This window comes from Bufo bufo, chromosome 1, assembly GCF_905171765.1.
Source record: "Bufo bufo chromosome 1, aBufBuf1.1, whole genome shotgun sequence".
Classification (NCBI taxonomy): domain Eukaryota; kingdom Metazoa; phylum Chordata; class Amphibia; order Anura; family Bufonidae; genus Bufo; species Bufo bufo.
The window spans coordinates 231,747,490-232,020,826 of record NC_053389.1 but is presented as its reverse complement, the minus strand read 5'-3'; the positions used below and the strand labels follow the sequence as shown (position 1 = coordinate 232,020,826).

The window sequence follows — 273,337 nt, the reverse complement described above, 5'->3', positions numbered from 1 at the left end:
GTCTCCTTAAATAGAGCCAGTACCCCTTCTGAGCTACATGCAAGACACCTCAGCCAACCAAAATCCTACTCCGTACTGATGAGAGCCAAACACCACGGAACTGCTTTCTGCGGATGGTTATATAGTTTGGCTACGAAGATATGGGACCCCTGGATTGGAGCCCAGACTCTAGTACCATAGATGACTGTTCTGACCAATGAAGGCGTGTGTGAATGTGTGTGTGTGTGTGTGTGTGTGTGTGTGCAGTACTTTTAATCTTCCTTAGGATTGATATGTTGGGTACTGTTCATCCTGAACGTGATATCTTTTTCTTCTGTCCCGAGCTTGGGTCATGAGGAGCTGTTATGATTGATCCCATGTATTTGATTTGTACTGGACTCAATTGATGATTGTCTGTATTTGATGTGTTTGTTAAGCTTTTTGCTAAATTAATAAATAAAAAGATACTATTAAAAAAATATATAGTTTGGCTACCTTCCCTTATGTTCCAAGGCCTGTTAAACCACTTCCAAAAGGAGATGCCAGCGAGATGGTTCTCATACCTCTTTGAATATTATTTTTCCCGTGGAGCATTGCCACTAAGGCCTCATGCACACGAACGTATTTTTATTTCCGCGTTTGTCCCTTTTTTTTTTGCGGACCACATGCGGAACCATTCATTTCAATGGGTCCGCAAAAAAACGGAAGTTATTCCATGTGCATTCCGTTTCCGTATTTCTGTTCCGCAAAAAAAATAAAAATAGAACATGTCCTATTATTGTCAATTTTGGATCTGTGAGGCACTCAAAATATCTAGGGTCATGTGTATTAACCACAATGTGTGTGATACTGTTAATAATTTATTATATTACAAATTCAAACAACTCAGTGAGAGAAGGATAAAAAATGAAAAGATAATTAAGTAATTGATCAACTTAGAAGGATAAAAATTTAATTAAGAAAAACAGGAAAATTTGAAAAATGTTAAATTTTTAAAAATATAAAAAAATGTATCTATAAAATTTATATATATAAAAAAATGTAAAAAAAAATATACAATGTAAGCTTAAAGGGAACCTGTCACCGGGATTCGATGTATAGAGCTGAGGACATGGGTTGCTAGATGGCCGCTAGCACATCCGCAATACCCAGTCCCCATAGCTCTGTGTGCTTTTATTGTGTAAAAAAACGATTTGATCCATATGCTAATGAACCTGAGATGAGTCCTATCCCTGAGATGAGTCCAGCGTGAAGGAGCCCAGCACCGTCCTGCATCCTCAGAATCTCCTCCTTGCTCCCCGACGTCAGAAAGCTAGAGCGCCGTAATCTCGTGATGCGCAGTTCCTTCCCTGAGGCTAATGCCAGCACAGGGAAGGAACACTATGACGACACTGCATCGCAAGATTACGGCGCTCTAGCTTTCTGACGTCAGTGAACAAGAAGGAGATTCTGAGGATGCGGGGCGGTGCTGGGCTCCTTCACGCTGGACTCATCTCAGGGTAATTTGCATATGGATCAAATCGTTTTTTTACACAATAAAAGCACACAGAGCTATGGGGACTGGGTATTGCGAATGTGCTAGCGGCCATCTAGCAACCCATGTCCTCAGCTCTATACACAAAATCCCAGTGACAGGTTCCCTTTAAAGTCACAGTATACGTGAATATAAAGTATTCACTGTAAATCCCATTAATGTCCAGTAGGGGGAGCAGTTACATCAAAGTTCTAAATGGTCCAAGTTCGTTCACACTGTTTCATGCATGGGCATTCCAGTGATAAGTAAGAGATCAGCAACTGTATATGTCAGAGAACTTCCCTTCAGCTTTGACAGTCTTCCTTTTTACTTATCAGTGACAGTGAGTACGTCACAATACATCTGATGTTTTCCGGTAAGTTAGGGTAATATACAGTATTTAATGCTCACAAAAGCCTGCGGTTAAATAATATTTAGGACTGTAGCGCTATCCTGTGTGCGGTGAACACGGTTTAGGACAGTGATGGCGAACCTTTTACAGACCGAGTGCCCAAATTGCAACTTCAAAACCCACTTATTTATCGCAAAGTGCCAACATGGAGACAGTCCTATATAGTATATCTTCCATGTACTTTATCATTTAGCTATAACAGCCTCCCTACATTCAGTGCGCTGCCTGTGCTGTTCATAGTGTGCCCTGCACTGATGAATGGCAGGAAAAGTCTAAGGCATATTGGCACACCATAGACTTTTTTCAGGGCACGGGTGCCCACTGAGAGGGCCCACTGAGAGCGGCACGCCTCTGGCACCTGTGCCATAGGTTCGCCACCACTGGTTTAGGATGTCCACCGTATTAGCGATGTACCGCTCTAGACACAAAACGCATGTTAGGCTGATCGGAGCACAGTTCGTTGTGAATGGCAAAGTTTCAATTATATTACCGGTCCGGATGTTCACGGGAAGAAGTAGTCTTGACCAGCCGAGCTCTACCTGCCCGTGACTTGGCGTCCCACGTGGGCGCCGCGGGAGCTACGGCGGGATGCTAGTTGCTCAAGTTGAAGGTGCTTTGTATTGAACGGCTCGTGTCTTGAATGAAACAGTGGATCTTGTAAACGGTGTCCGGTCTTAATCCAAGGGCTGCTCGAGTGTACAAAAAATCTATATCTATATTACTGCAGAGATACCATACGCGTTTCGAGGCTCAATGCCTCTTCCTCAGTGGTCTGCAGTATATGACTTCTATAGGACTTCTATAGGGGGGTTACTTTTCAGGGGAGGAGTCTTCTCAAAAACAGAAATGACACTGAATACATGGAATGGATCCTCCGTGGCACATATATAAAATAACTTAAATTTAAAATCATTCTCAAATGACGGCTTACATGCACACGAATGTTTTTTGTTTCCTTGTCCATTCCATTTTTTTGGCGGATAGAATGCGGATCAATTCATTTCAATGGGTCCACAAAAAATGCGGAAGCACACCGTGTGCTGTCCGCATCAGTATGTCCGTTCCGTAGCCCCGCAAAAAAATAGAACGTATCCTATTCTTGGAAATAGTAAATAAATAGTTAAACCAGCACTCACCATCCAAAACCAAATCTAAAACCAAGTGTTAGAATAACTAAAATTTATTCGAATAAATAGTAAAATATCGATAATCTTATTGTATATAGTGAAAGCGATAAAACGTATAAATAATGGATAAAATACACTTGAAATTGCATAAAAATATATGGAAAACAATGAATAAAAACAATAGAACAATATAAAAATAATTTTAAAAAAATATATAAAAATAAGAACTTGAGACTGTTAGTAATAAGTAGATCGATAGTTCGTCCAATGTATAATCTTTACAGCGTACTAGTTAAATCAATGGATAAGAACTTGATAGAAAAATCGAAGTAATAAAAATGTTCAAATGTTGAAATATTCAAAGTACTAAATATTCGAGCTGTAGATTATTAAAGAACAGTCTTGTTAAATATTCAAATATAAAATCGACAGTCCTTTGTGAGAAAACGACGATCCATTTAGTTATATTTGGCTGGATTTACTTGCAAGTATTGATATAGTTGTACTCACTGTTTGGTTGCTTCAGCGTCTTTACCAGAGGCGTCCCTTGTGGTATATAAAGACTTACCCTCCTTGGTATTTCTGTATATTCGATATGTCTCGAATCTTTATGCAGCAGCCATATAGTTTCAATTTACGCGGTGAAGGTTGGCGTCTCACGTGGTGCTCTATCATATGACTTGTGTGGCGGAGCTGAAGATTTATATCACGTGGTATTTCAAGGGGGTGGCAATCCAAGCTTCAGTGTTAAGATCTCAAATGGATAAAAAACTTTCTTAGTAATGTAATCTTGTGTAGCTATTGCAGTCGATATGTTCGGGTAGTGGTGGGTAATTGCGATTCTCTGGTTCTGCCAGACACGTTTCGAGGACCACTGGTGGCCGTTTCGAGGTGGCCACTGAGGAAGAGGATAGAGGTCCTTGAAACCACTATTATTTGAGTAAAGTGAGCCACTATAAAATTCTATATTTTCGTGTCCTATTCTTGTCCATTTTAGGCATTGTTACAATGGATACGGAAAAAGAAAAAACGGATGGCATACGGATGTCATCAGTTTTTTTTCCCGCGGATCCTCAATTTGAGGACCGCAAAACACATACGGTCGTGTGCATGTAGCCTTAGGCCTCTTTAACACGACCATATGGCTTTTTCATCCGTTTTTCACGGATCCGTTACGTTTTTTGTTTCCGTTGTGTTTCCGTTTGCCATATACAGTATACAGTAATTACATAGAAAAAATTGGGTGGGGCATAAACTTTTCAATAGAAGGTTCTGCAAAAACGGAACGGATGCGGAAGACATACGGAGTACATTCCTTATGTGTTCCTTTTTTTTGCCGACCTATTGACTTTAATGGAGCCACGGAACGTGATTTGCGGGCAATAATAAGACATGTTCTATCTTTCTCCGGAAAAAACGGAAATACGGAAACGGAATGCATACGGAGTACATTCAGTTTTTTTTGCAGAACCATTGAAATGAATGCATCTGTAAAGAATAAATCAAGGCATCCGGACTTACTGTAGATTTCTTGAAAACGTTTCACTCGTTCTTCCAACGAGCTTTCTCAATTCTGAGTGACTGTACAAGAATTCTCTGGGAATAAATATCTAACTGAATCAACATCTGGTAATTATACCCAGCATGGGGTCAAAGGTCATTATACCCAGCATGGGGTCAAAGGTGTTGATTCCATTATCCTAATTGGAGTCAGTAGGTGATAATGACCTCCCAGAAAAAGGTGTCCAGACAGCATTGTATGTGGCAGACAATTGATGTCTAACCCCCCCCCCCCCCCCGCCTCTATTCAAGCTTGGCTTCTCCATTTTTACGTAGATGGCATCCTTCACACCTCGTTTGTACCAATCGGCCTCCTTATCTAAAACACGTACTTGACTAGGTGTGACCTGTTTCTTTTAGATGTAAGTACACGGCTGAATCTTGACCAGAGGTTTTGGCTCTTCTATGCTGAGCCATACGCTGATGTAGTTGTTGTTTTGTTTCGCCGATATACAGTTCTGAGCATTCCTCATTGCACTGGACTGCGTACACAATGTTGTCCATCTTGTGTTTAGGCGTTGGGTCTTTGGGGTGAACCAGTTGTTGCCTCAGTGTGTTGCTGGGTTTAAAGCAGACAGGGATGTGATGTTTATTAAAAATCCTTTTGAGTTTCTCAGACACCCCAGCTACATATGGGATAACCATATTCTTGCGTCTGTCATGCTTCTCGCCCTCACTGGTAGTGCTCTTTCTTCTCCTTCCTTCTGTTTTGACAAAGGCCCAATCTGGATACCCACAAGTTTTAAGTGCCCCTCTGAGGTGTTTGAATTCCTTCGCCTTGGCCTCTGTGCTGGTGGGGATTTTTTCTGCCCGGTGGTGTTGAGTCTGGATGACTCCCAGTTTGTGGTCTAGAGGATGGTGGGAATCAAATAGCAGGTACTGGTCTCTGTGTGTTGGTTTTCGATAGACCTCTATTCCCAGCTTCCTTCCCTCTTCCACTGTTATAAGACAGTCCAGAAACGCCAGTTTGTTGTTCTGCATATCTTCCCGCCTGAAATTGATGTTATGATCCACTGAGTTGATGTGGTAGGGGAAAGCCTGTAACTCTTGTTTATGAATTTTAACCCAAGTGTCATCCACATATCTGAACCAATGACTCGGTGTAATTCCCTTGAAAGTTGTCAGGGCTTTCCTTTCTACTTCCTCCATATACAGGTTCGCTACAATAGGTGAGACTGGCGATCCCATAGCACAGCCATGTTTTTGCTTGTAGAACTTGTCCTTATACTTGAAGTAGGTGGCACACTCTTGGTCTGGGCTAAGCAGCCTAAGGTGTTGTCTAGTATCAACTGTTTCCTGACTGTTTCAATTGCCTCTGTAGTGGGTATGCAGGTGAAGAGGGATGTAACATCATAGGAGACCATTGTTTCTTCTGTGCCGAATACCTAGTTCTGGATTTTGGTGGTGAAATCCTGAGAGTTCTGTATGTGATGTTGTGTGTTTCCAACCAAGGGCGCTAGGATTCTGGCTAAGTATTTTGCCACATTGTAGGTCACAGAGTTGATGCTGCTGACAATTGGCCTGAGAGGGGTCCCATCCTTATGTATCTTAGGAAGTCCATAAATACATGGAGGAGCTTCCCCAGGGTAGAGGCGATGATACATGGCCCGATCAATGATTTTGTCCTTTTCTAGTTGTTGTAATAGTTCTATAACCTTCTTCTTGTAGCCACTGGTTTGGTCTCATCTTAGGGCCTCATATGTGTTGTTATCATCCAGGAGTGTGGTCACCTTGGCATCGTAGTCAGATGTATTAAGTACAACCGTGCATCTTCCTTTATCCGCAGGCAGGATGGTGATGTTTGTGTCTTTCTTCAGGGATTTAACCGCCTGGGTTCCATATACGGACGGTATACGGAACGCAAAAAACAGCCCGTAAACAGGAAGAAAAAAAACGTTTGCGTGAAGGAGGCCTTATACTGTAAAAAACATCATTTAAGAAATTTCAATTAAAAAGGTATCAATTAAGAGGGTGGGTTGAATAGGTGTTGAAAAAAAAGGTATTTAAAAAAGAACCCAGATAAAAAACAATCCAAGGGGCTTATATAGTTAATAAGGTATCATTAATGAGGTATATAAATGTGCAAATCTGTGAAGCAAATATAATGTCATGTTACGGGAGGAGCCTGCTCTATATCCAATGCATTTCTAACATATTAATGGTAATATTGTGCATTGTGATATGTGGAATAAATAGGGGCGTATTACTGAGATGTATAAAGTGGTGTTCACACTGGTGCGTTTATATGTGCGTTAGTGAGGTGATGTGTAACCGCCTAATGTGAACTCGTGTGTTGTGCGAGGTGACTGGGGAAATTGTCCTGTGCTGATGAATTTACTAACTTCTATTATTGTTTTTTTATTAATTATTTACAGTATATGGGGTTAAATATTTGGTTTATATGTTACGGGTGGGTCTATTGCTAACATTCCTAGAAGGTCAATCTTACATATATTTCACGGTAAGTATGGTATGTTTATGATGCTCATATTCATTTTCTTGTCTCATCGTCCAGGTTCTAGTGGAGAACTGGCGTATATAGTGATATTGAGGCTGATAGAGAAGATAGGGACGGGATCCTGCCCAGAAGGGGAGATCGAGGTGCTGGTAAACAGCCTGACCTCGAGGTCCCGTCCCAGATTGGCACCCGCCCCAAACGTCAAATGTTTACAGGAAACCGAAGATCTCCATGGAGGCCGGTTGGGATCAAGGTATCAAATTCAAAAATTCTTCTTGATTCGATTCAAAACATATTCATAGTGTGGTTACCGCATCTCCAACGTCTTCTGACTTTTTCGAGGGCTGCAAACTTTAGGGTGGAGGGATCACTGTTATGATGATCTTTATAGTGTTTTGACACTGAATCTAGTTTGAACCCTTTCCTGATGTTGGCCGTATGTTCCGCAATCCTCTTTTTCAGGGGGCGTTTCGTACGTCCTACATATTGTTTATGATATGGACATTCCATTATGTAGATAACGTCTGTAGAGTCACAAGTAAGAACATCTTTAATCTGGAATTTGTATGTGTTGTGGGTGGATATGATCTCTATTATTTTCTTCGGAAAAGATGTCTTTTTGCAATTATTACATTTACCACATCTGTGGAAACCTTTGGATGTAAGCCAGTTTAATGCATTGGATGGAGCTTTTAGATTTCTCCTGATGGTAGGTGCTACCTTTAGGCCTAAAATGTCCTATTATTGTCCTCATTACGGACAAGGAAAGTATTGTTCTATTAGGGGCCAGCTGTTCCGTTCCGAAAAATACGGAATGCACACGGACGTCATCCGTATTTTTTGCAGATCCGTTTTTTGCGGACCGCAAAATACATACGATCGTGTGCATGAGGCCTAAGTCTCCAAACACAGCTGGTTTCATTAAAGGGGTTTTCCTCTGGATAGGTCATCATCAGTATCTGATCGGTGGGGGTCTGACGCTCGGGACCCCCGCGATAAGCATTTCCAAGGCAAGTGAGGACATGATCATCGGTCACGTGACCTCAGCCCCAATGAAGTGAATGGGGCTAGGAGCGATACCAAGCACAGCCGCTATACAATGTACGGTGCTGTGCTTGGTGAGCATAGAGAAGGCTTCGGCGCTCACAGGACCACCGGTGCCTTCTCAAACAGCTGATCGTGGTGGTCCTGGGTGTCAGACCCCCACCGATGAGATATTGATGTCCTATGCAAAGGAAAGGTCATAAGTTTTAAAGTCTAGGAAAACCCTTCTAAGGAGATCCATCACCTGCTTGTTATTTTGGCGGGAGGGACATGTAATATGTCACCTGAATAATGGATGACATGTATGCACACAGGAGAAGCTGGGGTGTGGGAATTGACGCATTTAAAAGGACAGTATAGAACAGAAGCTAAAGAATATTTTGGCAGTACCAGAGTCCATACACCTCTGCGTTACATTGTAATCACTGGCATAGCTATAGGGGTTGCAGCAGTCACAACTGTGACTGAGCCCCGTTTGCCAGTGGCGCACCGTTGGTTGTGTATTGGCTATGTACACCTTTTAGAGGCAATTTCTGTTTATGATTGTATTTCACTAATTTTTGGCTAAAAATGATATTTTCAATTGGCCTTTATTAAAAATATTGAGTCATTCTCTCACAAAGATTACCTCTCCTCTGTACCCTTACTGCAGACTGCTGGCAATTCATTCATAACTTCTAGTAGGAATAATAAAGGAATGGCACAACATAGAGCCATAAGAGTAGATGCTCCAGAATTTTTATTACATGGGGAATACATAAGGCTATTAAAACAGACATGTCAGGAGCGGTGACAGGTCCTCTTTAAGAGTTATTCACATGTCTTGTTTTGTTTTTTTACAGGGATTTTCCAAAATTGTAGGAAAAACCACTACATGTGAATAAGCCCCTTTTTTATTGTGTTCACAGAAGGAACGATATACTACTTGAGGTATCTAAATAATGTAAGCCAGTGTCCCCCATAACACAATCATAATGCCGCTCTCCAACTGGTAGCCAGAAAGCCAGCCACAGTGCCCCCATAACAGAACTAGCCATAGTGCCCCATAACAGTGCCAGCCACTGTGCAAAAGATGGGTAGGTTTTCACTGAGATATGATGCACTGTAAGCGTTTTTCTTTTCCGGCATTGAGTTTCGTCCTAGGGGCTCAATACCAGAAAAAAAAGATCAGTTTTATACTAATGCATTCTGAATAGAGAGCGATCCGTTCAGGATGTCTTCCGTTCAGTCACTGTACGGTTTTTGGACGGAGAAAATACCGCATCATGCTGCAGTATTTTCTCCGTCCAAAATTCCGGAACACTTGCCGGAATGCCGGATCCGGCGTTATTTTACATTGAAATGCATTAATGCCGGAACTGGCCCTAAGTGTTCTGGAAAAATGGACCCGGTTTTGCAGTCTGCGCATGCGCAGACCTTTAAAAATGTGAAAAAGATAAATACCCGTTTTTCCGGATGACAATCGGAGAGATGGATCCGGTATTGCAATACATTTGTGAGACGGATTCACATCCGGATCCGTCTACAAATGGTAACCATTTGCATACAGATTCCCGTAATGGCAGGCAGTTCCGGCGAGGGAACTGCCTGCTGGAATCCACCGTGTGAAAGTACCCTAAGGCACATTCCATGATTAGCATCAAAGTGGCCCTCATGGCAGTAACCTCATGTGATTTATCTATAGGAGGCAATTCTAGAACATTTCCCAACACGTCATACATGGAGGTTAGATGGCATGTAGCTAACAAGCCATTGTGTGTGGCTTCCTGCTGTCCATCATGTTAACCTTCCAAGTCTTCATGCACGCAGCCACATCCCCACTCGAATCCTTAAAAATGGACCTGCAAATATTCTTTTCACACATCTATCAACGTAATAGGGGGGAACAATAAGACATGTTGGATTTGTGCACGGCCACACAGAAATACGAATGGGTCAGTGCGCTAAATAGCAGTAACAGGTAGGAGAAAAGTACAGAAGCTTCACAAAATGAAATCTTTAAAGGGAACCTGTCATGTGGATATTTGATTATAATCTAACAAATTATATACAATCATTAACTACCAAAAAGTGCCTTAGATGTATTCACTTACTGGTGTGACAGATGGTTACCTCATAATATACACACAAAGATGCTGCATGCCGCTTGCTAATGAGCTGATTGGAGTCCGGCGTGATGTCAGTGAGTCCAGCGTATATTTAATTCAGAGCTATAGCCACTCCCCTGCCCACCTGCTGCTGATTCATATGGAAACAAACTGTCAATCAGCAGCAGGTGGGCGGGGAGTCAGGAGCTCATGAATATTCAGGACTCATCATTATCAGCTGGAGCTTTTCAATACAAGATGTTGGCAGATTGACTGGGTCAATTAAAGAAAGTGACCCAGCATTGTGCTAAGAGAATCAATCACTTATTTATGTTGCCCTTAGTTAGGACACCATAAAACTGGTGACAGGTTCCCTTTAAAGGGGTTCTCCAGCCTACATACTATATTGATGGCCTATCCTCAAAACAAGCCATTAATAAGACACCCGCCACCCTCCACTGGATAGCTGTGTTGGGTTGCCTCAGCGCTGGCCGCAATACAGTGTATGAAGCTGGAAGCAGACAGCGCCATAGACCGTGTAGTGGCCATGGCGGGGTACCACAGCTCAGCTAGCATTCAAGGGCTTCTCCGCTTTTCCTGTACTGATGATTAGAGATGAGCGAATTTCATATTTTGATATTCATTTGCGATTCGTTTACTGGTAAAAGCAGAATTGCTGTAAACAATGTCCAGCTCACCTGCTGCCTCTATGCCTTGTATCAACTTCCTTGATGCACGGAGACCTTGGTAAGAGCGTGGAATAGTAGAAATAAAGCGATGAATCCAGCAGCGAAGTTAGAAAATATCGTGGGTTCCTTTATTCATTATAGTACAGATCCATACAGTGACAGCATCACCTCAGTGTTCCAAATGAACGTCTACGCGTTTCGAACAAACATGTTCTTAGTCGAGACCGATCAGATATCCAACTGGCCATGTTTATATAGGCTAGCCGCTACCTCTCCTCCCACCTCCAGGTGAGAGCTAGAAGGAGCTGATTGCAGCACACCCAAGGCACAGCCAATAGGAACAACTGAAATTAACATTGGTGCAAGTTTAACATCTTTAAAACCAAGTCAGTGCACATGAGATATATACTATTCAGACTCCTAAGTCAGGAATAACAAAATGTGCCAGTCTCCGAAAATAAAAAACACTAAAATATGCGAATTGCTGAAAAAACCGCATGGTCTGAATAGTGGTTCACAATGTTAAAAACAGAGAAATGCAAATCTAGCATGGCGAGAGTATCCTCATAACTGCTAATCTGGATGAAACAACACAATGAGAATAAAATACAGTATATATATATATATATATATATATGAAGAAGCACACCAGGAATGGACCTAATCCTAATAGAGATACATGAGTTCCTTTCTTAAAGAAGACCTTTCATCAGAATCAAGTATGTAAACTGAATATACATACATGGAGAGCGGCGCCCAGGGATCCCCCTGCACTTACTATTATCCCCGGGCCCCGCTCCGTTCTCTGGTTATTGGCTCCGGTAAAGTCATAGTTAGGCTCCACCCATTTGAGCCTGCCGCGGTCTCCTTCTCCTATGCTGTAGCGCTGGCCAATCGCAGCGCTCAGCTCTTAGCCATGCTATAAGCTGAGCGCTGCGATTGGCCAGCGCTACAACATAGGAGAAAGAGACGCCGGCAGGCTCAAATGGGTGGAGCCTAACTATGACTTTACCGGAGCCTATAACCAGAGAACGGAGCGGCGCCCGGGGATAATAGTAAGTGCAGGGGGATCCCTGGGCGCCGCTCTCCATGTATGTATATTCAGTTTACATACTTGATTCTGATGAAAGGTCCTCTCTAAGTTCAAGCCATTCGGATGTCTTGTTTTTAATCGTAGAATCCAAAAGGCTTCCCTTTGTGATAATCACCTTTGGAAATCACCCCCTCGAATAGAGGAAAAAACTCGCTCAATTCCAAAGGCAGAAAAAGTTCGTAAGCTCCTACTATGCATCGAAACAAAGTGTCTGGCAGCATTCGAAATATTAACATAAGAAGACTTTGTGACATAATTCAAATGTTCCAGGATTCTATTCTTCAACCTTCTTGTGGTGGGCGAAGATTTTGGTGGGCACAACATAACCGCAAGTTTTGCAGGGATGACTGCCGCACCGTGTGAACCCGGTGTACTTCAGCCATGTATTGGTCTGGGTTCTTTTCGAAGCTATTTTGAAGCAGAATTGCGTCATGGATTTCGTTACCACGGACCATAACGCAATTCTATGACGGAATGCATAGCGGAAAGCCTTTAGAGCCATTCCGTTATTCATTCCGTCATAATTGAAGTCTATGGGCTGCATAACGGATCCGTCCAATTTCCATTATGCAGGGGAGTCCTCTCCTGCATAACAGAAACGGGATGGATCCGTTATGCAAAGGGGGACAGAGGGACTTGGGTAAAAAAAAAAAAAAAAAGGGACTGTCCCTCCAAAAGAGGGGCACTTGGGAGGTCTGGTCAATAGGGTCTTATGTAAAGGTGTCTTTGGGATCTGTTGTGCGATGGCTCCAGTGCCACTTCCTGGTTATAAACAGAGTTGGCATTTTTAAGCATGGAAACATCGCCACCTACTGTCCATTCAGGGTTCATGCAGCTATTACTAAGATCTAATTCTAGAGATAAGGGGTTGGCTATTAGGCTAGGGATGCACCGAGACTGGTTGGCTTTAGGCTACTTTCACACTAGCGTTCGGAGCGGATCCGTCTGATGTTTCATCAGGCGGATCCGCTCCGATAATGCAGACGTTTGCATCCGTTCAGAACGGATCCGTCTGCATTATTACTTAGAAAATTTTCTAAGTCAGAAAGTAGCCTGAGCGGATCCGTTCAGACTTTACATTGAAAGTCAATGGGGAACAGATCCGCGTGAAGATTGAACCATATGGTGTCATCTTCAAGTGGATCCGTCCCCATTGACTTCCATTATAAGTCTGGACGGATCCGCTCGCCTCCGCACGGCCAGGCGGACTCCCGAACGCTGCAAGCAGCGTTCAGGTGTCCGCTCACTGAGCGGAGCGGAGGCTGAGCGCTGGCAGGCGGATGCATTCTCAGTGGATCCGCCTCCACTGAGAATGCATTAGGACCAGACGGATGCGTTCGGGGCCGCTCGTGAGCCCCTTCAAACGGAGCGCACGAGCGGACACCCGAACGCTAGTGTGAAAGTAGCCTTACAAAGACAAATCATGGTATATAAAAAAATAATAATAATTACGTTTATGGTGCTTTTTTTTTATGTATTCCAAAAAACATAAAAATGCATGTGGTTTTTTTTCCAGGTGAAAAATTATTTAAATGTGTTTCACCTGTAAAAACTGCATAGACAATTACTACATTAATGTAAAGAGTTTTCCCCATTAAAGACATCGCCTATCCACAGGAGGGGCAATAAGTGTCTGGTCAGCAGGGATTTCACCTCTGGGGCTCCGTGCTCCCCCCATTTGAATGGAGCGTCAGTCGCGCATGCACGCTGCCACTTCTTTCAGCTCTATGGGGCTGCTGGAGATAGCTGGCCGCTTGTACTCGGCTATCTCCGGCAGTCGCATAGAGTTGAATGGAGTGGTGGACACACGCGTGTCTGCCTCTTCATTCAAACGGAGAGCGCCAGCCACTGCTCTTGTGATCAGTGTGAGTCCCAGCAGCCGATCAGACACTTATTCCCTATTATGTGAATAGTAGATCGTTTGTTTTAAAGGGCTTGTCTAGATTCAAAGTTGAACCCGGATATATCTCCATCTTCCTTCCGGCCCCTCTGGTATGAGCATCATGGCATTTCATGCTCTGATGCTCTCCCTTGCCCTACACTGTATCGCGCAGGTCAGGGGCTTATTTGTTTATATTTTTTACACCGCTTCAGCCTAGCAATGTTCCTGTAAAAAGTTCAATTGTAAAAAATTAAATTGTGGTAAAAATGCATGTTAGCCCGGGCTAAAGGAATACACCCGGTGACCATTCATGTGTGGGGTTGTTTCTAATCCAAGGGGGTGGCTCACTTACAATTTTGGCCTAAAAACACTGCCATGTATAAAGAAACACTGTGTCAAAACATCCTCCAAGAGCAACTTCTCCCAATGATCCAGGTGCAATCCGGTGATGAACACAAAAGTGCTAAAAGTGGCTTGCTGGACAAAACTTAAAAATTTGGGGTGTACGGCCAGGATACTCCTCAGATCTCAATCCCATGTTGTCAATCCTCCAAAAAAGCGGATGGAGAAGCAAAAACAGAGGGGCACATTTATTAAAGGGCTTCTGTCACCCCATTAAACCGTTTTTTTTATTTTTCTTTACTAATAACCCCTACACTGCGATCTCAGCATACATAAGCTAATTAATGATTTTCGTTCAGTAGAATTTGCTAAAAATCGATTTTTATAATATGTAAATTACCTTGCTACCAGCAAGTAGGGCGGCTACTTGCTGGTAGCAGCCGCATCCTCCGATCCTAATGACGCCCCCTCCGCTTGTTGATTGACAGGGCCAGCGGACGGGATCTTTCTCTGCTGGCCCTGCCTGTTTTCATTCAATATCTGGCGCCTGCGCCGCGGCCGTACCTATCTTCAATCTGCGCAGGCGCACTGAGAGGCGGCCACTCACTCGGCTGCTCCATCCTCAATGCGCCTGCGCTGATGACGTCACATCTACACCCGGCGCAGGCGCATTGACGATGGAGCGGCCGAGTGAGTGGTCGCCTCTCAGTGCGCCTGCGCAGATTGAAGATAGGTACGGCCGCGGCGCAGGCGCCAGATATTGAATGAAAACAGGCAGGGCCAGCAGAGAAAGATCCCGTCCGCTGGCCCTGTCAATCAACAAGCGGAGGGGGGCGTCATTAGGATCGGAGGATGCGGCTGCTACCAGCAAGTAGCCGCCCTACTTGCTGGTAGCAAGGTAATTTACATATTATAAAAATCGATTTTTAGCAAATTCTACTGAACGAAAATCATTAATTAGCTTATGTATGCTGAGATCGCAGTGTAGGGATTATTAGTAAAGAAAAAAAACAAAAACGGTTTAATGGGGTGACAGAAGCCCTTTAAGCTAGCCCTTTTTTTTTTAGGAGTAAAATAAAGACTGGCGTATTTCAAATGCCTGTCTATAAATTGCCTCAAATTTATGATCCCTTAATAAATCAGCTTAAAGGGGTATTCCCATCACATACAATGGGGGCATATAGCTAGGATATGCCCCCATTGTCTGATAGGTGCGTACCACCTCTGGGACCAGCACCTATATCGAGAATGGAGCAGGAAGAGCTGTGGCTGGAGGACCCTGGATTTTCCAGGGTCCGTCGACCACCAAGCGCTTCTCACATAGAAGTGAATGGGAACACACCACGCACGCGCGCCCCTTGCTCCCATTCATTTCTGTGGGGCAGGCGGGAATAGCCGAGCCAGCACTCGGCTATTTTCGGCGGCCCCATAGAAATGAATGGAGGGCAGCTGCTCATGCGCAGTGCGCCCTCCGTTCATTTCCACGCTCCGTTCTCATTGTAGGTGCGGGTTCCAGAGGTGGGACCTGCACCTATCAGACTGTGGGGGAATATCCTAGCGATATGCCCCTATTGTATGTGATGGGAATACCCCTTTAATCGTATTTGGTTTAAGTCTGACCTCTAGTGGTTGTTTTCTTGTAAGACAGTTTCTGTAATAGAACAGTCCTATCCTTGTCTGCAATTAGGACAATAATAGGACAGATTCTATTTTTTTTGCAGAATGTACACAAGACAATTTCCGTTTTTGCGCCCCCATTGAAGTGAATGGTTCCGCATACGGGCCAAAAAACAGACACGAAGAAAAAAAATATATACGTTCATGAGCCCTAAGGCTACATGCACATGAACATTAAAAATGGCCATGTGATGGCCATTTTTAGCACCAATTAAAGTCTCTGGTGCTATTCACTTGGCCAGTGAATAGCGGCTGTCAAATAACAAGACATGTCCTATTTTTGACCCTTTTCACCTCCAGATGCACTGTATTGAATTCAATGGGACCATTTTAGCGGCAGCTTAGATAGCTGTGCACCCATCTAATGGTCGTTAAAAAAACATTAGTTTCATATGGCCACGCTTATCGCAGATCCTTCACAATGAAGAGAGGAGCGACCGCGGATAAGGTGAGTGATTTTTTATTTTTGCTTAAAAAAAATATATAGCTAAGAACCACCGGGAAGGGGGGGGGGGGGGGCACTGGGGACCACAATGGGTGACATTATTACAGCTGAGGGCCACTATGGGGGAAATTATTACTGCTGAGGGCCACTATGGGGGACATTATTACTGCAGGGGCCACTATGGGGGACATAATGTATACTGTAGGTTTTTTTTTTTACAGTTGTTTTCAAAATTATTCAACCCCCACTGAAATTGAGTGTTTTGGCCAGTTTGACATTGATTTTGATCATTTCAGTCATCTTGTTTACAATTAAGTCAGACAAATATAACATAACATTTATAATGAAATAACCACAAATGTCTTTTCTGTGCTCACATCATTATCAGTTTTATTCAACCCCCAAGTGACATTCAGTCTTAGTACTTAGTACAACATCCTTTTCCAGTTATAACAGCTTTTAAACGTGAAGCATAGCTTGACACAAGTGTCTTGCAGTGATCTACGGGTATCTTCGCCCATTCTTCATGGGCAAAAGCCTCCAGTTCAGTCACATTCTTAGGTTCTCAATCGGATTTAAGTCTGGTGACTGCGATGGCCACTTCAAAATGTTCCAGCCTTTAATCTGCAACCATGCTCTAGTGGACTTGGAGGTATGCTTGGGATCATTGTCCTGTTGAAAGGTCCAACGTCTCCCAAGCCTCAGGTTTGTGAAGGACTGCATCACATTTTCATCAAATATCTCCTGGTACTGAAGAAAATTCATGGTACCTTGCACACGCTGAAGCTTCCCTGTACCTGTAGAAGCAAAACAGCCCCAAAGCATGATTGACCCCCCACCATGCTTCACAGTAGGCAAGGTGTTCTTTTCTTCATAGGCCTTGTTCTTCCTCCTCCAAACATAGCGTTGATCCATGGGCCCAAACAGTTCTAATTTTGTTTCATCAGTCCACAGAACACTATCCCAAAACTTTTGTGGTTTGTCCACATGACTTTTGGCATACTGCAGTCGACTCTTCTTATTCTTTGGAGACAGCAAGGGGGTGCGCCTGGGAGTTCTGGCATGGAGGCCTTCATTACGCAGTGTGCGCCTTATTGTCTGAGCTGAAACTTCAGCACCCACATCTGACAAATCTTTTTTCAGTTCCTCAGCAGTCACACGGGGACTTTTCTCCACTTTGCGCTTCAGGTAGCGCACAGCAGTCGAAGTCAGCATCTTCTTTCTGCCACGACCAGGTAGCGTTTCAACAGTGCCCTTTGCCTTGAATTTGCGAATTATGCTTCCTATGGTGTCTCTTGGTATGTTTAACATCTTTGCAATCTTCTTATAGCCATTGCCCTTCCTGTGAAGAGAAATCACCTCTTCTCGTGTCTTCCTGGACCATTCTCTTGACTTCACCATGTTTGTAAACACACCAGTAAATGTCTAGAAGGAGCTGAGTATCACAGTCCTTTTAAATCTACCTAATTGGTGCTTATTATGCTTGATTGCTGCTCCTTGACATCCACAGGTGTTTTCAATACCTGATCGAAAACACTTGAATGAACCTCTGTTCTTAAGAGTGTTAGTCTTTAAGGGGTTGAATAATTGTGTCAATGAAGAAATCACAAAAAAAAAACATTTAATACTGTATTACAAAAACAATTGATGTCATTTTAGTTGCATTTGGTTCTTTAAAAAGTCCTTGTAAGATTTAATTCTGAACACAATTACAAATGTACACTAAATTCCCTAAAACCCTTTACAGCATCGGGGGTTGAATTTGGAACACAACTGTATATAAAAAAGCCAATTAAATTCATCCATTTTTAACGGCCATTTTCAATAATAAAATAAATTAAAACGGATCAAGATGGCATTAAAAACGGATCGATGGCCATAAAATGGACGCACAAATGGTTGAAAAATGGCCATGAAAAACTGTGTTTGTTTTAAACTGCCATTTTTTTCACTGTTGTATGCATGTATCCTAAGATTTATCTCATTGGTTTGCACATGAAAAAAATTGCGCAAATGACCAGAAAAAAGTTTAAACTTTATCTCTCTCAATGCAAAAAATTTAGCAAGTTCCCCCTCAAAACAGATGGGAAAAAGAAGCCTGGTCAGGGGTAGAAAGAAAAAACTGTTTGTACAACTAATTCAGGTGCAAAAAAAAAAAGGGTGCACCTACCTGTGCATAAACACATCAGAAATAAGACATAAAACAAAGACAACTCCAAAATTAGTCTAAAAATATGAATTAGACGAAAAAGGCGCAAATGCCTCCTAAACAGGCGCAAAATCAGTTGGTATATTAGACTTAAAAAAAAATAAACTGTCTGAAACAGATTTTTACTCCTGAAACAGTAAATGTTCTCCAGACATGATAAACTTCAAGCACTGATTAGACAAGAATGGGTTAACATCAGTCAGGATTTGGCGCAGGAGCCGACATCCAGCATGCCAGGGCGAAAATCTATAAAAAGAGGGATCAACACTGGAAATATTGGGGGACATTTATTTAGACCGGCCAAGCCAATCTCAAGTCTATCTGCGCTGTTGGAGGAAGCGCCAAAGTTATGTAGATGCACAGGCCTCTACATAAGTATGGAGCTTTGTCTGGCAGGCTGTGTGACAGACTTAGCTCTACGCCAGACCTCTTGCTGGCGTAGATTTAAGCCATTTTCCACGTCAAAAATTTGCATGGAAATTGACAAATGAGCCCACGCTATTCGCCCTTTTGTAGCAAGTTTTGCCACACATAAGCCCTGCGCCAAGACTTGCATCACCTTATTAATAAAAGTTACAAAAAGTTATGAAATTCTTATATTGTACTTCAGTATACCATAGAAACGTCTGACAAAAAGACAAACTGAAGCAGCAGAAAAACACAATTTGTCTTGGTCTCAAAACTTTTGGCAATGACTGTACACCAACTATTGCAAATTGCGATCCGGTCGGCACTCAATCAAGTCTACGCTGCAACGGGAAGGAGCAGTCTCCATATATAGTTTCCAAGAAAATCCCAGCAGCCGTGTATCCCATTAATCAGTATGGTCTGCTTTATTCTCTTATCATAGCATATATCCAAAGTAAACTTGGACGCGTTTCGGCGCTATAGCCTTTATCAACAAGTATCAAACACATTCTCATCTAAACAAATATATAAGAATAAATAAGTCACGTGCACATGACGTCAAAAGCCCAATCCTGGGCGGTAATTACAAAACAGCAAAAAATGTTATCTATGAATCTTTTCCAAACTAGAATATTGTTCTGGTATTCATTATTATATACAGTGCCTTGCAAAAGTATTCACCCCCCATGACTTTTTTTCGTATTTTGTTACATTACAGCCTTAAGTTCAATGTTTTGTTAATCTGAATTCTATGTGATGGATCAGAACACAATAGTCTAAGTTGATGAAGTGAAATGAGAAAAATATATAAAACTATTGTTTAGAAATAGAAAACAGAAAATTGGCATGTGCGTATGTATTCACCCCCTTTGTTAGGAAGCCCATAAAAAGCTCTGGTGCAACCAATTACCTTCAGAAGTCACATAATTAGTGAAATGATGTCCACCTATGTGCAATCTAAGTGTCGCATGATCTGTCGTTGCATATACACATCTTTTCTGAAAGGCCCCAGAGGCTGCAACACCTGAGCAAGAGGCATCACTAACCAAACACTGCCATGAAGACCATGGAACTCTCCAAACAAGTAAGGGACAATGTTGTTGAGAAGTACAAGTCAGGGTTAGGTTATTAAAAAAATATCTAAATCTTTGATGATCCCCAGGAGCACCATCAAATCTATCATAACCAAATGGAAAAAACATGGCACAACAGCAAACCTGCCAAGAGACGGCCGCCCACCAAAACTCACGGACCGGGCAAGGAGGGCATTAATCCGAGAGGCAGCACAGAGACCTAAGGTAACCCTGGAGGAGCTGCAGAGTTCCACAGCAGAGACTGGAGTATCTGTACATAGGACGACAATAAGCCGTACACTCCATAGAGTTGGGCTTTATGGCAGAGTGGCCAGAGGAAAGCCATTACTTTCAGCAAAAAACAAAAAGGCACGTTGTGAGTTTGCGAAAAGGCATGTGGGAGATTCCCAAAATGTATGGAGGAAGGTGCTCTGGTCTGATGAGACTAAAATTAAACTTTTCGGCCATCAAAGAAAACGCTATGTCTGGCGCAAACCCAACACATCACCCAAAGAACACCATCCCCACAGTGTAATGTGGTGGCAGCATCAAGCTGTGGTGATGGGACTGGGAAACTGGTCAGAGTTGAGGGAAAGATAGATGGTGCTGATTACAGGGATATTCTTGAGCAAAACCTGTCCCACTCTGTCCGTGATCTGAGGCTAGGACGGAGGTTCACCTTCCAGCAGGACAATGACCCCAAACACACTGCTGAAGCAACACCTGAGTGGTTTGAGGGGAAACATGTAAATGTGTTGGAATGGCCATGTCAAAGCCCAGATCTCAATCTAATAGAAAATCTGTGGTCAGTCTTAAAGGGTTTCTGTCACCCCACAAAACTCTTTTTTTTTTTTTTGGATAGTTAGATTCCTTATAGCGCGATATAGGAGAATTGTCACGGAACCATGAACCAGACGTACAACAAGAGATAAGTGAAAATAAGAAGGCTTTATTGAAAATAAAGCTGTAAAGCAAAAGTCCAAACGGATGGTGAAACCGAGCAGAGTCTTTGCGAAGCCAGAGGTCAGGAACCAGAAGGGTAGTCAGACGAAGCCAGGATCAGGAACCAGCAGGGTAGTCAGACGAAGCCAGGATCAGGAACCAGCAGGGTAGTCAGACGAAGCCAGGATCAGGAACCAGCAGGGTAGTCAGACGAAGCCAGGATCAGGAACCAGAAGCAGCAGCAGTCTTAGAAGCATGTGAACACAAGAGGACCAAGCAAGGAACTGAAGCCACAGACCTCCTATATATATGAGCTAGGCATCCAGCTCCTCCCAGGGGAAGGAGGAGCCGCAGGGTGGAAGGCTACAAGAAACCCAGAAACCAAGATGGCCGCCAGCACATGTCAAACGAAGGAGAGCAGCAAGCAGGTAAGACCATGACAGTACCTCCCCCTCAAGGGCCCCTCCTCCGCGGAGCACAAAACGGTTTCTGAGGGAAGCGTGCGTGGAAGGCTCGGAGCAAGGCAGGAGCATGGATATCTGCGGAGGGAACCCAGGAACGCTCCTCTGGACCATAACCACGCCAATGGACCAAAAACTGCAACCGACCGCGGACCAGGCGTGAGTCCAGGATATTGCTCACCTCATATTCCTCACGATTGCCCACTTGGACCGGACGAGGCCGAGGAACCGAGGAAGTGAAACGATTACACACCAGTGGCTTCAACAGGGAGACATGAAACACGTTGGAGATCCGCATGCCAGGAGGAAGCGCAAGGGCATAGGCTACCGGGTTTACCCTGCGAAGCACTCGGAAGGGACCAACAAAGCGAGGCGCCAGCTTGGGAGTGGGCACTCGAAGGTTGAGGTTGCGGGTGGACAACCATACACGGTCTCCGACCTGGTAGGAAGGAGCAGGCGCTCGTCTGCGATCAGCCTGGAGTCTCTGGCGCTGCGCAGAGACCTCAAGGGACTTCTGGATCTGTACCCAAGAAGCACGTAGGACGGAAAGGTGATCCTCCACAGCCGGAATATCCTGGGGAGAGAATACCTCCGGTAACACGGCAGGTTGGAACCCATAATTGGCCATGAAGGGAGACGTCCCAGAGGAAGAGTTCACCGCCGTGTTCCTGGCAAACTCAGCCCAAGGCAGGAGGTCAACCCAATTGTCTTGGTGATCGGAGACATAGCAACGAAGGAATTGCTCCAAGGCCTGATTGGATCGTTCTGCGGCCCCATTGGACTGAGGGTGGTAGGCCGAGGAGAAGGAGAGATGAATCCCCAACTGGGAGCAAAAGGCGCGCCAGAACCTGGACACAAACTGACTCCCCCGATCCGACACAATCTCCTTAGGCAAACCGTGCAACCGGAAGACCTCCCTGGCAAAAATCGTGGCCAACTCTTGTGCAGAGGGTAACTTCTTGAGAGGAACACAGTGGCACATTTTGGAAAAAACGATCCACAATCATGAGAATGACCGTATGGCCTCGGGATGCAGGGAGGTCCACAATGAAATCCATCCCCAGGTGTGACCATGGGCGCTCCCCGGTGGCTATGGGTTGCAGAAGGCCCAACGGAAGGTGCCGAGGGGACTTACTCTGGGCACAAACGGAGCATGCCGCTACATATGCGGCGATGTCGGAACGTAGGGAAGGCCACCAGAACAGACGTGAAACAGCCCAGGACAGCTGATTCTTTCCAGGATGCCCCGCGGTCTTGGAGTTATGGTAGGTTCGCAACAACCGAGTGCGCAACTCCTCAGGCACAAAACATCTGCCGTTGGGTCTCCCAGAGGGAGCACCAGATTGAGCCGCCAAAATCTGCTCACCCAGGGGAGAGGTCAGGCTGGTGCGAATGGCGGCCAGGATCTGATTCGGAGGTATGACCGAAGTCGGAATCGACTCCTCCCTGGACAGCTCGGAGTACTGCCGTGATAAGGCATCCGCCCTGATGTTCTTGGAACCGGGTAGGTAGGAGACCACGTAATTAAAACGTGACAAGAACAGAGCCCATCTGGCCTGACGTGGTGTCAATCTCTTGGCCTCAGAAAGGTAGGTCAGATTCTTGTGGTCCGTCAGGATGAGAACCGGAACCACCGAACCCTCGAGCAAGTGCCTCCATTCTTTAAGGGCCTGCACGATGGCCAATAACTCCCTGTCACCAATCTGATAGTTGCACTCCGCGGAAGACAGTTTCCGGGAGTAAAACCCACAAGGAAGCAGAGGACCCTCTGGTGTTCTACGCTGAGACAGAAGGGCGCCTACTCCCGTCTCAGACGCGTCCACCTCGAGGACAAAGGGCAACCCAGGGTTGGGATGCGACAGAATCGGAGCCGACACAAAGGCGGACTTTAGGGCCTCAAAAGCTCGGATGGCCTCGAGCGGCCAGACCTGGGAATTACTGCCCTTCCTGGTCAGATCCGTGAGAGGCTTGGCCAGCATGGAAAAGTCCCTGATGAACTTCCGATAATAATTGGCGAAGCCCAAAAAGCGCTGCAGGGAACGAAGACCACTGGGCTGGTACCACTGTAAGACAGCCGAAACCTTCTCAGGATCCATGGAGAACCCCTCAGCGGAAATGATGTAACCTAAGAAGGTTACCTGGGATCGGTGAAATTCGCATTTCTCAAGCTTACCGAACAGCTTGTTCTCTCGTAACCGTTGCAACACTCGTCTGACATCCAGAATGTGGGCCTCCATGGATTCAGAATATACCAAGATGTCATCCAAATAGACTACCACACACTGCTGCAACAGGTCACGGAAAACATCGTTGATGAATTCCTGAAAGACTGCGGGCGCATTGCACAACCCAAAGGGCATAACCAAGGATTCGTAATGACCGGTCCTGGTGTTAAACGCGGTCTTCCACTCATCGCCCGCCTTGATCCTTACCAGGTTATATGCCGCCCTCAGGTCGAGTTTGGTAAAGACCGTGGCCCCTTTAAGGCGATCGAACAGCTCGGAAATCAAGGGTATCGGGTAAGCGTTCTTGATCGTGATGCGATTGAGACCCCTGTAATCGATGCAAGGCCTTAACTCACCGCCCTTCTTTTTCACAAAGAAAAATCCAGCCCCTGCCGGGGACGAAGATTTGCGAATGTGTCCGCGTGAAAGCGCCTCCCTCACGTACTCCTCCATGGCCTCATTCTCCGCTACCGACAGTGGATAGACTTTGCCACGAGGAGGAACGGCACCAGATTGTAACTCTATGGCACAATCGTATGGGCGGTGCGGAGGTAGGGCAACCGCGCGCACCTTATCGAATACATCCCGGTACTCCTCGTATTCAGGAGGCAACAGAGAGTCCGAGGAAGTACACAGCAACTTGACAGACCCATGGATGCAACTAGCCCCACACTGCGGTGACCACGAGAGGATCTCGACCGATCTCCAATCGAAAGTCGGATTATGCTTCTGGAGCCAGGGGTACCCCAAGACCACCGAGTAGTGTGGAGACGAAATAACCTGGAGGCAGACCGACTCTCTGTGAACGGCACCAATGGCTATCCCCACTGGAAGGGTCTCATGAGTCACGTGTGGCGGCAGAAGGGGTCTGCCGTCTATCGCCTCAAGAGCCAGTGGGGAACCTCGAGCCTGCAGAGGAATGGAATTGGCGGCAGCGAACACACTATCAATGAACAAACCACCAGCACCAGAGTCCACCAACGCCTGGGTCGTCACCGAGCCCCCGACCCAGGAGAGGACAACAGTGATCAGTGGTTTGTCAACACGGGAAACCGGGGACGAGGAGACTCCACCCAAGATCTGCCCCCGACAGGATCTCAGGGTACGAGCGTTTCCCGGACGGTTCGGACATGCCAACCGAAAATGCCCACCGAGACCACAGTACATGCATCGGCCCTCGCGTCTCCGGAGTGCCCTCTCCCCCTCGGACAGGCGAGCAAACCCCAGTTGCATGGGTTCACCCCCAGACAAGTCATCCCCAGGAGGCGTGGGAGGAGAGGGAGGCACGGGTGGGACAGCAAACGTAGGCACCAATCTGTTAGAAGACCTCCGCAGGTTCTCCTTAAAGGAAGGTCTCTCCCTGAGTCTGGTGTCAATCAAAATCAGGAAAGAAATAAGAGACTCGAGCTCAACTGGTAGGTCCTTAGCTGCAACCTCATCCTTCAAGGCATCCGAGAGACCATGAGAGAAAGCAGCGACCAGAGCCTCATTATTCCAGCCCACCTCTGCTGCCAGGGTACGAAACTCAATGGCGTATTCAGCTACGGATCGTGAACCCTGTCTGATGGACATAAGGAGCTTCGCAGCAGAGGCAGCACGAGCCGGCACATCGAATACCTTCCGAAGAGAAGCAACAAAACCGGAAAACTCGGCAACCACCGGATTGTTGTTCTCCCATAAAGGGCTGGCCCAGGCCAAGGCCTTGTCCGAGAGCAGCGAGATCAAGAAGCCCACCTTTGATCTCTCAGTAGGAAAGGCATGTGGCAGCAACTCAAAATAAATGCCCACCTGGTTAAGGAAACCTCGGCACTGAGTTGGCTCTCCCCCAAAGCGCTGTGGAAGAGGGGCAGAACCGGTCATACCCCGAAACACCGCAGGCGCAACAACAGGTGTCGGGGTAGACTCTGGCGCAACAACCGGAGCGGCAGTAGGAGCGAGCCCAGGAGCGACAACCGACCCATCGGCAACGGGAGCGAAATGAGCCGTGCGTTCAAGCAGGGTTTGCAACGCCACAGCGAACCGACCCAACAGGTGATCCTGCTGATCAAGTCTGGCAACCAGCGTGGGTAGCGAGGATGGCCCTGTACCGTCAGAATTCATGGCTTGGTCCTAATGTCACGGAACCATGAACCAGACGTACAACAAGAGATAAGTGAAAATAAGAAGGCTTTATTGAAAATAAAGCTGTAAAGCAAAAGTCCAAACGGATGGTGAAACCGAGCAGAGTCTTTGCGAAGCCAGAGGTCAGGAACCAGAAGGGTAGTCAGACGAAGCCAGGATCAGGAACCAGCAGGGTAGTCAGACGAAGCCAGGATCAGGAACCAGCAGGGTAGTCAGACGAAGCCAGGATCAGGAACCAGCAGGGTAGTCAGACGAAGCCAGGATCAGGAACCAGAAGCAGCAGCAGTCTTAGAAGCATGTGAACACAAGAGGACCAAGCAAGGAACTGAAGCCACAGACCTCCTATATATATGAGCTAGGCATCCAGCTCCTCCCAGGGGAAGGAGGAGCCGCAGGGTGGAAGGCTACAAGAAACCCAGAAACCAAGATGGCCGCCAGCACATGTCAAACGAAGGAGAGCAGCAAGCAGGTAAGACCATGACAAGAATATAATAGTCTTACTTACTTTCATGCGGCCGATTGTTTAGAAAACGAAGTTTTATAATATGTAAATCAGGGCTCTACCAGCAAGTAGGGTGTCTACTTGCTGGTAGCCGCAGCAGAAATCCGCCCCCTCGTCGTGTTGATTGACAGGGCCAGCAATGATCTCCTCCTCCGGCCGGCCCTGTCAGTATTTCAAAAATCGCGCGCCTCTGGTCATTCGGCGCAGGCGCTCTGAGATGAGGAGGCTCGTCTCCTCAGCACTCCCTAAGTGCGCCTGCGCCGATGACATCACCGAAAGAGAAGACGTCATCGGCGCAGGCGCACTGAGGGAGTGCTGAGGAGACGAGCCTCCTCATCTCAGAGCGCCTGCGCCGAATGACCAGAGGCGCGCGATTTTTGAAATACTGACAGGGCCGGCCGGAGGAGGAGATCACGGCTGGCCCTGTCAATCAACACGGCGAGGGGGCGGATTTCTGCTGCGGCTACCAGCAAGTAGACGCCCTACTTGCTGGTAGAGCCCTCATTTACATATTATAAAACTTCGTTTTCTAAAGAATCGGCCGCATGAAAGTAAGACCATTATATTCTCCTATATCGCGCTATAAGGAATCTAACTATCCAAAAAAAAATATATGAGTTTTGTGGGGTGACAGAAACCCTTTAACCACTTCAGCCCCCAGTGCTTAAACACCCTGAAAGACCAGGCCACTTTTTACACTTCTGACCTACACTACTTTCACCATTTATTGCTCGGTCATGCAACTTACCACCCAAATTAATTTTACCTCCTTTTCTTCTCACTAATAGAGCTTTCATTTGGTGGTATTTCTTTGCTGCTGACATTTTTACTTTTTTTGTTATTAATCGAAATGTAACGATTTTTTTGCAAAGAAATGACATTTTTCACTTTCAGTTGTCAAATTTTGCAAAAAAAACTACATCCATATATAAATTTTGCTCTAAATTTATTGTTCTACATGTCTTTGATAAAAAAAAAATGTTTGGGTAAAAAAAAAATGGTTTGGGTAAAAGTTATAGCGTTTACAAACTATGGTACAAAAATGTGAATTTCCGCTTTTTGAAGCAGCTCTGACTTTCTGAGCACCTGTCATGTTCCCTGAGGTTCTACAATGCCCAGACAGTACAAACACCCCACAAATGACCCCATTTCGGAAAGTACACACCCTAAGGTATTCGCTGATGGGCATAGTGAGTTCATAGAACTTTTTATTTTTTGTCACAAGTTAGCGGAAAATTATGATTTTTTATTTTTTTTTCTTACAAAGTCTCATATTCCACTAACTTGTGACAAAAAATAAAAAGTTCTATGAACTCACTATGCCCATCAGCGAATACCTTGGGGTCTCTTCTTTCCAAAATGGGGTCACTTGTGGGGTAGTTATACTGCCCTGGCATTCTAGGGGCCCAAATGTGTGGTAAGGAGTTTGAAATCAAATTCTGTAAAAAATGACCTGTGAAATCCGAAAGGTGCTCTTTGGAATATGGGCCCCTTTGCCCACCTAGGCTGCAAAAAAGTGTCACACATCTGGTATCTCCGTACTCAGGAGAAGGTGGGGAATGTGTTTTGTGGTGTCATTTTACATATACCCATGCTGGGTGAGAGAAATATCTTGGCAAAAGACAACTTTTCCCATTTTTTTATACAAAGTTGGCATTTGACCAAGATATTTATCTCACCCAGCATGGGTATATGTAAAAAGACACCCCAAAACACATTCCTCAACTTCTCCTGAGTACGGAGATACCAGATGTGTGACACTTTTTTGCAGCCTAGGTGGGCAAAGGGGCCCAAATTCCTTTTAGGAGGGCATTTTTAGACATTTGGATAACAGACTTTGGGGCCCCTAAAATGCCAGGGCAGTATAAATACCCCACATGTGACCCCATTTTGGAAAGAAGACACCCCAAGGTATTCAATGAGGGGCATGGCGAGTTCATTGAAAAAAAAATTGGCACAAGTTAGCGGAAATTGATTTTTTTGATTTTGTTCTCACAAAGTCTCCCTTTCCGCTAACTTGGGACAAAAATTTCAATCTTTCATGGACTCAATATGCCCCTCAGCGAATACCTTGGGGTGTCCAAAATGGTGTTATTTGTGGGGTGTTTGTACTGCCCTGGCATTTGAGGGTCTCCGCAATCATTACATGTATGCCCAGCATTAGGAGTTTCTGCTATTCTCCTTATATTGAGCATACGGGTAATGAGATTTTTTTTTTCCGTTCAGCCTCTGGGCTGAAAGAAAAAAATGAACGGCACAGATTTCTTCATTCGCATCGATCAATGTGGATGAAAAAATCTCTGCCAAAAAAAGAAAAAGGAGGGGAAAGGCGTCTGCCAGGACATAGGAGCTCCGCCCAACATCCATGCCCACTTAGCTCGTATGCCCTGGCAAACCCGATTTCTCCATTCACATCAATCGATGTGGATGAATAAATCATTGCCGGGATTTTTTTTTTATATATACAAAGTGTTTGCCAAAGTATATGAACACCGCCACCTCCTCAGCTCATATGCCTCGGCAAACGTATCTTTTACTGCAGAGGAGAAATCTCGTCTTGCAGCGCCGCATACACCGACTTGCGTGTAATCTGACAGCAGCGCAATGCTTCTGTCCGAATGCACATCAGTGCTGCAGCTAGTCGATCGGTTGGTCCACCTGAAAGGTAAAAAAAACAAAACAAAAAAGAAAAAACCAGGCTGCAAAGCAATAACTTTATTAACTGTTGAACAGAACATAGAAACTTTTTTTAAACTTTTTTAACTGAACGTTTAACTTTTTTACTTACTGGTATTTTTTTTTTTGTTTAGTTTTTTTTACCTTTATAGAACAAACCTCTCCTTCCCCATGGGACAATGTGCAAAGCGCAAATCGCCCAAAGATGTGGCGAAGTACGTTATGCACTTTATCCCAGGTGAAAGGAGAGGTTTGCAGCAGCTGTGAGTGAATGGGCCCTAATAGCCCTGTGTGCCTGTCCTGGTGAGATGTGATCCCTATGCTAGGTGTACCTGTGTGTGGTACTTCCGGAAACACTCTCCATAGCATAGGGCAGGGTGGTCAGCACAGTCAGGACAGAAATAGCGGGTGTCACGCCTTATTCCACTCCTGCTACAGACACGACATCTTTTTCGGGGTGACGATTGGGTTGAGGTACCAGGAACGACACTGGGGAAATGTCGCTCGTCTAGACGGCTAACTACACTGGTGGATGGGGCCACGGAACCTCCTGGGTAAAGGAGGTTCTCGATGATCTCTTCCTGGAATTTGAGGAAGGATCCTGTTCTCCCAGCCTTACTGTAGAGAACAAAACTATTGTACAGCGCCAATTGAATCAAATATACAGACACCTTCTTATACCAGCGTCTGGCTCTGTGGGAAACTAAATACGGAGACAACATCTGGTCATTGAAGTCCACCCCTCCCATGAGCGCATTATAGTCGTGGACACAGAGGGGCTTTTCAATGACACGGGTTGCTCGCTCAATTTGGATTGTCGTGTCTGCGTGAATGGAGGAGAGCATGTAAACGTCACGCTTGTCTCTCCATTTCACCGCGAGCAGTTCTTCGTTACACAAGGCAGCCCTCTGCCCCCTTGCAAGACGGGTGGTTACAAGCCGTTGGGGGAAGCCCACGCGACTAGTTCGCGCGGTGCCACAGGCGCAAATCCGTTCTAGAAACAAATGCCTAAAGAGGGCCATGTCACGGAACCATGAACCAGACGTACAACAAGAGATAAGTGAAAATAAGAAGGCTTTATTGAAAATAAAGCTGTAAAGCAAAAGTCCAAACGGATGGTGAAACCGAGCAGAGTCTTTGCGAAGCCAGAGGTCAGGAACCAGAAGGGTAGTCAGACGAAGCCAGGATCAGGAACCAGCAGGGTAGTCAGACGAAGCCAGGATCAGGAACCAGCAGGGTAGTCAGACGAAGCCAGGATCAGGAACCAGAAGCAGCAGCAGTCTTAGAAGCATGTGAACACAAGAGGACCAAGCAAGGAACTGAAGCCACAGACCTCCTATATATATGAGCTAGGCATCCAGCTCCTCCCAGTGGGAAGGAGGAGCCGCAGGGTGGAAGGCTACAAGAAACCCAGAAACCAAGATGGCCGCCAGCACATGTCAAACGAAGGAGAACAGCAGGAAGGTAAGACCATGACAGGCCACACTTGTGTAGAAATTGTCCACATAAAGATGGTACCCCTTGCCGAATAAGGGTGACACCAAGTCCCAGACTGTCTTCCCACTGCTCCCCAGGTAGTCAGGGCAACCGACCGGCTCCAGGGTCTGATCTTTTCCCTCATAGATCCGAAATTTGTGGGTATAGCCTGTGGCCCTTTCACAGAGCTTATACAATTTGACCCCATACCGGGCACGCTTGCTTGGGATGTATTGTTTGAAGCCAAGGCGCCCGGTAAAATGTATTAGGTACTCGTCTACGCAGATGTTTTGCTCAGGGGTATACAAATCTGCAAATTTCAGGTTGAAATGGTCTATGAGGGCTGAATTTTGTGGAGCCGGTCAAAAGCAGGGTGGCCTCTGGGACGGGAGGTGGTGTTGTCGCTAAAATGCAGAAAACGGAGGATGGTCTCAAATCGTGTCCTGGACATAGCAGCAGAGAACATGGGCATGTGATGAATTGGGTGCGTTGACCAATATGACCGCAATTCATGCTTTTTTGTCAGGCCCATGTTGAGGAGAAGGCCCAAAAAAATTTTAAGTTCGGAAACTTGGACTGGTTTCCACCGGAAAGGCTGGGCATAATAGCTTCCCGGGTTTGCGGTTATAAATTGTGTGGCATACTGGTTGGTCTCTGCCACGACTAAGTCCAAGAGCTCCGCAGTCAAGAACAGCTCAAAAAATCCCAGGGCCGAACCGATTTGAGCCGTCTCAACCCGAACTCCAGACTGGGCGGTGAAAGGGGGAACTACTGGTGCGGCTGAAGTTGGTGACTGCCAATCAGGATTTGCCAGCACCTCAGGGACTCTAGGGGCTCTACGGGCCTGTCTGTGCGGTGGCTGCGACGGGGTAACTAGTGCACGTGCCACCGTACCAGCTTCAACTGCCCTTCTGGTGCTCGCTACTTCACCAGGTTGTACGGCAGTGCTGGTACTAGGTCCAGGAAGGGCTGCTCTGCTGGTGTATGCCTCACCACGTGATCCGGCAGCGACAGCCCCACTCTGCTGCTCTTGAAGCAGATCCTGCGTAACCTGTGGTCTAGCGACATGGGGCCGGGTACGCCTGGTGCTGCCAGGGACCTCCACCTCCTCGTCCGAACTTTGGGTCAGAGAGCCACTGCTTTCCACAGGTTCATATTCTGACCCGCTAGATTCGTCAGATGAGGGTTCCCACTCCTCATCCGACTGGGTCAGAATCCTGTAGGCCTCTTCAGAAGAATACCCCCTGTTTGACATTTTGGACTACTAAATTTAGGGGTATTCCCTGAGACTACCCAAGAAAAAAAGCAAACCTGTCTTACAAAGGGGAGGCTAGCGAAGTACCGGAGGCTGCTGCGGTTGATAAAAAATATCAAAACTGATTTTTTTATCGCCGCAGTGCGTGTAAAATGAATGTGCAGTGATCAAAAAAATATATATTTTTTGTCACTGCGGTGGGGCGGGCGTGGGTGAACGCACGTGTGGGCGACCGATCAGGCCTGATCGGGCAAACACTGCGTTTTGGGTGGAGGCGGAGCTAAGGTGACACTAATACTATTATAGATCTGACCGTGATCAGTTTTGATCACTTACAGATACTATAAAAGTACAAATGCTGATTAGCGATACGCTAAACAGCGAATAAAAGTGACTGCGGTGCGGTGGGGTGGGCGCTAACTGACGCTAACTACCTAACCAAGGGGCCTAAACTATCCCTAAAACCTAACAGCCAATACCAGTGAAAAAAAAAAAGTGACAGTTTACACTGATCACTTTTTTTCCTTTCACTAGTGATTGACAGGGGCGATCAAAGGGGTGATCAAAGGGTTAATTGGGGTGCAGGTGGGTGATCTGGGGCTAAGGTGTAGTGTTGGTGTACTCACAGTTCAGTCTGCTCCTGTGCTGGATCCAACCGACGAAAAGGACCAGCACAGGAGCAGACAAGCCATATAACAGATCATATTTACTAATATGATCTGTTATATGACTTTGGATTGGATTTTTTGAAAATCGCCAGCCTGCCAGCCAATGATCGTTGCTGGCAGGCTGGTGACGAAATACTTCTTTTAATTTTGCCGGCCCGCGATGCGCATGCGCGGGCCGGCTTTGAGCGAAATCTCGCGTCTCGCGGGATGACGCGTATATGCGTGACTCTGCGCAGCGCTGCCACCTCCGGAACGCAATCCTGCGTTAGGCGGTCCGGAGGTGGTTAAAGATTGGTGTTCACAAGCGCAAACCATCCAATTTGAAGGAGCTGGAGCAGTTTTGCAAGGAGGAATGGGCAAAAATCCCAGTGGTAAGATGTGGCAAGCTCATAGAGACTTATCCAAAGCGACTTGGAGCTGTGATTGCCACAAAAGGTGGCTCTACAAAGTATTGACTTTAGGGGGGTGAATAGTTATGCACATTGACTTTTTCTGTTATTTTCTCCTATTTGTTATTTGCTTCACAATAAATAAATAAAAAAAACATCTTCAGAGTTGTCGGCATGTTATGTAAATTACATGATGCAAATCCTCCAAAAATCCATGTTAATTCCAGGTTATGAGGCACCAAAATACACCGTGTTTATATATATATATTAGAGATGGGACGGGGGATTCGTCGAATCCACGAATCCCTCGAATCTTGCTGGATTCGTGGACTCGAATCCCGACGTAATTTGCCTGAAACGAATCCGGTGGGAGGGACTGGGAGGCGGGGCTGGGGGCCGGTGCGTTCACTGTGCTCCGGCCCCTCCGCTCCAGTAGTTATAAAATGTGTCATTGTGATTAATAATCATGCTGCCCCATCTGTCTGTAGTATTACATGATTCAATAAATCTTACTTACAGGGCTAGTACTGCTATCGTAACAGGCCGGCCGGGCAGACGAGCGGCAGCGTCACTGACTGACGTCACCTGCCTGAGCCGCCTGCTTTATGAATGAAGCAGGCGGCTCAGGCAGGTGACGTCAGTCAGTGACGCTGCCGCTCGTCTGCCCGGCCGGCCTGTTACGATAGCAGTACTAGCCCTGTAAGTAAGATTTATTGAATCATGTAATACTACAGACAGAGGGGGCAGCATGATTATTAATCACAATGACACATTTTATAACTACTGGAGCGGCAATGGGGGGGGGGGGGGTCTGTGGATAACACTGTTAAGGGGTGGGGGGTGGGTCTGTGGATGGCACTGTTATAGGGTGGGGGGGGGTCTGTGGAGGGCACTGTTATGGGGTGGGGGGGGTCTGTGGATGGCACTGTTATAGGGTGGGGGGGTCTGTGGATGGCACTGTTATAGGGTGGGGGGGTCTGTGGATGGCACTGTTATAGGGTGGGGGGGGTCTGTGGATGGCACTGTTATGGGGTGGGGGGGTCTGTGGATGGCACTGTTATGGGGTGGGGGGGTCTGTGGATGGCACTGTTATAGGATGGGGGGGGTCTGTGGATGGCACTGTTATGGGGTGGGGGGGTCTGTGGATGGCACTGTTATGGGGTGGGGGGATCTGTGAATGCCAGGGGGAGAGGTGAGAGGCACTATGATACTACTGGCACATTGGGGGGAGGCACTATGATACGGGCACTTTATGGGGGGAGATGGCACTATGATACGGGCACATTATGGGGGGAGATGGCACTATGATACGGGCACATTATGGGGGGAGATGGCACTATGATACGGGCACATTATGGGGGGATATGGCACTATGATACGGGCACATTATGGGGGGAGATGGCACTATGATACGGGCACATTATGGGGGGAGGTGGCACTATGATACGGGCACATTGGGGGGGAGATGGCACTATGATACCGGCACATGGGGGGGGGAGAGGCACTCCGCACTTGATACTGGCACATGATTAGGGGGGCATCTATGGGGACACTTACTGGCACATTATTGGGTGGCACTGTGGGGCCACTTCTTATTGGCACATTATTGGGGGCACTATGGGGGCATCTACTGAGGCCACAAAGAAGGGGTATTTTATATGGGGGGGCTCTGTGTGGTACTAGTATTATAGTATTATCAGGGGTATTATCTGTTTCTGCAGTATAGAATTGGGGAGCACAGCGGAACAGTATTGGGGGTGTTAGGATGATTTGTCCAGAAGATGGGAGGATGATGGAAAAGTAGTAAACTAAGATTTTTTTTTTTTTGTCAAGCTGCAGAGACGAAAAATGGCTGAGAAATGGCGGTCTGGTCTGAAAGGAGAAGATGAGGAAAGAGAACATCTACAAGAGACGTCACTGGATGTAAGAGGTATGTGGCTGTATTACCCTGTGTGTTCTGTAGTGATAGGAGCAGGGGTCATCACGGTCATATAGGGTGCGACCGTGACTTGGAGGTGGAGGTTCAGACAAACTGACACGGTCTGACTTTGTTTCTTACACCGTGCGTTCACACAATTATGTACAGGATTCGTAGGATTCGAGATTCGAAAGATTCGATATATTCGAGAACCTTTTCGGATTCGGATTCGAAAAAAATTGGATTCGTCCCACCTCTAATATATATGATTCCTCGAATGTGTCCCCACCCTACGCAAATGCGTTTATGTCATCTATTGCCGTTTATGTCATCTATTAAGGAATTATATATATACACTGCTCAAAAAAATAAAGGGAACACAAAAATAACACATCCTAGATCTGAATTAATTAAATATTCTTCTGAAATACTTTGTTCTTTACATAGTTGAATGTGCTGACAACAAAATCACACAAAAATAAAAAAAATGGAAATCAAATTTTTCAACCCATGGAGGTCTGGATTTGGAGTCACACTCAAAATTAAAGTGGAAAAATACACTACAGGCTGATCCAACTTTGATGTAATGTCCTTAACCACCTCAGCCCCTATAGCTTAAACACCCTTAATGACCAGGCCACTTTTTACACTTCTGACCTACACTACTTTCACCGTTTATTGCTCGGTCATGCAACTTACCACCCAAATGAATTTTACCTCCTTTTCTTCTCACTAATAGAGCTTTCATTTGGGGGTATTTCATTGCTGCTGACATTTTTACATTTTTTTGTTATCAATCGAAATGTAACGATTTTTTAACTTTCAGTTGTAAACTTTTGCAAAAAAAACAACATCCATATATAAATTTTTCTCAAAATTTATTGTTCTACATGTCTTTGATAAAAAAAAAATGTTTGGGTAAAAAAAAAATGGTTTGGGTAAAAGTTATAGCGTTTACAAACTATGGTACAAAAATGTGAATTTCTGCTTTTTGAAGCAGCTCTGACTTTCTGAGCACCTGTCATGTTTCCTGAGGTTCTACAATGCCCAGACAGAAGAAAAACCCCACAAATGACCCCATTTCGGAAAGTAGACACCCTAAGGTATTCGCTGATGGGCACAGTGAGTTCATAGAACTTTTTATTTTTTGTCACAAGTTAGTGGAAAATGATGATTTTTTTTTTCTTACAAAGTCTCATATTCCACTAACTTGTGGCAAAAAATAAAAACTTCCATGAACTCACTATGCCCATCAGCGAATACCTTGGGGTGTCTTCTTTCCAAAATGGGGTCACTTGTGGGGTAGTTATACTGCCCTGGCATTCTAGGGGCCCAAATGTGTGGCAAGTAGTTTGAAATCAAAATGTATAAAAAATGGCCGGTGAAATCCGAAAGGTGCTCTTTGGAATGTGGGCCCCTTTGCCCACCTAGGCTGCAAAAAAGTGTCACACATCTGGTATCTCCGTACTCAGGAGAAGTTGGGCAATGTGTTTTGGGGTGTCATTTTACATATAACCATGCTGGGTGAGATAAATATCTTGGTCAAATGCCAACTTTGTATAAAAAAAATGGGAAAAGTTGTCTTTTGCCAAGAAATTTCTCTCACCCAGCATGGGTATATGTAAAATGACACCCCAAAACACATTGCCCAACTTCTCCTGAGTACGGAGATACCACATGTGTGACACTTTTTTGCAGTCTAGGTGGGCAAAGGGGCCCACATTCCAAAGAGCACCTTTCGGATTTCACCGGCCATTTTTTACACATTTTGATTTCAAACTACTTACCACACATTTGGGCCCCTAGAATGCCAGGGCAGTATAACTACCCACAAGTGACCCCATTTTGGAAAGAAGACACCCCAAGGTATTTGATGATGGGCATAGTGAGTTCATAGAAGTTTTTATTTTTTGTCACAAGTTAGTAGAATATGAGACTTTGTAAGAAAAAAATAAATAAAAAATTCTAGGAACTCGCCATGCCCCTCACGGAATACCTTGGGGTGTCTTCTTTCCAAAATGGGGTCACTTGTGGGGTAGTTATACTGCCCTGGCATTCTAGGGGCCCTAATGTGTGGTAAGTAGGTAAATGACCTGTGAAATCCGAAAGGTGCTCTTTGGAATGTGGGCACCTTTGCCCACCTAGGCTGCAAAAAAGTGTCACACATCTGGTATCCCCGTACTCAGGAGAAGTTGGGCAATGTGTTTTGGGGTGTCTTTTTACATATACCCATGCTGGGTGAGAGAAATATCTTAGCAAAAGACAACTTTTCCCATTTTTTATACAAAGTTGGCATTTGACCAAGATATTCATCTCACCCAGCATGGGTATATGTAAAATGACACCCCAAAACACATTGCCCAACTTCTCCTGAGTACGGCGATACCACATGTGTGACACTTTTTTGCAGCCTAGATGCGCAAAGGGGCCCACATTCCTTTTATGAGGGCATTTTTAGACATTTGGATCCCAGACTTCTTCTCACGCTTTAGGGCCCCTAAAATGCCAGGGCAGTATAAATACCCCACATGTGACCCCATTTTGGAAAGAAGACACCCCAAGGTATTCAATGAGGGGCATGGCGAGTTCATAGAATTTTTTTTTTTTTTGGCACAAGTTAGCGGAAATTGATTTATTTTTTTTTTTCTCACAAAGTCTCCCTTTCCGCTAACTTGGGACAAAAATTTCAATCTTTCATGGACTCAATATTCCCCTCAGTGAATACCTTGGGGTGTCTTCTTTCCGAAATGGGGTCACATGTGGGGTATTTATACTGCCCTGGGATTCTAGGGGCCCTAAAGCGTGAGAAGAAGTCTGGAATATAAATGTCTAAAAATTTTTACGCATTTGGATTCCGTGAGGAGTATGGTGAGGTCATGTGAGATTTTATTTTTTGACACAAGTTAGTGGAATATGAGACTTTGTAAGAAAAAAAAAAAGAAATTTCCGCTAACTTGGGCCAAAAAAATGTCTGAATGGAGCCTTACAGGGGGGTGATCAATGACAGGGGGGTGATCGGGGAGTCTATATGGGGTGATCACCCCCCTGTCATTGATCACCCCCCTGTAAGGCTCCATTCAGATGTCCGTATGTGTTTTGCGGATCCGATCCATGTATCAGTGGATCCGTAAAAAACATACGGACATCTGAATGCAGCCTTACAGGGGGGTGATCAATGACAGGGGGGTGATCAGGGAGTCTATATGGGGTGATCACCCCCCTGTAAGGCTCCATTCAGACATCCGTATGTGTTTTGCGGATCCGATCCATGTATCCGTAAAAAAACATACGGACATCTGAATGCAGCCTTACAAGGGGGGTGATCAATGACAGGGGGGTGATCAATGACAGGGAGATGATCAGGGAGTCTATATGGAGTGATCACCCCCTGTCATTGATCACCCCCCTGTAAGACTCCATTCAGACGTCCGTATGTGTTTTGGGAATCCGATCCATGTATCAGTGGATCCGTAAAAATCATACGGACGTCCGAATGGAGCCTTACAGGGGGGTGATCAATGACAGGGGGGTGATCAATGACAGGGGGGTGATCAGGGAGTGTATATGAGGTGATCACCCCCGTCATTGATCACCCCCCTGTAAGGCTCCATTCAGATGTCCGTATGTGTTTTGCGGATCCGATCCATGTATCAGTGGATCCGTAAAAATCATACGGACGTCCGAATGGAGCCTTACAGGGGGGTGATCAATGACAGGGGGGTGATCAATGACAGGGGGGTGATCAGGGAGTGTATATGAGGTGATCACCCCCGTCATTGATCACCCCCCTGTAAGGCTCCATTCGGACGTCCGTATGTGTTTTGCGGATCCGATCCATGTATCAGTGGATCCGTAAAAATCATACGGACGTCCGAATGGAGCCTTACAGGGGGGTGATCAATGACAGGGGGGTGATCAATGACAGGGGGTGATCAGGGAGTGTATATGAGGTGATCACCCCCGTCATTGATCACCCCCCTGTAAGGCTCCATTCGGACGTCCGTATGTGTTTTGCGGATCCGATCCATGTATCAGTGGATCCGTAAAAATCATACGGACGTCAGAATGGAGCCTTACAGGGGGGTGATCAATGACAGGGGGGTGATCAGGAAGTCTATATGGGGTGATCAGTGGTTCATAAGGGGTTAATAAGTGACAGGGGGGGGGTGTAGTGTAGTGTAGTGGTGTTTGGTGCTACTTTACTGAGCTACCTGTGTCCTCTGGTGGTCGATCCAAACAAAAAAGACCACCAGAGGACCAGGTAGCAGGTATATTAGACTCTGTTATCAAAACAGCGTCTAATATACCTGTTAGGGGTTAAAAAAATCGCATCTCCAGCCTGCCAGCGAACGATCGCCGCTGGCAGGCTGGAGATCCACTCTCTTACCTTCCGATCCTGTGAACGCGCGCGCCTGTGTGCGCGCGTTCACAGGAAATCCCGGCTCACGCGAGATGACGCGTATATGCGTCGCTGAGCGCAGGGCTGCCGCCTCCGGACCGCAATCCTGCGTTAGGCGGTCCGGAGGCGGTTAAAACAAGTCAAAATGAGGCTCACTAGTGTGTGTGGCCTTCAGGTGCCTGTATGACCTCCCTACAACGCCTGTGCATGCTCCTGATGAGGTGGCGGACGGTCTCCTGAGGGATCTCCTCCCAGACCTGGACTAAAGCATCTGCCAACTCCTGGACAGTCTGTGGTGCAACGTGACGTTGGTGGATAGAGCGAGACATGATGTCCCAGATGTGCTCAATTGGATTCAGGTCTGGGGAACGGGCGGGCCAGTCCATAGCATCAATGCCTTCGTCTTGCAGGAACTGCTGACACACTCCAGCCACATGAGGTCTAGCATTGTCTTGCATTAGGAGGAACCCAGGGCCAACCGCACCAGCATATGGTCTCACAAGGGGTCTGAGGATCTCATCTCGGTACCTAATGGCAGTCAGGCTACCTCTGGCGAGCACATGGAGGGCTGTGCGGCCCTCCAAAGAAATGCCACCCCACACCATTACTGACCCAATGCCAAACCGGTCATGCTGGAGGATGTTGCAGGCAGCAGAACGTTCTCCACGGCGTCTCCAGACTGTGTCACGTCTGTCACATGTGCTCAGTGTGAACCTGCTTTCATCTGTGAAGAGCACAGGGCGCCAGTGGCGAATTTGCCAATCTTGGTGTTCTCTGGCAAATGCCAAACGTCCTGCACGATGTTGGGCTGTAAGCACAACCCCCACCTATGGACGTCGGGCCCTCATATCACCCTCATGGAGTCTGTTTCTGACCATTTGAGCAGACACATGAACATTTGTGGCCTGCTGGAGGTCGTTTTGCAGGGCTCTGGCAGTGCTCCTCCTGTTCCTCCTTGCACAAAGGCGGAGGTAGCGGTCCTGCTGCTGGGTTGTTGCCCTCCTACGGCCTCCTCCATGTCTCCTGATGTACTGGCCTGTCTCCTGGTAGTGCCTCCATGCTCTGGACACTACGCTGACAGACACAGCAAACCTTCTTGCCACAGCTCGCATTGATGTGCCATCCTGGATAAGCTGCACTACCTGAGCCACTTGTGTGGGTTGTAGACTCCGTCTCATGCTACCACTAGAGTGAAAGCACCGCCAGCATTCAAAACATCAGCCAGGAAGCATAGGAACTGAGAAGTGGTCTGTGGGCACCACCTGCAGAACCACTCCTTTATTGGGGGGGTCTTGCTAATTGCCTATAATTTCCACCTGTTGTCTATCCCATTTGCACAACAGCATGTGAAATTGATTGTCACTCAGTGTTGCTTCCTAAGTGGACAGTTTGATTTCACAGAAGTGTGATTGACTTGGAGTTACATTGTGTTGTTTAAGTGTTCCCTTTATTTTTTTGAGCAGTGTATATATATATAAAATACTCAATACCAGAACAATATTCTAGTTTGGAAAAGATTCATAGATGACATTTTTTGCGTGTGGGCGGGGCCACAGGAGTCCCTTATCTCCTTCTTTAACTACTTAAACACTGGTTGTGATGGTCTCAAATTTACCGTATCATTTTTTGGACACTGTTGTGATAAAAGATGAACAGAGTCCTTTCCACTGACCTGTATAGGAAAGAGACGGATAGAAACCGTGTTCTACACTACACAAGTTCTCATCCACCATCACTGAAAAAAGCCATACCGAAAGCTCAATTTCAAAGAGTTTGGCGCATTGTCACCGATCCTGAGAGACAAGATTCCAGACTGGAAGAAATGACCATGAGATTTGCGAGAGGGGATATCCTAGATCTATCCTTGGTGGGGCGAAATCTGATCTGAAAACCCCATCACACCCCCCTCTCCAGGGGAAACATTCATACATACATTTCATCCCTACAGATCGGGTTTTGAGAACATGGTGCGAAAACACTGGCACCTATTGACAAAGGGAGGAATTTAAAAATCCACCACTGATATGTAATAAAAAAAAAAAAAAAACGAGCTATAGGGATAAGTTGGTGCGTGCAGATCTGGGCAGTAATAAGGAGACATTGAGACAGAGTATACTTGCTACACAGAAGAAAGGCACCTTTCCATGCCTCCGCTGTCTTCAATGTTCTCATATTTCATCATCCCCGCACAGGACAGCCTGTTAAAGTGGAAGTTTTTTTCAATTGCGAATCGACTAATGTAATCTATCTAATAAAATGCCTGTGTGGGTTACTATATATTGGGGAGACTATGCAAGCGATTAGATATCGGATTTGCAAACATAAGTCGACAATAAGAACAAAGAATTTACTGTCACCTCTTCCTTATTATTTTGACAAGTACAAACATTCCGTAGCACACTTACAATTCCAAGTGTTGGAACAAGTAGAGAGACCGAGACGGGGTGGTGGTATAACAAAGCTTTTATTACGCAGGGAGGCTTATTGGATCCATACGTTGGATACATTACGTCCCAGAGGTTTAAATAAGGATTACGAAATAATGCACTTATAAATGATCCTAATGTTTTCCTGATTGTTACCTTTTCTATAGACTCTATCCTCACGTTAAATGTATCAAATGTAATTACCGCCCAGGATTGGGCGTCTGACGTCATGTGCACGTGACTTATTTATTCTTATATATTTGTTTCGATGAGAATGTGTTTGATACTTGTTGATAAAGGCTACAGCGCCGAAACGCGTCCAAGTTTACTTTGGATATATGCTATGATAAGAGAATAAAGCAAACCATACTGATTAAGGGGATACACGGCTGCCGGGATTTTCTTGAATGCACACCAACTATTGGCTGGCTTATTTTGAGACCGAATTTTGGCACAATTTTGGCGCAAAATGGTGGATTTTGGGCCATGTTCTTTTCATACATGGCTCCTCCCTTTCAGATAAGTCCTATCCCCTTTTTTGAGCAAGCCTGAAAAAGGGTAGAAAACCTAATTACCCCAAAATCTCGCCAGATTTTAGACGCAGACATCTGTAAATCTGGGCCACTGAAGAAAACGCCAAGAGCTCCAACATGCTGCATTTTTGAAAAGAAGCCAGAAAGACAAAAAACCCCACTAATGAACAAAAAACACCGGGAGACAAAAAAAAAAAAAAAAAACGCTTGTGTGTCTTGTGTTTCATATTTTCCAAAGACCTTCAGCTAGCATTTGGGGCTGCTGTTTATACCGCAAAAAAATGCATCAAAGGCGCAGGTGCAAAAAACACCACCAAATACCTACGTGTGAAAGTAACCTCAAAGTAGTTTTTAGGGCTTATTCACATGGCCGTTGTGCGGCCGTTCCGTGCATTGGGGACCGCAATTTGCGGTCTCCAATGCATGGGCAACATCCATGCGGCGGCCAGGACGGATCGAGACCTATTCAACTGGAATGGGACCGTGATCTGTCCGCATATGGTCTATTTGTTGGCGGTGCGTAGGCACGGACAGAAACACCACGGAAGCACTCCGTAGTGCTTCCGTTCCGCATCTCCGTGATTGCGGACCCATTCAAGTTAATGGGTCTGCATCTGTGATGCGGAGTGCACACGGGCCAGTGCCCGTATATTGCGGACCCGCCGTATGCGGGCCGCAATACGGCCACGGATCCAAAACGGCCGTGTGAACAAGCCCTTAAAGAGGACCTTTCACTAGAATAAAAAATCGAAACTAAGCATACAGACATGGAGAGCGCCGCCCAGGGATCTCCCTGCACTTACTATTATCTCTGGGCGCCGCTCCGTTCTCCCGGTATAGGCTCCGGTATTTTCATATGTTCGGCTCAACTGGGTGGAGCCTGCCGAAGTCTCCTTCTCCCAGGCTGTAGCGCTGGCCAATCGCAGCGCTCAGCTCATAGCCTGAGAGTTTTCTTTTTCTCTCAGGCTATGAGCTGAGCGCTGCGATTGGCCAGCACTCCAGCCTGGGAGAAGGAGACGCCGCAGGCTCCACCCAGTTGAGCCGAACATATGAAGATACCGGAGCCTATACCGGGAGAACGGAGCGGTGCCCGGGGATAACAGTAAGTGCAGGGAGATCCCTGGGCGCCGCTCTCCATGTCTGTATGCTTAGTTTAGATTTTTTATTCTGGTGAAAGGTCCTCTTTAAGATGAGGAGATAAAGGAGGGGCTTTAAATACTGGAATATAGAACACAAATTCCATGTGAAAGTAGGAAATGACACTGAGGGACACGCATTGACCATTTTAACCCTTTCTTGAGCAATATTAGGAGAGTTTTTTGATTCATAGCTGAAGAGGTCCCTTGTCTTCATTTTAGCATTTGCTTTTCAGGTAATAATGATTACAAAATTTAGGTCATAGCGCCCTCTGCTGCTCATTAGAGATTACACACACTATTGATGTGAATGGGACAAGCAGTTGTAATTACACTGTGCCGTAGCTCAGGAAATGGCGCTCGCATTGAGTATAGGTCATCAATATCTAATGGCAGGTTTGCACAGCCCGATTCTCGGGTAGATTATCAGGGACGAATGTTCCTATGAACACTCGTTTCAGATAATCTGCCCCTCTACAGATGCATAGGTCATCATCAGTATCTGATGGTGGGGGTCCGTCACCTGGGACCTCCCCGCCGATCAGCTGGTTGAGGAGGCACTGGTGATCACAGTAGTGCCCCGGCCTTGCACAGCTTCTCCTAGGCCAGTGAGGACACATTCATTAGTCACATGGCCTAGGAGAAGCTCAGCCTTAGGGCTCTTGCACACGACAGTATGCCCTCAGAGACATACAGTCCGTGAGCTGGCCATATGTCCCGAAGCGGCATTGATCGTGCGCACGGGAGCACACAGCATCATAGATTATAATGATGCTGTGCACGTCGGGCAGGCCGCCCGCAGGGCTATTGTCCCGCACTCATAAGATCATATAAGTGCGGGACAATAGCCCCGCGGGCGGCCCGACGTGCACAGCATCATTATAATCTATGATGCTGTGTGCTCCCGTGCGCACGATCAATGCCGCTCCGGGACATATGGCCCGCTTACGGACCGCATGTCTTGGAGGGCATACTGTCGTGTGCAAGTGCAAGGGCCCTTATAGAAGTGAATGGGACTGAGCTGCAATGCCAGCACAGCCGCTGTACAATGTATGGCGCTGTGTTTAGTGAGCATGGAGAAGGCCGCAACGCTCACAGGAGAGCCGATGCATTCTCAAACAGCTGATCGGCGGGGGTCCCAGGTGTCGGACCCCCACTGATCAGATACTGATGACCCATAGGCCTCTTTCACACGGGCCTTGCATGTGAGGGCCGGATAGGATGCGGGTGCGTTGTGGTAAAATCGTGCGATTTTGCCTGCAAGTGGGGTGAATTTTGTATGCGATTGCATTGCGTTCTTCAGTTTTTTCCACGCAAGTGCAATGCATTTTGCACGCGCGTGAGAAAAAACTGAATGTGGTACCCAGACCCAAACCCGAACTTCTTCACTGAAGTTCGGGTTTGGGTTAGGTATTCTGTAGATTTTAATAAAGATCGGGTCCCGATCGTCACCTAGCAACCATGAGTGAAAATCGCACCGCATCCGCACTTGCTTGCGGATGCTTGTGATTTTTACGCAGCCCCATTTACTTCTAAGGGGCCTGCGTTGCGTGAAAAACGCACAATATAGAGCTTGCTGCGATTTTCACGCAACGTACAAGTGATGCGTGAAAATCACAGCACATGTGAACAGCCCCATAGAAGTGAATGGGTCCGGATTTAGTGGGGATGCAATGCGTTCACCTCACGCATTGCACGCACGTGGAAAACTTGCCCGTGTGAAAGGGGAAAACCCTTAAGTCATTGGGCTGCTGGTGTAGTTCAGAAGTAGCCAGAACTGAAAAGCTAGGTGACAGCACGGGAACAGGTGAGTACTGTTAAGGGGCACAGTGGCTAGGATTACCTTTTTCAATGGGTGCGATGGACATGATTACTTATTTCATGGGAAATAGTTAATAGCGCTATTTTCAGTGGATACAGTGTGTGTGTGGCAGTATAGTATTTTTCTTCAGTGGATACAGTGTGTGTAGCAGTAATGTTTGTGGGGCACAAATGTTTTCAGGGGTCCAGTGTGTGGCAGTAATGTTTGATCATTTACAAAGAGCGTTGTTTTAGTCTTTGTTCCCTCGTATGTTGGCGGAAAAAGGCTAAGGTATTGTCATAAATTATGTGCACTACCGGAAGTCCATGATGCTGGAGTAGTTTTCACTCACTTTTACACCTGTTTCTGGGTGTAAAAAATAGTAAATGTGTCGGGCCTGATGCCCAAGTGGCAAGCACGGTGCAAAAACCAAAATATTGTTTCATGGGCATTAAAAAAAGTCACAAAACTGGGTCTTGTGAATTTTTTTAACGCCAATAACTGGGATGGCACCGATAGTAAACGACCCTGAGTGTGTGTATGGCAGTATTGTTCTCATGGCATAATTTGTAGCAGTTTTGTTTTCAGTGGGCACACTGTGTGTGGCAGTATTGTTTCCAATGGGCACAGTGTGTGTGGCAGTATTGTTTTCAGGACACAATGTGTGGTAGTATAGCTGGTATAGATGGTGAGGATTTGCTGGAAATCTGAGGAGCAAATGACATTTGGGTAGAAAATCCTGTTGAGATGTAGCTGGAAGAAGTGGTCATGGTGTCTGGACTAAGCCGAAAAGAAAAAAAAAAGGAAAGAGGACAACCCCATTTAGAGAAGAAATCACCTGTTAGTGGATGTTAATGTTTATTCTACCTGCACGAGAGGATTTACACGGGTCACTTGTCGGGCCGATTATCTGGAACGAACATTAATATGAATGATCGTTCCCGATAACCTGCCCATTCATGTGGACACCAGATTTTGCTGTGTGAGCCTTCTCCTAATCAGAAACAATGAATCTGTATGAGGAAGAGTGATAGCATTAGCCATCACATGTCCCCATACAGAGGAGGTGATTACTGCATGTAAATGTAGCTCTTCACCTCCAATGACGAGCAGGCTGTCATCAGGAAGAACGGTCCCTTGGGCAGCATGTGTAAATGCGCTTTAGTTGTGTCTGATCAGCCATGTAGTCATTTGTAAGGTCTGCGGTGAGATCATGTCTGGCACCTTTATACACTGCTCAAAAAAATAAAGGGAACACTTAAACAACACAATGTAACTCCAAGTCAATCACACTTCTGTGAAATCAAACTGTCCACTTAGGAAGCAACACTGAGTGACTGTTATGCAAATGGGATAGACAACAGATGGAAATTATAGGCAATTAGCAAGACACCCCCAATAAAGGAGTGGTTCTGTAGGTGGTAACCACAGACCACTTCTCAGTTCCTATGCTTCCTGGCTGATGTTTTGGTCACTTTTGAATGCTGGCGGTGCTTTCACTCTAGTGGTAGCATGAGACGGAGTCTACAACCCACACAAGTGGCTCAGGTAGTGCAGCTTATCCAGGATGGCACATCAATGTGAGCTGTGGCAAGAAGGTTTGCTGTGTCTGTCAGCGTAGTGTCCAGAGCATGGAGGCGCTACCAGGAGACAGGCCAGTACATCAGGAGACGTGGAGGAGGCCATGGGAGGGCAACAACCCAGCAGCAGGACCGCTACCTCTGCCTTTGTGCAAGGAGGAACAGGAGAAGCACTGCCAGAGCCCTGCAAAAAGACCTCCAGCAGGCCACAAATGTGCATGTGTCTGCTCAAACGATCAGAAACAGACTCCATGAGGGTGATATGAGGGCCCGACGTCCACAGGTGGGGGTTGTGCTTACAGCCCAACACCATGCAGGACGTTTGGCATTTGCCAGAGAACACCAAGATTGGCAAATCCGGCACTGGCGCCCTGTGCTCTTCACAGATGAAAGCAGGTTCACACTGAGCATATGTGACAGACGTGACAGAGTCTTGAGACGCCGTGGAGAACGTTCTGCTGCCTGCAACATCCTCCAGCATGACCGATTTGGCATTGGGTCAGTAATGGTGTGGGGTGGCATTTCTTTGGAGGGCCGCACAGCCCTCCATGTGCTCGCCAGAGGTAGCCTGACTGCCATTAGGTACCGAGATGAGATCCTCAGACCCCTTGTGAGACCATATGCTGGTGCGGTTGGCCCTGGGTTCCTCCTAATGCAAGACAATGCTAGACCTCATGTGGCTGGAGTGTGTCAGCAGTTCCTGCAAGACGAAGGCATTGATGCTATGGACTGGCCCGCCCGTTCCCCAGACCTGAATCCAATTGAGCACATCTGGGACATCATGTCTCGCTCTATCCACCAACGTCACGTTGCACCACAGACTGTCCAGGAGTTGGCAGATGCTTTAGTCCAGGTCTGGGAGGAGATCCCTCAGGAGACCGTCTGCCACCTCATCAGGAGCATGCACAGGCGTTGTAGGGAGGTCATACAGGCACGTGGAGGCCAAACACACCTGTGAGCCTCATTTTGACTTGTTTTAAGGACATTACATCAAAGTTGGATCAGCCTGTGGTGTGTTTTTCCACTTTAATTTTGAGTGTGACTCCAAATCCAGACCTCCACGGGTTGAAAAATTTGATTTCCATTTTTTTTATTTTTGTGTGATTTTGTTGTCAGCACATTCAACTATGTATAGAACAAAGTATTTCAGAAGAATATTTAATTAATTCAGATCTAGGATGTGTTATTTTTGTGTTCCCTTTATTTTTTTGAGCAGTGTACAACAACTCTCAGCATATACTTACCATTATTGAGGGAATGCTGGGAGCTGTAGTTCACATTCACAAATTTCTACAGCAGGCTATACCTAACTTGGCATTTGGTTTAATGGATTATTAGAGTAAGAATAATATTCGGTGGCATGCTACTATCCAGTTATAACGCATTATCTACTGGAACCTGACAGTCTGAAATTGACCTCTTGTCCCATCAGAAGCTGAAGGCCCTTTTACATGGTCCGATATATCAGGCAATTACTGGGAACCAACTAAAAGTTCCCACTAATTGCATGAACCCCTTTAATTGTAGTGGCCAAATTATTTAACCCGTTCGCTACCAGCGGCAGCTGGAGCGATGGGCAAACACGGTGCACGGCCGGCGGGTCTCCGCTGTTTCAAATAATGCCGATCGCTGTAATTAAAGTTTAGTTGTTGTGGTCAAGTGCTTCCGGGCTTCTTACCGGCATCCTCTGCAGCCAGTGAGGATGCCAGTAATTGATTTTAATATTGCGCGTCTCGTTAAAGAGACTCAGGGCATTAAAGCTGCAATTCTTATTTTGCCAACATAAGAAATTAGCAATTCTGAGTAATAAATGGACTTTAAAAATCCATGATCGTTCAGAATAAAAAAAATGTAAAAAATTTGATTTTGTACGCTCAAATACGAGCTTCAAAATCATAACAAAAAAGTAAAAAAAATGTTAATATATAAAACATTAAAAAAATATAAAAGTTGAAATCACCCCCTTTCAGTATGATAAAAAAAAATACATAAATAACAAAAAAAATAAACATCCTGGGTATCACTGCAACCGAAAAATGCCCGTACTATTAAAATATATTAAAAAATCGGGGACCCGATGCGACACAAGGCAGCCCGATGCCGTGCAGGGGCGGCCCAATGCCTTGCACGGCATCGGGAACTGCCTTCTACGGGAGCCGAGGAGATCCAGCCTCAGGCTGGGTCTCCCAGGCAACCTGTTAGTGTATGACTCGGTGTCATACACTAACAGGCAATGCATTACAATAAGGATGTATTGTAATGCATTGCAGAGGGGATCAGACCCCCAAAAGTGAATGTCATAAATAAAGTAAAGTAAAAAAAGTTTAAAAAAAAGTGTTTTTAATAAAATTAATAAAGTAATAAAATTAATAAAGTAAAATAGAAAAAAAAACGCCCCTTTCCCCTTATTTTATAATAAAAGACTGAAAAAACAAACAAAACCCACACATATTAGGTATTGCCGCGTCCGTAATGACCGGTTCTATAAATATATCACATGATCCACCCTGTCTGATAAACACCATAAAAAATAAAAATAAAAACAGTGTAAAAAAAAGCCATTTTTGTCACCTTACATCACAAAAAGTGCAACACCAAGCGATCAAAAAGGCGTATGCCCCCCCAAAATGGTATCAATAAAACCGACACCTCATCCCGGAAAAAATTAGCCCATATTTAAGACAATCGCCCAGAAATTTTTAAAACTATAGCTCTCAGAACATGGAGACACTAAAACATAATTTTTTTGTGTCAAAACTGCTATTATTGTGCTGAAGTGAAAATAATTTAAAAAAGTATACATATTAGGTATCGCCACATCCGTAACAAACAGCTCTATAAAAATATCACATGACCTAACCACTCAGGTGAACACCGTAAAAAAAAAAAAAAAACTGTGTAAAAAAAGCACATTACATCACAAAAATTGCAACAGCAAGTGATCAAAAAGGCGTATGCCCCCCAAAATAGTACCAATCAGACCGTCACCTCATCCCGCAAAAAATGAGACCCTACCTGAGAGAATCGGTCAAAATATAAAAAAGCTATGGCTCTCAGAATATGATTATTTTTTGCTTCAAAACTGCTATTATTGTGCTAAAGTGAAAAAAATAAAAAAAGTATACATATTAGGTATTGCCACGTGCGTAACGATCTGCTCTATAAAAAAGTCACATGACCTAATCCCTCGGTTAAACGCTGTAAAAATAAAAAATAAAAACGGTGCCAAAACATTAATTTTTTTGTTACCTTGCCTCACAAAAAATGTAATATAGAGCAATAAAAAATCATATGTACCCCAAAATAGTACCAACAAAACTGGCACCTTATCCCGTAGTTTCCAAAATGCGGTCACTTTTTTGAGTTTCTACTGTAGGGGTGCATCAGGGGGGCTTCAAATGGGACATGGCATCTAAAAAACTGTTCAGCTAAATTTGCCTTCCAAAAACCATATGGCGTTCCTTTCCTTCTGCGCCCTGCTGTGTGCCTGTACAGCAGTTTACGATAACATGTGGGGTGTTTCTGTAAACCGCAGAATCAGGGTAATAGATATTAAATTTTTATTTGGCTGTTAACCCTTGCTTCGCTACTGGAAAAAATGGATTAAAATGTAAAATCTGCCAAAAAAGTGAAATTCTGAAATTTCATCTCCATTTTCCATCAATTCTTGTGGAACACCTAAAGAATTAAGAAAGTTTGTAAAATCAGTTTTGTATACCTTCAGGGGTGTAGTTTCTAAAATGGGGTCATTTTTGGGTGGTTTCTATTATGTAAGCCTCACAAAGTGACTTCAGACCTGAACTGGTCCTTAAAAAGTGGGTTTTGGAAATTTTCCGAACAATTTCAAGATTTGCTTCCCTTCCATACTTCTAAGCCTTCTAACGTCCCCAAAAAATAAAATGTCATTTTCAAAATGATCCAAACATGAAGTAGACATATGGGGAATGTAAAGTAATTACTATTTTTGAAGGTATTACTATGTATTATAAAAGTAGAGAAATTGAAATTTGCTAATTTTTTTAAATTTTTTGTAAATTTGGTATTTTTTTATGAATAAAAATTGTCAGATTTGCAAAAAATGGCCTGGGCAGGAAGGTGAAAACAGGCCCGGGGTTAAAGGGGTTAATTGTGTTGAGAATATGGGCCAGATTTATCATTAGCTCAAGTCAGAATAATGGAGTGAAAAAGTCGCAAATTTTTGCGCAATCGCTTAAACTGCGCATAAATTTGCGACTTTTATTGGCTCTGCACTATGCTCACCAGTTTTCGGAAAGTGGGTGTGTTTTCTTATGTAAATGAATCTCTAGACAGATTTACTATTGCGTCAATTTAAAAAGTCGCAAAAAAATTCGCTAAATCACTCCAGTGAGGACCATGCTTATCTTATGCAACTTTTTAAAAGAACATGCGACTTTTTCGTAAAGACGTGCGACTTTTGTAAAGCCGCTTACTGACGGATAAACTGCTACCGTCAAACCGCATTTATTACAGTCTTAAAGGGCCGATCATAAATCTGACTTGGCTAAAACTGACTTTATCCTTATGTGAAAGTGGAGTGAACTGTCAGAGTAATGATAAATCTGGCCCTATGTGTTTGTTGATGCACCAACTGTATCCTAACTGCCCTGTGTAGCAGCACCCTTAGGCCCCTTTCACACGGGCATGTATTCCGCGCGGATGCGATGCGTGAGGAGAACGCATTGCACCCGCACTGAATCCTGACCCATTCATTTCTATGGGGCTGTGCACATGAGCAGTGATTTTCACGCATCACTTGTGCGTTGCGTGAAAATCACAGCAGGCTCCTCTTTGTGCGTTTTTCACGTAACGCAGGCCCCATAGAAATGAATGGGGTTGCGTGAAAATCGCAAGCATCCGCAAGCAAGTGCGGATACGGTGCGATTTTCACGCACGGTTGCTAGGTGACGATCGGGATGGGGACCCGATCATTATTATTTCCCATTATAACATGGTTATAAGGGAAAATAATAGCATTCTGAATACAGAATGCGTAGTACAATAGGGCTGGAGGGGTTAAAAAAAATAAAAAAATAATATAACTCACCTTAATCCACTTGTTCGCGCAGCCGGCATCTCTTCTGTCTTCATCTGTGAGCAATAGGACCTTTGATGACATCACTACGCTTATCACATGATCCATCACCATGGTGATGGATCATGTGATGGACCATGTGATGAACGCAGTGTTATAACCATGTTATAAGGGGAAATAATACAATCTACACTACAACTAACCCAAACCTGAACTTCTGTAAAGAAGTTCGGGTCTGGGTACCACAGTCAGTTTTTTTTATCACGCGCGTGCAAAACACATTGCACCTGCGCGATAAAAACTGAACTTCGGAACGCAATCGCAGTCAAAACTGACTGCAATTGCGTTCCTACACGTGCGGGTTTGCCGCAATGCACCGGGACGCATCCGGACCTAATCCGGACACGCCCATGTGAAAGAGGCCTTAGGCTACCTGCAAACCTTGCAGATTATGTGCAGAAAAACTGCAATGTAATACGGTAGAAGCAAGGTAATGAGATTTGCCAAATCTTATGTACATTTGCATATCTTTTCCATGCAGAAATTGATATGAGGTGTGGATTTTGAAATCTGCAGCATTTCAATTGTTTCGGCAGAAAATTATGCAAGTACGGCCTCATTCACACTTACGTGGCCTGCCGTCCTGCTGAGCGCGCGGCGTCATTGGTTGCTATGACGCCGTGCGCTTCGTGCCGCTGTACAGTCATACACTCGTATAGATCATATGAGTGTATTACTGTACAGCAGCGGCAGCACAAAGCGCATGGCGTCATAGCAACCAATAACGCTGTGCGCTCAGCAGGACGGGTTTTCACGGAGAGCGGTCCGTGAAAATCCACGTATGTGTGAATGAGGCCTAACAGTGCTCCAGACTAAAAAAAATATGAAGGAGCCCTCGGCTCCTAACCTGAAAAATTTAGGAGCCAAATGAAATTTTTAGTCGCCAAATTTAAAATATATATATAATATAGCTGGGATGCTTAGGAGCATATAAGCCATCTAAGGCCTCATGCACACGAACGTGTATATTCTTTCCATGTCCATTCCGTTTTGTTTTTTTTGCGGGTTGTATACGGAACCATTCATTTCAACGGGTCCGCAAAATAAACGGAAGTTACTCCGTGTGCATTCTGTTTCCGTATGTCCTTACTTCTGTTCCGCAAAAAAATAGAACATGTCCTATTATTGTCCGCATTACGGACAAGGATAGGACTGTTCTATTAGGGGCCAGCTGTTACGTTCCGCAAAATACACAATGCACACGGACGTCATCAGCAATTTATGCAGAACCATTTTTTGCAGACAGCAAAATGCATACGGTCGTGTGCAAGAAGCCTAAGTCTGAGAGGACACAATAACCCCTTTAATCAGTTCATGTTGATTAAGTCAGCTGGCACATGCCCAATGAGGCAGGTCTGTGAACAGTACCGTACCATGAGCTTTTAATTAACTTTTTTACTAGGCCATCAGCACCTGCAATGACTGAAAATAATCTAACACAGCAATCTAACTCCTGTTATAGGTGCCAGAAAAAAAAAAAAGGTGTCACGGCTGTCAATCATTAGTGCATGGACAGCTTAAACCAGGAACACACTAGAAATCAGACAGCAACTGTACATATGTCATTTAGTGCTGATTTGGAAAAATATTAAAGGAGTTAACAAGGGAGGCAAAATTTTTAGTACAGTGCTCAGGGTGGTTTAAAAAGAATCAATACTCACCACCACTGATCTCCACTGGTCTCGGCAGCTCAGTCAATCACTGGCCGAGAAAAGTATAGCGCCATGGCTAGTGATTGGCTGAGCAGGCGTCTCCTGGCATTTCCTGCTTGTGGAGACTGGACCATTAAGTAGAGACCAGTGACCAGTGGAAACCCAGTTGGAACGGGAACATCAGGGATTGAGGGATGGTGAGTTTTGATTCTTTAATATAAAACCACTCCAAACACTTTACTAAAATTTTGCACTGCACTGGACTATCCCTTTAAACATTTTGTACTCAGTAGTTAAAGGGACAGCAATAGGTTAGATAATAATAATAATAAAAAAAAACTCTCAACAGTTGAATCCCACATCACTCCTGCACTGATCCTGCCTTATTTTCTTGTGCTGTACATTCACATGATGTGAGTCTATGGTCACCTGCTGCACATGCTGGCATCACCAATGAGGGGATGCCAGGCAGCGAGGGGATAAGCGGCAAAGTTTGAGACTTGTTAGGCTGCGTTCACACGGGCGAGTATGCAATGCGGTAGGTGAACGTATTGCACCCGCACTGAATCCTGACCCATTCATTTCTATGGGGCTGTTCAGATGAGCGGTGATTTTCACGCGTCACTTGTGCGTTGCGTGAAAATCGCAGCATGCTCTATATTCTGCGTTTTTCACGCAACGCAGGCCCCATAGAAGTGAATGGGGTTGCGTGAAAATCGCAAGCATCCGCAAGCAAGTGCGGATGCTGTGCGATTTTCACGCATGGTTGCTAGGTGACAGTCTATTCACTGTATTATTTTCCCTTATAACATGGTTATAAGGGAAAATAATAGCATTCTGAAAACAGAATGCATAGTAAGTGATCAGTTGAGGGTTAAAAAAAATAAAAAAAATAAACTCACCTTCTCCGTTTGTTCGCGTAAGTCCCGGTCTCTTCTTTACTTCTCAAAAGATTAACTATGGGCTAAAGGACCTTTGGTGACGTAAGATCACATGCTCCAATCACATGGTCCATCACCGCGGTGATGGACCATGTGATTGGAGCATGTGATCTGACGTCACCAAAGGTCCTTTAGCCCATAGTTTATCTTTTAAAGAACTAAAGACCGGGAGAACTACGCGAACAACAGGAGAAGGTGAGTTAATTTTTTTTATTTTTTTTTAACCCTCAACTGATCACCTACTAAGCATTCTGTTTTCAGAATGCTATTATTTTCCCTTATAACCATGTTATAAGGGAAAATAACAACATCTACACAACACCGAACCCAAACCTGAACTTCTGTGAAGAAGTTCGGGTCTGGGTACCACAGTCGGTTTTTTATCACGCGGGTGCAAAACACATTGCACACGCACGATAAAAACTGAACATCGGAACGCAATCGCAGTCAAAACTGACTGCAATTGCATTCCTACTCGCGCGGGTTTGCCGCAACACACCGGGACGCATTCGGAACTAATCCGGACACGCTCGTGTGAACCCAGCCTTAGTCACATCAGTTTGTTGTGAGGGAAAACTGGAGTCCAAGGTCTGCTGGGAGCTTGACGGGATTTGCGATGTAGGAGTGCTGAATTCACACGTCTGTGAGATCCCGGCCCGGAGTCCTGCTGAGTGCAGGAGCGCACGGCGTCATTGGTTGCTATGACGCCGTGCGCTTCCTGCTGCCGCCGCAGTACAGTAATACACTGCCAGTGTATTACTGTACTGCGACGGCAGCAGGAAGCACACGGCGTCATAGCAACCAATGACGCCGTGCGCTCCTGCACTCAGCAGGACTCCGGGCCGGGATCTCACAGACGTGTGAATTCAGAAGCAGACTGCTGGAAGCGGAAGCACAAGATGCGGGAACCCAAGCCACGCCCACCCTCTATGCCGAGTAGTGTGAGGGGCGGATCTTCATCCAGCAGACGGCTGCAGCGTGTCTCTGCTGGATGAAAGCCTTTTTTTCTTAGCGGCAGAGCAGCGGAGGGTTTAGGTGCAAATGGCGACAAGACTACAAAGTCTTGTCGCCATTTTGCAATTCCAAGTCGCATTGGCGACCATTTTGGTCGCCATCTGGAGCCCTGCCTAAGACATGAGGGTTTTGGCGCGGAAACGCAAAGAAATCCACACAAAATGTGTGTGAAAATTCAGTTTTGAGACCCGCTCCTGGTGCAGGTAGACTTAAAGGGGTTGTCTGGGTTCAGAGCTGAACCCGGACATACCCATATTTTCACCCCGGAAGCCCCCCTGATGTTAGCATCGGAGCATCTCATGCTCCAATACGCTCCCTTACCCTGCGCTAAATCGCGCAGGGCAAGGGCTCTTTTGTTTACAATAACACACTGCCAGGCAGAAGCGCAACATTCGTTGATCAGGTAATAGGATACTTGGTGCGGCCACCTAAATCATCTTTTGCTGGCAGCAGATTGTGCCATCTAACCAGCCTCTGCTGCCGCCAAACAATGATTCTGTATGGGGACGAGCGACGGCATTCGCCACCGCTCCTTCACATACTGTGGAGGAGATCACTTCATGTAAATACAGCGCTTCACCTCCCACTGACGAGCAGCTGATTGTCGGGAAGGAATGCTTCTTTCCCAACAACTGTTTGCTCTGACGGGACATGTAAAGGGGACTTGGCTCTGCTCTACTGGATCTAATTGGCTGCTGTGTATAAAAACAAGCTCAGCAAGAAGTCAATGGGGGTCATTTAGTAAGACCGCCATTTTTTGGACAGTCTCTTTTACGCAGGCATTGCTGCCGGAAGATGCACTTAAGTACAGTGCTCAACTATTGCTGGCGCTCCCATAGAAATGAATGGAGCAGTGATGCACATTTCCGACCAGCCACTCCATGGATTTCCGGGGGGCTCAACAGGGGAGGTGCAGCGTACTCAAGTTAGGTGTAGAAATGTTCCTGGGTGTTGTAGTGCAATAGACACTAACCTGAGACGGCTGACTCTCTGCAAGGGCAGGGGATGATAGGAAATGTTCGTGACGCCAGTGCCAATTAAACGGTGGCACGCCGTTTGCTGATAGCAGGAATAACTGAGGAACCACGTGATGTTAAAGCAGAACTCAAACTTTAGTAGTCATCATACATGGGCACAGCTGGAAACGCAGTTCCTTTGCAGACAGTTTGTTGCAGTACATTTGATGCAGGCAATATAGACATAGCAAGGTGACTTCAGAGTGTTAAACACAGGACTTGCAGTACAGGCGGTTTGCACTCTATTCCTGACTGATCCTGGAACATAGAAAATCTTCTCCAAGGTCCAATGCCCTAGCTCTGGCGTATATCCTTGGTTTTATCTTTATAAAGTACCTCCTCTGTTGTCTTGAGTACCTCTTGCTTCTCTGGATTTGCCTCTGTCTCTCTCTCAGCTTTCTTCTGACTCTAGGAACGTCTGCACTCCCAGGCTGTTTAACAGTGGTCTTCCTGCTTCTGCATATATAAGTTCAGGAGGGGAACCTTCTCCTTGGATCTGGAACCCGGTTACAGGGACTGCAATACCCTCTCCTGGTCCGCAGGCTTCAGGCCTGGACTTGTCTCTGACATAGTCTAAGCTCCAACTTCAGACTACAGGCTGCAGCTTTAGGGTACTTTCACACTTGCGTTTTTCTTTTCCGGCGTTGAGTTCCGTCCTAGGGGCTCAAATCCGGAAAAGAACTGATCAGTTTTATCCCCATGCATTCTGAATGGAGAGTCCGTCCTTCAGGATGCATCAGGATGGCTCCGCTTCAGTCTTTTCGACGTTTCCGTCGAAATGAAAAACCGTAGCATGCATAATTTTCTTCTCCGTCTCAAAAGCCGTATCATTAGCCGTAACGCCGGATCCGTCCTTAAGTCCCATTGATTTGTATTAAGGACGGATCCGACTTTAAATCTTCCGGAGAATGACGCATCGACTGATCCGGATATCCTGTCTGCGCCTGCGTCGGATAGAGGAGGAGCAAGTTTCGCGCCATCCTGTCTGGATCCAGCCTGCGAGGGAGTCGGGTGCAAGCCATAGAAGGTGAGTATATCTTGTATTATGACAGAAATAACTCATATAAACAGCTCCTATGTACTTATTCATAGGAGCTATAAGTACATAGGAGCTGTCAGTACTGAGTGCATGTTAGGAGTAGTAGTCCTGTCTACTGCTACTCCTAGCATCCACTGTGTACTTATATTAACTGCATACCCCTATGTACTGTAGCATAGGGGTTGCAGGTAATATAACTACCCAGTGCATGTTAGGAGTAGTAGTCCTTCCTACTGCTACTCCTAGCATCCACTGTGTACTTATATTAACTGCATACCCCTATGTACTGTAGCATAGGGGTTGCAGGTAATATAACTACCAAGTGCATGTTAGGAGTAGTAGTCCTGTCTGCTGCTACTCCTAGCATCCACTGTGTACTTATATTAACTGCATACCCCTATGTACTGTGGCATAGGGGTCGCAGGTAATATAACTACCCAGTGCATGTTAGGAGTAGTATTCCTTCCTACTGCTACTCCTAGCATCCACTGTGTACTTATATTAACTGCATACCCCTATGTACTGTAGCATAGGGGTTGCAGGTAATATAACTACCCAGTGCATGTTAGGAGTAGTAGTCCTGTCTGCTGCTACTCCTAGCATCCACTGTGTACTTATATTAACTGCATACCCCTATGTACTGTGGCATAGGGGTTGCAGGTAATATAACTACCAAGTGCATGTTAGGAGTAGTAGTCCTGTCTGCTGCTACTCCTAGCATCCACTGTGTACTTATATTAACTGCATACCCCTATGTACTGTAGCATAGGGGTTGCAGGTAATATAACTACCCAGTGCATGTTAGGAGTAGTAGTCCTGTCTGCTGCTACTCCTAGCATCCACTGTGTACTTATATTAACTGCATACCCCTATGTACTGTGGCATAGGGGTTGCAGGTAATATAACTACCAAGTGCATGTTAGGAGTAGTAGTCCTGTCTGCTGCTACTCCTAGCATCCACTGTGTACTTATATTAACTGCATACCCCTATGTACTGTAGCATAGGGGTTGCAGGTAATATAACTACCAAGTGCATGTTAGGAGTAGTAGTCCTGTCTGCTGCTACTCCTAGCATCCACTGTGTACTTATATTAACTGCATACCCCTATGTACTGTAGCATAGGGGTTGCAGGTAATATAACTACCCAGTGCATGTTAGGAGTAGTAGTCCTGTCTGCTGCTACTCCTAGCATCCACTGTGTACTTATATTAACTGCATACCCCTATGTACTGTGGCATAGGGGTTGCAGGTAATATAACTACCAAGTGCATGTTAGGAGTAGTAGTCCTGTCTGCTGCTACTCCTAGCATCCACTGTGTACTTATATTAACTGCATACCCCTATGTACTGTAGCATAGGGGTTGCAGGTAATATAACTACCAAGTGCATGTTAGGAGTAGTAGTCCTGTCTGCTGCTACTCCTAGCATCCACTGTGTACTTATATTAACTGCATACCCCTATGTACTGTAGCATAGGGGTTGCAGGTAATATAACTACCCAGTGCATGTTAGGAGTAGTAGTCCTGTCTGCTGCTACTCCTAGCATCCACTGTGTACTTATATTAACTGCATACCCCTATGTACTGTAGCATAGGGGTCGCAGGTAATATAATAGGAGTAGTATTTTTACGTTCGACAATATGACAACCTGTCCAATTTTTTTTTTTGACTGATCAAAAAAAAAAATCAGCCAGCTACCCAACAAGCCAGCCATCCAGCCAGCCAGCCAGCCAGCCAGACAGCCAGACAGCTATCTAGCCAGCCAGCCAGCCAGATAGCCAGCCAGCTAGCAGCCTGCCAGCCAGCCAGCCAGCCAGCCACCCAGGCAGAAAAAAAATATGACCAGTAAGTATTTTTTTCGTCGGTATGTCTGTTTATTAAAGTTCAAATATTCACCTTTTTTTTTTTTTTTTTAAAGGCACATCTTCTTCTGCGAGCGAGGCCGGGAGCTCTCCTCCACGATCACGACACCTCCAGGATGTGGTATGTAAAGTTCATTAGCATTCCAAACTGTATATTTATTTTATTATTAAATTAATTATTTTTTTCTTTGTTTATCAGTCAGACTCTATGGAGGAGAGTTCTCCTGCTCAAGCCAGAACCAGAGGAAGAGGGGAGGAGGAAGTTGGGGGTGGAGGAGAAACGGTTTGTTAATTTTTGGTTTATATTTTTCAAAATTTTTTATGCCTGTATTTTTTTAAAATATATATATATATATATAAAATCACAAATAACGCAGCAGCACAATCAGACCACGTGCACTGGCTGAAATTCCTCACAGAGGTAGGCTTCTCCCCACGATACGTACTCAACAAATGACGAGGCAGCACTTCCCGCTTTTGTTGACAGGTTGATGACCCCAACAAATTTTTTGCAGCAATGTTTCGGCCTACTCAATGAGGCCTTTGTCAAGCTTGACAAAGGCCTCATTGAGTTGGCCGATACGTTGCTGGGCAAAAAGTTTTGGGCTCGTTACCCTGGCAACAAAAGATGGAATTTTGTGCCTCGTCATTTGTTGAGTATATATATATATATATATATATATATATATATATTTATTCATTTATTTATTATTATTTTTTTTTAGCCATCTCGTCCTGTTGCCAGTGAGAGAGGTCATCAAAGATCTTCCAGAGGACGCCGTGGAGCACGTGGCGGTCGTGGTCGTGTGAGTATTGTAAATTATTTTAATTTTTCTATTTTTTTTTTTTTAAATATTCCAAAAAAATGTTATTCTATTTTTTTTTCTTCTTTTAGGGATCCCAAACCTCCACCAGAAGGCATGAGGAGGACGTTGAAAGATTTTATATTGACAATGACCTCCTCATCCATATGGTGGAGGAACGTACACCGTTGTGGGACCACACCGACCGCCGCCATGCAGACCATCATCTTACACGGCTCCTCTGGAACGAGATCTGTGCGGCCATTGTCCCCAACTGGGATGACCTCCGAGAAAGGCAACAGGGCCAATGCCGTAAGTATAAATATATTTGTAGATAGCAGACATACATGTTAAAAAAATTTTTTTTCAAAAGTGGTTTACAGTATAATTTTATTATAAGCGCCACTTAATTTTTTTTAAAAAATTTTTTTTTCTTATTGTGGCTGTTTAAAGTACAATTGTAAACCAACTTTGATTAAATCACTTATTTTATAGATCCTAATTTGATTTATTTCTTTCTAGGAGACACGATCATGGTTCGGTGGCGCTCAATCAGGGACCGCTACAAGAAGGCCTTTAATGAGGAACTTCGGCGCCCGAGTGGGTCAGGAGGAGCCTCAAGACACGTATACCGCTATTCTGCCGCCTTGGGGTTCCTACGAAGGACCCTGGAGATGCGAAGGTAAGGTATTTGGTGTCTCTAAAAAAAAAAAAATATCAAACTAGGTGTATGGCCCAGACAGACTGTCATTAGGCACTTTGTCTTCGACATCCACATTGTATTTAGTGTAGTAGAGAGTAGCAATGTGTGCTTCCGATTTTTTCATTAGAAGTTGTTTTCCAAAAAAAAGGCTATACTGTACATAGACACTTCCTTGAAAAATCATTTAATTCATGGCCTCTATTTATGTACAGTATGTTTCTCTATTTTTTGGAATGTAACCTCCTATGTCGTTTCAGAAGTCTCTTTGCTAAACCTCTATCCGACTGTTTCTCCCATCCATTAAAAATTCTAAATTTATTTTTTTCTTTGCTTCACAGAACATCAAGCAGCACTCTTGCGCCCGAAGTTCCTCAGGAGGCGGTCCCTGAAGAGCAAGCCGCCGCGGGTCCCTCTCGCCCTGCTCCTACTGCTTGTCAGGAACACCATGTTCCCCTACTTGTGCCCTCTGGCGACGTAACGATGGCAACCATGGCACCACTTTTTGAGGCCCTCATGCGTCGCCAGAGGTCAGGTAGGAGCCGCCAGGCTAACTACGAAGACCTCACAAGGCTCATGTATGAGTCCTTGGCGGGGATCACAAATAGGGTTGCATCTGTGGAGGATCATTCGCGTCGTCTTCAGGAGGGGGCGGTGTTGACGACACAAATGAGTCCGATGCATCACTATCTTGTGTCGTTGTTACCTGCGCTGGAACGCTTATCACCCGACCAGCAGTATGAGGCCAGAAGACAGATGGACAGCGTTTTGTGGCAACTGGCACACCGCCCCACAACCATTCCCCCACCCCAGCCCTATCCCCCATCCTACTCCTATCCCCCATCCTTCACCTATCCCCCATCCCACACCTATCCAACTTTACAGCCCCACCAGGCTCAGCATTCCCACCCTCCCCCTCCCCCTCCCCCTCCCCACAACCCACCCCCATCCCAAACCCCCGAGCTCTTTTCTCAAAGCTTTTCTTCTCCTCCTTCTTACTATGCTCCTTCCTCTTTCACCACTCCCTCTACTCTTGCTCGGGAAACTCCTTCTCCTGCCCAATCCAGTCTTCACACTCCCTCTGTGCCACTTGCATCAACACGCACTTTGTTGTCCACAGTGGCAGAAGAACAACAGGAGAGAGTGGACCCAAACCAATCACTTTCCTCCACCCCCCACCATTTCCTCAATTTGTAACTTTGTGTTTTATTTATTTTATTGTTATTTATAATAAATGTTATTTTTTGGTTTAAAAAATCCAAGAACTGTTTTTGTTTTTTTTTTAAATTAAGATAGATATTTTAAATTTTTTGACAATTAAAATCTCCCAGCGCTGGTGTAGCGACACAACAGATTGTCGCTCCACCAGCGTTGGTAGATTGAAAGCTAGGTGTCTTATAGGCCAGACATTATCTCCCAGCACTGGCGGAGCGACACAACAGATTGTCGCTCCTCCAGCGTTGGTAGATTGGTAAGAAAGCTAGGTGTCTTATAGGCCAGACATAATCTCCCAGCACTGGCGGAGCGACACAACAGATTGTCGCTCCTCCAGCGTTGGTAGATTGTAAGAAAGCTAGGTGTCTTATAGGCCAGACATAATCTCCCAGCACTGGTGGAGCGACACAACAGATTGTCGCTCCTCCAGCGTTGGTAGATTGGTAAGAAAGCTAGGTGTCTTATAGGCCAGACATAATCTCCCAGCACTGGCGGAGCGACACAACAGATTGTCGCTCCTCCAGCGTTGGTAGATTGTAAGAAAGCTAGGTGTCTTATAGGCCAGACATAATCTCCCAGCACTGGCGGAGCGACACAACAGATTGTCGCTCCTCCAGCGTTGGTAGATTGTAAGAAAGCTAGGTGTCTTATAGGCCAGACATAATCTCCCAGCACTGGCTGAGCGACATAACAGATTGTCGCTCCTCCAGCGTTGGTAGATTGGTAAGAAAGCTAGGTGTCTTATAGGCCAGACATTATCTCCCAGCACTGGCTGAGCGACATAACAGATTGTCGCTCCTCCAGCGTTGGTAGATTGTAAAGCTAGGTGTCTTATAGGCCAGACAATTAAAATCTCCCAGCACTGGCGTAGCGACAAAACAGATTGTCGATCCTCCAGCGTAGGCAGACAGTCTCCTAACAGGACTGATTGGAGCGACACAAGTATGTGTCGCTACTCCAGCGTGAGCACATCAATATATTAAAATAAAATCACAATTAATATATTAAAATAAAATCACAATTACGTATAAAAAATATTTATTTAACCTAAAATGCTATTGAAATCAAATACAACACACTGTAACCATCAACCAACGGGACAACAAACATAAATTAACGGTTATTTTAAAATTAATCCAAAATAGTTTATAAAAATTGGTCCTGCCAGTCCACCCTTCCAGCTTCTGTACAAAAATAATCTGCAAACGAGTCTCTCATCCGTGCAACCGCTACAGTTGACCGATGTCGACAACTTTGAATGCTCGCGATCTCGCTGTCCTCGGGCACCTGTTCCAAATTGAGTGGTTCTTTATGAAGGAGGTAGTTATGTAACACCACAGCACACTTGACAACCTCGTCTACTGATTCAACCTTCAGGTGAATAGGTTTAGTGAAAATCCTCCATTTTGCGACCAAAATTCCAAAAGTGCATTCTACCATTCTTCGAGCCCTGGTCAAGCGGTAGTTGTATGTGCGTTTTTTTAAATCTAATCCGCGGCTGGAATATGGTTTAATTAGATTTCCACACATTTGAAATGCCTCATCACCAACCAATACAAACGGCATGGGTGGGCCATCAGTACCTGGCAGTGGTTGAGGGAGAGGAAAATCGAATTGTCCATTATATAGACTACGGCCCATATTTGAATTTTTAAACACCATTGAATCGTTTGCGCGTCCATAGGCCCCTACGTCCACTGCAACAAAACGATATTGAGCATCTGCGATGGCCATCAGTATTATAGAAAAATATTTCTTATAATTGAAAAACTCGGATCCGGTTCCGTGAGGCTTGATGATACGAATATGTTTACCGTCTACAGCCCCTATGCAGTTGGGAAACTGACAAACATCCCAAAATCTTTCAGATATTTCTTTCCAATGCTGTCGAGTTGGATGTGGGATGAATTCATCATGCAGTTGTTCCCACAAAACACGGCATGTCTCCTTTACAATTATTGAAACAGTTGATATCCCAAGGCGAAATTGAAAATGGAGTGAGCTGAAACTTTCTCCACTTGCCAAAAACCTAAAATATAAAAGAAAAAAATAAGTGTATAAAAATTATTAATAAACAAGATAATATACAAGGTACAGTATATCAATTGGACGCAATTTTAGTGCACCCCTACATATATTAGTTTGGTCAAGATTTTTTTTGTGGCCAATGTAATTTTTAAAAAAATTCAACAATAAATGTTTGTTCTCCATGGCGAACAATATTCATCACAGTTCATAAATCTTCAATGACGAGTATATTGATTCAAACTTTTCCAAAACAAGATGTATAATTACAAAAAAAATAGATGAGCATCAATTGGGCCCAAAACACTTTGTACAGTGATCCCAGAAAGTACAGTGATCCCAGAAAAAGTAGATTTGGATTAAAAAATGTATGGCTTCACACTACCAAACAGCAGCTTTTGAAAATTTAGACCAAATATTGGTATAATATGTAATAAAGTATAAACTTTACCTTATCGTCAACAATAGGCGTTCTGCTGGGGAAACACAGCGACGGAAAGTGGTGTCTTGCCTTTGAATGTGAGGTGACACACGTTGTAGAAGATCATCGAAACTTTCTACCGTCATCCGTAAATAGGTAAAGAATTTTTCTGGATAATCCCTCAATTCAGGAAATAGAGTTTCAAAAACTCCCCTTCTTACTCTTGCAGAGGTTATTGGATGCACCCAATAGCGACGCGTTTTACGTCGCCTGGCTTGAAGACGTCTTCTCCATCGTGAAACCAGAATTAAAGCCTGAAATCCAAAACGAATATGGTCCGGCATCATCTTTGCACTCTGCTGAAGGAACTTCTGAGTGGTAAGTGAACTTTGCTGGTCTTTTATAGCCAGTTGTAGTATTTGCTTTAACAGATTGCATCTTTTTGTGACCTTCTCTTATCTTTTATAGACAGTTTTAATATTTGCTTAAAAAGATAGCATCCTTAATCTCTAAATTTAAACGCCGGATCCGTCTTTCCGTCTAAAAACGGAAGCAAACGGAATAGACGGATCAGCTTTTTAGACGGATCCGACGGACGGATCCGTCGAAAATTGACGACTGAAGGAAACTGAACGACGGATCCGGCTTTTCTAACAGTCGACGGAAGGACGGATCCGTTGCAGTAAAACTGTGCGGCGGTATGCGTTTTGTCGGATCCGGTGGCCAATTCCGGCGCCGGAACTGTTTGACGGATCAGTCTGCCGCAAGTGTGAAAGTAGCCTTAGACTCCCACTTAAGACTCCAACTTTAGACTCACTTTCCTTTCCCTGACTGGGCCTTATATAAACTAGGGCTTCCTAGCTCCCTCTAGTGACTAAGAGCTGGAATGACACCCCTAGCAGGCCTGTACATGCAAGTTTCACAGTAACAGGGAAATACATAGCATTACATTTTATAAAGATGACTTATACCAACTTCCCCGTAAATAAGGGGAGACGACAGCACACCAAGTGACCCTTTTGTAGTGACGGGCATTACAGTCCCCGTACACTACATATGGGCCCCTGTTCTCGTGATTGGTGGGGGTCCCAGCAGTAGGACCCCCACTGATCTGATAGTTAAACAGTGAACTGCCCCATATAGCCTGGTTCTCAGCTCTAACCTCCCTAGGAATGGAAAGTGCATTTGTATCATAAACACAGAGAGGCTCAGTAACAGTATCACGCACAATAGGATTAGATACACAATCACACATAAGCTTAGATACAGTGGTCCAACAGGCAGTATCACACACGATCATATATAATCCTATGTTCAGCAGGCTGTATTAGGCAAGGGCTACATGGCGACACTGGTCGCACGAATTCTGTCGCGGCCAGGATCACTGAATACCGGTGATCCCATAGAAATGAATGGCATTGCCGCAGCAGTCGCAAGAAATCCAACACGGCTGTCGCGTGACCAGTGTCACCGTGTAGCCCTTGCCTAAGGGCTCATGCACAAGACCGTGTGCCGGCCCAATGCCGTGGACCACAATGCACAGGCACTGACCGTGTAGCCACCGTCTGCACGGCAAAAAAGTAGGTGCATGCATGCACTATTTTTTGGGGTGCGGGGGCACAGACAGAAAACCCACAGAAGTACTCAGTAGTGCTTCAGTGCCTCTGTCCCGCACCATATCATTGGGATTGCGGACTCATTCAAGTGAATGGGTCTGCATCCATCATACGGTGGGCACACGTCCGGGCCACAATACAGGCACGGCCATGTGCATGAGCCCTTACACATGGTCAGCTTAGATATGTGGTTCAGCAGGCAATATTACACATGATAAGCTTAGGGTACTTTCACACTTGCGTTTTGAGGAATCCGTCAGGCAGTTCCGTTGCCGGATGCGGATCTGTTTGACAAATGCATTGACATCCCGGATCCGTCTCTACGGTGTCATCCGCCAAAAAACTCATCCAGTATTTATTATCACATTTTTAAAGGTCTGCGCATGCAGCAATTTTAATGGCGGATCCGGCACTAATACATTTCAATAGAAATTAATGCCGGATCCGGCATTCCGGCCGTAGAAAATACTGCAGCATGCTGCGGTATTTTCTCCGGCCAAATTCCGCAAAAGGACTGAACTTAAGACATTCTAATGCGTACTGAACGGATTGCTTTCCATTCAGAATGCATTAGGATAAAACTGAAGCGTTTTTTTGTTTTTTTCCAGTATTGAGCCCCTAGGACGGAACTCAATGCCGGAAAACTTTGACGCAAGTGTGAAAGTACCCTTAGGGTACTTTTACACTTGCGGCAGAGGATTCGAGCAGGCAGTTCCGTCGCCGGAACTGCCTACCAGATCTGGCAATCCGGAGCGTATTTGTGAAACAGATCAATCTTTTTGCCTTTTTAGGACAGAGAAAATACCGCAGCATGCTGCGGTTTTATCTCCGTCCAAGAAGACTGAACACTTGCCGGAATGCCGGATCCGGCATTAATTTACATTGAAGTGTATTAGTACATTAAAGTATAAGGCTACTTTCACACTTGCGGCAGAGTGATCCGGCAAGCAGTTCCGTCGCCGGCAAAATGTATGCCAACTGATGGAATTTGTAAGACTGATTGGGATCCCGATCAGTCTTAAAAATGCATTGAAATGACGGATCCGTCTTTCCGGTGTGATCCGGCAAAACGGATCCGGCATTTATTTTGCGCATGCGCAGACCTTTAAAAATGAAAAAAAAAAAATTAATACCGGATCCGTTTTTCCAGATGACACTGGAGAGACGTATCTGGTATTTCAATGCATTTGTCAGATGGATCCGCATATGGATCCATCTAAAAATTCCATCAGTTTGCGTCCTTATTGCTGGATCCGGCAGGCAGCTCCGGCAACGGAACTAGCTGCTGGATCCGTCAAAACGTATGCAAACTGATGGATTTGTCACATGGCTCAGGATCCTGATCCGTATGACAAATGCATTGAAATGCTTGATCCGTCTCTCTGGTGTCATCCGGAAAAACGGATCCAGCATTTTTTTTTTCACGTTTTTTGTGGTTTGAGCATGCGCAGACCACAATGTCAGATCCGTTTTGCAATTTTGGACGGAGATAAAACCGCAGCATGATCTCCGTCCTGAAGAGTCAAAACGACTGAACTGAAGACATCCTGAACAGATCGCTCTCCATTCAGAATGCTTTAGGATAAAACTGATCAGTTTTTTTCCGGTATTGAGCCCCTGTGAAAGGAACTCAATACCAGAAAATAATAACGCTAGTGTGAAAGTACTTGACCTTCTCATCATGGCCGATCTTTGCAGACAGGTTTAGCTTGGCAGGAAGTAGCCGCTTAGCCTGCTGGTCTAACAACCACCTAGAACATGACGTCACTTTCTGCTGCTGCTGTTGAGATGCCAGTCACGGCGTCTATGGGCGGGGCGTAGTGGAATGGGTGGAGGTTGTAGTGTACGGTGTCCTGTCTAGGACATTTCCTTTCGCTAGTGTACGCGCACGTCACAACCCGATCCGCTCTCCGCCCTGGACCGGAGTGAGGAGAGCGGGGACAGCGGAGAGAGGTGAGATGATAACGGGGCTGAGCCCGGCCCTGGGGATGGAATAAGTAGTTAGCAGGGAATCGTGCAGTGTGAACGCGGTTTGTCCCCGGTACAAGGCGGCGGGGGGAATCAGTAGTCTTTCCCTGCAGCCGGCTAATGAATGATCGGGGATGGAGAGGCCAGGGCGGAGTTGGGATGGGTCCCTTAGTGCCTGCGGGATATTATGGTGGAATCAGCGCTAACCATTTCCTGGGGATACAGGGATCCTCCCAGGATCCAGAGTGTTTCTTTGGTATATCCTGGGCAGTGCCATGCTCTGGTGGTCCCGAACATTGACAGCCTCTGGGGTAGGTCATGCTGGGCACTGAGTGCTTCGGGTAGGTAATCCTGGTCACCTAGTTGCTTGGGTGGGCGATCCTGGTCACCTAGTTGCTTGGGTGGGCGATCCTGGTCACCTAGTTGCTTGGGTGGGCGATCCTGGTCACCTAGTTGCTTGGGTGGGCGATCCTGGTCACCTAGTTGCTTGGGTGGGCGATCCCGGTCACCTAGTTGCTTGGGTGGGCGATCCCGGTCACCTAGTTGCTTGGGTGGGCGATCCCGGTCACCTAGTTGCTTGGGTGGGCGATCCCGGTCACCTAGTTGCTTGGGTGGGCGATCCCGGTCACCTAGTTGCTTGGGTGGGCGATCCCGGTCACCTAGTTGCTTGGGTGGGCGATCCCGGTCACCTAGTTGCTTGGGTGGGCGATCCCGGTCACCTAGTTGCTTGGGTGGGCGATCCCGGTCACCTAGTTGCTTGGGTGGGCGATCCCGGTCACCTAGTTGCTTGGGTGGGCGATCCCGGTCACCTAGTTGCTTGGGTGGGCGATCCCGGTCACCTAGTTGCTTGGGTGGGCGATCCCGGTCACCTAGTTGCTTGGGTGGGCGATCCCGGTCACCTAGTTGCTTGGGTGGGCGATCCCGGTCACCTAGTTGCTTGGGTGGGCGATCCCGGTCACCTAGTTGCTTGGGTGGGCGATCCCGGTCACCTAGTTGCTTGGGTGGGCGATCCCGGTCACCTAGTTGCTTGGGTGGGCGATCCCGGTCACCTAGTTGCTTTGGAGGGCGATCCCGGGCACTGAGGCGCTTTGATGGGCACGAGGCGCCTGTGGGGGGCCATCTTGTGCACCAAAGCGCTTGAGCAGGCGATCCTGGGCATTGAGACCCTTGAGCGGGCGATCCTGGGCATTGAGACTCTGCACTGTCAGGTTACAGGGTGTCTGTATTTTGGGCACAGTATTGCCAGGATGTAAAGGATAATGCTGGCTTCAATATTTTGGACACAGCCATGCTCAAGGGTGGGTGAATCTGAATACTAATGGAGGGGGCGGTATTAGTCACTGTTAGCTCCTAGGGTATAGAGAATATGGGCACTGTGGTATATTAGTTACATTGTTGCACTGGTCAGATTTTGGGCACTGCCATTCTCTCCACTGGGTGATCATTAAAACTGCTAGGCTTGGGAACTGTGAACACTTTCTTCCTGTGTGCTGGGTGTTTGTGCCACCCTCTAGGGTGGGTTTTTGTTGGTGCCACCAAATTCCAGGGTGTGTGATCATGCGCAGTTCCAGGATCCATGTGTGGGCATAGCCATGCTTTGGATTGTGTGAAAGAGGGTACGGTCAAAGACAAGGGATGGTATATGTTGACTTTGCCAGCTCACCATATGTGGCACTGTGGGTATGTTATGCAGTGTACTCTGCCCGGCTCTGGATAATGCTAGGTTTGCCATCACTGTGCACTGTCAGGCTGTGGCACAGTTAATTCTGGCACTAGTCTTACCATGCCCATTGGTCTTCTTCATCTACTGTGTCTGAACTGGGTTGCACTCTGTCGTTAAGCATGCCAGTGCTGGCATATGTCTTCATGTATCATGTCCATGTTTCATTTATTACATGGTGCTGTGAATGACCTGCATGTACTGGCATTGTTAACCCATGGTGTTCTCTGGCGGGTATCTTTGAACTGGGTGTAGTCCTTGGCTGCCAGTCTGTCCTGGTTGGGTAGATTTTAATCTGTAAGTTCCTTTAACCAAGTGGCATCTGTCATTTTAGTAATGTAGATGGGATAATGTGTACTTATGTATCTTGGGCAGTGCCAGCTCAAGGGTAGATAAAAGTGTTCATTGCCAAGCTTGAGGGTGGGTTATCCTGGGCATTACTGGTGGATTGAGTATTTTACATCCCGTCTTCCTATGGCCCAGTGTGGGTACACATGGGCAGATGCCTCACCCCCAGTGCCATGCTCCATGTCATCATTGCTCTATTTGATATCAGAGAATTGCGCTCTGAGATCTGCCCATTTGAATTGGCACCCTTTGTTGTAGTAATGTCTCATCCGCCCGCTGCGTTGTCACGCATGGGGTGCATTTCTGATGGTGCCATTTCTCCGCAGCCTGACCTTTACTTAATGTCACTATGTTCTGCCGTGGGACGGTAAACTGTGTTTAACCCATTCAGTTCTGCTGATGGATATTTGGCTCGCGTCTCCCGGCAGGTCACCAGTTGCCCACTGTTAGAGCCCTTTGGACCACATAGTGCCCCAGAACCTGATTTTTTTAATCATAGGGGCAACCAGTTTCTCTGTTCTGGGTGACCAGTATGGCAGCCATTCCCGGTTTCCAGGAATTGCCCCTTCCCCAGAATTATAAATCTGCCATTTGACCCTTATTAGTCATATTTTCCATTCAGCAGTCTGGGAAAGCTGGGTGCCACATCCTGTGGGTGCTGCAATGTCGACATACAGATGATCACCCAACTTTCCCACAGCGAGATCACTAACAAATGATCCGTTTCTACCATCTGTTTCCGGGCTACTCAACACCCACCCTCTCCCCACACAACAACCCCCATGTAATGGCTGTTGGCCATATAATCTGTTACCCAGCTTTCCTAGAAGTAGACATGGTATTTATACATCTGAAGCTGGTAAAGAGGACACCATCCTGCCCGCTGAATGCCCAACCCCAAATGTTGCTAACCAAGAAGCTAGTGTCACGCTCCCTCCTGTGACAGAGGTTAGAAGATCTGAGAGACTGGCTGCACGTTAGGTTATCTGACAGCCTATCTGTTTTCACTTCTTTCAGTGTTGTGGTTGGTAATGACCACACCTCTTGTCTCAGGTGTAGCTTGTGGTCATTACTGCTCCTCTATTTAATCTGGACTCACAGTTCACACCATGCGGTTGATATTATCTGCCTGGAGTTGGAAGAGCTGGTGTGTGGTCCTCATCTCAGTTCCTGCTCATCCATTTACTATTGAAGACAAGTGTACATCTCTTGGTATTTTGTTGCTCCCATTTGCTCGTTGTTTACTAGGCCTCAGGGAGACGCTGGTTCGTTCATCTGGGAAGGAACCAGTAGTCTCAGACTCGGTCACTAATACTAGGGCTTTTCAGGGTTACTAGGGCCTAGGTTTCCGGTGTATAACTATATTCTCACCTTCAGGGTCTATTCATACTGACAGGAGTCAGGGCTAGGTTTAGGGTTTCATAGGTGGTGACCTTTTCCTTTCCGTAGCCATGAGGCCTAGTTCCTTGTCATTCTCCTTCTGTTGTCATTCTTTGTACCTCCCCTCCCCTTAGGGTACTTTCACACTAGCGTTTTTCTTTTCATAGAGTTCCGTCCTAGGGGCTCTATACCGGAAAAGAACTGATCAGGCATATCCCCATGCATTCTGAATGGAGAGCAATCCGTTCATGATGTATTCAGTTCAGTCTTTTTGACTGATCAGGACAGAGATAAAACCGCAGCATGCTACGTTTTTATCTCCGGCCAAAAAAAGTGAACACTTACCTGAACGCTGGATCCAGCATTTTCTTCCATAGGAATGTATTAGTTCCGGATCCGGCATTCAAAATACCGGAATGCCGGATCCGTGAAAAAAAAAAAAATGCCGGATCCGTTTTTCCGGATGATGCCGGAAAGACAGATCCGGCATTTCAATGCATTTTTAAGACTGATCAGGATCCTGATCAGTCTTACAAATGCCTTCAGTTGGCATACGTTTTGACGGATCCGGCAGGCAGTTCCGGCGACGGAACTGCTTGCCGGATCACTCTGCTGGCATTGAATTGTGATGATTTGCATCAGCCCATGGTCTCATGGGGCAGACGATTGGGTCGAAATGAAGAATCATTGGTGCTGGTTCTGGTTGTCAGTCATTGATTTTACACAGCTCAAGATCAGCATCACATAGGCACCGCTCATCCTTTGACACTGTTCAAGTACCAACGCCCTGGTCATGAATCAGGAGGATCAGGATGAGCAGTGAATGGATTTGCTGGAGGATACAGAAAAGGGATGATAGCAGATTACAAGCTGAAACACTGCTGCATCTGCGGGGCCTACATGTCGGCGCTGTCCACTTTGAAGGCTGCTTTTTGCAGCGTTTTTCAGTATTTGGCAGCTCAGATCTGAACTTGTTCTCTGCTGTAAGATCTTGCTGAGTGCCAAAATCTGTGAGTTTTATAACCTCTGGTATCAGGAGGATCATGGGATCTCTGGGCAGCCTCTCTACCCATCAGTAAATATATGGCAACGCCCACGTTCTGCAACAACACCGTGTAGGAAAGCGCCATTCTCTCAGGTGGTTGTTGTTACCACCGCTTTCAGTGACCCTTCACCATTTATAATCAGTGTTCCAAGTATATTAATAAACAATCTATTTCTGCACGGAAACCATGTTTTTATTCTTATTACGGCTTCCGTGAAGAACAGGGGATGTTGTGGCTGGCGCTACTGTAGTGGGGCGCTGCGGCTGGCGCTACTGTAGTGGGGCGCTGCGGCTGGCGCTACTGTAGTGGGGCGCTGCAGCTGGCGCTACTGTAGTGGGGCGCTGCGGCTGGCGCTGATTTGGGTGAGTTGGCTGCCAATTGTATGGTGGGGTGTCCTGTGACTGCCACTGGCATTTTCAGCACTGTGGCTCTCTTGGGTGTAGAGGGTTCTGTCAGTGGCACTGTGGCTGGCACTATATTACAGGCACTTTGGATGGCACTGTTATATGTTTGCTTAGCTTGCACTTGTCTTGATTTAGGATACAATTACACTGCGATGCCCCTGCGATCCCGGATGCGACAGCTGTCACATGAGCAGTGTAGCCATACCCTTAAGGGAATTAGGTTTATGGGTACTTTTGAGGGTGTGACCTGTTTTTAAGAGGCGGATCATTGCAAGTATGTATTATACACTTGAAGAACCAAAGACCCATAAAAAACTCTGCCTTCATCCACCTGAAAAAAGCAGTAAAGTCATGGCCACTAGGGGTCTCACTTCCACCTAACTTGCTGTCCACTGCCTGTTGTCAGACAAGATCCCTCCCTTTTAACAGAGACTCAGAGGAAGGCTGAGAGAAAGTGGGGGCTGTCAGAGCTAGCTAAGCTCCTGAACCTGATAGAACTGTTTCTACAAAGCTTCTGAACATCACTGGAGCCTCCTGTGTGTCTGTAAGTGTGCGATTTCCCCATCCAGAGCTGAAAACAAACTAGGTGGGAAGTAAGGGAAGGAATGTCACAGCAGCGCAGTGCTGGCGGAAGGGAGATGCCCCCTGCTTCTGAGTGAAATGCATCTAGCTGTGGAGCTGAAACAGGGAATAATAGGGCTGAAAAAAACATCAGGGAAACCCAAACATAACTCTTAATACACAGTTATGATTGTACAAAAAAGCACTGCCATTATGCAAACTTTTTGGGAAACTCAAGTATGCTTTAAAGGGACAGTACACCTGCAAGCTATCTTCATTATACATACTGCATTTCAGCTGCAGTAATGAGTATAGTGTGACGATAGGTATTACGTATTGTTTCTTTGCGCTTGTCTGACTAATCGCTTAATATCTGCCAGGAGGAGCAGTAGGAGTACTTCTTGCTGTGAGCTGTAGGTCAGCAGAACGTGGGGTGTACGCTGTGCCCCCTGCTTGTGCCGCCTCCCTGGCACGATTCATCTAGGACACACTGTGAGATGACGCATTGTATGAGAGCTGGGCCCACACAGTGCGAGCAGTGGCCAAATCCAACGCTACCCAAGCCTGTTAACCCTTTGTGCTTTTAGCCATTTTTGAGCTAGACTGTAACTGATGCTGGATCATGGCAGCCTCTACACGCTGAGTTTTTTGGCACTGATTTTGGAGCATTTCTGCCTCAAAATCAGCTTCAAACACCTCAAAACAGCCTTCTATTCATTTCAGTGGGTAGTGGCACTTGCTTTTTTTTTTTCACGTGGAAAACAGAATCAACACTGAATCTCCCATTGAAATGAATGGGAAGCTATAAAAACAGCTCCATGTAAGTCCATGCGGTTTTTAGATTTTTTTTTTCATTTTTTTTTGAGTTTTTCCCGCATTTTTTTTTTTAGCACAGATTTGCGCCAAAAACCTCAAGCTGAAAATGCAGCTAGCTGTCTATTGAAGTGAACGCCTATTCTTTAAAAAAAAAAAAAAAAAAATTACCTAAGGGTGTATTCACACGACCGTAAGTGTTTTGCGGTCCGCATATTGCGGATCCGCAAAACACGGATACTGGCCGTGTGCGTTCGGCATTTTGTGGACCGCACATGGCCGGCGCTATATAGAGATTGCCTATTCTTGTCCGCAACCGCGGACATGAATAGGACATGCTCCATATTTTTTGCAGGGCCGCGGAACGGAACAACCGATGCAGACAGCACACGGTTGAAATGAAATGAATGGGTCCGCACCCGTCCGATGTGGATCCATTTATACGGTCGTGTGAATGCATCCTAAAAAGCACACCAAAACATGTAAAAAATTGCTAAAAAAAAGTGTGGATTCTGCGCTGATATTTTCTGTCTGTTTTCAAAAATCGCCATGTGAACATGCACTAACAAGGGTCAGTCCTTAAAGGCACACATTATATCATTTGGGTGTGTCAGTCTTGACTGCAGCACTGAAGTTGTATTCAGTGAACTGGAATGATCAGGATGAACTATAGGTTCCTCTGAGATTTAGTTATGCTGCTGTATGTGGAAGGAGGAATGATATACAAATCGTGGCTTAGCCCACCCCTCTACTATGCCAGTCTTCAGTGTAGCACTCGCATTCTAATCATGAACCAGTCATCCCAGGATGAACATAGATGGAGGGGGATTGCAGTGGCACTTGGAATGCATGGAAAAATAGATAAGTTTGGGTTATTGCCAAGAGTTTGTCCCTCTCGTGTCAGTGTTTACTGTAGTCCTGGAATTCTTTTAATGAACCAGAAAGCTCTAGTCTAGATGAACAGAAATGTAACTAGAGGAGTGGTGCAGAACGTGGAATTGTGAGAGGTCAAGTGGCCATTCCTGTGATATGAGGGGGAAGGGGACTTTTATTTAAGCCTCAGTTTTATTTAATCTGATAAAACAGAAAAGATATATATCTTTTTTTCATTTGCTTTTTTTCCCTTGATGAGATTTATCGTTTCCATAACTCTGGAATCTGATCTCAAGTGATTGTGTTTGGAGCGTCCGCCAGTCATCTTACTGTGATTGCAGGACATGATGGACACTGCCAATGATAGAAAGATATACATAAGGTTCAGTTCACACCTCCTAAGGGATGGTCAAAATGGAAGTTTAAGAAGATTTTATTCCATTTGCCTTTTTGTTCATGAATAGAATGCTAGAACTATAGTGAAGACTGACACAGAGCAGTAGGAGAGAGACAGTTCTCACAAGTGCTGTAAGGCCCCTTTCACACGAGCAAGTTTTCCACACGGGTGCAATGCCTGATGCGAACGCATTGCGCCCGCACTGAATCTCGACCCATTTATTTTAGTGGGTCTGTGTACATGAGCGTTGTTTTTTAGGCATCACTTGTGCGTTGCGTGAAAATCGCAGCATGTTCTATAAACTGAATGTTTACAAACAACATCTCTTAGCAACCATCCGTGAAAAACGCATTGCACCCGCACTTGCTTCCAGATGCGATTTGTTTTTTCACGCAGCCCCATATACTTCTATGGGGCCAGGGCTGCGTGAAAAATGGATGGTTGCTAAGAGATGTTGTTTGTAAGGGTTCACTCACACATCCGTGTGCGCACATCACCGGCACTAATAGAACATGCCTATTCTTGTCCGCGATTGCAGACAAGAATAGGGCATGTTCTATTTTTTCGGGGGAATGGAAATGTGGACCCGGAGGTTCGGGTCCGCATTTCCGGATTGGGGCCGCACATCGTGCGGCCACATAGAAATGAATGGGTCCGCAATTCTGTTCCGCAAAATGCGGAGCGGAATTGCGGATGTGTGAATGGAGCCTAAACCTTCCGTTTTTTTATCACACACGTGAAAAACGCATCAATGCGCATTGCTCCCGCGCGGGAAAAACTAAATAACTGAACGCAATCGCAGACAAAACTGACTGAACTTGCTTGCAAAATGGTGAGCGTTTCCCTGAACGCATCCGGAGCCAATCCGTATCATTCGTGTGCGAGAGGCCTTAGTAATGTTGTGACTGTGGGGAGGGCTCAGCTGTAACAGTAAACGCTGCTGTTTTATGTGCATCTGTCACTTTAAATAGCTTGTTGCAGCCACTATAAATGAGGATGCCTATAAAGGGGCACTACACCCTTTTTAGGGTTTCCTGCACTTTGGTTGCTGCCTTCATTTGAATGGGGTCTGCGGATCCGCATCCGACAGTCCGCACCGCAGAAAACCTTTTTGCGGTGCAGAGGCACGGACAGAAAAGTGCTTCCGATCCGTGCCTCTGCACCTCCCGGATTGCGGACCCATTCAAGGGAATGGCATTAGCCGTGTGCATGAGCCCTAAAGCATGGAGGTTTTCCTTGAGTTTTTCACGGCCACATAGGCAGAAAAAGCCACAAGAAATCTGCATGTAACACTTTTCCTTGCGAGTTTTGCTGTGAAATGGCGTCAGAATCTGCGGCAGAAATTGTGCTGTAGAAAATCCGCCCTGCAAGGATGCAAGATGTATATGTGATCTGAAATGTAGCCATGACGACCACAGTAAGAATCCTCCATTCTTTACACTGCAGGATATGCTCACAGAGCTGGGAAAACTGTTATACTAGGCCCTCTTATGTGCCAGAAATGCCCCATAACCTGTATCGCTTGCACGACAGACGTTCTCCCCTGCTGTAAAAATTGCGCAACTTTGGCCATTGAGCTTCCATGTTGTGTGAATAAAAAAAGGATGGTGGGGAGGCAGAGCATCTGGAACTGTAGAAATCCCAGCTAGAATCGCTTTGAAGCGCACACCTAGAGGCATCCCGCGAGTCTCTAATTCCCATATGTGTCATTACTCAGCTTTCCTAGGACCCTGCCCGACAAATCTCCTGCCCTATTCAAGTACATAACAAGTATGGTCTGAAGTGATGGCGGTCATCTTGGTTGTCTACCATCTTTCCCATAGATAAGTATATCTATGTATTAGTTAATGCCCCGTTAGGGCATATGACCATGAGAGCTGGTGACAAAGGGCGTTACTTCGACGTATCTGGCATGTCTGTGCGTCTAGTAAGGGCGTTCTGTACGTCTATACTGTGCCTGGAAAAGCTGATTACCCAGCTCCACGAGACTCCTGAAGGGCCCATTAATACATAGTAGTTTGGGTTGTATGGCAGATTTTACCATTCAGGTGTCTGGGAAAGAAGTGTGGGAGCTTTCTTCTTGGCCATATTAGGCCCCTTTCACACGAGCGTGACGGATTAGGTCCGGATGCGTTCAGTGAAACTCGCACCATTTTGCAAGCAAGTTTAGGCTACTTTCACACTCGCGTTTGGTGCGGATCCGTCATTGATCTGCACAGACGGATCCGTTCAGATAATACAGCCGCATGTATCCATTTTGAACGGATCCGTTTGTATTATCTGTGACATAGCCAAGACGGATCCGTCTTGAACAACATTGAAAGTCAATGGGAGACGGATCCGTTTTCTGTTGTGCCAGATTGTGTCAGTGAAAACTGATCCGTCCCCATTGACTTACATTGTGTGTCAGGACGGACGTTTGGCTCAGTTTTGTCAAGCGGATACCAAAACGCTGCAAGCAGCCTCCAGAGCGGAATGGAGACGGAACGGAGGCGAACTGTTGCATTCTGAGCGGATCCTTTACCATTCAGAATGCATTAGGGCAAAACTGATCCGTTTTGGACCGCTTGTGAGAGCCCTGAACGTGTCTCACAAACGGAAACCAAAACGCCAGTGTGAAAGTAGCCTTAGGCCTCATGCACACGACCGTTGTTGTGTTCCGTGTCCGTTGTTCCGTTTTCCGTGATTTTCTGTGGACCCATTGACTTTCAATGGGTCCGTTGAAAACTCGGATAATGCACCGTTTGTCATCCGCGTCCGTGATCCGTGTTTCCAGTCCGTCAAAAAAATATGACCTGTCCTATTTTTTTCATGGACAACGGTTCGCGGACCCATTTAAGTCAATGGGTCCGTGAAGAAACACGGAGGCACACAAGATTGTCACCCGCGTCCGTTTTTTTCCTATCATTTGCAAGGCAAACTTGACTTAGATTTTTTTTAATCACTTTTCATGTCTGGTGATCCTCCAAAAATAACAGATCACGGAACCCTGTTTTGCGGACCGTGAAAAAGTACTGTCGTGTGCACCTCATACATAGAGCGCGGTGGTATACGTTGGCGCAGTGTATGAGGTAATAATAATGTACTATAATTCATGTATAGTGTAATGCTCCCCCTGACGCATTGCCTCACCACTATGCCTCTGCCGAGCACGATGCGGCCTCCACATACCCGGTAATGAGGCCGACGAGCGGAGGCTAGGCTCTTTTTAATGGAATCTCTGTCTCCTCTGCCCTGAAATATGTCATGAAGCCTCTGGCTTAGTTTTCCCGCTGGCTCTGAATTCCCATGACACGGGGGTTTTAAAATAGAATTTAACACCTTCAGCGCCGAGGTTACATAACAAGTCGGCCTTGTAGCCAAAGATGAATGGATCCTGTGAAACTTCCCACATGACAGCGGTGTGATCTCCAGGTTGCTGGTTGCGTCTTTTTTTACAGCAGTCATCAGCCTGCTCTTTGCCTCCTTGTGTCACCCTCTTTTTGATTACATACTGTGGTCGTCACCCAGTCACCTTTTGTTAGGCGCCATACATCACTCATTATTATGTAGTTTGGCCATTTGGGACTGAGCGACAACCTCTGAGGGGACAATAATGGTGCCAGTCTTGGTTGTCACCCAATTGTACAGAAATTAATAAGAAAGAGTTCATATTACCGTTATTTTTCCGTTTTTTTTTCTGACCTGTCAGAAAGACAGAAAAGAACAAAAACCAAGATCCTGAAGAAAAAAACTGATCCTGTACGTCAGTTTTTACGGATTGGGTTTACTTGGGCCCTTTTAAAAAAAAAACAGGTGATAGAAATTCCCTTTTCTGATAAAATGAAGACTCCCTTAAATAGTGACAGCAGCAAACATTCCTGATTCATTTGCTGCTTTGTGACTGGGTCATATATAAGGAACACACATCCTGTAATAACTGTGACAAGAAAGTCTTGAGATGTCACAGCCCCGCCACTTTTTAAGATGACATTATATGACCAATAGCCTTGCCCACGCCCTGAATCTCTCCTATCAGGCCATCACAACCACTTATTGGCCTAGTTGTCACATCTATGGCCGCCTGTGGAGGAAAGTATGTCTATTCTTGCTTTTATGCAGGCCATACACAGTCCGTCCAGTAGGGGGCGACAGAGAGTCAGGTTCCTGAGAATATGAAACCTGTGGTCGCTCCTGAGCCATTATGGGATGGACCGCTCGCTGTTAGTGGTGAATGGTGCTGCCCTTTAATCCAGTGCCATCACAGTGCCCAGACCCCTTTGTGATGTCATTTCCCAGTCTGGTGTGTCTGAGAATTTCCTGGTGTCTGTGTCCTCGCTTTCAGTTTTTATACTGCAGACTGGTTATTTTTAAATGTCTCGTCTTACAGAGCGGAGGAATTTATCTTTAAATAATGAACGGGAAGTTGTCCAGCACTGGTTATATGAGGGGTTGGAATATTTTAGAGGTGACTGCTTTGTTTATTGGTCTCTGCTCACATACTGTATAGAAAGAATCCATATAAGCAGAGAAGTCACTGTGGACATGCATTAGATTACTTTATCCTGTACTATTCCTGAATTACATCCTATATTATACTCCAGAGCTGCACTCACTATTCTGCTGGTGGAGTCACTGTGTACATACATTACTGATCCTGAGTTACAGCCTGTATTATACTCCAGAGCTGCACTCACTATTCTGCTGGTGGAGTCACTGTGTACATACATTACTTATCCTGTGCTGATCCTGAGTTACATCCTGGATTATACTTCAGAGCTGTACTCACTATTCTGCTGGTGGAATCACTGTGTACCTACATTACATTACTTATTCTGTACTGATCCTGAGTTACATCTTGTATTATACTCCAGAGCTGCACTCACTATTCTGCTGGTGGAGTCACTGTGTACATACATTACGTTACTTATACTGTACTGGTTCTGAGTTACATCTTGTATTATTCTCCAGAGCTGCACTCACTATTCTGCTGGAGGAGTCACTGTGTACATACATTACATTACTTATACTGTACTGGTTCTGAGTTACATCTTGTATTATACTCCAGAGCTGTACTCACTATTCTGCTGGTGGAGTCACTGTGTACATACATTACTTATCCTGTACTGATCCTGAGTTACATCTTGTATTATACTCCAGAGCTGTAGTCACTATTCTGCTGGTGGAGTCACTGTGTACATACATTACTTATCCTGTACTGATCCTGAGTTACATCTTGTATTATACTCCAGAGCTGTAGTCACTATTCTGCTGGTGGAGTCACTGTGTACATACATTACTTATCCTGTACTGATCCTGAGTTACATCTTGTATTATACTCCAGAGCTGCACTCACTATTCTGCTGGTGGAGTCACTGTGTACATACATTACTTATCCTGTACTGATCCTGAGTTACATCTTGTATTATACTCCAGAGCTGTAGTCACTATTCTGCTGGTGGAGTCACTGTGTACATACATTACTTATCCTGTACTGATCCTGAGTTACATCTTGTATTATACTCCAGAGCTGCACTCACTATTCTGCTGGTGGAGTCACTGTGTACATACATTACTTATCCTGTACTGATCCTGAGTTACATCTTGTATTATACTCCAGAGCTGCACAATTTATTGTGGGTAGAAAAAACAGCTCACCAGTTCCTGAATGTTAGCGACCTATGGATCATTGATCCCACTTTGGCCATATGTGGCTGACCTGAGCAAGAAGAATATTAAATCCTGCTCTTGCAGATACGAAACAAAGTTGAAAGCCCAGATAAATAACTCCCAGCGTGTTTCTTCATGGATTAAGGATTTTATAGGGATTGTGACACAATATCGGCTATCTCCTGTCCACAGGATAGGTATAAGTATCCGCTCAGTGGGGCTCCCACCAGTGGAGAGCGTGGTGGTCCCCTGCACCAGTATGAATGTAGCGGCTGGTCCTCTCTATTGTACTGCTGGAGATTCTCAGCCATCTCCTGTGGTTGAACGTCCACTGGTGGAACCCCATCAAGGACGCATGCCATCTAACCTGTGGCCAGGAGATGCTTTGATCTTGATACTCCAGGACCCGAATTCACTTTTCTTCTTACTTCCCAGCTGAAATCTCCCAGAATTCTCTGCTTGTTCAGTACCTGTGCTCATATCTTGTTCTGGTGATTTGCAATCTGGAAAGTGATGTACAGTATTTTAATGCGGTTAAATCTTTTGACATTGTAGGATAAGCTGTGATGGAGGTGTTTGATGACAGTCTTGCTGACTGTTTCCAGCAACCAGCAGAATAGTGTATAATATGGACCAGCTTCTTGTACTAGTTGTTATCAGCAACCCCATGTCTGTGGGGACAACCCATATGCCCCCTTTTGGGAAAACCGGATTCAGTTTGGAGTTGAATCTGTCAAAGGGAATTGCCACATTAGTGTTTTGTTTTTAGTTTTTTTTAATTGGCAGCAATTCTGCTTGCTTTCAGTGAATGGAAACATTCTTGTTTGTATTTGAAGACTGTAAACCTGTCTTAACTGAATATTTCTTACAGCTGAAGGGTTGCTACAGTTGTTTCCTGATTTTTCTGGCTTTCCTCCATTTTATTATACATTGACATGTTTTGAGTTGTTCTTGCACTCTCATTATGCTCTCATTCTGGCAGTGGATGGTAGGTGTGGTAATATGGCAAGCTGTACCCAGCACTGGTTTATACTGGTGGAGGGGACATTCTGGGAATATTTTATACTGAAGGATGTGGCGGTAGAGTTGCTGGTTCCCAGAAAAGGTCAGTTATCGGTGTTACTTGATGGGCATGAGCTGAGCCTTGTGTTGTGTGACCTTCCAGGTATTGTGGAACTACAAGTCACAGCATGCTGTACAGACTAACGGGCAATGCTGAGGACGGTGGTCCCTTCACTTGCTGAGCAGAGAGAGTTACTGGATGGCGGTAGCGTTCTATCTGTAGCCATGGATGGCACATCCACATGCCATGCATTAATCTGTTGCTTCTCAGCATAGTTTATAAACCTGTCAATGTGGTACTTAAAGGGAACCTGTCACCGGGATTTTGGGTATAGAGCTGAGGACAGGGGTTGCTAGATGGCAGCTAGCACATCCGCAATACCCAGTCCCCATAGCTCTATGTGCTTTTATTGTGTAAAAAAAACGATTTGATCTATATGTAAATTAACCTGAGATGAGTCCTGTATGTGAGATGAGTCAGGGACAGGACTCCTCTCATGTTAATTTGCATATGTATCAAATAGGTTTTTTTTACACAATAAAAGCACACAGAGCTATGGGGACTGGGTATTGCAGATGTGCTAGCGGCCATCTAGCAACCCCTGTCCTCAGCTCTATACCCAAAATCCCGGTGACAGGTTCCTTTTAATATACGCTTTGATCAAAATGCATAGGGCTACTCGCCACATTAAGCTGACCTCTTTCAAGTAGTTCCCTGCTTTAATTTGGCGCAGCGCAACATTGTGATCGCCACAACACAGCACCGGTAAGCGGTGAGACCAAGCATCCCAACAACACCCCTGCTATCAGGCTAAGCCCCCACAACACTGGACCCCACCAACCCACAAGTACAGCACCACATCAGCAACTATTCACATGTAGTAGTGCATGGGGGCTGTTCTCAAAAGCCCACCTTCCATTGCCTGCAGGTGCTGTGTTACTGTGCTCGCCATGTGGTGCTGCGCCAAATTAGGGTAGGGACCATCTTGACATGGTGAGTGGGTCTATGTATTTTGATCAAAACGTAAATTAAGTGCCTCATGGATATGTTGATAACTTATGCTGAGAAGTAATTGATCAATGCATGGCATGTGGATGTGCCATCCAGTGTTCTGCAGGACATCTCTGATAGCAGCTGCGTTCTATAGAAAGGTGGCTGTTATGGGGGCTGTGTTCTATAGGGTGGCGGCTGTGTTCTATAGGATGGCGGCTATCGTAGCGGCTGTGTTCTATAGGATGGCAGCTATTGGGGCGGCTGTGTTCTATAGGATGCCGGTTATTGGGGTGGCTGTGTTCTATAGGATGGCGGCTATCGTGGCAGCTGTGTTCTATAGGATGGCGGCTATCGTGGCGGCTGTGTTCTATAGGATGGCGGCTATCGTGGCGGCTGTGTTCTATAGGATGGCGGCTATCGTGGCGGCTGTGTTCTATAGGATGGCGGCTATCGTGGCGGCTGTGTTCTATAGCATGGCGGCTATCGTGGCGGCTGTGTTCTATAGGATGGCGGCTATCGTGGCGGCTGTGTTCTATAGCATGGCGGCTATCGTGGCGGCTGTGTTCTATAGGATGGCGGCTATCGTGGCGGCTGTGTTCTATAGGATGGCGGCTATCGTGGCGGCTGTGTTCTATAGGATGGCGGCTATCGTGGCGGCTGTGTTCTATAGGATGGCGGCTATCGTGGCGGCTGTGTTCTATAGGATGGCGGCTATCGTGGCGGCTGTGATCTATAGGATGGCGGCTATCGTGGCGGCTGTGTTCTATAGGATGATGGCAGCATACTAAAGGATGGCGGCTATCATGGCGACTGTTCTATAGGATAGCGGTTCTCATGGCAGTGCACTCTTAAGACAGCTGCGCTGTGTAAGGCAGTGGCTGTCATGATGGCTGACTATAGGATTAAGGCTATTATGGTGGCTGTTTTCTGTAGGATGGCAGCTCTCATGATGGCTGACTTGATAGGACGGTGGACCTTACGGTGGCTGTGTTCTATAGAAAGGAGGCTCTCACGGTGGCTATAGCCATCATGGCAGCTGTGGTCTGTATGATGGCGGCTCTCGTGATGGCTGTGTTCTAGGGGATGGCGGTTCTCGTGACTCCTGCATTTTGTAGGATGGCAGCTCTCATGAGCACTGTCATGTATAAGCTGGTGGCTGTCATGATATCATTTTCCATCCTGCCATTTTTCTTTCTTTGAATAATTATTTTTAATATTTATTATTTAATAAAGATGGTTATATTTTTTGTATATTTGGAGTCCCATAGCCTTTTTTGGTATGTGTAGATGTGTTTTTTTTCTATGGGTTTTTGATGCTCTCTCATTGGATGTTGAGGTTTTTGTAGGTTATTCACTGTCCTGTATAGGCTGGTGAATGTCATGATGGCTGACTCCATAGAATGGTGGCTCTTACTGTTGGAGCATTGATCCACTGGGTGACCCTAGAATATTGCAGCCGACGACTGTCTCTATCTTTCTACTTGTACATGAATTAATGCTGCACGGTGGATGCTCATCAGGCATTGCTATAGCAACTGCAGCATCTTTAAAATGTTTTCTTGGAATTGATAGAGGCTCGCTTGACAGAGAGCGGGTCTAGCGGCACCACCATCTGACACCCTGCACACGACATTACCCCGCTGATCATGGTCCTAGACCTATCCCAGAAAACACCCAACCCCTCTGTGCATGGCCGCACTTCCCAGTGTGGGTTGTCCCCGTTCATCCTGAGTGTTCTGGTTCATATGTTGAAAAAAAAAAAACTCGTAGGAAGACTGACAGTGGCTTAGGCCAACCACAGGACTTTATTACAAGCATCCACCTGTAGTTGTAACCTAAATTCACCCGAAATACAGAAGTTGTCAAGATTCTCAGAATTCTGTCCCTGACCTTTATCTGTTTCTGGGAAATCTGGGTGACAACCAGATTAGCCCGCTATTGTAACTGCTTTCTCGGGGGCCTTAATGGTGAGGTATGTGGCTGAAAGATGCATGGATGCATCACTGGCCAGTTTTACTGCTCAGGAGTCTGGGAAAGCTGGGTGAAAGGTTGAATAGAATTTTTCACATTGTTACAGCTGAAGATGTTCACGGAGACATCTGTTTTTTGTTTTTCCTACAAGATCGCTGACCGCAGGTATCTGGTGCTCGAAAGGCCGATTACGTCCTACAGCCAGTGTCCACCCAGCAGTGGTCAGGACCAGGAGTGGAGATGACATCTGGAGGGTGGACTCTCCAGAGCTTTAGCAAAGTCCGCTTTAGTTGGGAATAGCAGAAAATCGGCAAATGATCAGCACATTCTTCTCCTGACATACTCTGTGTCGCTGTGAGACCCTACCCATTCCACTGTGTAAAGCTAGATTCAGATGGCCATATTAAAAATCATCTGTGAGGCAGCTACAACACACAGACGATCTTGTACTCAGTGAGTTCCGTGTAGGACAAGAACCTTCAAACGCAGGTGTCTCCAGGTATGTGTTCCATGAGAAATGGACCAGAATAGTGCCTGAACCGTTAAAGGGGTTTCTAGAAGTAAGGTCTCATGCACATGACCGTTGCCTGTTTTGCGGTCCGCAATTTGCGGATCTGCAAACCTCTGATACCGTCCGTGTGTGTTCCGCATTTTGTGGAGTGGAACATCCGGGCCATTATAGGACAGTCCCCTCCTTGTCCGTAATGCGTACAAGAATAGGACATGTTCTTTATTTTGCGCATGCGACGGAACGGACATACGGATGCATCTTTTGCACCTCCATTGAAGTGAATTGGTCTTCATCCGACCCACAAAAAATGCGAATCGGATACGGACAAAAAATATGTTTGTCTGCATGAGCCCTTATACTGATGACCTGTCCTCAGGATAGGTCATCAGTATCTGATCGTGGGGGTCCAACACCCGTCCAGTCAGATGTTTGAAGAGACTTCAGCGTTACGATGATTGCTACAGCGCCTTCCAATACCGTTCATCATTCACATGGGCTATGTGCAGCTCAATCCCATTCAAATGAATAAGCCTGGGCTGCAATACCAAGAACGCCCAGCATACAATGTATGGCGCTGTGCTTTGTATGCCCAGACGAGGCTGCAGCACTCATCGCAGCACTGCGGCCGCTTAAAACAGCTGATTGGAGGGGTGCTGGGTGTCAGACTCCCACCGATCCGATTTTGATGACCTATCCTTAATCCTGAAATACTCTGTGCTGCTGGGAATCCCTCTCCTTCTCTACGTCACTCCTAGTGTTTGATCTACCACAAAATCAGCCCACTCCTCTCCAAAAATACTCTGTGCTGCAGGGGCCCCTGCTCCTTGCATTATGTAACTGTGAGCGACCTGCCCCTGGTTTTCATTCTCCTTCCCACTTCATGCCTCTATCACATGAGGCTCTGTCCTCACATCACCACATGAGTGGACACTCCTCTAAAATACTCTGTGCTGCTGCAGACCCTTACCTTCTTTATATGTCCCTTTCATTTTGTTTCCCATGAATGACCGAATTTACAGACTTATTGTAATTCGCGTTTCCTTCACACATTAATCCTTCAGCCATTTTCTGTCTCTGCCCCCGGTCGGATTCTCTGCTTTGTCAGTTTTCGTTAGGGAGATTTTGGCTTTTGGGGGACTCTTTCGCCTGTGTATTCGATGAGCTCGGAGCTACAGGGGCAAGCCGCAGCTGCCGGGGGACATCTTGCAGCAAAGAGTTAGGATCTGACTGGATCTAATGTTATAAATCTCAGCAGCAGGGGCAGCATGATTACAGGTCCATTCACTGCAGCCTCGCAGAACTCTGTTCATCCTGAGCTTTCTGGTTCATGAATAGTACATGAAAACTGTAACACAGAGGCAGAGCAGTAGAGAAGAGGGAAAATATAATTGGGTAAAATATTTTTGCCACTTATGGTGTAATAACTGCTGTCAGTGGTTGTCACCCTGTATAGGTGGCTCATTTTGTTTGTTTTTTAATCCACAGGTTGACACATTGGTCCATCTTTCAAAAATGGGAAAGTTGTCACTGTCCACGAACTACTGATAAGCTTACACCGACTGGACGCAACCTTTTAGAAATTTTCAAAAGTGACCGTCTTGCCTTCAGCCACGTGTTTCTCCGACGACAAGCTACTGCCAAGCCGCAGCCATGTACGGAAGCCAACGATCCGTTGGGAAGGTGGAGACCAGCAGCCAAAGCCCCGGACGTTCTCCGCGACTCCCACGCTCGCCACGTCTAGGTCATCGGCGCACGAACAGCACCGGTGGCAGCTCGGGAGGAATCCCTGGTGGTGGCAGTGGCAAGACTTTGTCCATGGAGAATATTCAGTCCCTTAATGCAGCCTATGCCACAGCCAGCCCAATGTATCTTAGCGACCATGAAAACATAGGTGGAGATACCCCAAAGAGCACCATGACCCTGGGCCGGTCAGGGGGTCGGCTGCCTTATGGAGTGAGGATGACCGCCATGGGAAGTAGTCCCAACATTGCGACCAGTGGTGTGGCCAGTGACACTATTGCCTTTGGGGATCACCACCTTCCTGCAGTTAGTATGGCCTCCACTGTGCCCCATTCTCTGCGCCAAGCCAGGGACAACACCATCATGGATCTCCAGTCCCAGCTGAAGGAGGTTCTGCGGGAAAATGACCACTTGCGGAAGGATGTGGAGGTGAAGGAAAGCAAACTCAGCTCCTCTATGAACAGCATTAAGACGTTTTGGAGTCCTGAGCTGAAAAAGGAGCGAGCCTTGAGGAAGGACGAAGTGTCCAAGATCTCTGTGTGGAAAGAACAGTACCGGGTGGTGCAAGAAGAGAACCAGGTGAGTGTCAACCTGTTTATCCTGGGGGTCATTTACAATGGTCCTACACCAGTTCTCTGGTGTGAAAAGTTTGCAAACCACTGGGCCCAAGTGGTGTTTTTTACCGCCCTCGCCACTTTCCAGAATGGCGGCATGAAGTGAGCGAGTCCATTGGCCCAGGCACATTTACTTCATCTGTTTATTGGCATAGTTGGCATAGATTTCACTACAGGAGGATGTGCTTAAAGGGGTTCCCGGGTTCCGTCCACCACCAAGCGCTGCTCCCCGCTGCTCCCATATGGTGAGTGCACCGCGCACGCATGGCCCCTGCTCCCATTTATTTCTATTGGGCAGACAGAAATAGCCGAGCCAGCGCTCTGCTATTTTCGGCGGCCCCATAGAAATGAATGGAGGACCGCTGCGCAGTGCGCACTCCATTCATTTTCCCGCTCCGTTCTCATTGTAGGTGTGGGTCCTAGAGGTGGGACCTGCACCTATCAGACAGTGGGGACATATCCTACCGATATGCCCCCATTGTCTGTGATGGGAATACCCCTTTAATTTATGATGAGACGTGCACCTCGCCATAAACTATACGCATCCTCCAGCAGTGAAAGGGGATATTGTGACCGTTGTAGAAATGCTGGTCCCCATTGTCTCTTTCATCCTGTATCGGCACAGTCTGTCTGATTTCTGTACCTGAACACTTTTGTCATTTACCTGTACACTCTCTCTGTCTGTCTCTTTTGTTTAATACGCACACTCTATCTCATCTTGTGCCCACACAATCTCGCTTTCTCTCGTCTGCCCTCGCTTTCTCTCGTCTGCCCTCGCTTTCTCTCGTCTGCCCTCGCTTTCTCTCGTCTGCCCTCGCTTTCTCTCGTCTGCCCTCGCTTTCTCTCGTCTGCCCTCGCTTTCTCTCGTCTGCCCTCGCTTTCTCTCGTCTGCCCTCGCTTTCTCTCGTCTGCCCTCGCTTTCTCTCGTCCTCCCTCGCTTTCTCTCGTCTGCCCTCGCTTTCTCTCGTCTGCCCTCGCTTTCTCTCGTCTGCCCTCGCTTTCTCTCGTCTGCCCTCGCTTTCTCTCGTCTGCCCTCGCTTTCTCTCGTCTGCCCTCCTAGCCATGTCCCCAGCGCCTCTGAAATAAAAAATACTTACCTTTCCTGTAGGGGTGCCGCTCCACAGCTCGTCCTTCTTCTCCGTGCGCTGCACTTCATACAGCGTCAGGTCATAGTGCACCGTGGTCACATGACACAAGCGAATCCTCGATTCAAAAAATTTGCAAGAAGGATTTGTTTGTGTCGAGTTACTCGATTCAATCGAGTAATCGTTTCAGCCCTATCCACCACTCTCAGGCTTTCTACAAGCAGGTCTAAGGGCTCTTTCACACCTGCGTTCTTTTCTTCCGGCATAGAGTTCCGTCGTCGGGGCTCTATGCCGGAAGAATCCTGATCAGGATTATCCCAATGCATTCTGAATGGAGTGAAATCCGTTCAGGATGCATCAGGATGTCTTCAGTTCCGGAACGGAACGTTTTATGGCCGGAGAAAATACCGCAGCATGCTGCGCTTTATGCTCCGGCCAAAAATCCTGAAGACTTGCCGCAAGGCCGGATCCGGAATTAATGCCCATTGAAAGACATTGATCCGGATCCGGCCTTAAGCTAAACGTCGTTTCGGCGCATTACCGGATCCGACGTTTAGCCTTTTCTGAATGGTTACCATGGCTGCCAGGACGCTAAAGTCCTGGCAGCCATGGTAAAGTGTAGCGGGGAGCGGGGGAGCAGCATACTTACCATCCGTGCGGCTCCCGGGGCACTCCTAACCCAAAATCATGGATTTTGAAGCGGATCAGTAAATTACCACAAATTACATCCCATATGGACAGAACCTTAAAGGGGTTCTCCGGGAATAATTACTGTATTTTCTGCTTTAAAATACGCACCTAGGTTTTAGAGAAGGAAAATAAAAATATATTTTTCATCAGACCCCACAACAGAGCTTAGAACAGACCCCCAGTCTTCATCAGACCCCCAAACTAGACCCTCAGTCATCATCAGACCTTAGATGAGACCCCCCTCTTAGACCTTAGATGAGACCCCCATATCAGAGCTCGGAGGAGACCCCCATATCAGAGCTCGGAGGAGACCCCCCCCCCCATATCAGAGCTCGGAGGAGACCCCCAGCCCCCCCCCCAATATCAGAGCTTGGAGGAGACCCCCCCCCCCATATCTGAGCTCGAAGGAGACCCCCCCCCCCCATATCAGAGCTCGAAGGAGACCCCCCCCCCCATATCTGAGCTCGAAGGAGACCCCCCCCCCCCATATCTGATCTCGAAGGAGACCCCCCCCCCCCATATCTGATCTCGGAGGAGACCCCCCCCCATATCTGAGCTCGGAGGAGACCCCCCCCCATATCTGAGCTCGGAGGAGACCCCCCCCCCCCCATATCTGAGCTCGGAGGAGACCCCCCCCCCATATCTGAGCTCGGAGGAGACCCCCCCCCCCCATATCTGAGCTCGGAGGAGACCCCCCCCCCATATCTGAGCTCGGAGGAGACCCCCCCCCCCCATATCTGAGCTCGGAGGAGACCCCCCCCCATATCTGAGCTCGGAGGAGACCCCCCCCCATATCTGAGCTCGGAGGAGACACCCCCCCCCCCCCTATCTGGGCTCGGGGGGGACACCCCCCCCCCCCCATATCTGAGCTCGGAGGAGACACCCCCCCCCCCCATATCTGAGCTCGGAGGAGACACCCCCCCCCCCCCATATCTGAGCTCGGAGGAGACACCCCCCCCATATCTGAGCTCGGAGGAGACCCCCCCCATATCAGAGCTCAGATCACCGCCTCCTGCATACTAGTGAGCGCTTCTATAATGAAAGCGCTCACTATTGTTCTCTTTATAAGACGCCACATTTTATCTAATGCCTGCAGCCTGCCTCTCTAAGGTCCCTTGCAGACGAGTGTGTCTGGATTAGGTCCGGATGCGTTGCGTCTGCGATCAGGGAAAATCGTGCGAGTAGGTACACAATTGCAGTCAGTTTTGACTGCGATTGCGTTCCGATGTTCAGTTTGTATCGCACGGGTGCAATGCATTTTGCACGTGCATGATAAAAAACTGACTGTGGTACCCAGACCCGAACCCGAACTTCTTCACTGAAGTTTGGGCTTGGGTTAGGTGTTCCGTAGATTTAATTATTTTCCCTTCTAACATGGTTATAAGGGAAAATAATAGCATTCTTAATACAGAATGCTTACTAAAATGTGGCTTTAGGGGTTAAAAAATTAACTCCCCTCATCCTGTTGTTCGCGCAGCCGGCATCATCTTCTTTCAGGACCTGCAAAGGACCTTTGACGTAATCGCGCTCACCATGTGTTATAAGGGAAAATAATACAGTAAATTGACTTTTATCAATTTACTTACATCATCTCCGAGCAACCATGCGTAAAAATTGCACCGCATCTGCACTTGCTTGCGATTTTCACACAGACCCATTCATTTCTATGGGGTCTGCGTTGCGTGAAAAACGCAGAATATAGAACATACTGCGATTTTCACGCAACGTACAAGTTATGTGTGAAAATCATCGCTCATCTGAACAGCCCCATTGAAGTGAATGGGTCCGGATTCAGTGCGGGTGCAATGCGTTCACCTCACGCATTGCACCCGCACGGAATTCTTGCCCGTGTGAAAGGGGCCTAAACATAAGCTTCTCAGGTCCTCCTCGCTGCATCTCACAGTGTTAACACCTGGCGCAGCATGGTCACATGTCCTGCTGCAGCCAATTAATGGTTTCAGTGGTGGTGTGGCCACAAGCCTCACGTCACCGTTGAAGCCAGCAATTGGCTGCAGTGGAGCATGTGACCATGCCCCGGATGTTAACACTTTAGGAGGCAGCGCAGAGGCCAGAAGCGGAACGGCTAACTATGAATCTTCTGTTTAGAGAGGCAGGCTGCGGGCACTTGCTAAAAACTCAGTATTCCCGGAGAACCCCTTTAAGAAGTTCACCCAAACCCTGTGATCAGCCTGGGTACAGACCAGACAAATAGAATCTAAGGGTGCTATTCATATGTGCAGGTTATTTTATTTATTTTTTGTACAGTTTTTTAAGCCATAATCAGACCTGGATTGAAAAAAAAAAAAGTAGAGGTGACATCTGACTAATATGTTCTCTTTTTAGATCCACTTTGGATTTTGGCTTTAAAAACTACATAAAAAAAACTTTGTCTGACAGCACCCTAATTCGCCCTGCTGTCAGATGTTTATACTCCAGTGTGACAGGAGGTGTAGAAGCCCCCCTGCCCTCCACCGTCACTACTTTATCTCCAGTGCTGAGAACCTCTATAGACCTTTACATCCATAGATGTGACTGATATCAGCTGCACACCTTGTAACACTAGCCCTATGGTAAGCTGCATACATTGGGATTAGTTCCCCTTTAATTACACTGGCGTGACAGACGCTCCCGTCTTTTTGGCAGTCACTTATTTCACAACTTGTGCCTTTTCTTGACTGTAGACTGACAGATTGCCTGCACTCGATCGCCGGGACAATGTCCACCACTACGCAAACACATGAGGCTGGTCACTGTGTATGAGCGGAGCCCCCCCCAAGTCCTGCATTCTCTGTTATCAGGGATATAGAGCAGATTGGTATCTTTACAGTGAGCCGATTCTGATGCTTTCCATAGGTGGGGAGAATGGTATCCAGTAACCTCACCTTTCAGACTTTTGCGGTTTCCTATGGATATGGAATAATTATTGTGGAAATACCCCTTTAATAGCTACTGCATGACCGTGTTACTTCTGTAGCCCAGGTTGTCCAGGGTTCCGCGCCTTCAAGATCACCCCTATATGTAATGGCTGGGAGGGAGCTCTCACAAGGTGGAGGCAAACCAGATGGGTGTTTGGGTCAGATTGTATGAACTGGAAATATACTGGTCTGTTGTCCGGATTACCAGTAGGACCTTGACTTCATCCCTCTCTTCAGATTCGTCTGTGACTTTGTGGCGTAGCGGGCAGGATTGCTGTATTGTTTCTGCCATTGAACACTTCCGCCACAGCCTTTCCACACTAATGGGAGGCCTCTGTCCAGTCTATAGGGATCACCTTTCCTCTTAGGCCTGTGGTTTATCTTAGTGCAATCCCTGAAGGTCCAAGACCTGCAGTTACTTATTGCGTGTTTAAAAGAATTCCCCATTAACCCTGCCTTGCATATTTCCACGTCCCACCATCACACGGGGAGAATTGAAGATGGAGGTTCCTTAGGGGGGCATACACGCCGACGCCACTTTAAGCACAGAGCATTTGAGGTGACCTCACTCCAGTCTCTTAGTAGTAAGTGCATAATTTAGAGGGTTCCAAGGAATGTATCACTTATTTATGAGGCTGGGTCATCTAAGGAAACGCCTGTCGTCTTAAGGATGGTGGATTGTCTTAGATCTCTAGACACAGGGATGACAGTGACGGGAAGGAGCAGAGCCCTAGTGGCTCTAAAATATGGCGCTCATCCATTCTTAAAGGAGCCTCATCACAAAGAAGAACTTTTGTCAAGTTCGCTTAGCTTTCCCGATCTTCTGACTGATGATTAGAAGCCTAGATCCATCCCTTGCATCCCTATCGTGGTAGATATGCCTTCAGGAAGAGCTGGGTGCCTGTGCTGCGCTGTAATAATGACCGTACTCCTTATCGCCCACTTTTCTCGGATACAGAAAGGCCAAAGAGGACATCCCTACCAGTGATTGGTGTTGTGATGTCACATGACTGGGGTTGAGGATCTTGAAGGGTGCTATTTAAACGGTTCAGTCACATCTTAAGTATTGGGGGTGCTAATTGGTAGATTACAATAAACTTGCAGCACGGCTTAATTAAACTTGGCGTTCATCAAGCCGCACGTCTTTGGCGCCGGGAGCTGAGTGTCGGATCTGGAAGAACGTTCCTGTGATAGTTGCTGTTCTCCATCTGCAGTCACGTTGGCGCAGAGCCGAGTCCTACCAGGAATCGGGCTTTAGTTGATGTTCCTGTCGTTCTTGACTATCAGGTTGTTTACATTTCTAATCGGAGTCTTAACCCAGCTTTCCTGAAGCCCTGGATGGCAAATTAACCTGGAGATGCACCATTGTATAAAGAAGCCTAGTTACTTTGGAATTTTCTTTCTGTTACAAATATGCTCCTGTTGTGACCTATTATCTTTACGTCCTTATAATGGCGCCCCCTGGTGGTTAATCTGTGTATTAACGTGTACATTCACCTAATGAGGTGGTTACACGTGCTCAGTTCTGTTCTCCAACTGCCACCAGCGATATCTACTGTAAGGTCCTATGCACAGGTCCGTATGTATTGCGGTCCGCAAAAAATACGAATAATGTCCATGTGACATCCGTTCGGATTTATTGTAACAATTTCCTGTCCTTGTCTGCAAAACAGACAAGAATTGGACATGTTCTATCTTTTTTTGTGGAGCAGACATGCAGACATACGGAAAAGGAATGCACACGGAGTCAGTGTTTTTTTTTTTTTTGCGGGCCCATTGAAGGAACTCGTTTTGCATATGGGCTGCAAAAAAAAAGGGACACTGAAGAAAAATACATTTGTGTCCATGAGCCCTAATAGTTAGGCCTCAGGCTCGCGACCATGTTTTTAATCTGTGTCCCAGGCATTTATACAGAGCCATGCACACGTCAATGTGTTCTGAAGATCTGTTTTTGTCCTTTCTATTGATGGAAGTGAGAGAGTCACCGAATGCACATGAAAGGTCTGTATTTTGTGATCTGTCATTTTTGGACCAAAATATGTGTGCATGATGCCATACAGGGAGAGACCTGCAGCGGAAAAGCAACGCCCACTGAAAATGGACACGTCCCCCGAGCTGCCAGCCTGAAGAAAATCTAGCAGTACATGGGCAGATCTCTTGATTCAAGTGAGGTACAAGGCTTTTCCTGCACCACCAGTCTGATTTTCATGTTCACATCAGTTATGGCATATTCCCTTTAAAGTGTAGCTGTCATTTCTTTTTCTATTGCGTAGAAACAGGGAATGATTTTTGTTTTATATTATTTAGTGAATTTTTAAGTTTCTATGAGAAAAATCACTCTGAAGTTGCTCCTTAGCAGCACTATGTAAATGAGTGGTCCTGTGTCTTCACAGTTCAGCACATGTGCCCTGTGTTGCTGCCATCTCTACACTGTCAGCGGTATTCCCTCTGTATCACCGCCATGATGAGTATGTAACCTGCTGCCGGGAGATGCACGAGAGTGGGCGGTCAGCACTCACTATTGAGGAGACTGGGAGAAGCTGTCCCTATGTACTGTAGAATAGATTCTCCCTGTCAGCATGCTGGGGATACAAAGGGAACATACCGTCAGCAACCAGGGCTATATATATATATATATATATAGCTGCAGCGTCTCCATAGTTCAGTGCTGCGTTGAACTGTGAAGATGGACTTTCCTTAGCCATTCTCTTTTAGAGAGCGCTACTAAGGGGCAACATCGAAACGATTTATTTTTCACTATAGAAATGTAGACATTCACTAAATAAAGTACGTTACAAAAACATTCCCCATCACTATAGCCTGAAATGACGGCAAACAGGGGAGACTGGACCATGTTCACCTTTCCTACAATTGTCCTTACCCCAGCCTTAAAGGGTTGTCTCACTTCAGTAAGTGGCATTTATCATGCAGACGAAGTTAATACAAGGCACTTACTAACGTATAGTTATTGTCCATATTGCCTCTTTTGGCTGCATTAATTTTTTTCCATCACATTATACATGGCTCCTATCCAAGGGTTATGACCACCCAGAAATCCAGTAGTGGTGGTCGTGCTTGCACACTATAGGATAAAGCGCTGGCCTCTCTGGTGCTCGGGACCATGGGAGCGCACATAGGCCGGTACTTTTTTCTATAGTGTGCAAGCACGACCACCGCTGATGGATTGTAGGGTGGTCGTAACCATGGATACAAGCAGTGTATGATGTGATGGAAAAATGAACCCATCCAGCAAAGGAGGCAATATGGACAATGACCTTTACTGAAGTGTGACATCCCCTTTAAGGCTGGGGTAAGGACAGTTGTAGGAGAGGGGAATATGGTCTACTCTCCCCTGTTTGCAGTCATTTCAGGCTGTCTCCAGGAAAGGTGCACACAGTCTATTGCTCCCTGTTCTCACCAATCTCAGGCTGTGTAGAAGTTGACTATAGGATAAGTGAATACAATCACACATTATCAGCCAGTCCAGGCTGTCTGTAGAAAATACAATCTGTTGCTCCCTGTTATCAGAGTAGATACGTCCCTGCCCCCCATGATCACTACTTTAAATCCCATATCCCCAGTGCTGAGAACCTTTACATCTATATGTGCCGCTCCTCTTACACTGCTATGGTGCCACTTTAGGTCTTCGGCCCTTTAAGAAATGCATTTTTAGAAATAAATCATTTTAGTGCCTGTTCATTTCACGGTGTACCGGCCAGATCGTTAAACATGTGTGCGGAGATTGTGCAGCGTCCTCCTTGTGGGCTCCACCAACGCAGGGACTTTTTATTTTTTTCCTCCTCGTGTTGTAACCATCTGTTGCTGCTTTGCTGGTAATTTGTATCTGAAATTATTATTGTTTTTATTTTATTTTTTTCTGTGATCTACGATTGGTGAGGCAGGGTTCACATCACCGTTTAGCTTTCTGTTCTTCTGATCCGTTATCTGTTAAGCTTCCGTTATGCTCGGGATCTATCTCTTTTTTAATTTTTTTATTATTATTATTATTTTTTTTTTTTTTTTTTTCTGACGGATCAGAATAACGGAAAACTAAATGTTGATGAGACCCTGCCTAGACACTAGACCCCAAAGGAGACCAAGGAGCCTAATCTACATTCTTGCATATTAATCAGATTACAAACCGGGGAAGTCCTTTAACCACCTCAGCCCCCAGTGCTTAAACACCCTGAAAGACCAGGCCACTTTTTACACTTCTGACCTACACTACTTTCACCGTTTATTGCTCGGTCATGCAACTTACCACCCAAATGAATTTTACCTCCTTTTCTTCTCACTAATAGAGCTTTAATTTGGTGGTATTTCATTGCTGCTGACATTTTTACTTTTTTTGTTATTAATCGAAATTTAACGATTTTTTTGCAAAAAAATGAAATTTTTCACTTTCAGGTGTAAAATTTTGCAAAAAAAACGAGATCCATATATAAATTTTGCTCTAAATTTATTGTTCTACATGTCTTTGATAAAAAAAAAATGTTTGGGTAAAAAAAAAAAATGGTTTGGGTAAAAGTTCTAGCGTTTACAAACTATGGTACAAAAATGTGAATTTCCGCTTTTTGAAGCAGCTCTGACTTTCTGAGCACCTGTCATGTTTCCTGAGGTTCTACAATGGCCAGACAGTACAAACACCCCACAAATGACCCCATTTCGGAAAGTACACACCCTAAGGTATTCGCTGATGGGCATAGTGAGTTCATAGAACTTTTTATTTTTTGTCACAAGTTAGCGGAAAATGATGATTATTTTTTATTTTATTTTTTTCTTACAAAGTCTCATATTCCACTAACTTGTGACAAAAAATAAAAACTTCCATGAACTCACTATGCCCATCAGCGAATACCTTGGGGTGTCTTCTTTTCAAAATGGGGTCACTTGTGGGGTAGTTATATTGCCCTGGCATTCTAGGGGCCCAAATGTGTGGTAAGGAGTTTGAAATCAAATTCTGTAATAAATGGCCGGTGAAATCCCAAAGGTGCTCTTTGGAATTTGGGCCCCTTTGCCCACCTAGGCTGCAAAAAAGTGTCACACATGTGGTATCTCCGTATTCAGGAGAAGTTGGGGAATGTGTTTTGGGGTGTCATTTTACATATACCCATGCTGGGTGAGATAAATATCTTGGTCAAATGCCAACTTTGTATAAAAAAAATGGGAAAAGTTGTCTTTTGCCAAGATATTTCTCTCACCCAGCATGGGTATATGTAAAATGACACCCCAAAACACATTCCCCAACTTCTCCTGAATACGGAGATACCACATGTGTGACACTCTTTTGCAGCCTAGGTGGGCAAAGGGGCCCATATTCCAAAGAGCACCTTTCGGATTTCACTGGTCATTTTTTACAGAATTTGATTTCAAACTCCTTACCACACATTTGGGCCCCTAGAATGCCAGGGCAGTATAACTACCCCACAAGTGACCCCATTTTGGAAAGAAGAAACCCCAAGGTATTCGCTGATGGGCATAGTGAGTTCATGGAAGTTTTTATTTTTTGTCACAAGTTAGTGGAATATGAGACTTTGTAACAAAAAAAAAAAAAAAAATAAAAATCAGCATTTTCCGCTAACTTGTGACAAAAAATGTAAAATTCTAGGAACACGACATGCCACTCACGGAATACCTTGGGGTGTCTTCTTTCCAAAATGGGGTCACTTGTGGGGTAGTTATACTGCCCTGGCATTTTCCAGGGGCCCTAATGTGTGGTAAGTAGGTAAATGACCTGTGAAATCCTAAAGGTGCTCTTTGGAATGTGGGCCCCTTTGCCCACCTAGGCTGCAAAAAAGTGTCACACGTGGTATCGCCGTATTCAGGAGAAGTTGGGCGATGTGTTTTGGGGTGTCTTTTTACATATACTCATGCTGGGTGAGAGAAATATCTCGGCAAAAGACAACTTTTCCCATTTTTTTATACAAAGTTGGCATTTGACCAAGATATTTATCTCGCCCAGCATGGGTATATGTAAAATGACACCCCAAAACACATTGCCCAACTTCTCCTGAGTACGGCGATACCACATGTGTGACACTTTTTTGCAGCCTAGATGCGCAAAGGGGCCCACATTCATTTTATGAGGGCATTTTTAGATATTTGGATCCCAGACTTCTTCTCACGCTTTAGGACCCCTAGAATGCCAGGGCAGTATAAATACCCCACATGTGACCCCATTTTGGAAAGAAGACACCCCAAGGTATTCAATGAGGGGCATGGCGAGTTCATAGAATCTTTTTTTTTTTGGCACAAGTTAGCAGAAATTGATATATTATTTTTTTTTCTCACAAAGTCTCCCTTTCCGCTAACTTGGGACAAAAATTTCAATCTTTCATGGACTCAATATGCCCCTCACGGAATACCTTGGGGTGTCTTCTTTCCGAAATGGGGTCACATGTGGGGTATTTATACTGCCCTGGCATTCTAGGGGTCCTAAAGCGTGAGAAGAAGTCTGGAATATAAATGTCTAAAAAATTTTACGCATTTGGATTCCCTGAGGGGTATGGTGACTTCATGTGAGATTTTATTTTTTGACACAAGTTAGTGGAATATGAGACTTTGTAAGAAAAAAAAAAAAATTTCCGCTAACTTGGGCCAAAAAAATGTCTGAATGGAGCCTTACAGGGGGGTGATCAATGACAGGGGGGTGATCAATGACAGGGGGGGTGATCAGGGAGTCTATATGGGATGATCACCCCCCTGTCATTGATCACCCCCCTGTCATTGATCACCCCCCTATAAGGCTCCATTCAGATGTCCGTATGTGTTTTGCGGATCCGATCCATGTATCCGTGGATCCGTAAAAATCATACGGACATCTGAATGCAGCCTGACAGGGGGGTGATCAATGACAGGGGGGGTAATCAATGACAGGGGGGTGATCAGGGAGTCTATATGGGGTGATCACCACAGTCATTGATCACGCCCCTGTAAGGCTCCATTGAGACGTCCGTATGCGTTTTGCGGATCCGATCCATCTATCAGTGGATCCGTAAAAATCATGCGGACATCTGAATGGAGCTTTACAGGGGGGTGATCAATGACAGGGGGGTAATCAATGACCGGGGGGTGATCAGGGAGTCTATATGGGGTGATCAGGGGTGAATAAGGGGTTAATAAGTGACAGGGGGGGGGGGTGTAGTGTAGTGGTGCTTGGTGCAACATATTACTGAGCTACCTGTGTCCTCTGGTGGTCGATCCAAACAAAGGGGACCACCAGAGAACCAAGTAGCAGGTATATTAGACGCTGTTATCAAAACAGCGTCTAATATACCTGTTAGGGGTTAAAAAAATCACATCTCCAGCCTGCCAGCGAACGATCGCCGCTGGCAGGCTGGAGATCCACTCGCTTACCTTCCGATCCTGTGAACGCGCGCGCCTGTGTACGCGCGTTCACAGGAAATCTCGCGTCTCGCGAGAGGACGCACCGGCGCGTCCACCCAGAAGAGCAGGGCCGCCGCAAAGACGCAATCCTGCGTACGGCGGTCCTGAGGAGGTTAAAGAGGACCTGTCCCCTCTCCTGACATGTCTGTTTTAGTAACTACTTGCACGCTCCATGTAATACCAATTCCGGAGCCTCTATCCTTATGACTCTATGTTGTTCCATCCCTGTATCATTCCTGCTAGAAGTTTCTGAATGAATTGCTAGCGGTTTGCAATGAAAGTCCATCTGGGTGTGGGGTTTCCCTGCAGCTGACGGCACTGATTTGGATTGGATAGTGTCAGACTGTACACGGGCCCCCCCCCCCCCCCCAACTGGTAACACCCAGCTGGACTTCATTACAGACTGCTAGCAATTCATTCATAGCTGCTACTAGGAATAATAAAGGAATAGCACAACATAGATCCATGGGAATAGATGCTCCGGAATTATTACATGAGGAATGCAAGTAGTTACTAAAACAAACCTACAGGAGAGGCGACACATCCTCTTTAAGTCTACTTTCACACTAGCATTTTAGCTGGATCCGGCAGGGTTCACAAAAACACTTCCGTTACTGATAATACAACCGCCTTCCTCTGTTATGAACGGATCCGGTTGTATTATCTTTAACATGGCCAAGACGGATCCGTCATGAACTCCAGTGAAAGTCAATGGAGGACGGATCCGTTTTCTATTGTGTCCCCATTGACTTGCATTGTGGGTCATGACGGAAAGCAAACTACAACATGTTGCATTTTGGAACATTCCATTCTGTTCAGTTTTGTCCCCATTGACAGTGAATGGGGACAAAATGGAAGCGTTTTTTTTCCCCGGTATTGAGCCCCTGTGATGGATCTCAATACCGGAAAACTAAAATGCTAATGTGAAAGTAGCCTTAGGAATACATCATTGGTTTGGCATCTTGTTTGGATTTATATATAGTGTACGCTCCGTCCTCCTGCTGGGAGGTCCCCACTGGCCTCTGGGTGTCACTCTGCTGTTTTCCCATTTATGGCCCTACGATCCTTGCAGTTTGGTCCAATGCAAATACCTTGAGCAGTACTTTGAGCGAGTGAACTTTCTACTGGGATTTAGCGCATGAATTTCTGCTTTGTCACCTCAGGAGAAGAGGGCAATTTCTTAAAAAATATGCCCAGCATGTATAAGTAACAGATGCTTTTGACATGCCAGGTTGACAGCACCCGTAGACTCTGAATGGCATAAGGATCGACATTCTTGTCAGTCTTCACTGTGGTTCTTGTGTTCTATTCAGATTAAACAGTACAAGGGCACTTGTACTGTAATAGCTATGTACAGTGGATGCGATGATAAATTAAATATATGATGATCCAGACCTGTTGGTTTTAGGAGCTGATTTGTTTCTAGAACAGTCTGTAGATTCTCTCCTCCACCTTCATCCTGATCTTCCTGGTTCATTAAAGTAATCCTCCAGTTCAGGAAAAAAAATTCTCTTTAAATGAGGAATGAGTAGAACTCTTACCTGGTGGCCTCCTTTTCATCTACAGATCACCAGGTTCCCCTTCTGCCATCCAAGATGGCCGCACTGCTTCTCAGTCTACCTGAGGCACACTCTGCAACTAACTAGGCAATGACAATTCCTGCTGCCCTTGGATTGGCCAGCGCTGTTCACGTGAGCAGTGCTGGCCAATCCAAGAGGAGGACTTGTCTTGGATTGCTGACGCACATAGAAGCAGTGCGGCCATGTTGGATGACAGAAAATGAGTCTGGGAATTGGTTGAAAAGATAAAAAGGGGGTCACCGAGTCAGTGTTCTGTAAGTTCAGTCGCTGTGATCTAAGGTAAAAATATATGGACTATATACATTAGGGCATTAGGAGAGTGTTATTATGGCTGCGTAAGGCTGAAACCACACAGGTATTTTGTGGTGTATTTTGAGGTAAAACGCCAGTTCCAAATATGGGAAATATGAAATGCAGGACACACGAGCATTTTTTTTTTGTCTGGTTATTGTTTTTTTATCAGTGTGTTTTCTCTCTGGTGTCTTTTTTTTTCCCCCCTGCATTGTTCCATCTCTTCCGTAGGGAAAAAAATCCAGAAAAATGCCAATGAAACATTAGTTTTGGAAAAATTGCTACTGAAAAGCTGCTATAAAAAATACATGCGGTATGAGAAGAAACATGGCTAGTTTCTTTGGCGCTTTTTTCAGTGAGCAAAAAACGCCAGACCAAATTTGTGTGTGTGTAGGGGCCGTTCAAGTGTATATTAATTTGCTGTTCAGGAGCCTTGGGCTACTTTCACACTTGCGGCAGAGAGATCCGGCAAGCAGTTCCTATTCAGGCAAATCTTCAGTTTTTTTTCGCCGGAGATAAAACCGTAGCATTCTACGGTTTTATCTTTTGCCTGATCAGTCAAAACGACTGAACTGAAGACGTCCTGATGCATCCTGAACGGAATGCTCTCTATTCAGAATGCATGGGGATATGCCTGATCAGTTCTTTTCCGGTATAGAGCCCCTAGGACGGAACTCAGCGCCGGAAAAGAAAAACGCTAGTGTGAAAGTACCCTAAGAAAGCTGGGTGTCGGCTCAAACTAGGATGGTGCACAAAGTAAGGCCTCTTTCACATGTCACGTATGTGCGAAGGTTCGTGTTCCCCATAGATCGCTCACGTATCCATTGACTTTAATGTGTGTATTCACACATCAGTGGTTTTCCACAGATTGTGGGTCTGTGGTGACACCATGGAATCATGCCCTATGCCATCTGTGTTTACGGATCCCTTGCACACTATAGTTTATGGATCTGTGAAAACCATGGACACCACACGGACGCCATCCGTGTTTGTTCCATGGATTGTAGCTGGAAGATGCTATGGAAACAAATTTTCATCCTAGTAGTATCTGTCTAAGGCCTCATGCACACGACCATATGTATTTTGCGGTCCGCAAAACACGGATCCGCACAGAATAGGGATGACATTCCTGTGCATGCCGTATTTTGCGGAACGGAACAGCTGGCACATAATAGAACTGTTCTATCCTTGTAATGCGGACAATAATAGGACATGTTTTATTTTTTTGCGGAACGTAAATACGGAAACGGAATGCACACGGAGTAACTTCTGTTTTTTGGGGGGTTTTTTTGCGGCCTCATTGAAATGAATGGTTCCACATACAGTCAGTGAAAAAAAACGGAACAGACACGGAAAGAAGATACGTTCATGTGCATGAGCCCTAACAAAGACAACACGGACTGAAAAGTCATAGGAACCACTTATGGATCGTGGATAAAACGCAGACCGTGCGGTCATGGACGTGTGAATGGGGCCCAATAGTGGCTTCAGGTTAGAAAGCTGTTGACCCTTTACAGGGGATTGATGTGGTGCTGATGTGTTCAGACTGACTGCAATGGTAACAAACCCTCTGCTACATACCAGAACAGGTTTTCCTCCTCTTCACTGACAGCAAGCAGAGATCTTGAAAATGGTGAGAAGTGATAACACCGTATATTACACAGTTGCAGAACATTGGATTTTACCATGATGAAGCTCTCTTTATAAGAAAAAAATCTGAATTCCCCTTTGAGGCGTGTACGTTAATAAACATTATTAATATTGCGCTGGAGAAGTCCTTTAAATTTCACGCTCTGCAGGAATTTACAGTATAGAGTTTTTTTTTTTTCTTCCTTGTGTGCCTCGAAGGTGCGGCAATAGACGTCCGTTCACATAACTCGCGATCACGTCTTTCCCCCCGTGGGCAGGAAATGTACGGACTATAACTGTCCAGCTCAGATCTCATTACAGTCAAACATGTCCTCTGTCCCTATTACCCAGAAGGCAGTGCGACTACAATTCCTTACGCTTCTATTTCCACACAGTCGATGTAAAGATTTTTTTGCCTGCAGAGGCAACCCACTCTGGGGGTAATTTATCATGCCCCCGCGCCACTTTTCTGGACTAAAGTCGTAAATGAAGACTGAAATCTACGGCCGTCCCAGGTTGTTAGTTTTCTAGTTAGGTGTACGGACTGCCGGGGGATGCACGTAATATATGATGAGGCCTAATATATGGCGAGGAAATTTTATAGACCGGCGTAAAACGTGGGCTATGATAAATCTACCCCATTTTGTTTTGGTTCTTGCTGACCATCTCATGTGATGTCCTACAGGCTTTCTTGGGGAGGGGGGGGGGGGGGGGGGAGGTGTCTGGCATTGCTTGGAAAAAAATACCTTTTTTTTTCCCCCCCTAGTTCTGGACAAAGTAGCCCGAGTACTTAGCATACTTCAAAAACATAACACTACAATGAGAGGTCAAGATAATACATTGAACTTACAAAATAGAGGGGTAATTGCAGTACGCGGTGATATACGTCCTTGAAATACAAGATATTTGTCTATGCATGTACATTCGTGGCCAAAGGTTTTGAGAATTACGTAAATATTGGAAATTGGAAAAGTTGCTGCTTAAGTTTTTATAATAGCAATTTGCATATACTCCAGAATGTTATGAAGAGTGATCAGATGAATTGCATAGTCCTTCTTTGCTATGAAAATTAACTTAATCCCAAAAAAACCTTTCCACTGCATTTCATTGCTGTCATTAAAGGACCTGCTGAGATCATTTCAGTAATCGTCTTGTTAACTTAGGTGAGAATGTTGACGAGCACAAGGCTGGAGATCATTATGTCAGGCTGATTGGGTTAAAATGGCAGACTTGACATGTTAAAAGGAGGGTGATGCTTGAAATCATTGTTCTTCCATTGTTAACCATGGTGACCTGCAAAGAAACGCGTGCAGCCATCATTGCGTTGCATAAAAATGGCTTCACAGGCAAGGATATTGTGGCTACTAAGATTGCACCTCAATCAACAATTTATAGGATCATCAAGAACTTCAAGGAAAGAGGTTCAATTCTTGTTAAGAAGGCTTTAGGGCGTCCAAGAAAGTCCAGCAAGCGCCAGGATCATCTCCTAAAGAGGATTCAGCTGCGGGATCGGAGTGCCACCAGTGCAGAGCTTGCTCAGGAATGGCAGCAGGCAGGTGTGAGCGCATCTGCACGCACAGTGAGGCGAAGACTTTTGGAAGATGGCCTGGTGTCAAGTAGGGCAGCAAAGAAGCCACTTCTCTCCAAAAAAAACATCAGGGACAGATTGATCTTCTGCAGAAAGTATGGTGAATGGACTGCTGAGGACTGGGGCAAAGTCATATTCTCCGATGAAGCCTCTTTCCAATTGTTTGGGGCATCTGGAAAAAGGCTTGTCCGGAGAAGAAAAGGTGAGCGCTACCATCAGTCCTGTGTCATGCCAACAGTAAAGCATCCTGAGACCATTCATGTGTGGGGTTGCTTCTCATCCAAGGGAGTGTGCTCACTCACAATTTTGCCCAAAAACGCAGCCATGAATAATGAATGATACCAAAACACCCTCCAACAGCAACTTCTTCCAACAATCCAACAACAGTTTGGTGAAGAACAATGCATTTTCCAGCACGATTGAGCACCGTGCCATAAGGCAAAAGTGATAACTAAGTGGCTCGGGGACCAAAACGTTGACATTTTGGGTCCATGGCCTGGAAACTCCCCAGATCTTAATCCCATTGAGAACTTGTGGTCAATCCTCAAGAGGCGCGTGGACAAACAAAAACCCACTAATTCTGACAAACTCCAAGAAGTGATTATGAAAGAATGGGTTGCTATCAGTCAAGAATTGGCCCAGAAGTTGATTGAGAGCATGCCCAGTCGAATTGCAGAGGTCCTGATAAAGAAGGGCCAACACTGCAAATACTGACTCTTTGCATAAATGTCATGTAATTGTCGATAAAAGCCTTTGAAACGTATGAAGTGCGTGTAATTATATTTCACTACATCACAGAAACAACTGAAACAAAGATCTAAAAGCAGTTTAGCAGCAAACTTTGTGAAAACTAATATTTTTGTCATTCTCAAAACTTTTGGCCACGACTGTACACTGCAAGAAAACACTGATAAAAAGGCAGTCCTGGTGCCATTAACGAAAATGACCAAGAAGAACATATCTTCCAAACCCGTACCCATATGGAAAAATGCTAGCATCAGGTACCTATGGAAACTGAAATAGATTGCGCATGACAATTGAAAACAAACACACATAAAACAGATCTCAACTGCTACACTTAGGCCTCATGCACACGACCGTTGTGTGCGGCCGTTCCGTTTTCCGTTTTTTTTTTCCCGCTGACCCATTGACTTTATATGGGTCCGTGGAAAAATCGGAAAATGCACCGTTTGGCTTCCGCGTCCGTGATCCGTTTTTCCAGTCCGTGAAAAAAATATGACGGTCCTATTTTTTTCACGGACAACGGTTCACGGACCCATTCAAGTCCCGGATGCACACAAGATATTCATCCGCGTCCGTGTCCGTTTTTCCTATCATTTTCAATGCAAACTTGAATTATTTTTTTTTTCTTCACTTTTCATGTCCGTGGATCCTCCAAAAATCAAGAAAGACCCACGGAAGAAAAAACGGTCACGGAAAAACGCAAATCCTTTTTGCGGACCGCAAAAAAAAAAACGGTTGTGTGCATGAGGCCTTACACACAGACAAAACACTGATGAACAAGTAGCATAAAAGAGTACAGAGTGAGTCGTCTAATTTCTCACGCCAATAGGCTCTGAAAATCCTGAGAGTCCTGAAAAACAAACCAAGGGGCCCAAGCATCCAGAAAAGCTTTATGTTTAGATCGGAGCTGCGAAGTAAGTTCCTCCATTCTCCGGATCTCCTCCACCTTTTGAATCCAGCAGCCAGTTGTCGGAGACTAAGAGGATTTCCACCTCGCAGGGATGCACGACCTAGCCACAATCACCGAAGAGCACAGACAAGACTTACGAAGCACGCTTATTGGTAGATCCGATAGAAATAATAGGAAAAAAACAGGCGTGTTCGGGATTGAAAACTGAAAAATTAAGGACAGCGCTTTATGGATCAACTGCCAGAAGAGACTAAGTCTGGGGGCAACCCCAAAAAATATGTAACATCGAACCCAGGGCTGAGTCACAGCGCCAGCAAACTGGGGACGCGGATGGAAACATTTTCTGTAATCTGACCGGGACATAATACCATCTGGACATTATCTTATACCCCGCTTCCTGGAATCTACTCGCAATGGATGACTTGTAGAGCAGGCAGAATTGTTTGGGCCAATGGTCAGGGGGGACCTCTACTCCCAGATTTTGCGACTACTTCGTCACATAAGGGGGAAGATAGTCCTGTCGAGGAGCCACTAATGTCTGATAACACTCAGGGAATGTCTATATGCGCCCGAGCCAACACATGCTTTCTCAAATACGGTAAGTGACCTGTCATACCCTGCGGAAGCCGGAATTTAGGAGAGGAAATGTGCCAGTTGTCTGGATCTCCAAGATCCCAGGGGACAAGGATCCGTCAAATTCAGTAACTCGTCATACGTAAGCCATCTGCCCGAGGTTCTAAAAAAGGGGGCGCGAGACCTACCACTAACGCACCATTGCAGAAACGGTCCACCCCGGGAAGCTGGGATTTCCTAGAATTTGGAGCATCGGAGAGGGAGAGAGTGAGATCAAGGGACATTCTTTGACCTTATGAAATTGTGCAATGGTGGGACCTATTGTGGGATGATTAGAGAGAGCTGACGTGAGTTTCTGATCTACCCAGGGCAGGGAGGCCAGAGGAGAGCTCGAGTACAGTTGTTCGATAGATACCCACTGTTTGTACTGTGCGTGTCGACACCAGTCTACAATCCTTTTTGAAGCAGGGAGGCAGAGTAATATTTACGTAAGTCTGGTACGCCCAACCCTCCTTTGTCCCTTGGGATGTGTAAGAGAGATCTAGCCAATCTCGGACTGCCCCTCGCCTAGATAAATCTGAATAGGTGTTGTGGTAAATATTAATAGTTGTAATTAGCTCGCATCAAAGTTTGTGTAAGGAAAAAGGTAAGTCTCCCCCCTCAGCCCCAGTCAGAGAGCCACACATCTGTTACCATCTTGGTTGAAGATTCTAAGAGACTCCTCCCGCCCTTCTCAGTCTCCTCACCTTTATTTACTAACAAAAGGTACAAAAGGGGCTGGCCCAAGACAAGGATACAGGAAGTGATAACATGCAGGAAGAGATGTCAAAGGACAGGGCGGGGCAATCAATGTGGCTAGGACAATGCACACGCCCCATCCCTGTCAGCATTCAACACTGCTCAAAGGTGATCAGTGTCTAATAAAGATCATTCTACTGGTTCCCATAGGTTTGAAATTATCTGCGAGACATTGCTACAGCTATTGTCAGTATACGGTACTAGTATACCGACAAGGCAGATATGCATGTCTTAAAAGCAGACATTTCTCCAAGACACAGGGAGACAGATGACAAACTATAAAAACACACACACATCCTAAAGTAAAATGTCTGCATAATAAAATTTCCACAACAGTCCCTCCTCTTTGTCATATGCTCGCCAATGTCCCTCGACGGATCTCGATCTTCTTCTTTGAAAAAAAAACAGTCTTTGTAAAGTCAATCTTGACACGTCTTCTTTTCTTCGGGAGGTGACGTTTCGCGTTGGTCGCCGGCTGGTTTGGGATCCTCTGCATCTGGTCCATGGTTTGGTCTTCAGGGCGTCTTGTCTGTTCGGTCTTCGGTAACTCAGTCGATTAGACATCAGGAACATCTCACTCCGGCGTATAGAAGGAATGGAAACAAAAAACATAAGTACATGTCCCATTTCCTTTCACCCGGATCCAATGGAAAACCAGTGAGCCCCAAGACCTCCCAAAGCTTTAAAAAGGATTCTAACCGTCACTAGTCATAGCTCCGCCTCTGTCCTGCTCCTGTCAGTATGGGCCTGACCCTTTGTCAATGGTGTCTGCTAGCCAGGCATAACCTTCCTCACAACCGGAGGATCCCACATCTACAGGTCGCCTAGCTGCCCGGACACCCATACAGGATTAATAAGCAAGGAGCAGGAGCCAGAGCTAATATTAATAATGTATCGTCTATCAACAAATGCCTCCTTGTAACAAATAAACAAAAGTGATACTCTGCATTCTTTGACTTAGTTGAGCAGCTTCTTGCAGTGACCGGTGTGGATCCAGTTGTCTCGTCCTTCGAACTTCAGAGAGGTTGGCGTCATCAGCAGCACCTGGAATGGCCCAAGATATCTCGGCTCTAGTCCCGTCCTCGGATGTTTCTTTAGCACGATCCAATCACCTGGTTGACTAGAATGAACACTGGTTATTGAGTCTGGGTCCGGAAGAGAACTCCCGAACCCGGTGGTGGACATCGGGTGATAACCCGTGGGGCTGCCTGGGGGCATACCTGATGGAATAAAAGGGTTACAGTGGAACATTCAGGCCATGGATCGGCCGTGATTTTTACCTTCTTTGCAAAAATCAGACCCAAGTACCAGCAAAGAAAAGGATTGACATTTGAGAGGTTAGAAAGTTTGAAGATCGTTGTTTTCTGCACCACTTTCCCCCCTTCTCATCGTCCTTAAAACCAGGACGAAGAGAAGCTGGATTAAACATGGTGCATCGTCTCAAGGTTAGATGGAGAGATGACATAGAGAAAGAGAAAAGCGCTTCTCTTGGACTCTGCAGTCCTAGCGGGACGGGATTACATGACAGTGTTAGTTCGCACTGTCTGGGACTTTTGAATGCCCTGTTGCTGGAGCCCGATGGATTCGTGCAGCCACAGTTCTGCCTTCTGGAGGGAACCATGGCTTTGGAGTCTAGTGGGGAATTCACGGACAAACTTTTCCCAAATCCAGACCTCAAAGGTCCCCTCTTTGGGGATGGTCCACTCTGAACCTACAGTCCATTGGTGCCAATCTTTGAGGGGCTTAACAACTCCTCCTCCATAGATGGATTTCATGTACTGCTTGGCTATCCTATAGTCAGAAGTGGTACCCTTCTGTTCCCTACACTCATGCTCGAGCTACAGTTTCCCGCGACCTACGCAAGGAATTTTCCCGCGACCTACGCAAGGAATTGTCCCGCGACCTACGCAAGGACTGCCCTGCGACACACGCTGGGCGGCTGTTACTCCCCTTCGTTTGCCTCTGAGGTGCCCCCAGGGTTTCTGGCACCGACACACGGACTCCGTTCACCCTAGTTAGACCTCAGGAAAAGGAGTAATCAGTGTGAGGAAAAGGGCTCTCGCCGACACACGGCGGCCCTCTGAGTCTCCTAATGAGATATACCAGCCTCGGTTTTGGCTCTAAATAGTGACCTGACCACAGGATAGGGCTTCCAATTGACCTGGAGTTGGAAAAGGGGTTCACAGAGAACACACAGTACCTTCTGTGGGGACGAGGGGTGCACAGAGAACACACAGTACCTTCTGTGGGGACGGGGGGTGCACAGGAAACAAACACACAGTACTCCTGTGGGGAATGGGGTTACTCACACAGCTTTTGGTATGCCCAGGTGATATATATCTCCTTGTCTCCTTAAAAAAATGCTCATCAACTCACTTTCCTTTGCCGATATGATTCTATATAGTCAAGCTGAACAGCACACGCAGCCCTTTTTGCAGTGACTGATCAAAAACCTCTCACTCAGCAGCAACCCTTGAATTCAGACAGTAGTTCCCACACAATATCATGAGACCCCCAGTACTCCTAACCAAATCTGCAGAGAAAAGAGAGGGAAAGAGAGAGAAAAAAGAGAAAAGCGCCAAAATATGAAAAACCTAAAAAAATTAATAAAAAGGAAAAAAAATTATAATAGGCTAAAAAATAAAAATGGGTTGGTAAATAAGGAAAAACTGAAAGAGACTTCAATAAAAACCTAAAAAAAATAATAATAATAAATGGATTAGTAAAATAAGAAGACCTGTAAACAGGAGAGAAAAACAAACACAACAAACTTCAGTTACAGACAGTCCTACTGCATACATTGAGATTCAGTAAAAAGTTAATTTTACCTTAGCCCAAAACGCATACAAAAACTAAAACCTTAGGAACACATACAATTGTATAGGACTGAATTAACAAATCAATGTCTTAGAGGGTTCCCCTGAAACCATACAGGAGAATTTCTACCCATCCAGTAATTGAAATGTTAATTTGCCCCCAGCCCCAAACAGCTTCAGATTCATTTTACCAGAGAAGCAGGATTTAACATCACAAGGTCCCAAAACCGGTTTCTTTCACATTTTAACCGTTCATATTGTGATTTAAAATCCGCCTCACTGACAGATGACCTCGGCTGTTCCTGGGGTCTCTGCCTTTGCAAAGAAGCATGTCTGGGACCATTGCCCCATCGTGTTGAATAAACCACTTTACTTCTAGGTGTGGTTCTGGGGTACTTAACATACCTGTGTCTGTTGCCATTAGCAACGTTACAATATCGTGCAATGTGCCCGTATTCCCTGCATGCAAAACAAAGAATACCTCGCCTCCCTGCATAATACCTTGTCTGGGCACATGGCGATTTGATTTGGCGCACAACATTAACCATATTGAGTCCACTTACCACGGACTCATCTGAGGAATCTTCTGGCCTTGTGTTAATACGCTCAACTCCGGGGTCAGACACATTGTCCATCTCCATCCCTGAGTCGGTTCCACTATCTGACCCACAATCCTCAGACTTCTCCATACTTACAGCCCATACATTGCCTCCAATCCCAGACACATTACTCTCTAACGGTTGTTTCAATAACTCTGGCAATTCCCTTACAGCACCCTGTGCTTGCATCAGGCGTTCAGATAAACATTCATTCTCCTTGCGCAGCTCAGTATTATACCTCACAGTACATTCATAATTAGCGCTAGCTTCAGCTGCCTGCTGGACAAGAGTTCTCAATTTAACAATTTCCACTTTTAAATCTTCCACTTCTCCTTCCAAACTCAGCTTCAGCCTACAAGACTCCTGATATTTATCTGCTATCCACCCAGCAGCAAAAATCAGAGCATACTTGCCTTTCCTTTTGCGCCATTTTTTGGTACCGATCAGGTTTGCTACACAATTCTGGGCCTGCAGCCATGGATCAGTAGATCCCTGCATAGCCTGAAGAATGGCCGCCGTGTCCTTTAACTTTGCTACTTCTTTAAAAATACTTTCCATTGCACAAAAACAAACCCCACAATGGTTGATACAAAAAACAAAACACTAGTACCAATTTCTAGAAGTTGTCCCAATACTTTTGGCACAGAACCTTTCTACACTGTAGTACCCGTATTAATTATGCCAAACAAGTCTACAATTCAGTGTAACAGCCACAGATATACAAACATTAAGCAGAATCATCAACTATAGGACGATTTCACCACTAAACTGCCACTAATGCTCACACAAGGATTCCTGTGTCAGACTGGTCACTGAGCTATAACATAACCGAACACTCAACCGATATCCAGCATAAAACTTATCAACACAAAATAAAACTGTACATAGAAAGGTTACAAAAAGACAAGATAACTATTCTGGACAAAACTAACATTTCAGGCAAAAACAATCAGATCGCTTTCCATAGTCAACTGACTAAAATGGCCGCCAAGCACATGGTAAAGATGGCCTCCAAGCACATGGTAAAGATGGCCTCCAAGCACATGGTCATCACACAGAGGAAATCAATATAGTGTGTACAAAATGCAACAATAAAAACAGTTTCTATATTCCCTGTTCCCTACTCCCTGAAACCAGAGCACAACCTCCACTCTGTGGGTGATTTACAGGTTAACAATATAAAAATACTCTAAATGCTGTCTCTAATGTACAAACACTAAAACCAATTGCTGCCTCTATAAACCTCTATAAAATTGCCTCTTACAAAATCAAAGTAACAAAAGTTAAGAAGTTACAAAAAAACACAATACCCTGTCTACTTCTCATCATACAATCTCATCATACAACCTCTGTACAATCAACTCACAAGGGAAAAACACTTACACACCCCCTGATGCAGCAGATAACAATCATATACACAATAGGTTCTTTTTAAGTAGATTTCTTTCCTGATATCAGCAGATTGGAGTACGCAGATTTAAATTCCCAAAGAGCAAAACTTTCTCAACAATGAGAGTAAGGAAAAGGATATTACCTTATGCCGGCCTTTTTTGCTTTTTGAAAATTAAGCTGTGTCTCCTTTAAGTTCTGCTAATAACGGGGAAAAAAATTAGCTTTCTAATTCGTGGTCGCCAACTGTTGTGGTAAATATTAATAGTTGTAATTAGCTCGCATCAAAGTTTGTGTAAGGAAAAAGGTAAGTCTCCCCCCTCAGCCCCAGTCAGAGAGCCACACATCTGTTACCATCTTGGTTGAAGATTCTAAGAGACTCCTCCCGCCCTTCTCAGTCTCCTCACCTTTATTTACTAACAAAAGGTACAAAAGGGGCTGGCCCAAGACAAGGATACAGGAAGTGATAACATGCAGGAAGAGATGTCAAAGGACAGGGCGGGGCAATCAATGTGGCTAGGACAATGCACACGCCCCATCCCTGTCAGCATTCAACACTGCTCAAAGGTGATCAGTGTCTAATAAAGATCATTCTACTGGTTCCCATAGGTTTGAAATTATCTGCGAGACATTGCTACAGCTATTGTCAGTATACGGTACTAGTATACCGACAAGGCAGATATGCATGTCTTAAAAGCAGACATTTCTCCAAGACACAGGGAGACAGATGACAAACTATAAAAACACACACACATCCTAAAGTAAAATGTCTGCATAATAAAATTTCCACAACAATAGGTCACCGTGAATCCTATCGAAGAAGCTAGCTGGGAGTCTAATGGGAAGGGTCTGAAAGAGGTATAACACACGCGGAAGGACGTTCATTTTAAAAATAGCACACCTTCCAAACCATGTGTGAAGGCCCTTCGACCACCGCTTAAGATCTTCTCTTATCCGATCTCTGAGAGGGATATAATTCCTCTCGAACACCTCTTTCAGATCTGAGGGGATATAAGTGCCCAGATATTTCACTGCCCCGGTAGCCTACTTGAATTAAACAGTATTCTTCAACCTGTAACCATTTGTCATGAAAATTAAACTTTGCTGAGAGAATCATGTGATAAAAAAATCATGTGATTAAAAAAAAATGCCCCCACTCGACTTTTGCTGTGTCTTATCTTCCTGTATTAGGCCTTGTTCACATTTCCGTTTTTCACTGACTTGTGCTGTCCGCATTTTCTGCGGACAGCACACCTACCCATTGATTTAAATGTGTCTGTTTACATTTCAGTATTTTTTACTGACCGTGGTTCCGTAAAAATTCACAGGGACACGCACTACTCTGATCCGTGATGCAGACCAAGCACCCCCATTGAAATCTATTAGTCCGTGAAAATCACTGACCCAACACGGGTGGCATCCGTGTTGTGTCCGTTTTTCACTGAAGACTAATAGGAGATTCTTTGGAAGTTAATATTCAGCTGAGCAACTTCCGTGAATTACGGATGGCACACTGATTCTTCAAGCACGTACGCTTTTTTTCACGTGACACTGACACGGAAATGTGAACAAAGCCTTAAAGAGGACCTGTCATGGGTCCAGACATTATGAAATAAGTAGCAGGTTATGTAGGGCATAGAGCAGGGATCTAAGAGCGCTTACCATTCTTTCTGGGCGCCGCTCCGTTCGCCCGCTGTGCCCCTGTTGAATTCTCCCGCCTGGTATGCTAATGAATAGTATAGGTACTGGGAGGAGGAGACTGCCCTGTTTCTCAATGGGCGTCTCCTTCTCCCTGGCTGTAGCGCGGTCCAATCACAGATGAGAGCGTCACAGCCAGGGAGAAGGAGACTCCTATTGAGAAACGGGGCAGTCTCCTCCTCCCAGTACCGATGATATTCATTAGCATACCAGGTGGGAGAATTTAACAGGGGCACAGCGGGCGAATGGAGTGGCGCCTATAAAAAATGGTAAGCGCTCTTAGATCCCTGCTCTATGCCCTACATAACCTGCTACTTATTTCATAATGTCTGGACCCATGAAAGGTCCTCTTTAAGCCTCATTCACACGTCCGAGTCCGTGCTTAAATCCGTGAGCAGGTGGTCAGTGATGCCTCTGTGAAGATGTCCGTGATGGATCTGTGTTGGTCCCGTGTGTCTGTTTTTTGCTGTCCATCTGCCATCCGTGTTTCACTGACACTGAACAGCTGAAAACTAATTTTCAAAGCATCTCTTCCTAATGATCCATGGAACCCGGATGGCATCCGTGGTTTTCACGGATCCATAGACTTCAAGTGGAAGTGTCACAAGTGGAAGTCCCCTTTAATAACTCCTTTAAATGTTATGCTGTTTGTCTTGCTCTCTGGTAAGATGGTGGAGTCCCCTAAAGGGAGGTCAGGAGTCGCGCCTCATTTTTTGGGAAGCTCCTAGCGGCTTGTGAGCAGGCGGTCGGGGCTTAGCTGTCATGGACGATCAGTCGTTGTTTCTGTGGATTAGACACATGGCCTGTGATTCACCACAAAGCAGCGTACCGTGTCTGTGCAGGGTCTTACTCATGTCCGCCCCAGGCATCTCTGCTGAGTGCCAAGTGTCAGCCTGACGCTGCAAAGCTTCTGATTGCAACATCTTCAGGCCTAATGTACTGAGAGATCTGCTGACTAGAAGCCCGGAGGGACGCTGCTACAAGAGTACGTCCAGTGTGAGGATGATGAGGGCAGTGGTCACTGTAACTCTCACTTCATTCTTCTGCAGCCTAATCCCGTAGTCCGCCATTAAACGGGTTTTCAATCAGGAAAACATGACTGCTTTCTTCCAAAAAACAGCGCCACGCCTGTCCACAGGTTGTGTGTTGTATTGCAGCTCAACCCCATTCACTTCAGCTGCAGTACCACACACAACCTGTGGTCAGGCGTGGCACTGTTTTCTAATTCTGTGCAACCCTTATAGGATGTCCACGCTGGTCGGTGGATTTGCCACTGCTAATTTGTGTGTGGTAAATCTGCAGGTAAAGTTGACGAGATTTTAAGAGCTCGTTCCCATAGCAAATTTTTCTGTGCGGATTTCTGCTGCATATTTTTCCGGTGTGAAAATAGATATTCACTGCAGAGGGTTAAATCCACGGCATCAGAGTTGCTGCTGAAGAATGATGGTAAAATCCGCAGTGTAAATTCTCTTGCGGAGTTTCTGCCCCCTTGTGGCCGTCCTCTGAAAGGGGGGGGGGTTGCTTTTAATATAAGTGAAGATTAATCATTGCTTAATGGAAAGTTTTTTTTTACATGCTTCTAATCTGCTTTCAAGATCTCAGCTTGCTGTCAGAAAATAGTAATCTTATTTGCATTCAGAGGATAGAAACCATTCTTGATCAAAAACTTATCACAGCTGAGGGTTTGTTACAGTTGTATCCACACTAGACGTTAAAGGTGATGGCCTTTCTTCCAGATAAGGCTGGACGACCCCTTTACAGCAGGGATCGCTCTCCTGCCCTGACGGGTTGTCACAGTGTATGTGCACAGGAGAAATGGATCACTCTGGAGTTCTTCGCTCACAGAGGAATATACAGTGTAACGAACCTTCAGCCATGAGAAGTCAAGACAAGTTTTCAGCAAGAATGCTCCCATTCACTGACCACTAGCAATGGAAGAAGAATTTAAAGACCACACGTATAGAAAGTTGCCGAATTTTTAGCACAGACATCTCCTTGGGGTCTTCCTTATCGCCTGGTGAAACATCTTGGCACAGGAATGGGGGCCTGCGGATGCTGCAAGAAGCAGATTGCAGCGGGATGGGGGGGAGAGAAGATTAAAGCTATACTGTGCACCGTTCCTCCCACATTAAAGGGACAGCTCTTGATGGCCTCTTCCATCCGCTGAAGGTCACCCTGGTGGCCATTGAGGATGCATCAGTAAATTCCCCTGTGCATCTAGGGCCGGATGTATTATGGAGTGACAGGTAGTGGACTGATGAGCGGCAACACGATGAACCTCTTAAAGGAGCTTTTCCATATAGGAGCTCGCCTGTCATAAGGTCTGCGAAAACGTTTTAATCTATATCCGTTTCTAGAAAAGCTGGGTCACTATGAATGTGCCCTTCACCACTCAATTCTCTTAGTATCCTGACTAGCAAATCTGCCTCCAGCCTCAGGACATCAGTGACAGCCGCGCTGTCATTGCTGTATGTTTAGGCAGATTTGCTCTTCTGGTCTCCAGGAAAGCTGAGTGTCCACCCCTTGGTATCTGTGAAGGCAGAATTCAGTTGGCCTTTCCTCCTGTTTGTGTCTAGGAAAGCTGGGTGACAAATGGACTCCTGTACATCAGTGCTGAGACGTGTACATTTGGCGTGCTCTTGATGTGTCTCGTGGCACACATGCCGTGATGCTGCCGATCAGGCAATCAGATAGAGATTTGCGCAGCGACTCTTTGCAGTCATTAATCACAAGTCCACAGAACGTTCATCGTCTCCCCGGAGCGGTCGCCCCTTCCCTCAAAGACAAGACATCCTTTTACCGTTGAATTGACTTCCATGGTATAATTCATTGAATGCATAGCCATAAAAGAAACCAGCACAACCTACCTGCTCTGCCGTTTTCATACTACAACTCCCAGCATGTCCTGACAGTGTAGCGGGAGCCACTGCTCTATGTGATACTTTTTCCCCTCTTAGGCTAGGTCTACATTGCAGCATGTGTCGCGCGACAATTTTTATCATGATAGTCTATGGTGTCAGAAAAATCCATAGACTATCATGATAAAAATCCATAGACTATCATGATAAAAATCCATAGACTATCATGCGACACTATAGACTATCATGATAAAAATTGTCGCGCGACAAATGTCGTCGTGTAGACCTAGCCTTAATCTATATGTCCACCGTTGATTCAGCTTTCCCAGGCTTCTGAATAGCAAATCATGGACTGTATCAGTGGACAATGAGTAGATTTTCCATGGCAGCCCTATATGTTACTGCCCTTCAAGGGTGGATCTAGAGGGTTAATGGGGGGTTATTTAACTCTCTCCCCGCTAGCGTCCTGCTGCTCAGGTATTGCTGCCTCCCAGCTGTATATATATACAGACTGAGGAATTTTTCCAGCCGGTGGTTGGAGCTGACATTCTTGCCATTCCACCAGCCATGGAAGAGGGGGGAGGAATTGGATTGGGGGGTGTGGAGTACTCGGAAGGAGGGTCTCTATAGTCCATTGCCCTTCCTGGGATGAGTCAGTTTTTTTTCTATGAGGATCTGCTAATTGTAGTAATAATGGCCTCACATAAACGCACAATGGTGTTCCAGCTGCGACCGTCCTCATCAGTGTCTCTTCTTTTAGATTATGGCACTGTGCCATCCTGCGCGTGCTGCCATTAACCCCTGCAGGCGTGTTAAAGGAACAGGCCTTGTGACCCACAACCCCTTTTGTTATTATTGTGTTTGCGCACGTCTGTGGCATTGAAGGGGATCCTTTAGAAAATGACTATGGAGAATAGACATTTATCTAGTATAGTGATGAAGTCTGAATTTGATGAGTCCCTTTCAGGCCAAAGTGTACTGAGAATTACACCCAGTATACAGGACAAGAGAAGTGGTACTGTGCAGTGTCCATATATACAGAATAAGAGCAGATACTGAGAATTACACCCAGTATACAGGACAAGAGAAGTGGTACTGTGCAGTGTCCATATATACAGAATAAGAGCAGATACTGAGAATTACACCCAGTATACAGGACAAGAGAAGTGGTACTGTGTAGTATCCATATACACAGAATAAGAGCAGATACTGAGAATTACATCCAGTATACAGGACAAGAGAAGTGGTACTGTACAGTGTCCATATATACAGAATAAGAGCAGATACTGAGAATTACACCCAGTATACAGGACAGGAGAAGTGGTACTGTGCAGTGTCCATATATACAGAATAAGAGCAGATACTGAGAATTACACCCAGTATACAGGACAAGAGAAGTGGTACTGTGCAGTGTCCATATATACAGAATAAGAGCAGATACTGAGAATTACACCCAGTATACAGGACAAGAGAAGTGGTACTGTGTAGTGTCCATATACACAGAATAAGAGCAGATACTGAGAATTACACCCAGTATACAGGACAAGAGAAGTGGTACTGTACAGTGTCCATATATACAGAATAGGAGCAGATACTGAGAATTACACCCAGTATACAGGATACGAGAAGTGGTACTGTGCAGTGTTCATATATACAGAATAAGAGCAGATACTGAGAATTACACCCAGTATACAGGACAAGAGAAGTGGTACTGTGCAGTGTACATATATACAGAATAAGAGCAGATACTGAGAATTACACCCAGTATACAGGACAGGAGAAGTGGTACTGTGCAGTGTCCATATATACAGAATAAGAGCAGATACTGAGAATTACACCCAGTATACAGGACATGAGAAGTGGTACTGTGCAGTGTCCATATATACAGAATAAGAGCAGATACTGAGAATTACATCCAGTATACAGGACAGGAGAAGTGGTACTGTGCAGTATCCATATATACAGAATAAGAGCAGATACTGAGAATTACACCCAGTATACAGGACAAGAGAAGTGGTACTGTGCAGTGTCCATATATACAGAATAAGAGCAGATACTGAGAATTACACCCAGTATACAGGAGAAGAGAAGTGGTACTGTGCAGTATCCATATATACAGAATAAGAGCAGATACTGAGAATTACACCCAGTATACAGGACAAGAGAAGTGGTACTGTGCAGTGTCCATATATACAGAATAAGAGCAGATACTGAGAATTACACCCAGTATACAGGACAAGAGAAGTGGTACTGTGCAGTGTCTTTATATACAGAATAAGGGCAGATACCGAGAATTACAACCAGTATACAGGACAGGAGAAGTGGTACTGTGCAGTGTCCATATGTACAGAATAAGAGCAGATACTGATAATTACACCCAGTATACAGTACAGGAGAAGTGGTACTGTGCAGTGTCCATATGTACAGAATAAGAGCAGATACTGAGAATTACATCCAGTATACAGGACAAGAGAAGTGGTACTGTGCATTGTCTTTATATACAGAATAAGGGCAGATACCGAGAATTACAACCAGTATACAGGACAGGAGAAGTGGTACTGTGCAGTGTCCATATGTACAGAATAAGAGCAGAAACTGATAATTACACCCAGTATACAGTACAGGAGAAGTGGTACTGTGCAGTGTCCATATGTACAGAATAAGAGCAGATACTGATAATTACACCCAGTATACAGTACAGGAGAAGTGGTACTGTGCAGTGTCCATATGTACAGAATAAGAGCAGATACTGAGAATTACATCCAGTATACAGGACAAGAGAAGTGGTACTGTGCAGTTTCCATATATACAGAATAAGAGCAGATACTGAGAATTACATCCAGTATACAGGACAAGAGAAGTGGTACTGTGCAGTGTCCATATATACAGAATAAGAGCAGATACTGAGAATTACACCCAGTATACAGGACAGGAGAAGTGGTACTGTGCAGTGTCCATATATACAGAATAAGGGCAGATACCGAGAATTACACCCAGTATACAGGACAGGAGAAGTGGTACTGTGCAGTGTCCATATATACAGAATAAGAGCAGATACTGAGAATTACACCCAGTATACAGGACAAGAGAAGTGGTACTGTGCAGTGTCCATATATACAGAATAAGAGCAGATACTGAGAATTACACCCAGTATACAGGACAGGAGAAGTGGTACTGTGCAGTGTCCATATATATAGAATACGAGCAGATAGTGAGAATTACACCCAGTATACAGTACAGGAGAAGTGGTACTGTGCAGTGTTCATATATACAGAATAAGAGCAGATACTGAGAATTACACCCAGTATACAGGACAAGAGAAGTGGTACTGTGCAGTGTCCATATATACAGAATAAGAGCAGATACTGAGAATTACACCCAGTATACAGGACAAGAGAAGTGGTACTGTGTAGTGTCCATATACACAGAATAAGAGCAGATACTGAGAATTACACCCAGTATACAGGACAAGAGAAGTGGTACTGTACAGTGTCCATATATACAGAATAGGAGCAGATACTGAGAATTACACCCAGTATACAGGATACGAGAAGTGGTACTGTGCAGTGTTCATATATACAGAATAAGAGCAGATACTGAGAATTACACCCAGTATACAGGACAAGAGAAGTGGTACTGTGCAGTGTACATATATACAGAATAAGAGCAGATACTGAGAATTACACCCAGTATACAGGACAGGAGAAGTGGTACTGTGCAGTGTCCATATATACAGAATAAGAGCAGATACTGAGAATTATACCCAGTATACAGGACATGAGAAGTGGTACTGTGCAGTGTCCATATATACAGAATAAGAGCAGATACTGAGAATTACATCCAGTATACAGGACAGGAGAAGTGGTACTGTGCAGTATCCATATATACAGAATAAGAGCAGATACTGAGAATTACACCCAGTATACAGGACAAGAGAAGTGGTACTGTGCAGTGTCCATATATACAGAATAAGAGCAGATACTGAGAATTACACCCAGTATACAGGAGAAGAGAAGTGGTACTGTGCAGTATCCATATATACAGAATAAGAGCAGATACTGAGAATTACACCCAGTATACAGGACAAGAGAAGTGGTACTGTGCAGTGTCCATATATACAGAATAAGAGCAGATACTGAGAATTACACCCAGTATACAGGACAAGAGAAGTGGTACTGTGCAGTGTCTTTATATACAGAATAAGGGCAGATACCGAGAATTACAACCAGTATACAGGACAGGAGAAGTGGTACTGTGCAGTGTCCATATGTACAGAATAAGAGCAGATACTGATAATTACACCCAGTATACAGTACAGGAGAAGTGGTACTGTGCAGTGTCCATATGTACAGAATAAGAGCAGATACTGAGAATTACATCCAGTATACAGGACAAGAGAAGTGGTACTGTGCATTGTCTTTATATACAGAATAAGGGCAGATACCGAGAATTACAACCAGTATACAGGACAGGAGAAGTGGTACTGTGCAGTGTCCATATGTACAGAATAAGAGCAGATACTGATAATTACACCCAGTATACAGTACAGGAGAAGTGGTACTGTGCAGTGTCCATATGTACAGAATAAGAGCAGATACTGAGAATTACATCCAGTATACAGGACAAGAGAAGTGGTACTGTGCAGTTTCCATATATACAGAATAAGAGCAGATACTGAGAATTACATCCAGTATACAGGACAAGAGAAGTGGTACTGTGCAGTGTCCATATATACAGAATAAGAGCAGATACTGAGAATTACACCCAGTATACAGGACAGGAGAAGTGGTACTGTGCAGTGTCCATATATACAGAATAAGGGCAGATACCGAGAATTACACCCAGTATACAGGACAGGAGAAGTGGTACTGTGCAGTGTCCATATATACAGAATAGGAGCAGATACTGAGAATTACACCCAGTATACAGGACAAGAGAAGTGGTACTGTGCAGTGTCCATATATACAGAATAAGAGCAGATACTGAGAATTACACCCAGTATACAGGACAGGAGAAGTGGTACTGTGCAGTGTCCATATATATAGAATACGAGCAGATAGTGAGAATTACACCCAGTATACAGTACAGGAGAAGTGGTACTGTGCAGTGTCCATATCTGTGCTTTCCGCATCTGTATGCATTTTGTTCAAAATGATAGAAAATGTCCTATACTTGTCTGCAAAATGCGGACTGTGGACCCATTGACGGGCATTTTAGTGTGCAATCACATTGCTATGTACATGTAACCTAAAGGAGATTTGCTCCTCCTGTGTGTTGTAGACCCATTACAAATGCAGGTACAAATTACTGACCAGAATACTGCCATGTGAATGAGGCCTTAGAGAAGATAGTGAGCAGTGCGCCCAGTGCAGAGTTGTACTGTGCAGTGACATGGTAACAGAATCGATATATGATGATCTGGCGTCATGCACACAACCAGATGCAAATCTGCAGAATAGGGATACCGTCTGTGTTGTATCCACATTTGCAGCCAAGTATAGGACATGTTCTATCTATTTGCAGAACAGACATATGGATGCTGAAATAGAACATGTCCTCAAAATGTGGATCACGCACACATTGGTCATTGGATCCGCAAAAAAAAAAATAAATGTGGACCGAACATGAATCACATCTGCAGTTTGTGGACCATAAAACCGCTACAGTCGTGTGCATGTGTTAGAATTTGCGTCTGTCACGTTCCTGATTGAATGAGCCTCATTTCTAGCCCTCTGCTGCCCTCTCTGGTGAGCAATGCTATTGCAGCCACCTGAGCTTCAGATGCTTTTCTGATGATCTGCTCTAGACTGTGATTTGGCTTTAATTGACACCAAGTACCTCTTTTCACCAGTTACTGAGCCCACAACCATCTGCCTAGAATTTCACCTACCTTGTACTGATCTTGAGTTAAGTCCCATCTACTTTAGTCCCTTCCAGAGCTGCATGGATATTATGCTGTATGACAGCTTCTGTTACAGCACTCTTAGGCCCCTTTCACACGAGCGAGTATTCCGCGCGGATGCGATGAGGGAGGTGAACGCATTGCACCCGCACTGAATACCGACCCATTCATTTCTTTGGGGCTGTGCACACGAGCGGTGATTTTGACGCATCACTTGTGCGTTGCGTGAAAATCGCAGCATGCTCCTCTTTGTGCGTTTTTCACGTAACGCAGGCCCCATAAAAATGAATGGGGTTGCGTGAAAATCGCAAGCATCCGCAAGCAAGTGCGGATACGGTGAGATTTTCACGCACGGTTGCTAGGAGACTATCGGGATGGGGACCCGATCATTATTATTTTCCCTTATAACATGGTTATAAGGGAAAATAATAGCATTCTGAATACAGAATGCATAGTAAAACATCTCTGGAGGGGTTAAAAAAATAAAAATTTAACTTACCTTAATCCACTAGTTCGCGTAGCCCGGCATCTCCTTCTGGCTTCATCTGATCTCTGTGCAGCAACAGGACCTTTGGTGACGTCATTCTGGTCATCACATGATCCATCACCATGGTAAAAGATCATGTGACGTACCATGTGATGACCGGAGTGATGTCATCAAAGGTCCTGTTGCTGCACAGAGATCAGATGAAGACAGAAGGAGATGCTGGCATAGCGAACAAGTGGACTAAAGTGAGTTAAATTATTATATTTTTTTTAACCCCTCCAGCGATGTTTTACTATGCATTCAGTATTCAGAATGTATTATTTTCCCTTAACATTGTTATAAGGGAAAATAATAGCAATCTACAGAACACTGATCCCAAGCCCGAACTTCTGTGAAAAAGTTCCGGTTTGGGTACCAAACACGCGCGATTTTTCTCACGCGAGTGCAAAACGCATTACAATGTTTTGCACTCGTGCGGAAAAATCGCGGGTGTTCCCGCAACGCACCAGCACATTTTCCCGCAACGCCCGTGTGAAAGAGGCCTTAGGCCTCTTTCACACGAGCGTGTCCGGATAAGGTCCGGATGCGTTGCAGCAAACCTGCGCGTGTAGGTACCCAATTGCAGTCAGTTTTGATTGCGTTCCGTTGTTAAGTTTTTATCGCGCGGGTGCAATGTGTTTTGCACGCGCGTGATAAAAAACTGAATGTGGTACCCAGACCCAAACTTCTTCACAGAAGTTCAGGTTTGGGTTCAAGGTTGTGTAGATTGTATTATTTCCCCTTATAACATGGTTATAAGGGAAAATAATAGCATTCTGAATACCGAATGGATAGTAAAATAGGGCTGGAGGGGTTAAAAAAAAAAAATTACATTTTTTTTTTTTTAACTCACCTTAATCCACTTGTTCGCGCAGCTGGCATCTCTTCTGTCTTCACCTGTGAGGAAAAGGACCTTTGATGACGGCACTATGTTCATCACATGGTCCATCACATGATCTTTTACCATGGTGATGGATCATGTGATGGACCATGTGATGAACGTAGTGACGTCATCAAAGGTCCTATTCCTCACATATGAAGACAGAAGAGATGCCGGCTGCGCGGTCAAGTGGACTAAGGTGAGTTAAATTATTTATTTATTTTTTTTAACCCCTCCTACCCTATTGTACTATGAATTCTGTATTCAGAATGCTATTATTTTCCCTTATAACCATGTTATAAGGGGAAATAATAATGATCGGGTCCCCATCCCGATTGTCTCCTAGCAACCGTGCGTGAAAATCGCACCGCATCCGCACTTGCTTGTGCATGCTTGCGATTTTCACGCAGCCCCATTCACTTCTTGTGGGCCTGCGTTGCGTGAAAAACGCACAAAATAGAGCTTGCTGCGATTTTCACGCAACGCACAAGTGATGCGTGAAAATCACCGCTCATGTGAACAGCCCCATAGAAATGAATGGGTCCGGATTCAGTGCAGGTGCAATGCGTTCAACTCATGCATTGCACCCGCGCGGAAATCTTGCCCGTGTGAAAAGGCGAGAATACCCTCAACATGCACTGTCCCTGGTTGTGTTGCATTCCAGGAATGTCCTGCTGTAGTGTCTACATCTCCCACAGCTGGTTATTCTCTAAACAAGCACTGAACCAGCAGGGGAAGCAGTGAAACTGTCCTCTTAGCGGATTTATAATTGCAGCTTTGGATGTGAATGGAGTATAATATAGTATATTCTCTTCCATACTTTTTGGGGGTTTTTATTGACAGCCTTTCTGCCTTCTTTTGAGACATTGCAGTTTCCCTCTTAAGTCTTCACCCAGAGTGAACCTGTGCGCTGTGCGGCGAGGACATTGTGTATTCCGTCCGTATCTCTGATATTTCATCTCACAGCCCCCATTATCTGCCCTCTTGGCGTTGGGGAGGGGGGGCCGGGCGGAGGCATTGTCCTGCAGTCTGGATGAGCGGCTGGGAACATGCGATTTATAGTCTCAGACGTTATTGTAGAGCGGAGAATCCCGATGGACGCTGAGTTATGGCGTTGTGTCACAAAGAAAACGAGCGTCGCAGGTCGTTGCCTCTTCTAAAATACGAGGCCGTACGTTATCGCCATCTGCGGCAGCTTGACATGAGAAAAGTTGTCACGTCGCGGTGGGCGGAGCCTTCAGCTGTCTCATTTGCTGTGCTGCACTTTGGAAATGTCACTGTCTTGTGCCTGAGCCAAAATGGCTGCCATCTGGTGCCCTCTACAGCTGTTGTATTGGTTTTATGGGTCTCCTATGTGGGTAGCAGATGTCAGGTGTCAACCCCTATTGGCAACAATTACCGTACTCATGGGGATCATCACATTACCTTCCCCATTCTCCCTGCTTTATTTCTTCTGTTGCTCTAATGTCAGTCTTCACTGCAGTTCTGGCATGCTATTCCAGAGTTTATTTATGAGTATCCTCTTTCTCTCTTGTTGTGCAGCATCTACAAATGACCATCCAGGCGATGCAGGATGAGCTCCGGATTCAGCGAGACCTCAACCAGCTCTTCCAGCAGGACAGCGGGGGACGCGCCAAAGAAGTCTTCACTTCCGAACTAACCGAGGAAAACTTCCGCATCCTGCATGCGGAGCACGACCGCCAAGCCAAGGAGCTATTCCTGCTGCGCAAGACGCTGGAGGAGATGGAATTGCGGATTGAGACGCAGAAGCAAACGCTGAACGCCAGGGACGAGTCTATCAAAAAGCTGTTGGAGATGCTGCAGAGTAAGGGGATCTCCTCAAAGGTCATGGACGAGGACCACGAGAGGACACGGAGGTTGGCGGAGGCCGAGATGCATGTCCACCACCTGGAGAGTATACTGGATCAGAAGGACAAGGAGACTAACATGCTAAGAGAGGTCATTACAAATGGATTTGTATCCGCCAGTCACATCTAAAGCTGTATTTAAAGAACCTATAAGTATTGCTAATGTCCCATAATCCATTGCACATCCTTCAGTGCACAACAGCAGTGGGGGGTCTTGATATACTAAGTCATCAAGTACCTGGAAGGTCTTGTAATCAGTGGAATTTGTAGTTGGCAGAATTTTGAATGCAGCTCTAGTTGGGATTGGAGTATAAGAATCTAGTGTACAGTTTTTTTAATTTTTATGTTTTATTTTTTTGCCTCTCATTGGAGCCAGGCCTGAGTCCCAGCAGTGTGACTGTTAATTTACCAGTTGTAGCTGTCACAATTTTGAATGCAGCTCTGGTTGGGATTAGAGTATAAGAATCTACCACTCATTGGAACCAGGTCATACTCCCAGCAGTGTAACTGTTAATGCGCCAGCGTGTTTCTCCGCAGCTCCACACACACAGGGTGCTTTAAACAGACGGCTACTTTCCTGTTTCCACGGAGATGGTTGCCATGGCGCCCGTGGGTGTCAGCTAAATGCTCTTGTTCTGTGGCTGTAAATAGTTTTTGGTTTTTTTTTTGCAGGGAAGACGGTGCGGTCTGAGCCCGGACTGCGGGTTATCCGCCATAGAGGGGAAGGAGGCGACTACGTCGCTCACCCAGTATTAACTCTTTGGTGGCTGAGACAAATTCTAGTCTACATTACGGAGCATTTCCCTTTAAAAAAAAATATATATATTTATCCATATTGTATCTGTTTCTGGAAAAGCTGGGTGATTTACCTTTTACAACTTCCATCAGACTTCTATCTAGTCAGATGTGCATAGATGTGATCAGATTTTCAGGACTCTGGGAAAGTTGGGTGACCACTGATGCTGAGATGGATGTGTATTGAGGTCACCTTGTTTTTCCTGAATACAGGCTGGGTCCTGGGGGGGCATTTGGACACTAAAATATGTGTGAACCAGTATGTTAATCTTGGTGACTGACAATCTTTGAAGGAGCTGAACTGCAAGTTGTCCGTTGTCACCCAACTTTCCCAAGGACCGATGTAATTAAGACCCCACAGTTACTGCTTCTACTGGAGTATTCACCAAACTCTCCTAGACCCCAGAATGTCAAATCTGCTTATGTATAAATATAGGGATGCATCACTGGATAACTAGACAGATAAAGGGGAACCTTTGGAGATTTAATGGCAGTGATAATGCATGTCACCCAGCTTTCCTAGAGGCAGATGTATTGTGATTTCCTGACCCCTGAAAATGCTCTTCACCTTTTATAGGGCCACTGGGCTTCGCACCCTGTCCCATCCATCCAGCTGCAGTGTAAAATATGGTCCCGTGTAGCTGTAATCAGTTCCATTAACCTGAACATGGGTTGCAGTCGCACGTTTTCAGTCGCAGATTTTTTTCTGCAACAAAATCTGCCATGTGTGAATGCCCTCTAAGACTGTAGACCACTGCTGAACGTCTAGAAGATCATGTAGACTGAATTCAGTGTTATGACCCAGCTGTCCCTTACCCTGGGCCAGTGCATTAACGTCAGGTTGCCATCTAGTGGACAAGATGGGAACTGCAAGCCTAATTATTAACCAATGGAACAGCATTAGGTCCCATATCACAGTTTGTTTTCAGACACAATTTTGGGGTGAAAAACCATGCCTAAATTCTGCCAGCAGCTGCGTCCTTTCTGCCTCCCATTCTTTTCAATGTATGGCAGCGCTGAAGATCTAGGAGCAACCGTGCTAAGAAGGAACATGTCCCTTCTTGGGGCGATCGCGGCTTTAAACCGCCACTCTGCAATCTTCAGTGCTGCCTCCCTTTGAAAAGAATGGAAGGCAGAAATAACGCAGAATTTCAGCGTGGCTCTCCATGCCAAAATTTGGCAAAAAAAAACGCTGTGCGAGTTGGCCCTTAGAGGAAGTTTCATTGTCTACACGTGATGAGAAGCCGTACTGGGGTATTCCTACTTCTTCACTACTAATACACATGATTTTAGCCATAGCCGCTAGCTAGAACTAGCTTGTTTCCCATGATAGATTATGTGATTTTTGTTCTGTCCCTCCCATTAGAAATCATGTGCCCCATAGCGTTATCGTGCATTGCGGGCTTGGTGGGTACAGCTTGTTGGCAACAGCGGGTTAATAGAGATCCCCAGATTCTTTCCTTTACCTTTAAATACCCGCTGAGCGGATCTCAGACACATCCCGCCCAAAGGGAAAGCGAGCTGCGTCATCTCCTGGCAACTGTTCCATGGTCGTGCGGTGTCTGCCAGCTTCTGTCTCTAGGGGGCAGGTAGCGGGGGAGCTGCTCCCTGGGGCAGGTGTCTCACCTGTGTTATTGTTTTTTTTTTGTTTTTGTTTTTTTTGCAGGAAATCCACCGCCGCTTTGAGAATGCTCCGGATTCTGCCAAGACGAAAGCCCTGCAGACCGTAATCGAGATGAAGGTATTAGACCCCCACCACCTTAGGTGGAAGTAGAGGAGCAGGATCTATATATAGATACTAGTCTGTCACCTGGCAGTGAGGGAGGGCACAGATCGGGGATGAGGGGGGCATAATGAGGTTGTGGTAATCATAGGATGACCCTGATGTCTGTAAGATTGAAGCTGTATCTTAAAGGCATTACGTCACTTAAAAGCTCCATGTAGTTTCGGCTCCGTTAAAACTGAACTAGTAAGGGGAGTTGTAGCTACTAGATGCCCTCACAAGCTCCAGCCATAAGGACAATTTGTATTGGATCTCCTAAAACAGGGCTCCAAGGAGTCCAAACTGCATTACAAGGGCCCCCTTGGCTTCGGTGACTAGGTGGCCACATTACCTGGTTTTCTCGTTCAAGGGGGACAGCCAAATGACCTTGGTTGTTTTCTAGGACTCTAAAATCACCTCCATGGAGCGGGGCCTTCGAGATATGGAGGATGAGATCCAGATGCTGAAGTCTAACGGGGCTCTGAGCACTGAGGAGCGGGAGGAGGAGATGAAGCAGATGGAGGTCTACCGCAGCCATTCAAAGTTCATGAAGAACAAGGTAAGCACACACTTGTGCCATCATGTGCACAGATACTGGACAGCTATACAAGTGTGGCCCCTGAGAGATCAGCATCAGGACCCAATCTCTGCTGTCATTATCTTATAAATTACTCCTTAAGAGGCAGGGTGGATATTTTGAGCCCCCACTTAATCCATATTCAAATTATACTCCAGAGGTGCACTCTCTATTCTGCAGACTGCAGAGCTAAAACCTCCCAGCATTCTGCAGATTGTTCATCATGTGCACAAAATGTACCCTAGTAATTTCTATTCTGGGCACTGTACAGCCATCTGATGTACAAAAAAAAGTGCTAGCTTATAGGAACTCAAGATAGCTGTTAGAATGAGCTGTTATCTCTACAAGATTGCTGACTGTTAACCAGCAGAACTAGGAGTGTAGCTCTGGAGTATAATAGCATAATACAAGCTGTAATCCAGGAGTACAGGACATGTAGTGTGTCATGTATGTATATAGTGACTCCACTAGCAGAATAGTGAGTGTATCTGTGAATTACAATACTGTAACTCAACATCAGTACAAGATAAGTAATGTATGTGCACATTGACTCCACCAGCAGAATTGTGAGTGCAGCTCTGGCGTATAATACAGGATGTAACTCAGGATCAGTACAGGGTAAGTAATATACTGTATGTACACAGTGACTCCACCAGCAGAATAGTGAGTGCAGCTCTGGAATATAATACAGGATGTAACTCAGCCACAGTCTAACTGTATTCATGAGTGGACTGTTCTCCCATCTTCCTCCTCACACCTCTCTGCAGTGGTTGACAAGCTGGTGTGTTGTCACTTTCATAGGGTAGTGCATTAAGTGGAGAGATCTGCTTTGAACAGTGTCCTCTGTATTTCCATAAAGGCTTAAAGTATGCCTAAACTTTATTAAAACCTATTGTAAATGTGCTGCAAAGAATTTTTGTAATATACTTACTTTTTTTTTTTTTTTTTTTTTTTTTTTAACTGTCTCTAGGGAAATGGGTGCCTGAAGTTCAGGTGCAAGCCCCTTTCACACGAGCGAGTTTTCCCGCACGGGTGCGATGCGTGAAGTGAACACATAGCACCTGCACTGAATCCTGACCCATTCATTTCAATGTACATGAGAGTTTTTGTTTCACACGTCAGTTCTGTGTTGCGTGAGAATCACAGCATGTTCTATATTGTGCGTTTTTCACGCAGCCCTGGCCCAATAGAAGTGAATGGGGCTTCAGTGAAAAACGCATTGCATCCGGATGCAGTCAAGATGCAATGCGTTTTTCACTGATGGCTGCTAAGAGATGTTGTTTGTAAACTTAAATTTTTTTTTTCATGCGCGTGAAAAACTCTTCAGGACTAGTGTTGAGCGAACTTCTGTTTTTAAATTCGGCGTCTAAAGTTCGGCTTCCGGTTAGCGAAGAATCCCTATATGGATTCCGAATTCCGTTGTGGTCCGTGGTAGCGGAATCAATAATCGGCCATTATTGATTCCGCTACCACGGACCCCAACGGAATTCGGAATCCATATCGGGATTCTTCGCTAACCGGAAGCCGAACTTTAGACGCCAAACTTAAAATAGAAGTTCGCTCAACACTATTCAGAACTGATTGTGCACTTGGGCGGAAAAAACTGAAACACTGAACGCAAATGCAGACAAAATTGACTGAACTTGCTTGCAAAATATTATGAGTTTCACTGAACACACCGTGAACGCATCCTGAGCCAGTCCGTATGGTTTGTGTGAAAAAGGCCTTGGAATCTGAACTCTCGCACACTCTTGATGTACTGGAGTGTGGATTCCCCTGGAATTGCACTGAGAGCTGTACAGGCTGGAGGTTGCACATTACTAACGGCCATTAGCAGAGCGGCGCAAGCATGGGGCAGGAGCTCACATAGCACGTTGCTCCTCCTGCCTGTGCCTGCTCTGCTAAAGCCTGACAGCCTATCTATGCCAGTCTTTAGCAAGGCAGCAGGGTTACAGGCAGGAGGAGCAATGTGTGCTGCAGGCTGTACAGCTCAGTGCGGCCCCAGGAGAATCCGTACTCCAGTGTGAACGATTGCCTCCAGAAGTCACTCAATTAGTAAATAGAGTCCACCTGTGTGTCATTTATTTTCAGTATAACTACAGCTGTTCTGTGAAGGCCTCAGAGGTTTGTTAGAAAACATTACTGATCAAACGGTATCGTGAAAACCAAGGAACACACCAGACAGGTCAGGGATAAAGTTGTGGAAAAGCATAAAGCAGGGTTAGGTTATAAAAAAAAAATATCCCAAACTCTGAACATCTTATGGTGTACATCCATTATCCGAAAATGGAAGGAGTATGGCACAACTGCAAACCTACTACCTAAACTGACAGCCTAGGCAAGGAGGACACTAATTAGAGAAGCAGCCAAGAGGCCCATGGTCACTCTGGAGGAGCTGCAGAGACCCACAGCTCAGGTGGGAGAATCTGTCCACAGGACAACTAGTAGTCATGTACTCCACAAATTTGCCCTTTATGGAAGAGTTGCAAGGAGAAAGTAATTTTTGAAGGCAAGCCATAAGAAGCCTCGTTTGTAGTTTGCCACAAGCCATATAGGGGACACAGCAAACATGTGGAAGGAGGTGCTCTGGTCAGATAAGTTGAAAGTTGAACTTTTTGGCATAAATGCACAATGTTATGTGGGGCGGTAAACACTGTACATCACCCTGAACACACCATCCCCCTATGAAATATGGTGGTGGCAGCATTATGCTGTGGGGATGGTTTTCTTTAGCAGGGAAAGGGAAGCTGGTCAGAGTTTATAAGAAGATGGATGGAGCTAAATACAGGGAAAACCTGGTAGAGACAGCAAAAGACTTTAGACTGGGGCAGAGGTTTACCATCAAGCAGGAAACGACCCTAAACATACAGCCAGAGCTACAATGGAATGGTTTAGATCAAAGCATATTTATGTGTTAGAATGGCCCAGTCAAAGTCCAGACCTAAATCCCATTGAGAATCTGTGGCAAGACTTGAAAATTACTGTTCACCTATGTTCTTCATCCAATCTGACTGAGCTTGAGCTATTTTGCAAAGAGGAATGGGCAAATATTTCAGCCTCTGGATGTGCAAAGCTGGTAGAGACATACCCCAAAAGACTTGCAGCTGTAAATGCAGTGAAGGAGGTCCTACAAAGTACTGACTCAGGGGGGCTGAATACAAATACACGCCACACTTTCCAGATTTTTATTCATTGCAAATTTCGAAAGCCATGTATCCTTTTCTTTTCACTTCACACATACTTACTACTGTGTGCTGGTCTCATAAAATCTCAATAAAATACATTTAGGTTCGTGGGTGTAACGTAAAAAAGTGTGGGAAAAATTGAAGGGGTAGAAATACTTTTTCAAGGCACTGCAGAAAAATTCTTTTTAGCACATTTACAATAGGTTGTTTATATATAAAGTTTTAGAGTAAGTTTAGGTGCACTTTAAAGGGGTTTCCCAGGTACCTGATATTAATGAGTCATCCTCAGGATAGGCCATAAATATCCAATTGGTGAGGGTCCTGCACCCCACACTCAGCTGCTCCCTCCAGCCTCCAGCACAGGAACTGACACGTTGAAAGAAGCAATGTTTCCTGTTCTATTCAAAGTGCAGGTTATTGCAGCTCAGCCGCCATTCAGTTCAGTGGGAGCTGAGCTGCAGTTACCCAACACGACCACTACAGAGCTGTACTTCGTGTTCCAGGACCCTCACCAGTTGGATATTAATGACCTATCCTGAGGATGTCCTCAATATCTGGAACCTGGACAACCATACTCACCTGGTCCTGCTGCTCGGTTCCGGCTACTAGTCTGTCTTCACTGGATTTCCAGTCCCCGACAGTCAGCTTCCTGCATGGACGTCACCTTCTGCTTGGGGACAAGCCATTTGCTACAGCGGCGCATGTGACTACATCTGTGCAGGAAGTTGAAAGATGAGGACTGGACGTCTTGTTCAGTCAGCAAGGGAGCCAGAACTGAGCGGCGGGAAGCAGGTGACTACATATTTCTCCACAGGTACTACTGGTAATGAGGAAGCAACAGATTAAAAAGTACAACAACGGACAGGCACTTTAAGCTTTATTTACATAGGACTGCTGGGTTACAGGTGGAGTTCCCCTTTTTATTGGGTGCTCTCATGGGTTCGCCACCCACTGAGCTGCTCCATGTAATGTTACTGAGTATTGTGTTTCTGCTCGATGTCCTGACAGGTAGAGCAGCTGAAAGAGGAACTGACTTCAAAGGAGAGCCATGCGGAGGAGCTGAGGAAAAGAGTGTCAGCTCTGCAGACAGAGCTGTCTGGCGTAAGGCTCCTCGTTGTCTGTCCGCTGGCCTTTCCTGTCTCTTCCTGGCAGTCTGCACTGCCTCTAACACATCTCTCAACGGTTCTTGGGCCTGTGCCACTCACATTAACCTCTACACTCTCACTGGAACTAGCTTTTCTTGTGGCACTGGCCCTTTAAGTCAGGAAATCCCTGGTACATATGTTGCCAAAATCTTAGTCATATCTGTATCTGACCACTCAACTGGCTCCCATTACAGCTTCCAGTAACTTATTCACTCGGCTTTCAAAGATTTTGGAATGACAAAGCATCCCTAGCTCCCATATTGCAGAATAAACCAGCTGGAGCTAGCCAATATGGCCGCCATTACAGCTCTCACATTGCAGGGCGTCCTTTTACTGAATGACAAGTCTGCCTAGTTCTGCAGTGGAACAGGAGCTGGGGCCTGGAAAAGCTGGATAACCACCCCTGTGGTTACAGATATGACTAGGTTTCAGATATGGATGTTTTAAAGGGTTTCTACCACCACATTTTGACCTAATTAGCTGTCTGACACTAGCGATCTGCTAGTATCTGCTGTACCTAACCATGCTATTGTAAATCCTTTCTCTGCAGCGGTTACCCTAAAAAAACGTAGTTTTATTGGTATGCAAATGAGCCTCTAGGTGCTATGGGGGCATCTTTTCAGCACCTAGAGGCTCTGTCCACTCACCATTTCTGCCGCCCAGCGCGCTCCAGCCCGCCCCTCTCCTCTAGATTGACAGCCTACTCGCGCCTGCGCCGTGTGCTTCTGTATTCAGCGCAGGCGCAGTGACTGTCTCCCTGCGCCGGCATCTTCACTGCGGCTGCGCCGATTACGGTGCAGGGAGCAGTCAAACAGTTACTGCGCCTGCGCTGAATACAGAAGCACACGGCGCAGGCGCGAGTAGGCTGTCAATCTAGAGGAGAGGGGCGGGCTGGAGCGCGCTGGGCGGCAGAAATGGTGAGTGGACGGAGCCTCTAGGTGCTGAAAAGACGCCCCCATAGCACCTAGAGGCTCATTTGCATACCAATAAAACTACGTTTTTTAGGGTAACCGCTGCAAAGAAAGTAATTACAATAGCATGGTTAGGTAGAGCAGACACTAGCAGATCGCTAGTGTCAGACAGCTAATTAGGTCAAAATGTGGTGGTAGAAACCCTTTAAAGAGCACCTGTCAGCAGATTTGTACCTGTGACACTGGCCGACCCGTTACATGTGCGCTTGGCAGCTGACGGGATCTGTGTTGGTCCCATGTTCATATATGTGGCCGCATTGCTGAGAATAATATATGTAAATGAGCCTCTAGGAGCAGCGGGGGAGTTGCCATTACACCTAGAGGCTCTGCTCTCTCTGCAAGTGCCGCGCCCTCTGCACTTTGATTGACAGGACCAGGCAGGTAAGATCACATTTACACACTCTGGTCCTGTCTATCAAAGCACAGAGGGCGCAGCAGTTTCAGAGAGAGCAGAGCCTCTAGGTGTAATGGCAACGCCCCGGTTGCTCCAAGAGGCTCATTTACATATATTAATACATCATTTTTCTCAGCGGGAAAGTATGCACAGGGGACCAACACAGATGTCTTCAGCTGCCAAGCGCACATGTAACAGGTCAGCCAGTGTCATAGCTAAAAATCTGCTGACAGATGCCCTTTAAGGCTACCTCCACACTGGCGTTTTGGCTTTCAGTTCTTGAGATCCGTTCAGGGCTCTCACCAGCGGTCCAAAATGGATCAGTTTTGCCCTTAATGCATTCTGAATGGATAAGGATCCGCTCAGAATGCATCAGTTTGCCTCCATTCCGCTTTGGAGGCGGACACCAAAACACTGCTTGCAGTGACGAAACGGAGCCAAACGGCACTGACACAATATGGCTATGTTAAAGGTAATACAAATGGATCCGTTCTGAACGGATGCAGACTGTTGTATTATCTGAACGGAAGCGTTTGTGCAGGTCCATGACGGATCCGCACCAAACGCGAGTGTGAAAGTAGCCTAAGGGTGTGTATTTACTGGGGATATTTTGCACCTACAGAGGGCTGTCTGTTTAGGCCTGGTTTTATGTTTGTCTGGGTTTTATGGCAGCTGTCTACTATAAAGAACCGCAAACGTCTCGCACACCAATGGCCTATGCCTTGTCTTCAGACTTGTTCAGTTTGTTCTTTCCTGACTTGTTTCGCCCCCTGCAGATTGGACAGGTCAAGCAGGAACTCTCCCGGAAGGACACAGAACTGCTGGCCCTACAGACCAAGCTGGAGACGCTCACCAACCAGTTCTCTGACAGCAAGCAGCACGTGGAGGTCCTGAAGGAGTCTCTGACTGCCAAAGAACAGCGGGCTGCTATCTTACAGACTGAGGTGAGCGGGCGAGTCAGTAGGGTGTGAAGCATCATTGAGCGTCTATTGTAGGCACTGTGGGTATAAAAGGGCAGGTATGATGGAGTTATTAGGGAAAATACTTGCATTTGTTGGGTTTAGTTTTCCGGTATTGAGATCCGTCATAGGGGCTCAATACCGGAAAAAAACGCTTCAGTTTTGTCCCGATTAATTGTCAATGGGGACAAAACTGAACTGAACAGAACAGAATGCTCCAAAATGCATTCCGTTGCGTTCCCATACCGGAGAGCAAACCGCAACATGTTGTATTTTGCTTTCCGTCCGGATCCGTTTTCGCTGCCACAATAGAAAACGGATCCGTCCTCCGTGGACTTTCACTGGAGTTCATGATGGATCTGTCTTGGCTATGTTACAGATAATACAACCGGATCCGTTCAAAACGGATGCAGATGGTTGTATTATTAGTAACGGAAGCGTTTTTGCTGGATCCAGCAAAAACGCTAGTGTGAAAGTAGCCTTACAGAGAGTATGGACATAAGGTTTGGTGGATCGAGCTAGAGCTTATGGCCATTGGGTGTGATGGGTGGAGCTGGAGGGTATGGACATTGGGTTTGGTGGGTAGAGCATACTGAATTTGGTGAGTGGGTTTAGGGAGCATGACATATTTAAATTTGCTGGATGGAATCAGACAGCAGAATTATTAAAAGGGTGTTAGGGGATAACTTTCTATAACCGAAATACCCCTTTAAGGGTCCATTCACACGTCCGTAGCGTATTGCGGATCCGCAATACACCCGGCCGGGACCCCCATAGAACTGCCTATTCTTATCTGCAATTGCGGACAAGAAGAGGACATGTTCTATTTTTTATTTTTTTTTGGAGCCGCGGACCGGAAGATTGGGGGCGCGCTACGGAAATGCGGATGCGGACAGCACACTGTGTGCTGTCCGCATCCATTCCTGCCCCCTAGAGAATGAATGGGTCCGCATCCGTTCCGCAATTTGCGGAACGGATGCAGACCCATTCTACGGACGTGTGAATGGACCCTAAGGATAGTGGGTAAAGTCAGAGGATATACTCATGTCTACAGGTGGATGCACTCCGCCTGCGGTTGGAGGAGAAGGAAACGATGCTGAACAAAAAGACAAAGCAGATCCAGGAGATGTCTGAGGAGAAGGGCACTTTATCTGGAGAGATCCACGATCTCAAAGACATGCTGGACGTGAAGGAGAGGAAAGTGAACGTGCTGCAGAAGAAGGTGAGGGATTTTCTTTTACAAGATCTCTGCTTTCTGTCAATGAGTTGGAGCATTAAATCAGATCCTAATACTTCTCATAGCTGAAGCTTTGATACAGTTGTGTCCCGCCTAAGCAGTGTTCTGCGAGGTAATCACATCAGCATCAGACATCTCTCTCCTGTGCTGATAGTTTGTTGCAATGTATCAGCGTGGATAATACGTATCAAACAATAAACAGTGGAGGAGATTTGGCAAACTGGTGTACAGGAAAACTGGCTTAGTTGCCCATAGCAACCAATCTGCTTCTACCTTTCATTTTGGTGGAATCTGATTAGTTGCCATGGGCATCGAAGCAAGTTTTTCCTTTACACCAGTTTAATAAATCTCCCCCAGTTGAGTGAAGCAGATCCTTGTGTGAAATATATTACAGATAGATGGCATGACATTCCCTTTAAATTGCCATCCTCAACAAATAACATGTCCACAGTTCATGTTTTGTACCCTTGGTAAAAAAAACTAGAGTGAAAGCCGCTATGGAGGCATAGACATGTCCAGGTGTTACATGTGAGCAGTATGTAGCACAGTACTGGCTCTCGCCAGTAGATGGCAGTGTCTGACCACACAGCTTTATTACTCAGTATTGCTGTCTCTATGAATTAGGCTTGCTTCACACTTGCATGAAACAGATCTGGCAGGCTGTTAGATCCGTCCCTGCTGGGCTCCGCCGTGCGCTGTCTGCCGGATCTGTTTCACGCAAGTGTGAAAAAAGCCTTAGCGATCCCTATTCAGATGCAGCAGTGGATATACATGGCATGACTTGTGGGACATGTAGTACCCCCACCACAGACTAGGTAAGTTAGCTGTATATAACGTCACATCTTTTGTACAACTGTGGTCTTAAGGGCTCATGCGCACAAACATATTTTTTTCCGTGTCCGTAAATTTATTTATTTTTATAATTATTATTTTTATTTTTTTTGCACCCCGTATGCAGAACCATTCATTTCAATGGGGCCAGGGAAAAAACTGGAAATTGCTGAGTGTAGGTGGAAGAAGTCTAAGGGCTCTTTCACACCTGGGTTATTGTCTTCCGGCATAGAGTTCCGTCGTCGGGGCTCTATGCCGGAAGAATCCTGATCAGGATTATCCTAATGCATTCTGAATGGAGAGAAATCCGTTCAGGATGCATCAGGATGTCTTCAGTTCCGGAACGGAACGTTTTTTGGCCGGAGAAAATACCGCAGCATGCTGCGCTTTTTGCTCCGGCCAAAAATCCGGAACACTTGCCGCAAGGCCGGATCCGGAATTAATGCCCATTGGAAGGCATTGATCCGGATCCGGCCTTAAGCTAAACGTCGTTTCGGCGCATTGCCGGAGCCGACATTTAGCTTTTTCTGAATGGTTACCATGGCTGCCAGGACGCTAAAGTCCTGGCAGCCATGGTAAAGTGTAGTGGGGAGCGGGGGAGCAGCATACTTACCATCCGTGCGGCTCCCCGGGCGCTCCAGAGTGACGTCAGGGCGCCCCAAGCGCATGGCTCACGTTATCCATGCGCATGGGGCACTCTGACGTCAATCTGGAGCGCCCCGGGAGCCGCACGGACTGTAAGTATACCGCTCCCCCGCTCCCCGCTCCTACTATGGCAACCAGGACTTTAATAGCGTCCTGGGTGCCATAGTAACACTGAAAGCATTTGGAAGACGGTTCCGTCTTCAAATGCTTTCAGTACACTTGCGTTTTTCCGGATCCGGCGGGCACCTCCGGCAACGGAAGTGCATGCCGGATCCCAACAACGCAAGTGTGAAAGAGGCCTAAGCTATTCGTGGCTCTTTCAGTCCTCCATACAAAGAGGTTTGGCAGCACTACTGTCCCACATAAGGAAAGGCCATTAGGAAAATACCTTGAAGGTAATGGTGCACGCAGATGAGGACCCTGGCTGATGATCCCAACGTCAGAATAGATATACAAAAAAATCCGCAGCACTCGTCAGTGTGATAAATCCAAAGTGGTTTATTCCATTATTCGACCTAACCAGGTCTTTCTCAAGCAACACTTTGCACACAATGTTTTGCTGAATGTGGCTCTTGGTTATATTTGATAACTTGGAGAAGCAACTCAGGCTAGAGGCTCCCTCTATTACCTAAACACTCTAATAGGGGTTTATTCTTAAAAAATTTGCTCTGTTTCCTGTTTTGAGGGACTTCCAGACCCCTTCCTCTTATTAAGACTCTTTACCTGGGTTTATTACACATCTGAAGATGTTCAAATTCTCCTTTAGAAAATAATTAGTTGTTACTATTTAAAGGGGTTTTCTCATCTCAGACAATGGGGGCATATCGCTAGGATATGCCCCCATTGTCTTATAGTTGCGGGTCCCACCGCTGGGACCCGAACCTATATCGAGAACGGAGCCCCGAAAGTGAAGGAGAGCACACTGCGCATGCACAGCCGCCCTCCATTCATTTCTATGGGGCTGCCGAAAATAGCCGAGCGCTGGCTCGGCTATTGCCGTCTGCCCCTTAGAAATGAATGGGAGCATGGGCTGCGCATGCGCGGCACGCTCCCATTCATTTCTATTGGACAGGCATGGATTAGCGCTTGGTGGTGGACGGACCCCGGGAAAGCTGGGGTCCTCCAGCCACAGCGCTCCCCGCTCCGTTCTCGATATAGGTGCGGGACCCGCACCTAAGATGGGAATTCCCCTTTAAACAGTTGCCAGTTGTATTCTGAAAGGAGTCTCCAGCCTAATGTTAAAGGATATGGACACACTGTAAAAAAAAAATAATAATAATTATAATTTCTCCAATTGGTTCTTTTTATCTATCATTTTTACGTTTTTGTTCTACAGCCTGCTGTGCTTCCTATGCACAGCAGGCGGCTCTCAGTGAGTTTGCAGAGAATCCGTCATCTGATGGATTTTCTGTAACTCCTCCTGTGTGCACACGGGAGCGCGCATGGTCTCCCTCTCCCTCCTCCTCCTCCCCCCTAGTCAGGAGCGTTGTATCAGAACCAGGGGCGTACATAGAAATCATTGGGCCCCATAGCAAGAATCTTAATGGGGCCCCACTAACTCCGTCCACTGGCCCATCCCACCACCTGCCCTGGCTTCTCCCCTGCCATACCCCCAGCAGTTGCAGCTGTGTAGACATTAGGAGCTACTTTCACACTTGCGTTTCTATTTTCCGGTATTGAGATCCGTCATAGGGTCTCAATACCGGGAAAAAGCCCGCTTTTGATTGTCCCCATTCATTGTCTCAGGGCACTGTCCACTATAAGCAGCACACAGGCACAGCTCATTGGGGGTGCTATGGTGGTGCTGGCATAATAGTATACCAGTGCCACCATAGCCCCCCTTGCCTTATGAACTGCCAGAACCTCCTAATGCATACCTCAGCTGCTGCAGAACATATAAAGCTTCGTTCACATCTGTGTTGGGGCCTCATTCGTGGATCAGGTCATAAATGCTGGACACAATTTTATAGCCTGGAAGATGGAAACCTGACAGATCTCATCATAGTCAGCGGGATCCGTCAGGTGTTGTCGTCCATGAAGTGCCAGATCCGGAACTGCAGTGATTTTCGTTGTTGTGCTCCTATGATGGCAGAACAGCGACCGTCACCAGCACAGAAGTGAACAAGTAATACACACCTCAGCTGCTGCAGAACATTATAATAGTGACAAGGGAACTACAAGTCTCATCATCACCAGATTATTATTGGAAATTAGGGAGCAACACAGGGAGAGGTGAAAGTGGAGAGAACTACAATTTCCAGCATGTCCAGGCTGTTATGATCAGATACAAGTAGATATTACACAGAGTATAAGGCCGGGTTCATATCACCGTTTAGTTTTCAGTTCTTCTGATCCGTCAGATAAACAGAAAAATAAAGGAAAAAAAATGATCCTGTATTTCAAGCATCAGTTCTGCACATTTGGCATCCGTTTATGCCATTTCTGTCGGAGATCCGTTATTTTAGACAGAAAATTCCTGCATGCAAAACGGAAAACCAAACTGTGATGAGAATCCAGCCTAAGAAAAGAGAACTACAACTCTCAGCATGTCCAGATTATAGGACATCATCTAGTTGTACCAGGTAAGAGCTTTAAAAAGAAATAACTATAACCCCCAGTATGGCCAGACTTATTATGGGTCATCAGTATACATTCCAAAGAGAGGGTACAAGAGGAGAGAACTACAACTCCCAGCATTACCAGCCTGTACTAGGGCATACGTTTAAATTACATTGAGAAACATATAATACGACAAAACTACAACTCCCAGCTTTTCTAGGATGTTATGTTATCCCAGAACACCACTAACCTCTCCTTCAGGCACCACACAGAAGCTCCGCCCCCTCACAGCGATATGCCACAGGTCTTTCACCAGTCCTCTGCACTGGTCACATGACGATGACATCACCAAAGGTCCTTTAGACTTCTGCTGCTCTGCTATTCATTGGCTTCCTGCACTGGTCTCATGGTTGATGACATCACCAAAGGTCCTTCTCCACCTCTTACTTTCTCAGGTAGCCATACAAGTGTAATTAGTGGGCGGGGCCTATCCTCCCCTGCGGGCCCCCTTCCCCCAGGGGCCCCATAGCAGCTGCGTGGTCTGCCTCTATTGGAGGTACGCCACTGAAACCTGCCAGGTCCGCCACACATGAAGCCCCGCCCCTCACGGACATCTCTCTTACCCAGCTCCAAACTACATTGTGGTGATGTCACAGTCATGTGATCAGCCATGTGTGTGGGAGGAGTTAGCAGAGCACAGGCTCCGTGTAGGACTGTGCTGGTGGAGAATGCAGAGGTGCTTTATGTATGGAAGGTGCTTGAAGGGTAAAATGAGAGAGGTAACTCCCTCCCCCATCGTGCCGCTGCGCTGCTATGGCAGCATCCCGGTGGTTACCATGGCAACTGGGCGCTTTCACAGTTTACAGGCATCCGGATTGCAATGGTATAGCGGAGCCTGATCAGGCTTACTGTGAATGACCATACACTGCAGTACACTGTCAAAAAAGTGTAAGTAAAAAAAAAATCTAACTTCTTCCTATATCCGCACATATAAATTGGTTAAAAATGTAAAAAATAAAAATAAAATAAACATGTTTGGTATTGACGCATCCGCATCGTGAATGCCATTAAAAAAAAAAAAAAAAAACTATGATGGAATTGCAATTATGCAATTGCACTTCCCACAAAATAGTATAAAAAGTGATCAAAAGAGTCGTATGTACCCCAAAATAGTACCAATCAAACCGTCATCTCATCCCGCAAAAAATGAGCCCCTACATAAGACAATCGCCTAAAAAATAAAAAAGATATGGCTTTCAGAAAATGGAGACTCTAAAACATGATTTTTTTTTGTTTCAAAAATGCTCTTATTGTGTAAAACCTTTGGCGTACAAGGTTCGGGTTATGTAAGAATTCCGCTATGGATTCTGCTGCCACGGACCATAACTAAGGGTCCATTCACACGTCCGCATCTGTTCCGCAATTTTGCGGAAGGGGTGCGGACCCATTCATTTTCAAAGGGGCCGCAAAAGATGCGGGCAGCACCACCATGTGCTGTCCGCATCCGCACTTCCGTTCCGAGGCCCCGCAAGAAAATAGAACATGTCCTATTGTATGCAGCCACGGGCAAGAATAGACATTTCTATCATAGTGCCGGCCATGTGCTGTCCGCAAAATGCGGAACGCACATGGCCGGTGTCCGTGTTTTGCAGATACACAATTTGCGGACCGCAAAACAGTTGCGGACGCGTGAATGGACCCTTATGGTCGTTGGTAGCGGAATCCATAACGGAATTCTTAGATAACCTGAACCTTGTACACCGAACTTGAAACACAAGTTCACTCTACACTAGTCGCAACGTTTTAGCTCATAGCTTGAAAAGAGACTCTGTGAATAAGCTGAAAACAGTGCGACCACAGGAGTGAATAAAGTGTTTGAGAGTGCGGACATTTTTTCATATATATAGTGGGGATTCGCTCTGGTAGACAGGACAAGCGGACGCAGTATAGAGGCAAAGACCAGTTTGTAAGTCCTCTTTCAGACGACCATTTTATGGGCCGTTTTTTGCGTTCCGTATACGGAACCATTCATTTCAATGGTTCCGCAAAAAAAACTTAATGTACTCCGTATGTATTCCGTTTCGGTATTTCCATTTTTCCGTTCCGTTGAAAGAACATGTCCTATTATTGCCCGCAAATCACGTTCCGTGGCTCAATTCAAGTCAATGGGTCCGCAAAAAAAGGAACACATAACGAAATGCATCCGTATCCGTTCCGTTTTTGCTGAACCATCTATTGAAAATTTTATGCCCAGCCCAATTTTTTCTATGTAATTACTGTATACTGCATATGCCATACGGAAAAACTGAACAGAAAAGGAAACACAAGGGAAACAAAAAAACGGAACAACGGATCGATGAAAAACGGACCGCAAAACCCTGAAAAGCCATACGGTCGTGTGAAAGAGGCCTAACTCATAACTCATAAACAGTACGACAGTCCATTTGCAGTTTTGGTGTTCGTTCACACCTAGACAGTTCATACAGCAACACAGTCACCTGTTATCCTAGGTGTTAATTCACACCCAATCGGCATTACTCAGGACAGAGCAGACCTCCCAAACTCAGGCCTCCATCCTAGCACACGGCTCAGATTCCAATCCAGCAATTGCCAGAACGAACCCCATATAATAGCCCACCATTCCCAGGAACGACTTTATTTGCTTCGTAGTGACAGGGCAGGACCAATTCCAAATCGCCTCTATTTTATTCACTTGGGGTTTAATAACTCCACGTCCAATGACGTATCCCAGGTACTTAGTCCCCTTTAACCCTATCATGCATTTCTTTGGGCTAGCGGTCAGTCCACTACAGCCTGCACTTTGGGTAGATGACTTTTCCAGTCGGTACTGTGGATGACAATATCATCCAGGTAAGCCGAATTGTACCGACGATGTGGACGCAGCACAAGGTCCATGAGCCGTTGAAAAGTGGCGGGGGCGCCATGCAGACCAAAGGGTCACACCTTATATTGGCACACCCCCTCTGGTGTGATAAAGGCAGTTTTCTCTTTGGCAGTCTCCGTCAAGGGCACCTGCCAGTACCCTTTTGTGAGATGCAAAACAGAAAAATACCGGGCTTGGCCTAACCTCTCAATAAGCTCATCCACCCGAGGAATGGGATATGCATCAAACTTAGAAATCTCGTTTTCGTTTTCGGAAATCGTTACAAAACCGGAGTGTCCCGTCCGGCTTGGGTATTAGCACTATAGGACTGGCCCACTCACTTTTTTTTTTTTAAATCAGATTCTTTTTATTAAAGATTTTTTCATTTTAACAAAAAACATAACAGTGTCCCCCAGATTCCCCCACCCCCCCCCTCCCCCCAACATACCCCTTGGGACCATAGCAAGTATAAGGCATTACATCACAATATCTGACAAGTCATTGCTTTAGTTTTACATTCTCCCAATATCTTAACTCGGATCCGCACAGCTGTGTGTAGTGTGGTATATTCTAGATGAGTAATCAGATATGTATAAGTATACAAAAAATCCTCCTATTTCTGAGACCCTTAATGTTAGCTAACCTACGTATTCTTTCCACCCCCCTCTTCCATTCATTCCTATACTTTATTCATTCACTCACTCATTCTCTTATTCCATTACAATTGCAGATTATAGTGTTGAATCCATATTGACCATATCTTTTCGAACTGGCCCACTCACTTTTAGACTCCTTAATGACGTCTAGCCTCAGCATCATCTGCACTTCCTCTGAGATGACTTGTCGCCGAGCCTCGTGTACCCGGTATGGTTTTAGCCGAACTTTCGCCTGAGGCTCAGTGACCATGTCATGCCGAATTGTGGAAGTGCATCCAGGGAGATCAGAAAACACATCCGTGTTCCGGCTAATAAACTCCCTGGCTTTCTGAGCCTGCTTAGAGGAGAGGCTGTCAGCAATTCTTACTGTGGCAGCTGCATACCTTGCTTCAGAGGGGCCGAAACCGCTTCCCCTAGAAAACCTGGCCACGGGCTGTCTTCAGTGCAGGTTTCCCTATCTTTCCACGGTTTGAGTAAATTCACATGGTACACCTGCTCCGGATTTCGCCTCCCCGGCTGGTTTACCTTGTAATTTAGCTCTCTAATTTTTTCAAGTACCTCGTAGGGCCCCTGCCACCTGGCCAGGAACTTATTGTCCACGGTCGACACCAAAACAAAAACCCGATCACCCGGGTTAAAGATTCAGACCCGAGCCTGCCGATTATAGATCCCACTCTGGGCTCGCTGAGCGGCCTCCATATGCTCCCTGACAAGAGGCAAAACGTTCTCTATCCGCTGTATCATCTTTGTTAACATACTCAAGGACACTTTTATGTGGAGTGGGTTGCTGTTCCCACGCCTTTTTGGCTACGTCCAACAAACCACGCGAATGTCTGCCATATAGCAATTCGAAGGGCTAGAATCCAGTAGAGGCCTGCGGTACCTCTCACACAGCGAACATGAGATAGGGCAGAAGAAGGTCCCAGTCCTTCCCATGTTTAGACACCACCCTTTTTAACATGGTTTTTAGTGTTTTGTTAAACCTTACAAACAGACCGTCCGTTTGGGGATGGTACACTGGCGTCCGTAACTGTTTGATATGCAGCAACTTACAGAGTTCCCTCATGACCTTGGACATAAAAGGGGTCTCCTGGTCAGTCAGAACCTCTTTAGGTAACCCCACTCGGGAGAAAACTCCATTAGCTCCTTAGCTATAAGTTTACCCGATGTATGTCGCAGTGGCACCGCCTCCGGGTACCGAGTGGCGTAGTCTAGGACGACCAAGATGTGTTGGTGTCCTCTAGCGGACTTCGGTACTGGGCCTACAAGGTCCATAACGATTTGCTCAAACGGTACCTTGATGATCAGGAGAGGTACCAAGGGACTGCGGAAAAGGTGCTGGGGGCTAGTTGCCTGGCAGATCGGGCAAGACTTGAAGAATTCGTCCACCTCCCTAAACACACTAGGCCAGTAAAACCGTTGTAGTATCCGGTCCTGTGTTTTCTGCATTCCCAGATGACCCCCGAGAACATGTTGGTGGGCTAACTCTAACACGAGTTTGCGATAAGCCTGGGGCACCAAAACTGTTCAATGGGTTCACCCCGCAGCTGGTATACCCGATACAACATATCCTGATGAACCACAAAATGGGGGAACACCGACTTTGCCCCAGCTTTTTGTGGTTCACCATCTACTATTAATACATTTTCCCAGGTTCTGGATAGGGTGGGGTCCCGGTGTTGTGCAGTGCCAAAATTATCCACGGAGACATTAAGGTCTGCCATCTTAGGCCCCGGCAGCAAGTCCTCCACGTCTCCCATCACACTAAGCGGGGTTGTCTCCCCCTCTTCCACCGAAGTGGCGGTCACCCCTACCTCTGGCCCTTCGGCCTCGGGTTCCCAGAGTTCTGGCCTCCCCCCGGAGCAAGGCCACTCTGCTGGGGTTACCCCTGTCTCATAGGTATCAGTCACGTCACAGTGCCTGGAAACCCGGGAAGTCTCTCCCGATTTATAAATTCGTAGTGTAAGGTTGTGGCAACTGCCACTTCATGACCCCGACTTTCCGGCCAGTATACTCAGTGGACCGTACCAGGGGAGCCCTTACTAGGGACACCAGACTCCCCAAGTCCAGCATGGCCTCCGCTGGAGTTTCTCCCACTTCCACCTGGCACAAGTGATTTAGAGTTTCTGGGGTACCCGCTGCACACAGCTTCCTTGCATATAACGACTGACGGAAGCCATAGTTCGTGTCCATGGGTTCCACCTGATGTGGCTAATCAGCTCATATATGGCCAGGCTCCCGACACTGCCAGCAGACTATCGGAGCCGGGTCCACAGGGGGTACATCCCGGGCGGGTTTGTTTGGCGCAAGTCACCAGGTCTGGGGTGGAGATTTACGGGATTTGACTGCCCTTCTCCCAAAAGAACCCCCCCCTGTAGATTCCAGCTACTTCATAGCGTACCTCCAGGTCGACCATCTCAAGGGCATTACCTGGAGAGACCTGGCCGATCCATTCCTGGAGGAGGGTGGCAAAGCCCTCGAGAACATATCAGCCAATATTCTGTCCAGCATAACCATGGGACTTGGCACATCAGGCAGTAGCCACTTTTGCAAAAGGTGGAGTAAGGCATAATACTAGGGTCTCGCGGGCTCAGCCCGCTTAAACCCCCACTGATGTACCCGCTGGGCTTGGACCAACACATTCACCACCCGTCTTGCCGAAATCTCCCCCTTTACTTTGTGGTAGTCGGCTGCTTGATCGTCCGGCAAGTCGAAATACACCTGCTGGGAATTGGATGCCAGAAACGGAGCGACGACCTTAGCCCACTGGTCTCGGGGTAGCTTCTCCCTTGTAGCCACTTTCTCGTACATCGCCAGGCAGGTTTCGATGTCATCTGCGGGTGTCCTCTTAGGAATCGTCGCACGGACTGCCTTCTGGGCATCGTGGACGCTCGGGGTTGCTCCTGCTGTCTGCAAAGCCATCAAGTGTTGTAGCATCAACTGGTTGGTCTCTTGCTGCTGCTTGTTAGCCTCCTGTTGTTGCAGTTTTGTCTCTCGCTGCTGCAGATTAGCCTCCATGAGGGCCTTCACAACAGCCTCCATTTTGTCGTGGGACACAGGTTGTAATACCGCTGGTTTGATGTATGAAATACAACTGTGCCCAAAAATGCAAACCAAAAAATATTTCAGTGTTCACGCCAGCCTCAATGCTCTTGCCCGCATCTTTCACCAATTGTGGGGGTTCGCTCTGGTAGACAGGACAAGCGGGCGCAGTATAGAGGCAAAGACCAGTTTTTAACTCAAAAACTTTAGTGTTTTATTCACACCTGTGGCAACAAAACAGTACGACAGTCCATTTGCAGTTTTGGTGTTCGTTCACACCTAGACAGTTCATACAGCAACACAGTCACCTGTTATCCTAGGTAGGGGTGCACCGAAATTCCGGCAGCCGAAAATATCGGCCGAAAATGCACCTAATCCACTTCGGCCGATATTGTTACATATCGGCCGAAAATATAGGGTGTGGGATTTGTCACCCACCATCTGCGGGCGGGCGGTTTACTTTGTCACTGCATCTTTATTTTACCTTACGATCGTGAGGCTCCAGTAACTAACAACTCTGCAGGCAGAGCGGAGGGCGGCGTAACGTCACTTACTCACGTGACGCGCCTGCTCCGCCTCCTTCATTCATAAAGTGGGCGGAGCAGGTGCGTCACGTGAGTAAGTGACGTTACGCCGCCCTCCGCTCTGCCTGCAGAGTTGTTACTGGAGCGTCACGATTGTAAGGTAAAATAAAGATGCAGTGAGTGATGCTGTGAGCAGCAGGGCCGGGGTTGTTATGGGTAGGGGGATCGGTCTATGGCACTGCTATGGGGAGGGGGGATCTGTGCACTGCTATGGGGAGGGGGGATCTGTGCACTGCTATGGGGAGGGGGGATCTGTGCACTGCTATGGGGAGGGGGGATCTGTGCACTGCTATGGGGAGGGGGGATCTGTGCACTGCTATGGGGAGGGGGGATCTGTGCACTGTTATGGGGAAAGAGGATCTGTGCACTGTTATGGGGAAAGGGATCTGTGCACTGTTATGCCCATAAGGCCTATTGCACACGACCGTATGGCTTTTTCAGTGTTTTGCGATCCGTTTTAAACGGATCCGTTGTTCTGTTTTTTGTTTCCGTTGTGTTTCCGTTTCCGTTCCGTTTTTCCGTTCCGTTTTTCCGTATGGCAAATACAGTATACAGTTATTTCATAGAAAAAATTGGGCTGGGCATAACATTTTCAATAGATGGATCCGCAAAAAACGGAACGGATACGGAAGACATACGGATGCACTTCCGTATGCATTCCGTTTTTTTGCGGACCCATAGACTTTAATGGAGCCACGGAACGTGATTTGCAGCCAAATATAGGACATGTTCTATGTTAAAACGGAACGGATAAACGGAAAAACGGAAACGGAATGCATACGGAGTACATTCCGTTTTTTTTGCGGACCCATTGAAATCAATGGCTCCGTATACGGACCGTATACGGACCGCAAAAAACGGCCAGTAAACGGGAAAAAAAAAACGGCCGTGTGAAAGAGGCCTAACAGTGCACATATCCCCTTTCCATAACAGTGCACAGATCCCCCTCTCCATAACAGCGCCACCCACAGATCCCCCTCTCCATAACAGCGCCACCCACAGATCCCCCTCTCCATAACAGAGCCACCCACAGATCCCCCTCTCCATAACAGCGCCACCCACAGATCCCCCTCTCCATAACAGCGCCACCCACAGATCCCCCTCTCCATAACAGAGCCACCCACAGATCCCCCTCTCCATAACAGCGCCACCCACAGATCCCCCTCTCCATAACAGCGCCACCCACAGATCCCCCTCTCCATAACAGCGCCACCCACAGATCCCCCTCTCCATAACAGAGCCACCCACAGATCCCCCTCTCCATAACAGCGCCACCCACAGATCCCCCTCTCCATAACAGAACCACCCACAGATCCCCCTCTCCATAACAGCGCCACCCACAGATCCCCCTCTCCATAACAGCGCCACCCACAGATCCCCCTCTCCATAACAGCGCCACCCACAGATCCCCCTCTCCATAACAAAAATACTTTAATCGTACCTCCAGACACAGATGGCAACGAACGTTTCGACTGTGTAACAGTCTTTGTCAAGCCTAATGACACAAAATCTGATAGGCATATATATACCCCCCTCATATAAAATACACACCCCGTTACATCATTAGTGCAGATCACTACACAATAGGATACACATGTTCATACTTTAACTCACAGCTAACGACATGTCCAACGAACTCGTGTAGTTCTCCTCGGCGTTCCCTTATCTGTAATGCGCAGTCGCGTCTCAACCCATCTAAAACCCGGAAGTATCATACGTCGCCATGGCGCCCGGAGGCGCACGTGTCTCTAGCCAATGAGCTGCCAGAGGGCCTCACTGACGTCACAGACTGCGCGTCAACCTCGTAACACTCACCCAAGAGCGCACATCCGTGCGTCGATGGCGTGGGTCACATGAGGTACGCAGCCAGTAACAACATCGCGCAGGTACCGGCGCCATGACAACGAAGACGCCACGATCCACGCTGCTTACTGTGGAGTAAATATGTGCTATCCGTATCCAAAATGAACTGGTTTGTGCAACATATAGACAACACAGATAATAGCCCGATTACAGAGGGACATCAAGCCGGACTGTACATATTCATGATCATAACAGGTATAGGGCAAAAACATATCATAGCAAGTACAGATAGCAATACAAACAGTGTATCCCATGTATACTTCACATATGGATCATCATCATAGCACTTTGACATATAAATTTGGGGACCAATCCCCCGGTGGATGCGCTACATATAGGTTAAAATCATAATGTCCCTATACTAAGAGGACAAAACAATGACACACATCAATCGATGGATGAGACATTGAACTCTAGATTCAAACCAAAGGGTTGAAGGGACCTAAGGGTATGGATCCATTTAAGTTCCTTTTTCCTCAGGATTCCCTTCCTGTCCCCACCCCTTCTCAAATATCCCACGCTATCAATAGCCCGAAATCTCAATTGATTGATAGAATGTTTGCAATCAATGAAGTTTGGTTTGAATCTAGAGTTCAATGTCTCATCCATCGATTGATGTGTGTCATTGTTTTGTCCTCTTAGTATAGGGACATTATGATTTTAACCTATATGTAGCGCATCCACCGGGGGATTGGTCCCCAAATTTATATGTCAAAGTGCTATGATGATGATCCATATGTGAAGTATACATGGGATACACTGTTTGTATTGCTATCTGTACTTGCTATGATATGTTTTTGCCCTATACCTGTTATGATCATGAATATGTACAGTCCGGCTTGATGTCCCTCTGTAATCGGGCTATTATCTGTGTTGTCTATATGTTGCACAAACCAGTTCATTTTGGATACGGATAGCACATATTTACTCCACAGTAAGCAGCGTGGATCGTGGCGTCTTCGTTGTCATGGCGCCGGTACCTGCGCGATGTTGTTACTGGCTGCGTACCTCATGTGACCCACGCCATCGACGCACGGATGTGCGCTCTTGGGTGAGTGTTACGAGGTTGACGCGCAGTCTGTGACGTCAGTGAGGCCCTCTGGCAGCTCATTGGCTAGAGACACGTGCGCCTCCGGGCGCCATGGCGACGTATGATACTTCCGGGTTTTAGATGGGTTGAGACGCGACTGCGCATTACAGATAAGGGAACGCCGAGGAGAACTACACGAGTTCGTTGGACATGTCGTTAGCTGTGAGTTAAAGTATGAACATGTGTATCCTATTGTGTAGTGATCTGCACTAATGATGTAACGGGGTGTGTATTTTATATGAGGGGGGTATATATATGCCTATCAGATTTTGTGTCATTAGGCTTGACAAAGACTGTTACACAGTCGAAACGTTCGTTGCCATCTGTGTCTGGAGGTACGATTAAAGTATTTTTGATATTGCGGAATGCTGCCGAAGCCATCTTCTTTTCTACACGTATACGATTTGGCCTGATGGATCAAGGGCCTACGGTTAGGCTGCTGCATTGACATAGACGCATTATCCTGAGACCGCACAGTGCTGCTTCTACACTACTATTTGTCTCTACATTTGATCCGAGAGGCGTGCACTGGGGAGTTGGACGCAGTGGTGATACACATCATGGAGGGTCCCCCAGGTCCAAGTAAGAATATGGATACCTCGCCAAGACACATGTATGTATATACTGATGAGGACATACAGCGACTTATCAATGTAGATGGATGTGATGTGACATTTTTAAGCTCCCCCTCTGTTGATATCCTGAAACGTAAAGTAGAGCAGGACCTCAAGAGATTGAATACTATGGAATTACATTTGATTACCTTAAGGGAATATTACAAGCAACAGAGGATACCTAGGGGACTTAGATCTAATCTTCGCCCCAATTTATTCCCGACGAATGGTGATTTTTGTAAAGCCTTTGAAGCTATCAACAATCAATATTCTTTTGAATTAATGTTATTAAACATAGACTTTTTGCAGAAAGAGGTTGACAACCTGAGGAAAACCACAGCCGAGTTGGAAGTCCAGATCCAGGACCTCATGAGTGCTGAGGATTTTACAGTATACAAAGACAAGACCACACAACATATTGCACGACATAAGTTGGAAGTGGAACACGTCAAGAGAGATAAGTGGCATAGAGACTTAGATGATTACCAGTCTGGCAAAATATACAACTGGCAGTCATCTCAGCCACAAAGGTTTAATAGGCGTAGACGGGGTAAACGCTTTGATCAAGGCAGATTTGGCTTCAGCACTGGGGAATCTGATTCCGCTGACGAATCAGGTGCGTCTAATTTTTTAGGCCCAAGCAGAAAAAGAGGGGAAGGCGATATAGAAGGGGTGGTAGGAAACACCACCGATCCAACAAGAACCCTTCCCCCAATATCGATAGAGGCCCCCACCCATATCCAGGGGAGAGTAACGAGACGCGGACAGCGGAAATGATGAACCTGGTCGTGAACATCTCTTCCTTCCAGCTTGACAAAGCACAAATTAGTGTGCTAAGCCGTGGCCTAACATTCTGCCCTACAACATCAAGGGACTGGTTCGAGTTTGAGCTCGACTTACAAAAGTTCTTTAGACGCTTGAGACTGAAGGCTTTTTTTTCAGTTAGAAATATTGATGTACCTATTAGTCAACTTGATGTTTCCACTGATACCTTAATGTGCAAAAACTTCGATTTACGCAATAAAAGTCACTTTACTCCACCGCAAAACAACCATGTGATTGAAACCTACATCAGCTTTGTCAGGAAACGGATCGAGCAATTGAGGGTGGAGGGAACCCACCAGTTCAAACACAACCTATCTCAAGATGAGAGGCGGGCTGTTCTTGAACTGGAACACAACAAGCAATTGACGATCAAGCCAGCTGACAAGGGGGGCGCCGTGGTCGTGATGGACACCTGTAAATATATTGACGAGATCAAAAGACAGGTAGGAGATATTAATGTCTATGAGATGTTGGGCAAGGATCCGAGGTGGGACATAGCAGATATCATAGGGGTGTTATTGGATGAGGCTCTTAGTCAAGGAGTCATTGACGATGAACTAAACAGCTTTCTGCGGGTGAGCCATCCGATCACCCCTGTGATATATGTATTACCAAAGATCCACAAGAGTCTTGTGGATCCCCCTGGCCGACCTATAGTGTCGGGCAGGGGTTCCATCTTTAATCCTGTATCCATCTTTTTGGACAAAGTGTTGCGGATCCACGCGACCACGGCTCCCTCCTATATCAGTGATACTGGCCATTTCTTGACAAAGCTGAATTCACTTGATTTGCCGGCGGAGTTTTTGCTTGTGAGTTTTGATGTTGTATCCCTGTATACATCCATTGATCACTCTTATGGTCTAAATGTCGTCGATGTGGCCCTGGCCGGCACAGGGCTCTCTCCTGGGGCGCGCCGGCTGATCCTCGCCCTCCTGGAGGTGGTCCTGAGGAGGAATTATTTTCTCTTCGGGGACACCTTCTACCAGCAAAAGCGGGGTGTGGCGATGGGGTCCAATGTGGCCCCCACCTACGCAAACATCTTCATGGCGGAGGTGGAGGATTGGCTGGTGTATCACTCCACATTTTTTGAGAGAGTCCTGTGCTGGTGGCGCTACATCGACGACATTTTCTTGATTTGGACGGGGACTGTGCCCGAGTTGGATGAGTTCCATGCGCACCTGAACTCTGGGGTCCGGGACCTGCAGTTCACCGTGATGCATTCTGCCCGTGAGCTGCAGTTCCTTGACGTCCGAGTTCGGGTGCTCAATGGAAGGATCTGTACTGATCTCTTCCAAAAACCTACAGACAAGAACACCTTGTTAATGTATGACAGTAGTCACCCTCAGAATATGGTAAGCTCCCTTCCGTGGAGTCAATTACTTAGAGTACGTCGCATCGTATCAGATGACACCCTCTTTGAATTCAGAGTTGATGAGATGTGCGATAAGTTTAGTAAGAGAGGTTATCCCACCAAATTGATTAACCGTACCAAGCATAGGATTACATCTATGGAACGTTGTTCCACTTTGGTAAAGAAACCACAGAAACATGAGACCCCCCGAATTCCATTTGTATCCATCTTTGGGAGTGATAGCGGCAATATAGCCACCATCCTACGTCAGGAATGGCAGATCCTGCAGAAAGGATTGCCTACAGTCACTGAATTTTCAGTTCCCCCAATGATGGCATACAAACGGAGCCCCAACCTACGGGATAGATTGGTGAAAGCGGATATAGGGGGTAAGGACATCGAAAGACAGAAAAGACTAGCACCAATGAGGAATGGTAATTTCCCTTGCCTTTCCTGTTGCAACTGTGGTGGCATCATGAAAGGCGACGGTTTTACACATCCCTATAGTGGTAAACGGTTCAAAATCAAGGGTCACTATACATGTAAGTCCACAGATGTGGTTTACATGATACAGTGCCCATGTAGCTTGATCTATGTGGGGGAGACTACGATGGAATTGAGGGAAAGAATTAATAAACATAAAAGTACAATAAGAACAGGTGCACTCGACAAACCGGTTGCCAAACACTTCATTGATTGCAAACATTCTATCAATCAATTGAGATTTCGGGCTATTGATAGCGTGGGATATTTGAGAAGGGGTGGGGACAGGAAGGGAATCCTGAGGAAAAAGGAACTTAAATGGATCCATACCCTTAGGTCCCTTCAACCCTTTGGTTTGAATCTAGAGTTCAATGTCTCATCCATCGATTGATGTGTGTCATTGTTTTGTCCTCTTAGTATAGGGACATTATGATTTTAACCTATATGTAGCGCATCCACCGGGGGATTGGTCCCCAAATTTATATGTCAAAGTGCTATGATGATGATCCATATGTGAAGTATACATGGGATACACTGTTTGTATTGCTATCTGTACTTGCTATGATATGTTTTTGCCCTATACCTGTTATGATCATGAATATGTACAGTCCGGCTTGATGTCCCTCTGTAATCGGGCTATTATCTGTGTTGTCTATATGTTGCACAAACCAGTTCATTTTGGATACGGATAGCACATATTTACTCCACAGTAAGCAGCGTGGATCGTGGCGTCTTCGTTGTCATGGCGCCGGTACCTGCGCGATGTTGTTACTGGCTGCGTACCTCATGTGACCCACGCCATCGACGCACGGATGTGCGCTCTTGGGTGAGTGTTACGAGGTTGACGCGCAGTCTGTGACGTCAGTGAGGCCCTCTGGCAGCTCATTGGCTAGAGACACGTGCGCCTCCGGGCGCCATGGCGACGTATGATACTTCCGGGTTTTAGATGGGTTGAGACGCGACTGCGCATTACAGATAAGGGAACGCCGAGGAGAACTACACGAGTTCGTTGGACATGTCGTTAGCTGTGAGTTAAAGTATGAACATGTGTATCCTATTGTGTAGTGATCTGCACTAATGATGTAACGGGGTGTGTATTTTATATGAGGGGGGTATATATATGCCTATCAGATTTTGTGTCATTAGGCTTGACAAAGACTGTTACACAGTCGAAACGTTCGTTGCCATCTGTGTCTGGAGGTACGATTAAAGTATTTTTGATATTGCGGAATGCTGCCGAAGCCATCTTCTTTTCTACACGTATACGATTTGGCCTGATGGATCAAGGGCCTACGGTTAGGCTGCTGCATTGACATAGACGCATTATCCTGAGACCGCACAGTGCTGCTTCTACACTACTATTTGCCTCTCCATAACAGCGCCACCCACAGATCCCCCTCTCCATAACAGCGCCACCCACAGATCCCCCTCTCCATAACAGCGCCACCCACAGATCCCCCTCTCCATAACAGCGCCACCCACAGATCCCCCTCTCCATAACAGCGCCACCCACAGATCCCCCTCTCCATAACAGCGCCACCCACAGATCCCCCTCTCCATAACAGCGCCACCCACAGATCCCCCTCTCCATAACAGCGCCACCCACAGATCCCCCTCTCCATAACAGCGCCACCCACAGATCCCCCTCTCCATAACAGCGCCACCCACAGATCCCCCTCTCCATAACAGCGCCACCCACAGATCCCCCTCTCCATAACAGCGCCACCCACAGATCCCCCTCTCCATAACAGCGCCACCCACAGATCCCCCTCTCCATAACAGCGCTACCCACAGATCCCCCTCTCCATAACAGCGCCACCCACAGATCCCCCTCTCCATAACAGCGCCACCCACAGATCCCCCTCTCCATAACAACGCCACCCACAGATCCCCCTCTCTATAACAGCGCCACCCACAGATCCCCCTCTCCATAACAGCGCCACCCACAGATCCCCCTCTCCATAACAGCGCCACCCACAGATGAATTTCATTCATGAAAAAGAATTATTAATAAAATCATTAAAAAAAAAGTATTTTAAAAGTATTTGGGCAAAAAGGCCGTTTCGGTTTTCGGTCAAGGGCATCCTGAATTTTCGGTTTAGGTTTCGGACCAGAATTTTCATTTCGGTGCACCCCTAATCCTAGGTGTTTGTTCACACCCAATCGGCATTGCTCAGGCCAGAGCAGACCTCCCAAACTCAGGCCTCCAGCCTAGCACATGGCTCAGATCCCAATCGAGCGATTGCCAGAGCTCCTCTGTCAGAGAGAGAGAGAGAGAGAGGTAATTACCACCAGCTGACACTGCTGGCTGTTTTTTTTTTTTTATATAGGTCAGTCAAGACCCGGCCTGGAACGTGGGGAGTAGTCACCCACCCAGCACTTTGACTACTCCCAGTAAGAGCCGTCCCGGATCAGCTATACTAAATAGCAAGGTGTCAAACGGCCACTGCTGCTGACACATGAAAACTGGCTCTTACTCCACCGAGGCCAGGAACCTCGGTGACACATAGCTTCCATCAACGACCCTTGTGCCTTCCTACTATATATATATATATATATATATATATATATATATATATATATATAAATTTTTTATGTCATTTATCAAACTGGTGTAAAGTAGAACTGCCTTAGTTGCCCATAGCAACCAATCAGATTCCATCCACCTTTCATTTTTCACAGCTTTATTGGAAAATGAAAGGAGGAGTCTAATTGGCTGCTATGAGCAACTAAGCCAGTTCTACTTTACACCAGTTTTGATAAATCTCCCCCACTGTGTTGTATATAGCATTGTGTGTCGTCACACTGTACTAATCTGTGTGGGAAAAGTGACCGCTCACTGCGAATTGCACAATATACTGTATTCAGAAGAGAGTGCAGGTAGTGAGAGCTGTCAGTAATGAGACCTATATCCTGCTTTTAACGCCATGGTTCTGACTGTAGATCGCTGCACTAACGTTATCAGCAGAAATATCTATTGTGTCTACAAATAATGGACTTTCTACAGAATGGAAAGTGAGAAATAGATCTGTTGATTACAGGTTGTAGCATACAAGTGGCTGCTAGCTGTGCTGTGTAACAGGGTGTGGGGGCGGGGCAGCAGAGCTGTGCTGTGTAACAGGGTGTGGGGGCGGGCCAGCAGAGCTGTGCTGGTGCATGTGAAATCCACAGGAACGCCCACAGAGCCTCACAGGAGATGACAGCACTGAGCAAAACTCATAGCAGAGCGTTTCTGAGAGCATGTGAAGCAAAGCTGATACCAGTAAACAAACAAGGGCAATTTTATTATGTGCCGCATTACAGTAAGATATGGGGTTATTGATTTTTAGTGCACAAAGGTGTCCATAGCCTTTAAGGCCTAATGCTCAGGACGATGGGGCAGGTTGAGTTCGGTTACCGTATTCAGTAGGTGTAACGTTATCCCAGCTGGAGTGGCAGATCCATACCCAATCACTGGGATCAGTCCTTTTCCCCTTCTTGTGTCACAGGTGAACCCTGTACTCTGGGTGCAGGTAGCTGGCACAGGATCAGTCACTCACTTCAACTGGTGTCACTTTGCAGAAATTTCTTTTCTCTTTTGTCAGGAGCCACTGACCTGGAAACAGCAATTGGTCACGGTAATGACATGGGGTCTCCAATGTCGCCATGCCGGCTATTTTCTACCCCTTCCTCACTTGTATCCAGCCCCCAGACATTCAGGTGTTGGGAATGTTAATTGTCTTTTAGATATAACTGCTGCTGCTATTGTACAGCGGGTATGATTGTGCCAAGTCCGCTCTACCTGGTAATGTGCAGGGTACTGTGCCATCTGCAAGCCTCAAGCAGATTATAACATACCTGTACTGGATAAACAGGACTTAGGCTACTTTCACACTAGCGTTTCTATTTTCCGGTATTGAGATCCGTCATAGGGTCTCAATACCGGAAAAAAGCGCTTCCTTTTCCTCGACATTTATTGTCAATGGGGACAAAATGTAACTGAAGGAATGTTACAAAATGCATTCTGTTCCGCTTGGTTGCGTTCTCATACCGAAGAGCAAACAGCAGCATGCTGCGGTTTTCTTTCCGTCATGAGATGCGGAGCAATACGGATCCGTCATGACCCACAATGCAAGTCAATGGGGACAGATCCGTTTTCTCTGACACAATAGCAAACTGATCCGTCCCCCATTGACTTTCAATGGAATTCATGACTGATCTGTCTTGGCTATGTTACAGATAATACAGCCGGATCAGTTCATAACGGATGCAGATAGTTGTATTATCAGTAACGGAAGCGTTTTTGCTGAACCCTGCCGGATCCAGCAAAAACGCTAGTGTGAAAGTAGACTTGGGGTACTATTTCTGCTTGTAGAGGTCGCCTGGTAGGCATAAAGAATCTTATAGGCCACAAAGTGTTCTAGTGGGAAATGGTGTGGAAACAGAAGACTAAAAAGAGGAGTACAAACTACTCAAGTCAGGGCTGGAGTAGTTTTTCTTCCAGGCACATGGACTGGTAGTGCTGCTCCTAATTTATGACAAGGCCTGATCCTTTTTTTTCATTTTTTATATAGAAAAGAGGGCTAATTTGTTATCCAGTAACCCCAAAGTCAGCAGCTGATACCGGTGATAATATTCTCCACACTTATAGATGTAAATGTTTCTGGGGATTCTAGGCCATTTATCCAATGACTGAAATGGCTGATAACAGTAAAATAAGAACAAAGGAGGCAATTTACAAAGACCATTTTTTTTTACGCAGGCCTTTGTTTACCCTTTGCTCTTGCGCAGTATGCACATAATTTATGACGAGGTGTTCAGCAGTCTGTGTGCCTGGTGTAAAAACTAATAGGCTGGGTCTACACGACGACATTTGTTGCGCGACAATAAGACACAACTACACTGCGACATTTGTCGCGCAACATTTTGTTGCACCAATGTCGCGCAAATTTTTTTTATATTGGCAGTCTATGGTGTCGCACTGCAACAAGCTACATGCTGCGACTGCGACGCAACAGTCGCAGAAAAATCCATCTCGAATGGATTTTCTGCGACTGTTGCGTCGCAGTCGCAGCATGTTGCATGTTGCAGTGCGACACCATAGACTGCCATTATAAAAATTGTCGCGCGACATTAGTGCAACAAAATGTCGTCGTGTAGACCTAGCCATACTGCACTTGACTGGAGTAGTTTTTTTGCCAACATTAACGCCTGTTTCCAGGTGCAAATGAAGGTACATTTGCTGGGACTGATGCCCCGACCCCCACCTCTCCCTCGACACTTGCAAGTTTCGAATGCAGTGCAAAAATACTCGTTTGAACAGTCCAAAAAAATGTCCTTGCAGCTTTCTATATGCCAAAAACAGGTGTACCTCTGTTGGTTAATGACCCCCAAAAAGTGAAGACTGCACTGACCAGGTTAATAAAAAGATGAATATTACCCATTATATAGAAACGTCTATGTCACAGCCATTTGTAGTCATAGGCTATAATAATTATAATAAAAATTGTCTTACTAGAACTGCATCTGAACCTAAAATTTGGAACAAATGCCCCAACCATTCTCGCACAAACATGATGACTAGAAATCCAAAGTGACAAGACAGTTACTGTTTTGCTATTTGCCAGCTAAACTTTGATTTAGGGTCCATTCACACGTCCGTGTGTGTTTTGCGGATCCGCAAAACACGGACATCGCCGGCACTTAATAGAAAATGCCTAATCTGCAATTTTGGACAAGAATAGGACATGTTCTATTTTTGTCGGGAACAGAATTGCGGATCCGAAAGTGCGGGTCTGCAATTCCAGATCCGGGCAGCACATCGTGCTGCCCCATAGAAATGAATAGGTCCGCAATTCCTGCGGAACGAAATTGCGGACGTGTGAATGGACCCTAAATCCCGGACAAGTTTTTCTTAAACAGACACATGCAAGACCCGCACTTCTTTCTAGTAAAGTTTTCCATGTAATAGATTGTATTCAGCTGTACTCTGTCAATTTCTACCCAGCCTGAAATGGCTGATAATGGGGAGCAAGAGATGGGGGAGATTTATCAAAACTGGCATAAAGGAAAACTGGCTTAGTTGTCCAAAGTATCAAATTCTACCTTTTTATTTTCCAAAGGATCTCTGAAAAATAACATTTTTAGTTTTGATAAATGAGACGTGCGCCTTGTCATAATTTAGGTGCCTGTATGGCAGCACTGCGCCTGGAGAGAAAAACACTCCATGTCCTGTAGTATTTTTTTTTACCAACATTTACGTCTGAAAGCAAGTGGAAATGTTAGCAAATTTGCTGTGTGCAACAAAATATTGTTGCATAGGCGTTTAAAAAGTCACAAAAAAAAGGGTTATGCAACTTTTCTTCTTTTTTTTTTACATCTAAACAGGCATAGCACGCTTCAGTTTTGGTTAAGTTGCCCTTTGAATGTGTCATCATGGGTGCAGACGACAAATAATAAACACATTCTGCCCTCTCAGATCAGGCGATCGGCGGGCAGCGATGCCCGGGGTCTCGTTACTTAACCCTTCATCTTAGAGCCTTGAGGTGTCTTCAGACAACATAGACATGTTGTTTCGTGGGATCTCCTGACTTATAACCTGAAAGGGGTCCTTTTTTTGGCTGTGGGTATTTTTGGAACTGGGGCTTGTCTTGTGTACACAGGAGACTGCGACGTAGGCCTTTTGTGGCCAGAACGTCTCATTAATTAGAGCTCTGCCGTACTTTGAAAGTGGCCTTTATCCCATTTTGTTAGGTTAGGCTGGCTTATTTCTGGTTCTCTCACTGGAGATAATTTCCATTCATACAGGAGAAGCAAGAGATAAAATGCAGTGGCATCTTAAAGGTGCAATAATATTAGATTTTGAGTAATTCAATGCCATATTAACCACTAAACTGTTTTGCCCAGGCTCTGGGAAAAGTTCTTAACTGTTCTGTCTGAGTTGGAGCTTTAGCTGCTGATATCTCCTGATTGGTAGCAGCTAGCCTGGGCCTGGTCTCGTTTGAAAGCTGGCATGACAGCATTAGCCCAAGATAAGCAGGCGATATTACTGTTAGAAATCGAGTCAGGAATAATCAGGGTAAAACCTGCTTTTACTTTCATTTTCAGCAGCATTTACTGCTTTACCTATTTCACAGTAATATCTTCCCATTTGGTGAAGATAATGCTGTGATTTCGGTATTGTTTGAAACAAAGCTTGGAAAGCCAGCTTTCAAACAATACAAAGCCTATATCTCTAGCTGCTACCAAAGCAGAGATATGAGCAGCTAAAGCACCCCCCATCCTCCCCTTCAGTCTGGAGGGGGAGCAGTTGCAGAGAGTTGCAGTTCCTCCTGCAGGAGGAAAGGAAAAAAATAAAAATGTATAGAAATGTTTGATTATCATCAATGTAGTGACCAACATAATAAAATTATTATTTATACCACACAGTGAACGCCGTAAATTAATTTGAAAAAAAAAATATATATATATATATATATATATTTACTACACTATAAATACCCCAGAATGGTTCCTAAAAAACCTACAACTAATCCAGCAAAAAAAAAAAAAAAAAGTATTTAGAAGAAAAGATTTAAATTCATGACTGCTGAAACACAAAGGGGAAAAATATGATTGGTCCTTAAGGCTAAAATTAATGATTCCACTAAGGGGCTAAAAATGCTAAATGCAATGGTGTCCCCTGAGATGAGCACCAACAAGATTTACTGCAGACGTATATTAACGCCGTACAAGTATGGCGCTGGAGTGAAGTGCAAACATGGCGCCCGCTTGCAGCGGGCATCATGACCGGTGGATCTCCACTGTTTCAAACAGCAAAGACCCGTAGCTAATGAACATCACCTGCAATAATGCCGATCGCGGTCATTAAAGCCTTTAAATTCAGTGATCAGGTGTAGATTGCGCTTCCGGGCTTCTTACCGGCATCCTCTGCGGCCAAGGAGGATGCCCGTAATTGTTTTTTAATGCGCTGGGTCGGTAATTGGTTTCAATATGCTGGATATTGAAGCTGCAGTTCTTATTTTGGCCAGCAGGTGCAGACTAACATAAGAAATGAGCAATTCTCCTTTCATTATGAGGGTTCAGAATAAAAAAATAAAAAAATGGGTTTTGTAGGCTCAAATACAAGCTTCAAAACCATAAAAAAGTGAAAAAAAACAAAACTGTATTAAACAATAAACCCCCAATGCCATCAGCTGCACCCCCCCCCCCCCCCCCCCAAAGTGCCATCAGCTGCGCCCCCTTCCCCTCCAGAGCCATCAGGCTCCTTTTTTGTGTTGAGTTACTCGAGTTAATAGTTTCAGCCCTACCTTACATTTCTGCTCCTTATATTTCTTTTCCTTCCTAGATTGAGAACCTTCAGGAGCAACTGCGGGACAAGGAGAAACAGCTGAGCAGTTTGAAGGAGCGAGTAAAATCCTTGCAAGCTGACACCACCAATACAGACACTGCCTTGACCACCCTGGAGGAGGCGTTGGCTGAGAAGGTAAGGGGCATTTTCTGTAATAAATGTGTAGTATGAAATGTTACACATTGTATCCTTTTGGAAGGTTGAGTAACTCAAAATTCATGTCTGTATCTTAGGAGAGAATTATCGAACGTCTGAAAGACCAGAGGGACCGAGATGAACGTGAGAAGCAAGAAGAACTGGAGTCCTTCAAAAAAGAGTTGAAAGAATTGAAAGAAAAAGTCAGCACATTACAGGGAGACCTGTCTGAGAAAGAGGTGCATGTTGTCTGTGTCTGTCGTTGAAAAACTTGGGGGCTTGTTCGGGACATAACCAGACTATAAAGAAATGGATATGTTGGTTTGTGGTGGCTCACCCCACTATTTTATATGGAATGGGTGCCCCAACTGATATAGACACACACCGTCTATACAAAAGGATCAATGTAAAGTATAGGATAGTTGTGCACACCTCATCTGGAATAATACAACTTACGCATAAAGAAATATATTAATTAAAATTTAATCCAATGATTGTATGGCAATATACGGAGTCTTAAAAACACTCAGGGGCGGACCAGGGTCAGGTAGGCCAATGGGTGTGTTAAATGGTCCCCATATGGTTGTATACCTCTAACTGTTCAGAGAGAATAATATAGGGGGTATTATTGTAGATGTAAGGAATCAAGGAGACACTAGGGCAGACCAAGATTAGGCGGGCCAATGGGTGCCTCAGGTAGTCCCCATATAATTATAAACCTCTGACCATTCAGAGAAAGTAATATTGTATATAATAAATTGATATGTAAAATATAACAATTCTCTTCATGCAGGTAAGATAATTAATCAATATTCATCAATGTGGTAATCGAAATTCAGTAAAAAAGTAAAAACACTATCCACAATGGGACCACAAAAATTTGCAAACGTGAAAAATATATAGTGTGATCAATTCATATAGTGAGTCCACCTTTAAAAATTAAATAAATAAAGTGAGTCCACCTGTAAGAATCCTATACAGTATATAACTATTATTTGGATATAGGATGTTTCCACCTATGTATGAAGAGTTCCACCTATAAGGTAAAAGGAAAAGGAGAGGGAGGGTTCCACCTCTATATTCTAGAAAGTTATGTGAACAGATCCTTCATCCACAACGGAGTCACACTGGTAAAAATATATAATAAGTTCATCCACTAAAAAGGGCAGCAATAGCTATTGCAATAAATGGCTTCAAATGGTTCCAATTGTATAACAAAGTATCACCACAGTATTGGAATAAGGTGTCATAACCTGGGATACATCGGTAGTTGTTGCAACTTTCAGCGGTTCTTGTAATTGTAAGTAATCAAGCTAGGAGGCAATGTCCTTACTTACAGTTTGGTGATTTAACTGGAACACAGCCTGGCAGTATCTTAGTGCAGCCGAGATTAGCCGCTATACTACGTGTCTGCCGCGGGTGATATTTGTGATCCCGGTATTTGGAGCAGTAGGTTAATGTTGCTTATACCTGTGGCCGCGGCGTCCCACGTGCCTACAGCGCTGACTATGTTCTGACTTTCCGGCGTCTCCTTCTGGTCGGGAATAGTTACCGGAGTTGCAGGGTCCTAATGCTCATGGTATTGGATACTGCTTGGATAATAAAGTTCGAGCGCTCTAACAGGAAACGTTATTCATCAAAAAGTGATGAATAACGTCTGGGGATCTTCACCATACGTGTTTCAGAGCTCTCTGTCTCCTTCCTCAGTGGTCAGAACATCGTCAGCGCTGTAGGCACGTGGGACGCCGCGGCCACAGGTATAAGCAACATTAACCTACTGCTCCAAATACCGGGATCACAAATATCACCCGCGGCAGACACGTAGTATAACAGCTAATCTCGGCTGCACTACGATACTGCCAGGCTGTGTTCCAGTTGAATCACCAAACTGTAAGTAAGGACATTGCCTCCTAGCTTGATTACTTACAATTACAAGAACCGCTGAAAGTTGCAACAACTACCGATGTATCCCAGGTTATGACACCTTATTCCAATACTGTGGTGATACTTTGTTATACAATTGGAACCATTTGAAGCCATTTATTGCAATAGCTATTGCTGCCCTTTTTAGTGGATGAACTTATTATATATTTTTACCAGTGTGACTCCGTTGTGGATGAAGGATCTGTTCACATAACTTTCTAGCATATAGAGGTGGAACCCTCCCTCTCCTTTTCCTTTTACCTTATAGGTGGAACTCTTCATACATAGGTGGAAACATCCTATATCCAAATGATCGTTATATATAGGATTCTTACAGGTGGACTCACTTTATTTAATTTTTAAAGGTGGACTCACGGTTCAATTTTTAAAGGTGCACTCACGGTATACTTATATAATTTTTTAAAAGTGGACTCACTATATGAATTGATCACACTATATATTTTTCACGTTTGCAAATTTTTGTGGTCCCATTGTGGATAGTGTTTTTACTTGGTTGAATTTCGATTACCACATTGATGAATATTGATTAATGATCTTACCTGCATGAAGAGAATTGTTATATTTTACATATCAATTTATTATATACAATATTACTTTCTCTGAATGGTCAGAGGTTTATAATTATATGGGGACTATCTGAGGCACTCATTGGCCCACCTAATCTTGGTCTGCCCCTGAGTGTCTCCTTGATTCCTTACATCTACAATAATACCCCCTATATTATTCTCTCTGAACAGTTAGAGGTATACAACCATATGGGGACCATTTAAGACACCCATTGGCCTACCTGACCCTGGTCCGCCCCTGAGTGTTTTTAAGACTCCGTATATTGCCATACAATCATTGGAATAAATTTTAATTAATATATTTCTTTATGTGTAAATTGTATTATTCCAGATGAGGTGTGCACAACTATCCTATACTTTACATAACCAGACTAGCCTTTGACTCCTGTATGAGTTTTCTGTATTATGATTTATTTTACTTCTTTTTTTTTTTTACCTTGTCCATGCAGTCTTCACTTTTGGATTTAAAGGAACATGCCTCTACCTTGGCATCTTCTGGCCTTAAGAAAGATTCCAGACTGAAATCGCTGGAGATTGCACTGGAACAGAGGAAGGAGGAGTATCTGAAGCTTGAGAACCAGCTCAGGAAGGTGAGGAATTGTGTTTTCTTTGGACCCCTTATATTAGCTTGAGAGTTGTGATGACCTTAAAGGGGTTATCCAATTATAAGAAAACCCCCCCACATGTGTATATTACTGGTGAGGGGCCCGGCACATGTGGGGGGGGGGGAGTTCCTGAAATTGGGTAACCCCTTTAAAAAACTTGGAAGTGATGGTAAGCTTTTTATCTACCTGTTATATATTCCTTGTAGCCTTTTGGGTTTCCTGTCTGACTTCAGTCTGTTTCTTGTCCTTATCTCAGCAGTCAGATGGGTCACAGCACACTGGGAAAGCAGTAAGTCGCCGTCGCATGGAGACCCCTGTGTTAAAGCTAATACCTGCATGTTGTTCATTGTGTAAACACCGATAATGCAGCTCTGCTGCTAAATGGGATTATTTTTCCTTCCCCTTCAGCATGAGAGTGATCAGAATTCACAACTTCCTCCTATGAGTTGATCCTCGACTCAAAGTTTTTCCTTCCATGAATGGGTGCTCAATCCTCTCCATCTTCCCCTAGTGAATAGGCTGTCAATTATTCCTTCCTACGATGAGTAGGGACTCCATTCTCCTTTGTCAGTATTCCCCTTTTTAAAATGAGTAGTTCTCAATTCTTTGTCAGTTCTCAGTTACTACATTGGCCTCTGTCAGTTCTCCCTTCATACATTGTGTAGGGACTCCATTTTCATTTGTCAGTTCTTCCCTCCTACGGTGAGTAGGGACTCCATTCTCCTCTGTCAGTTCTGCCTTTGTAAGATGAGTAGGGACTCATTCCTCACTTTTTTTTCTTCATAATCAACTTCTCAGATCATACCAATTCCCTGCCATGAGTAGGTACTTCATCCTCACCGATTCCACCCTGAGTAGGTGCTGAATGGTCACTCATTCACCTTTGTGAGTGGGTACTCCATCCGTACACATTTCCCTTTTATGTGTAGGTGCTTCTTCTGCACATATTTTCCTCCCATGCGTAGATGCCCTATCCCCACCCGTCGTCAATGTCAGTCTCATAGGAATATATAGAGAAGTAACTGACAGGAAGTCAGTTCCTTCTCTATTCCTTCCTATGAGACTGACATTGAGGCTCCCATAGGACTACATAGAGAAACTGACAAGATATTGTGTTATTTGGAGAGTCAGAGTGTTGGTCACATGGCACAACTGAGGATCAGAAGGGAGGTTATAATGAGGATTAACATGCATATAACATCTTTACATCACTGCAGCAGTAAACTGACATTGAATGACTCGATGATAGAGTATAAAATAGTTTTCTATGCGTTAAAAAAAAAAAAAACTTTCTGGTGGAAGTATCCCTTTAAGATGTTTTTTGCACCCTATCTATCTCCCTATGATTAGGCCTTTCACTTCCTCCTTTGATTAGTCCCTCACTCTTCCTCTACTACCAGAGATTTACAGGACTGAACTTCCTTTTTTTGTGTTTTTCCATCCCACTAAAATAGCTGAAGGGACTATGTGCTCAGCTAAACATTTCTGTGACTGTCAGGGTTTCAGCGCCCGGACCACCACCAATCAAAACTTTGACAAGTCACTATAAATATTTTATGAAAGGACAAGATACTGTTTAAAGAGTCTGTCACCAACCTGACCGGTTTTAAACCAATCACATAGTTCAGTGGGACACAAATCTCTGTGTCTCTTCCCACTGTGGGCAGAACACTGCGCATGCCCGGGCCCGGCAGCGATGCGCAAACTGCCTATAGGGATATATGATGTCACAGAGCCACAGGGCTGGCCGGAGTTTACTGAGGAGCAGAGTTAGGCGCGAGTGAGGCAGGAGAACTTGGGCACTTTCAGCAAACTCTCCGCCCCTGGGCACTTGCGACGGCTCATTAGCATATCATAAAAACGACTTTTTGGCCGATTTGGATGATCTGAAAAACGAAACAAAGGTAACATCTGTGTCATGTCTTTGTGTCCCACTGAACTATGTGATTGGTTTAAAACCGGTCAGGTTGGTGACAGACTCCCTTTAAGGCTACATTCACATGACCATACGTGTTTTGCGGTCCGCAAAAAATGGATGACGTCCGTATGGCATCAGTTTTTTTTGTGGATCCATTGTAACAATGCCTATCCTTGTCTGCAAAACGGACAAGAATAGGACATACGGAACTATCATATGGCTACGGAACGGTCATACGGATGCTGATAGCACACGGTGTGCTGTCCACATTTTTTGCGGACCCATTGAAATGAATGGGTCTGCATCCTATCCGCAAAAAGAACGGACACGGAAACAAAATACGTTTGTATGAATGTAGCCCAATATAGTTTTTAGTGATTGCAGCTCTGGAGTTTAAGGTTTTTATGTTTACACAGATTATTCTGGCAGAATGCATGCAGAAATTCCACATTGCTTTTCTTTCTGCTTTGTGGTTTTAACAACCGCACTTTGGAAGAGAGAAATGTCCTGTCCATTCTTGACATGGATTCTGCACCCAGAATCTCCAATGAAAATGGGCAGGAATGAAAATCCTTGAGAAAACCAGCGCAAAAAAAATCTGGAAAAAAATGCAAAAAAAACCTTGTGCAGATTGCACTTCACATCAGGTGTTTTTTCAGCGCTGAAAATACTTTGTGTGAACATATGCTAATACAGGACGTAATGCAGGATCAGCACAGGATAGGTAATGTAGTGCATATAAAAAAGTGACTCTACAAGCAAAATAGTGAGTGCAGTTCTGGAGTATAATAATGGATGTAACTCAGGATCAGTACATGATAAATAATGTATGTACACAGTGATTCCACCCACAGAATAGTGAGTGCAGCTCTGGAGTATAATACATGATGTAACTTAGGATGTGTACAGGATAAGTAATGTATTGTCGGGGATATAAAGCAAAAGGCTTTATATAAAAGAAGGGATCAAAGAAAATTTTCAAAGGGAATTGATCCTTGAGGTGGACATATAAATCACCTGAAAAAGAGATCGTTGTTAATTGAATTATGTTGTGCATTCAGTAAATCATGGTAAAAGCGTCTATGCAAAAATATAAATGATTTATTATACAATAATTTAAAATACCATCATGACTTAATCAGTAGAAAAACACAATAATATTCAATAACACACAGTGATATGCAGTACCCTAAATTTGCCACTACCCTGTTTCCACGAAAATAAGACAGTGTCTTATATTAATTTTTGCTCCCAAAAATGCGCTAGGTCTTATTTTCAGGGGATGTCTTATTTTCCATGACACAGGGGGATCAGAGGGGGGAATCAAAATGGCACAAGAGAATCAGAGGGGAGGGGGATTACTATTTTACTGTAGTACCCCCTTCTGATCCTCCTGTGTCATTTTGATTCCCACCTCTGATCCCCCTGTGTCATTTTAAGTGATCCCACGCCCCTGTGCCAGTGGACAGTGGATTATTTAGTCTCTCTCTCCCCCCTCCCACCTTCACCAGACATCCCCCACTACTTTATCAAACATTTCCCCCCCCCACCACCTCAGTCACCCCTTGTGTCTGTGCCAGCCAGATTCCACACAATGTGCCCAGCTCCTGCCCCGCGCGACTCACTGTCTAATCGCGAGTCAGCCAGATTCCGTCAGGGCAGCAGGCGGCAGCTTCTGGACGTCACCCCCGGAAATCAGAGCGGCAGCTTCTGGACGTCACCCCTGAAAATCAGAGCGAGCAGCAGGCGGCAGCTTCTCCAGGCGGCAGCTTCTCCAGGCGGCAGCGCAGGCTCTCTGATTTAAAGAGACCTCGCACTGCCTGAACAGCTCTGGATGCGCTGCGGCCAATCAGTGAGCTGCGCGGCAGCAGCCGCCGCTACAGTCCAGAGGATTCAGACGCCCTACGGTAGCGTCAGGGGCCTTATATTCTAGCGGGGCCTTATTATCGGGGAGGCCTTATTTTCGGGGGGATGCCTTATATTACAGGGATAGGCAAAACTAGAGGTAGGTCTTATTTTCGGGGGATGTCTTATTTTCGGGGAAAGACGGTAGATGGCTCTAACACCAAGACCAACGTATAAACTATACCTCTCAAGCATAAAAATGTAATACAACCGTCTCGACGACAATTATTAGATATAAAACTCAATAATGTTAATAATATATACGAACCCTTACTCTGCACAAAACTATGACAAATCTCGGATAATCGGGTAGTATTGTCACACAACTTATAAATGATCAAGCCTGGTATTGACTATGGAATGAAATTATTCCAATCAGAGAGTTCCTCTGAATCAATATTTAGGTCTTTTATTCAGTAATATGCATCGTTACTGAATAGTGACAATATTGATGTAGCACTTTTAACGCTATACATCCGCCATACAACGGGGAGTTCTAAATATCAGGCTAATTAATTTATAAAAACACTATGCGGAATAAAGTTATACGTTACCTGAGAATGCTGATGATGTGCGGAGACTAAGGGAAGTCAGCTCCAAAGTCTGTCCTGGTCATTGGGATCTTTCTCCTGGGCATACTTTGTTTCTTTGTGCTTCCCTTGTTCCCCTGTCTTTTCTCTTGTTGCCATCTTTTTTCCTCACGCGTATGTGGTTTATGATCACAAACTTATCAGTTAGACGCACCTTCCTAACTTGGAGTTTTCCAGTCATTGCCAGCTAGGCATGTACATATGATAATGACTGTGATGTCACTGTATTACCCAAAATGCATTTCTGCTGTTGGTGTAATGTTACTCATTTACCCCTAGGTGACACTATTACCTAAGCTATTAGTATCATTCTAGTAAGGGTTAAATATCCAAGTATGACTTTATCTCACATTCTATACACATGACATATGGAACCTTAAATCAGAGCTGGGGGATTCGTTTTGACACAAAAACTAACTAAAACACAGACTTTTGGGCACCATTTAGATATTTCTCACACTGTTAATTTATGTTACAGATAATAATATAAAGAACCTTGTTCTCACAGAGATATCTGTGCCTCCTCTGCCACTCCAAAGGGTGATTGATGGTTAGTTAAACTAACACATCTTTCCCTAGACAGAGACTCATTAGCAAGGTTTATACCTAAACTGTTTTCATCATACTCTAAGATATAAATATATATATGATAACAGATACATAAACGTCCTTCATAATATTCAATATAAAACAATACATACATCCTATTGATTTTCTTATAGTAAAACTAAGGTTTATTATACGTGTATATAGGTATTACAGATTTTCTGCTTCATTAGTAGATACCAAACTGTAGAAGTAATTAGCACCTGCTGCGTCTATCCTTATCTCAGTCATAAATCTAAAAGGAGATAAGAATGACTCTTCTCAGACTGGTACATCTATGAGACAATATCTTATGAACAGTGTCCTTTCCATGAACTTCTCTCGGCCATCTTTAAAATACATAACATATAACAATATGGCCTCTTATAGGTCTAATCAAATACACTTTAATTAGGATATTTAGATATGGATATTATATACTTATGGAAAAGCACAGCAGTATGTACATGGTGTCTTCACCAGCAGAATAGTGAGTGCAGCTCTGGAGTATAATACCCAATGTAACTCAGGATCAGTACAGGATAAGTAATGTAATGTATGTACACAGTGATTCCACCAGCAGAATAGGGAGTGCAGCTCTGGAGTATAATGCAGGATGTAACTAAAGATCAGTACTGGATGAGTAAAGTATGTGTACAGTGTTTATATCAGTTATATTATATACACTCATAGCTGCACTCCTCCAATGCCTCCTAATGTGTACATATGCTGTTCTGCGTTTTGGTGACCAAATAATGTCTCCTGTGGGCTCCACTTCCAGGGTGGATCTGCTCATCTGCATCACCCTGTGATTAGTTCTTTGTGGCTTTTGGCCTTCCTGCCCTCGTCCTGTTGACGTGACATCGCCCTGCCAGGCGGTGACAGAGCACACACAGTGTTTTGTGGATGTCGGGATGCTGCCAGGTGTATGAGAAGAGCACTTCATGTAAACAGATGACTGTTAATTATCACCTTCGTCAGCCGAGAACAGGAGGGGGAGGGGCGGAAATAGTACCATCTGCCCTCTGGACCTTGCCAGTTGCACACAGTAATGCACCCTGTCATGGAAAAATGTAGTCTATCGTCTTCTGGTTCAATGCTGTGTGTGAGCCAGACATCTGGGTGCAGTCCTCTTATGCTCACCCTATTTCCATCACAACTCTACAAGGAACAGACGCACGTCGGCATTTCTGCCAAGCTAGCAACCAAGTCATGGCATGCTGCTTGCTTGATTAAATGTCAAGAAAGATAAGAAGGGAAAATCCATACGCACGTATTAAAGCGCCCCCCACCCCAAGCTTTAGAATTCCTTAGTAAATTGGCAAAACGACCAATATGACTGCCATTACCGCTCTGTAGGACTAGCCACCTAATGTTTCCAGACCCCAGTTTTCTTTGTTCTGCAGGGATAGACTCCCCCTAATATCTCGTAGCACCTCTTTAGGTTATTCCCTTTTTAGTGTTACTTTTTCAGCTTTTTAATGTTATTGATTTTTTTTAGGTCCACGAGGCTGCACAAGATGCAAAATCCAACCCTGACGTGAACGAGCGGGTGCAGCAGCTGGAGAAAGAGGTAGCAAGGTTTCGGGAAGAGGCCAGCAAGTCCCAGGCAGAGGTGGACCGGTTATTGGAGATCCTTAAGGAGATGGAAAATGAGAAGAATGAAAAGGATACAAAGATAGCTGAACTTGAAAGGTAAGGGGGATCTGGAATGACCACCAGGACTGAATTTGACTGTACTGCTAACATCATCCACTAGAGGGCACTGTGCTCCTACTCTCTGCATTAGATTATTGAGTTCGGGGGGGGGGGGGGGGGGGGGGTTCTCTCCCGAAGAAAGCAATGTTATTAGTTCTCTTAATCACCCTTTTATGATGCTCGTACAAATCTCACAAATTTAGGGCTACTGATAGAGATCTCTCTGACATTTAGAACTAGAATTAACATGTATACCAGTGCAAGTATCCAGGCAAAATATAACAGCACAGGGTGTCTCCAGTTACTGGGATTTATGGTTCTGCGTCATACAGGTCTCCATACTACGTGCCCTATACAGATACTTACTACTTAGATATTCGCTATGCCTGGCATGGTCATCAGTGCACATGATTGTGCATAATGGAGACTTGATCACCAAAATGGGGAACTCCCTTAAAGGGTTTCTACCACCAGAAATACTGTTATGTAGCTGACTGATATAGCGATGCGCTAATGTCAGCACTACATAACAGTATGTGTTTTACCTTTCTCCCTGCAGCCGTTTTGGTAAAAAAAAAGCACTTTTATAATATGCTAATGAGACTCTAGGTGCTATGTGGGAGTAAAATCAGCATCTAGAGGCTCCGTCCACTCACCCTTTATCCCGCCCAGGTCCTCTGTTGTGCCCGCCCCGCTCCTCTTGATTGATGGCACGGTCCGCCGCATCGCTGGCGAAATCCCGCGCCTGCGCCGTTCACTTCTGTATTCGGTGCAGTGAGTGAATGATGCGCTCCTGGTGCCGGACTCCTCACTGCGCCTGCGCCGACTACGTCACAGTGAGGAAGCCGGCATCAGGAGAGCCGACTAAACTCACTGCGCCTGTGCCAAATACAGAAGTGAACGGCGCAGGCGCGGGATTTCGCCAGCGATGCGGCGGACCGTGCCATCAATCAAGAGGAGCGGGGCGGGCACAACAGAGGACCTGGGCGGGATAAAGGGTGAGTGGACAGAGCCTCTAGGTACTGATTTTACGCCCACATAGCACCTAGAGGCTCATTAGCATATTATAAAAGTGCTTTTTTTTTTTTTACCAAAACGGCTGCAGGGAGAAATGTCAAAAACATACTGTTATGTAGTGCTGACATTAGTGCATTGCTATATCAGTCAGCTACATAACAGTATTTCTGGTGGTAGAAACCCTTTAAGGGTCCAATCAGACGTCCGTAGGTGTTTTGCGGCCCACAGATTGCGGATCCGCAAAACACGGACACCGGCAATGTGCGTTCCGCATTTCTCCGACCGCACATCGCCGACACTATAATTGAAAATCCCTTTTCTTGTCCGCAAGAATAGGGAACGGAATTGTGGATCCGGAAGTGCGGATGCGGACAGCACATAGTGTGCTGTCTGCATCCGTTCCGGCCCCATTGAAAATAAATGGGTCCGCACTCGTTCCGCAAAATTGCAGAACGGATCCGGACCCAAGTTGAGGCGTGTGAATGGACCCTAAATATAATTCTTAATCACTGTACAATGAAAGGTTCTGCTAGTTTCTAATATTTGTATTTTAATTCTCCTGCATTGTCAAAATCTCTGCTCGCCGTACGTGAACAGGGTAGTTCTTGTTTACGTTTAGAGGCTAAAACCGCATCCTAATCACGAACCTCTCACAGCTGAGAGTCTGTCACAGTGGCATCAAGTCTAGACAATCGTGCACATGGGTAGTGCAAATCTCCCTCCTGATAGGGCACCTCAGTGTGTCAGTGGGAAGTATGAGTTTAGGATGGATCTTTTGCCGCCTCTTGTGAATAAGAATGTTTCCATTCATTGACAGCAGTAGAAATGTTGACGACTGGGATGAATCAAGTTGCAGAGCTTTACTGTTACTATGATGAGCACCTTTATGAGGGAGGCTTCAACATTCCTTAACATTCGGGACTTTCTAACACCAGACACTACTGTGGTCCTGTATTGTCATGGGACCCGTCCCCTCCCCCGCACATAGTTATTAGTGATGTTATTAACTTCTCTGTTTCCTCTCTTCTTTATAATAATCCTCTGTCCATGTTCATTAACTGTCTCTTTATCTGACTCTCTCTTGCTGTCTCTTTCCTGGACATGCGGCTTTGCTCAGCATGACATCAAGGTGAGTGCGTCTTTCGTATCGCAAAGTTTAATGGCGGCTGTGGCCTTTATCAGTGACTCGATTGGCATCAACCCTTTGGTATGGTCTCCTAGCCTTCCAGGAGGCCCGAGTGGCTAATATACTTTTAGACTTGTGCCAGGGGCAGAGAAGTTCTGAGGATAACCAGACATAACTAAAAAGACAGACAGCATGGCCGCCACTTCCACAGGGGTTGTCATCGTGGTTAACCCATAATTATCAGATCTGATCTGTCCCACACTGCTGTTTACGTGTCTGGGGAAGCTGGGTGACATCCCCTTGGGCAGCTGTAAAGGCAGCCTATTGTTTGTCACCCAAATTTCCCAAAGACAGAGAAAACTTATATATACTGGGACATGCTGTGTATTGAGCTCAGCCTGGTGTAGTAAGTCTGGGTCTGCTCTGGTCACATCAAGAAGATACTGGGGAAGATGTATCAAGACTGGCGGATCCATCTCCCTGCGCTGGCATGAGGTCCACCATAATGTGCGACTTTTTTACGCCAGAATTGTGGCGTAAAGTGATTGATAAATGTCCCCCATTGTGTCTCTTGCCACGTTAGTCATTAGTAGTCTCTCTGAAGGATTATTGCAAAGTGCCTCTTTTCCGGCTACTGGGCTTGTGTCCCTTAGGGCTCATGCACACAACCTTATTTTCTTTCCGTGTCCGTTCTGTTATTTTTTCAGTGTGTCCGCAAAAAAAACGAAAATGACTCCTTGTTTATTCTATTTCTCTGTGTCCGTAAGTCAATTCCGCCAAAAAATAGAACATGTCCTATTCTTGTCCGTTTGGCGGACAAGGACAGGCATTGTTAGAATGGATGCACACACAAAAAACTGATGCAACACGGACGTCACACAGATGTCATACTTTTTTTTTGCGAACCACAAAATACATACGGTCGTGTGCATGAGCCCTTATGTGGGAACATAGCTGAGATGCCTCAAGTCTTAAGGGTGGGGGTGTTATGTCATACACTTATTGCAGGAGGAGATAAGACCAGTTTGCTTGGTAATTTCCTTTATACATGAATATGTGTGTGTGTGTATGTATGTATGTATATATATATATATATATATATATATTATATTATATTATATATTCTGTAACTTTCTAACTATTCTTTGTTTTTCAATTCCTAACCATTTTCAAGATTTCTGCTTGCTGTCCCTGGTGGGGGATCTCATAATTGGTGCTGTGACACAGTGACCGCTCTCAGTTGATTAAAATTCCCAGAGTTGAGGTTTAGGGAATGTTCTTGGGCACGGCTGGATTACCCATAATTCCCAGTCATTAGGAGCTGTCAACCTGTGTGTCCACTCGATCCTTATCTGCTTATAATGACCTCCAGGTGAAGCCACTACCTAGCAGTCCCCAGCTCAGCAGCTTCCAGATAGTGATCCACGGTAATCCTGTCACGTCTTGGCTCATGTTTCTCTGTATTAGTGCGGCCACACTGTATACAGGTCCATTATCCCGGCTGTTTTACTACCGGCCAAGGGTTTCAGATGACGCAAACCAAATAAACAAGGTCTAATGGTACTGGACATATTGTCTGTGCCTGCATCGTGGTATGTGCCACAAGTCAGATGGGACTGTATATTTCTAACTGATTGTCTGCTAGTGGGCATGGTTGAGTATCGCTCAATGGGGTGAGAAGAGTTTTGTAAATTAAAGTGGGGGTGTTTTCTGATTAGTACTACCCCATGAGCGAGATAAAGGTGAAGGCCACACCACAGTCAAGCTGGAAAGTCATGGAAATAAATGATTTCCTATTGACTTGCCAGAGAGTGCAGGTTCCACCAAAGAAAAGTGGCCTTCACAGTTTCTCTTGTGGTGACATCTGGAAATGTTTGCTACAACACTTCTAACAGATGATAGATTACAACTAAACAGCCTTGACTCCAGACTGAAACGTTTTTACCTGTGCTGATACATTGTAACAAACTCGGGTACCCTGAGTTAGCAGAGTGGAGGATTGTGGGTCATTATACACCGTGGGATCATACATGTATCTTCAGGGAAGCCCTGGTCAGGTCATTTATACAGCATCCGCTGCTCCTGGCCCGGCTTAAAAGCCCCGGTTATCTGTGCGGCTTCTTTCCGACTTTTCTGTATGTTTTTTGGTTTTCTCCCAAACCTCACATAATGATTAATGCGCAGCGGGGAGTGACAGATGAGGCGGTGGGACCACCAGCAACTCTGTCATCACCCAACAGAACCAGATTATATGGCGAATGGATTTATATATATTTTTTTTAGATTTATACTTATGATTTACAGTATATCAGAAGTATGAAACCACACTTGGCTGGAGGCAATTCAGAAGGGACGTGGAAGGGTTGTCAGCCGGTGGCAGGTTTTAGGTTGTCAGCTGGAGGCAGTCGAGGGGTAATGGCTGATCTTTGTTCAGCTGAAGGCAAACCAGGGTTTGTCGGCCAAAGGATAGGTTGGTGACTGCCAGCTGGAGGGGTTGTGGGAGGGTTGACAACTAAAGGCAGGTTGGGGGATGTTGTCAGCCAGAGATGGGTTTGTTGGAAGGCAGTTTTGGGGGGTTATCACCTGGAGGCATTACAGGGCTGCGGGATTGTTTTAAGATCCATCAAACTTCATCCACTGAACCTCATTTGCCCAAAGAGTCAATCGTCCCATTCGCCGTTCAGCATAAGCTGGAGTATCCACCTCCACTGAGCTTCCCCCTTGACCATCATTCTGTTTTATGGGGGTCATTAATGCTGCTGTGTTGGGGCGTCATGTCCCATGGTGCAGTGCTGCCCCTCATTAGAGGTTTGTCAGTCATAAATGCCTGGCCGCACGCCATTGAGTTGGTGGCATGAGAGCCCCCTTCTCCAATTGTAGAATAACTCTGACTAGAAGCAGCCCAATACATGGAGCCTTGAATTTCGCAGTGACCCCTGACACCCACAGGGTAATTGACTGCTGGAGACACAGGGGTTAATGATGGCAAGTCTGTCCCCTGCTCTGTCAGCGTGGTCACTAACTTGTGCTGAGTTGGGGCTACCTCAGTCACGGATTGTCCTGTGACCGGTCACTCATTGTGTCAGTGCCCCGACTCCTCTGGATGATTCTGTGTGTTTCAGAACCATCAGCAAACCCTTTGTGTGGAGGCGAGAGGGTCACCCGGAGAGTCCTGGCTGTGCACTACCGGCCCCCATGACCCTTTCACAGCCTTGTATAACTGTAGAATAGGGCTATATGGCAACTCAAAATTGAAACCAATCGTCAGTCCCATGTAATTCCTGCCCTTTAAGGGACTGAAGTCTTGTACCCCACTGACTCTCACTGATGAAGTGCCTGTTGACATACCCTCTAAACCAGGCATGCTCAACCTGCGGCCCTCCAGCTGTTGCAAAATCTAAGACTCCCATCATTCCCTGACAGCTTACAGCTATCATCCTACAGAAGGGCATCGTGGGAGTTGTAGTTTTACAACAGCTGGAGGGCCGCAGGTTGAGCATCCCTGCTCTAAACCATCACTAAGTCAGTGGGGGTCATTAATAGTCACACGACACCTTTTGATGACTTTGTAAAGGCCTGTGCAACAAAATTTTGTCGCAGGGACATTTTTACGCCATCCTCACCACGTCATAAATTTTGCGCACCTCTGGTACTCCGTGTTCCTAAAGGTAAAACGACGCCAGCCCCTGACTGGAGTAGCATTCACTCCTCTCTTGCGTCTGTTTCCAGCCATAAATGTTAGTAAATTTTCCATGGCCAATGACCCGGCCCCTGCCACTCGCTCGCCACTGGGGTAGGACTTCTTAACAAAATAAATGACCCCCAATGTGTTGTGCAGTTTATGGTGTAACATTTACTCATGGTCACACTCATTGGTCAGTCTGTATGAGCCGCTTCTCCCTGGCCCAGATATTTCTGACTCGTTATATGGTTAATTAGAGGGCGCAAGACCTGGGCTCTGTCCAGCAGGGTCGGCTGCAGCGGCCATGTCAGCTAAATTTTACTTGGGTTGGCCTGAACACTCAGCCGAACGTCTATTTCCAAACCACACTGGATTGGAGTGTAATCCGTCAGCTGACCCCTCAATGCTTAAATCATTTCCCCCACCCACCACTACTTGACTGGAATAGTTCTGTAAGCCTGAAGTATCTACACCCCATCGTGGGAGCTTGACTTTTAAGAATTGGAAAGTATTCACACCCCTTTTTAGTGTTGCATAGGTTTAATTGAAATTCTCTATGTCCTTTTCTTTGATGGTCGACCTTACAGCTCTCACCCAGCTTTCCCAGACTCCTAAATTAAACGAGAATGGGGTTGTCATTCAGGGCAATGGGAAAGCTGGGTGACGACCCTTAAGAAAACTGTATCTGTGGCAATATTATTGTGAATCTCTTGAGTTTAGGAAAGTTCATTGTCACCCCAGTAGGAGCTGTATGAGCGGCCCTGTTGCTGATCACCCAGCTTTCCCAGATGTAGGAAAGGGAACCCTGACGTTAACACTGGTTTTTTATTTTTTTTACTTCTAGGCAAATAAAGGACCAGAGTAAGAAGGTGGCGACGCTGAAACACAAGGAGCAGGTGGAGAAGAAGAAAAATGCCCAGCTTCTGGACGAGGCGAGACGTAGGGAAGATAACCTGACCGACAACTCTCAGCAGCTGCAGGTAGCAACATTTTGGGATTAGAGGGCACACACCCACTCTCACACAGCAGAACAGAGTATTTCAGGAACAGGGTGCACTGATTATTGTAGGTGGGCAGTGTCCAATTGTGAAGAGGGGAACGGGGACAGAGAGTTACATACTGGTAGGAGCATTGTCTCCAGTAATGTAGAGCATTTCGGAAGACGGGTATGTTAATAGAGTATGTTGATGGGCAGCTATTTGCGTGATGACATAATCAGGGGAATCAAGCAGGGATCTGTTGAAGGAGCAGGGTCCTCAGCAGCACAGAGTATTTCAGGGGAGGAATGTGCTGACGTTTATTTTAATGAATATCCGCTCTTGTGGATACATAACCTATTCTCCAGCTTCCTCCTTGTTATGATGTGGTCACTGTGTGTAGGGATATGGGGGGCTGCTTAATTCTGTATACTAGAAAGCCGGAGCGGAATATTTTCATTTGGAGATGAAGAAGCATCTTCCACTTAATGAAGTCTGGAAGAAGCCCCCTCCTCCTTTTCCTCCTCTCTCGGGGGTCCATGGTGGGCTCTGTGAACTTGCTGTCCTGAAGTGGAAAATTCATCCCTCCTGGAGGACACTACTAGCAAACTGATCCCTCTACTTCTAGCAGCTGTGTCCGATACGTAAGCAGTCTGGATGAACGGGGGTCGATGCCGAGTTTCTGCATTCATATACACCCCCACATAGCATCTATTGCAGTCACGGTGATGCTCCTTACTGCTGATGCAAGCTTTAAGGCCTGAGGGGGTCAGAACCCCCCCCATTCCCCCCCAACATCGTTCCAGCTTAATGGAAGCTCACTATTTGCCTCCCAGATGGTTTTTCCAGATTATCGAGCGGTTTCTTGTAATCCATTTTAGGATTATTTTTGCATAGAATTACCAGGAATTGTAGATCATCGGTTTCTGGATTAAAGGAAGTTTGTTCTTGCCAGGCCATCAAGTGATTTCCTTTAGGTCTGGTTTACACAGTACGGGTTAATGGAAGCTCACTGTGGCACTAGTGTTGATTTCCTGCCAGTTCTGCTTTAGGTCTACCCCCCCTCCCAGAGTTTACAGATCATCAAGTTCAGTATTAAAGAATTTGCGGCTTATATTCGCCAGATGAATGAACTCTGCATTAGGGTTCTTTTTCGCTTATTGGTGTTTGTTGGTTTATGTAGATCTGATTTATGAATTTTTTTGCCCCAAGTGCTTAAAATCGAATACATGATCTATTCCAAAACAAATCTGCGCAAATCTAAAGGAGAGGCATAGGAATGGTCTCACGTCAGCGCATATGGCTGTATATAACCATGCACTATGTATATATAGATTTATAGCTTAGGTGCTGGAGCCAACAGGTTTTGGGTTTGGGGTCAGTTCACAGAAAACCCAGTTTTAGAAATCTTCTGGTCTTTGTGGTTTTGGCCGGAATTAATAGCACAAGATTTGAAGACCTCGGAAAATAAGATCAGCATGTTCCTGTAGAGACCATCTGCACGTCCCGCCATATAAATACCCTCGCAGCACACTCCCTGCTCTGTACTGCCCGAGAAGGGGGTGAGGTGACACATTCTTAACCCACAAAACCAAAAGATGGAGGCCATTCTCCCTCCCCAAATCGGATATTACATGCACGGTGACGCATCTGCCCATTGTGGTCGACTGCTTCAACCCAGGATCAAAATTTAACATTAAAAATGTTTTTGTTTTATGGAAAAAAAAAACTTCAGAGTTTTCTTTCTGGAAGAATTCCTAAAGATACTTTGAGGTTTTTGCCTCTCTCTAGAAGGTCTCGTTGCTTGTCAGTCTCAGGATGGAAATATTTCAAGAACATCCCTGAAGCCTTTCCTATTAGTGTCTGGCGGAGGGCAGTGACAGAGGCTCCATTCACTGAGACCAACGCGAGAGACGGATTAGGACCCCTGAAAAATGTCTCCAATTAGCCAGCGGGGGCTCTCCGTGCCCTCTGTAAGAGCCTGTGATTTAGGTGCTTGGCCTCTGTGTCTCAGGTTGTTGTGTTTGGAAGGATGAATTCGGGTCCCTGAGGGATGGTGGTTTTGGAGACGCGCCACAGAGCTCACTGAGGGACCCGTAGGCGGCCATTTTGATTCACAGAGCTGGCGCTGGGCCAAGGTGTCCAGCGCAAGGTTTGCGGTTTGGGCCATCTCCAGCTCACCCAGCCTGTTTATTTTGGACAAACAGAGCAGTTTACTGGATATGTCTTATTCTGAGCCCAGGGCCTCTCTTGCGCTGCCCAGGAAGTCGCAGGATGAATGCTGCTCCGATGGATTCGAAGACTGTCACCCCGAGAACGGCAGACAGCAGCTCAGATGACGTCTAGTCGAATGAATGCTACAATGCCACGGTCTCGGCGGGACCTGACCCTGCACTGTTTGTTTCCAGGAATACCAGTGGTTTAATGAAAAAATAAATATCTCCCTCCATAGACTTAAAAAGACGGAAAAAAAAAAAATATATATATATAATGAAAAAATCTGACAGATGAAGTGTCGTTGGAGCTTTCAATGCCTTTACATTTCTTGCCATTTTCCAGTATCTCTGCTTGCTGTGTTTTTGATGAAACCAATAAGCCGAAGCCCACCCTGACCATTGTAGCAGACACATGAGCTGTGTGAGCAGAACATGGTTACACAGGAAGGTGGAGAACGTCAAGTGTCACCTGATGCATGGATAAATTGAAGCATGACTGGTAGGATTGATCCTGCTGAGTAAAACGATACTTCATTTATGTTCCTCTGCTGTGCCGTTCCTGTGGTTCACCAAGAGGGGGGACCCAAGTCCCATGGAGCACTGAAGTTCCTCCACTCTGTCCCCTTGAATGACAGGACCAGCCATCTCTACTGCACCGTAGTCTACACTGTCAGTGCACGTGCAGTGCAGCTGACTTCTGTGCATGCGTCGGTAATGATGATGTCATCCTCCACCCGAATTAAGCAGAGCGTCTCCTTGGGTGGAGTATAACGTCATTGGCACATACACAGTAGTAATCTGTGCTGCCGGGGAAGCATATGCAGTGCACATGCGCTGATATTTTAGACTACTGCTCAAGCGAGATGGGTGGGGGGCAGAGGAACTGTGGTGCTCAGAGGGGTTTAGGCCTGCACCTGGGTTTACAGATGATCTAATTTACATATTAATAAAAAATATTTTTGTCATAAAAATCACAAGGGAGGAACATAAATGAAGTATCGTTATACTGAGAAGGATCAACCCTACCGGGCATTATGCCTGGTTTAATAGGGTTAAACCTGCTTGACAGTTTCTCTTTAAGGTGGGCACAGTTGGTCAGATGCCATCACCAGCGTCGCCAGACTCCATTTTGCGACTGGCCCTCACCCACACGAGTTAAATGGATATAGGGTCCGCAAAAAAAAAAAAGGATAACCTCTGTATGCTGTCTGTGTCTGCATTTTCGCCCCGCAAATTTCAGAACATGTCCTGCTCTTTCCCATTATGCGGACAAGGATAGTCATTTCTATTAACATGACAAAGAACTGTGGATTACACACGGAAATTATACGTATTTTGCAGACCGCAAAACGGATACGGTCGTGTGCACAAGGACTTAAGGGATGATTGGACTGACGGCTTTCTGTGTAAGGAATCCCCGGATCCTGCAGCTCGTCCCTCCTGGTTTTTGGCAGGGGGTTCTTACTTTGTGCGATTGTGATCTGAGCCCTCTGTAGCGCTGGATCATGTCAAGCAGATTAATGGAAGCGATGACAGAAGAAAAGGAAAAACACACAATGGACTGAACCAAACAATCGGAGCGGGAGGGGTGCACTCATTCCAGGAACGGCTCTCATATAGTACAGACAGAGAGAGTTTTTCTTTTTCATTTATGGCTAAATGTTCTTTTCATTTGAAGATCATCCCCACAATATGAACTATTTGCAATTCCATCACTGAATTACAAAAGATTCAGCAATATTCTAATATACTTATCTCCTTCAGTTAGTTTCTACTTGCTGTCAGTGAATGGAAACACATTTTACATCCAAAGGAGGAAAACCTATACACACCTAATACCTCCTGCTGCTCAGGATCTCTAACAGTTGTGAGCAGCACAAATCTCTCCCCTGTTCTGGTAGTTTGTTGCAATGTATCAGTGCAGGGAAAATGTATCAGTCTGGAGTCCAGGCTGTTTGGTGCACGGAGCTTTAAGAAGTATGAGGTGAGGACTGGTTTCTATTAAAGTATCACAGAAAAGAGACATTGACACACACAGTCAATGGGGAAGATTTATCAAAGCTGGTCTAAAGTAGAACTGGCTCAGTTGCCTATAGCAACCAATCAGATTCCACCTTTCATTTTACACAGCTCCTTTTGAAATTGAAATTTGGAATCCGATTGGTCGCTATTGGCAACTAAGCCAGATTTCCTTTACACCAGTTTCCCCCAATGCCTCCTCAAGAACTTTTCATTACACAATATCTTCTCGTCATGAGGGGCAGGTATCATCCACAAGGCATCTTGGATCATCTGAGGGATGGCAGAAAGAAGCTTATAACCGCTCTATGGAGCACACCTTGTGCAGAGAATTGATATTCCTCACCTGGTCCCCCCGTTACAGCCCCATGTTGTGTGAAATGTCTGGTGAATGCGCATTGCTCTACTCTGCAAGCTGACCCCAGACTTATTACTTAAACATGTTCACTTTCAGCAACCCCCCCTCACGTCTTTTGCTCTTGGCTCGGGGTGCCTGGGGAGACTTCCTGAAGATCTAGCTTCATTTCATCCCGACCGTGTGTAGGTGAACATCAAACAAGAGCGTTTCCTGAGCTGAAGAGCCGCGAAAAACCCAAAGACTTAACACAAACCATTTCCGTGTAATAATAATAGCAAGACCCTCCATGTAACACAATCCCCGCAGCCGCGCTCCTGAGAAATCCACTTCACAGCCGCATCTGGATTTGATTTATGTCCCCTGTGCTGGGGTCTCGCCCGCAGCCTCCTCACAGGGCTAACCATTGGAGTTGGGAGGTGGTTGACTTGGAGAACATGAATGTATTCTGCAGAGCTTACGCTCTTACTTCCCCGACCAGTGTCATGTGGCCAACTAAACATGGATGGTCATGTCAAGACCATGGTGGGGTGAGGGGAGCAGACATGTCTCCCAAGCAGTGCTGAAGGGGTTCAGGAGCTCCATAGAGCCTTTGGATATCTGTGGGATCTGGTAGCTCAGGTGTTGATTTTTTTTTAATGTGCATTTCTCCTTTAAATTCTGTCTTGGCCTCTGCTCATGATATGTTAATCCTAATTAACTACCGAAATCCTACTTCACTAATCGGAGATGTCTCTTAATGTTCTGCTAACACCGGCTGTACGCATCAGCCACCTCCACCGCTCTTCTTACTAACTACTCTCATCTTCTCTGTTGTCCTCCCTGCTCTGCATTGAGACTTCTTACCTGTAATACTATGGCTGGTTCTCCTGTTTTTGCGCAGGATGCCATCTTTGATTTTCATCACTTGCCTTCTGCCACTAACTTCCTGCTTTTCCTGAACGCCCTCATTTTTGACGGTCTCCTTTCTGCTGAGGTCTCTTTGACCTTTCTCGATGCACTAACACCCAAGAACCGCGTGCCTCACAGTCTGCCTTCCTCTCCGCAGGACATCATGCACCAGAAGGACGATCGCATCGAAGAGCTGGAGGAGGCTCTGCGCGAAAGCGTGCAGATCACCGCTGAGCGGGAAATGGTGCTGGCCCAAGAGGAGTCCGCACGGGGCAGCTATCAGAAGCAGGTCAGCTGCCGGGTGCTGGGGATTGTGTTTTTGTTTACTACAGGCCTTATGTACATGCCCGCTGAACTCAGCACAGTCCTCCAGGAAGGGGGAAGAAGTCCTTTTTTTTTTTTTTTTTTATAAACTTTGTGTCAGTCTTTACTGTAGTTCTGGCATTCTATTCATGCAACAGGAAAAGAAGGATGAACTGCAGTCAAGCACCTCCCCATGTAGGGTACTGCTGCATTGGACAGAGAGGAAAATGTATGCACTTCATACCAAGATCTAATTTCCTCTAACATCTGCCATCAGGGGGTGACGGAATCTGGTGACTACTATATGCACAGGGTAGTCGCCCTATCCTGCTGAGATTTTGTGTGTTTGACCAACATTTTTATATATGCTGCCTCTTTTCATTTACTTACCTATTACTCATATAGTGTTCTGTGTCTTGTTCTCCAGTCACACCCAAAGCAACATTAAAAATTCTGCTGGCTGCCACTACGTTGAGATCACTATGACAGTTTTGGCTGACATTAGTGATCTCAAGCCCGTTAGGCTCCATTCACACGTCTGTATAATGGGTCCGCATCCGCATTGCTGAAAGGGTGCGGACCCATTCATTCTCTATGGGGATGGAATGGATGCAGAGAGCACACTATGTGCTCTCCACATTCGCATTTCCGGAGCGCGCCCCCGATCTTCCGGTCCGCGGCTCCGGAAAAAAATAGAACATGTCCTATTCTTGTCTGCAATTGTGGACAAGAATACGCAGTTCTCTAGGGGTGCCGATCGGGTGTATTGCGGATCCGCAATGCACTACGGACGTCTGAATGGACCCTAACTCTCCAGCTATTGCAAAACCCCAGTATGCTTGGACAGCCAATTTGAGTCCACTCATGTCTTTACTGTGGAGAGGGTTGTCTATCTTATTCAGGCTGTACAGTACTTACTGCAGCAAGTGGAAAGCCAAGGCCCTGTGTAGGTGTCTGAGAACATGGTGGCCTAATTGGCTTAGTGAGATAAAAGAATGACCTGGTATAATGGATTAGCTGGCTCAGTGGGAAGATGTAATGGTTAGTTCAGTTTTTTTTTAATGCAGTTTTTAAAACCCAAACCAGGGCTGTTTTCCCTTTTATACATGTCCACCATTTATGATCTGTTCCTAGCTTTGGCTTCAAAAACCTGAAGGTGGAAGCCCAGCTGTACACTGCATCTTGGAATTGTTGGCTTAGTAGTAAAGTGTACCATTACATTAGTTCCACTGCACAGGTTTGTGAAGAAGTAGTAGGTGGCTCAGTAGGAACTTGCCATTGTGTCCATTACATTAGTTCCATTACACAGGTCTGTATGTAAGTATTATGTGGCTCAGTGGGAACATGCCCTTGGGTCTATTACATTAATTCCATTACACCGGTTTGTGTGGAAATATGTGTCTCAGTAGGAGCATGTCCTTGGGTCTATTACATTAGTTCCATTACACAGGTTTGTGTGGAAGCAGTATGTGGCTCAGTGGGAACACGTCCTTGCTTTCATTACAATAGAACACAATTTGGCTGTGATGCACAACATAAGGAGGTAATGTGTGGCTTAGGAACATGTCCACTACATTGAAATCATCATGTATTACTGTTATTGGCCTACAGCAGTGGTTTCCAACCTGTGGCTCTCCAGCTGTTGCCAAACTACAACTCTCAGCATGCCCAAGATGCCCTTGTGTCCAGTACTTTAGCTCAGTAAGGGGCTTTGTTGCACAGTTTGGCTTGGTGGTAACATGTTCCTGTGTCCATTACATTTGCTCCACTGCACGGGTTGGTAAGGAGGTAGTGTGTGGGGTCCTGTACATTAGGATGTCTATGCCGTCAGCATGACACTGTGCCTCTGTAATCGCATGCTTCCCTCCTCTCTCTCTCTCTGCCTGTCTGAAGCTGTCTTGTGAAGCCCCGCATGATGCCGCTCATCCTGCCTTTAAATGGTGCAAGGTATAGTGAGCACGCCATGCCCTGTCTGCTGTGATCACCCTCTCTGGATCCATATGCCCATTGCCCTGCAAACCATCCCCCATTCCTGTAGCCCTCATCGTTCATACTCTGTCTGACAGTAATACCCTATTCACATGACAGTATTTTTGCATCCAATCTGCATTTGTTATGGATCACATGTAGACCCATTCATTTCAATGGTGCCGCAAAAGATGCGGACAGCACACCGTGCGCTGTCCACATCCATCTGTCCGTTTGGCAGCCCCTCAAAAAAGATAGAACATGTCCTATTTTTGTCCGGTTTGTGGACAAGAATAGGAATTTCTAGCGTAAGGCAGATGTGCGGGACCGCAGGATGCGCGCGGCTGGTGTCCGTGTTTTGCAGATCCTCAATTTACAGACTGCAAAATGGATACTGTCAGTCATGTGAATGGAACCATCTTCTAATATTCAGTGTGACAACAGGCTGTAAAACGAGATGCGTTCCCTGGAGACTGTCTTGCTCTACTGACCTCTTGTGGCCAGTATGAACATCACAGCATTTCATACCGGAAAGTAAGTTACCCTCTGATGCGAGTGTCTCTCTATATTCCTTGATATGTGTTATGGTCACAGATCAATGAAACATGTTTGGACATTGCCCAGAAGTCTTCATCCCATCCCACCCCTACCAACCCTGTGCCTCCTACCTCATGCCAGACATGTCCATTGGACATTTGGAATTAAAGGGGCCATCGATCACAAGAACAGGGAGCCCACCTGAAATGGACGGAGCAGTCGGTCTGAAAAGGCTCAGCTGTCCCCTTGCGCTCCCATAGAAATTAATGGAGAGGCGGCGTGCTTTTCCGACCAACTGCTCAGCCATTTTTTGGGGGCTTCATGGAGTACAGAAGCCCTGTTCTCATGATCAGTGGGAGTCCCAGCAGTAAGGACCCCCCCACTGATCTGTGGATAGGGCATAACTTTCTATGACCGGAATATCCCTTTAAGGCAGAACCTTGTGACCAGCAAACAAACTGGTTATTTGGCAGCAGTGTGGGTCTGTAGCAGATGGACCCTGACTACCTCCCCAATGGGACAGTGGAAAGGCAGGGGACTCCCATGTACCTGGCAGATCTTCGTGTCAGTGCCCGACCTGTGAACTGCATGTGTTTGTACTGAGATTGCTGCCCCCGTTTTAAAAAATGACAAAACCGTAAAGTGTGAACCCAACCTGAAGTATTCGGTGGCCTCATCAGTTCACAACATCCCTCGATTGCTCTCTAGCCATTGCTCCGGAGAGGGCTGTCTATTAATTTGACCTGAACGAGGCATGGCACACTGTGTCATTAGGTTCATATTAATTGATAATTTGTCACTCATAAGCAAGGGACCTCAAATCGTTGTCCCCAGGAGCTCCAACTGGATCATAGACTGTAGTGGCGCCATCCGATAATAAGTCCCGTTTACCTGGCGCTGCCATCTCTGATTTCCTTGGCAGTCTTCTTTTTCCTCTTGGCAGCAGGATTCGGGGCGCAGCGGATGCGACTTGTATTAATAAGATCTTCCAGATTACGTTGTAAGTTTATCCCGCTCTGGTTTGCTTATTCGCCTCGTTAATCACGCATCGTGGAATAGCCGATTATTAATTAGTCGCCTCTGTCAATCATTGGTGACTCGCGGTTCTCATAACACAGCGGTAACATGGTAGCATGGCATCATTACATCAGAGGGGGCACCAAATCCGTGAACCTTCCCCAGCACGAAAATAAACCATTAACCCTTCATAGTTGGGCTCACAAATCGGGCCCCCCAGCCCCTAGTTAATCATTCTCCCGGACTCTTCATGCAGGTCGGACATTTAACCTAATCCTCTTGTGAGTAGCAGGGACTGCTAAGGGGGAAGGGGGAGAGAGGGGTCCCCAAAAGAGCAATGTACTGGTGTCCATTTGATCATGATTCCTCTTGTCCATGAGATAAACGATCGCCCCCTTATGATTTCCACATATTTCAAGAAGCGGGTGGTTTTCTTCAGACTTTCCAGCTACTGCCAGTGGCGTCACCATATCTGACCTTTAGCAAAGAGTTGAAAGGGTTGGACAAGATTATGGCTCTTTTCTTCTAAAAACAGTGCCACACTTCTCACCAGGTCGTGTTGGATGGTTTTACAGCTTTTTTTTTTTTAAGTGAATGGATCTGACCTGCAATACCACACACAGCCTGTGGACAGGTGTGGTGCTATTTTTAGAAGAAAGCAGTTGTAATTTTAACAACTCTTTAAAGGGGTTGTCCTATTAGGACAACTCACTCCCTAGGTCGTAGTAGGCCCCTACCAATCACTAGAACGTCAGCCTGTGCATCAGTGGTCAGGCTTCATGCTCCTTCCATCTCTACGAGGCTGTTGGAGACAGCCGAGCAATTGTACTCTGCTACCTTTGGCCAGTCCCACCTCGTCATTCAAATGGGAAGCATGGGCCCCCATGCTTGTGATCAATAGGGGCCCTAGCATTTGGGCCCCCATCAATCAGACTCTTATCCCTTATCCAGAGGATGGAGGATAGGATGCCGTAATGGGACAACCCCTTTAAAAAAGCATTTTATGCTACATGGATGCAACTGTTCTACAGCCATGTTTGATGTCTTGCTGGGAGCTTTAGTACCACTGCGGCCACTGCTTTTCTTAAGGGGCATCTGTCAGCAGATTTGTACCCATGAAACTGTTGTCCTTGTATGTCCGCTTGGCAACTGAAGGCATCTGTGTTGGGCCCATGTTGCAGAGAAGAATTAGGTTTTAATATATGCAAATGAGCCTCTTGGAGCAACTGGGGCGTTGCCGTTACTCCTAGAGGTTCAGCTCTCTGTGCAATTGCCGCCCCCTCTGCGCTATGATTGACATGGCCAGGTGTTATTACGTTTTTACTGCCTGGCCCTGTCAAAGTGCAGAGGGACCGGCAGTTGCAGAGAGGGCAGAACCTCTAGGTGTAACGGCAACGCCCCAGTTGCTCCAAGACGCTCATTTGCGTTTATTAAAACATAATTTTTCTCAGCAATGTGGGCACATAGGAACATGGGACCAACACAGATGCACAAGTCAGCTAGTTTTATAGCTATAGATTGGCTGACAGATGCCCTTTTAAAGCTTCATCATTGTATAGTAAATTTCTGATGTACTTGAATTTTAATGTATTTCATTTCCTCACCATTTTCAAAATCTCTGCTTGTTGTCACTGTATGGGAACGTTCTTTCTTTTTTTATATATATATATACAGAGACTAAAACCTGGTCTTAAAGGGGTACAAGTTATCCCCTATCCACAGGATAGGGGATAACTATCAGATCGGGGGAGGGGTTCCTACCATGGGGACCCCGTCCCCCCTGCAGGCCCCCTGAAATGACTGGAGCGGCTTGGTTGCACATGTACATGGCAGGCCCCATTCATTTCTGCGGGAGTTCCAGAGACAGGCGAGTACACAAGAATGTACCCATTTACTGACAGCATGCAGAGATCCTATAAAATCTGCGGATAATGTAATTAGGCAGTAAGTAAGCTCTACTTAAAGAGCAATAAACTTATTCATAGGAATTTGCTAAATTGCTATTGTGTGAAGTGATTTGTACCAAATAAGCAATTCATTTCTGCTACATCCGTACCTTTTAGGGGAGCTATGAGGTTATCTGCAGCCCTATGTAAATCAAATAACTGGGGGGGGGATTTATCATATCCTTGTACCTGATTTCTGGCCTATAAAAAGTTGCAAACCTTATGCTTGCGATTTTTTAGATGCCATTGTAACAAAATATTGTCCCGATTCCCAAGTGGCACTTTTAAGACACCCTTGCCACTTTTCCTAAAGGGAGCGTGGTGAAGATGGGGGAGGGGGCGTGGACAGTGGCAGCCACAAGTTTTCTAGCACAAATGAAGACTCTGAGCTGCCATAGGTTTCTGTTTAGAGGAGGATACACCTAATATATGCCGAGGCCTGCTTCTCATTAGATATTCGATCAAAAACTGGAGTGAAGACCTGGTCTTTGATAAATAATCTCCTAGTAGTTGCGCCAAATGACAAACTTCAGCTTATTGCATCACACAGACTCACCTCTACTATATCTTTAAAGTTTTTCTTATTTAATTGTTCTGGTTTAGCATCACTACCCCACCTTCTGGAGTCAGCGCCATGCTGTGTAGGTCCCCACCCTGACGTCTGGCGCTTTCCCTGCGCAGCCACAACCTCACTCCACCTGATGTCCTGTGCAATTAAATGCTTTAGGTCAGAGAAGAGACCAGGTGACCGGGCCAGACGCAGACAGACTGTGCTTTGTTCCCAGAATCATCCTGATCCTTATTATCCCACCACAACACACGCAGGATAAATGACGGGCGCTGCTTGCGGAAAAGTTGATCGGCCTCATGGAAAAAAGACAAGTACTCCCAATGTGCTGGCTGCTGAGGACTGATCCCACATTCACTCACTGACCTTGGCTGCTAAAACCCGAGTCCTCTCTAATTATAATTACCTGGTAATCAGAGGGTTATTATGGAGACCGTGAAACCCCCTCTTGTTCAGGCCGCACATTGCTGAGGGGCTCGACACTCCTTCAAGGAACAGCAACATCTCACCAGGAAAGAGGGTGGCGGCAACCTCTGCAGCATGCCCTTTTCCCCTTTAGGAAGCCAAAATTATTGGTTTTGCCTGGAATTTTCACCCTGGCATCTGACAACATGGGGGTTTATACACTTCACCCTGTAAAATGACCTCGGCTTCAGTTCCGTTTTTATTTGTTATGCAACAAAAAGCAGTGATGACAGAAATGAAATGGCGGATAACCGAGAACAGTAGACAGTATTCGCTTGTTCTACAGTCAGCCTCTCCCAAACAGGTTGAGTGCAGTAGATTGTGTTCTGTGGTTGATAACAGGGAGCAATAGACTGTATTGTTCTGCTAATGGAGATGAGACAGGCTGCAGTATCCCTCCCCTTTAATTCTGTGGTGTGCAGTGGGTTCTGCAGTCTATTAGCCCCCAGACGCCGCTGCTCTCCTCTTCTACTGTCTTGGACTACACTTTATTTCCACATCTTTCTTTCTTAGGTTGAGGAGCTGATGATGGCCATGGAGAAGGTGAAGCAGGAGCTGGAATCCATGAAAGCAAAACTATCATCCACCCAGCAGTCACTGGCCGAGAAGGAGATCCACCTGACCAGCCTGCGGGCCGAGCGCCGTAAACACCTGGAGGAGGTCCTGGAGATGAAGTAAGAGCCGTCCGCCTATTCCAGACTGGACCAGGGAAAGCCTTTTTTGTATTTCAAGATCTCTGCTTGCTTTCAGTGGATGCAACCAATGATCATTCACATTTGGCCTCATGCACACGGCCTCATGCATGTTTTTGGGGTCAGCATCCGAGCCGCAGTTTTTGAGGCTCGGGTGCGGACCCATTCACTTCAATGGGGCCGCAAAAGATGTGGACACCACTCCGTGTGCTGTCCACAACCTTTGCTCCATTCCGTGGGCCCGCAAAAAAAATATAGCATGTCCTATTCTTGTCCGTTTTGCGGACAAGAATAGGCATTTCTACAATGGGCCGCCCGTTCCGTTCCGCAAATTGCGGAAGGCACGCGGGCGACTTCCGTTTTTTGCGGATCTGCGGTTTGCGGACTGCAAAAAACGGAACGGTCGTGTGCATGAGGCCTTTAGGTGATGAAGCACTGTCCTAAACTAATAATTCAACAGCTCGGGAAACTTGGTTGACTGATTGCACAACAAAATATATTATACGTTCTTCAGTTCTCCTAGATGATTTTATGGACTGGACTCCATTGTAACAGACCCTCAGCTGTGAGAAGTATTAGCTCTGGGTATCCGCCTCTGGATGTAAACATTAAAGGGGTCATTTGCAAAGACTGGCCTTTTACACTGGTCTTGGTTTACCCACGTGCTGCTTGAGGATTCGGTTAAAGGGGCTGTCTGGGTTCAGAACCCGCACAAACGGATCTGAACCCGGACATACCCATATTTTTACACAGGCAGCCTTTCATGCTCTGATGCTCTCCATTGCCATGTGCTTGATCGCGCAGGGCAGAGGCATTTTCAGGAGATCCAGTGACATACCGGTCTCTTTAGGGCTGCCAGGCGGAAGCTTCCACCCAGCAGTGAGCCCGGTGACGTCATCGGCACTAATGGGCGGGCTTTAGCTCTGCCCTAGCCTGTAAAACGGCTAAAGCCGGCCCATCAGAGCCAGTGACGTCACCGAACAGCAGTGTATTGTAGATAAAAAAAAGCCCTTGCCCTGTGCGATCCAGCGCAGGGCAAGGGAGCACATCGGAGCATGACATGCTCCGATGCGAACATCAGGGGGGCTTCCTGATCTGAACCCGGACAACCCCTTTAATTTATAACGAGGTGTGCTCCTCATCATAAATGAGGCGCACCTCCCGCAGTCCATACGCCTGAAGTAAAAACTACTTCAGCCCCTAACTGGAGTAGTTTTTACTCCTCTTTTTACACCTGTTTGCAGACGTACAAGATAGGAAAATTGCCGAAGCCCCGGTCCAGCCCCTTTCAGTTACATGAGTACATCATAAAAACGCATGTGTGACAATATTTTGGCACACAAAAAAAGGGGTCTTGCAACTATTTTTATGCAAAAAACTGGAAATGACCACGAAAGTGTTCGTTCACAACTTGAGGCCTTTAGGGCTCATTCACACAATCGTATGGCTGTAGTACCCGTATTGCAGACTGGTCCGCAATACATGGGCAGAGGCCGTTTGATCTCCATGCTGACTTGAGTGGGTCATCGATTCTCAAAATACGGCAAAAGATGAGACATGTTCTATCTTTTGAGGAGCAGAGGCATGGATCAGAAGCCCATGGAAACACTCGGAAGCGCTTTTGTGGGCTTTCAGGTATGCGCTTCCGCACAGCAAAAAATAAGACATGTCTTATTTTTTGCCATATTTTCCGGATTGCAGACGTATTCAGGTCAATGTGTCCGCACTGTAATACGGGATTCACCCTGCCGGTGCTTGTGCATTGGGGACCGCTATTTGCAGTTCACAACACAGACACGCCGACCATTCGGTTGTGTCAATGAGCCCTTGAACACAAAGTTGTTGCAGAACTTCTCAGAATACAGTGATTGGAACAGATGAAATTATTTGAAAGTCCCCCTAAATGGGGTAAAGTAATATTGTATACTTGCCACATATCCCCTGCCATGTCCATGTATGCCACCCCAATCCTCCCCTCTAGTCTTTGTTTACATGGCTGCAGCAGTGACCTAGCCATACAAATGACCACTTGTGCTTGGGTGCAGAGATCACGTGCTGTATACGGCTATGTCACCTCTGCATGGTGTAAATACAGAACAGGGGTGAGGACTGGACACGCAAGAGCCACTTCTTCATGCACCCGGCACCCCCGCCAATCTGAGGATAGGTCATCAATATCTAAGCACTGCACAACCCCTCTAAATAATTTACATATAACTGGATAAGCCCTTAAAATTGTGACCATCTTATTACACATTAGATGGTCGACCGAACCCGCCGAAAACGGTGGGTTGAACCGATACACATCTAATGTGTACGGCCAGCTTAACTGTGAACAGTGACCAGCACTATGGCGGCAGATCTGGTTGCCATGTTTGTAAGAATGGCCGTCAGTCACCTGTCTGTGAGTTATCTGTGAAATGCTGGCCTTCCAGGTGAATAAAATGTTAGCATAAGACACTTTAAAGCTGTATTCCGGTTGGTAAGAAATATCCCCTATCCACAAGATAGCGGATAACTATCAGATCGGTGGGGTCCTACTGTTGGAACCCCGACAATCACGAGAATGGAGGCCCCGTACCCCCTGCAGCGCCCCTGAAAAGAATGGAGTGGCTGAGTACAGCGCTCAGCTGTCTCTGAAACTCCCATAGAAATTAATGGAGCGGCCACGATCATGTGCAACCATCTGTCTTTTCAGAGGGGCTGCAGGGGGTACAGGGCCCCCCGTTTATGTGATCAGTGCGGGTTCCAGCGGTAGGACCCCCACCAATCTGATAGTTATCTCCTATCCATAGGATAGGGGATAACTTTAACCAACCGGAATACCCCTTTAAACCTCGTGCCTCACAGTTGCAGCGGATTCTTCAACAATCTATCCAGTGTTGTGTGGTATATTTTACTTCGGTCAGTTGGGGAAGGTGTCAGGGCAGCGCTAGCTTGTTAAAACCACCGACAAACTGCTGTGACCTTATGACACTGGGGACAATAGGGACCCCCCTCTTTGCTGGATATGTTCTAAATCAGCTGGTTCTTAAAGGGGTACACCATCCTTTTTCTAAGGGCTCATTCAGATGGCTGTATGCTATACGCAAAATTGCGAATCCGTTTTTTTGCGGATTAGATGCTGACCCATTCACTTCTATGGTGCCCTTTTCTATTCCACGGTTCCGCAAAACAAATGAAACAAGTCCTATACTTGTCCGTGAAAATCAGGACATGGCCCCATTGAAGTCTATGGGTCCGCAAAAATACTGAGTGCTATCTGTTTTTTTTGCGGATCCGCAAAAAAAGTATAGCATTCTGTATTTTTGCGGACAGCTGTCTGAATGAGCCCTTAAAGTAAGCAGAACTTGGGCTACATCATTGTGTGTAACTGTACGTATTGTCTGGTTCTAGACGTGTTGCAGGAGGTAAGTGAAGTCTACCTTCTGTTTCATGGGGTGCTCAGATTGCTGCTCTGTCTCGCCATACACTGCTAATCATTCATAATTATTACAGCAAATAACTAAACCAGCAGTGAGAAAGCTATTACATTACTGATGCTGAGTTATGGCCTCTATTATGCTGCAGTGATGCACTCACTGGAAAAAGTCAGCAAGTTTTTGTATTTTTTTAAAAACTTGACTGAACCCCTTTAATGCAGGGGGACAATTAGCTTTCCGTTCTTCAGATCACTGTACAGTGCCTGACACTTTCCAGATGGTAATGACCAGAGCAAGCACTGTACAGATACTGAACAAGCAGGGTAAGGGCTCATGCACACAACCGTATGTATTTTGCGGTCCACTAAAAACACGGATCCGCAAAAAATATGGACGCCGTCCGCGTGCATTCCATATTTTGCAGAACGGAACAGCTGGCACCTACTAGAACAGTCCTATCCTTGCCTGTTATGCGGACAATAATAGGACATGGTCTGTTTTTTTTTTTTTTGCGGAACAGACATACGGAAACGGAATGCACACAGAGTAACTTCCGGGTTTTTTTGCGGACCCAGTGAAATCAATGGTTCTGCATACGGTCTGCAAAAAAAAACCAAAAAACGGAGCGGACCCAGAAAGAATATACGTTCGTGTGCATGAGCCCATATGAAGAAGGCCCGGATGCATTCTCACATGCCAAATGGCACACTGTTATGTGCAGCCAAAGAGCTCTTGGTCTTCCTGATTCATTTCTTTGGAGGGTGGCTGCATACACTTAGCGAGCTCTTCAGCTGAAAACGGACAATCTCTAGCATTAAGGGTCCCATAGATTTATGATCTGTTACCAAAGTTGTCAGGGGACAGTTTTTTTTGAAGTTGTCAGCTGTGGGGTAATGTCTGTAATGATATTATCACACCTGTCCTACAAATCGCGTTTCATACGCGTGTCTATTTAGGCGTTACCAGCAGAGGCCGCAGCGCGTCATAGGCACCGCCGCTCGCCAGCCGTGCATTCCTTCAGCACAGAGAGCGATTTTCTTTGTGTGACCCTCGAGGAGGCAGAATCCGCCCGTCAGTTTAAAATGTAATCGCTTACGTGGCAAATGAGGCGTGAAAAGAGTTTGGCAGTGACAAGGAAGCGGGAGCCAGGGGCCCCCCCCGCAGACCCCCCCCCCCCCCCCCCCTCCCCGTCCTGGGAAGGAAAATGACACCGGGTCAGGATTAATCAGCGGCACAATAATAGAAAACACAATCCGTAATCCTTCTACCCCTCACAAAGAGCCAATTGTGAGGACCTGAAAGAAATGGGGGGAGGGGGGCGCAGGTTGTAGGTATTAGAAACCAGGACCAATGGACTTGGGATAAACCTCTTCTAGACAGATGCCATTAACCCCTCACAGCCAGAACTCCAGGACACTTCACTCATTCAGGTACTACCGTGGCCCAATCCAGGGTCCTAGCACCGCCACTACACATCCGACAGGTGCATCTGGGCTCCGGTATCCAGTTATCTGCTTACGTGGAGAATGCTCACAAGCAACGGTACTACAGCTCCCAACAAAACCCCCCACACAGGAGCATTTCCCCTTACAAATCCTTGCGTCAAGCGGTTAACAATTAAAGTATACATGACAGGTCCCGTAGGTTGCATCGCCCACCTTTCCCTGAATTCTGAATGGGAAATTTGCTGTGTTGTAGAAGTGCCATGTCTACCGTTCAGGGCTTAGGTCAATTTTCCGGGGTGACCCTGAGGCATTGCGCCGTCAGGTGTGTGCCCCCCGTTAATAATCGTTCTGCATGCGCGTCCCCTGCATGTGTATGTTTGTTTTTCCGGAGCTCATGTAACTGGCTAGGTTCCAGCAGAAGGAGCCGGTGTGTGTGTGGGGGGTTGGGTTGGTGGGAGCCTTCGGTGACGCGTTTCACAGCCGACAGGAATATCAATTTATTTAATAACTTTCAGGTGAGGCTGTGGCCCTCTGGTATAAATGGAGTCCACTGTTCCCTTCCATTAGATGAGGAGCAGCACAGAGATCTCCGCTCTCCTGTCAGCAGAAAAGAAAATCTGCTTAAAAACTTTTTTTCTCTCAGGCTTTATAGAAGGACGTCACCAATCATCCTCACAAAGTCACCACTTCTCCCCATTTTCTTTTCCCTTCCCAATAAATATAAATCCTGGAGGCATTCTGATTATTAGTCATGTGTCTCTGGGAAAGCTGGGTTCAGGGGCGGATTGGCCATAGACCCTACAGCGATATTTCCCGGTGGGCTGATGCCCAGAGCGCCACTTAAACCCTTCTCTTGAACAAAAGCCAGGTACATAAATACTTATGCTCTCGGCATTAATTAATTTAGGGAGTATTTTGTGCTGCACTGTGGTATCTGGGGCCACTTTTAGGTTTTTTTCCAGGGCCACTTTAAGTTCCCAGTCGGCCCCTGGCTGGGTTTATTTTGCCATCAGCTTTTCTAGACTCCTGAATGTCCAAGTTCCCTAGTTGGGGTATGATACCTCGCCAGATAATGAGGCAGGACTGCCATTCAGGAGTCTGGAAAAGTGGAGTGGCAGACCCATCTCACCACACGGGTGTGTCTTGTCACTCAGAGTTAAATAACTCTCCCGGTCTCTGGCAGAGTTGCCCAGAGAGGTGTACATTGTGCCTTTAATTGCAGTGATTAGCATTTTTAACTCCTGCAGGGCAGGTTGATCTTCCAGGTCAATTCAACATTTCCTGGAGTTAAAGGTCTCTTGACCTGGTCAATAGAGCAAAACCCTTAATTATTGGTGTCTTCAGGCAAAGTGGCAAACACCTGGAGGCTACAATATGCCAAGTTATTAATTACCATTCCTGCCACTGTACCACTTCTCTTGTCCTGTATACTGTCCAATATACTGGTTGTAATTCTCGGTATCTGCCCTTATTCTGTATATATGGACACTGCACAGTACCATTTCTCCTGTCCTGTATACTGGGTGTAATTCTCGGTATCTGCTCTTATTCTGTATATATGGACACTGCACAGTACCACTTCTCTTGTCCTGTATACTGGGTGTAATTCTCAGTATCTGCTCTTATTCTGTATATATGAACACTGCACAGTACCACTTCTCCTGTCCTGTATACTGGGTGTAATTCTCAGTATCTGCTCTTATTCTGTATATATGGACACTGCACAGTACCACTTTTCCTGTCCTGTATACTTGGTGTAATTCTCAGTATCTGCTCTTATTCTGTATATATGGACACTGCACAGTATCACTTCTCCTGTCCTGTATACTGGGTGTAATTCTCGGTATCTGCTCTTATTCTGTATATATGGACACTGCACAGTACCACTTCTCCTGTCCTGTATACTAGGTGTAATTCTCAGTATCTGCTCTTATTCTGTATATATGGACACTGCACAGTACCACTTCTCCTGTCCTGTATACTGGGTGTAATTCTCAGTATCTGATCTTATTCTGTGTATATATACACACTGCACAGTACCACTTCTCTTGTCCTGTATACTGGGTGTAATTCTCAGTATCTGATCTTATTCTGTATATATACTAGTACATGGATTGCAGGATAAAACTTACCAGGAAAGGTTAAAGGACCTTAAAGGTTAAAGGACCTTAATATGTATAGCTTGGAAGAAAGAAGAGACAGAGGGGATATGATAGAAACTTTTAAATACATAAAGGGAATCAACTCGGTAAAGGAAGAGAGCATATTTAAAAGAAGAAAAACTACCACAAGAGGACACAGTTTTAAATTAGAGGGGCAAAGGTTTAAAAGTAATATAAGGAAGTATTACTTTACTGAGAGAGTAGTGGATGCATGGAATAGCCTTCCTGCAGAAGTGGTAGCTGCAAATACAGTGAAGGGGTTTAAGCATGCATGGGATAGGCATAAGGCCATCCTTCATATAAGATAGGGCCGGGGGCTATCCATAGTATTCAGTATATTGGGCAGACTAGATGGGCCAAATGGTTCTTATCTGCCGACACATTCTATGTTTCTATATACACACTGCACAGTACCACTTCTCTTGTCCTGTATACTGGGTGTAATTCTCAGTATCTGCCCTTGTTCTGTATATATGGACACTGCACAGTACCACTTCTCTTGTCCTGTATACTGGGTGTAATTCTCAGTATCTGCCCTTGTTCTGTATATATGGACACTGCACAGTACCACTTCTCTTGTCCTGTATACTGGGTGTAATTCTCAGTATCTGCCCTTGTTCTGTATATATGGACACTGCACAGTACCACTTCTCTTGTCCTGTATACTGGGTGTAATTCTCAGTATCTGCCCTTGTTCTGTATATATGGACACTGCACAGTACCACTTCTCTTGTCCTGTATACTGGCTGTAATTCTCAGTATCTACTTTTATTATTTACCTTTGGACACCGCACAGTACCACTTCTCCTGTCTTGTATACTGGGTGTAATTATCAGAATCTGCTGTTATTCTGTATATATGGACACCACACAGTACCACTTCTCTTGACCTGTATACTGGATGTAATTCTCAGTATCTGCTCTTATTCTGTATATATGGACACTGCACAGTACCACTTCTCCTGTCCTGTATACTAGGTGTAATTCTCACTATCTGCTCTTATTCTATATATATGGACACTGCACAGTACCACTTCTCCTGTACTGTATACTGGATGTAATTCTCAGTATCTGCTCTTATTCTGTATATATGAACACTGCACAGTACCACTTCTCTTCTCCTGTATACTGGGTGTAATTCTCAGTATTTGCTCTTATTCTGTACATATGGACACTGCACAGTACCACTTCTCTTGTCCTGTATGCTGGGTGTAATTCTCAGTATATGCCCCTATTCTGTATATATGGACACTACACAGTACCACTTCTCTTGTCCTGTATACTGGGTGTAATTCTCAGTATCTGCTCTTATTCTGTATATATGGACACTGCACAGTACCACTTCTCCTGTCCTGTATACTGGGTGTAATTCTCAGTATCTGCTCTTATTCTGTACATATGGACACTGCACAGTACCACTTCTCTTGTCCTGTATACTGGGTGTAATTCTCAGTATCTGCTCTTATTCTGTATATAAAGACACTGCACAGTACCACTTCTCTTCTCCTGTATACTGGGTGTAATTATCAGAATCTGCTGTTATTCTGTATATATGGACACCACACAGTACCACTTCTCTTGACCTGTATACTGGATGTAATTCTCAGTATCTGCTCTTATTCTGTATATATGGACACTGCACAGTACCACTTCTCCTGTCCTGTATACTAGGTGTAATTCTCACTATCTGCTCTTATTCTATATATATGGACACTGCACAGTACCACTTCTCCTGTACTGTATACTGGATGTAATTCTCAGTATCTGCTCTTATTCTGTATATATGAACACTGCACAGTACCACTTCTCTTCTCCTGTATACTGGGTGTAATTCTCAGTATTTGCTCTTATTCTGTACATATGGACACTGCACAGTACCACTTCTCTTGTCCTGTATGCTGGGTGTAATTCTCAGTATATGCCCCTATTCTGTATATATGGACACTACACAGTACCACTTCTCTTGTCCTGTATACTGGGTGTAATTCTCAGTATCTGCTCTTATTCTGTATATATGGACACTGCACAGTACCACTTCTCCTGTCCTGTATACTGGGTGTAATTCTCAGTATCTGCTCTTATTCTGTACATATGGACACTGCACAGTACCACTTCTCTTGTCCTGTATACTGGGTGTAATTCTCAGTATCTGCTCTTATTCTGTATATAAAGACACTGCACAGTACCACTTCTCTTCTCCTGTATACTGGGTGTAATTCTCAGTATCTGCTCTTATTCTGTACATATGGACACTGCACAGTACCACTTCTCTTGTCCTGTATACTGGGTGTAATTCTCAGTATCTGCTCTTATTCTGTATATAAAGACACTGCACAGTACCACTTCTCTTCTCCTGTATACTGGGTGTAATTCTCAGTATCTGCTCTTATTCTGTATACTGTATATGGACACTGCACAGTACAACTTCTCTTGTCCTGTATACTGGGTGTAATTCTCAGTATCTGCTTTTATTCTGTATATATGGACACTACACAGTACCACTTCTCTTGTCCTGTATACTGGGTGCAATTCTCAGTATCTGCTCTTATTCTGTGTATGTGGATACTGCACAGTACCACTTCTCCTGTCCTGTATACTGGGTGTAATTCTCAGTATCTGCTCTTATTCTGTGTATGTGGATACTGCACAGTACCACTTCTCCTGTCCCGTATACTGGGTGTAATTCTCAGTATCTGCTCTTATTCTGTATATACGGACACTGCACAGTACCACTTCTCTTGTACTGTATACTGGGTGTAATTCTCAGTATCTGCTCTTATTCTGTATATATGGACACTGCACAGTACCACTTCTCTTGTCCTGTATACTGGGTGTAATTCTCAGTATCTGCTCTTATTCTGTATATATGGACACTGCACAGTACCACTTCTCCTGTCCTGTATACTGGGTGTAATTCTCAGTATCTGCTCTTATTCTGTATATACGGACACTGCACAGTACCACTTCTCTTGTACTGTATACTGGGTGTAATTCTCAGTATCTGCTCTTATTCTGTACATATGGACACTGCACAGTACCCCTTCTCCTGTCCTGTATACTGGGTGTAATTCTCAGTATCTGCTCTTATTCTGTATATACGGACACTGCACAGTACCACTTCTCTTGTACTGTATACTGGGTGTAATTCTCAGTATCTGCTCTTATTCTGTATATACGGACACTGCACAGTACCACTTCTCTTGTACTGTATACTGGGTGTAATTCTCAGTATCTGCTCTTATTCTGTACATATGGACACTGCACAGTACCCCTTCTCCTGTCCTGTATACTGGATGTAATTCTCAGTATCTGCTCTTATTCTGTATATACGGACACTGCACAGTACCACTTCTCTTGTACTGTATACTGGGTGTAATTCTCAGTACCTGCTCTTATTCTGTATATATGGACACTGCACAGTACCACTTCTCTTGTCCTGTATACTAGGTGTAATTCTCAGTATCTGCTCTTATTCTGTATATATGGAGACTGCACAGTATTACTTCAGAATTCTGTAATGGTATATTATCAGCCGCTTCTACATGGAATGGTTTTGTCTGAGCTGAAGGTCTAATAGGCTAATGGGATAGCTTAATGACCACACTGCATAGCTGTAATTGATGCCATGTTCGCAGTCATTATGCTTATTATTTCCTGCAGTGGGTGAAGGGGTGCTGCACAGTCCTGCATAGTAAAACTGTACACCGCTGCTGCATCTGTTTTCCAGTTTCTAGATATCTCAGCATCTCCTGCTGTTGGAGCAGATCTTTGTTCCTTGGCAGTAGCCATGTGATATTGCAGACTGCACAGTGACCCCCGCCTGGTAGGGATCAGTCAGCTGGGGGGTTAGGATTAGTGTTCTGAATTCTGGGACCACTGAAGCATCACTGTCTGCTCATGTCAGGCCTGGAATGCAGGTGGAGGGGGGTGTTGCTGCTGGGAAATGGGGGCTCCGAGGAATAACAGTGGGGGGGGGTCTTGACGGATTCCAGGGTGGTAATTACCTGCTGAACCCTGTAATTTACTGGGTAGACAGCAGGATTAGCAAAGCATCAAGAATGGGGTCTTGTGTGTGTGTGTGTGTGTGTGTGTGTGTGTGTGTGTGTGTGTGTGGTCCAGTGGCATAGGTGATAGCACCAGGACACGTTGGTGAGGACAGTTTTTAGGTATAGAGCATTCCCAAAACAAAGTGTCTGTTTTGCAGCAGCACAGATTATTTAAGAAGTGCGCTTATCTTGCTGTAATTCAATGATTGATGTTTATATAGTGGAAGCAGCAGAGCCTGCCAGTAGCACAGAGTATTTCAGGAGAGGAGTGTGACGATCTTGTGGGATATGTTTAAGAAAACATGGCCCCACAGCAGTTCACAGTATTTCAGGTTTTCCTGCTATTACGATGGTAGTGAAGACAGCATCTTCTGGTGAAAAGAGCAGGGCTTTCAGCAGCACAGAGTATTTTATGTGGAGCTGATTTACTTATCCTATAGACGGTGTCTAGACCTGCACCAGATTTATTACAGAGGTTCAGGCTAAACGATGATGAGTCTGGTACAGGGATAGACACTTTTCTATGACTGTCTCATATTAGACCGCTCTTCTATCCCACAAAGCCTTTCCCGGTAATTGAACCCCCCTCATCTCCCCCTTCTTTTTGGGCTAAGTGCGGGTAATTTTTCTAAACTTAGAACTGCCAATTTACTCCAGGATCTGGGTGAACGCTTTCGTAAACGTAGGCCAATGTTTCTAGAAGCACAGAGTATTTCAGGAGAAGAGTGTGTTGATCTTATAGCAGTTCACAGATTCAAAGCTATGTAGTGGGGGAAGCAGGGTCCAGCAGTACAACATATTTCAGGTGTGGATTGTGCCGATCTTTACGTAGGTGTTTTTATCGCATTTTTAAAAAGCAACTCGACATGTATGTAGGGCCCTCAGCAGCACAAAGTATTTCAGGTGTGGATTGTGCTGATGCTGTGGGAGACGGGGGAGTATCCACTCCTGCTGTCATGACGTTAGTGAGGACAGGGTGAATATCTTTTTTTTTCTACTATATGTCCTGGTATATGTGACTATGTCCATGGCCTGTTGCACCAGGCGTGAATTCTTCAGTGGTGTGTGGTGACCCAGGTCCCCCAAGTGGGCAGTTGACGCCTGCTGGACTCTAGAGCCTGTTAACACTCCTCCTGCGGAGGTCAGACCCCCACTTAACATAGTTTATTTTCCACTCCTCAGCCCTTATTTCAGACTCTCGATATGCCGCTTGTCTGCTCCCCCTCCCCCGCCAGTCTCCCTCTGTCCCAGTCTGTAATCTTCCCACCATGGGATTTTGAAGATTCTGTTCATCAATTTCTCTGCTTTATCTGTATTTGGGAAAGCTGGGTGACCACCAGTATGGCCGCTATCATTACAACTGTTACCATTGTCACCCAGCTTCCCCAGGCTGCTGAAATGGTTCATTGTATGGGGGCAGAGTACATATACTGAGCGGATCTGCTCTATAGAAGTGTGATTGTGGGGAAAAGTTTAAAAATGGTGCAAATCTTCAAGCAATATGCTGAGCTCCTCGTAGAAGATGAGATCCAATACATTAGAGTCACCTTGAAGATGTTCAGGTCAATTTCATGATTATGTGGCCCCCGGGGGGCGCTGTTTGAAGGGAGGTTTGAAGTTCTGCTGGGACGTGGTTGGTATTTATCTGTATATCTGAAATCTACATCTTTCTGCATTTCCCACCTCACAGACAGGAAGCTCTGCTCGCCGCAATCAGTGAGAAAGATGCAAACATTGCTCTTCTTGAATTGTCCTCGTCCCGTAAGAAGAAGACGCAGGAGGAAGTGGCATCACTGAAGCGGGAGAAGGACCGGCTGGTGCAGCAGCTCAAACAGCAGGTAAGACCCACAGCCCAGCTTTTATCAGCATTAAATCTATCAGAAGGATGGGAAGACGACGTGAATTCTTTACATGGATCTATCCTGAAATCAACTCCTGTACTCCAGTCACATCCAGAGCTCAAATCTCAGTTCTCAGAGCAGTGCATTGTGGGAGCCCTGGTGACAGTGACACCGGTTAGAGCTGAGCTGTCGGGTTGTGTCACTGACTGGCTGTGACTGTAATCAACAGATAAGCAAAACTTGTTATTTGCTAAAATGTCGTTTGTTTTTTTTGCCTACAAGAAGCATGTTAAAAGGGTTGTCCGAGTGTTTAATACTTATGACCTATTAGGATAGGGTCGGACACCCCAGCTGATCAGCTTCTGGAAGAGGCCGCAGTGTTCATGGAGCGCCGTGGCCCTCTTACTAGACCAGTGATTTCACATACTACCTTATCGGGCTGCTGCCACTGATGTCCAGACACTTGATTTTTTTTTCAAAAGAACCCCCGTTCGCCCGCTGTGCTCCCCGCTCGTTTCGTCGCCTCATATGCAAATGAGGCGACTTGGTTATAGTAGGCGTTGACATTTTAGTTCTGCTGGGCGAAGGAGAAGGAGTATTGCGAGAACTTGAGCTTGTAGACATCTGGACCGAGCGCGAGAACTTGAGCTCCTCCTCCCTGGCTAAGAGCGGGGCGCTGCGATTGGATGCGCTCGCTGCCAGGGAGAAGATAACCGCGCCCAGCAGAACTAAAATGTCAACGCCTACTATAACCAAGTCGCCTCATTTGCATATGAGGCGACAAAACAAACTGGGAGCACAGGGGGCGAACGGGGGTCCTTTTGAAAAAAGAAAAAAAGTGTCCGGACATCAGTGGCAGCAGCCCGATAAGGTAGTATAAGAATTGCACACACTTTTTTCTGATGAAAGTTCCTCTTTAAGTATAGCTAGGGTTCCTGCCACCAGGATGGTTTCCATTACATCATGTGTGATGAACATGAAAGCAAGAGGCTTTATGAAGTGCTATCTACCCTAATCTAAAAATGGACTAGTCCTATAGCAGGTATGGTGAACCTTTTAGAGACCGAGTGCCCAAACTGCAACCTAAAACCCACTTATTTATCACAAAGTGCCAACACAGCAATGTAATCTGAATACTACAGTCCTATACAGTATATCGTCCATGTATCATTTAGCTATAATAGCCTGTCTACATTCAATGCGCTGCCTGCGCTGTTCATAGTGCGCCATGCGCTGATGAATGGCAGGGAAATTCTAAGGCATATTGGTACACCATAGACTTTTTCCAGGGTGCGGGTGCCCACAAAGAGGGTTCTGACTGCTGCCTCTGACACCCGTGCCATAGGTTCGCCACCACTGGTCTAGACTCTGACTCCGAAAAGGGTTTTCTGGTTTAATATAATTAAGACTAGACAATCTACTATGATTTAAACACATGAGCAGCGCATATCCCTGTGCTGATAGTTTGTTACAATGTTTTCTTGAGTCAAAGCTCCTCCGAGAGGAGTCTCTACGGCAGGGATCACCAACCTCCGACACTCCAGCTGTTGTGCAACTACAATTCCCAGCATGCACACTTGCTTGGCTGTTCTCCAAACTCCCAAAGAATTGAATGCAGCCTGCTGGGAATTGTAGTTTAACAATAGCTGAGGTGTACTCGAGGTTACCGTCTACAGTGGAAACAATTGTAACAAACTCTCAGCTGCAAGAAGTAGTAGGTCAGTGAATGTTACTATTCACTAACAAGAAGCAGAGGTCTTGCAAATGGTGAATTATCAAAGCATAAAGCCTGTTATTAAGTTGCCGAACATTTTTTTTTTTTATTGTATTTAAGTGCCAGAGTCCTCTTAACTTTTGGCAGTAGCTTCCTTATTTCACTCTGGTCCTGAATTTAGCTGGGCTTTGTAAACCGTCTGTGATCTCTTGACATGTCCAGCCGAATACATCAGGACTGCTGGCATGTTCCAGGGTTACATATTTGGCAAAGTTGTCGAGGTGACTGCATCATTAGGCAGCAGAGCTGACACTTCTCACATTAGCAGCCACCTCGGAGCACAGTCACCTCCACTAACCCTTTCCTGGCAAGGGTGTACTTGGCCCACGGGGAGGTAGTGTATAAATCAGGACCCTGGCAGGCAGTTCTATGCTGGGATGATGGGTGTGTGACACTCTGCAGATGAGGGAATGACATCAGATGGAGACGATCCCAGCCAGTCGCTGCCCCTTACACCTTCATGGGAAAACAAAATCTGCTTTACATGTCAGGTAGATACAGTAAACAGGCAGTGCCCACAACCTGCAGAGTCGCTCAATGTGTGCGCAGACCACCTCTATACAACCACCACCTCCTTCCCTCCCATATGGGACATTCTGCACAAGCCAATGTTGTGTCACCAGAACGCCACATGGGCTGGACTATTTGTGGTCTCTGGAGAGGGGTGAGAGGATGCCTGCTGTGACTGCTTTGTATCACACCCTGTCAGACAGCGCAATGCACGCACAGACCCTGGAAGGATTCACATTTTCCTGTCGCGAATTCCAGATGAGTCACATTAGTGATGCTGCTTATATTCCCCCCTGTCAACGGGCACCATGTCTGCTTAAATGTGGATGTGAAGGGCTCTTCTGCTGTCATGGAGCTGTGTCCACCACTGACTAGTCCTCTCCCGCCCAGGTACCAGCGGGCACCCATGCAACATAGGCTGGGCACTGCTACTCAATGTAGACATTATTACGGTTGTCACTCAGGTTTCCCAGTCTCCTGAACGCCTGGACAGCGCAGAGTAACCTGCACCCCTTCCCCACCCTGTAGTCTTCAGCTTGGATCTTCTTGATACAGATGTTCCATCTTTGTCCTCTTCCTGGTGGTGCTATCATCAGCGCCAGACCCTCCCAGAGCTTTGTCACCTGCTGCTCGGCCCCCCGTCTTTGAGCCATTGTCTCGCCAAGTGCAGATGGGGATGTTTTCCGCTCCATCCTGCTGCTGGAGGAGTTGTTCTGAAGAATCCGCAACTCTTCCTGTCATAATAAAGAACTCAAAGTTGGGTCACCCATCTTTCCTGGGAGCAGATACACCCAAGATCAGCTGAATAGAAGAGGACAATTTCTATTAAGCAGGGTTTTTCCCTCTTAATTTGGAATATTCTTTTAAGTGTCACTCTGGAATGTGGCGCCCAACAGGTCATAATCGTCAGCTCTTCAGGCCCCTGGCCCAGCTTCTCAGGGACTCTGCTGTCCAATAACAGTCACTCAATCTGAAATTCCTCCACTGACACATTAAACAGAATGAATAATCTGGAAAGAAGCCTCAGATCCTTATAGAAGTTACATAATGACACAGGAATGAGTGGGAAATCAGTAATCTCCTCCTTTAAAGAGACAGGGACAGATTCCTGACATAGCCCGTCTACTACCTGTAGTGCCTTCTCTGTGGGTCCCACTCTCACCATCAATCACATTGTTTTCTGCCTGTCAGGTGACAGCTCCCCCAGAATAGCACAGATTGTTCACTGCAGGAAAAGCAAACAACTGTTCTCATCAATGTTACTGATGAGCGAGGCTCCAGAATGTCCATGTACCATAGAAGCAGAACACCTCTATTGTGGTGGAACTACCAGTCCCAGTGTTTCTAATTTGTGAACTACTGATAAGCCTATGCAACATACATTACATTACTTATCCTGTACTGATCCTAAGTTACATCCTATATTATACTCCAGAGCTGTACTCACTATTCTGCTGGTGAAGTCACTGTGTGCACATATTACATTACTTATCCTGTACTGATCCTGAGTTACTTCCTGTATTATACTCCAGAGCTGCACTCACTATTCTGCTGGAGGAGTCACTGTGTACACACATTACATATCCTGTACTGATCCTGAGTTACATCCTGTATTATACTCCAGAGCTGTACTCACTATTTTGCTGGTGGAGTCACTGTGTACATACATATCCTGTACTGATCCTGGGTTACATCCTGTATTATACTCCAGAGCTGCACTCACTATTCTGCTGGTGGTGTCAATGTGTACATACATTACTGATCCTGAGTAGAGATGAGCGAATTTCCACTTATGAAATTCGTTCACACTGTTTGTTGGTAAAAAGTGAATTGCGTTATGGATTCCGTTACCACGGACCATAACGCAATTCTATGACAGAATGCCTTTAGAGGCATTCCGTTATTCATTCCGTCATAATAGAAGTCTATGGCCTGCAAAACGGATCCCCTGCATAACGGGAACAGGACCGATCCATTTTGCAGCCCATAGACTTCTATTATGACGGAATGAATAACGAAATGCCTCTAAAGGCATTCAGTCATAGAATTGCGTTATGGTCCTTGGTAACGGAATCCATAACGCAATTCAACTTTTACCAGCAAACGAAGTGTGAACGAATTTCAAAATATGAAATTCGCTCATCTCTAATCCTTAGATACATCCTGTATTATACTCCGGAGCTGCACTCACTATTCTGCTGGTGGAGTCAATGGGCCAGATTTATCATTACTCTGACAGCTCACTCCACTTTAACATATGGCTAAAGTCAGTTTTAGCCAAGTCAGATTTATGATCGGCCCTTTAAGACTGTAATAAATGTGGTTTGACGGTAGCAGTTTATCCGTTAGTAAGCAGCTTTACAAAAGTCGCACATCTTTACGAAAAAGTCACACGTTTTTATGAAAAAGTCGCATGTTCTATTAAAAAGTCTCATAAGATAAGCATGGTCCTCACTGGAGTGAAATTGTGACTTTTTAAATAGTCCCAATAGTAAATCTGTCTAGAGATTCATTTACATAAGAAAACACGCCCACTTCCAGAAAACTGGCGAGCATAGTGCAGAGCAGAAAAAAGTCGCAAATTTGGGCACAGTTTTAGCGTTTGGGACTTTTTCACTCCATTATTCTGACCTGAGCTAATGATAAATCTGGCCCAATGTGTACATACATTACTTATCCTGTACTGATCCTGAGTTACATCCTGTATTATACTCCAGAGCTGCACTCACTGTTCTGCTGGTGAACTCACTGTGTACATACATTACCTATCCCATATCTATACCGCCAGCTTCCCCCGCACATGAACACTCAGGAGTGTCTTTATGTTTTTGGAAACACTGAGTTGTTTCCTGTTTTCAGTCGCATGTAAAGCAGCATCTTGACTGTGACTTACAAGCCCAAGTTGAAATAGTTTGGCCTTTGAGTAATATTTACCCTGTCCCCGGGGGATCACATCGCTGTGTGTGCACACCCCCACCCACTGATTGCGGCACATCTGTGCATGTTTTCCTCTGATGTCTCATGTATGTATTCAGCTGTTAACCCTTGTAGTGGCTGGGTGACCCCTTTAGTGTGTTTGACTTGTGTTATTGTAGAACGATATGTGCTGCTGTGCCGCACTGTTAATCCTGTACTGTAGGAATCAGGTGTGTGCTGCCCTCCCAAGCATCAGTTTTTCTCTGTAGTCAAGTCCTTTAGTTGCCTTATTGTGCCAGTTTTTCTAGCTCTGACTAGACGTCCAGAATCCTGAACAGCGGGTCTTCTTAAAGGGGTTATCCCATGATTAATGTAAAAAATGAAAATCAGACATCATATAGTACATGACAATCTCTTTCTAACAAAGCTAGAACCAGCCCTGTACCTCACATGGATCCAGAGATCTCCTCATTCATTGCTCAATTATTTTTGCTGCAGCTCTCTCCCTGTAACTGTCGCAGCTTCTAACTGAAGATAGGTGGTCACACATGCTCAGTTCCATCCTTCACCTGCCTCTGCCCTAAGTGGGTGACAGTTATTACAGATATGCCAGAAATGAATGTATGGAAATTACAGATGAGGACAACTCATGCACTTTGGGGGTGAAATGCTGGTTTCATAGACAGTAGATACGCTGATAACCTTTAGTCTAATTTTTTATATCTTTCTCATTCTGGTCACAGACACAGAACAGGATGAAGCTGATGGCGGACAATTACGAAGCCGATCACCTGAAGACTTCTGCACAGTCCAACCAAACTAACCACAAGCCCTCCCCTGATCAGGTCGGTTGGTCCTATGTTACTTAATGGGGCTGCATTGTCTTTATGTGAAATACCAAAACTGATATCTCTAATACTCACGTAGATGGGCGCCAAGATCCGTCACCTCATAGTGATGGTCAGTGAATGTGGAGTGTCCGCATTCACAGGGCTGGGCATCGTATTGGGTGGAGTCTTGATGTACAGTCAGGTCCATAAATATTGCGACACCGACACAATTCTAGCATTTTTGGCTCTATACACCTCCACAATGGATTTGAAATGAAGTGAACAAGATGTGCTTTAACTGCAGACTGTCAGCTTTAATTTGAGGTATTTACATCCAAATCAGGTGAACGGTGTAGGAATTACAACAGTATGCATATGTGCCTCCCACTTGTTAAGGAACCAAAAGTAATGGGACAATTGGCTTCTCAGCTGTTCCATGGCCAGGTGTGTGTTATTCCCTCATTATCCCAATTACAATGAGCAGATAAAAGGTCCAGAGTTAATTTCCAGTCTGCTATTTGTATTTGGAATCTGTTGCTGTCAACTCTCAAGATGAGATCCAAAGAGCTGTCACTATCAGTGAAGCAAGCCATCATTAGGCTGAAAAAACACAACAAACCCATCAGAGAGATAGCAAAAGCATTAGGTGTGGCCAAAACAACTGTTTGGAACATTCTTAAAAAGAAGGAACGCACCAGTGAGCTCAGCAACACCAAAAGAACCCGGAAGACCACGGAAAACAGCTGTGGTGGATGACTGAAGAATTCTTTCCCTAGTGAAGAAAACACCCTTCACAACAGTTGGCCAGATCAATAACACTCTCCAGGAAGTAGGTGTATGTGTGTCAAAGTCAACAATCAAGAGAAGACTTCACCAGAGTAAATACAGAGGGTTCACCACAAGATGTAAACCATTGGTGAGCCTCAAAAACAGGAAGGCCAGATTAGAGTTTTCCAAACGACATCTAAAAAAGCCTTCACAGTTCTGGAACAACACCCTATGGACAGATGAGACAAAGATCAACTTGTACCAGAGTGATGGGAAGAGAAGAGTATGGAGAAGGAAAGGAACTGCTCATGATCCTAAGCATACCACCTCATTAGTGAAGCATGGTGGTGGTAGTGTCATGGCGTGGGCATGTATGGCTGCCAATGGAACGGGTTCTCTTGTATTAATTGATGATGTGACTGCTGAGAAAAGCAGCAGGATGAATTCTGAAGTGTTTCGGGCAATATTATCTGCTCATATTCAGCCAAATGCTTCAGAACTCATTGGACGGCGCTTCACAGTGCAGATGGACAATGACCCAAAGCATACTGCAAAAGCAACCAAAGAGTTTTTTAAGGGAAAGAAGTGGAATGTTATGCAATGGCCAAGTCAATCACCTGACCTGAATCCGATTGATCATGCATTTCACTTGTTGAAGACAAAACTGAAGGGAAAATGCCCCAAGAACAAGCAGGAACTGAAGACAGTTGCAGTAGAGGCCTGGCAGAGCATCACCAGGGATGAAACCCAGCGTCTGGTGATGTCTATGCCTTCCAGACTTCAGGCTGTAATTGACTGCAAAGGATTTGCAACCAAGTATTAAAAAGTGAAAGTTTGATTTATGATTATTATTCTGTCCCATTACTTTTGGTCCCTTAACAAGTGGGAGGCACATATGCAAACTGTTGTAATTCCTACACCGTTCACCTGATTTGGATGTAAATACCCTCAAATTAAAGCTGACAATCTGCAGTTAAAGCACATCTTGTTCTTTTCATTTCAAATCCATTGTGGTGGTGTATATGTTAGAATTGTGTTGATGTCCCAATATTTATGGACCTGACTGTAGCTTCTGTCCTTCTCTAAAGCTGGCCATACACATTAGACAGAAGCTGGTTGATGGCTGAACAGCAGTAGAGCAATCATCTGGTGGACCTTCCTTTTCACAGACACGGTCAGACACATTGTAGTCCATATTGGCCGTCACAGTTGTTCAGACATGTGACATACATGTTGAGTGACACCAGATGATGGACGGAAGATCTTTCTGGGAACGTTCTTTCAAAGAAAGATTCTTCGTTCATGAACGATCTTTCTTTGAAAGTAAAATCTTTTGTCTGATTATCAGATGGAAATATTAAATAATATTAAAGGATAATGATCGCTCATCGGTCGGCTAAAACAATTGATCTTTGTTCAATTTCAGCCTATAAACATTTGTTTTGGTTGAATTTGTCCCTTTTGATCAACTTTAGACAAATGTGTATGACCACCTTAAAGCGGACCTATCACCAGAAAACGCAGTGCAATCTGAAAGCACCATGTTATAGAGCAGGAGGAGCTGAGCAGATTGATATTTATAGTTTTATGGGAAAAGATTTAGTAAAACTTAATTTTTTACATTTATTTCATTGCTTTGTCCACCTCCTGTGAACAGCTATCGGTACAGGGAGGAGACGTCATCAGTGACTGACAGCAATCTCTCTATGCACACATACACACAGTGCTATCAATTACTGATCACACCTCCTCCCTGTACCAATAGGTGTTCACAGAAGGTGGACAAAGCTATAAATGGATAAGTTCCAGGTTCTGACTCTCTTCCCATAAATCTATATATCCATCTGCTCCGCTCCTCCTGCTCTATAACATGCTGCCTGCAGATTGCATTGCATTTTGCGTTGACAGGTCCTCTTTAAGGTTCCAGGTAAGTCTCCCGAATATTTTCAGCAGCTTTAGTCAGAAATTGAAATCTGCTTCCATTCAGATTGAATTGGTCAGGATGGGTAATCCTGTCGGGCCCAGGTCATTTAGCCAGTAGGATTGTGGGAAAGCCCTTGTGAGCTGTGTATTATGTCTATAATATTTTATTGTCTCTGTTTCTGCTCCGGTTACTAACCAGCTGTTTGTTTCATCCCTCATGCTGCTCTTTGATGCCTCTTCTATCCTCATCATCTCTCAACCATTAGGATGATGAGGAGGGTATTTGGGCATAACCAATGAGATGATTAGGTCAGCCATTTTGTTCAGAACGGTGAGAACTTGCTTTGGCTTCGTCTTGGGATCTTTTGTCATTGGCATCCTGCATTTCTCTATCCAGTCTGTCTGCATGTCATGAGTACCATTCACCCCTCCTGTCCTTGGCATGTGCCCCCTCTTCTCCTCCTCGCCATCTCTCATCCACTATCCAGTTCTCTGGTTATTCATGATTTCCTGACTGTAATGTAAAATAAGACACAAGATGCTACAGTATCCAGCAGGAGATGGAGGTGGCGTTGTGCCTCACGCCTCATCCCTGCAGATATGTCACCATTGTAGGTTGTCAATTCAAAGGCTCATATTTTATATCCTGCTACTTTGACAGCTTTTACCATTGTTCTGATTGCACTGGCATTGAGTGCTGAATATAAGCCAAAATTAGCCAGCCTGCATACTCCTTTAAGATTTGCCAGTCTCCACCTCACCCTGTTCTTGTCACTTTGATAACATTTTAAGATTCCATCACATAGGAAATTAACCCCCCCCCCCCCCCCCCCCAAAAAAAAATGTCTTTAAACCTAACATCCCCTCCCATGTGCAGTTACATCATGAGAGTGACACTTTGTTCTCCTCACTCTCTGAGAGTTGAAAGCAAAAGGTGAAGGGGTTAATCAGGATTTAATCCCGTTTCTGGGGGGTTATCTCCCCCTTTTTCCTTGTTGTTGATGCTGGAGAAGTTCTCAGAGCATGTAATTAGCGGGATGCAGAGGACTCCGCACCTGTGATGTCTATGGGAACCACATAGCTGCAGCCTATTCATGCATTGTCACCCGGGTCATCTGGAAGCAGAGCCCTGAGTAACCCTTTCCCATCTGGCCGCCAGCAATCACTCCTCAATCGTGCCGATGAAAAATTCACTATTAGAATAGAACACTTTGGAACGAACCCTCTGCTGTGAGGCTAGGCGAGCCAAACGCATCAGCTGTAGAAATCTGTCTTCCGTCCAGATATTAGGGGGTCATTTACCAACACTGTTTTCGGCGTAAAATTGTTGCACAGCTCTGTTTTTGTTTTTTGTTTTGTTTTTTTGTTTTGTTTTTTTGTGACTTATTACGCCGCTATCACCACAAAGGAGTATAGAGTGAGCGGTCTAATGTTATGCCAGTGAAAAGGCATAAAACTTGCTGAAAACCTATGCCAACCTATGGCAAAGACTACCAAAGATGCACCTAATTTATGACAAGGCACACGCCCCACCATAAGTTACGTGGATCTTCTGGCATCTAAGCTAGTGTAAAAGGAACAAGACTATCAAAAAAATGACGATCTTCGTAAATGACCCCCATTGTATCAGACTGTTTAGAGCACAGATGATTGCAGAATCTAGATGCAATTGTAACAAACATCTGATGTGAGACGTATTAGGACTGCAAACAGGAAGTTTCTCCTTCACTGACAGCAAGCTGAGGTCTTGGAAATGGTGCAGAATTGGTGCACAACAGAAGGGGAGATTTTATGTTTAGTTTGTGCAGAAAAGCGGTGGTAAAAAGTTGCACACTGTGTTTGACTTTTGGAAAAATAGTTGCATGTGGAGTTTTTTACACTGTCTTTTCTGAGAGCGGGAGTGGCAAAGGTGGTAAGGAAAGCCACCTGGAGGCTGAAATCGCTCTACTACTCTCCTGTAGTGTTGGCTCAGCCTTCATGCTGAAAGGGGTGTCCATTCTGGTATGGGATTGATAGTTAAGCATATGTAGTGACTGTAGTATCAGCAGTAGCAATGATCCACCTGTTTTGGGTTGCCCCAGCCTCTACATCGTGATGCCATCTTGAGATCTAAAGGCCCTATGTACGGGCATTGCTGTGACGTGCTAGCCTAAGGAGGTTGTCTAGTGGTGGTCACTGGGCTATGGCAGTATAACCCAGTGTGCCAGCCTCCCCTTTTGAGACATCTTATCGGAGACCCTCAGGCTGACGAGGGGTGTGATGTCAAGTGTTGGCCATTGTCCTTATCATGTAATTAAGAAGCCTGTTAATTCTGCCCATCATGGCTCCTGCCACATTCCTGCCAACTGAAGACAGCACGCAGACGCCAAAATATTTTGTTACCAAGCGACAGTCGGCCCTGAGAAGCCTGGGCAGCATGCAGAGCCGGCCCGCGACGTTTCATTCTAGAATATAACATGTTGTGTCAGTCCTTTGCTTGTCTGAGTCAGTTCTGATTCTCCTCCTTCATTCAGGACTAGAGCTAAATTCAGAATTTGCTGGTTTTCGGTTACAAGAGAGAGCAAGCGCTGCATTAGAGGGCTGAGTTATCCAGACGGGGTGAAGCTAATCCGTTGCCTGTTTCCAAGGGCAACCAGCAGAATTTTGAAAAGTAGCTTTGGATGTGAATAGAGGAAAATGTAGGAAATAACTTAGAACTGGTACAAAACTGCAAAGGAAAAAAAAGTGGAGTTTTGCTTTAGTAAAGCTTAAAGCTCTCCAGTGAAATTGTAATACCCATATCCAGTATCTCCACCTATGGGATTCTGGGTAACTTTATGGTCCTGGAGGAGTACCGCTGCCATACAAAACAGTGGTTCGTATGAGTTTTCCGGTGCAACGTCCTCCCCGGATTCGCAGTGGTAAAGGCCGTATGTTAGTTCTGGCCGTGCCGATGTCGTCTCTTTAATTTGCACAGCAGAAAACAATGGTGCATACATGGGATATTGTTTGCACCGGGGGCTAGCTTAGACCCCTCTGGAGGGGATAGTTTTCAGATCTCTCTCGTCCTGTCCCTGTCTCAGTGTGTGGTGAAGCTCGCGCTGGCGGCACTTCTGAGAAACTGCTCACAAACACTGTGTCTCTTGGCGTAATCTCAGAGCATCCGTGGAGCATCTTGGATGGTCTCTTCCTCTTGACTTTCCCAAAATGCAACCCCCCCTTTCCCTTCCAGGCTTGAAGAAGGAACATGCTACCCCCTCATGTACAATTAACCCACTTGTTACTGAAGTGTACGAGGGACTGTACACAGATTATTTATCTAATGGGCACTGTACCAAACCCACAGATGGGAGGGTATAAGGTCACATGACGGCATGTCCATGGGCTCTCGCATGGTCCTAAAAGTTGAAGATAATGGGTCTGTGGATTTGTTTCTGCTACAAAGCTAAGAAAAGAAAAAGTGTAATAATCTTTGTATAATAAACAGTTCAGCAGCTTTCTCTGCTTGCTGTCAGTGAATAGAAAATGCCATTGGTCAACCCCCAGAGGCTGTAGTTGCAAGGGATACTGGGAGCTGTGGTTTGCCAACAGCTGGATAATGTAACCATTAAAATGGACACCTCCATACTTTACAGTGCAGGCTGCATTAGAAACCATGTCTGTATAAAGCGGTAATGTGGGTGCACAACCACACATAAAAAACACGGGGGTGCGCTACATAATCATACTTAAATATAATATAACCAAAACCAAGAAAAAGCAGTATGGCGATAACAATGTGCACACCTACCAAATAATATCCAAAAATATTTTGTCACTAGAATTATATTCTGTACATTTCCCGATCCTGGTGCCGGCCGCTCGCAAAGCGCATTCTGGAGCCTTCACACATGAGCTCTCATTTCAATATCTTTATTAACAAGGCTTCACGTTGCACCAGAGACGATGGTTTTCTTAATGAAGTTGGCCGCGCACCGGCTTAAACCCCTTCATGCTCTATGTGCGGCGCATCTGAGCTTAACATGCTTTGCCGTGCTCCATTTCATCTGTTATCTGCCCATTGTCACCAGGCTCTGCCCCTGAATAAGAGGATTAGCTCACGGGGATCGCATGCCCCTCACCACTCACTGGGAATTTCCAGGGCTTCTTCATACAACATCACATGCCCCCATAGATAACTTATGGAGGAAATAAGTGCAGGTTCTGGCCAATATTAAGAATTTTTCTTAGTGTCATACCAAGGAAAGCTGGGTGACAGCCAATGTAGCGGCCATCACTGGAGTAGTTGCACTGCCTCTTTGATCAGTTCTATCATAAGCGATGTGTCTATCTTAGGGTCCATACGCATGACCATATCTCTGGGTCCGAATCCGTTCCGCCATTTGTTTCGATGGGGCCGCAAAAGATGCGGACATCACTCCATGTGCTGTCTGCATCCGTAATTCCGTTCCGCGGCGCCGCAAAAAAGATAGAGCATGTCCTATTCTTGTCCGCAATCGCAGACAAGAATACCCATTTCTATCATAGGGCGGGCAAAATGCGGAACGCACACAGCCGGTACCTCTATTTTGCAGACTGAACAAAGAAAACACTTAGTCGTGTGAATGGACCATTATACTGAAGCATATATGGCAATCAGGAGTCTGGGAAAGCTGAGTGATAGCCTTGTAACAGTGCCCCACGACCCAGGACTAGATGTGCAGGCGCTTCTTTGCTAATTTAATCCAGGGCCTCCCATACAGGCACGCTTTGGGTTTTATACGGTTGATGTTTTACATCTGCAGATCAAAGCGTAGAAAAGCCGACAACTACTACAAGCAGATGTTAGGGGTGTAGTATTGCTATAGTGTAGGAGATTGCAAGGGGGGGGGGGGGGTTGTCATTTTTGAACTAATGATAACAATCTTGGACTCTGTTCACATTAGCATTATGTCTTCCATTTATAATAAAGGCAAAGTGTTCTGCCAGATGCGACACCTGATGGACCATTGAGTTGTTGCCTGATGGGCCCCTTTGACTTATAATGGGGTCCAACAAGGTGATGGCAAAAAATATTGTCCAACACATGACTGCTGCGAGGGCCACATGCGCCTCTCATGGGGTGCACAGTATTCAGGGTCAGACTGATGGATGAGGCAGGAGATGCTCAGACATGTGCAGACTCCATTGTAAATCCTCTGCATGGCCTCCCCGGGATCCAGCTGTTACTGGTGGAGCTACATCATATCGATTCTTCACACCCGGGATCCTCTGGTCATCCAGAATGAAGCTTCATCAGAGTCCAATGAAAAGTCCTGCAACTTTCTAACCTACCTTGTGTTTCAATTATTCACTTCTCTGCTTGCTGCCAGTGAATGGGAACATTTTTGTTTGCATCCTGATACATCTCACAGCTGGGGGTTTGTTGCAGTTTTACGTCATGTGGACACTCCTCTGTAAACTAATCCCATCGATACATGTTACCTGCACTGATATACTGGACAGGAGAAACGAGTGCTGCTATTAGCTCACTGAGCATTGTCTAGAGTGGATGCTACTGTGACAGTCTCTCAGCTGTGAGTAAGTACTGGTTGAAGGTGGGCTTTCAGCCTGTAGATATAAACAACAGTGCCCTCCCATTTGTGACAGCAAGCAGTGATCTTGAGGATGGCCAGGATTTATGCGCATGAATATACGTATTTTGTGGTCTGCAAACTGCATCTTGAAAACTATAGATACTGGCCGTAAAATTGCAGATACAATACAGGCTGCAGCCGTATTTTGCGAATCTGTGATTTGCGGGCCACAAAACTGATATGGACGTGTGCATGGCGCCTAAATGTCTTGGACCCCCAACCATGACCAGAACTGGAATCCCCTGACCCCCATATTCCTGCTGGTGATTAGGTTGTCACATCTATGCAGCGAATGAATGAAGAGGTGGCCACGGCTCCCTCCATTCACTTCTGCAGCCGAGCTCGCTTGCGATGTAAGGAATTCTCTTCCAGTAATATTCTGTCACAGGATCTCATCCTCTGCTCTTTTCTTGGATCTCTAGGCATTCTTGTTATCTTGCCGCCTCCTGTGTTCCAGGCTGCAGCCCTCAGGGAGCTCTATATCTGTTCTGTATCTCTACAGCCACTGCTTTCTATCAGAGCTTCTAAATCCACCTTATCCGGTGCTGACAGCCTCTCTGCCGGCGCTGAGACACGTCACATGGCAGCCGCCTGCGCCCTTGTCTGTGAACGTGACTCTGAGATATGGTATCTGCATTACACCTGATACCACGTGTCACTGTGATTATGTATACCTTATAAAGAATGGCACAATCCATAGCTCTATATACAGTAATATCAGTTTTCGTAATGGGTCGCTCCAGAAACTTTACATTAGACTTTTGGGGTCATTTATCAAACTGGTGTAAAGTAGAACTGGCTTAGTTTCCCATAGCACCCAATCAGATTCAACCTTTCATTTTCCAAAGGAGCTGTCAAAAATGAAAGGAGGAATCTGATTGGTTGCTAAGCCAGTTCTACTTTACACCAGTTTGATAAATGCCCCCATTTGTGTTTCATTTCCTCACCGTTTTCATGGTCTCTGCTTTCTGTCAGAATGCTAAAATCCTGCCCAAACTTCTCGCAGTAGAGATTGTTACAGTGTTATCCAGTGTATCGTCCTATGCGAGTTCAACACTGCAGCCCAAATCTTCTCCCTGTGCTGATTGTTTGTTGCAGTGTATCAGTCCAGGTGGGGAACCCAGACTGTTTAGCTCACAGAGGATCGTCTACTCTGGGTGTAACAAACCATCAGCCCTGGTAAGAATGTACAAATGCAAATGCACTGCCAGCTAGTGTTGAAACAAAGTGGGGGAGATTTCCCAAAACCAGTGCAATGGAAAAGAGGAGTAAATGCCTATAACAACCAAAGAGGGCACTGCTTTCACTTTTCAAAGAATCTGGAATCTTGGTTGCTATGGGCAACTTATCTTTTTAAGGGTCCATTCACAAGTCCGTAGTTCTGGGTCCACACCCGTTTCTCAGTTTTGCAGAACGGTGCAGACCCATTCATTTCAACGGGACCACGAAAGATGCGGACAGCACACTGACCGTATCCATAGTTCCGCTGCCCCGAAAAAAAGATCGAGCATGTCCTATTCTTGCTTGCAATCGCGGTCAAGAATAGGCATTTCTATCATAGGGCTGGCCATGTGCGGTCTGCAAAATAAGAAATGCACACGGCCGCTATCTGCGTTTTGCAGATCCGCAATATGTGGACCGCAAAACACGTATGGGCCTGTGAATGGACCCTAAATCTTCCCCGTTGAGGTGCACTCTGATGGTCCCTTTGACATTTGTGTCTTCAACCTTCCCCCTGTTGTGCTCTCTCGTTCCTTATTTCCCTTCACTTCTTTCTATTATATCTGATGTACAGTTGTCGGAGGTTTCGGTTCATTTTGATTTCGTTCCTTTTAGGTGTCTGGTGGTGGTGCTTTTGGTGGAATCATCAGACATCATTGACAATATTGGGTAGTTGGGGCACATCTTGACCTATGTAACTCTACCTAACCAACCTTACTTCTCTTCTAGATGATTCAGCCCCTCTTAGACCTTGACCAAAATCGCAGCAAACTCAAACTGTATATTGGGCATCTGACTGCTCTGTGCCAGGACAGGGACCCCCAGATCCTGCAAGCTCTTCGCCCGCCCGACTCCTACTACCTGGATGACAACCGGTCAGCTTGGGAGCAGAGGCTGCAGAAGATGACGACAGAAGAGGTGAGATTTGGTGGTGGGGAGGAAGGGGACAGTAGTGCAATCATTAAACACAAAACACAGTATTTTTCACTTTATAAGACGATGATAAGAAGCACCGAGGTTTTCGAGGAGGAAAATAAGAAAAAAAATATTTTTCATCAGACTTCAGGTCAGACCCCCATAAGAGCTAAAATAAGTAAATTAACTTGTCTCTGCTGCTACTCTGCAGGTACGGCGGTCTCTCCTGCAGTCACACTCCCTGCGCCCTCACTGTCTGGCTGTATGCAGTGTCAGGTCATAGTGCACACACTACGTCCTGACGCTGTACACAGTGACGACCAGGGTGCAATGAGTACAGGTAGCACAGCGCTTCACTCACCGCTCCCTGCACCTACTGCATACTAGTGAGCACTCATTAGTATTCACTTTAAAAGACAAACTGCCATTACCCCCTACTTTTGGGGGGAAAAAAGTGCGTATGCAGTATACCTTTGTAAGGGTCGTACTTTATATTTTTTCTGACACAGAGCTCCACATCCTCTGCATCGATATAATAAAAGTCTGCTTAGGAGATTACTGTATACTGTTTCTTGCTGGGTTCAGTGGGAGCTGTTTAACTATGAGTGAGCTCCCTCTAGTGGTGCTGCAGACAAACAGAATTTTATCATATAACTTTGTCTATGCATGGGGAATTTGGCACATCACTTCCCACCACAAAGATAAATCCACACAAAAAACGAATCCGTTTACCCTATGTTTATTATTTGGTTTAGAGGCATAACCTAGTAATTAAAAGTTATCCCATATCCATTTAATAGGGGATAACGAATCGCTGATGATCTGACTGTTGGGACCACCATCAATCCTAAGCACAGGATCGCTTTGTTCCCATCTTGATGGAGTGGCAGGTTAAGCATGGGACTGCTGGGAATATCTGAATGTGTTGCTCGACCTGCCTCTTCCTTGAGGCGGTGGAATGGGCCCCGGGTCTCTGGATCTGTGGTTGGACCCCCAGCAATAAGTTTTTCCCTAACTAGTGGATAGGGGTTGCATTTTAGTTCCTGGGAACTAAAAAGGGTTATCCAATTTCTGAAACAGTCCCCCCTCCCATTTGCCGGGCCCCTCACAGGTAATATACCTACCCTGCTCCTGGCGCCGCTCCTGGTCCCCGCCGCCGCTGCTTCTCCCTGTACACGGATCAAAACATCCCGTGTCGGGGGTGGGAGCAGCCAATGGCCGACGGGGACGAGCCTCCCTAGCATCCCGGGTGACGCTAGGGAGGCTCATCCCCGTTCCCGCCTGCCATTGGCTGTTTTCCCCCCCGACACCGGATGTTTTCATCCGTGTACAGGAAGAAGCAGCAGCGGCAGTGCAGGGACAAGGAGCGGCGCCGTGAGCGGGTTAAGTATATTACCTGTGAGGGGCCTGGCACATGGGGGGGCTGTTTCAGAAATTAGATAACCCCTTTAAGGATCTGCAAGTAAAAAGAATGAAGTATGTGCCCTCATTGACTCTGAGCTGTTATTTTTACCCTCCTGGATTACAGGCTGGTATTGCAGGAAGCTGCAGAGTCTTGCATGGGAACATCCTCCAAAGTGTTAGTTGTCAGACTCTGTGGCACCTCCTTCGTCTTTGCTCACTGTGTGCCTATTTCTGCCTTTTAGTTGAGTGAAGAACTGGAAAAATGTGAGCACGAGAGCGCAGAATTGCAGGAATTCGCCAACACCATCCTCCAGCAGATTGCAGATCACTGCCCCGATATCCTGGAACAAGTTGTCAATGCCTTGGAAGAGTCCTCCTGACACCACAGAGTTCGAGGTCATCTCCTGCAGCTCGGATATAACGGACACCAGTGTTAGTCGACAATTATTCTTCTCCCCTCCACCCACTGGCTTTGGCCTAGGGTAGAGACCTGCACATCCAGCCTTGCACTGCCTGTCACAAACTGCACTGTATGTACCGTTACGCTAGGGGCTTCTTGTGGTTTCTGGGGGTGCAGTGCAACCCCTCCTCCTCTAGGACCAAAAAAAATAAAATGATCCCCCTTTTTCTTAAGGGTGAAATTGGCCTGCCCGTATGGGTTCAGTCACCGGACTCTCACTACAGAAATGCAATAAGAGAGTATGCCTCGGCCCCTTGAGACAGCATGGACTATGGCGGCGGCGGACTTGGCGTCAGGGGGATGGTGCAGTAAACAATGAAGGTGTTGAACTGTCACAGAGATTATAATGTAAGGAGAGTTCTACCTGAAAAAACACAAATTCCATTTGGTTTCCTGCAGTCTTTAGATATCGTTACTCTAAGATGTCTCAATCTTCCACAGCTTGTTCAGGGGTCATCTACCCTGGTACTGAAGTTCTAATTTTGCACAGATTGTTGGATGACATTTTCTTCTTTTTCCTGGAAAGGTTTCTATTAGCCAGCATCCGTTCATCAAACCCAGCAGCCCAGATCCACCAGCACTATTACCACCACCGTCTTCACCAGGAGATGCCAGCTCTTCCTTCTTGTTACTAGCACACATTTATTTTATATCCCATCAATTAGCTCTCCACTACATCCAACAAGATATGTATTACGGATTTATCAGCAAGACTAACCACCAGTACCACCCACCACATGCCTTCCATGTCCTAACTGTGGAGGAGGTCAAATGTGAGCTTAATGGATGGTGCAGTAGAGAATGGCAAGTGATCATAGCCCAAGAGATGTCCTCTTCCCCGAAAGGGTGTCTTATTTCAAAGGGGTTCACCTAATTTTGTTAGCTGGAGAAAGGCCCCGTTGACCCCTTACGTTCAGTGACTGACTGTTTGCCGGAGTCGTGTTGCTTGATTGGTTAATAGTGCAGTATATCCCTAGTAACCACACTTGGCTGTCCAGTGGCTAAGATGCCATGACAGGTCCCATCTCGGGCTGCAGTATTAATCAGATTTTTCTAAAAATACATTTCATTGGAGAAGTTGCTCAGTCTCTGTGACCAATCTTCTTGACTGTTACATGTGATTTAATTGATCTCAATGCCCTTAGCATTATGAGAAATCCTTAAATCATGACATGCTTGGGTGGAGGAGAACCTGCTGTAATTGTGGTTGAATCTTAGCAGACAAAAGATTTCAAGACTCCTTTGTGTCGGGAGCTGGTGGTGGAGCCTAAAACACTAGCTGGAAATTGAGATGAGGATATAATTTGGGCAAAGCCCCTCAGATGGTCCCCATCAGCCCAGGACCTGTAAGAAGCATCTCCTAAGGTTACCCTCCAAACCTCTGATAAACTCAGGAATTCAATTTATCATTCAGAATCCATACAATCCAGATTGAACCAAGAGGTTTGAGGAAGAGCATAAAAAAAGGCGCCTTGGACATGGGAGCGGTTACTTTGCAGGATATTGTTGAGACTAGGTGGAATGTGACGGGATGTTTAGGCTTCTCCAGTAAGTTCTCTCCAGACAAGGTCAAAGGTTTTCATCAGTCTGCAGATCATCCCTGTTATTGGGCCCTCAGTAAATCAGATGATGAACTCTATTAATTTGGGTCTGTAGGCTCCAGGAATCTCTGCAGGGTGGTAAAATCAATAATGAACCTGTCAATGGTTTGCCGTGGACTAAAAACAGTCACGAGGAGGCAAGTTTCCGGTTATAAAATTGAGACATCAGGCACAAAGTGTCTCTGCTGTGGGTAGACATTGACTGTATCCTTTTAAAATCATATAAATGAGGCAGGAAACAACTGTAGAGCATCTGTGGATCCAAAAGACTGAAGAGACTTCTAGGAAGGCCTTCCCTGGAGTCGGCTAACCTTGAACAACAGGTTAAATCTGCATAAAATGTTGACTACTTTTCTTACATTATGTATAATACTCAAGTCACATCCAGAGCTGCATCCTAAAACTTACTTTTCACTTTTGCCTAAATGTAGTTTCTTGTATAAACAGTATGCAGAGAGCTCCATCTAATGGTGGCTTTTGGCAGACAAAATCTTATCATTTATGTCTATGCAAGGTATTTGGAGCTCTTTATCAGTAAAATGGAGCTTGGGCTGTAATAAAAATAAATGAAGAAATTGATCAGCACAGTGTTAACTGGTGAAGTTTCGAATGCAGCTCTGGATGTGACCGGAGTAGAAGACCTGATGTTATCCAAGATCAGTATCTGCAGAGTGGATTGGCATTATATGTAGATGTGTACAGCTTGACAGTCTTGGGCTGAGGTGTCACGAGCGAGCCCATGCGAGGGGTCATGTCAATCAATGTTGCAGAATCCAATACTTTACAGAGGGATCGCGTGAAGAAACCAGAACCGACACAGGATCCAATTCAACTTACACATGCTGCAAAAAAAATAAAAAATGGTTAAGCATCTTTTCTTAAAGCAAATCGATACCTTTTTTTTTTTTTTGGAGACTATAAGAAATGGGTGGAAAATTCTATCTACTACACTACAGACAAATCTTACTGAGCAAAATGGCTGCCGCTGCTACACCTTTATAGAGTTATGTGGGGGGATGGGGTTTTTTTGGAATATTTTTGTGTCAAAAAGAAAAAGGAAAAAAAGAGCAAAAACCTCACTTCCTTATGTGTTCAAAGGAGTTGTGTAATAACCTGGATTTTTCAGCCTTTTTACTTTTTTTTTTGTGTGTGGTTTATGCCTGCGCCGGGCCCTTAACAGATCCTATAACCCCCTCCCTCTTGTGTATGTGTCCAATAATGTCTGTTACTTCCGCTAACGACAGATTCGCCCTCCATACTGTCCATAATGTTGGTGCGTTTGGGGGTCCTTCAGCCACGTAAAGACCACAGAAGTAGTAAAATGTTGTGTGTGTGTCCTGTATCGACACACACGTGTATAGATGTATGATATGTGCGCGTGTGTGTTTTACGTACGAATAAATCGCCATATTGAATTCTATGCTTTTTTTCCCCCACTGCCAGAATCTGTACATCGTTGAGGTGGTTTAATAAAAACGGCACCTACCACCCCCCGGGTAAATTAAAGCAGAACACGAGCCCTAAGCTACGTGAGATTCCTAGCTGCCGGTTTTTGGAACATGGCGGGATCTACTGCTGTTTCTAGAACTGCGCTGATAAAAGGCACGTAACTTAGGTGTGAGCGCGCCCAGGGGCCAGAGGCTGTGGTTCCATATCCCATTATTAGTGCCTTTATGGAAGAGAATCATAAATGTATTGAAGGGCCGGCGTCCACTCTTATATAAAAACTCTTAATTATTATGTAATGAAAATGTCTGCAACTTTCGAACAGACTTTGTGTTTCAATTTTTTTTTACCAATTTCAAGATCTCTGCTTGTTGTAAGTGAATAGCAACAGTCTTGTTTACTTCTAGAGGCGGGAGGCCTGTTATTGACTGAGGGTTTGTTACATTTGGATCCAGTCTAGACAATCTTCTGTGAGCCAAACACATTAGCAGAGCTTATCTCTCTCCTTCACTAATGGTTTGTTCAAGGTAATGGTGGAGGTGCCGGAATCCGGATTGTTTAGACTGGATACAATTGAAGCAAACCCCCAGCTGTGAGAAGTCTTAGGTCTACAGAGGTGTTGTGCATCCTATTCACTGACAACTAGCAGAAATCCTGAAAACAATGCGGAATTGAAACACGGACTCTATAAGGAATTTGCAAATTGTTTTATTATATAATCACTTACAATATTTCTTTCTATAAAGCTGGATATCCCTTTAATTCATGGGCCTTTAAAGGCATTTTCACCACTGTGTATTTCATATGTGCCCAGTATTATTAAAGAGGTCCTCTACCAGGTGGTGGTTGGATACATTCTCTACAGCAATGTCAATACCGATGTAGGGAACAGAGCAGTGACATTGACGTTCTGCTCACGAAGCAACCAAAAACTCTGTATTTGATGGTTTAGATCAGCCTTGCATCTGGTAGAGAACCCCTTTGTTATTTAAAGGGGCAGATCCATTGGTTTACATAATATATGGTTTCAAGGAACACTAATACAGTTTTCTAGGAGTTTGTGCCATCACTGATACCAGAGACATACGGGAGCTCCAGAGTTGGCATACTGAAGAACGTATCGGTAAAAATGTCTGCGGGAATGTGTTTTACAGAGTCTTGAGGCCTTGCCGTGCCCCCGTGATGTCACTGGTATTTAATGAACGCACAGTCTCCACCAACATATTTATGGTGCTAGTCAGCCCTGTGCTGTAATGTACGGTCTGCAACAGTTGGCTTAGCTAGGAAATTGGAGCTTAAAGGGATTGTCTAGGATTAGAAAAACATGGCTGCTTCCTTCCAAAAACAGGGACAGGGGTAGTGCTATCTTTGGAAGAAGCAGGCTATTTTTCTAAGCCTGGACAACCCCTTTAGGGTGCCTTCACAAGCGGCAGATTTTGTTGCAGAAAATTTCAGCAAATCGGCTCCATTCATCTAAATTTGGCTGGAAGCACCTGGTTTTCTGCAAGTCCTATTCGGATGAATAGAACTGAAGACAAAATCTGCTTCGTGAAGACCCCCTTAAACACAGCAAACTTTACAGGCCAGAAAGTGGGATCAGCTGCTTTAACCCTTTGTAGGTGAAATTCCAGTTTGTAACTCTGACCCAAAGAAGAGGGGAGTGATAAAGAGAGCTAATGAATGTATAATGTGGGGTGGGGCATTTATGCGTCTTTGAAGACTATCTATGGAATAGGAAGGGAGACCCCTGCGAAGGGGCAATATCTTTGTTTGCTGCTGGCCAACTCACTACCATTATTGTCTGTCTGATGTGTTTCTATATATATATATAAATGTTAAATATGTACCCCCTTAGGTGTCAGAGGAGATGGCCTTGTTGCATCCTTATTGCCAGAAAGGGGTTAAGCAAAGTCCTCCCTCTGTATTTTATTGGGCTGTTTTTGTGCCTTTTTTTAAATCTTGTAAAAACATTTTTTTTTCCAAGGGAAAAAAATATATATATTTTCCCCCTTGCAGTCTTAAGGGGGCGCTGCCTGTACAACATGTTCCTGGGGTTGTCCCTGGAAGATGCAGAGTAAGCCCAGACTCCTGGGAGTTAAGAGGGTAATGTAACCTGATCCAGTCTTTCTCTATGTAACAACAGTTTTATTTTTTGTTAATTTGTTGTTTTTTCCCTTGTTTTTCCCTGACACAGGATGCCAAAAATATTAAAAAAATAAAAAAGAACTGAAATTGTGTGAGTATTATTAATGTTCAAAGGAGGGGGAAGGTGTAATAATGAAAATTAAAATCTCTATCAGGAAAACCTGTCAACATAAGGCAAATGGAGAAGGGAGCAGGGGCGTCATCCTCAGCGTAAAGAACCATGGAACCTCAGTGTGTCATTGTCCTGTACCCCAAGTCAGTGTGTCCTTTGTCCGGGGCAGCATCGTGTACAGCATCTTCAGCCATGGAAGTTATTGGCCTCATTACAATGAAAATGATGGCACAAATAACTCCCCCCATAGCCATCAGGTGAATGCTCCTAGTCCAGCCGGCGGTTGCTCTCCCTCCTGCTTGCCTGGGATTTGAGGAGCTCTGTCTTGGTTACTGGGTGGTCCAGGTTATCAAACACTCAAGTCAAGTAAGACTAGGACATAATAATGTCTTCTGGTTGCAGCGACATGGAGGTCATTGACTAATTTGGCGCTGCGGTCTCGTTTGAGTGAGCCTGGCATGAAGCTCAGGGCCTACACCAGAAAACAAGGCTCAAGTGGTTTTCACAAGCTGCGGAGTGATGGGCAGGAGACAGGCTGGTAATTGGCCGGGTTAGTGGGGGGTCACGAGTATTGTTTTCAAAAGCTGGTCAAGTAAGAGCATTTTAATGAGGGGAGAGGAGATGGAGACGCTTTGGAACGTGAAAGGAGCGAGCTGAGGGCCTCTAGTCATTGACAGGGATTGTGCGATTCTTCCTGCACCTGTCTCCAAATGTTAGACGTTTATCACTTAATATTTTTTGATATGACACATGGAGGCCTACTACCACTATCTGTTAGAACAACGTGCAGTAGGCCCATGTACTAATTTACATAATCTTGCCTCGCACACATAGTTCCGCCTTTCCCGCAATTAAACGAGTGCCAAATGTCAGCTTTTAACCATCTCCCATCTCGCTAACGCCGATCGGCGTCAATGCGGCGGCTCTGCCAGGTCACACTAACGGCGAGGTAAACGAGCTGATCTACAGCCTGCCAGCGGCGATCATTCGCTGGCAGGCTGTAGATGCGATTTTTTTTAACCCCTAAAAGGTATATTAGACGCTGTTTTGATAACGGCGTCTAATATACCTGCTACCTTGTCCTCTGGTGGTCGATCCAAGCAAAAGGGACCACCAGAGGACACAGGTAGCTCTGTAAAGTAGCACCAAACACCACTACACTACACCCCCCTGTCACTTATTAACCCCTGATCACCCCCCTGTCATTGATCACCCCCCCCCCCCTGTCATTGATCACCCCCTTGTAAGGCTCCATTCAGACGTCCATATGTGTTTTGCAGATCCGCGGATCCACAAAACACATCTGGACGTCTGAATGGAGCCTTACAGGGGGGTGATCAGGGAGTCTATATGGGGTCATCACCACCTGTCATTGATCACCCCCCTGTAAGGCTCCATTCAGACGTCCGTATGTGTTTTACGGATCTGCAAAACACGGACACCGCGGATCCGCAAAACACGGACACCAGCAACGTGCTTTCCGCATTTTGCGGATCCGCACATTGCCAGAACTATATAGAAAATGCCTTTTCTTGTCCGCAATTGCGGACAAGAATAGGACATGTTCTATAGGCTCTACAAAAAAACGCAGTGTTCGCCCGATCAGGCCTGATCTTCTGCGTACACTTGCGTTCAGTCCGCCCCACCGCAGTGACAGAATTTTTTTTCTCTGATCACTGCAAAAACACCGTAAAATCGCTGCGGCGCTATAAAGATCACTTTTGAGGGGCATGGTGAGTTCACAGAAGATTTTTTTTTTTTTTGGCACAAGTAAGCGGAAATTGATTTTTATTTTTATTTTTTCTTGCAAAGTCTCATATTCCACTAATTTGTGACAAAAAATTAAATCTCACATGAACTCGCCATACCCCTCACGGAATCCAAATGCGTAAATTTTTTTATACATTTATATTCCAGACTTCTTCTCACGCTTTAGGGCCCCTAAAATGCCAGGGCAGTATAAATACCCCACAAGTGACCCCATTTTGGAAAGAAGACACCCCAAGGTATTCCGTGAGGGGCATGGCGAGTTCATGTAAAAAAAAAATTTTTGACACAAGTTAGTGGAATATGAGACTTTGTAAGAAAAAATTAACCATTTTCCGCTAACTTGTGCCAAAAAACAAAATATTCTAGGAACTCGCCATGCCCCTCACGGAATACCTTGGGGTGTCTTCTTTCCAAAATGGGGTCACATGTGGGGTATTTATACTGCCCTGGCATTTTAGGGGACCTAAAGCGTGAGAAGAAGTCTGGAATCCAAATGTCTAAAAATGCCCTCCTAAAAGGTACTCCTTGGAATTTGGGCCCCTTTACGCACCTAGGCTGCAAAAAAGTGTCACATGTGGTATCGCCGTACTCAGGAGAAGTAGGGCAATGTGTTTTGGGGTGTCTTTTTACATATACCCATGCTGGGTGAGAGAAATATCTCTCTAAAATGACAACTTTGTATAAAAAAAAAATGGGAAAAGTTGACGTTTAGAGAGAGATTTCTCTCACCCAGCATGGGTATCTGTAAAAATACACCCCAAAACACATTGCCCTACTTCTCCTGAGTACGGCGATACCACATGTGTGACACTTTTTTGCAACCAAGGTGCGCAAAGGGGCCCAAATTCTAAAGAGCACCTTTTGGATTTCACAGGGCATTTTTTACGCATTTGAATTCCAAACTACTTCTCACGCTTTAGGGCCCATAAAATGCCAGGGCAGTATAAATACCCCACATGTGACCCCATTTTGGAAAGAAGACACCCCAAGGTATTTCGTGAGGGGCATGGCGAGTTCATGTAAAATTTTATTTTTTGACACAAGTTAGTGGAATATGAGACTTTGTAAGAAAAAATAAATAAATACATCATTTTCCGCTAACTTGTGCCAAAAAAATAAAAATTCTAGGAACTCACCATGCCCCTCACGGAATACCTTGGGGTGTCTTCTTTCCAAAATGGGGTCACTTGTCCTGGCATTCTAGCACCTCAAGAAACATGACAGGTGCTCAGAAAGTCAGAGCTGCTTCAAAATGCGAAAATTACAGGATTTTACTAAAGTATGACGTAAAGTCATGATTTTATTAAAGACACGGAGGCGAGTATTGCTTAAACCTTTCTTTACTTCTACCATAGCAGCAAAGAGAAAAAAGGTATACAAATGGAAACCATAGTAACAGACTCCTCCCCTTATCCCAGTATATCCCTCCTTGTCTGCTTGAGCTCTTCCTCTTTCTTTGCGTCTCAACCAGCGCTGTTCAACCGGAACGACAGACGCCGAGACAACTGGAAACGAAAAAACCTCTTGAACTTGTCGGCTTGGACCGCAACAACCGGAGATCCGACCGGACCGGAACTGTGTAACTCAAAAGCAAGAAACCGTAAGTTTCTCAACCTAGGAAAAAGACATAAAGAGAAAAAAGCCTTCTAAGAGCATAATCCAGTGCTTTAGAAAAACATAGAATTCACTTATAGTAAAAATACTAACAACTTTAATATCCTGACCATAGGGTAAAACAACATTACATACTTACTTCAACCCCTAAAGGGTGGGTGCAGGGAGGGCAATACTCGCCTCCGTGTCTTTAATAAAATCATGACTTTACGTCATACTTTAGTAAAATCCTGTAATTTTATAACAAGACACGGAGGCTTCATATTGCTTGTTTAAAGCTGAGCCACTAAAGAACCAAAAGCGTGTGATGCCGGTCTAAAGTAAAACTCGCGGAAGGTGGAAGTCCTGGACCAATCCGCCAATCTCATAACATCTTCCAAACGCGCTCCAGATATTGTCATGGAAGTAGCTGCCGCACTGCGAACCGAATGTGCCGTGAAGATAGACGTATCAATTCCAGACAGGGAAAGAACCCACTTAACCCAGCGAGACAATGTAACGCTGGCAACTGGAGCAAAAGGGCTGCGAAAAGAAATGAATAAGTGGGGAAGAGAAAGAGACCGCAATGGACGGGTTCTATCTTCATATTCTCGTAAACACGCCACAGGACATAATTGTGGTGAATCCGGAAAACGGGGGTAAGAGACCGACCGGATACCGGTTTTTGTGCGACGGGAAATGTTGAAGTGGACCCCTCCGGGGTGAAGGATCTAGCGTCCCAATCCAAAGCCCGCACATCTGAAACTCTCTTACAGGAGATTAAACAGAATAAAGTGACTAATTTGGCCGATAGTTGACGTAATGACAAAAGATCATTAGAGGGCCAATTGATTAAAAATGTTAAGACATCAGACACATTCCAGGTTGACGAAAAACGTGGCCGAGGTGGTCGGGCCAAACGTGAACCTTTTAGTAAACGACAGACCAGGGGGTGTTGACCCGCTGGACGTCCCTCGAATCCGCTATGTCTGGAGGAAATTGCTGACCTAAAGACATTGATGGTGCGGTAAGCCTTCCCTGCCTCAAAAAGTGAGGATAAAAAGGCCAAAATGGAATTTACAGGAGCCTCAACGGGATCCAAAGTCCGCTCGACGCACCAGCGAGACCAAGAACCCCAGGCGGCTCGATAAGCCCGTCTCGTCCCGGGCGCCCAAGCGCAGTCCAATAAGAACCTAGTCGTTCCTGAAAGTCCAGCGCCTCCCTCTGGACTCCCGAGATCTTGCAAGCTAGGAGACGTAGCGATCCTTTCTGTAGGAGTGGATGAAATTCTCCTGAAGGCCCTAGGAGTAGTGACAACTGATCGGGAAGGAGAAGCGGAAAATCCACCAGAAGTTCCAGGATTTGAGGGAACCAGGACTGAGTTCTCCAAAATGGCACAATCAGAACCAGGCTCGCCAACTGTTGACGAACCTGAAGGAGTACCCGTGGGATGAGCGCGAAGGGAGGGAAAGCGTACATCAACGCGCCTCCCCAATGTTGAAGTAGAGCGTCTACAGCCTCCGCCAGGGGATCCGGCCTCCAGCTGAAAAACCTGGGCAGTTGGGTATTCAAACGGGAAGCGAACAGGTCGACTGAAAAGGGACCCCATAGAGAAGAAATAGCAGAGAAAACCGTCTCGTCTAACTTCCAGTCGCTGGAGTCCGAGATGTAGCGCGAACTCCAGTCCGCTAGGGTATTGTGAAGGCCTGGAAGGTATTCGGCCACCACAGAAATGTTCCTGTCGAGACAAAACTCCCAAAAATCCTTCGCTAAATGGGTCAGAACCACCGACCGTGTTCCACCCATACAATTGACATACCTGACCGCTGATATGTTGTCCATGCGGAGTCTGATGGCTGAGCTGACCACACCATTGGCAAAACTGCGAATGGCAAACGACCCTGCCAGAAGCTCCAGGGCGTTGATGTGAAGACGGGATTCTACTTGAGACCATGGACCGCCTGTGGAAACACCATCGCAATGTGCTCCCCATCCGTGCAGGCTCGCATCGGATTCTATGATCAGATCCGGTTGGGGACCCACAATTGCTCTGCCATTCCAGACAGACAGGTTGTGGATCCACCATCTCATTTCGTCCTTCGTCTCTGCGTCTAATGTGACAAAATCTGCGTAAGAGGCCCCCGTCCGAAGGTGAGCAATTTTGAGGCGTTGTAACGCCCGATAATGGAGGGGGGCTGGAAAGATGGCCTGGATCGAGGAGGCCAGAAGTCCGATAATCCTTGCTAAGTGTCGCAACGACATCTGAGGCAGACGTAGGACATGTTTCAGTTCCTTGCGGATGGTCTTGATTTTTGAGAGAGGAAGGCTGAGTGTTAACTCGACCGAATTCACCTGGAACCCCAGGAACTCTATTGACCTGGAAGGGGTTAGACAAGACTTTTCCTGGTTGACGATGAACCCCAGATTGGAAACGAGAGACACCGTCAGGTGGAGGTGCCTCATTAGGAGAGCATGTGATTGGGCCATGATCAACATATCGTCCAGGTAGACGATTAGACGAACACCCCTGCCGCGAAGCCAAGCCACCACAGGGCGCATGATCTTGGTAAAGCACCAGGGGGCGGAGGACAGGCCAAACGGAAGGCAGGTGAAGCGCCAGGTCTGACCGTTCCAAAGGAACCGTAGCAGGTCTCTTGAAGAGGGGGACACTGGGACCGTGAGATAGGCGTCTTTGAGATCTATCTTGGCCAACCAATCGCCTGGAAGGAGCAGATCCCTAAAAAGATGGATGCCCTCCATCTTGAAATGTCGATATTGTACAAAAGCGTTTAGGGCTTTCAGATTGATCACCGGGCGCATCTGGCCCCCTTTCTTTTGCACCAGAAATATACTGCTGATTACACCCCTTTGATTCTCTGGTGCGCGTTCGATCGCGCCTTTTTGTAGAAGGTCCGACATTTCTCTCTGAAATAGGGATCGTGCTGAATTGGACAGTGGTATCGCAGGGGGGGTCGGGATGGAACATGGATCGGAAATCAGATCTATCGTGAACCCCTGTACCGTAGAAAGGACCCATTGGTCTGAGGTTATGCCTGGCCACACATGAGAAAAGAAACGGAGTCTGCCTCCGACTAAATGGTCTAAAAAAGGTGGAGGACGAAGAATATAACTTACCAAATGGTCGACGGGAGCCTGGATGTCCTCTGAAACCTCGTGACCGGAAGGGAGTGCCTCGTGATGGAAAAAAGGACGGCTGGTGTCTCTGATCCTGGAGGGATGCTCTATAATTAAAGGAGCCTCTGCCGGAGCCCCGGGTATGAAAATTGGAACGGCCGGACAGTCGGCCCCTTGAACTGCCGGCCCTGTTGGAAAAACGCCCTTGAAAGACTCGACGCATCGAAGTCTGGGCTTTATCAAGAGCCGTAAAGGCTCCTACGTACTTGCCTAATTCTTTAATAAAAGAGTCGCCAAAGAGCAACCCCTGGGCATCTTTGCCCGCTTCAGTCAAAGCCAAGTTAGAGAGTTTAGGCTCAATCTTAATTAGTATCGCTTTCCGCCTTTCAATGGCGAGCGAGGCATTGACATTACCAGCCACGCATATGGCCCTCTGGGCCCAATCTCTCAACTCTTCAGGGTCTACCTGACTACCTGTCGCTTTTGCGGACTCAGCCAAATCAAAACTTTTTGCTAAAGGACCTGTAATGTCCAGTAGTTTGTCCTGGACTGCCTTCAAGGCCGCGTCCAGCCCTTTACGGGGGTTAAAACCCGACTTTGCCAAAAATTGGACCATCTTTGGATCCACTGATGGCGTCTCACACACTTTGTGTGGAATCAAAGGACGAGGGCACTCTGCCCGCAATTTATTACGCGATTCCTTACTAAGGGGATTGCGTATGCGAGCCTCCATATATTGTGCCACATGTGTGGCGGGCATCCATTCCGCAGAGCGGGGATGGTGCAGCTCATCGGGGTTAAATAATGGTTCCCCAGACGGATCCAACAAGTGATCCTCTGCTGACCCCTGGTGTAATAACGGAGTTTCTGGGCATGCATTAAGTGCCGGATCTACAGCGATATCCGCCAGATCGTCCTCCACCTCATCAGTCAAGTCATAGACATTCTCAGGAGTTTCCTCCTCCGACTCCCTATCAGAGTCTGACATAGGCTCAGGTAGAGACCTGGCAGTCTTCCATGCCCGCGTTTTTTCTGCCTGGCGGGTGCAAGCTCGTTTCCGCGAACAATGCGCGATATCCTGGGATGGGGGTGGCCCATCAATCTGAGGTGTTGCAATAGGTAATGGCCCTGGAGGTAGGACCGAGCCCTGGGCAGCAGTATTAGGACGCGTCATAAGGGCCTGAGATATAGACTGGGTCAATGCAGAGGACATTGAACCCATGGCAGTTATGATTGCATTAGATTTATATCTTTGCAGTGCCGCATCATGGTCGTCCGGGTGACTAACCTCGGACCTCCTAACCTGAATAGGGGAGCCCTGATCTACATGGGGGGATACACTAGGGGCCCCAGAGGCAGTGGAATTTCTTCTGAGAGACATAGTATTAGAGAAACGGCAGGAGTTAGTCACCCCAGCCGGAAGTAGCAGGAATAGCACTAAAAGAAAAGAAGAGAGTGCATGTAGAAAACAACCATGGGGAGAATAATAGAAGATATATAAAGCGGAGATAATATGAATGACTTACAAGGGCCAGAGGAGTGTAAGTAGGCACAAGGCTGAAGATCTGTGCAGAGCGCTAGTGACCGGTGTGCTCAGAGCGGGAAGACTCACAGAGACGGCGAAATCTCGCGATATCTCGCCGTCAGCAACAGCCGAATCCGGAAAAAGGCGCCCGAAATCTCGATCTCGCGAGATCTCGGGCGGGGAAGGTGAGGAAGAAGAAGGAGAAAGCGCGCGCAATGGCGCCGCAGACTGAGGGAAACAGGGGATGCAAGGTAACTAGATGGGGAGCGGACAACGCCGGGGGGGTGCGGGAGAGCCGCCAGAAACGTTAGAGAGGGAAGAATTCTCAAGGCAGAACGGCCCTAAGGTACAAAAACCTGAAGGGAAAAGTATACATACACCAGACAATATAATATATAAATATATATGACAGTAAAATTAACAATCTGCTAAGAATCTACCCCAACAATCTGAAGGGATAGATCTACTGAACAAAGCAAATATATATATATATACCAGACCCTGAGCAACGCCACAGAGCTGGAGAGTACTTATCTGCCTGGTAGCAGCAAAGAAAGAGGAAGAGCTCAAGCAGACGAGGAAGGATATACTGGGATAAGGGGAGGAGTCTGTTACTATGGTTTCCATTTGTATACCTTTTTTCTCTTTGCTGCTATGGTAGAAGTAAAGAAAGGTTTAAGCAATATGAAGCCTCCGTGTCTTGTTATAAAATTCACATTTTTGTACCATAGTTTGTAAACGCTATATCTTTTGCGCAAACCAATAAATATACACTTATTGATTTTTTTTTTATCAAAGACATGTTGAACAATAAATTTAGAGAAAATTATATAGAAATGTAGTTTTATTTGAAAATTGTCATTTTTTTGCAAAAATTTTGGTCAATTTCGATTAATAACAAAAAAAAGTAAAAATGTCAGCAGCAATGAAATACCACCAAATGAAAGCTCTATTAGTGAGAAGAAAAGGAGGTAAAATTCATTTGGGTGCCAAGTTGCATGACCGAGCAATAAACCGTTAAGTTGTGAAATGCCGATTTGTAAAAAAGGGCCTGGTCACTAGGGGGTATAAACCTGTGGTCCTTAAGTGGTTAAGCTACATTAACAGTTGTGAGACCTAAAAATCACAGTGTCGCTATGTGACACCACATTTAATGGTTGTCACTTGGGTTAATGGCCCCTGCTCCTGCATGACCAGAGCAGATACAAAAAAAAAATCCAACTCTGGTGCAACTTTGCCATTATAGAATTCTGCAACCTGTCTGCTCTAAAATACCGTAGTCATTCAACAGTAATTTGTACAAATGTCTTTTGCTACACGAGTTGTCCGAAGCTTTCGGCTCTGCCGTCAAGTAGCCCTAGTCTTATTTTCACCTTGTACTACTGGTCCCAGGAACTGACTAGAGCTGGATGCCTAAGACTGGGGCAAAAATACACTGGGCATCAGTGTGGGTTCTGCTTGGATGACCATGTGGCTTTGAGTAAATAAACATTTACAGAACAAGGGGCATCTTTAGTAGTATAGAGTGACTTTTTTGGCAAAGAAAATCAACCTTTATGTGACAACCATGAGCTGATCAGTTTTATAATATACTAGCTGAACGACCCAGCTTCGCTCGGGTATATTTAATTTATTTAATTTAATGTTTGTGTGTGCCCTATAACAGTGACATCTACAGCACCCTGCCCTATTAACAGTGACCTCCACAGCCCACCACCACCTAACACTGACCCCCCCCCCCCCCCCCCACAACACAGTGCTCCATTCCTTTAAAATTGGACCTCCACAGCAGCCCACCCCCTTAACTTTGACCTTTACAGCAGCCTTCCCCTTTAACATTGAGTTTCACAGCATACCACCCCCTTGACAGTGACCTCCACAGGGGCTCGCCCCCTTAAGGCCCCTTTCACACGGGCGAGTATTCCGCGCGGGTTGAACGCATTGCACCCGCACTGAATCCGGACTTATTCATTTCTATGGGGCTGTGCACACGAGCGGTGATTTTCACGCATCACTTGTGCGTTGCGTGAAAATCGCAGCATGCTCCTCTTTGTGCGTTTTTCACGTAACGCAGGCCCCATAGAAATGAATGGAGTTGCGTGAAAATCGTAAGCAAGTGCGGATGCGGTGCGATTTTCACGCACGGTTGCTAGGTGACGATCGGGATGGGTACCCGATCATTATTATTTCCCCTTATAACATGGTTATAAGGGAAAATAATAGCATTCTGAATACAGAATGCATAGTACAGTAGGGCTGGAGGGGCTAAAAAAATAAATATATAATAATTTAACTCGCCTTAATCCACTTGTTCGCGCAGCCTGGCTTCTCTTCTGTCTTCATCTGTGAGCAATAGGACCTTTGATGACGTCACTACGCTCATCACATGATCCATCACCATGGTGATGGACCATGTGATTAACGCAGTGACGTCATCAAAGGTCCTATTTCTCACAGATGAAGACAGAAGAGATGACGGCTGCGCGAACAAGTGGATTAAGGTGAGTTAAATTATTTTTAAATTTTTTTAACCCCTCCAGCTTTATTGTACTATGCATTCTGTATTCAGAATGCTATTATTTTCCCTTATAACCATGTTATAAGGGGAAATAATACAATCTACACTACAACTAACCCAAACCTGAACTGTGAAGAAGTTTGGGACTGGGTACCACAGTCAGTTTTTTATCACGCGCGTGCAAAACACATTGCACTCGCGCGATAAAAACTGAACATCGGAACGCAATCGCAGTCAAAACTGACTGCAATTGCGTTCCTACTCGCACGGGTTTGCCGCAATGCATCGGGACGCATCTTGACACGCTCGTCTGCAAGGGGCCTAACAGTGGCCTTTACAGCGATCTGCCCCTTAACACTGACCTCCATAGCGGACCATCCACTGTGACCTCCACAGCAGCCTGCCCCTAGGGTGGCCAGAGGTCCAGTTTTAGGCAGGACAGTCCAGCTTTCAGACTCCCTGTCCACCGTATGGCGCAGGGCCTGGACGGACACAAGGATGTCCTTTTGAACAGCTCACTCTCAGACAGCAGCACTGTGCTGTCTGAGTGTGAGCTGCAGGGAGAAAGTCGCCCTCCCTCCCACCTCCGCAGCTGACAGAAGTTGATTTTTAACTTCATTTTTTTAATCCCTGTCGGCTGGGAAGTGGGAGGGGGCGTTGCCTAACTATTGGGGGTGTGTCCTTCGGAACAGCTCACTCTAAGGCCTCTTTCACACGGGCGTCATGTTTTTCGCCCGGATAAGATGCGGGTGCGTTGCGGGAAAATGCGCGATTTTTCCGCACGAGTGCAAAACATTGTAAAGCGTTTTGCACGCGCGTGAGAAAACTCTGCATGTTTGGTACCCAGACCCGAACCCGGACTTCTTCACAGAAGTTCGGGTTTGGGTTAGGTGTTGTGTAGATTTTATTATTTTCCCTTATAACATGTTTATAAGGGAAATAATAGCATTCTTAATACAGAATGCATAGTACAATAGGGCTGGAGGGGTTAAAAAATTAATAAAAATTTAACTCACCTTAATCCATTTGCTCGCGCAGCCCGGGTTCTCTTCTGTCTTCTTCTTTGAGGAATAGGACCTTTTGATGACGTCACTGCGCTCATCACATGATCCATGGTGATGGATCATGTGACGGACCATGTGATGACCGCAGTGATGTCACCACAGGTCCTCTTCCTGTGCACAACAAAGATTTAGACAGAAGAGAAGCCGGGCTGCGCGAGCAAGTGGATTAAGGTGAGTTTAAATTTAACCCCTCCAGCCCTATTGTACTATTCATTCTGTATTAAGAATGCTATTATTTTCCCTTATAACCATGTTATAAGGGAAAATAATAATGATCGGGTCCCCATCCCGTTCGTCACCTAGCAACCGTGCGTGAAAATCGCACCGCATCCGCACTTGCTTGCAGATGCTTGCGATTTTCACGCAGCCCCATTCACTTCTATGGGGCCTGCGTTGCGTGGAAAACGCACAAAGAGGAGCATGCTGCGATTTTCACGCAACGCACAAGTGATGCTTGAAAATCACTGCTCATGTGCACAGCCCCATAGAAATGAATGGGTCCGGATTCAGTGCGGGTGCAATGCCTTCACCTCACACATTGCACCCGCGCGGAAATCTCGCCCGTGTGAAAGGGGCCTAAGACAGACAGTAGCACTGTGCTGTCTGAGTGTGAGCTGCAGGGAGAAAGTCACCGTCCCTCCCATCCCTGCATCTGACAGAAGTTGATTTTTAACTTCATTTTTTCAATCCCTGTCGGCTGAGGAGTGGGAGGGGGCATGGCCTAACCAGATCAGGGTGTGGCTTAGTGGGACCTAGAATTAGATTTTTAACTTCATTTTTTTTTTAATCTGTCGGCTGAGGAGTGGGAGGGTGTGTGGTCTAACTGGATCGGGAGCTTGTCCTTTTGAACAGCTCACTCTAAGACCGCAGCACTGCATTGCAGGGAGAAAGTCACCCTCCCTCCCACCCATGCAGCTGACGGAAGTTGACTTTTAACTTCATTTTTTTAAATTCCCGTCTGCTAAGGAGTGTGAGGGGGCGTGGTTTATCTGGACCTGGGGCTGGGGTTTTAAGTTCGTCTTTTGAGGGTAGTCACATTGTGGCACGGGGCGTGTCTGTGCTCCTTCCTGCAGAAGTGACGCCCCTCTGGGCACCTTACTGGTTAATTTGCATACCAAATAAACTGGGTTTTCATAGGATAAAAACATCTATTGCTGGCACATCTTGAAATAAGGTACTAAGTGCTGTTAGGCCTTGGCTTTACTTCAATAGCGATTATCCTGGTGACAGATTTCCTTTAAAGCTCATCTACAGCAGTGAAGATAATGGCTGGGTTGTTATGGAAACCTGGAGTAAAACTGTGTACGTGGAGGCTAACGGCCTGCAAGCTGATGAGGATCATGTGACCAAGCTTCTATTGGCTAATGCATTTTTTGGGAATATCTCAGGAACGGTATGTCCTAGAGAGCTGGTCTAAAACCTTCCCGGACACCTGATGTAACTGTGTGCCAAATTTCGTGATTGTAAATGCGATGGTTCGGATTACTTTAGCAGACAGACAGACATACATACATACACTCAGCTTTATATATTAGATCCTTATATTAGTCCGACATTCATTTCTCTGATGCAGAGCTCCAAATCTGCAGTCCATTTTCCACTGCATGGAACCACCTCGACTCTACTCAGCCTTTTTGGTTTTCCACTAGACCAAAGTTGCGGATACCATCTAAGAAGGTTCCAAGTAAGACAAGTCAATACCATGAAGGTCACATAAAAACCATGCTGACTACTGACTGGTCCGAGAGATCTGGCACTACATTCCATTGCTACCAGCTACACTGAAGGGGGTACTGTTATATGATGATATTCTGGCATCCACCACTGGGGGGAGAATATCAGTATACTGCAGACAGATTTATTATAGGCTTCACTATATAAACCATATACAGCATGCTCCCTCTAGTGGTGGCTGAAGGCAGTCATAATTTTAGGATATAACTCTACTATCTTTTCATTTTGGGCAATCTGAAAGGAAATCATATGAAAATGAAAAACCTTTCCAATCAGAGATGTGGACCAGAAGCGAAAATACTTTTGGGTAAGTAAACTCCGACTGGGAAAATGGGAAACCACTAATAAGTCACTTTTCACTAAAATTACCCATAATGAAGTGCCCTAGTGACATTGAGTTAGGGCTCAAATGTATCCTCTAAGTGGCCTCCCCAACATGCCAATTATGAAGCTGAGTCATGGATTGTCACCTAATCTGCAAAGCCATGGGGTGTCACATGGAATGCCATTTCATGTAGCGCTGAAACCTGAAAAGTTTCCCTTACTGACATATCACTCACTGGGGGTCATTTATTAAAGGCTGTCTTTTTACGTTGGTCTTTGATAGCCCCCACACTGCTGGAGGAAGCACCTAATTTATGACTATGCAGTCCTCGTGTATTGTGGACCGCAATTTGTGTTATGTTCGTGGGCAAGAGGCCTAAATCAGTATCTCTTTGGAGTTGGGATGAGCAAATTGATTTATCTCATTAGCCAAAGTTCTTCACCTGTGAAGAACAAAAATACAGTTGTGTGCATGAGGACCTAGTCGGCTTTGAACCTAGAACACAAGCACTGCTAACCACTGAGCCACCGTGTTCCCCACATTGTATGAATGACCTGATCTAACAGGGGTCGGTACTGGTGACATGATCCCTTAGATACTCATTCCATAACCCGTTGCAGGGTACAGAAAATAGCTTCTTTTTATATCCCAATCACTGGCTGCTGCATATGAAGCCGATTCATCACCCTCATCCTCCTCCTCCTGGTGTGTGCAGATGACTCCACATTGTGAAGTGTTGTTATTTTTGTAGACGTTTTTAATGAAGTGAGATAAAGCATGGCGGATTTCACTCTTCATTGCTGTAGTCCAAATGTGAATTTCTCAGTCATGTGTCATAAAAAATAAATAAAAATTCTGCAAATAATTTTTCGATGACTGAATTTCAGAGGCGGTTATGCCAAATCCATAGCTGCTAGTTTACCCTTCGCCTGGGGAATGTGACATGAAGCTCATGCCCATTACTAAGTGTAGTATAATACACCATCTCCATTTACCACAGTTGCCCATAGCAAGCAGTCAGATTCCAGCATTCACTAACATGTGCAGTCTTCTCATGCCTCCTGATGCCTGAACACGTCAGTGCAGCGTGGAGAGGCAGTCTCTTGTGCAGCAGGTCCGCAATTCAAAATGGATCCTCAGTAAATTAACTCTTCGCTTCATGGCCGGCTCATTAAATCGGTTGCCTCACTTCAGCAAATAGCTTTTATTGTGTAGATGACGCTAATACAAGGCACTTACTAATGTATTGTTATTATCCATACTGCTTCCTTTGCTGGCTGTATTCATTTTTCCATCACATTATACACTGTTCGTTTCCATGATTATGACCACCTTGCAATCCACCAGTGGTGGTCGTGCTTGCACACTATAGGAAAAAGCGTTGGTTTCTCTGGTGGCCAAGACCGTGGGAGTGCACATAGGCTGATGCTTTTTCCTATAGTGTGCTAGCATGACCACCACTGCTGTATTGCAGGGTGGTCGTAACCTTGGAAACGAGCAGTGTATAATGTGATGGAAAAATGAATCCAGCCAGCAAAGGAAGCAATATGGATAATAACAATACATTAGTAAGTGCCTTGTATTAACTTTCTCTACATCATAAATGCTATTTGCTGATGTGAGAAAAACATTTTAAGGCCACGCTCATCTTGTCCACATGACAGGATAATTTTTTTTTCCAGTCTCCTAAAAATAAACGTTGTCAAAGAGGTCAGTAGCCGCTGATCTCTCTGCTCTTGTGAAGCAGCAGGCAAGGTTTGCATTTCCATGTATTCTGGATATTTTAATGGCTGCCTTTACTTTTGTGTCTTTCATCCAGAAAAAAAAAAATTATAGTGTGGTAGAAGTCCTGACACACGCAGAGCAGTCTGGCACAGAGTGACACTGGCTATGGGATGGGGGTGATCTGACGTGATCCTGCCAGGTTCAGTGTAGGGGGATTAGCAGAGGAAACCAACCTTCTATTGCCAGAGTGAGAAGAGAAATGCTAGAAACCCAAAAAAGAGGTAAGAGCATCGCCCACCGCTGAAGAGAGACTGCCCTGTTATCTGGCACAAGCCAGCCCGGCCCTGGAATGACCAGGACTACAAGACCCACCTTTGTCATAGGGTGGGGGCACAGGTCTGGTTAACCCTTTCTTATAAGTTTAGAAAATAGAAGAAGAAGAAAATATCTCATTGTCATCTGTCTAAACCAAGCCATGTGACCATGCAGCACCACCAACGTAGGATTATTTCAGTGGGTCCCCAAGAACAGCTGCAAGAGGAAATGGCTGAAAAATCTTACCCGTCGCAAGCAAATAAAAGGAAGATCACAACTCTTGGCGTATGGCTTATCTGCGGCAAAACTTGTGACTTTTCCCCACTAATGCCATTGAGAAAAGGTGTGGGGGGGGGGGGGTTCGGGGGGGTTTGCCAGCGGGTAAACTATCATTTTTAACGCCAGGTTTTGGTGTGCAAAATGGCTTAATTCTAGAGTTAAAAGGGTTTTCCGAGATTTGGGACCGAGTTACGATACCAATCACAGCCGCTATACAATGTACGGCGCTGTGCTTGGTAAGCATGGAGAAGGCTGTGGTGCTGGTGCTCTCTCAAACAGCTGATTGGCAGGGGTCCTGGGTATCCAGAGGTTAGGTCATCAGTATCACTTGGCCTAGGGAAAGCAGCGCGAGGGCCGCGGCGCTAATGTGAGCATCAATCAGATACTGATGACCTATCCAGAGTATTGTCTAGGTTGGATACAACTGTAACAAACTCTCAGCTGTGAGAAGTGCCCGATAGGTTCTGTTTACATCAGATTCCATCATTTTCAATAGCGTTATTTTTCCAGTCAAAATGGCAGACATGGAATCCAACAGTCACTGGGCTCCATGGTACGGTGTATCCAGAAGAGCACAAACATGGCGGACAGACCCCAATAACCAAAGTCACTGGACTTCTATTTTTCCATAGCAAATTCATCCAGCACTAGACCCTCACTCCAGGTAATGAATAGCCAGGGTGTGCCTCTGACCTCTGTATGGCTCTGCTCTTGTGGGGCACTTACAGTACACTGGCATGTTTGATTTCCACCACTGACCCCATTGTTTCCCCCTCCAGATAAGTACCACTTAGAGGTGTATGCTCTGCTCCCTCTCCTCCACAAGGAATAAACAACCTCTGGCGGGCACTTATCCCATAAATCTAGCCCTGCTACCATTATGAGCACATATAGAAATCCCACGTTGGCATAAACCACCGCAGACATGAGATAAATCAATGACAGCGACTGGTTTTTCTATTGTCAGTCAATAATTGGTTCTGTAATCTGGCGGTTCTTATTGGGGCGGGTTTATTTTTCCATCTATGCTTGCGTATGTTTGTACATTACTGTCATCCGCCTGACAGCGTGTGTAGCAGCTTAGTAGGGGTATGAATGTTTGTGCACCCTGTTCCTGGGAGTACCTGTAGATGAATTAGCCATGGCAAATCCTCTGCTCTTCTGGCGGGAAGCGCAGATTACATCCCGGTAATTAGAGATGTAATTAACATATCCACGTAAACACACAGATTTCCAGCTGTCCAGAAATAACTGAGGAGATTTCAGGAAACTCAAGCCATCTGATAAGGATGGAAATGTGTAACATAAGCCAAGCTCAGCGAACACGTGTCATCAGTAATGTCTGCTAGGAAATGCTTTCAGGGCCATCCTAGAGGCAGCCTTCACCTCCACTTAATGAGTAGCCGATTTCGGCTGCTCCTCGCAGAATCTAAATACAGCTTAAGTCACTCCTGTGTTGTCTTGGCTGTGTGCTTAGAGCCATTGTCTTGATGGAAGGTGAAGCTCATTCTAAGGTCCAGAGCACCCTTTGCTCCATTCAGCTTTCCCTGAACCCTGACCAGTCTCCCTATCCCAGCCACTTAAAAACACCCCCACAGCATGATGCTGCCACTACCATGTTTCACTTTAGTGATGGTATTGGGTAGGTGATGAGCAAAGCTTCCAGACGGGACACTTACAATTGAGGCCAAAAAGTTCAATCTTGGTTTCATCAGACCAGAGAGTTTTGTTTCTCACAGATTGAGAGTCCTTTAGATGCTTTTGTGCAAACTCCAGGTCTTTGGAGCTCACTGGGTTCTTGGTCACCTCTCTGGGTGGCTAGCTCTACGAAGAGTCCTGCCTTATTCCAAACATCTTCCATTTAATCATTATGGAGGCCACTGTGCTCTTAGGAACTTTGAGTGCAGCAGAATTTTTTTTCTGTGTACCCTCCAGATCTGTGCGCACACACAATCCTGTCTCTGAGCTCTATTGGCAGTTCTTTCCTCCTCACAGCCTGGTTTATGCTTTGATATGCATTTTCAGCTGTGAGACCTTATATACACTCACCTAAAGAATTATTAGGAACACCATACTAATACGGTGTTGGACCCCCTTTTGCCTTCAGAACTGCCTTAATTCTACGTGGCATTGATTCAACAAGGTGCTGATGGCATTCTTTAGAAATGTTGGCCCATATTGATAGGATAGCATCTTGCAGTTGATGGAGATTTGAGGGATGCACATCCAGGGCACGAAGCTCCCGTTCCACCACATCCCAAAGATGCTCTATTGGGTTGAGATCTGGTGACTGTGGGGGCCATTTTAGTACAGTGAACTCATTGTCATGTTCAAGAAACCAATTTGAAATGATTCGAGCTTTGTGACATGGTGCATTATCCTGCTGGAAGTAGCCATCAGAGGATGGATACATGTTCTCATTCTGTTTACGCCAAATTCAGACTCTACCATTTGAATGTCTCAACAGAAATCGAGACTCATCAGACCAGGCAACATTTTTCCAGTCTTCAACAGTCCAATTTTGGTGAGCTCGTGCAAATTGTAGCCTCTTTTTCTTATTTGTAGTGGAGATGAGTGGTACCCGGTGGGGTCTTCTGCTGTTGTAGCCCATCCGCCTCAAGGTTGTGAGTGTTGTGGCTTCACAAATGCTTTGCTGCATACCTCGGTTGTAACGAGTGGTTATTTCAGTCAACGTTGCTCTTCTATCAGCTTGAATCAGTCGGCCCATTCTCCTCTGACCTCTAGCATCTACAAGGCATTTTCACCCATAGGACTGCCGCATACTGGATGTTTTTCCCTTTTCACACCATTCTTTGTAAACCCTAGAAATGGTTGTGCGTGAAAATCCCAGTAACTGAGCAGATTGTGAAATACTCAGACCGGCCCGTCTGGCACCAACAACCATGCCACACTCAAAATTGCTTAAATCACCTTTCTTTCCCATTCTGACATTCAGTTTGGAGTTCAGGAGATTGTCTTGACCAGGACCACACCCCTAAATGCATTGAAGCAACTGCCATGTGATTGGTTGACTAGATAATTGCATTAATGAGAAATAGAACAGGTGCTGTCTTTCCAAATCATGTCCAATCATCTGAATTTACCAATCAAGTCGCAGAACCATCTCAAAGATGATGAAGAGAAACGGGAGGCCCCCAGAGCAGAATTTCAAGTGTCATAGCAAAGGGTCAGATGTCCATGCTAAATTTAAGGTTTTTTTTGTTTGTTTTTTATAAACTTGCAGAAATTTCTAGAATTCAGTTTTTATTTTGCCATTAAAGCGTAACTGCCATTTAATTTTTTATTTTTTTTTTGCTAATGTGTAGGGACAGTGACAGGGAAAACTTTTGTATGCCTGATGGGAACAGGAGCCTTATGTGTTACATATACATAGTGTTATATATACATTTCCCCTTGTATTAAATATAATCTTCTACAGTATGTTTATGCTCACTGACCAGCGTGCATAACTATCCTTATATACTGTATAGCAGCTTCCCCCCGCCCCCCCCCCTGCCTGCACGGCCTGTAGTTGGCGCTCCCGGCGGCTGGTTCATTAGTCAGAATGCCAGGAGTGCAGGGGGAAGGCTCGCTGGCCATGCTGGTTAGTGAGCATATACAATAGTGTACAAGTGCATTATATAATTTTTTTCCCATTTAAATTTTTTACAGAATTCTTTAGAAAGTATAAAATTACAAACCGTATAGTAAGATTGCAACAGTCCGTCACATAAGGACCAAGCATTTAAATCTTGTATAGTAACAACAATACAGGTACAAAAGAAGAAAATGAACGTCTCTCTATATCTATAAAGGTATCATATTCTTGCGAGTGTCCCAAGGTTGCCAGCATTTCAGGAAATTAGTAGTCGTGCCCCGCTGAAGTGAATATTCCAGGGATCCTGTATCTGAGTATAGAGTTCGGAATCTGTAGGGAGCGTAGAGCTTTTCCAGTGGAGTGCAATCAAACATTTGGCTGCAGTTAGCATGTGGAGGAGCAGCCTGGCACCCTGACCCCTAATTGATGGCGGGAATACTTTCAAGAGGAGTGTCAGAGGGTCCCTAGGGACATGGATATAAAAAATGTTTTGTATGAATCGAGTAACTCGTGTCCAGTAGGACTTTATAATTGGGCAGGACCAGAAGATATGGAACAGAGAGGCTTTCGGTAGGGAGCACCGCCAGCAAAGGTCCGGAATCCCAGAGTTCATAGTGTGTAACACTTCCGGTGTATGGTAAACAGGACTTTGTTTTCCATCTTGAGAAACGGGACCCAGACGGATCCGTTTTGATTCCCATAGACTTCTATTAGGACGGACAGCAAACGGAATGCCTTTTAATGGCGTCCGTTTTGCATTCCGCCATAATGCAAGTCTATGGGCAGCAAAACGGATCCGCCCTTCCGTCTTATGGATTCCGTTATGTTCCGTTATAACCCTGTTATAACGGAAACATAGAAACATAGAATGTGTCGGCAGATAAGAACCATTTGGCCCATCTAGTCTGCCCAATATACTGAATACTATGGATAGCCCCCGGCCCTATCTTATTTGAAGGATGGCCTTATGCCTATCCCATGCATGCTTAAACCCCTTCACTGTATTTGCAGCTACCACTTCTGCAGGAAGGCTATTCCATGCATCCACTACTCTCTCAGTAAAGTAATACTTCCTTATATTACTTTTAAACTTTTGCCCCTCTAATATAAAACTGTGTCCTCTTGTGGTAGTTTTTCTTCTTTTAAATATTCTCTCCTCCTTTACCGAGTTGATTCCCTTTATGTATTTAAAAGTTTCTATCATATCCCCTCTGTCTCGTCTTTCTTCCAAGCTATACATATTAAGGTCCTTTAACCTTTCCTGGTAAGTTTTATCCTGCAATCCATGTACTAGTTTAGTAGCTCTTCTCTGAACTCTCTCTAGAGTATCTATATCCTTCTGGAGATATGGCCTCCAGTACTGCGCACAATACTCCAAGTGAGGAAAGCCATAACGGACTCCATAACGCTAGTGTGAACCAACCCTAAGTTATATCTAATCCTGTTCCGGAACCAAACCTCCCTTGTGAACCACATGGAGCCCAACAAGTGGCGGAGATAGCAGGAGCGGAAACCCAGATCATGGTAATCGGGTGGAACAAGTGCATTATATTTAATATAAAGGGGGAATGTATATTTACTTTTAACACATAAGGCTCCTGTGCCAACCAGGCAGTGAGGGAGTAGGCAGAAGTCCGCAGCTCCTGCACAGCACGTCTCTCCTATGCTAATAGAAGACGGATAGCCCTCCGCAACGCTCATTTGAGAGAGCACTGCTAAGGGACATTTCAGCCCATTTTCTCCCTAAATAAAGTATATTACAAAAATGTTCCCTGTCATTGTCCCTACACATTAGCAAAAAAAAATAAAAAATTAAACAGCAGTTACGCTTTAAAATCTCACCATGTTCTATGACTGTGATGGCTAACCTCCAGCACTCCAGCTGTGGTAAAACTACAACTCCCAAGATGCACACTTGCTTGGCTGTTCTCAGAACTCCATAAAAATGAATGGAGCATGCTGGACTCCTTGCATTTAGGACTGGGCTTCTGGGTATAAAATACTTTCCTGCCAATGATGGCCCCACACCACTTCCCCCCTGGCCCCACTGCATACAACCGTGGTTTGGGTCCACATCCGAGCCACATTCTTTGTGTGTCGGATACGGACCCATTCACTTCAATGGGGCTACAAAACATGCGGACAGCAATCCGTGTGCTGTTCGCATCCACATGTCTATTCTGCTGCTCCGCAAAAAAAAATCCAACATGTCCTATTCTTGCCCGTATCACAGACAGGGAAGGACTACTCTATTGAGAGCCAGAAGTTCCATTCCAAAAAATGCGGAACGCACACGGCCGCCATCTGTATTTTTTGCGGATCTGTGTTCTGCAGACCGCAAAATACATATGGTTGTGTGCATGAGCCCTAAGGATGGGGTATTTAACTGTCAGGTGACATAAAAAAAAATGCATGGCCTAAATTACCAGCTGTGGCATCAGAGAAGGAAGGGACACTCAGGTGACAATTTCATATCTGACAACAAAGGCTTGATTTTCACCTGGGGCAAGTGTTCAGTTTGCTGCCCTTACCCTGTATCTAAATACCCTGGCCAAGTGACTGGTTGGCACTCCTCTAGCACTGAGCACCAGCACCTAGAGAACATGCCCTGGTTGACCCTGCTTAGCGCCACCAGAGGGGAAAGTGTCCATTACGTAACAGAAAGAACCTGCTCTCCTGGCAATAAGCTGATTGTGGGCAAGACCACCAATATCTGTTACTTGCCCAGGACCCATCTAAAAGCAGGGGCATTCCAAACATAACTGCCTCCTAAATGCTTTTATCATGGTACTATATTGTAGGTTACAGCTCCATCACATGCCTGCACTGCTGCCCTTGTACAAGGGGCCCCTCAGACTCAAGGGCCCGAATGACAACGCATTCTCTATAGCTACCCGCTTCACTTGTATCCCCCCCCAGACGGCCGTGTGTTTGCCCTTTCAGCTGGTTAATAATCCTGATGATGGTTTCCACTAAATTAAAGCTGGGGAATGTGCGGCACTCGTGGCGGGTTATACCTGACTTCAATCGCTCCGTTTTGTTTTTCCAAAAGTGAAAATTCTTAAAAATAACTTCAAAAAGCCCAACATTTGTGGTGGCCGCGGTGGTGGCGAGGGTGGGGACTAGCTCGTGTTAACCAAAGATCTGTACTATATTTGAGAATGTTTACATTTCCACATCCAACTGAGATTTGCCACGTAAAATGCTGTCAGTTGCTCCTTAGAAGCAGGTTACAGACTCCCACTTTGTCAGCAGTCACCAAGGGGCATGGTGTCAGGTGCTTCGTAAAGACACAGTACAAACTGGCTCTTTTGTAATACAAGTGGATGTTTGTAGACTGTTGCTAAAGAGAAAGTGAGGACGAACTGGCAGAATAAATGTGGATCTAGACAAAGTGCCAGTTTGTGGTCTGTTGCAAGCCTATGTGGCCTCACACCTCTGTGATGTCATATATTGTGCCTCACACCTCTGTGATGTCATACATTGTGTCTCATACCTCTGTGATGTCAAATATTGTGTCTCATACCTCTGTGATCTCATACTGTATATTGTGCCTCATACCTCTGTGATGTCATATAGTATGCCTCACACCTCTGTGATGTCATATATTGTGTCTCATACCTCTGTGATGTCATATATTGTGCCTCATACCTCTGTGATGTCATATAGTATGTCTCATACCTCTGTGATCTCATATATTGTGCCTCATACCTCTGTGATGTCATATAGAATGCCTCACACCTCTGTAATGTCATATAGTATGTCTCGCACCTCTGTGGTGTCATATATTGTGTCTCATACCTCTGTGATATCTTATAGTATGCCTCACACCTCTGTGATGTCATATAGTGTGTCACATACCTCTGTGACATCATATAGGATGTCTCGTACCTCTGTAATGTCATATAGTGTGTCTCATACCTCTGTGAAGTCATATAGCATCTCACACCTCTGTGATGTCATATATTGTGTCTCATACCTCTGTCATGTCATATAGTATGCCTCACACCTCTATGATGTCATATAGTGTGTCTCATTCCTCTGTGATGTCATATAGTATGTCTCACACCTCTGTGATGTCATATATTGTGTCTCATACCTCTGCAATGTCATATATTGTGCCTCATATCTCTGTGATGTCATATAGTATGCCTCACACCTCTATGATGTCATATAGTATGCCTCACACCTCTGTGATGTCATATATTGTGTCTAATACCTCTGTGATGTCATATATTGTGTCACACACCTCTGTGATGTCATATAGTGTGCCTCACACCTCTGTGATGTCATATATTGTGCCCCACACTTCTGCGATGTCATATATTGTATCTCACACCTCTGTGATGTCACATATTGTGCCTCATACCTCTGTGATGTTATATAGTGTGTCTCATATCTCTGTGATGTCATATAGTATGTCTCACACCTCTGTAATGTCATATATTGTGCATCACTGTGATGTTATGTATTGAGCCTCATACCTCTGTTATGTCATATAGTGTGTGCCTCATAACGTGGAGAGATGAGCGAATCAAAGCTGCTGAAAAAATAATAATTCGCAGCGAATTTCCTTGCGCTTTTTTGGTAACGAATCACAATTTTTCCTGAATTGGCGGCTACACATGTGAGGACATGGGGTAAGGAACTCTGGGAAAGCGGGATGATCCATAATGCCATGCATGCAGCCAATCAGCAGCCAGCCCTGTGATTTCACAGCCCTATAAATACGGCGGCCATCTTGGATTCAGACATTTTCCAGTGTTCGGAGTGCAGCAGAGACAGACGTGAGAAGGCGCTAGGAACAGCAATTGGAAAAAACCTCATTGTGAAAAAAAACCCTGAAAAAACAATTTATAAGTGCAGGGAAAGGATAGGCAGCAATCATTTCACAGCATCTTAGTGCAGGAGAGACATCAGAAGGCGCTAGGGACAGTGCTAGAAAAGCGATTTACAAGTGAAGGGAAAGATTATTTGGGGATCCAAATAGCCATTACACAGCTCTGTCATTCCAGCAATTTGTTCTTGTTATTGGGGTGCAAGTGTTACGTTAAAAAGCCTTTAGTGGCCTATTTCAATACAAAAATAAAAATATATACGCATTTCATTGTTGCAGTTATTTGTGCCAAAAGCGTTTAGTGGCCTATTTCAGTACAAAGTAAAAATATCTTCTCAGTTCACTTCTGCAGTTATATGTGTTGAAAGCGTTTAGTGGCCTATTTCAGTACAAAAAGAAAAATATATACGCACTTCACTGCAGGGAAGTTTCTAGGAAATTTTGCCAATAGGGCAAACAATACAAAAGCGCCATTCACACTTAAAGAGGACCTTTTATGGGTCCCAACCATCAGGCTGTGTAGTGCGGCGCCCAGAGATCTCACTGCACTTACTATTATCCCTGGGCGCCGCTCCGTTCGCCCACTCTGGCCCCCGGTATATTCCACGTGCTGTATGGTAATTGCTGCTAACTTCGCAACAGGGAGGAGACATCAGCTTCTCTCCTGGGAGTTCCTTCTCCCAGGCTGTGAGCTCTGCGCTGCGATTGGACAGTGCTACAGCCTGGGAGAAGGAACAACCAGGTAGAAACAGGGCAGACTTCTCCCTGGTGAACCCATAGTAGCAATTACCATAGAGCGCGGAAGAAGGTAACGGGGCCACAGCGGGCGAACGGAGCGGCGCACAGGGATAATAGTAATGTCACGGGGTTCCGATGGTGCACTCGGTCCCCCATCGCCCGCAGACCTGTTGCTTAGCTTTGGGAATGAGGATCTGTGTTTGACCTCATTCCCAGGGCGGCTTTACTAGCTGGGTGGCTCCCTGCTCCTAAGTCTGCCTTGAGCGCCGAGCTGATCACTCGGTGCTCGACTGGTTGGTCTGTCGGTCATGTGACGCTGGCCACGTCACATGACCCTCACTCCCCACTATAAATACAGGCAGCCTGCTGGCTACAGGTTGCCTGTTAATTTCTAGGTTCCTGGCTATTTGTTGGACTGCTGAATACTTACCTGATCCTGTTCCTTGACCATCCTTTTGCCTGATCCTCCAGTACTGCGCATCCGTCCTGGTATTGTGACCTCGGCTCCCACCTGACTACTCTCTTAGGACTCCTCTTGTACTTCTCTGCTCTCCTGGTATTTGACCCCGGCTTCTCCTGACCATTCTTTGCTTAATCCTTTGTACTTTGTAGCTTTCCTGGTATTGACTCGGTCCGTTAACGTCCTGTTGTTTGTCTGTCATCCCTGCACTTATTCCAAGTTAGGGATTGCCGTCCAGTTGTCCCCTGTCATTAGGACTCGCGAGGCAAGTAGGCAGGGCCAGGGGTAAGGGTGGAGCGCAGTGGTCACTTCCCTTCTCCCCTGTCTGTGTGTGTACGCGACCGTTACAGATTAACAGGCCCAATAACCACTGTATTATGAATCCTCTGGTGACCCTGACTGACTATGTCTCTAATCTGACGCAGATGGTGCAGGAGTTAGGGGAAAAACTCAGCTCTGTTGAGTTAGGGCAAGGCTCTTCCACTCCTCAGGCCTCCAGTCCGCATTTTGAGCCCCAGATTAAGCTCCCAGAAACCTTTTCTGGAGACCGGAAGAAGTTTCTCTCTTTTAAGAAGAGTTGCAAACTTTACTTCCGTTTGCGCCCCGTGTCCTCTGGGCCCGAGAGTCAACGCGTGGGCATTATCATTTCCCGATTACAGGGTGATCCCCAGGACTGGGCGTTCTCTTTACCTGCTGGCGCCAGTTGTTTATATTCTGTGGAGGGGTTCTTTCAGGCCCTAGGTACCCTCTATGATGAACCAGACAGGGCTCTAGTAGCCGAGACGGCTCTAAAGGCACTGGTTCAGGGCAATTTACCAGCGGAGGATTATTGCACCCAATTCAGAAGGTGGTGTGTCCCCTCAGGATGGAACGAACCAGCCCTGAAGAGTCAGTTCAGGTCAGGTCTGTCTGATAAATTAAAGGATCTTCTGGTCAGTTATCAACTTCCAGAGACCTTAGAGGAGATGATGACCCTTGTTGTCCGACTTGACCGACGGGTTAGAGAGAGACGACAGGAACAACAGTTCTCTTCCCAGATGGTGGTCCAGCCAGAGGCCTATCCCAGAGACAATGCTGAGGTCTCCACCGAGGAACCCATGCAGGTTGGCATGACCCGAGGGAATCTTCGCCGCAGACGTGGAGAATGCTTTTACTGTGGAGATTCTGACCATTGGATCAACCAGTGTCCTAAGAAGGTCCTCTCTGTCAAGTCTCCTAAGGCAAGGCAACCTAAAGACCAGGTACACCCTGAATTTTCTAAATGTAAGCTTTCGGTACCCATTACGATTTCTCTGGGAGTAGATAAATGGCCGGGTAAGGCCTTTATTGATTCTGGCTCAGCGGCTAGCTTTATTGACTCTGAGTATGCTGTAAGATTGGGTATTCCTATGTTTGCCTTACCAACTCCTATCCATGTCATGGCTATTGATGCTACTCCTCTTATTAGTGGTACGGTGAGCTTATGTACCTCGGAGATTTCTCTAACCGTGGGTGTGTGCCACTCAGAGAGATGTTCGCTTCTAGTCCTGGAGAACCTACCTGCGGAGGTGGTACTAGGGTTGCCTTGGCTCCGACTACATAACCCCACTATAGATTGGTCCAATGGGGAGTTGGTGAGATGGGGGCCTAAGTGTGACTCGTGCCTGTCCGTGGTACAGGCTGGGGTCTCAGTAAAGTCTGATACTTTACCCTCTGTTGTTAGAGAATATTCTGATGTATTCTCATCACCAACCCCGGAGGTTCTACCCCCCATAGACCTTATGATTGTACCATAGAGCTAGTAGAGGGGGCCAAGTTTCCTAAAGGACGAATTTATAATCTTTCTATGCCCGAACGCAAGGCCATGGAAGATTATATTAAGGAGAGCCTTGGTAAAGGGCATATTAGACCTTCTGTCTCTCCTATGGGGGCGGGGTTTTTCTTTGTTAAGAAAAAAGATGGTGGTCTTAGGCCATGTATCGATTACCGGAGATTAAATAAAATCACTGTCCAGAATAGATACTCCCTCCCATTGATTCCGGATTTATTTAACCAGGTCCTGGGGGCAACCTGGTTTTCCAAAATTGACCTGAAAGGGGCATACAATCTAATCCGAATCAAGGAGGGAGACGAATGGAAGACGGCGTTCAATACTCCGATAGGACACTTTGAATATCAGGTGATGCCTTTTGGACTCAGCAATGCCCCAGCTGTGTTCCAAAACTTCATGAATGGCATTCTTAGGGAGTTCTTAGGTAAATTTGTTATTGTCTATCTTGACGACATTTTGATATTCTCTCCTGACTTCGAATCCCATGTGTCTCATGTTAGACAAGTATTAGAGGTGTTGAGGGAGAATCAGCTATCCGCTAAACAAGAGAAATGTGTCTTTGGTGTGCAGGAGATTCTGTTTCTAGGGCATGTTCTGACTCCTCACGCCTTCAAGATGGATCCTGGTAAGGTACTAGCAATTAAGGAATGGGTAAGACCTTCATCCTTAAAGGCCTTACAACGGTTCTTAGGTTTCGCCAATTACAATCGTAAATTTATTATGAATTTTTCCGTAATTGCTAAACCGTTGACCGACCTTACTAAGAAAGGGGCGGATTTGGAGAATTGGTCTACTGAGGCCATTTCTTCATTTGAAAAATTAAAAAAGGCATTCAGTAGCGCTCCCATTCTGATCCAGCCTGATCAGAAGAAACCTTTTATTGTGGAGGTGGATGCGTCCGAGGACGGCGCAGGAGCAGTCCTTTCACAAGGTCCTGCTAGCCTCACTAATCTGAGACCATGTGCCTTCTTCTCCAGGAAATTCTCTCCCACGGAGAGAAACTACGACATAGGGAATAGGGAGCTGCTGGCCATTAAATGGGCATTTGAGGAGTGGAGGCATTTTCTGGAGGGGGCAAGGCATTGTGTAACTGTTGTCACTGACCATAAAAACCTTATGTTTCTCGAGTCTGCTAAGAGGTTGAATCCCCGTCAAGCCAGATGGGCTCTGTTTTTTACTCGCTTTGATTTTTCCATCACGTTCAGGCCGGGAAGTAAAAATGTGAAGGCGGACGCATTATCTCGGAGCTTCCAGGCTTTTCAACCTACTGAGGTACCACCTGAATCCATCCTACCAGCAAAAATCTTCTTAGCAGCTCTTACCCAGGATATCTCGGCTCGCATTAGGTCGGAACAACATCTGGCACCGGTATCCACCCCAACAGATAAGTTGTTTGTTCCCGTACAATTTCGTCTCCAGCTGTTGGGTGAGTGTCACGATTCTGCCTTTTGTGGACATCCGGGTGTTGAGGGCACTAAGGATCTGGTTTCTAGATCTTATTGGTGGCCCACTCTAACTAGGGATGTCAAGTCCTATGTGTCAGCCTGTGAGGTTTGTGCCAGGTCCAAGACACCTAGGACTCGCCCTGCTGGTAACCTACGACCCCTACCCATTCCCAGTAGACCCTGGTCCCATATCTCGATGGACTTTATAACTGACCTACCACCGGCGGAGGGTAAGACTGTAGTGTGGGTAGTGGTGGATAGGTTTAGCAAGATGGTCCATTTCATTCCCCTGTCTAAACTCCCGAATGCCAAAACCCTGGCGTCTATTTTTGTGAAAGAAATTGTTCGATTGCATGGTATCCCGGAAAATATTGTTTCTGACAGGGGTGTGCAGTTTGTGTCCAAATTCTGGAGGGCCTTCTGTCAAAAATGTAAAATTTCATTGTCTTTTTCCTCTGCCTACCACCCTGAGAGTAATGGGCAGACTGAACGCCTTAATCAGTCTGTCGAACAATTCTTGAGGTTGTATGTTGCTGATGACCAGCAATTATGGGTGAAATTTCTTCCATTGGCTGAATTTGCTTTGAATAACCGTGTCAATTCTTCCGCTGGGGTCTCCCCTTTCTTTTGTAACCATGGTTTTCATCCCCGTTTTCATTCTGGGTCGTCCGTCTCCTCCTCTAACCCTGAAGCGGATAAACTCTCCTCCGAACTGTGCACAGTTTGGGCCCGGGTTCAATCGAACCTAGAAAAGGCTCAATGTTCTCAGAAACTCAAGGCCGATAGGAGACGTTCAAGGGGGGTAAACTTTCAGGTTGGGGATAAAGTATGGTTGTCCTCCAAGAATCTATCTCTCAAGGTAACTTCTAAAAAATTTGCTCCTCGTTTTATTGGACCATATAAGATCACAGAAGTGATTAACCCGGTATCTTTTAGGTTGGAGCTGCCCGAGTCATTCCACATTCATAATGTGTTCCATAAATCTCTGCTTAAAAAATATTTTGAACCGGTAGTACCATCAAAAGCCTCGCCTCCGCCGGTTCTTGTTAATGATGCTGTCGAGTATGTGGTGTCTAAAATAGTGGATGTCCGGAAGGTGCGTAATTCCTGCAGTACCTGATTCACTGGAAGGGGTATGGACCTGAAGAGAGATCTTGGGTACCTGCCAGGGAGGTTCATGCTCCTAGACTTGTTCGTAAATTTCATTTAGGACACCCTGAAAAGCCATCGCCTGAAGTCTTGGGTCCGGTGGCCCCTCGTAAAAGGGGGGGTACTGTCACGGGGTTCCGAAGGTGCACTCGGTCCCCCATCGCCCGCAGACCTGTTGCTTAGCTTTGGGAATGAGGATCTGTGTTTGACCTCATTCCCAGGGCGGCTTTACTAGCTGGGTGGCTCCCTGCTCCTAAGTCTGCCTTGAGCGCCGAGCTGATCACTCGGTGCTCGACTGGTTGGTCTGTCGGTCATGTGACGCTGGCCACGTCACATGACCCTCACTCCCCACTATAAATACAGGCAGCCTGCTGGCTACAGGTTGCCTGTTAATTTCTAGGTTCCTGGCTATTTGTTGGACTGCTGAATACTTACCTGATCCTGTTCCTTGACCATCCTTTTGCCTGATCCTCCTGTACTGCGCATCCGTCCTGGTATTGTGACCTCGGCTCCCACCTGACTACTCTCTTAGGACTCCTCTTGTACTTCTCTGCTCTCCTGGTATTTGACCCCGGCTTCTCCTGACCATTCTTTGCTTAATCCTTTGTACTTTGTAGCTTTCCTGGTATTGACTCGGTCCGTTAACGTCCTGTTGTTTGTCTGTCTGTCATCCCTGCACTTATTCCAAGTTAGGGATTGCCGTCCAGTTGTCCCCTGTCATTAGGACTCGCGAGGCAAGTAGGCAGGGCCAGGGGTAAGGGTGGAGCGCAGTGGTCACTTCCCTTCTCCCCTGTCTGTGTGTGTACGCGACCGTTACAAGTAAGTGCAGTGAGATCCCTGGGCGCCGCTCTACATGGCCAGATAGTTATCTTGCAATGTTGGCACCCATGAAAGGTCCTCTTTAAAGTCTCCACAGATCTCAGTTTGGTCACTTTCCTTTTCAGTTTGTTTACACATACCTCTTACATCCAGTGATGTCTCCTTTGATGTAGATGTTCCTTCCCTCTTCCTCAACTTCTCCTTTCAGACCTTCAGACCAAACCATCATTTTTCAGCCATTTTTCGTCTCTGCAGTTTGAAAAAAAAATAAATCTTAGTTTACTACTTTTCTATCATCCTCCCATCTTCTAGACAAATCATCCTACTACCCTCAATACTGTGCCACTGTGCTCCCCAATACTATACTGCAGAAACAGATAAACCCCCTGATAGTAGTACCATGCAGAGCCCCCCATATAAAATACCCCTTCTTTGTGGCCTCAGTAGAAGCCCCCATAGTGCCCCCCGATAATGTTCCAGTAAGAAGTGCCCCCATAGATGCCCCCCAATAATGTGCCAGTAAGTGCCCCGATAGATTCTCCCCAATAATGAGCCAGTAGGAAGTGCCCCTATAGATGCCCCCAATAATGTGCCAGTAGATAGTGCCCCCATAGATGCCCCCCATTAATGTGCCACTAGAAAGTGCCCACATAGATGCCCCCCAATAATGTGCCAGTAAGTGCCCCCATAGATGCCCCCCAATAATGTGCCAGTAAATGCCCCATAGATGCCCCCAATAATGTGCCAGTAAGTGCCCCCATAGATGCCCCCCAATAATGTGCCAATAGAAAGTGCCCCCATAGATGCCTCCCAATAACGTGCCAGTAGAAAGTGCCCCAATAGATGCCTCCCAATAATGTGCCAGTAGAAAGTGCCCCCATATATGCCCCCCAATAATGTGCCAGTAAGTGTCCCCATAGATGCCCCGCAATAATGTGCCAATAAGTGCCCCCATAGATGCCCCGCAATAATGTGCCAGTTAGAAGTGCCTCTCCATGCCCCCCCCCCCAATCATGTGCAACAAGTATTGTCCCGTATAAAAAAAATAAACACTTATACTTAACTCCATGTCAGCGATGCGATGCAGGCCTCTTCCGGCTTGTGTCCCGCACTGTACGGCTCAGGCGGCGATGACGTCATCGTGCCGCCTGCGCCGGCCTAGGGCCTGCAGCCAATCAAAGAAAGGGGAAGGGACACGCCTCTCCCTCCCCTGCCACAGCACAGCCATCTGTATCGCTGTCCTGAGGACAGCAATACAGATAACTATAGAGATGAGCGCTTCCACAATGGAAGCTCTCATCCCCCAATCCACTCTCCACCCTGACTCTAATTGAAATTGACCCGTTGCCTCCCCCTGCATCGCCAGTGTGACCAGCGCCCCCCTTTGACTTGCGCCCCATGCGGTGGCACTCCTCGCCCGGCCCTAGAAACGGTCCTGCTTCACTGTTGCAGTTATATGTGTTGAAAGCGTTTAGTGGCCTATTTCAGTACAAAAAGAAAAATATATACGCATTTCACTGTTGCAGTTATTTGTGGTGAAAGCATTTAGTGGCCTATTTCAGTACAGAAAGAAAAATATATATGTACTTCACTGTTGCAGTTATTTGTGGGGAAAGCATTTAGTGGCCTATTTCAATAAAAAATAAAAATATATTCTCAGTTCACTTCTGCAGTTATTTGTGGTGAAAGAGTTTATTGGCCTATTTCAGTACAGAAAAAAATATATATACGTATTTCACTGTTGCAGTTATTTGTGGTGAAAGCGTTTATTGGCCTATTTCAGTACAGAAAGAAAAATATATTTGTCGCTTTTAGGGGTGTTTTAATTTGCTTTTAATTTATTTAGTTCAGCTAAAAGTATGTCAGACAGAGAAGTGCCAGGTTATGCTGTCACTGTGGAGAGTTGGGGAAAACTCCCCACCGTACAATGTAGCAGCGGAAGAGCATCTAGGTCTAAATACCGGGATAAGGGGAGCAGAACCTAAAAACAATCCCTGACCTCCTGACTGTATGAGCCAACCCTGACGGTGGGAGTGCTCATACCCGGAACCTCGGGCCCCACTAACCCTAGAGATCCTTGGTAATAATGTCAGGGCTAGGAGACGACCGGTTCATCCACGACACGGATGAACTGGAGTCTAACACAGGCCAGGCAACTAGGAAGGAGCAGACAGCAAGCAAAACACATAGCAGGTAAGAGCCCAGCGCAAAACGATAAACACTGGAACAACAGCACTTACCTGCCACAACTACTGCTTGCTGACTTGTGGTTCCCCCTCTGAGGAACCCCTGGGACCCCCTCACCGGAGGTACAGACGAACAAGGGGATGTCTAGCAACCATGCCAGGCAATACACCAAACATACCAGACATTGAACACCAAACTAGACATAACAACATATCTGCAAAACAAACCCACACCAAACATAACAACAGGTAAGGTAGGGAACAAGGAGGAGAACATAGGGAGACATCGCTAAAGACCTTGATGTTCCTCAAGGAGGCCCACACGGACAGGTGAAACATCAAGAGAGGAGCAAAGCCCCTTCTCCAACAAAGGCAGACAAACAACTGACCTCAGTCTCACAACTCCAACATAAGAAAAGCCATGAGGCCACACCCAGCTCCACCTCGTCAGTCATTCTGTCAGCAATCGATCACCGAAGCGATTGCCAAGAGACAACAGTATGCATGCACGCATCCAACAGCACAGAAGCTGAACGTGCTCCTGGCCAAGTTGCTGGTGCTGCAGTCCCTCCCTTTCCAAGTTGTGGACTCTGCACCTTTCAGAAAACTAATGGCTTGTGCTGAGCCAAGGTGGAGAGTCCCAAGACGTCATTTCTTTGCCCAAAAGGCAGTACCAGCCCTGCACAAACATGTAGAACAGAAGGTGGGCCAGTCTTTGAGCCTGTTGGAGTCTGCCAAAGTGCACGGCAGCGCCGACATGTGGAGCTGTAACTACGGTCAGGGACAATACATGTCCTTTACGGCCCACTGGGTAAATGTGGTTCCTGCACAGCCACACCAGTAACTTGGCCAGGTGACGCCGCTTCCGCCTCCACGTTCTCACGCCGTTGGTCCAGCTACAATGTCCGCCTCTGCCTCCTCATCCTCCACTATGTCCTCAGCCTCCACTGCAGGGAAAAGTCACAGTGCCCCTCCAGCATTCCACATGTGCAGGGCATGGCGGTGTCACGCTGTTCTGCACCTGGTTTGCCTTTGGGAACGAAGTCACACAGGGGAGGAACTGCTCCGTGTGATTCAAGAAATCGAATCCTGGCTTTCTCCGCAACGACTCAAAATCGGAAATCATGGTGACCGACAACGGGAAGAACATGGTGTCGGCTCTGCGTCAAGGAAGGCTGAGCCATGTGCCCTGCATGGCACACGTGTTCAATCTGGTTATCAAGCGGTTCCTGAAGTCTTCCACGCATCTGGAAGACATCCTAAAAATGGCCAGAAAACTTTGCATGCACTTCAGCCACTCGTACACCGAAAAGCACACCCTCCTTGAGCTCCATCGGCAGAATGGCATCCCCCAACATAGGCTGATATGCGACGTTTCCACCCGATGGAATTCCACCCTCCATATGTTGGACCGACAATACGAACAGAGAAAGGCCATCACCGATTTCTTGATGATGCAAGCGGATAGGAGTACTCCCCTGTGTAACTTCGATGTCAACCAGTGGCAGCTCATGTGTGACACCTGCCATTTGCTCAGGCCCTTTGAGGATGCCACATTATTTGTCAGTCGCCAGGACTACGGTATAAACAACGTCATTCCACTGCTCCATGTCCTGGAACAGATGGTGGTAACAATGGCTGGTCAGGGCACTGGAGACATGGCGCCTAGATCTCACGGCCACATGAGCCCTGAGGGGGCTGAACTGCAAGAGGGGGAAGGAGGACATTGGAGCACAGGCAATGTGTATCAAAATGGGTGGTTTTCTACTCAGGTGACAGGAGAGGAGAAGCAGGAGCAGCCAGAGGAGCTACAGGGCGATGAGGAAGACGAGATAGAGGACCTAGACACACCGTGGCACTATGCAGTGGAGATGGAGGCAGGGAGCCCCTCCGAGTCAATTGCACAAATGGCCCGATGCATGCTCACTTGCTTGCGTAGTGATAGTCGAATTGTCACTATGCGGCAGAGGGATGACTTCTGGCTCTCCACCTTGTTGGACCCTCGCTACCGGTCCAAAATGGGGGCCTTTTTTTACACCCACTGAGAGGGAGGACAAACAGGAACTACTACAGAGACATCCTATGTAGTCAGTTGGCCGCTGCCTATCTGCGCCATCGTCCATCCTCTCTCAGGTCTCACTGGGGGGTCCTCTGCACTCACGTTCCACTGCCATGACTGCTGGGAAGGGGTGGGGTGGCAGGAGCAGTACTAGCTCCATCAGCAGCAGCCTGAGTCTACAGTCGCTGATGAGTAGCTTTCTTCACCCACATAGTTAGGAAACAAGTAAATGGAATACAGCGGCTCACCCCTATGCCGTGTTTTTTAACTGTTTTAAAGTGTATGAACTATATGGGTAATATTTATAATCATTTTAGTGTGTTTTAATTATAAACTATAATATAAAGGTAGCAGCAATGAAATCCACTCCACATATTGGAACAAGCACAAGAAAGTACAATTGTGGGTGGGATAACACCATTTATAAGGAGTGAGAATCCACTCACTCAGTGGCCACTGAGGAAGGGGCGTAAGACCCTGAAACGCGTCTGGCATTACAGAGTGAGCGTGGATTCCAAGAGAAAGAATAAAGAAGCTGGTGACTAAAAGTTTAAAGTGCACGAGATCTACCTCCACAATTGAAGCTACAGCCGCACAATACTGACGTCATCCAAGCGTCCGTCCGGAACCCCAGACGACCAGGTCACGTGGGACGCCACATTCGGCCGTGTTCGGCCACCTGGGTAACCAGCGCTGCGGTCAGGCAGCAAGGAGGGGTGAGACCGGGAGATCATAAACGGCAAGACACTGTAAGTAACCTGGAGGTTAGCTCTAACGCTCCAAAGTGCACAACATATACGCATCTCTGTATATTCTAATACCGGACATTGGCATACAACCGTTACTATTGCCCCATCTGATTTAGGCATAGCGTGTTGGCCATATCACTGCCCGAAATAGTTGCAGTGCCTCATTCATCTAATGGTACTGCATAATCAAGACTATTGATCCGGACATCTAGTACCATTACTTTAACTGGAACTTTGTGCTGCTACACTGCATTTACAGCACTGTGTAGGTTGTTATATACCACACTACAACCACAATTGGGACATTGTCAATATAAATTTTGTGCTGCTATACCGCATTTACAGCATTTTGTTAGGCTGCTGCATACTATATACTACAATTGGAACATTGTGTGCCGCCATACCGCATTATATAGGCTGCTGCATATTATATATATTTTTTGATGTATGTTTTATGTACATTTTAGGGGTTTGTTTTTAAAGTAATAAATTATTATTTAATCATCCCTTCAGTGTTTCCCTCTTGTGTGTGCCCCCTCACTTTTGCATAGTTAGGAAACTACTCACCTGCAGCAGCAGGTAGACCTGGAGCAGGACCTGAACCAGCAGGTGGTGGCATACTTGGACAGCACCCTGCCAACCCACATTGAAGATCCGCTGGACTACTGGCCAGCCAAACTGGATTTGTGGCCACAACTAGCAGAGTTTGCCCTGGAAAAGTTGTCCTGCCCAGCCAGTAGTGTGGCATCAGAGCGGGTGTTTAGTGCGGCAGGGGCCATAGTTACCCCAAGGAGAACTCGCCTGTCCACCCAAAATGTGGAGAGACTGACCTTTGTCAAGATGAATCAGGCGTGGATCAGCCAGGATTTCCACCCACCAATGCCTGATGCATCTGATTAGATCATCTATGACGCCTCACCCAAACTTTGAAAAAAGAGACCGGTTTCTTCTGGCTACCTGCCTCAGCTACTACTGTAAAGCTGCCACCCGCCTGATGCCACACATCTGATGCCAAGTGCTCCTTCTTTCACCCACCTTCATCAGTGGGTACTAATTTTGGCACCCATCGCCCCACTCTGTCACTGGGTCACTTTGTGGTCTCCTGATGCTGCTACTGCCATCTCCACACTATGTCACCTTCACACTCTGTGGTCTCCTGATGCTGCTGCTGCCATTTCTACACTATGTCACCTTGCCACTCTGTGGTATCCTGATGCTGCTGCTGCCATCTCCACACTATGTCACCTTGCCACTCTGTGGTATCCTGATGCTGCTGCCATATCCACACTATGTCACCTTGCCACTCTGTGGTGTCCTGATGCTGCTGCCATCTCCACACTATGTCACCTTACCACTCTGCAGTATCCTGATGCTGCTGCTGCTGCCATCTCCACACTATGTCACCTTACCACTCTGCAGTATCCTGATGCTGCTGCTGCTGTCGCCATATCCACACTATGTCACCTTGCCACTCTGTGGTAGCCTCCTGATGCTGCTGCTGTCGCCACCTCCAGACTCGGTCATTGTGCCACTCTGTGGCGTCCTGATGCTGCTGCTGTCGCCACCTCCAGACTCTGTCATTGTGCTACTCTGTGGTCTCCTCATGCTGCTACCACCTCCACACTCTGTCATTGTGCCACTCTGTGGCCTACTCATGCTGCTACCACCTCCACACTCTGTTGTTATGACACTCTGTGGCCTCCTGATTCTGCTGCCATCTCCACACTCTGTCATTGTGCTGCTCTGTGGTCTCCTCATGCTGCTGCTACCTCCACACTCTGTCACTGTGCCACTCTGTGGCCTCCTGATTCTGCTGCAACCTCCACACTGTCGTTGTGCCACTCTGTGGTCTCCTCATGCTGTTGCTGCCACCTCCACACTCAGTCATTGTGCCACTCTGTGGCCTCCTTCTGATGCTACTGCTGCCGTCACCTCCAGACTCTGTCATTGTGCCGTTCTGTGGTCTCCTCATGCTGCCGCCACCTCCAGACTCTGTCATTGTGCCGTTCTGTGGTCTCCTCATGCTGCCGCCACCTCCAGACTTAGTCATTGTGCCACTCGGTGGCCTCCTCATACTGCCGCCACCTCCAGACTCTGTCATTGTGCCACTTCGTGACCTCCTCATACTGATGCCAACTCCAGACTCTGTCATTGTGCCACTTGGTGGCCTTCTCCTGATGCTGCAGCTGCCGCTACCTCCAGAATCTGTCATTGTGCCACTCGGTGGCCTCCTCATACTGCTGCCACCTCCAGACTCTGTCATTGTGACACTCAGTGGCCTTTCTCCTGATGCTGCTGACGCCACCTTCAGACTCTGTCATTGTGCCACTCCACTCGATAGCCTCCTCATACTGCTGCCACCTCCAGACTCTGTCATTGTGCCACTCAGTGGTCTCCTCATACTGCTGCCACCTCAAGAGTCTGTCATTGTGCCACTCAGTGGCCTCCTCATACTGCTGCCACCTCAAGAGTCTGTCATTGTGCCACTTGGTGGCCTCCTCATACTGCCGCCACCTCCAGACTCTGTCATTGTGCCACTCGGTGGCCTCCTTATACTGCTGCCAACTCCACACTCTGTCATTGTGCCACTCGGTGGCCTCCTCATACTGCTGCCAACTCCAGACTCTGTCATTGCGCCACTCGGTGGACTTTTTCTGATGCCCCTAACTCAAGACTCTGTCATTGTGCCCCTCGGTGGCCTTCTCCTGATGCTGCAGCTGCCGCCACCTCCAGACTCTCTCATTGTGCCACTCAGTGGCCTCCTCATACTGCTGCCACCTCCAGACTCTGGCATAGTGCCACTCTGTGGCCTCCTCTTGATGCTGCCGCCACCTCCAGACTCTCTCATTGTGCCACTCAGTGGCCTCCTCATACTGCCGCCACCTTCAGACTCTGTCAATGTGCCACTCAGTGGCCTCCTCATACTGCTGCCACCTCCAGACTTAGTCATTGTGCCACTCAGTGGCCTCCTCATACTGCTGCCAACTCCAGACTCTGTCATTGTGCCACTCGGTGGCCTCCTCATACTGATGCCAACTCCAGACTCTGTCATTGTGCCACTCAGTGGCCTTCTCCTGATGCTGCTGCCGCCACCTCCAGACTGTGTCATTGTGCCACTCGTGGCCTCCTCATACTGCTTCAACCTCCAGACCTGTCCTTGAGCCACTCTGTGGTCTCCTCATGTTCCTTCCACCTCACCACTATGTCATATGGCCACTCTGTGGACTTCTCATGCTGTTCCCACCCTCCCCACTTCATGACTGGGCCACTATTTTGCCTTTCGTCCTGGGTGACATCATCATTTATTTGACCCTTCTTCTGATCTGTCAGAAGGAAGGAAAAATGAGACGCACAACGGATCCTGTCTGTGTAGCAGCTGTAAGGCCTGTATGGTCCCATCAGTTATGTTTTGGATCCACTCCTTTGGCATTAGCAATAATGATGGATTACTGAGCAAATGCTGACCGAGTGAAGGCGCATTCTCCATAAACAGGATCTGTTTTTTGGGGGTTATTGTTATGACGGATCAGTGGAAGGGCAAAATAATCAGTGAAGTCAACACAAATTTACTGCTGACACCCTCACCACTCTGTCGGGGGCTCTACTTGTATAAGCGTTTAAAGGGCTTCTGTCACCCCACTAAAGTCATATTTTTTTTGGAATAGTTAAATTCCTTATACTGCGATATATGAAAATATAATGGTCTTACTTACTTTGCTTCAGCAGTTTCTTATAAAAACGAACTTTTATAATATGTAAATTAGGTCTCTACCAGCAAGTAGGGCGTCTACTTGCTGGTAGCCGCCGCAAAAAACTGCCCCCTCGTCGTGTTGATTGACAGGGCCAGCCGCGATCGCCTCCTCCGGCCGGCCCTGTCAGCACTTCAAAAATCGCGAGCCTGTGTTGATTCGACACAGGCGCTCTGAGATGAGGAGGCTCGCCTCCTCAGAACTCCCTCAGTGCGCCTGCGCCGATGACATCACCGAAAGAGAAGACGTCATGGGCGCAGGCGCACTGAGGGAGTGCTGAGGGGACGAGCCTCCTCATCTCAGAGCACCTGCGCGAATGAACACAGGATTTTTGAAATGCTGACAGGGCCGGCCGGAGGAGGAGATCACGGCTGGCCCTGTCAATCAACACGACGAGGGGGCGGTTTTTTGCGGCGGCTACCAGCAAGTAGACGCTCTACTTGCTGTTAGAGACCTAATTTACATATTATAAAAGTTCGTTTTTATAAGAAACTGCTGAAGCAAAGTAAGTAAGACCATTATATTTTCATATATCGCAGTATAAGGAATTTAACTATTCCAAAAAAAAATTATGACTTTAGTGGGGTGACAGAAGCCCTTTAACCCTTTCCAGGCCATTTTTAGCACATCTGACCTGTTTGACTTTATGTGGTAATAACTTTAAAACGCTTTTACTTATCCAGGTCATTCTGAGAGTGTTTTCTCGTCACATATTGTAATTCATGACAGTGGTAAAATTGAGTCAAATTATTTCATTTTTATTTATAAAAAAATACCAAATTTACCAAAAATTTTGAAAAATTTCCAAATTCCAATTTCTCGACTTTTATAATAGACAGTAATAACTCCAAAATAGTTATTACTTTACATTCCTTATATGTCTAATTTATATTTGGATCATTTTGTAAATGCCATTTTATTTTTTGGGGATGTTAGAAGGCTTAGAAGTTTAGAAGCAAATCTTGAAATTTTGAGGCTTACATAATAGAAACCACCCAAAAATTACCCCATTTTTGAAACTACACTTCAATACTTCAAGGTATTCAAAACTGATTTTACAAACTTTGTTAATCCTTTAGGTGTTGCACAAGAATTCATGGAAAATGGAGATGAAATTTCAGAATTTAACTTTTTGGGCAGATTTACCATTTTAATCAATTTTTTTCCACTAACAAAGCAAGGGTTAACAGTCAAACAAAACTCAATATTTATTGCCCTGATTCTGTAGTTTACAGAAACACCCCATATGTGGTGGTAAACTGCTGTACAGGCACATGGCATTGCACAGAAGGAAAGGAACACCATATGGTTTTTGGAAAGCAGATTTCACTGGGATAATTTTAAGCTGCCATGTCACTTTTGAAGACCCCCTGATGCACCCCTAGAGTAAAAACTCCAAAAAAGTGACCCCATTTTAGAAACTATGCCTCTCAAGGTATTCAAAACAGATTTTACAAACTTTGTTAACCGTTTAGGTGTTCCACAAGAATTAAAGGAAAATGGAGATGACATTTCAGAATTTCACTTTTTTGGCAGATTTTCCATTTTAATCCATTTTTTCCAGTAACAAAGCAAGGGTAACAGGCAAACAAAACTAAATATTTATTGCCCTGATTCTGTAGTTTCCAGATACACCTCATATGTAGTCGTAAACTGCTGTACGGGCACACGGCATTGCGCAGAAGGAAAGGAACGCCATATGGCTTTTGGAAGACAGATTTCACTGGGATAATTTTAAGCTGCCATGTCACATTTGAAGACCTTCTGATGCACCCCTAGAGTAGAAACTCCAAAAAAAGACCCCATTTTGGAAACCAGGATAAGGTGGCAGTTTTGTTGGTACTATTTTAGGGTACATATGATTTTTGGTTGCTCTATATTACACTTTTTGTGAGGCAAGGTAACAAAAAATAGCTGTTTTGGTACAGTTTTTATTTTTTGTTATTTACAATGTTCATCTGACAGGTTAGATCATGTGGTATTTTTTATAGAGCAGGTTGTTACGGACGCGATCATACCAAATATGAATTTTTTTTGGTTGTTTGTTTCAGTTTTACATAATAAAGCATTTTTTTTTTAAATTATTTTTTGGTGTCTCCATATTCTGAAAGCCATATTTTTTTTATTTTTTTTGGGCGACTGTCTTATGTAGAGGCTCATTTTTTTCGGTATGAGATGACGGTTTGATTGGTACTATTTTAGGGTATGTATGACTTTTTGTGATGTAAGGTGACAAAAAATTGCTTTTTTGACACACTTTTTTTTTTCTTTTTTTTCTACATTGTTCACCTGAGGGATTAGTGATATTTTTATACAGCAGGTTCTTACGGATGTGGAGATACCTAATATGTATCCTTTTTTATTTATTTATTTATGATTTACACAATAACAGCATTTTTAAATAAAAAAATAATCATGTTTTAGTGTCTCCATATTCTGAGAGCCATAGTTTTTTGTTTTTTTTTGGGCGAGGTAGGGTCTAATTTTTTGCAGGATGAGATGACGGTTTGATTTGTATGATTTTGGGGTGCGTATGACTTTTTAATCGCTTGCTATTACATTTTTAGTGATGTAAGGTGACAAAAAATGTCTCTTTCTACACCGTTTTTATTTTTATTTTTTTACGGTGTTCACCTGAGGGGTTAGTTCATGTGATATTGTTATACAGCAGGTTGTTACGGACGTGGCGATACCTAATATGTATACTTTTATTTATTTATTTATGTTTTACACAATAACAGCATTTTTTTATAAAAAAATATCATGTTTCCGTTTCCATCCATCCATATTCGGAGAGCCCTAGTTTTTTTATTTTCTGGGCGATTGTCTTAGGTAGGGGCTCATTTTTTGCGAGATGAGATGACAATTTGATTAGTACTATTTTGAGGTGCGTATGACTTTTTGATTGCTTGGCATTACACTTTTTGTGATGTAAGGTGATAAAAAAAATGGCTATTAGGACACAGTTTTAATTTTTTTATTTTTACGGTGTTCACCTGAGGGGTTAGGTCATGTGGTATTTTTATAGAGCAGGTTGTTATGGACGCGGCGATACCTATTATGTATACTTTTTTTATTTATTTATGTTTTACACAATAACAGCATTTTTGAAACAAAGAAAATCATGTTTTAGGGTACTTTCACACTAGCAGCAGGACGGATCCGACAGGCTGTTCACCCTGTCGGATCCATCCTGCCGTTATTTCGCCGTGTCACCGGACCGCTGCTCCGTCCCCATTGACTATAATAGGGACGGGGGCGGAGCTCCAGCGCAGCACCTAGAGTTGTTGCGATACCAAATTTTTGAATAGATTTCGATACCATAAAAAAGTATTGCGATACTCGACACCATTCGATGCCACGCGAAAAAATAAACAAAAAAGCACGTGCATTCCGCATTTTTAAAAAACGGCGAATCGCGCAGTTTTATTTTATTTTTGTCTGTTACGGCGTTCACCGCATAAATCTTTTTTATATTTTAATGGTTTGGACTTTTTTGATTCGGAAATATGTTTATTTATTTGTTTATATATTTTATATGTGAAATTGGGAAAGCGGGTGATTTATACTTAATAATTTGGTGTGTAATATTAACTTTTTGTTTTTTTTTACACTTTTTATTTAATAACTATTTCCCCCCTTAGGGGCCAGAACCTGGGATCTTTTCATCCCTTGTCCTATTCACCCTAATAGAGCTCTATCAGGGTAAACAGGACTTCACACTCTCCCTGCTGCCCTGTGCATAGTACACACAGCAGCAGGGAGCAGACTATGGCAGCCAGAGCTTCAGTAGCGTCCTGGTTTCCATGGTTACCGATCGGAACCCCAGGATTACACTGCTGGGGCTCCGATCATAAGCTGCCACTGCCACCAATGAGGAGGATCTCACAGGCTGTCACGGAAGGCAGCCACAATGCCACGGACATCGCACGTGCCGCGGTCAGTGTTGACCGTGGCTGTGCAGGGGTTAATGCGCCGGCATCAGTGATTTCACCAATGCCAGCGCATACAGCTC

General features: G+C 45.6%; 1 protein-coding gene across 2 annotated transcripts; it reads left to right on the top strand.

Annotated features, from left to right (window-relative positions):
* The first annotated feature begins 67,767 nt into the window (after window positions 1-67,767).
* On the top strand, window positions 67,768-225,632 carry ERC1 (ELKS/RAB6-interacting/CAST family member 1). 2 transcript variants are annotated; one of them, XM_040436556.1, is made up of 20 exons: window positions 67,768-67,877; window positions 87,107-87,940; window positions 126,375-126,791; window positions 129,162-129,236; window positions 129,661-129,816; window positions 134,028-134,120; window positions 136,306-136,473; window positions 137,543-137,710; window positions 163,479-163,616; window positions 163,715-163,855; window positions 166,576-166,716; window positions 166,988-167,020; window positions 173,231-173,424; window positions 180,097-180,232; window positions 185,868-185,999; window positions 193,028-193,188; window positions 205,971-206,118; window positions 212,065-212,166; window positions 222,387-222,575; window positions 224,219-225,632. In XM_040436556.1, exons 2-20 carry the CDS (start codon window positions 87,272-87,274, stop codon window positions 224,354-224,356), a joined length of 3,399 nt encoding a protein of 1,132 aa, XP_040292490.1. In that variant the 5' UTR covers window positions 67,768-67,877; window positions 87,107-87,271; the 3' UTR covers window positions 224,357-225,632. The 2 variants fall into 2 exon arrangements, with proteins under 2 accessions (XP_040292490.1, XP_040292496.1); XM_040436562.1 differs by lacking the exon at window positions 166,988-167,020.
* Window positions 225,633-273,337: the final 47,705 nt, after the last annotated feature.

Coding starts and splice junctions, on each gene's coding strand:
- ERC1 (XM_040436556.1), top strand. CDS start 87,272: ATGTACGGAAGCCAACGATCCGTTGGGAAGGTGGAGACCAGCAGCCAA. Junction 167,021..173,230: donor CACAGCACACTGGGAAAGCA/GTAAGTCGCCGT, acceptor GATTTTTTTTAG/GTCCACGAGGCTGCACAAGA. Junction 186,000..193,027: donor GGGGCAGCTATCAGAAGCAG/GTCAGCTGCCGG, acceptor TTTCTTTCTTAG/GTTGAGGAGCTGATGATGGC.